The sequence below is a fragment of the Elgaria multicarinata genome, chromosome 7, assembly GCF_023053635.1.
Source record: "Elgaria multicarinata webbii isolate HBS135686 ecotype San Diego chromosome 7, rElgMul1.1.pri, whole genome shotgun sequence".
NCBI classification, from domain to species: Eukaryota; Metazoa; Chordata; class Lepidosauria; order Squamata; family Anguidae; genus Elgaria; species Elgaria multicarinata.
In genome coordinates this window covers 5,423,028-5,711,385 of record NC_086177.1, presented here as the reverse complement: position 1 = coordinate 5,711,385, position 288,358 = coordinate 5,423,028, and the positions used below count along the sequence as shown (strand labels likewise).

The 288,358-nt window shown below is 42.9% G+C and overlaps 2 protein-coding genes across 5 annotated transcripts; one reads left to right on the top strand and one right to left on the bottom strand.

Annotated features, from left to right (window-relative positions):
- The first annotated feature begins 44,792 nt into the window (after positions 1-44,792).
- On the top strand, positions 44,793-95,149 carry AFAP1 (actin filament associated protein 1). 3 transcript variants are annotated; one of them, XM_063130155.1, is made up of 17 exons: positions 44,793-44,919; positions 48,595-48,692; positions 51,836-51,944; positions 52,518-52,729; positions 53,931-54,110; positions 65,466-65,558; positions 71,165-71,249; positions 73,739-73,888; positions 75,477-75,688; positions 76,096-76,241; positions 79,988-80,123; positions 81,884-82,138; positions 84,620-84,734; positions 88,184-88,348; positions 90,245-90,435; positions 90,933-91,094; positions 94,095-95,149. In XM_063130155.1, the coding sequence occupies exons 1-17, from the start codon at positions 44,793-44,795 to the stop codon at positions 94,119-94,121; spliced, it is 2,463 nt and encodes an 820-aa protein (XP_062986225.1). In that variant the 3' UTR covers positions 94,122-95,149. The 3 variants fall into 3 exon arrangements, with proteins under 3 accessions (XP_062986225.1, XP_062986224.1, XP_062986223.1); XM_063130154.1 differs by lacking the exon at positions 81,884-82,138 and having other exon boundaries at positions 79,988-80,105; XM_063130153.1 differs by lacking the exon at positions 81,884-82,138.
- A 24,946-nt stretch (positions 95,150-120,095) lies between these two features.
- SORCS2 (sortilin related VPS10 domain containing receptor 2) lies at positions 120,096-287,829 on the bottom strand. Of its 2 annotated transcripts, XM_063130150.1 has the most exons (28): positions 287,581-287,829; positions 267,336-267,403; positions 237,931-238,030; positions 203,890-204,054; positions 203,274-203,347; positions 195,458-195,522; positions 192,639-192,757; positions 190,957-191,046; positions 183,979-184,158; positions 182,511-182,657; positions 175,155-175,257; positions 168,302-168,378; positions 156,867-156,958; positions 152,800-152,907; positions 151,391-151,511; positions 148,245-148,378; positions 146,440-146,568; positions 145,259-145,430; positions 142,987-143,173; positions 140,923-141,056; positions 139,361-139,484; positions 138,714-138,826; positions 132,828-132,953; positions 131,619-131,718; positions 130,472-130,574; positions 126,577-126,734; positions 121,443-121,522; positions 120,096-121,155 (listed from the first exon to the last, which is right to left on the bottom strand). In XM_063130150.1, exons 1-28 carry the CDS (start codon positions 287,827-287,829, stop codon positions 121,132-121,134), a joined length of 3,342 nt encoding a protein of 1,113 aa, XP_062986220.1. In that variant the 3' UTR covers positions 120,096-121,131. The 2 variants fall into 2 exon arrangements, with proteins under 2 accessions (XP_062986220.1, XP_062986222.1); XM_063130152.1 differs by lacking the exon at positions 121,443-121,522 and having other exon boundaries at positions 287,581-287,683.
- Between the last annotated feature and the right edge of the window lie 529 nt (positions 287,830-288,358).

The window sequence follows — 288,358 nt, the reverse complement described above, 5'->3', positions numbered from 1 at the left end:
GACAACCATCTCTCAGGGATGCTTTAGGGTGGATTCCTGCATTGAGCAGGGGGTTGGACTCGATGGCCTTGTAGGCCCCTTCCAGCTCTTCTATTCTATGATTCTATGTTATTTTCATAGCAATTGCACGAAAGCAGAGGAATAAGTGCATTTTTCCCCTTGGAAAGGCTGCTCTTGCACAAAGCTCTCTACACCAATTAATCTGAAACTTTGTAGGTTTGATTCCCTCAGAAATGGCAACTGTCCCCACAATTTTTATCCAATTCTGCTAGAAATAATATATATATATTTAAAAAATGGCAGCTTCTTTTTTTAAAAAAATCAAAATGTAAAGCCATATAATGCCCATCCCTCTGTGAAGGCAGGCTGGAGTCCACCCAGCACCCCTGCAGGGTAGGCACCTGGACCAAACATCAAGATTGCCAGGTAGCACCTTCCCTAGCCCTGTCCTCAACCAGGAAGAGCCAGCCTTTTGAGAAATAAACACACACACACACTTTAAGGACCAAAGCAGGTTTATTTACACAAACTAAAATCTAATTCGTAAGGCTCTGGTCAGGCAGTAAAAGCTGAGGGGAAGGGAGAGAGGAAGGGTGGGTGGGATAAATACAAAGGAAAGGTTAGCAGCCAGCAATCACACCATAAAACTTTCAACCCCGTTCTAACACCTGCCGCAGCCGGTCTCCCCTAAAGTGTCTGGACACTTAAAACATAAAAAACCCAACTAAACCCCGAGCAGCATTCCCCAGCTCAGAACAGAACTTCCACCTAATACCTGTGTAGCCCACAGGAAGATGAAGAGCCCTGGCTACTTGCTTCTTTATTCCCTTGCCCGCCGACGGGCCCCGTGACCCATCTCCACCAACCAGTGCACTTCCCAGGCCCCTGGCGCCCCCTCCCTGAGGAGTGAGGGCCCCTCCACCAGAACATCCTTTCCCACAGCTGGAACAGATCAACATCCCAATTAAGCTTGATAACCTCCCAGGTGCCGTGGTGGGAGTCGGGGATGCAATGTTGGGTGCAACCAATTACCCAGCCATGAGATCGACCTTGAGAAGCACTCTCCAACTCACTCCCTCTGGCTCAGAGGCCGGGGCCAAGTTAGACAGTTTAGACACAATTATTTGGACAAGACTTAGCTGAACAGAACAAGACTGTAGTGAATTCCATAATTTAACTGTGCACTGTGTGAAGTCCTTCCTTTTATTTGTCCTGAATCTCCCACCAATCAGCTTCATGGGATGACCCCGGGTTCTAGTATTTTGAGAGAGAGAGAAATGTCTCCCTATCCACATAATTTTGTACACCTCTATCATGTCTCCCCTTAGCCTCCTTTTTTGCAAGCTAAACAATCCCAAGCTGTTGTAAACTTCCCTCATAGGGGAGATGTTTCAGCCCCTTTATTGTTTTAGTTCAGCCTTCCTCAACCTGGGGCGCTCCAGATGTGTTGGACTGCATCTCCCAGGAGTGGTAGTCCAACACATCTGGAGCACCCCAGGTTGAGGAAGGCTGTTTTAGTTGCTCTTTTCTGAATCACTGAATCGGAGTCCGAACTGAATCTTGTCAGTGCACACCCCTACAACAATCTGATGATGATGACAGCTTGTAGATGTTCCTCTAAAAGTGAACAACGTGGCACTTCCCATTTTACAATAAACACATCATGTACAAAGCTTTTCCAGTAGGTTACCATGGTTCATGGTATTGAAAGTAGCTGGGAAGTCAGAGAGAATTAGCAGGGCTGCATTCTTCCATGCTTCTCCCAATAAAGGTCATCCAAGGCAGTTCCAGTGGCAAAAATGGACTTGAAGCCAGACTGAAATGGATCTAGATTCTTAGGGCTTACTGACAAATTTAATTGGATGTGATTGATTATCTAGATTCTAGATAATCAGTCTCATCCAATTTTTCAATTTGCCAATTAGCTCTAAACATAATCTCTCGTCACTTCTATTTAATTCAGACTCCCCTCCTAAAAATAATTGTCATGGCACTAGTACTGATCCTAGATCTTTCACAGTGAAGACAGATGTAGAGAATTCATTCAGGTTCTCTGCAGTCTCTTACTTTATCATTCCTTTCACTCATTTAGGGAAAGTCCTATGGTCCCTGGGAGACCATCCCAGGGACCATAGGATATTTTGGAGTTTTCCCTCTGAGGCTGTAGCCACTACTACGACCTTTGAAAGGGAAATCAGAATGGGAGTTGCAGGGATGCCCCTTGTAGCACCGAGTAAAGAACCACAGTGGCTTCCTGAACTTCAGAGCTCCAACCTCAGGTGAGGATACAAACGATGGGGAATGGGGTGGCGAGGGGAGGCACCAAGCCTCCTAACTCCCATCCCCACTCCACCCCTGCCACTCCTCTAGACATGCACAAAAGAGTGTCAAGTGAGAAAAACAACAGGAAGAAGGATAGAGAGGCTCAGATCGCCTCTGTGGCTCCTTCTGCTCTGCTGGTTGAACGCTGAATGTTTGAGTGCTCCAACATTGGAATGCTCCTTTGGAGAACATAGGGCAGCTCTGCTCACCCTGGTTTGTTTCCTGCTTCTGATGTATATAAATTTATTTATTTATTTATTTATTTATTTATTACATTTCTATACCGCCCAAATAGCCGGAGCTCTCTGGGCGGTTCACAAAAATTAAAAACATTCAAAGTATAAAACAACAGTATAAAACCATAATATAAAATCCAATATAAAAGCTCAACCAGATAAAAACAGCTGCAATGCAAAATTACAAATTTAAAACACCAAGTTAAAATTTATTTATAGACTGTTAAAATGCTGGGAGAACAAAAAGGTCTTCACCTGGCGTCTAAAAGCATATAATGTAGGTGCCAGGTGAACCTCCTTAGGGAGCTCATTCCACAGCAAAGAAGGCCCTGCTCCTGGTAGCCACCTGCCTCAGTTCCTTTTATTTATTTTTACTTTACTTTTCCCCCCCCATAGCAATATGCCCCTCAAAATCCCTTTCCCCTTGTCTTATCATAACCTTGTTGTGCAAGGGTTTGTACTTCTTTTTGTCCTCTCGTTAGACAAAAGTTCCATTTTCTGAAGGAAGCCTTATTGCCTTTGATAGCTTCCTTGGCTGTGTTTATTAACCACACTGACGTAGTTTCCTGAATCTGCGTATTAATTAATTTTCAAGTGCCATAGAAATATATGGCCCTCTTAATTATCCCTTTCAACTTCTTTTCAACTAATTCTCTCATTCTTAAAAATTTCCCCTTTTGACTATTTTGGGCTTTTCTGGCAACTTCTCATGCTTTCTGTTTGTCTGTCCTTCCATCTCTCTCTCTCTCTCTCTCTCTCTCTCTGTGATATAAATGACTCTTATAGTCCATACATAACATAAAAGTACAAGGTCTTATGCTCTATATGGCAAAATATAGCCAGGATCCTAAAGAACTTCCCAATTCTCTCTCTCTTTCTCTGGGCTTTTCTACATGAGGCTTTTAATGTGCCATTTATTTTTACTTTTATTATTTATTTATATATATAGCACCATCAGTGTACATGGTGTTGTATAGAGTAAAACAATAAAATAGCAAAACCCTGCCACATAGGCTTACATTCTAATAGAATCATAATAAAACAAGAAGAGGAAGAGAATGCATTTCACCAAGGCTTCTGCTTCTGGATTCTTTGTGGGATTAAGATCTTCTCCTCTATACGTGTTTTTCCCCTGTGGGTTTTTCTCTCTGCCTTTCTATATATTCCATTACACAATTACTAAGTGGCACTGCGATATAGTGGAATTGCACAAATACACCAGGGTTTTATGCTGTCATTCAGGAAAATACTAGACTTACCTTGTTAAGAAAAAAATGCTATAATGGTTGCATAAAACCCTGGGGGGGGGGGGAAACCTGGAGGATGATGTCATATAAAGCACCCACAAACTACCATGAGTGAGGAATCAAGAGTGCACAATAAATGCCTCATGTAGAAAGGTTTACTGTCTCCCTGTGTGAGAGATTTTAATTGTACTAAACATTTATCAATCCTTATTTTATCCCTATATCCTAATTTCCATTATATATGTGTTTTCACAACCCCGATATCTCCTTTTCATACCTCATAAATTCTCTTGTTTTTCCCCCCTTCCCCCACTTGCCCCTGATGTACTGTGTACACACAGAACCCATGAGGCTGCTAGGTGTGATTCTCAGTTCTCAGCTCCTTTCAGGAAGAGAATGTCTTGTGTAAAAGTCACCAAATTATAAAAACCAACACAGTTAATTCCTAGGAAGCACTGAGCAGCACACATAAGTGGTTGGCTTTCTACCACCAACACACACACTGCAGGTTGAACAGAATCTGAGGGACTTCAGTGCCACTAAGAAACAGCGGAACAGCTCTTAGTTGCAGGTAAACAGGGAGAGACAGGGCTCCTTGCTCCCCCCAGCTGTTATTGTCAATTGGCCCTCTCAAGATGCAGGCACCACAAGTGGCAATATGCGTATTTTAAATGTCTAGGAAAGTACCTTTGGCTGGGGGCTCAATGTTATTAAAGGGAGAGGGGAGAGAAAGAAAACCATGGTCCTCAATAAGCTACATAGCATTAGAGCAAAGAAAGACCGACAGACAGGGAGCTCCTCTCTTCCTCCAGCCGCATGATTTCAAAATGAGGAGGAGGAGGACAATTCACAGCTGCTGCTGAGGATGAAATTCATAGTTGGGGTGTTCTTTCTTGCTCTCAATCTGGTTCTGGCTCATAAGAAGAAACAGTAAGTTAAGGAAGTATGGCAGAGGAGTTATTATTACACATGGGATGTGCACATGTTTTTGCACTCTTGCCCCTACAGGAATGAGCATTACATAGGGTGACCCTATGGAAAGGAGGACAGGGCTCCTGTATCTTTAACAGTTGCATAAAAAAGGGAATTTCTGCAGGTGTTATTTGTATATATGGATAACCTGGTGAAATTCCCTCTTCATCACAACAGTTAAAGCTGCAGGAGCTATACTAGAGTGACCAGATTTAAAAGAGGGCAGGGCACCTGCAGCTTTAACTGTGGTGATGGAGAGGGAATTTCACCAGGTTCTCCATATATACAAATGACACCTGCTGAAATTTCCTTTTCAATACAACTGTTAAAGATACAGGAGCCCTGTCCTCCTTTTCATAGGGTCACCCTACATTACAGGTTTATGGAGTATCTCAAGAACCAACCAAATCGATTTGACAACAAGTGACCATGGGATAGATGAAATGAATGTGTACACAAATGGAAGTGGTGCTTTTCTCAAACCACATTAAATTCTCAAAACAGTTTAATAGTCTGTAGCCTTAGGTGCCACACAGCTGCCTCCATAAGAGAGTTCTTTGAGAAAATGGGTAGCTGAAGGAGGGAAATGGGGGGTGGGTGAGTAGGATATCTAGAGAGGGCATTATGGTTTTATACTGTTTTATACTTTGAATGTTTTTAATTTTTGTGAACCGCCCAGAGACCTCCGGCTATTGGGTGGTATAGAAATGTAATAAATAAATAAATACATACATAAGATATCTCTGCCCAGAGAGAAATCCTAACAGCAACACTAGAAAATGTATGTCTAAGGTTGGATCCAGGCAATTGTTTCTGAGAGAATGAATGGTGTTTGTAGAGCCATGACTGCCCATGGTGTATACATGTTCACTTCTCACTGTTGTCTCTGGTCAAACAGCATTTGCAGATTTTTGAAGAACAGCAAAAAAAAAATTAAAACTGTTTGACCAAAAATGACAGTAGAGTGAGTATACTTCTATCATGGGACTTCTAACTTTGTGAGAATATATGCACGCTATATACTTCCTTCTTCCTAGGGTACTCTAGGGATTATAATTCTGTGAGGGGAGGGGAAGGAATTGGGATTTTGAGAGAATTATCAGCACCCTTAGCAAACTACAATTCCTAAGATTCTTTCAGGGGCGTCATGACCATTAAAATGGTTTAAAGATGAGATATGTTTGTGCTGAAGGTCCTCAGGAGGAAAAAAGTAAAACACATTGCCTGTCTAGTGTAAGATTATTTCTTCATTTGAAATTTTACTAACTATGTGTAAGATTGAGGTTATAAACGTTTGTTGGTATAGCATAGATAAAGAAGCTTTGGGGGCATATAATGGGTTTAAATGGCTGTACATCTGATGGGGTAGTGCTTTAATATTAAATGGACAAGTAGGCATACACACATAGAACACTGTATCAAGGGTTAGATGATTTAGTTTAGATAAGGTCTGATAGGTTAACCACAAGAACAGGGAACTTGACCTTTCATTGTCATAAGCAACTAACTGAGAAAGGGGAGGAGGTTTTCAGGACAGAAAGGTCTAAATTATGAGTTGGTCCAATGGGTTTAAGAGTTTAGGAGGAATTGATGATGTCAAATTGGGCATTTAAGGTTGAGCACGGAGGGGAAAAATTGTCTTCCCTTTCCCTCAGGTATGAATTGGTCTTGCCTGGGAGAGATGGGAGTCCCTCTGTGGAGAAGAGCTCCTTCAGAGTCTGTGTTTGTCTATGTTTGGCTTGTTCTCCAAATCTGCAAGACTTGTATGTTCTTTTAATTTGCTTTGCTGAATGGAGGTTTGTGTGTCTGTTTGATTTTAACGTTAATATATGTTTTAAAGTTATAACAGTTCCATTGGCCCAGTTCAGATGACACGCTAAACCATGCTGCTTAACCACAAAGTGGTTAAGGGAATCCTTAGCCATGGTTTAGCATGTCGTCGGACATACGTTTTGGCTAAAATTTTGGTCCATTAACCACATTGTGGTTAGGCTCACTAACCACATTCTGCAACGTGGTTAGTGGCACTAACCATGGCTAAAAGATGGGCACTCTAAGCCACCCATAGAATATATATGGATGGGCAGCTAGATAATTAAAAAAGGGAATTAAGAGCTTGTAAGGCCAATTCCAATGGGTGTTATTCTGTGGAAGAGAGAAATTATACCCTCTTCACATTTTATCAGGAGCACTTCCAGGGTTACATCCTGTCTTTGAAACAGTTCGGGGGTCTGGGCCCTAGCAAATATTAGGCCCTGAATGGGATCATATGGGCATCATATGTCTTGAAGACTGACATCATAATTTGTAGAGGGCATACATAGGGCAATAAATATGGCAGTGAGCCCCCCAATAACAGCAAGCCCTGACACCAGCGAGGATAAATCGGATTAAATTGCCACCCCCATCACCTCCTCATACCCCCCTCCCTTCAACCCAATTAAGTGCTCCTTTCACTTTCCTGAAGGTGTTTTGCCAGTTTACAGTGTAAAGTGAAAATTACAAGGTAGAGAGACTTTGGCCGTAGCTAGACCTAAGGTTTATCCCAGGATCATAGAATCACAGAATAGCAGAGTTGGAAGGGGCCTACAAGGCCATCGAGTCCAACCCCCTGCTCAATGCAGGAATCCACCCTAAAGCATCCCTGACAGATGGTTGTCCAGCTGCCTCTTGAATGGCTCTAGTGTGGGAGAGCCCACCATCTCCCTAGGTAACGGATTCCATTGTCGTACTGCTCTAACAATCAGGAAGTTTTTCCTGATGTCCAGCTGGAATCTGGCTTCCTTTTACCTGGGTTCGTCCCTGCCTGAGCGCTGGATGCCCTGTGTGGCACAGGATGAACAGGATTGACCCCAGGACAATCCTGGGATAAACCTTAGGTCTAGCTACAGCCTTTCTCTCTCTTTCTTTCTCAGTGTGTACGACTTCCTCTCACTTGCAGCCCTTTCCCCCTCACATTCCATTACTCTGCTGCCATCTGCTGAACAAAGTATACCACCACAATCCTTTTATCCTGGTTTCTGCAGCAACTACCTGATGAACAAATGAAATCACAGCAACTGATTCTCCAAGCCCTTTCTCAGCCTCTTTGTTCTCTGCTGCAGCCTGGTGAACAAGTTGCATAATGGCAGCTCCAGTTTCCCATAGAAAACAAAGGGCCAGTTCACACGTCAAGATAAACCACGCTGAAAACAAGCCATGGTGGGTTGGTTAGTTTTGCACTAAGCCATGCTGTTGCTGACCAATGATTACCTTATCATGGTAATCAGGCACTTACCTGCTTGCCATGATTTCCACCCACCTTCATTCTGCTTTCCCAGCCCACTCCCAGCACGTATCCCAGGCACTTTTGCAACAGAACTCATCTATACCCCTGCTGTGATGGGATTCTCTCCCCGCCCCCCTCTCCTTGCTTTGTGAAGCACCTGGATTGACATATATATACCATATCTTTGAAGTGGAAGGGCAGCTTACTTTACGTTTTACGAACAGGTGGCTGAGGGTTTTATTTCATTTAACACTTTAAAAAAGCCTCTTTAGCTGCTGTTGCAGCCAGGAACTAGAAACATTCCTCTTCCTAGCACAGCTATGCACCTATGTGCGATTGACTTACTGCTATGTAAGCATATGCAACGCCAATTTTAGGAGTGTTGTGTTTCAGGAGGATAGTTTTAAGGATTTAAGGGCACTGCGTCGGACTATGAAGCTCTAGGAAGGAAGCTCAAAACTTTGGGGGCTCAAGTGACCTTCCCATCCATTGAAAAGGACTAGAGAGAGAAAGTAGAATTCTGCAGAGCCCTGTCTTGATGGCAGTACGTTGGTGCCATGAGGCCTCAGGTTCCCGCATTTGCACTTCTTCCCAGCATCTACATGGGAAGGAGCGCGAGTGTGGAGTTGCTACTGCCGCCATGCTGAGCATGCCGGGGGAGGGGGGAAGAATGAGGCAGCCGGAGGGGGAGGAAACGGGGGATGTGCAGTGCCCAAACCGGCTCTCCTCCCTCTGACATATATATATACCTGCCCTGTTCTAGCTGCCCTGTTCCTCCCCCCTCCCATTTTTATTTATTTTTAATCTGCAAATAAATTTTTAAAATGGGGGGAAAGGAACAGGGCCCATTCCTCTTCCCCATTCCTTATTTTTTTAATCTGTAAATTCGAAGCTTCACCTTTACAGATATATATTTTTTAAATGGGGGGGAGGAACAAGCCCCATTACTCTCGTGTTTTTAATTTTTTTTATTTATTTACAGATAAAAAAACTTTTTTAAAAAGTGGGAAGGAACAGGGCAGCTGGATGGGGAGGAAGAGAGGGACATGCGGCACCCGGACCCATCTCCAGCTCTCTTGACTTGGACCTCCCGGAGGTCCGCCCCCTTCCCTGTCCAGCTGATGGCGACCGATCAGGGGTCGCTATCAGCTGTGACACGCCTCCACAGCAAAAAAAAGTCAGGGTAAGTGCCTGAATTTTTTTAAACAGAGTTTCAGCAGTTTTGCCCCTGGATGGTTTTGGGTTGGCAGCTGCATCATATAGAGGACCTGCCGCTACTCCAGATCCACCCCGGGGCAAACCCCTCGTCAAGATGTACCCCTGGTGAACAACTGGCAATGAGGTGGTTTCGCTGAGAGAGATTTGGGGTTTGGGATCCTGTTTTATGCTTTTTACATGAAGGGCTGCTGGAAGGAGATGGATTTACGTCATGAAGACTGCGGGGGGGGGGGCTGTCTAGCGGCTCAGAATTGGTGCTCCTTTGTTTGTATAATGCAGTCATTGATTCACGGCCACCACAGGGCAAAGAGACGACGATGTGCAGCAGAAAAGTTGGGGACTTACCCTGACTTTTCCTGCCAGAGTGAGGTCAGCATGGCTCTTCTGCCATCTGTCCTTGCTCCAGTGCCATGCTGGGTGGGTGGGTGTGTTCCCAGTAGAAGGTGACCTCCCATTGGTCTTTGGAAGCTGGGTGAAGGGGGGGCTGTTGAGCTAGATGGCTGTCAGAACCCCACACTGCCTTTTTTCATCTGGATAACTTGCCAGCCCCCCAGCAGCGATACCGCAGCATTTGGTGGTGGAGCGGCACCGCCAAATGCTGAAGCGCTCTGAAGGCAGGGCAGAGAAGAATATGTTTGCCAAAAGAATGGTGAGTTGGATCAGAAGGGCTTTTAACTGAATCTTTTAGTGTTTGGAGATGAAAGCCCAGAGGTAAGTGCTACAGACAAGGGCTCATGCAGTGTAGCAGAAACTGGGAAAGAAGCTGTAGTGGGGCCTTAATAAAAATGCAGGGAAGTCATTGGAGCATAAAGTTCATAGCTTTTTCAACGCCTTTATACTCGTGCTCAGAGTATGGGAAATAAACAGCATGAGCTTCTATTCTTGATTCAAAAAGGTAAAAGTGACATAATTGTGAATTTCTAGGATGACTCCCATGAGTGGAATATAGCAACTGAAGGAAATAACTTGTCCAGAAAGAATAAAAGCCATAGAAACCGGGGACAACTTGCACTATATATATTAAAAATGTGCACACCTGCACAGAAATACAAGAGAATGGACATGGTGGCCTTGCTGAACCCACGGGTAAGCTTTAAGTAAATTGCCATTTTGTGCAAAATTAGACTATTTACACCTGCAATTTAGTGTAAATGGCCCTATTTGCAGCCACCATGTTGTGCAAAATGGCAATTTACATTAAAAGCTTACCAGTAGGTTTTCGCAAAGTGGCTGTTCACAGGTGAATGGGATGCCACAAGCTCTCGCTAGGCAGCCACTGGGCCTTCTGGCACTTTGCCCCATGCCCCTGCTGGGATCAGGCACGTGGCAGGAGTCCAGTGAGCAGTATGCAGGGTGGGTATGGGTGAATTTGTCCAACACTACAGGAAAGCATGAAGTAGTAATAATAGGGGACTTTAATTGTCCTGTTATATGTTGGGGGTCAAACTCTGCCAAACATGGTCTTCCCAGGAAATTCCCAACTTGCCTTGTTGATGGCTTTTTCCTTCAAAGGTTGGAGAAAGGAACAAAGGGATCAGCCATCCTTGAATTGATTCTGACCAATACGGAAGAGGTGAAAATAAGATTATATGCCTTAGTAAAGATTATATGCCTCAGTAAACTCTATTGCTGAAGAATCTACTTCTGTGAGTATTTCTTTTGAGGAAGGCACTCAGGAGCTGTGCAGGGAGCCGAACACTGCTGCTTAAGCTCTGCTAAATACACGACATAGCAATGATCTCAGAATCAAAAAGGACACATATAGAAAGTGGAAGGAGATACAGGTCACAAAGGAAGTGTAGTGTTTCTATTGTTTTTATTATAAATATTATTAATTTCATCACACATAAGAAGTGCCCTGATGCTGGATCAGACCAAGGGTCCATCTAGTCCAGCACTCTGGTAGCCAACCAGCCATCGGCCAGGGACCAACAAGGCAGGACATGGTGCAACAGCACCCTCCCGCCCATGTTCCTGTGCACACAGGCTTACTGCCTTGAATACTGGAGGTAGCACACTGCCATCAGGGCTAGTAGCCATTGATAGCCTTCGCCTCCAGGAATTTATCCAACCCCCTTTAAAGCCATCCAAATGGGTGGCCATCACTACATCCTGTGGTAGTGAATTCCAGAGAATCTTGTGTGTGACTGTAATTACACCCACAGTTTTGATATAATTAATAAACATCATTTCAGAAGAACCCATTCATTATCATCAAAAGCCATTTATTTTTCTGTGAATGAAATTAAATCACCAGGCAGTTTTGAGCTAAAGTAAGGCTGTGATCAGAAACGGATGTCACTAAATTTGATATTGAATTTATTTGCATGCACTCGGTATGGCAAACAGTGTACGCGCAACACAAAATGAAAAGTTTTTAAATTTGATTTGATTCATTATTCCAATGCCTAGGAGCTTTGCTTTGAGTGTTTTTAGCTGGCTGATTGGTTTGTTAAGAGAGACGCAGCATATTTTAAGAAGTGGCAGGTTGAGCGGCTCAGGGAAATGCATTTGTATGACTGGGAAAAGAAAAACTGCACTGCAGGGTATCCTGGTTGTATTTGGTGCAGTTCTGGGTGCCTAGTGTACTCTGGGCTTCCATATTTAATGCACTTTTCCTTCTTGTTTCATTGGGTTATAATGGTGGGGAAGCGGAGGATCCCTCAGGATCATTGCTCATACTTCACCCACCAAAGACTAGTTTACACAATCACAGAAATACTCTTTCTCTGTGTGTGTGTGTCTATATATGATGAGACAGCAGGTGCACACATACCCCATTACGTTTACAATGGAACATGTGGTGGCAGTATGTCTGCATGTGCATACACCCGGTTTCTGTGATCCTCCAAATCTTTTAATGGTGTCAGTAATCTCAGGGCATGTTCCAGCTCACAAAGAACTTTTAATGGGAGTATGAATGTGAACCTGCTACCCCATTGAGCTTCTCTACATGCAGGAAAAATCCTACAACTCTTTGCAGTAATCCCACCATCACGATGCGCTCCTTCAGATGTGACCACGTGATTTGCTCCCTTCTGGGAAAGGCCCCATTGTGTTTTAATGAGACAGTGCTGTCTAGTGGCAGAGCGATCCTGCTTTTTCCAGATATAACCACATTATCTGTGGTTTTTCAAATGCACAATTTTCAGGGGATAGGGTGGAAGATGTCCTGGCTGTTGATGATGTTGTGTAATGGACATTCAAACTTCCTTGACTGGCCAATTAGAAGCATGCTATAAATTGCTTGTTTAGCGAAGCTCATTGTGTGCAAATTTCAATACTACTACTTTTACTACTAATTACCTACAGTTTGGGTTGGGGGTGTTGTTGTTGTGGGGTTTTTTTGCATAGCATCTCTGGGGCTACATTAATTCTCATGTGAATGTATGAGCCTGATCCAGGATCTGGCAGCCTCAATGCAGCAAACTTAGCTAGGACTCTTGCTCTGTTGCACTGTCCTGCATAACTGGTGACCCACTATGCTGAAAGCAGCCCACCAACCATGTAAGCACGCCAGGCACTTGATGCAGCACTTTTTGCAACCTGCTTGGGCCTTCCAGGGGTTGCTGTGGACCTGTCAGATCACAATATATGGTTGGTGGTCTGTGTTCAGATTTAGTGGATCCTTGCCTCTTATCAGAGTTTACCTCCTATCAGCCAATGAATTTCAGATAACAGCTGGTGCACTGCATTATATTTTTCAGTGTCTCTGCTATAGGACCATAACAAGAGCCCTGCTGGATCAAAGCCTATCTAATCCAGTATCTGAGAGAAAGAATGAGAATGAGTTCCTAAAATCATGAAAGTGTGCTGACGCTTTTTCTAAGCAGAGCCTCTGGGCTTTTGAAGAAAACATCCTTAGGAGCAGTTTATAGTTGAACCAAGGCCAATTAAATAAGAAGTTGGGGTGTGGTTATTTATTTATTTATTTATTTATTTATTTATTTATTTTAAAACATTTGTATCCAACCCTAAACCATTGGGATCTCAGGACTGTGTACAGATAAAATCAATTCAAACAGTATAAAGCAATAAATAATGTACACAGCTAAAAATGTATTAAACTGTCAACAAGCTAAAACCAGTAGAAAATTTTAAAGCAATAAAAACAATTAAAACTATGTGCAGCTTTTAGGCAAATTTAGCCCTTAAAGGCTTTGATAAAAAGCCACATTTTAACTTGGTGCCAAAACAAGGCCAATGTCGGCACCACTCAGGTCTCCAAGGGGAGGGCGTTCCACAACCAGTGTGCCACAACAGAGAAAGCCCTCTCCACATGGCCCACCACCATGTATGCATTGTGTTGGTGAGACACAGAGGAGGGCTTCTCCAACAGATCTCAGATCTTGGCAAGCATATATAAGGAGAGGCGCTCCCTCTGGTATCGAGGTTCTAAGCCATTTAGGGCTTTAAATGTCATTGTTAACACCTTGAATTCTGACTGGAAGTGTATAGGCAGCCGGTGCAATTCCTTTAAGACTGGTTTTATATGGTCTTTACTATGTGATGTTCCGGATAGCAGCCTAGCTGCTGCATTTTGCATTAGCTGCAATCTCCAGGTCATCTTCAAGGGTGCCCTAAATAGAGCGCATTACAATATTCTAATCAGGAAGTTACTACTGTGGCGAGGTTGATCCTGTCTAGGAAAGGCTGTAGCTGTTGGATCAGCTGAAGCTGGCCCCTGAGTCCACCTGGGCCTTCCGTGACAAGGATACATCTAGGAGTACTCCCAAGTTATGCATCTGCTCCTTTAAAGGGAGTGCAACCCCATCCAGGACAGATTGCTTACCTGACTCTCGGACACAAGAACCACCAATCCACAAAGCTTCCATCTTATCAGGATTCAGCTTCAGTTTATTGGCTGTCATCCAGCCCATTACAGCCTCCAGGCAATGGTCCAGCACTTTCACTGCCCCAGCTGACGCCGACAAGGAGAAGTAGCGCTGAGTATCATCAACATACTGATGGCACCCAACCCCAGTATTTTCTCAATTTTCAAGTACAGCTTTGGTGGTCCCTAGGGATGGGGTGGAGTTCTGTCCCAGCGGAAAACCTGACTGGAACTTCAACTTCCAATGTGATGGAAGCATCTCCAGACTGGATGCTTTCTCAAGAGTTCCAAGCCTTCTCTGGCAATACAGAGATGCCTCTGATGGCACTATGCTGGACTGCCCTGGTTCCCAAAATTCTAGGATTGGCGAGGGATGGTTATATGCTTCTTGGTACCTAAATAGTGTTCTAGCAGAGAACAGAATGAGCTCATCCTGCTCTCTACCAGCACTTTGCAGCAAGGGATAAGGTGGTTCTGCCAATCCCTTGTTCTCCCTGTCCATGACCAGAATTGAACAAAAAAGTGAATTTCACTGTAGGGGTTCAGGCAACCCCCTCACATGTTCAAAGGATGCATGAGAGGATTGTAGCCCTGAAAGGTTTAATCCTGTCCCTATGCAGCAATGCCCCCCTCCATCCATGTATTTGGTGCAGGTGAGAAGGGGTCCTCTATACATCTTACTGTATGAATAAAGAGCTCCTCCATGTGGTCGTGGAGGAACTGTGTGCCAATCAGGATCCCCTTGTGCTAGGTAGAGCCCACATGTGCTGAAAACACAGGTAGCAGGGATGTGCAGCTGTGGGGGTGGGGTTAAGTTGTGTGGCCTTGCAATCCTTTCATGTGATTGCAATGAACGTTTTCAGTTTTCATTAAGTTTCAGGTTGTTGGTATTTGGGAGTTTCTAGATTTATTTTAGTGCATTTATATCCCACCTTTCTCGCTTTATGGAACTCAATGTGGCACCTATGGGAGCTCCCAGGCAGTCTGCCATCCAGCCACCAACCACACTGAGGTCTGCTTAAGCAGGATAGTCCGGCATCTGGTTCATCTTGCTCCCTTTTGCTACAATGAGAATTAATGTCTTCAGGTATTTCCTATTAGGGGTGTGCACGGACCCCCCGCTCTGCCCCGCAGGCCGATCCGAAAATTTTGGATTGGCCCGCGCCGCTCCGCCCATACTCCGCTCCTCTTCGCCGCAGAGCTCCGGCTCCGAATCGGAGCTCCGCAGTGGAGGGGAGTGGCGCCAGGTAAGGCTGGGAGAGGAGGGCGGCAGAGCCCGGTAAGGGACCAAGGGGGAGGAGGCCCTTACCTGCCTCCGTCCGCGGTCCGTCGGCTTCCTCAATTGAGCCCGCGGTTCAACCAGGAAGTCTGGGCCGCAAGTGCGGCCTAGACTTCCTGGTTGAACCGCGGGCTCAATTGAAGAAGCCGACGGACCGTGGATGGACGCAGGTAAGGGAGAGGAGGGGGGGTTTACCGGGCCCTGCCGCTGTCGCTGCATGGGCGACAGCGACAGCGGCAGGGCCCGGTAAACCCCACTTACCTTTCCGGCGGAGCTCTGGATCGAGGCGAAGGATCCGCCTTCACCTCGATCCTCTTCGCCACGCTCCGCCAGTCCCCCAATCCTCTTCGCCTCTGCCTTAAGGGCAGGCGAAGCCCCCCGCTCCGCTTCTAATTCGCCAGTCCGATTAGAAGCGGAGCACATCCCTATTTCCTATATGTATCTGGGATGGGAAGGAAACTCCATTAAATATCTTTTCATCAAGGTGTGAGTTTCGAATTGAAAAATCATTTTACTTGCATGTACATATGGAAATAAGCCTTTCCAAATAGTGGCCTCAGTGGCACGGAGTGCTTTTTACCAACTCCGGTTGGTGGCCCAGCTACACCCCTATCTGGACAGGGATAACCTAGCTTCAGTTGTCCATACTCTGGTAACCTCTAAAGTAGATTACTGCAATGCCCTCTACATGGGGCAGCCTTTGAAGACAGTTCAGAAGTTGCAGCTTGTGTAAAATGCAGCAGCCAGATTGATAGCTGGAACAGGGAGGTTTGAGCATATAACACAGATTCTGGCCCACTTGCATTGGCTGCCTATATGTTTCCGAGCCCAATTCAAGGTGCTGGTTTTAACCTATAAAGCCCTGCATGGCTTGGGACCGCAATACCTGACGGAACGCCCCTCCCGACATGAACCTGCCCATACACTGCGCTCAACATCCAAGGTCCTCCTCCGAGGGAAGCTCGGAGGATGGCAACAAGGGAGAGGGCCTTTTCAGTGGTGGCCCCCCGACTGTAGAATGATTTCTCCGATAAGGCTCGCCTGGTGCCAACATTGTTATCTTTCAGGCACCAGGTCAAGACCTTTCTCTTCTCCCAGGCATTTAACAGCATTTAACAACACTTAGTTTGTTTTCCAATGGACCCCAAAACTGTTGTTTTTAAATGGATACTGTTGTTTTTATACTGTTGTTTTTATGTTTCTGATGATTTTTGAATTTTGACTGCTTTTTTAACGTTTGCTGTTTTCTAACTTTTGTAAACCGCCCAGAGAGCTTCAGCTATGGGGCGGTATATAAATGTAATAAATAAATAAATAAATAAATAAAATGAAATAAAAATAAATTTAAATGTCACATAGTCCCTTTCAGTAGAGAAATTAGTCTTTGGTAACAAAATGCTGCTAACAATATCTCAGGCAGGCTTTTGTGTGTTTTACGTGGTTTTATTCCAAGGGAACATACAGGATGTACTGTATCACAGAATATTTAATAGCCCCAATTAATGCAATTGGAATGAAGGGCTGGAGTTCTGTCACGTTTCCACAAGGTGTCACCTGAAACACAACTGAATCTATTCAAGAAAAAACAATAAGGGAAACTGACTTTGTTAAAAACTGCAATGTAAGCTTCCAACAATTGTTAGATGTTAAATGAATTTTCATTATAATAATGTTTAACCTAAATAATTCTTTCCACAATTTGGAATATGTCATTTCAGTTAATTTTCCAGATTCTCTTATCTAGGAACAACCACTGCCAGAAACAGTATGCTGATCTAGAGTTCTACCCTTCTGTATAAAGAACAAAGACTTTCACAGTTGGAATAGTAAGCAAACTCCTTTCTGGTTTTAAAACACAGCTGGTTACATTGATGAAGCACTTTTAAATAGGTTTATTCTGCTGCATCAAGTTCTACCCAAAGGTTAATAGAAGGCTCCATCATGTCCCTACCCAATTGAGTTACCCAGGCCATAGCTAGACCTAAGGTTTATCCCTGGACCGTCCAGGGGTCAAACCTGTTCATCTAGGTGACACACAGGGGATCCAGTGCTTAGGCAGGGGCAAAGCCTGGATGATCCCAGGAGAAACCTTAGGTCTAGCTGTGGCCCCAGTCTTCTGAGTAAGCGGGATAGGATGTTTGGTGCAGTAGTAGCACCCCAGTAAAAAATTGTTTTTGAGCAGCCCTATTGAAGTTTTATCTCCAGCAAAGGAGATCGTTACCTTGTCATGGTGCTGGAGCTTGAGCACCTCAAGAACCCCATGAGCTAAACCGTGAAGGGACACCCAAAACGGGAAGGTCATGGTAGAGAGGTCAGACTAAATACGATCCCTGGGGAAGGTAACGACAACCCACCCCAGTATTCTTGCTGTGAAAACTCAATGGATCAGTACAACCAGAGATATGTCGGTATATCGTCGGAAGATGGGACCCCCAGGTCGGAAGATGGTCAAAATGCTAGTGGGGAGGAACAGAGGATAAGTTCAAGAAAGCTCTGGCGTGGGCTGGTCCATGAAGTCACAAAGAGTCAGAAGCGACTGAATAAACAACAATTGAAGTTTTATCAGCCTGATCTATCCAACTATTTTCTCTGACAGGCACTGGAAGGTGGCATGCTGGGCCTGCCTCTTGCCACACAAAGCAGTAATGCCCAGCAGGCTGATCATAGACTACCTTGGAGACTACCCTTCTATCTCCTTCTGACAAGGCAAGAAAACTCACTTCTATCACTTAAAAAAAAAAAAAAAAACGAAGGACTAAAATGCCTTGAAGAATAAAAAGATATTCACTTAGTGCCAAAAATACCATGATGTAGATCCACCACTGAAAAAGCCCTTTTCTTAGTAACTATTTGCCTCACCACATTTGGCAGGAGCACCAGGAGGGCCTCTTAGGGTCCAGGCAGGTACAAACCTTCAGGTAATCTGGCCCCAATCCTTTAAATTTTGACAATTTATACCAGCACTTTGAATTAGGCCCAGAAACAGTCTTGAAGCCAGTCCAGTTCACAAAGCACTGTCATACTATGATCATATTGAGGCTTCTCAGCTTGGAAGAGGCAGCTGAAGATGTGGAATCAGGAGTGTCTTTTTCCTGAGTCCTATAAATACTTCACCTAAAAAAATACCACCACATTCCCAGATGCCAGAATTGGTACTGTCTCCCTGCCCAGCAATGGAGGATGAAAGGAGGTGAATGTCTGAAACGAAGGAGGTGTAGATGAACCTTCTCGCACTCCCACAGTATTGAGTCAGGATCCAGGATGGACAAGAATGGAGGCAAAGCAACCACAAGGGTCCTTTGTTGTTGCTCAGGACAGGTCAGCCTTCCTGCCTTATCAGAGGGAGAGAGATGGATGGGCTCCAGGATACTCTGGGCATGTCTAGACCAGGGGAAGGAGGGGGAGGATCTCATGATACGCTGAGCACGAGATCCTCTGCTTTAGACAGTCACACGCACGACATCCCGGGAGTAATGAGGGATGTCGCGCCCACCATTTTTTTCTTTTCTTTTTTTACAGATGATGAGCGCACATGTGCTCCATCGAAAAGTGAGGGTTTTTTTTAAAAAAAACCCACCACCGCTCCCTGCCCCATTCCCTTCCCCAAGCATTTACTCACAAATAGCCGGGAAGAAACCAGGATGGCCGCCCACACCTCCCATGGTCTTGGGACAATCCTGAGACCATGGGGAAAATCGGGAGATCCCTCCCTGCCCCTGGGATCCCCTGTGCGTCATGTGGACACACAGGGATGATCCCGGGACGATCCCTGGGATAAGGCATGGTGCAGATACGCCCACTATGCCCAGACTGCTTGGCATTAATGTTTTGTGTGGCAAGAGGCATATCGTCTTCCAGTGCTTATCAGAGAAAATAATTACAAGACCAGGCTTGCAAAACTCTAACAGTTCTGCTTAAAACAATTTTTTACTGGAGTGCTACTCACAGCACCAAATATCGTATCTCTAATTGTGGCAGTCTCACATACCCAGTGGAAGGGGTTAACTCCCAGTTGGGTAGGGACATGAAGGAGTCTTCCATTAACTAGTCCTCTAGAGCAAAGGATTTTTCTCCCTCTCCCCTGTAGTATTCTGTGCCACCCTAAAATTTGTTCCAGAGGGTTTCCCAGCCTCCAGGGCAGATTTTGAGGATGCATGGGAGAAGGGGATGACAGAGTTGGATCTGATCCATCAGATACATTCACCAGAATGAACATCATTAAATATTCTGTTTTATTTGTATATTTTGTACAGCACCAAGTACATTGTTGGTGCTATATAAATAAATAAATAAATAAATAAATAATTCTCCCCAAATTTGCCCAGTTTTGCTTACAACTAAGAAGTAGCTTTGGTTTCTACAGTTGTGAAAGTCTACCCACACAGAGAGTGACAGAGAATATGTTATACCTTAGTTCAGGTCAGGTCTGCCTTCCTTCCTTGTACCTGGCCGATGGAGTGCTTGAACCTTAAAGGGGTCCTAGCTTAGCCCCCACACCTTTCAAAGTGCAGCCTCTAGAACGCCCCACCAAGAGATTCCAGCCCAAAATAACAAATGTGAACTTCTCGTGACAGTGACTATGCCCTGCAGGAATAAAGATGCAAGTCTTCTAGGTGGGCAGCCTAGAGTCATCTCAGCAACTGCTGTATGTCCCTGGCTTGCAGAGTGCTGGTATTCTGTTTATGGCGGGGAGTTTCCTTTGTCCACGCAGGAGATTGCCAGGGCTCTTAGCCAGCTGTGCCCACCCCGGCTAGCACTATACTTCAGTCACTCAGAGGGAGCCAGGAGCACTGGAGGCCTAGATCTGGCAGGGTGAGAGAAAGCTCTGCTAGCAATGGAGAAATGCCAGCCTAAGTGGGGCGGCGGGGATGGTGGTGTGTCATTCTTCTCTTGAACGTCTCCCAACAGGACCATGATTAAAAGGTGGAGGAAGACTTCACTCCTCTGATGTGGAAGGCCTCTCAGTTTGAATAGGGTCAGCCAAAAGATGTGGAACCAGGACAGCCTGTAGTGGAGGATTTCCCTTGAGCTGGTTAGCTTTACATAGAAGATGTTAGCTTTACCTCCAGATGTGCTGGCCTAAAACTCCCAGCATCCTCCAGCCAGCGTTGGGAGGATGCTGGGAGTTGTAGTCCAACACATCTGGAGCCCCCCTCCCCCGCTGGGGAAGGCTGAGTTAGGACAGGTTTAGACGGAGGGGATTTGGTGGAGTAATCTGGGCTCTTGCAAGGCAGGCGTGACCCCAGGGCGCACCCAACTGTCGGCGAGTTTAGGGCTCTGGACCAGTTCCGATGGAGCCGGAACAGCCTTGCTGGAGCCGTTCCCTGGGCTCTGCGGGGATTCCGGGGCAGACAGCGGAGGTCCCGTCAGTCCAACCCTCCCTTTGCGCCCAGCCGGCCGAAGCGCGCCCTGGCCTCCCGGGGCCACGCCTCGACTTGGGGTGGTTCTGGCCAAGGGCGCAGCGGCCCGCCGGCTCCGGACTGGGACCCCTTCCCGACCCCAGGAGGAGGAGGAGGGAGCCATGCTCCGCTTGCCTCTTCCCCGCTCCAGCCCCACGGCGCTGGGCTTGTGAGCGCCCCACCTGCCCTGGAAGCGGCTGCTGCTGCTGCGCCCCGGAGCTTCGTGGGCGCCCCCGGTGACTGTGTCGCCGGAGACGGGCTGCAGCCTCTTCCCCCACCCCGGTTTCTCTAGGGTTGCCCCCCCTCCTTTGTTCTCGCGGCCCCGCCCTTCCCTCTCCTTTTGGCTTGCCCATTGGCTCGCGCAGCCGCCACTCGGGGTGGGGGCCCGTTTGGTTCCCGCTCCCCGACACAAGAGCAGGCGAGGGAGGGCGCGCGGGCGAGCGAGCGGCGCTGTCCTCTCCGCGTCACCCCGGGGCTGGAGCTGCGGCACCAGGCGGGCGCCAGGTAAGAGCTCGCGCGCTCCTGTGCGGCTGCCCGGACCCCGCGCCGCCCGCGCCCTCCAGCAGCCGCCGAAGGGTAAAGCAGGCGCCGCGGCGTGGGCGCTCCGCGGCGCCGAGACAAAAGGCGGCCTTCCGCAGCCTTGGCCGGTCCCTCCCTGGCTGTGTGGCCGGGCCCTGAGCCTGGCAGAGGCGGCGGCGGAGGAGGAGGAGGCGGGCGGAGAAGGAGGCGGAGGGCAAGGGCATGTGCGCCTCGACGGCTGGCTGCTGGTGGCGCCCCGGCTCTGGGGGGTGGGCAGAGAGCGTGCCCGAGGAGGGACTCGCCCAAATCTTGCCATCCTGCCCCAAAGCAGCGATGGTTGCATCATGTAATAATCCCGGCCCGGGCGACACTTCGCGCTGTTCACCAGGCCCAAGTGCCCCTCCCGCACTTGGGCATGTTGGAGGGGGTGGGGGTCTGGTGCGGGGATGTGGCCTGGGCCAAGGCGTGAATGGCACTTCGGACGGCGCCTCTTCGCCAACGGCAAATCCACAGCGAAACAAAGTTAACAGATTGAACTCAAAACAAAACTCCGGTGATACAGTAGATATGCCGTAGGCTATGGGTTATGTTACAAGGCGTGTGTTGTGCGTGTGTGTGTCTAGCCAGATTCCTTCTCAGATTTATAGATAAAAGGAGGAGAAAAGACTACGATTAACCAGTCTGTTTGCCCTTCTTTGTTCAGTGTTTATTATAACTGAGCAAGTGTTTGCAACTGGACAAGTAATACACCAGGATTTACTGCATGTTAGAATTTAGCAAAGTTTGAAGGTATATTGCAGGCGCAGGGCAATCCTGATCCATAACAGGCTCTATGCAGTTAGTTCTTAATAAACAAGAAAACAACAACACCTAGCTGCATTTTTAAAGTAACATGTTTATTTGTTTATTTATTTATTACATTTTTTTATACCGCCCAATAGCCGAAGCTCTCTGGGTGGTTCACAAAAATTAAGACCATAATAAAACAACCAACAGTTTAAAAACACAAATGTTGTTTGATCCTCAGGGCTGTGTGGTGGTGGGATAGATTGCCCAGGTGGGGAAGCAGGAGGATGGGTGTGTGTGTGACCTTCTTTAAAGCAGAAATACAGCACAAGGAGCCCTGATTTGTGATTATTCCACATGATAGGTAAAGGAGATCTGCAATGATCTGCAAATGAGACCTTCCTCTAGCCATGAAAGCTTTTCCCGGGATTTTAGAATCCTGATGTGTCACATAAATCAAGCATGCTCAGTGCAGTATTCCTGACAGTGGGGAAGGGGTGGCAGGAAACTGTCAACTGAGACAAGACCAGAGTCAAGGCTACCTCATACTGGTTCAAATTCCGCAAAGCCAGGAAATTAGATGCTAAGGCTGATGTCTTAACAGACAATGCAAAATACACAAGCAACGAACAGGCATGATTCAGTTCACAGGGAGATTGCTCTAGCAATACAGTAAGGCTTAGTTGTTTCATAAAGTAATACCAGACCAGTGGGTCAATACTCCATTCTCCCAATCTGGATTTGAGCCTGAAACACCAAGGGAAAGAATGGGTGTATGGAATGTAAGTTTAAACAAGCACAATTTATGACATTGCACAACATCGTTAGCTTTAACTTCCGATTTCCTGGCTTTGTGGAACTTGAGCCAACATAAGATAAACTTGACTTCGGTCTTAAACTGGAAGGCTTTTTGTTACTTAAATCTAGAATATGCAAGTGGCACAGCCTACAAAAATGGAGGATAATTACAAACTGTTTCTGTAGTGTGAATAAAACCTATAATCTCTGATGAAAGTGACTCAATCAAATGTTAGTATGAGTTCCTGTTGTTCCATTAAGGAAATATTACTAATGAAAAAGTTTGTTTGAAAAAAAATATTACAGTGAATATAACTCCAAGCTAAGAAAGAAGGCGACGAGTAGAATATCTCTAGATACTATTCTAAATGTTCAAGCATTGGTTCTAGTTTCTTTTCTTCCTTAAAATATTATTGGTGTATAACTTCCATCATCAGTAAAACATTCCATACTTAGCCAGTCTTTAATAGATAAAGCATTGTTTTCTACTTGGACTCTCTCTCTCTGCAATTAACACATTAGTCAATAGTTTCTTTATCATTGGAGAATATATTCCAGCAAAACTCCTAATTCATGGGAGATGGTTGGAGGAGAACGCAAGGAGGAGTCAAACACTATTAATCTGTTAGTTTATTAGACCGGTGGTTCCCAATTGGTGGTCCGTGGACCCCAGGGGGTCCGTGGCACCATTCACATATTCACCATTCATTTCTGGAGTCCACTGATGACAAATTCCTACCAGAAGTAAAATGTAACATCACTGAGCACCTGCATGATTTAGTGACTAGCTTCAGAGATTATTTCCCCTTACCTAATCCTGAAAACTCATGGAGAAGGAATCCTTTTGAATGTGGTGATGTACAACTAACAACTCTTTCTGCGGAAGAGCAAGATGCACTTGTTGACATGACTTGTGATGGTTCATTTAAATCAATTTTCAAAGAATTTAGACTGGACCAATTCTGGGTGAAGGTTTTTCCTGATTATAAGAAGTTAGGTGAAAAAGCTTTGAAACATCTAGTTCCCTTTTGTTCCACATGTCTTTGTGAACAAACATTTTCAACATTTTGTTATATGAAGAACAAGCATAGAAATCGGCTCAATGTTGATCCAGATTTGAGAGTGAAAGTAGGAAATATTGAACTGGATGTGGAAGGGATTGTTCAGGACAAAAAGAGGCATGATTTCTCCCATCACATTTAGTTTTAGTAGCTGCTAGACATGTCATAATTTGTTCAATTGTAAACTAGACGTTAGTAAAATTAAATTCATCTTTATATTCCTAACTAAATCACTGTCACTTTTGCGTGGTAATATCACAAATATCACAAATTTTATGGTCTGTTTTTTAGTATATCTAAAATCTTTTGCTTATTAGGGGCTACCCCTTATTTTCTCCAAAAAATTGCTTCGCACAGGTAACTACCATAGAGATAACAAATTTTTCAAAAGGAGGGGGTCCATGGCTTGGCATTTGAGAAACAAGGGGTCCACAGTACTTAGCTAATTGGGAACCACTGTATTAGACATTACCTTCAAAATATATGCTCACTATAATTTACTTAAGGCAGAAGACCAGCAAATAATAGCAGAAGAGCAGGGGGCTTCTGAAGAAGAAAGTTCAATGTTCTACCCTAAATGATCTGATTTCAAATCATGCAGCTCAAACTACACAACAGTGCACTTTTGCCTTTGATTTGGTAAGCAAAGATTGACTTTGGTTTGAATTGTTACCCATTAATATCCATAAAGATAGTGTAGGTGCAAATATCCAAATTATTACTACCACTAGGAGAATTAAAGTGCCAAAAGACAGCTCTCCCTTTGTGTTTGATTTTATGTCAATAATTGCATTGAGAACTTGGGGGGGGGGTACAGTATTTTTACAGCTTTCATTTTGATGTTCTCTCTTTTTTATTATTGCACAGACAGTAATGAGATGATTTGGGGATTTTCAGGGGGGTTGTAAACAGGAGAATCTGCTACTGAATTATATCAAAATGAATATCCATATATTTCAGGACCAATCAAAGGTTCATAAGTAATACATCAATACTGTTACCATTGAGCAGAAAAGGAAGATTTTTAGAATATCTTCATATTCTGTGTGGTGGTGGTGGTGGTGTGAGCATTTGTGCAATCATTTGGAAGCGACAAGGTTCCAAGCTCTCTCAAAAAAAGACGTTTGTTCATTCTAAGGGAGGTAATCTAGTTCCCCCCCCAACTTTAAAGAACTTTACAGGGAAGATTTGCCCTCAAATATGTTGTTTGGGACACAATGGTTGTATCCAGTGTTGGCCGTAGTTAGAATAGACCCATTGCAAAGAATGTGGCGTAAGTTACACTAACATTGGATAGAATCCATTGGATGCAAACCCAGTGTCACTTCCCTTTTGCCCCAGTTTTAGATGATGTAAAATTATTTTTGAAGTCTTTGCTTCAGTTTTCAGTTCATCCACAGGATGTGGTGTTGAGTGATGTTGATGTAGGGGTGCAGTTTTTTAAATCTTAGGTGTTAGAATGTTTGCTTTTATTTTGGTTGTAGTTATAGCAGGTGGATGTCCTTTGTTTATCAAAGAAATCTTATTTGGACCTACTCTTTGACAGGTTGGGTCCAGAAATGTGAAAGCATTATGTCAAATTATGGCTACTTCCAGTTAATTTGAGGGAAATGGATGTTAATAGAGATAAGAAATAAATTAAGAGCAGGTTAAAGAAAGGGCTATCCTAGATGATATGGAAGGTATTTAAAATATACATTTTTCTTGCTTGTACTGTATATTAGAATCTTATATGTGTGTTTTAATATACAGCTCCTTGAGAAATACTTTCATGGCCCTTGATTTCCAGACTGTGTGAATAGCTTATCTGGAAGGAATGGATAAGCTGACAGTGGCTGACAGTAATTTGTATTGTTGTAAGTTTGGATGGCTTGCTCATGGGGAATGAGTGGTCACGGCCTTTGACTAAAGAATGTTGCCTTAATAGCTGTTGATGATTGCCTGAATAGAGAATTCATCTGCAGAGGTGAGTTCTCAGACGTGTGTGCTGCATGATGTGTATGCATGTACAGTTCTAGAATTTGGATAGAAATGAGGTGATTGCTGGACAGCAGCTTTGGAATGGCCAGTGACAGATGGTACCCATTAGAACTGGTAGGCCATAAGGCAGGGTGGCCAATGGTAAGCAGAGCTGAAGCCAACAGCAGGAGTAGCCAATTAATTCTGGTTGTGTCCCCCATCCTCCTTCCTTGGAATGACATTAAGAACACTTAAGCACAAAGTGACGGCTGGGACCCTCTGGGGCTGGTGGGGTGAAGCCAAGGGGTCACCAAAGTATGAGCATCTCCAGAAGCCCAAACAATGGAATGGGGAAACTAAAGCACATAGAATCATAGAATAGTAGAGTTGGAAGGGGCCTATAAGGCCATCGAGTCCAACCCCCAGCTCAATGCAGGAATCCACCCTAAAGCACACTTGACAGATGGTCGTCCAGCTGCCTCTGGAATGCCTCTTGTGTGGGAGAGCCACAACCTCCCTAGGTAACTAGTTCCATTGTTGTACTGCTGTAACAGTCAGGAAGTTTTTCCTGATGTCCAGCTGAAATCTGGCTTCCTATAACTTGAGCCCATTATTCTGTGTCCTGCATTCCAGGATGATTGAGATGAATGGAGGGAATGGGGTCAAGTTCTCACAGATGTGTCTACCAGGGTTTCTGGTACAACACCAAGCTTGGAGTGAGGGGTAGGGTGGATGGGTAGCTCTGGTCTACAGGGAATCCATCTCACTCAACTCTTACCTTGTCCAGCAGTCTGCAGCTCAGAATTTCATGGCGTCTATATCAAACATGGACTTGTCTCAGTTAATATCTGGCCCCAACACATGTAACAGAATATACGTTAGATTTGCTTTTCTGTACTGGACTGGTGGATAATGATCTGGGCTTGGTGGGTGGTGGAGTCATTAATGACTCTGCTTTAATGGAAAATCACTATCTGATCAGTTTTGAACTTCAAGCTGCCTATAACCTCCAGGGGTAGGGGAAGGTTAGTCTGCACCAGAAAACTGATGAATATTTTTCTGTGGTTTTTTGTGGACCTGCAAGCTGGCTAGTGGTCCTGCCAAGGCTCTGGTCATATATATATATATATATTATATATCAACCCCCTGGTATTCTGAGGAGCTGAGGACACTGAAGCAATATGGCCGGTGACTAGAATGTGAATGGCAAAAGATTTGGATCAAGCATGATCAAACACAGTTAAGAATCCTTCTTAAATCTTACGGCAGCAAAAACATAATTTTTCTCTGTCACCATGGCATCTGCTCAATGTCACCCAGTGGAGCTCTTTCAGGTGGTGAAGGGCATTGTTAGTAGATCCTGGAACACAACTTGAGCCCTGAAAGGCCCATTGTGATTTGGAGATAGTCACTCATATTCACGCTGATGAAAATGCCATTGTTTTAACAGAGTCAAGCAGGATGTGACTAGAGTGCCATCTAATCACATTATCATGGATTTCTTTCAGCTCTTATAGCCTGAGGACATGGGCAAACTGCTTGGAGTATTAAGGACCACCACTTGCTCTCTGGGCCCTTGACCATCATGGCTTGTGAAATCGGCCAGAGCTGAGCTTCAGCGGAGGAGTGGTCCTCACTCACTTAAAAGAAGCAGTGTTGAGATTACTACTGAAGAAAAATGGTTCAGATCCATTGGTTTCTGATAATTGCTGCCCAGTGTCAAATTCCTCATTTGGGCAAGGTGTTGGAGTATGTGGTGGCTTCTCAATTCTAGGTAGTGTTGAATGATGATCTTTGGATTTGTTCTAATCCAGCTTCATGTGGCATATTGGGATGGAAAGAGCCTTGGGCCACAGCTAGACCTAAGGTTTATCCTGAGATCATCCAGGGTTTGCCCCTGCTTGAGCACTGGATCCCCTGTGTGTCACCTAGATGAACAGGTTTGACCCCTGGACGATCCAGGGATAAACCTTAGGTCTAGCTATGGCCTTTGTCACCCTGGTGGTTGACATGCTAGGGAATGGGCCTGAGTGTGACCCTGTTGGTTCTCCTGGACCTCTCAGCAGCTTTTGATACCATTGACCATAGTATCCTTCTGGATTGTTTATCTGGGTTGGGCATAGGAGACATTGTGTAAGTCATTTGGAGGTTTGGGTTGAAGTGTATCAATATGTGGATGACACTCCACTCTACCTCTTCATATGTAGCAATTGAATTTTATTATATCTGTTTTGTATGATTTTTTTCTTGTATGCTACCTATAGGTTGTCTAAAAATAATTTAAATAAATCTTCCACAGCTTGATTGGTGGTTCAATGGGATTAATTTTCATTTTATTTTCTTTGAAGTGATTTATTGTGCCAGATAGCATCTTCTCTCCGTATATGGTCTAAAAACATATAATAAAGCAAAAGTTACGTTATAGCAAGTAGGTCTTTTATAGCAAGACAGTCTGAAGGGGAATTCCAGGGAAACTGATCCCAAACTCGTTAAGATTTCCCTCCAACTACAGTGTAAAGAAAGCTTTGTTAACAAAAATAGGCATGCAGTGATATATGCATTTTTCCAGATATTTTTGTGGTGGAGAATGGGGGTGGGGGATGCTCAGTTTCATCATTTCTGGCAAACTGATGACTGATGTAATGTTCTGCTGAGGCTTATAGTCTCTCTAAGCTACACCCCTCTGCATTTGGCATGCAGGCAACTGCTCAACTTTCTTCAATTAGGTGTGGTCCTTATGTTTAGAGTGCTGGGCCAAAGAAACTCTTAGCATCTGGCTTCTTTCATTTGTTGAGAATTAGTGCAGAAAAAGGAAGGAGGAGGAGTAATGGCATGTGACATTTCGAAGAATTGACAGAATTCTGAAGCATGCTTATTCTATGGTCAGTTGAACGATTTGGTTGATAGAATGCATCATTTTGTCAGTTGAGAACCATGTGGGCATCTAAAAGGAGTTTCTTACATACAAAAATGTAGTATGCAAGTAAGGTCTACACATGAACTTGGAGTGAAATACACCCTTTGGTGAGTGCTTGGGAGTAACACTATTCTGCGTTTTAAAAGGACTGTACTAAGTTCCTGGGATCTTCTGGCCAAACGCTTTGCATGCAGAAGATTTCAGGTTCAGTCCCTGGCATCTCCAGATAGGACTGGGAAAGAATCCTGTCTGAAGCCTGCTGGTCATTGTAAGTAATACTGAACTAGATAGGCCAGTGGTCTGACTCTGTATAAGGCAACTTCCTGTGTTTGTACGTACTTTGATAGTCTGCTCCACTGGGATGCTTCTTCTTAAGTACCTTCTCCTATCAGAGGTTAGCTATCATTACAATTATTTTTGTTTTTGATGCCGTTGCTCTAAATAATTGCATGGGAGTACAGCTATACCTTTCCCTCAAGTTCTTTAGCCATGATGTTCATCTTCTCACTGATCTTTTTCCTTCAATTTCCCTTTGTATAATAAGTTGGAGTATGGTGTATTTTTCTCCTCAGATAGGGTTGTGATACGTCCTGGAAAACCGGGAATGTCCCAATTTCCAGGAGATTCTGAAATGTCCCGACCAGCTGGGCAAGAATCCCGTATTCCTGGTCCAGCTGGCCGGAGAAATTCTGACCTCCAAAATGGTGCCTTGAGCCTGCTCAGTGGAGCGGCAGCAGAAGAGAAAAAGATGCATCAATCTGGCGCTTTTTCCAGAGCATCAACACACCATGACTCACCTTGTTGCGTCTGCGGATGCATAGAAGAGGAACAAAAGTGCGTAAGGGTGCACGTGCTCTCCTCAGGCTACCTGAGTCCCAGCTTGGCTGGTTGTGGTCAGACCTTTAGGGTAAGCGCGGGGCAGAGCTGCTGGGTTATTTGTGGGGGAAGAAATAGAGTTTTGTGGGGGACAGGAGGGAGCGAGCGAGTGGGGGACGAGGGGCTGAAGGAGAGGAAAGGAGAGAGGAGAGAAAGGAAAGGAAAGTCACTCCCCAAAATTCGCCCTTCAAAAATCCACCTCCTTGGATTTGGGTTGCAAGCCTCAAATCTGTTACTTGGAAGTAAGTTGCAGTGAATTTAAGATGTCTAGTTTTACAGTTGTTGATGTTTTAATTGAAAAATTGGGCTTTCCCTAGACCTTTATATATTGCTCAGTTTTTTAAACAAAATCCTAGCCCCCCCCCCCCCAATTGTACCAGTTTTGTGGATTCAGAATATGGCAACCCTATCCTCAGATAATATGACCAAGATAATATAATTTTCTTATGATGGTATTTATTAATTCTGTTTACTGGCTTACCCTATGTAAAACATCCTCATTTGTTATTCAGTCAGTCTACAGTATCCTCCTCAACATAAGTCGGTATATCCACATTTCGAAAGATTCGATTTTCCTCAAATTGTTCTTCTTAAGTGTCCAAGCCTCCACTCCATAGAATAATATTGAAAACACATAACATCTTACCGCTGAGCACCAGAGTTTAGTGAGGTGTGTGTATAGCCAGGAAATAATACAGAAGAGGAAAAACCATTCAGTAGCTAGCCTAGGGGCTCAGTCCTGTCGCATCTGCCTTGGGTACTCATAAGCCTCCGAACTTGGAGAGGCTCACTAATGTCCTGTACAGAGTGGCAGGCACTTCACGCCTCCCACTCTGCTTTTAAGCTAGACATTTTTGCCTGTCTGGCAGAGGCTTTGAGAAGGGGGAGGGAAGGTGCTGAGGCAGCCATATGGCTGCTGCCTCCGTCTCCTCCTCTCCCTGCCCCCGGAAATGCCCCTTTTCCCCTGTTGCCACGTTCTGTTTTGCGAGCACAGAGAAGTAGCTGGTGGTGCGGTTCTCTCTGTGTCTGCTGGGTTTCCTGGCTCCCAGCTCAGAGACCTGTCCACAATCCTATGTCCTCCCAGATGTTGTTTAGGGGGACATCAGATTGCTCTCTAAATATATTATAAACCCCAAATGAACAGAAAGGCCCAACATTTGAGAGACCTCATTTTCAGATCTGTTAAGAGTGTAAGTCTGAGTCTGACCTTCATGTGTTCAGTGGAAGATGTGACTGGGGCTTTATGTATGTTCAACTTTATATGCTTAAGACAGGGGTGGGCAACTTTTAGTCATTCAGAGGTTTCAGCCTACAATTCCCATCTGCCCTAGCCAGAATAGTCAATGGTCACAGATTATGGGACTTTTCGGCCAAAACATCTGGAGGGCCACAAGTTGCCCTTCCCTGGCCTAGGTTCTTTCACGTGATCAGGGTTCACAATGGCACTTACACTTTGTCTGTGACTGACTGTGTGGAGGTTGGGGCATCCCATACATTTGTCTAATTGTGTAGAGGTTGGGGTCAGGGCTCACATAGTCAGGAGATTTGAATGTGAGAAAGGGAGTATTTATTTCATGGTTCTCAAAGCCTGAAACTGTACCTACAATATAAAAGGCTAGGACTGCTGTGGCAACAGAAAAGAACTGTGGTGCAATGTTTTAAGGTAACTTGAAACACACTGGTGTATTTTTTTCATGTGGAAGAGCAAATGTAAGAATTCTTTAAAAAGATGGGGATTAATAATAGAATTTATGCCTTAAAGTGAGGTCCTTGATTTAACTCACCTGTTTGGCATTTGTTTGTTTGTAAGATATTTCCATTGAATACTGAGTTTTTGGACTGAAATTGTATATGTGTCCAAGGATAGACAGTTATCCATTTGAAATTCTGTCACCGGCTTGACCACCACACCCATTTTCAGGGACAGGCAAAAAGATGCAAAACACACTGTTATGTGACATTTTCTTTGAAAGTATGGTGTACATGTTCAGGAACTTCAGATTCAAACACTTCCTTGAGTTCTGCACCTATTTTTGAGAAGGGCAGAAAGATGTACAGCATAGCGTAATGTGATATTGCCCCTGAGCATTGAGATAAGACAGTGAAACTTGGCTTGTTGCTTATGACATAATTCTTTCTTAGTGTCGAACCTCTCACCCATTTTATGGGGAGTGGGGAGAGTTTTGTGAAATACAATGTAATGTGGTATCTGAAGTAAGGCCTCTTCAACACTTGCTTCTATTGGTTACTTTTGTGTGCCACAGCTGTTTTTCTACAGACTGTTGGCAGCTGCACCCCCAGACAGACTGATAGGACATGCCAAATCCCATTGTGACCATTTCCAGCCATACGCTGATGAAACCTTGATAATGTTGATGGTAATGGGGAGACTAATAAAGGGTTTCCTCTTATTCCTTTTCCACACTCGTAGTGTTAGGAAGAACTGTTACAAATCAGATGGATAACTGTTTAGTTATACGTCTAGTGGCAGGTTTCAACTTTGTTATTCAGAAATGTAAAAGAACTTAAATATTGAAGAGAGAAATCAAGTGTATATGGAGAGGTAAGGATAAAACGATCACACAGAAACATCTAGTAGAGATTTCAACTTCACTTAGAAAAATGGCAAATAAACTTTTGTGACTCTTTTTATTTGTGAAGGATTCTGTTGGCTTAAAGGTCATTAAACTACCCTAAACATTGTAAATATGTATTGTTTGTGAAGTTTAGCCATTTTATGACATTTTGTTTTAAGGAAGACAGATGGCGGCTGTTGATTTTTAATTCTGATATGAGCCTTATTAATCTTCAAGTGCTCAACGGAAGCAGCTGGCAAGATGAGAAAAGCATTCCAATTTTTGCCCATGATTGCTTTATCTTTGTTTAGTGTGGTTAGTGATTGCCATTGCCTAACCAAAGGACTCAGCTGGGTGCAGCGCTGATGGCAAACAAATGAGAGTTTGGGTATATGGCAAACATTGTTTCCATGTTTGAGAGTGTACCCGGGGGGCAGCATTTTATCCATTATTTTGTTTTCACTTCCAGGTAATATGCTGGAAATATGCAGAGCTGCTCCACGTATTTCATTATTTTTAATGCATGCTCTATCTTCTCTTAACATGAGAATTGCCTTTGTGGAAGAGACCAAAAGTCCACCTAGCCTAGCATACTTTCTCCAATGGCCAACAAGATTCCTCTGGAAGCTTATAAACAGGACATGTAGTCCAGTCACTGACCATAAGACCTGTAGGAATTTTTAGGTGGACTTGTTTTCTCTTCAAATGCTGTTATATTTGTACATCAAAATATAAATATCTTTTGTCAGGGAATAACTAGATAAAATTTTTAAAAATGGTTTTAATACTAGCAAAATAGAGTCAAAATAGACACATTCAAATGTCCTAGAGGAGTAAAAATAGTCTTATCTAATAGGAAATTGTATAAGGAATCCAAAAAACATGTCGTATTTAGTATAGGTATACTGACAAGAACAGAATATTACAAAATTCAGTATTAGCTACTGCGCGTATATGCCCAAAACAAAATGGCATCCTACAAAATTTATGCCCGGGTTGCCAGATGTCTACCCAAGATTTTACCCTTCCTTCAGGCATGCCCTAACAGCATTTGAAGAGAAAACTTGTCCACCTCAAAATTCCTACAGGTCTTATGGTCAGTGACTGTATTAATGAGGGTGATGCTTCTTTCCAACATCTGGTCCTCGAAAGGTATAATGCCTTATTTCATGGAGGTTTCATTTAGGTAACACAGCTAGTAGCCAAAGATGGGTTTGTCCTCCATGAATATTTCTAATTCTGTTAACAGCTAGCTAAGCTTGTGACCATGATTGTCCATGCATTTGTACTCTTCATTGAAGTATACGTGTTCAAAACTTTGTTTTGACTGGTAACATATAAACCAACCAATCAAATATATCTTAATTACATTCAACATTTTTACCTTATTTTATTAGAAAAAACTTCTCTACAGAGTAAGGGTGAAAACCATGGTGCAAAGGCCCACTGAGAATTGCCATATTGCCAAGGAGCATCACATGGCCTTCTTCTTCTCAATCACAGTGACGGTTAGGGATGCTGGCTCATTTGCTGGTTGACAAGGACTGTAGTTGCATTCAATTGAGGGAGAGGAGAGGAGCCATTTGTTGAGTCCAAGCCATTTAAATGGCCCTAGCAGAAAGGGAGGAGAAGCAAGGAGCACAGAATTCCAGAGAGGGAGGAAAGAGCACTGGAGACCAAACAGGTCAGATGGAGGGGAAAAGAAGGACAGGAATAGGGCAAGGTGAGAGGAGAAAGGGCCAGACAAAATAAAAGGGGCCTGCAGTAGGATTGCTTCAGTCTTTACACAGGCCGTAGCTAGACCTAAGGTTTATCCCAGGATCATCCCGGGTTCATCCCTGCCTGAGTGCTGGATGCCCTGTGTGGCACTTAGATGAACAGGTTTGACCCCAGGAAAATCCTGGGATAAACCTTAGGTCTAGCTACAGCCTAAGAGGCCAGAGAGCTAGAGCAGCTGAAGCCACAGGCTTCATCTTAGAGCTCTGACCTGAGCTTTGGCTCTTCAGACTCCAGTAATCCAACAACCATCTCTTTGGAAAGACACAAAAACCTGTGGAGACTGGTGGCTCTGATGTCAGTGGGGTGGTGAATCTGCTCCAGGTTTCAGTCAGAACCAGTCAGAACTCTAAAGGATCTATCCAGCCTTGGACAGCTCCTTTAGACTGATTTGATTTGATTTATTACATTTATATACTGCCCCATAGCCAAAGCTCTCTGGGCGGTTTACTGACTGAAACACAGAGTGGATTCGCCGTCCCACTGACATCGGTGCCACTACCCCCCACAGATAGAAATATTCATATTTAGAAAATAATATGAATGGGTTAAGAAAATAATCAATAAAATAATATATATGGTTAAAGAATGGAATTAGAATTGCATTGGCAAAGCAACCAGTCAGAGTAATCTGAATGGGAATTCCAGGCTTTACATTTTCTAACCTTTCTGATTATTTGGCTGTTTTCTACATAGACTATGTTGGGTATCAATAAAACAATCAATTCTTTTCCATTAGAACCTTGAGTCTTTGGTCTTTGCACTGTTTATGCAAAGTAAATACCCTCTGACCCACTGGGCTACAAAGGTGAAAATCTAAAATTTGAATTAAATTTCAAACCATTTCAAACAAATTCAAATGTGCAGAAATGCAATGGTTTTCAGCCATGCCCAATGGATTACCTAGTTTTCTTGAGTGGGACTGAACAAAAAACCCAACCAACCAACCAAAAACCCTCTTGTATCACAGAATTCAAGGGGTGGGGAAATTATGGATACTACCGATGAAACGAAATCGTGGGTGCTCTTCCTATAGCTGGAGTTGTGCAAAAGGTAGGATGGGGGCCTTTTGTGAAGAACAGTGTGGAGAAATTTTGTATGAATGCTGTGTATGATACCAAGATCATGTTGCCTTCTGTCATCCCCTTTAGGCTTTGTCTGGAAAGCATAAATGTTTTCTATGATCATGAAACACTTCTAGTTATTTCAGTTGCTTACTTCTAGCCCATTTTTTGGGAATGTCTAAGCTGGTTTGAAGGGAAGTACTAGGCTGTGTCATCCAACCATCCACACTAGCACTTTAGACTGAAATTAACATACTTTGATCAGCCCCTTTTAACAGAGATTCCAGATGATGTCATTTCCAAATTAAGAACATAAGTAGAGCTGTTCTGGATTAGACCAAAGGCCTATCTAGTCTAGCAGTCTGTTCACACAGTAAAGAAACGGATTCCTTTGGGAAATCTATGACATGAATGCAAAGCGTCCTCCAGCTCATATTCCCCAGCAACTGGTGTTGAGAAGCATACTGCTTGCTGTGAACAATTTGCTTCATTCTTTGTGGATAAAGTTGATCAGATTAGCCTTGACTTGGGCTCCGATATTGGGCAACACCAGATTGATGTAACCTGGGCAACAACTTGTCCAGGTAATTTGGATTCTTTTCAGCTAAAGGATCTAGAAGATATGGAAAGGGTATCTGGAACAGTGAGGGCCGCCACCTGTATACTTGACACTTGCGCTTCTTGGCTAATTAAATGGGACTGATGTCATCACTAAAGGAAGTGATGTATGCCTCTTTGTGGGAGGGAGTTGTTCGTTTATTAAGGAAATCTGCCCTTGACCCAGGAAATCTCTCAAATATACCATGTATTTGGATGAAACTAATTATCTGGACTCATTTCTATTGGGCTTTCAGATCAGATATGGGGCTGGAACTGTTTTGGTTGCCTTTGGTGGGAGCACAACCCTATTCGTTCTCTTGATCCAGTTGGCAGCCTTCAATGCCATCAACCATGGTATTCTTGTGGTCTGCCTGGCAGGGCTGGGCTTTGTGGATTTATTTATTTATTTATTACATTTCAATAGCCGGAGCTCTCTGGGCGGTTCACAAAAATGGATGCAGTAGTTTGGGTCCCTTCTGTCGGGCTGTATCTAATAGGTGGTACTGGGGGATTATTGTTTGACTTGTATTTGCCTTGAGAGGAGTTTTTTTCTTCTTCCATTTTTAACTATTTTTATTGTTTTCTTCAAAGAAAGAATCATAGAATCATAGAATAGCAGAGTTGGAAGGGGCCTACAAGGCCATCGAGTCGAACCCCCTGCTCAATGCAAGAAAAAAAAAAAGAAAAGAAAAGAAAGAAAAGAGAACAAAACATCACACACTTAACTAACAATACAATACAACTAATAAAAACCCATATACGAAACATGTAAGGCCATATTCCATTTAAGGCATTCTTCATGGCAGACATATGGGCTATCTATTAATTCACTTTAGCCAGCCCAGTGTTGTGTATTAAGACCACAGATTATATGTAGAAACCACAGACATATACATCATTCTTTTGTAACTCTTGCATATATTCTATCAGAGGTTTCCAGTCCAATACGAACAAGGTTGTTGATTTTCTCATACTACCCTATTTCTTCAATTCTAAGATGCACTTTTCCCGACATATAAACATCTCTAAAAATGGGGTGTGTCTTAGAATCGCGGGTGTGTCTTAGGGTATTTTTCTGTTGGTGGTACTGAAATTAGTGTGCGTCTTACAATTGATGGCGTCTTACAATCGAAGAAATACGGTAGTGCTGTAATTTTGGCCATCTCTGCCAACTCCAAAACCTTAAGCAGCCATTCCTCTGTTGATGGTACTTGTGTATTTTTCCAGTATTGTGCGTAGAGTAGTCTGGCAGCTGTTGTCATGTACAAAAACAACGTTCCTCCTTTTTCTTTAAGTTGATTGTCCATAAGTCCCAACAAGAATGTTTCTGGTTTCATTTGTAGATTTGTCTTTAATATTTTTTGCATTGACAAATGGATCTGAGTCCAAAAAGATTTTGCTTTTTTACATGGCCACCACATATGGTAAAAAGTTCCTTCTTGTTCTTCACATTTCCAACAGTCTCCCAAAAAAAAACCTGTACATTTTTGCTAATTTTGAGGGAGACATGTACCATCTATACATCATCTTGTAAAAGTTCTCCTTAAGTCTGGTACTTAACGTATATTTTAAACGTCTTACCCACATATTTTACCCACATATTTTGCATTACTGCTGTTTTTATCTGGTTGAGCTTTTATATTGTATTTTATATTATGGTTTTATACTGTTGTTTTATACTTTGAATGTTTTTAATTTTTATGAACCGCCCAGAGAGCTCCGACTATTGGGCGGTATAGAAATGTAATAAATAAATAAATAAATATTTTTCCATAGTTCCATTGGTACATTATACCCAAAGTTTTGATCTCATTTTATCATACAGTCCTTTGTTTGTTTATTCTCTGTCTCAAGTTTTAACAATAGCGTATAAACCTTAGAGATAACATGTTCATCATTAGTACATAGGGCTACTTCAAACATTGACTTTGTTTCCTCAAATCCACATTCTTTTGTGTCTCTCTTAAACTTCTCCGTAATCTGTTCGTAAGATTGAGAGGAGTGTTATAATGTATAGAGTTAGGGAACTTCTCTGCAAGCTTTTTGGTCATTTTAAAAAACAAAGTAACTCTAAGTTACTTTGAAAACCTTCTAATAGCTTTGTTTACTCCTTCTTGTGCTGATAATTTTGAGTCAGTTATTATGAAAGTATAGTGACTCCTATGCCTTCTAGCATTTCATAGATGAAAACAGGCACAATCTTCTGTACTTGTAATGTGCATATTCTCTTTCTGAAGGAGAGGGTGTCCATAAACAGACCATAAGTTTACTAAGCTTTAGACTGTTAAATTTCACAGAGGATTTGGTTTACTTAACATAGGGTAGGAGCAATGCAAACACAATCTGCAGCATCTACTATTTGGATAGGCAGTTGAGGGCTAGGTGGAAGGAAGAATAATTAACTTAATTTTTTTAAAAATGACCCCCAAGAGATAATATAGAACAATGATTTACCAGACAGATACCAGAAAATAGGAATTGTTCCTATTTTCCAGGGACAGGTGGGGAGAGTATTTGGATTTCACAAATATCAATAAAAATACTCACTGATAGAAAGGGAGTCAAGATATGTGCCTCCCTTTGACAGTTCTGTTGCAAACACACAATTTTTCACAAATAAGAGATAGCTGAATCCCTTTCTTTCAGGTGAAGAGAGAAGCTTCTTCCCTGATTATTTTCTCCTATAATTTGTCCTCATATTGTTCCAGCACTTCGGAGACTAGAAGGTGTTAACATTGGATTTATTTGCCTTTAATTGCTGGAATTTGTTGGGCTTGATGGTTATGTAGTAGATTTACCAAATTTTGATTTTTAAAATCCTGGCACTCTGATCAGAGTGTCCCTGAGCAGATACACAGTACAATTTACCTTTAGGAGAATTTTCTTCTTTTAGAAAAAGGGTGCAGTATTTCTAAGCATGTATAGAGAATCTTTCCCTTGTAAAGGTTTCAGCCTGAAAGATACTGTAAAGACAAAGATTGTTTATTTATTTATTTATTTATTTAGAATATTTATATACTGCTCCCCATTGAAAAATTTCGGAGCGGTGTACAAGATAAAATGAAAATAAAAACAGAATAAAAACAGTTAAAACAAAATTTAAAAGAAGTAAAAACAGAGATTCAAGGCTGCATATTAAGGAAAGGCTTCTTGGAATAAAGACGTTTTCAGGAGGCGCCGAAAGGAGTACAAGGTTGGAGCCTGCCTGACCTCCAGAGGCAGGGAATTCCACAGGAGGGGAGCCACCACGCTGAAGGCTCTTCCCCTGGTGGACTCCATTCGGAAGATGGATCTATGTGGAACCACTAGGAGCAGGCCCTCGGATGACCTCAGTGGTCATCCACTGTTGGTAAGGGAGAAGGCGCTCTCTCAGGTATCCTGGTCCCAAGTTGTTCAGGGCTTTGTACACAAGTACAAGAACCTTAAACCTGGCCCAGTAGCAAATAGGCAGCCAGTGCAGTTCCCTCAGCAGAGGAGTTACATGCTGGAAAGGGGCAGCCCCAGACAACAGCTGAGCTGCAGCATTCTGCATTAGCTCCAGCTTCCGGAGCAGCTTCAAGGGCAGCCCCACATAGAGTGCATTGCAGTAATCCAATCTTGAGGTTACCAATGCCTGTACCACCGTGGCCAAGCTATCCCTGTCCAGGAGAGGCCATAGTTGGCGAACCAACCGAAGATGGTAAAAGGCACTCCGAGCCGTGGCAGCTACATGAGCCTCCAACGACAAATGGGTCTAAGAGTACCCCCAAACTACGAACCTGTTCTTTCAGAGGCAGAGCAACCCCATCCAGAACAGGCAACGAGCCTGTCTCCCGGACTCGGGAACCACTCACCCACAGGGCTTCCGTCTTGCCAGGATTCAGTCTCAGTTTATTGGCCCTCATCCAGCCCATTACTGAGTTTAAGTTTGGGGTTATGAAGGGAGCCAGGACACTGCAGAAGATGGCTGATCAGATTCCTGACGTTTTCCTTTTTTAACGTTAAAAAGTGTGGGGATAGAGAATGCAATTGGGGCAGCCATGCAGGAGTATCTATTATTATTATTATTATTATTATTATTATTATTATTATTAATTTATTTATTTATATAGCACCATCAATGTACATGGTGCTGTACAGAGTAAAACAGTAAATAGCAAGGCCCAGCCGCATAGGCTTACAATCTAATAAAATCATAGTAAAACAATAAGGAGGGGAAGAGAATGCCAACAGGCACAGGGTAGGGTAAGCAGGTACAGGGTAGGGTAAAACTAATAGTATAAAGTCCGCACAACATCAAGTTTTAAAAGCTTTAGGAAAAAGAAAAGTTTTTAGTTGAGCTTTAAAAGCTGCGATTGAACTTGTAGTTTTCCCTCCTGCTATTTTCCCTCCTGCTATTTTCTCAGTATAAATCTCTCCCCTGGCAAACTGCTATTTGAGCAAATCACAGCTTGTGTATGGTGTATGTGTGTGTGGCATTTTAAATTGGGGGAGATGGCAGGTGAAAGAAAGGATGAACACATAGCTTCCCACAATGCTATTGCTCTACTCTGATTTATCCCTTCTGGCTGTTTTTTACCTTGAAAAAGTTTCCTTCTCACCTCTGGTTTTTTTTTGGGGGGGGGGCATGGGAAAAGATAGACAGAAGGGTGTGGATGTGAAAGAGATTCTAGGGTGTGGATGTCTGGGCTGTATGGATAGGATGCCTAGGGACTAGATGAATATGGAGAGGCTTTGAGTTTGTGTGGGGGTGAGATGCTGGAGCCAGGTTAAGACTTTTTATTTTTAGGGTTTTAATTTTTTAAACTGCCCAAAGAGCTTCGGTTACTGGACAGTATAGAAATATAATAGCTCCAGACACTCTTGGATGAGACTGATTATCTGGATCCATTTCAGTCGGGTTTCAGGCCTGGTTTTGGCACGGAAACAGCCTTGGTCGCCCTGTATGATGACCTATGTCGGGAGAAAGACAGGGGGAGTGTAACTCTGTTGATTCTCCTTGATCTCTCAGCAGCTTTCGATACCATCGACCATGGTATCCTTCTGGAACGTCTGGCTGAGCTGGGAGTGGGGGGCACTGCATTGCAGTGGTTCCGCTCCTACTTAGCAGGACGGCTCCAGAAGGTGGTGCTTGGGGGACATTGCTTGGCCCCGTGGACTCTTCAGTATGGGGTCCACAGAGGTCGGTCTTGTCTCCCATGCTGTTTAACATGTACATGAAACCGTTGGGTGCGGTCATCTGGAGTTTTGGAGTGCGCTGTCATCAGTACGCTGACGACACGCAACTCTACTGCTCCATTTCAACTTCAGGTGTGGATGTGGATGTGCTGAACCGGTGCTTGGCTGCGACAATGGACTGGACGAGGGCTAATAAACTGAAGCTCAATCCAGACAAGACTGAGATGCTGCTGGTGGGTGGTTCCTCTGATCGGATGGGGGGTGTTCAACCGGTTCTGGATGGGGTTGCACTCCCCCTGAAGGAGCAGGTTCATAGCTTGGGGGTTCTCCTAGAACCATTTTTGTCACTTGAGGCACAGGTGGCCTCGGTGGCACGGAGTGCTTTCTACCAACTTTGGTTGGTGGCCCAGCTACGCCCCTATCTGGACAGGGATAACCTAGCTTCAGTTGTCCATACTTTGGTAACTTCCAAATTAGATTACTGCAATGCCCTCTACATGGGGCAGCCTTTGAAGACGGTCCGGAAACTGCAGCTTGTGCAAAATGCGGCAGCCAGATTGATAGCTGGAACAGGGAGATTTGAGCATATAACACCGATTCTGGCCTGCTTGCATTGGCTGCCTATATGTTTCCGAGCCCAATTCAAGGTGCTGGTTTTAACCTATAAAGCCCTACATGGCTTGGGACCACAATACCTGATGGAACGCCTCTCCCGACATGAACCTACCCATACACTGCGCTCAACATCTAAGGTCCTCCTCCGAGTGCCTACTCCGAGGGAAGCTCGGAGGATGGCAACAAGGGAGAGGGCCTTCTCAGTGGTTGCCCCCCGACTGTGGAATGATCTTCCCGATAAGGCTCGCCTGGCGCCAACGTTGTTATCTTTTCGGCGCCAGATCAAGACCTTTCTCTTCTCCCAGGCATTTTAACAGCATTTAACAACGTTAAGTTTGTTTTTAATGGACCCCAGAATTGTTGTTTTTAAATGGATACTGTTGTTGTTTTTATACTGTTTTTATGTTTTTTAAAATTTTTGTATACTTTTAATGTTTACTATTTTTAATTATTGTAAACCGCCCAGAGAGCTTCAGCTGGGGGTGGTATATAAATGTAATAAAATAAATAAATAAATAATAAATGAAATAATGAAAAATGGTGTGTGTATGAGCAACTTTGTGTATTTGTCTCTCTCAGTTAGAAGGAACTACAATGGATAAAGTTCTAATATCTCATCTGTCATAAACGTCATGGTAGGATTGCTCCTAAATATGCAAAGAGGAAAGTTTGCATAAGTAGCTTGCTATGAAACCACTATTTATACAATTACTGCTGCAAACAGGCTTGCAGAAACAACTTAATCACTGAAGGATCCAGATTACATTTTTCTTTGGAATGAACCCTACTGCTGCCACACATTTTCTATGATGGTGTTCTATTTCCAGCTTCCCACGGCAAGAGGAAGTTCCAGGGGGAGCTTTTCATAGGGTCAGTTCCTTTGTAGGAGAGAGAACAGGAGATGGTGGTGGTGATGGCCGTGGTATTGCATTCCACACATATGCATATTTAGAATCAATCCTCCCATAAAGTTTGTGATGGGTGAGACCTTACAACTAGATCAATAAAGTTTGTGATGGGTGAGATCTTACAACTGGTTCCCTCCTATGAGTATACGGGAAGTGTAGCATGCTGGGAGATTTGGTTGGGTAACTAGATACTGAGAGACACATAGTAAAAACTAACTTAACAAAGAATCTTGTGGCTCCTAAAAGATTAAAATGTTTATTGCGACATAATCTTTAATGGAGTATAGTCCACTATCAAATGCATAGAGTATTATGGAGAGTTTCAGGTTTTCATACAGAACATATGGTGGGGGACACTTCACACTAACATTTATTTATTTATTTATTTATTTGTTACATTTCTATACCGCCCAATAGCCGGAGCTCTCTGGGTGGTTCACAAACATGCCTTGGATGATATGTTGGTATTTGCTTACAACCTAAAACACTTACTTACTAGCTACACCAGGCCACATAACAAGGATACAAACACAGGGATCAGACCCTTCAGCAAATCCAGTAATGCCAATTCTACTCTGGTAACACTAGTACTGAACCCAGTAATGTCACCCGCAATATTAGGGGCTCATTCACTTCCTCATATTTTAATGTGATATATGACACCTTCTGTACTCTACATAGGGCTGACAGGACAATCTCTATGGAAATGAATAAATAAACACAAATCTTCCATCAGAAATAGCAATATTCAAGAAACCATTGGGGTTACAGTTCAACCTCCCAGGACACTATAATATATCTTAAAGTGGCTGTTGTGGAGCAAAAGGGAGATTAGAGTGAGAGACTGTTGAATTAGAATTCATCAATACATTTAATTCTATCACCAGAGGCTTGAATTGGAATAACTTTTTTTTTTGCTCACTATGGCCTCAGCAAGACCAGGGGGTTAACCCACGACGATCTTGCAGAGATCGTCGCACTGATTTACACGCAGCGCGTGACATTGCAGCCACCATTTTTTTGGTTTTAAAGAAGAAGAACCGCACAAGCGGTCGTGCGCAGAAGGTAAGTATTATTTTTTTTAAAAAAAAACTCCACTCCCCCCACCCCATCCCCGATCAGCTCCTCGTGAGGAACCACGAGGAGCCACAACACCCACCCACATGTTCCGCAGTCTCGGGATCAGCCCATGGAAAAAGTGGGCTCAAAGGGCAGGGCGAGATCCCAGGGCAAGGGAGGGATCATCCCTCCCTGATCCCGGGATCCCCTGTGCGTCATGTGAATGCACAGGGACGATCCCGGGGATCGCCCTGGGATAAAGCCCTGTCTAACTATGGCCTCTGTGTGTTAATTGGCTACCTAATGCTAGGATATTTGTTATCAACATCAGTTATATTGTAAATGAGCACTGTTAATAATGTGATGGTCACCATCTGTATTTTTTGCATTTAATTTCCTTCTGACCTCACTGTTTACAATTCTCCACCCCCCCCACCCCCCAATATGTACTGTATAACGAACTTTAAACTCCAGGTAGATTATAGTCCATGAAAGTTTATGCCAGAATAAAATGTGTTGGTCTTTATGGTGCCACAAGGCTCTTCATTATTTTATGACTGTGTGTCCCTCAGTATCTAGTTACCCAACCTAATCCTCTATCGTGTTTGATAGGAAGGACTACAGTTGATAAAGTTGTAAGATCTCACCTGTCACAAATTTTATGGGAGGTATGCAAAAGGTTCCCCTGGAATTTCCTCTTGCTCTGGGAATCTGGAAATAGAAACCATCATTGAAAATGTGTGGCAATAATGATATTTAATCCATAGTCCATGAAAAATTATGCCAGAATAAATTTGTTAATCTTTAAAGGCTCTTAGTTGTTTTTGTTGCAACTACCCTATGGAAAATGGTAAAAATGTCTACAGTCACATTCCTAGGGAGAAGTCATACTAATCCTATGTAGTGTCCAGTACATGAGAGATATCTTTGGATAGAACACAGATACCTGAGTGCGTGTATCTTCTGGATTGTCTAAGATGGCGGCTCCCTTTTCCCCCGCACCTTTGCGTATGAAGGCAATTCAAATGGTACTCCTCTTATATAAGTGTTGACAGAAAGCTCTTCCTTATGTTGCCATTCTGGACAGATGTGTGCTGTATCCTGGTTCGCTGTCAACCTGGAGCTGGAAGAGGGTCCCTGTATTCTTTGGGCATGAACTCCATTTCTTCCTAAAGGGAAGCAATTGTCCAAATAGGCCCAAATAGTGATAGGGTTGGCAGCTGCTAAGTATAACTTGAATGAGCAGTAGCAGCAGTTTTTGTTCATAGTTCTTCTAGGATATCTGTTCTCAATTTCCTCTTTAACTATAATTTAATTATTCAAAATGCTTTTATTTTGTTTCAGCCATGGAAGAATTAATAGTTGAACTACAACTGTTCCTTCAACTTCTGGACCATGAATACTTGACATCCACAGTCAGGGAGAAAAAGGCAGTTTTAAATAACATTCTTCTGAGAATACAGTCATCAAAAGGTCAGTGTCTGATTGAAACTATTTGTACATAGAATGGAATTAATACAATTATTGTGGTGCTTCTGCATCCAGAGATGGTGCTACAGCTTGTGCAAGGAGGGCAACCCCTCACCCACAAAATTCAACCCTACTGAAAGAAATTTACATTCCTTTTTTAGTACAGAGCATGCTCACGGTTTTCTACATCCAGCCGGTCCTCAGTTCTAGCTGGCTGTGTGCTCATTTCATCCTTATTGGCCTATGAAGTATGCTTAGAACATTCTAAATAATTGCACACGCTCAGAAAGTTCCATGATGCCAGTCAACAGTCATACAACAGACTGTTCAGACAACACGCTAAACCATGGATAAGTCACTAACCCTTTTGCAGCCAATGGTTAGTGAGCATGTTTAAACCATGGTTAGGAATGGTTCACACAACAAATTAAGTCATGTTTCACATGACACGCTAAGGCTAAGCCATAATGTTTAGCTCAAAATGCTTAACCACCATGGCTTAATGTGCTATCTGAACAGGGCCAGTGTGTTTTCCCAGAGTGCTCTGCCTCACTCACATATATGGACATAATTGGTCCCCAGAGTTCTTAAGGACAACAGCTGCTTTTTACCTTGGAACAGATGTGGGCAGATGTTTGGCTTACAACTCCCACGAGCCCCACCCAGCATAACTAATGGTGAGGGATGATGGGAATTGTTGGCCAAAACATCTGGAGGGCTGGAAGTTGCCCATCCTTGCCTTGGGAAACAGGAGGTCATGAGGGTGCCCATACCCCAGTAATTGGAATTATTTTTTTAAAAAAATGGTCCCACGCCTGCTCACAAAGCCAGAGGAGAAAAGCCATTCTACAGCAGCCAGTCGTGCCCTCACTATTTATATGAATTTTAAATGGTTAAACAGAATTTTCTTTTTTAATCTGGTGGCCTAGATGAGTGAGACCAATGGTGGGGGATGTGTCTGTACCAAACCCACCTTTCAACTTATTTTCATTTCTCCCCCATTTCCTCAATTTTTCTCACTCAATTTGCCTTTTTCTGTTTAATGGGTTCATACATTGGGACAGAGAAATGTGGGCTCAAAGGACTGCTTTTCTGTTGTATGTATCATACACATAACTTGAAATATTTGGCATTCATCATGGTTATCTTTAAGTTGCCCCAGTTTCCCTAAGGGTTTTTCCGTTAGCTGCTCTGCCCTCCACCCCACCTGTCCCATTTAAGGATGTGACAGCAAATGCTGGCAAAATTATCTCACGCATGCTCTGTTCTCATTCTGAAGCTAGAATACAGCCAGTACTCCAGAGTTTTCAGATGAATTCTGTGATGCTGAAGAAATTGAATGGATTCTATGTGCAATGTCTATTCATTAATTACTGAATGTGAACTCACAAGTCAGACAGAGGCCTTAGCTAAACCTAGTGGTCTAGCGGGATGGAGGGGTGAAGATGTTGCGATATTTTCATCGCGAGATCTCCCCCTCAGTTCACATGCGGTGCGCAACAACCTCAGACGGAGAGGTGTCGTGCCCGCCATTTTTTTTGGCTTAAAGGGCCAGCAGCGCATGAATGCTCATGCTCAAAAGGTGTGAGTGATTTTTTAAAAAAATTACTTTCCCGCTCGCCCCACCCCACCCACCCCGATGGGCGCAGAGCTCGTGCGCAGGTCCCAGTTCCTCATGAGGAATTATGAGGAGCCAGGACAAACTGTGGCGCCCGGCCACATGTTCCGAGGGCGAGATCCCGGGACAAGGGAGGAATCATCCTTCCCTGATCCCGAGATCCCCTGTGCATCATGTAGACGCACAGGGACGATCCCGGGGTTCACCCTGAGATTTCGCCCCGTTTAGCTATGACCTATATGTTACTTCATTGATTGGGACTGTTGTATTGGGAAGATATTTTTTTTAACTCTTCCTTCTGCAGGATGACTGGAGTACAATTCTTTTTGGCCCTGAGGAATTGTCATAGCAGATTCTGAAAGGGTATTTTTGTGAAAGAGAATAGAAGATTTGTGAGAGGAAAGAGACTGGGGAAATCACAGGGAGAGTGTATTAAATGCACCAACTATAGAAGACAGTTCCTTCTCTCTTTACCCTCCTTATAAATGCCTGTCAAAATATTTTTGATTTTCATTAGTATGTACGTTAAACATAACATGCAAACACTTCTGTTCCCTCAGCCTCTCCCAATGGGATAAGAATTAATTTGTAGGAGAATAATGTGTAGATATTTTATTTTTATCCCCTGCTTATAGCTACTTTTTCATAATTATTTCTTTAATTCAAGCACGCTCAGTAGAGTCCCCCAGTATTCTCCCAAAGCTGGTAAAATCAGAAAGTGTGTAGAGAGCAAGTGTGACTGCAAACTGTACCTATTAAACTGCTAGCTTATGTTTTTGGCATTTTAAACCAGGGTGGAATGGTTTAAATCAGGGTAATTTAAATCACTGATTTAAATTGAGTTCCTCATTGAAAACTTTTCATATATTTTCTGAACAATGGTGCAGATGTGACCACTAAACCATGTTAATTTACAACTAAATTATTTACACTGTTTCATTCTTTTTATCTCTATCTCACTGGATATATTCACTGGATATATTTTGCATGTTTCCTTTTTTAATTATAGAGGGAATGTCTTTAACATATTTACATACAGGTCTTTCTTATGACCGCCACCTATGACACTTTGAGGTTAACAGCACAATTCTATACACGTCTACTCAGATATAAGTTCCATTGAGTTCAATGGAGCTTATTACTACAAAAGCAAATGGTAATAAGATTGCAGCCTAAGTATGGGAATACAGTATTATTTACACTGGACAATTTGGTCTTCTTTTTTACAGTGTTGCCCTTTTCTGGTTCATTCTGTCATGGCCCAGCCTTGCCTTCACAAAACTAAGTAGGAACCAGAAATGAAATGCCTACTACCAATAAGTTGAAGCCAGGTTTGATACTTACTGGGAAGATTAGAACAGTTTATTTTTATCTGTTCTATTTGTTTATTTGGGTTGAGTGCAAATATTCATATTTGAGAAACGATCAGATTGATTTTTCATTTGGAGAGAAAAGCCTCCTTTCACTGATTGACTGCGTTTACACAGCAAGATAACCCACATTCTTTGAACTGTGGATTGCTGTGTTGTCTGAATCCAGCTGTGCTAACAAACCATGGTTTGTTAACCACGAACAACCCACAGTTCATAACTCAACAATAAACCATGGGTTCTTGTCATGCGTTATTTGTGATTAACAAACCATGGTTTGTTAGCACAGGCGGGTTCAAACAAGATAATACCCACAATTTAACCACACCACCTTCTCAACCCATACTCAACCTTGATTGTGGGTTATAGTTGTGTGAACCCCGTCTACGTATCTGGGAGAGGTGTTGTGTAGATGCATGGAGGGTAACTTGTAAGAAGCACAATTTGTGACATTGCACAGCATCATCACTGGTCATTAAGGGATCAACCTTAGCTTCCAGTTCTCTGACTTTATGGAATTTTAGTCAATATGAGATAGACTTGACTCTGCTCTTAAACCAGCAGATCATTGAATTTACTGGGTTACACCCCTTCCCCCCTCCCCCTTGTGATCTATGGGATGATGCCCTGGAAAGCCATCTTTTCTGTTTAATGATTTCTACTTTAAATAGACATTTTCTCTTTCCATAGACTTTGAGATAAAAGAAAATGTACAGAAACAAGAGCCTGCCAGTAACTTACCTGCTCCTCCTCAGATGCCTCTGCCAGAGATCCCTCAGCAATGGCTGGTGAGTATTTCCTAACCGTTCACCAACTGTAAAGAGATCTCTTTTTCCATTTTCTTCAAAGTACATTTTGAAATCTATTTATCTATGTATTCATTTGAATCTATAAGCTGTCCCTTCTAAAATATTTGTAAATATTTCTTAAGAACACACAATAAATTAATTAAATTATATTTTAATAAGGTATTTAAATTTCTAAAAAGCCAACAAAATGTTATTAAACAACAAAATAGTAAGAAATTAACTGGGTTTACACAATATGCTAACTCACACAGTGTAGGTTGTTGTTGAGCAATGGATTATTGTGTTGCTTGAGGGCAGTGCATTTTCTGCAGGGTGGGTTACCGTGTCATCTGACATTTTCTGCAGGGTTGCTTGTTAACCATGCAGTGCGACTTGTTAACTACCCTGAACAACCCAACAACAAGCCATGGGTTCTCAAGGTGGCTTGTTCGAGAAAAATAAACCATACTGCATAGTTAACATGCCACCCTGCAGAAAACAAGCTGCATTCAGACAATACGTTAACCAATCCTGTGGAAAACATGCTGTGTTCAGACAACATGATAACCCATGGTAAGTTAGCACGTTGTGTGAACCCAGCTGTAGTGAAAAATCATAAATACAGAATAATTACGCCAGTCCTTTTACAACTTCATTGGCTGCCAGTCCAGGTCCAGGCCTGATTCAAAGTGCTGGTATTGACATTCAAAGCCCTAAATGGTTTGGGACCAGGTTATTTGAAGGAACGCCTCCTCCCATATGTACCTGCCCGGACCTTAAGATCATCTACAGGGGCCCTTCTCCGTGAGCCCCTGCCAAAGGAAGTGAGGCAGGTGGCTACTAGGAGGAGGGCTTTCTCCGCTGTGGCAACCCAGTTGTGGAATGAGCTCCCCAGAGAGGTCCGCCTGGCACCTACATGTACTCCTTTCGTCGCCAGCTGGACCTTTTTATTCTCTCAGTATTTTAACAATTAATTTTAACTTAAATTTAAATTTTACTGTTCTAACTCTGTATTTTAATCTTATATCAATTTTGTTGTGCGGTTTTATCCTGGTTGTGCTTTTTATACTGTATTTTGTATTTGTGCTTTTAACCTGTTGGTTGTTTTATTATGGTTTTAATTTTTGTGAACCGCCCAGAGAACTTCGGCTATTGGGCGGTATAAAAATGTAATAAATAAATAAAGGTCATGTTTCTTACATGAGATCCATTCAGACATCCCTTCATTTCTCTTCTATAACAAAAATGTTTAACATTTTATTGAGATTTAACTTGACTCTTATGAAGGATTTCCATTTCTCCAGCAGAGAACTAGTTTGCCCTCTTCTTTCCCACTGCAATTTTCAATACAAAAGTATATTCACTAGTATTATATACCATGCTTTTCTTCCCCTTCCTCTGCTGATGGAATCATTTGTCTCTTTCATTTTTAGACAATAATATCCTTAACAGGTTAACCATCAGGTCTCCCTGTTCATATCTAACTGCCACTGAAATTAATGCATATGTTAAATATTCTCCAGACTGTGTTTGAGTATTTAATGGGAGGGGACATAGCTAAGTGTGATAGAGCAGGAAGTCCCAGGGTTCACTGCTCTCTCTAGGTAGGGCAAGGTAAGAATCCTGCCTGAAAGCCATGGAGAGCCACTGCCAGTCAGTGTCGACAGTACTGGGCTAGATGGATCGATGTTCTGACTCAGTATGAGAGAGCTTCCTATGTTTCTATGTAATGAATATTATATATATATATGTATTTGATATGCTCAATTATATTTGATTTCAGCATTTGATAGTTAACAGTTTTGTATTTTGCAGTATTTGCTAGTTGATATCCAGTAATTTTACACAGTGGTTTTCAGACTTCCTGCTTTCAGGGAAGAATTTCCACATCATATGCCAAGGAATCTCTGTGTGTCTTCCACAGACTCCCTGAACATTGCAGTAGATTCTGAGGCATGTTCTTGGTGTCACATTCAGTTCACAGTAGACATTCCTGTGGCTGAACATTGCAGACTAAGGTCAGTAGTAGCGGACAAGCTGTCTTTCAGCTGCTCTTCTCATTGAGAAATCCTTAACAAGTTTCTAAAGAACTTGGGATTCCCTGGAACATAGTGTGAAAACAGCTGTGACAGTGGGTTGTATCCAGTGTAAGTCCTATGTAGAGTAGAGCCATTGAAATGAATGAGACTTAAGTTTGACGTTGGATACAACTGATGGGATACAACCCAGTATATTTGTCAGTATTTGGTTGAAAGGCAATAGTATTTAACATTAGATAGTATTTGATAAATGACCATCCGTTGTATTTTTTAATCTTATCATGTTTGATAAATTAATCGTATTTAGTTCCTGACAGCATGTCATAACATGAATTGGTAACCAGTATTTGACTGTTGATAATATATTATATTTTGTAGTTGAGGCCTGCTAAAATTTAAACAATTAAGATCCTAACAAGTCTAAAGCATGTGAATTAACAATTCTGAGAGCAAACATTTCATATTGGAATTGAGATTTCAAATTTGTTTTGAATTATCTCATTTGGACATTTCTAATAACTTGAAATGTTTGCAGATATTCATTTCATTTCTATGCTTAACACTGTATTTTAAGTCGAGTTACTTACCTGGAGATACAGAAATATTGTTTATTAAATTTAATATGCCAAAACATACTTTATTTTCATTCCTACTAGATGGTGGTTGAAATCTCTATTTTCTCTTTGACATGTCCCATTCTTTCGTCTGACTGCACTTTTAATTCTTGTTGTCGTATGATACCAATGATTTTGACCCATGGCTTTATTGACAGAATATCTATACCCAACCTTAAACTTATATATTTCTATTCTGGAATTGAGATCTGGGTGTGTAAAAAAACTTTCCACTTCCTTTTAAAAATATGTTCTCTTGTGCAAATCCTGCTCCTGGATTCGAAAAACCGAATCCTAACGGCCATTTCATGATGGATCCAACAGATCCACCATTTTAATTCAGAGCCCTAGGCCTCCGTAAAGTAGGAGCAGCCTACAACTCCCAGCATGCACTGGCTGGGAGGGCTGAACCTACTGGGACCCTGTTCACTTGGTCCTAGTTAATAATTTGGCTGTTGCATCTGCTTAATATTTTTTCTCCTGCATTTAGCCACCAGATAATGGCCCTCCGCCATTGCCTTCCTCATCTCTTCCAGAAGGATACTATGAAGAGGCAGTGCCACTCAGTCCAGGAAAGGCTCCTGAATACATTACATCCAGTAAGTAAACTATACACCTAAGAGGGTGCCAAAAAGTTTTCTTTTATAGTAAAAAACAAACAAAGGTATCCACGTTGGCTGTAAGAAAAATGCCAAAATCCATATAGTGTAATAAAGGTATTACATTATGTGGATTTTGGAATGTTTCTTTTATAGTCACTTTCACTACTTTTACAGCATACAATCAAGTACAATTTGGAGGGAAGGGAACCAGGCGATTTACAAGTTTAAATATCTGTATGAACATCTGTTTTGATTAAGGTAACTGTAATGCACTTGTTTGTAGGTTTGGACAGGTAAAGTTGATACTGTGACATTGTTTCAAGACAGACAATGCTTTAGGGTTTGCTTATCACGAATAATAGCGTACGCATACTGTACACTGCCCAAGCGTTCAGGTCTGTCTTGCTCTGAATGCTAACAAATGAATAGCTGTAGTGGAATGTACAGGACTAATGGTTCACTCCCCCCCGTAGCCAAACTGTCTGCTTGGTTCAAAATGTTGCTTTGTTGGGAGTGTGCTCTATAGCCAATTTTATTTTAAGACAACTGTTTTTCCCCTTTTGTCTTAAGATTATGATTCTGATGCTATGAGCAGCTCTTATGAGTCTTATGATGAAGAGGATGAGGATGGGAAAGGGAAAAAAATGAGACATCAATGGCCTTCTGAGGAAGCATCAATGGACCTTGTCAAAGATGCTAAAATATGTGCCTTCCTTTTAAGAAAGAAGCGATTTGGACAGTGGACAAAACTGCTGTGTGTGATCAAAGAAAACAAACTACTGGTAATTAAATGTTGCTGATTTTTTTTTTTTATGATTATGCCATTTATAATGTAAACAGGCCCAGCACTGTGCTAGAAAACTGCCTCTGAGGTTCTTAGCTACCTGCCTGAGTGTCTTGGGTGATGTGCTGCTACTGCCGCCTGGCTGGACTGTTTGCTTCTGGTACTGGATTGGCTGGCTTCCCCAACAGAAAGAAGAGCTGATTTATGAATGTCTCATCAGTTCATTGGTGCACCAACATGCCTCAGTCTTTTACAGCTCAGTATGCTGAGTGATGATTGGAAAGTGATAGAGGTCTTGCAGCACAGGCAGCTAGGAGTGCAGAATGCTTTGAAGGTATTAGTGTTATCAGAATGGGACCAGTGCTCAGACTGTGTTGCACTGACAGAAGGGACTATTGCTCAGTGGTAGATCACATGCTTTGAATGCAAAAGGTCCCACATTCAGTCCCTAGCATCTCCGCACATAGAACTGGGGAAAAATCCTGCCTGAAATCCTGGAGAGCTGCTGTCAGTCGTATAAATTGTTGTTGAACCATGGGTTGTTTTTGAATCATGGCTTATTACATTGTGTGAACCCAGCCACACTAGTAAACCATGGTTTGTTAACTACAAAGAACCCACAGTTCTCAACCCAACAATAAACCATGGATTCTCTTTGAGGATTGTTTGTGCAGCTGAGTTCACACAATGCAACAATCAACATTTCAACAACCCATGGTTCACCGATAACTCGTACTCAGTCTTGAACGTTTTGGAGGTATCTGTTTTGAAAGATGAGAACATTTCCCTTTACTTTGTTCATACTGGCTTGAGTCAGCTACATGCAGACAACATGGATATGGCTCTGTGTTTTGAGAGATGTCTCAATCCAGGTGGCAATCAGAGGCCTAGTAGAGATGTAACTGATAGGATAAACAATTGATTATAAAACCTCACTGCAGCAAAAGTACCAGACCTTTGATTGAGAATAGTTGGTCTCCTGTTTCATTAATTGTGCTTCTGATGAGAAATTTTGTCAGTTTTAAAATTACAAAGATTAAAACCTCCAGAAAGTTGTTGACTTTTTGTGAAATCCAATCAGTAAAAGATGGTGTGTGTGTGTGTGTGTGTGTGTGTGTGTGTGTGTGTGTGTGTTTAAACTTGACCTGTTTTTTGTTCAGGATGCCTTGTTCTCATAACATTGTTAATTTTGTTTTTAGTGCTATAAAAGTTCCAAGGACCAGCAGCCTCAGATGGAACTGTTGTTGAGTGGCTGCAGTATTACATATATTCCCAAAGACAGTAAAAAGAAGAAGCATGAGCTAAAAATTGCACACCAAGGGCAAGATGCCCTAGTACTTGCGGTGCAGAGCAAGGAGCAGGCGGACCAGTGGCTGAAGGTGTGTCCTGTAATTTTAACCAGTCTCGTTTCTCAAAATTCTTATAGTGGTCTTAGTGTCATCATCAACTTGTGATGGATACAAATGTGATTAAAAATGTGAAATTTTAATATTCCAGCATAAATGTGAATGCTTACATGAAGTGTTGAGACTATTCCATCACTAGGAGCAGCACAGTGGTGTGAGAATTCAGCTCACTAGCATGCTTAAGCCATGAACAATGTGTGATGTGGCCTGGACTGTTGCTGTCACCCTCCTCTGCAGATTCAGGGGATGTGGCTAGGACTCATCTCTCTCCCCCATCTGCTCCTGTCTTCTTATTTAACGTTTTTTCTCTCAATTCCTTCTCCCCCCCTCCTTTTAATTTTTCTTCTACTCATATTTATTTATTTACATCATTTGTATACCGTTTCACATCTAGACAGACTCGACAGCAGTGAACAATAAAATATCAGATAAAAGAATAAAACTCCATATTAAAAATTATTACTTTTAAAAAACAGAATACTGATAAAAATCGTCGCTAGTCAATCAAGGAAATAAAAATGTTTTCGAGAGGCGTCGCTAGCAACACGACGTTGGCACCTGCCTGAACTCCAGAGGCAGGGATTTCCACAGAAAAGGGGCCACTACGCTGAAGGCTTTTCTCTGGGTGGATTCAAGTAGGCCATAGATCCATGCAGAACCAACAAGAGCAGGCCCTCTGATGACCTCAGTGATTGGGCAGGTTGATAAGGGAGAAGGCTCTCTCTCAGGTATCCTGGTCCCAAGTCATTTAGGGCTTTATACACTAGTACCAAAACCTTAAACCTGGCCCAGGTTCATACTGAAGAACACTTGTTTTGCTATGAAATATAAGATATAATTATTTGTATTTCAAGAAAAATCATTTGCAATAGTTGAAATGTAAGCCCTAGTTTAACAAATGTTAGTCATAGTCATGACTGAGTCTGTTAGAAAGTAATGGGATTTCAGTTAAATCGCAGCTACCCTGCTCCATTGCTTTTAAATTGGATTTGATTGGATGCATTTGTAACTGGATTGGTGCCAATGTGTTGTAGAATATTAATGCTATTTTCTGTAGGGGGAAACAACAGCATTTTAGAAAAACAAAGGCAAAAAGTGTTATATCTCTGTTTTAAGTGCTGTAGTCCCCACTTAGATTTCTCCCACTTAATGAATTCCTTCAGTGTCCAGATTTTTAAATTTAATTCATGCTGACAAAACATACTAGAAAGGCAGCAGGTTAATTTAAATGGGAAGACTTTCCTTGACTTCAAACCCTGAGGGGAGAGAGAGCCCAGTGATCATGGAAGGCCCTTTTACATAGTGGGCAATTGTCTGTAATTGCTAAAGTTCCATTTTTCACTTGGTTCCTTTTGAGAAAGTAAACTTTTTCCAGTGGTTTGTTGAACTTTACTGAAGATTCTTTCCTCCTTTTGCTCTTGTGTGCCCTTCTGTTTGCAAATTGACGTATTGGTTTATCCCCGTTTGCACAACGTGACAATTATATTGTAAGGACAAAAGGGCCGGTTGCGTTCAAGATAGCCAATTGCACTGGAAGTGTGTCATATGTGTGCCGGCTTTTTTCCTTTTCATTAACACAACTCCACAACTTCATTGGAAAGGAGCTGTTTTTCAGTACCAGATATTTTCCAGAACTGAACATTTTCATTATATACTTCAGGAAATGCTAAAGCTGAGCAGCTAAGGTAGCTTGCTGCTGCAAACTGCAGTCACATCCCTTTTCCTAGGTTGTATCCTGGCCTGTTTGTCTCCTCGAAAGTTTTGTGTTTCTAGTAGCAGGTTTCCCACTAATCATGCACATATCTGGTTGGTGTAGCCCTTTGTTCTTTGTCTCAGGTCTGTCATGTCTTGTGTCACCTTGTCCTGTCTGGAATCCTCCTTTGATGAGACCTCCTCCTATGTGTCCACCCAGTTGGAGTCCTCTTTTGAATAAGTGTTCTTTGCAGCTCTCCTGGTAGCGGTAAGCTTCAGAGACCCTTTGAGCTCTCCTGGAGCCTTCCTACTCTGTCTGCCCTTTTGCCTTTTTTCTGTTTTGCCTTGAAGCCTGAGCTCTAGTCCTGATTCTGAGCTCCTGGCCCTCTCTGCATGCCAGCCCCATTCTAGTTCTAACTATATCTGCTTTTCCTGAGTTCCTTTGTCTGAGCATGGACCTATTTGTTTGTGCTGGGTTCCTGCCTAATCTTCATCCCTGACCCAGAAAAATCTTCCTCCTGCATGTTTCATGAACTCTGAGTTTGGTCACATTATATAGTCTTTCCTTGGCAAGCCTAAACAAGGCAAACTATTTATTTATTTATTTACAATATTTATATACCGCTCCCCATTCAAAATTTTGGAGCGGTGTACAAGGAAAAATAAAAACAGAATAGAACACTTTAAAATAAATTTTAAAAGAAGCAAAATTTACAGTGAACTATGGCTGGTGATTAAGGAAAGGGGTCCTGGAATAATGACATTTTCAGGAGGCGCCAAAAGGAATACAAAGTTGGCTCCTGCCTGACTTCCAGAGGCAGGGAATTCCATAGGAGGGGGGCTACCACGCTGAAGGCTCTTCCCCTGGTGGACTCCAATCGGAGGATGGGTCTATGTAGAACCACAAGCAGAATGCCCTTGGATGACCTCAGTGACCGGGCAGGTTGATAGGGGAGAAGGCGCTCTCTCAGGTATCCTGGTCCCAAGTTGTTTAGGGCTTTGTACACAAGTACAAGAACCTTAAACCTGGCCCAGTAGCGAATAGGCAGCCAGTGCTGTTCCCTCAGCAGAGGAGTCACATGCTGGAAATGGGCAGCTCCAGACAACAGCCAAGCTGCAGCATTCTGCACTAGCTCCAGCTTCCAGAGCAGCTTCAAGGGCAGCCCCACATAGAGCGCATTGCAGTAATCCAATCTTGAGGTTACCAATGCCTACACCACCGTGGCCAAGCTATCCCTGTCCAGCAGAGGCCATCGTTGGCGAACAGCCAAAGCTGGTAAAAGGCACTCCAAGCCACCGTGGCCACTTGAGCCTCCAGCGACAGAGATAGATCTAAGAGTACCCCCAAACTACAAGCCTGATCTTTCAGAGGGAGTGCAACCCCATTCAGAACAGGCAATGAGCCTATCTCCCAGACTTGGGAACCACTCACCCACAGGGCTTCCGTCTTGCCAGGATTCAGTTTCAGTTCATTGGCCCCCATCCAGCCCACTACTGAGTCTAGGCACTGGTCCAGGACCTGCACAGCCTCACCTAATTCAGTTGTCACAGGGAGATGGAGCTGCGTGTCATCAGCATATTGATGGTATTTAGCTCCAAATCCCCTAATGACCGCTCCCAACGGCTTCATATAGATGTTAAATAACATCGGGGAGATGATGGTGCACTGCGGCACCCCATAGCTCAATTGCAAAGGGGCTGAGGAGTGGTCACCCAATGCTGCTCTCTGAAAATGACACCGTAGGTAGGACCAGAACCACTGTAGCACAGTGCCTCTGATGCCCATCCCACGGAGTCGACCCAGGAGGATACCAAGGTCAATGGTATCAAAAACCGATGAGAGATCGAACAGGATTAACAGGGTTGCATTGCCCCTGTCCCTCTCTCGATAAAGGTCATCCATCAGGGCAACCAAGGCTGATTCAGTCCCGTAACCAGATCGGAACCCAGACTGGAATGGGTCTAGATAATCAGTATCCTCCTAGACTGCTTGCAGTTGCTCTGCCACAACCCCCTCAAGTACCTTCCCTAAAAAAGGGGTTTTGTGACTGGGCGGTAGTTGTCTAATACCATGTGTTAGGTTATTGTGCCAGAACTTTTCTCTCTCTGGAACTCTGTTTGTGCTCAGAAACAAACACACATCACGCAGGTCTTACACAGCAGAGCTGGTTTATTTCCTTCAGGCTTCTGTGCAGTTCAATTCAGATCAGTTCAGATCAGCACACTGAGGCATACGCAGAGAGCAGTGATCAGAGAGCAGTGATCAGTAAGCAGTGATCAGTTCCATTTTACACAAGTGAGAAACTATATACACATCTTACACAATTCTTATCTACATTACATACAGCTGTGATGAGGCTAACTTAGAATCTTGGCAAGGTTCCCAGAACAGCCTCTATCTCAAGGTAATTGCCCACAGATAGACTTTCTCTGTTTAACCCTGAGATAGCCATACACACACAATTTTAATGACTAAGCAAGTATTTCTTTTCATATACTTAACACCATGGGGTCAAGGGTGGGCTTCTTCTGGAGTGGTTGCACTACTGCCTCCTTAAGGACAGCAGGGACCACGCCTTCCTGGAGTGACACATTTATCACCCCCTGGACCCACCCAGTCAAACCCCCTCAGCTTGCTTTTATAAGCCAGGAGGGTCAGGGATCGAGAGGGCAAGTGGTTGGTCGCATTGCTGCAAGCACCTTGACCACAGGCTGCAATAACGAACTGATCCCACAAAATCGGGCAGATAGTGGCATCGGACACCTCAACTGGAGCTGCACTAACAACAACGTCAAGCTCGCTGCAGAGAGAAGCGATCTTGTCCTCAAAGTGTGATGCAAAAAGTTCACAGCGGGTTCTCGATGGGGCCAGGGCCCCATTTGCTGGGGAGGGTGTTAGCAGCCCCCGGACCACCCAGAAGAGCTCCGCTGGACGGCTACTCAAGGATGCAATGGAGGCAGCAAAATAACCCTTCTTTGCTGCCTGCACTGCCATGCAATAGGCACGATTATGCACTCTAGAACGTGCTCGGTCATCTTCGCTTTGGGTCTTACGCCGTTTGCGCTCTAGCCGACGTCCAGCCTGTTTCATTGTCTGCAGCTTCCTAGTATACCAAGGAGCAGAACAGGCTCTACGGGACTGGAGAGGACCCTCGGGTATTGGTCTGGAGGGAAGCCTTTCCCACAACATTTACGTATTTATCAAGAGTATTATGTCTTTCTAGCTCAAAAGTTGATCCATTTGTTTTTAGAGCTTTGGACACAGGTTCTCTTTTACTTCTGTTCTGAAAGGAAAGGAAAGGAAAGGAACCTCTCATGCAAGCACTGAGTCATTGCTGACTCTTGGAGGGACGCCTTCGCTGACGTTTTCTTGGCAGGCCTTATAGCGGGGTGGTTTGCCATTGGCCTTCCCCGGCCGTTATTACCTTTCCCCCAGCTAACTGGGTACTCATTTTACCGACCTCGGGAGGATGGAAGGTTGAGTCGACCCGAGCCAGCTGCCTGAAACCAGCTTCCGCTGGGATCGAACTCAGGCCATGGGGAGAGTTTCAGCTGCAGAAACTGCTGCTTTACCGCTCTGCGATGATGTTGAACTACAAGATCATTACTTTTCAGTGTCTTGAGTTCAGTTGGCCAGTTGTCTTCATTTTAAAATTGTTGGGATTATTGGGAAGACGTTTCTGACTTAAGAATTCTCTTGTATTTGCAATCAGACTAGTGTGTGTCACAGTATGGCTTAGCTGCTGGTTTGCCATAAACTTCAGTATACCTACCTACTCATTTACCTCTGCAGCTTGTCCTTTCTTTGGAGCACTAGGAAGGTTCAGATTGATTAGGCAAGTTTGTCTGCTTTCCTAGGTCCACTCTGACTTGATCAAGACCCTTAGTAGGGTAAGCAACTCTTCTGGGGGTCTCTAAAAGTTGTATCTTCCTCGTCCTCCTCCTTCTCCTCCTCCTTCTCTCTCTCTCTCTCTCTCTTTTAATATGTTCTCCCCCCCTTTACACACGGAGGGGCACTTCACTTCCTAAACACAAGTAGATGAGGCACATAGCATCATTATTTCATTACAATATCTAATTATTTTGGTTGTGGATAATATTGGTTGAGTCTACATATTTAAATTGTACTGCATAATAAATACCCAAAAATAAATTATTTAATTATTTATTTATTAATTACATTTTTATACCGCCCCATAGCCGAAGCTCTCTGGTGGTTTACAAAAGTTAAAAACAGTAAACATTAAAAAGTATACAAAATTTTAAAATCATCAGAAACATAAAAACAACAGTATAGAAACAACAGTATCCATTTAAAAACAACAGTTCTGGGGTCCGTTAAAAAACAAACTTAGCGTTGTTAAATGCTTTTAAATGCTTGGGAGAAGAGAAAAGTCTTTGGCTAGCTGTTGGTTAATGTGAAATAATCAATCATAGCTCTGTTGTGATAAAATGCCTGGGGAAATCTTTTCTTTCTTTGCTTTTTATACTCACATTTCCTTGCTGATACATGGGCTCTATTTGTAATTGTATGGATAGCAAATACAGGAGTATTCTAAGATAATTATATATTGTGACCACAATTCTCTCTGCTATGAATGTCAAAGCTATCAGATGACAAATATATTTTTAGATCAGCAAATTGATTTTGAATTTAAAGATGGAAGGAGCTCCCAACAGCAGCCATGGCAACAGCATTTGCAGTCCTAGCTGTCACCTTACCTGACATGCCACCCTTGCTACTGTGTGTCTTGACATTCAGTGACTATTCCATGATGCACATCTTGTTCAGTGATACCTCATTGCAGGTTTATTCCATTCATTAATTCAAAGCCTTTTTATCCTGATCTTCAGTCAAAAGGCTCCCAGAGTGGCTTACGAGAATAAATAATTACATAGTCCCTTCGCTCAAGCATGCCATCTAAAGCCATCACGAGACACAAGTGTTGGGAAGGAGGAGGGGAAATGGCACTGCAGTGATGCTTGATTCAATTGCCAAGATAGATGGGAATATACCTATTCTGGAACCAAATGTATTTAGGTTGCACTGCATCTATTGCCCTGCTGGCCAGGCCTGTTCTTTGCTGGCCTGTTCCACTTTTCTTTCTTCTCTTCTGCAGTGTCTCTTCACCTTCTAAGTTCAAGGGTAACCTGTTTCCCATCCCCTCAGGGCAAGATGTTCCCTCAGATACCCTTCTGATGGGAATTGGGGGAGGAAGGGAGGGGTCATCACTGGAAGCTAGATGGTGGCAGCTCACCAAGTTGTGTCTGCTTTTCTCATCCCATCGGGGCAAGATATTTCTGAAAAGGATCCTCCAGCTTTTCCCATGGTCTCAAACTAAGCAGCAAAGTATCTGTTCTGCATGCAAGTCTCAAAGATATCTTCAAATGGAAGGCTAATGCCCTGAACAAATCTAGTATTTTACCCATATAGCCACTAAAAGAAATGGCCTTACGTTTAATTTAATTACTTCAGTTTCTAGCTTGCCCCATCCCATGGCCTTGAGGCAAGAAACAGATACTCCCTGAAACAGAAATAATACAATACCAGAATTAAAATTACACAATGCCTGTTTTTTCTCCAGTTATTAAAAAAAAACCAGCCCAAATAAAACTTTTATAGTGCATCTAGAATATGTTCCGACTTTGGTTAGTCTCCAGGACAAAGAAGGAAGCTCCAGAGCTGTAGGACACCTACCTGTTTTGGTGTCTTTGGTCTACAGAGGTACCATGCAGATAGTATAGTGTGGAGGAACCCGAAAGGGCAGCTTCCCTTGGTTCGCTGAGTGGCGGTCAAAGACTCTCAAGACACAATTTCTCTCATCTTGGAAAAGTTTTATTACGAGCAGCCTGCAGTGCTGCAAGGACTGCCCACTAGTTGTAGGCAACGCTAAGATACTTATAGGGTAACATCCTCAGAAGCAACAACAGAACTTCCTCATATAATGAACCAATCATAATACAGTTTTGCAATACAGTAACCAATGATAGACAAGGCATTTATGCATGTGCAAAGTGCAGATAATTCTAAGACTAGAAAAACAATACATAGATGGGTATTGCAATCCTGGAACATCTGTTCCTTTGTGGTTACTACTCTTCCTGTCCTCGCTGGGAGGCTCACACTCTGACTAATGTGTCAACACTTCTTGTTGGTTGAGCAAGTGTTGCTCAATATATTTTCAGCTACAGTTTGCATCAAATTGCTATAGAACTTAATTTCTAATAGAAAGGGCTTACATCAAACCAGGGTGGACACAGACAAAACAGCCCATTCACACATTTCTTCGACAATAGTCAAAAGGATGCTTCAGATTGATCAATGATCATGATGCAACACAATGGATAACTTTTGCAAGTCAAAACCAGGGCTTTTGACTTGCATCCAGAAGACAATAAGGAACCTAGTGCAACAGAGCCTACTCTACCATTTTGTAATTTTCAGTGCATTGTGGCTTTATTGCTGTTTTTAATTAGTTGAGTTGGGAACATTCATGGTTGAAGAGCAGGATAAAAAATGTATTAAAGAAATAACATTTGAAATTGCCACTGCAGAGGGTTTGAGGGCAGCCATGTCTCTGCCCCTATCCCACCAAAGCTTCACTTGTGGGCACATAATCCTGCAGCAATCAGCTTTGGATGGAAACCGTGTCTTGATAACAGTGATCCCCTCCAGCTGTAATGATGAAATCAGTCTTTTGAAACAGTGCATGACTTCACAGACACAGCTCTGTGATCACTGCCAAATTATGCCTTGTGTCCTCTCTCTGACTTTCATTCTCCTGCATGGCCAAAACTAATTGCCTATGTGGTATGAGCAGATGCTGAAAATATGAGCAATTCTGTTAGGGTCATCAAAGAGGCAGGAGCAGAAATATAGCAATGTCTGCACAAGTAGAATAGGTTCTCAGTAAGCTAAATTATAGCCATTTGGATTTTTTTAAACATCCTTACAAATTTATTATATAGTTTTACATTATAAAACTACCTTAGTGCTTTCTCTAATATATCAACCTTATTTCCCCCAATTCTTGAAAATGTGTTACTGGGTCTGGTAGAGATGTCGGTGGTGGAGGATGCAGAAACAGAAAAGAAGCAAGTTGCTAAGTGTACCAGTCTTACTGAAAAGTCCCAGTGTGACTTTTTGATTTTGGGGCCTTGCTCTGCTTTTGTTCCTCCTGTGCTATTTGTTGTAGGATATTGGAGGGGGGGAGTTGCAAAGGAGCTTCGGCTTCCACCTAAATGTAAAAATTGGAGAGAGGTTAGATTCACTGCTGTGTAACCTACATTGTAGGATTCTGAGAAGTGGCTATGGGTTTGGAAGTCCCTTGATTTCATGGTAGATATCAGTAGGACACTAACCCACTCGGCAAATGAAAATACTGGGGGAAATAAAATGCAGTCGTTGTGGTGCTGGGAACAGCAAAAGAGAATGAGGAGCCTTAGAAACATTGAATAATGTTTGAGGTTCTTCCAAAAAGTGCACAGGCCTACCTGCCCATGTATACCTGTACCCAGTCATGCTGGCACTGTGATGAACTGATGAAATTTGATTCCATGCTCTGTAATTGTCTCCCTTTTGAACTACTTTACATTTAACTTCAGCGAATGTAAGTGAACAAATTCCACCCATGCTACTACACCTCTGCTCTTGGCCAAGTCAGTTCTCAGAGATTGTCCTGGAGCAGGGTTGGCACTGAAGGGATGGCACCTGGATATACTTTTTCAGCGTAATACAAAGAGGAGGAAAGTGCCACTTTGGAATGTGGCTTGAAGACATGAAGGTGACAACAGAGGTGGATTAAAAAAACAACCAGTTAGAAATAATGTCAAAGGGATCCTCTGACCTTGTAGCTATATCAAAACAAGATTATTGTTCTGAAATGCCACATGATTAAAAACAAAAGTATTTGTTATTTAATTTCTAACTAGTGTCTAAGCATCAGTGCTTCTCCTCTCCTTTCTCTCCACCCGAAGCATGTGGGCTTTGTTGCTTTTTACCCCCAGCTGAACCTTAAAAGCATTCTTCAATGTGCTTTGCAGCTGACCCAACCTGCTTACTCAGCCTGTGTTTAATTTTAAATCACACAGTGCCTCTGACCCTGGAATTTCTCTTCAATTCCAGAATTTAGGAGTAATAAAGACAAGTTTCTCTGAGCATATGCAGAGGGCATTCCCCCTCCACCATCAAATAAATAACCACACACCTATCAAACACAGTAGCAGGGCAGCCACTTTTTAATGGTCCCCTCCCATGGCTCTTCTCTAACACTTCTTAGAGGATCACCATCATGTGGACAGGGTCAGACACAGTTCCTGCAGGATGACAGTTGTGCAATAAGAGCCTAGCACAATTGGCCGTGCCCGCATAGCGGTGGGCCTTTCAGAGTTACTGCAGCACCATGGAATGAACCCGTATGCAAACATCTCCCATACCGCTGTTGCAACATCTAAAGGTCATGTTTCTGCACATGATAAAGAATTGGGTTAGGCGGGGGGGGGGGTCAAAATTGCATAGGGTGGAACCCTGGAACACTTTTCTTTAGGAATTAAGCTGTGGCAGATTTCTCTTCCCTTTTATTGCAGTGTAATTCTACCCATCCCATCCCACAACTCTTATGGGGGTGGGGGTGTAGTAAAAAGAAAATAAAAGGTTGAACCTAGAGTTGCTCCTCTGCAAATGGACGGGCTCCTTCCATTGGCAGAGGCAACTGGAATCTGGTGGAGTTTCCCCACTGTTAGAACGAGGTAGCGCTGCAGCCTTTGCCTATTCCTCCTCCTGGCAGCCTTTCACACATGGTTTAGGTGGGTCCCCTAAACCTCTAGAACAGATTTTCAGGGACGTAAGGGGTTGCGTGCTGGAGGGAAACCAATGGAAATCATTTCCCACTTGCTTCTGCCTGCAGGATTGTCCAGTTTGCAGAGCTGCGCTCCACGCAGTATGTGAGCTGACTCTCCCCAAATCTCATTTGGGTGAAGATGTGGCATTGTACCATGGTCAGCACTGAAAAGAAAAGTGAGATTTGAGATTTGACCATGGTTAGGTCTTGACCTTGGGGGAGCTAGGGGTGGCGATAGCCGACAGAAAGCTCTGGCGTGGGCTGGTCCATGAAGTCACAAAGAGTCGGAAGCAACTGAACGAATAAACAACAACAGGTCTCTATTGATTAACAGAGGGAGAGGAAGACAAAGACCTTGTCCCTCGTGTGCAAGGCTTTATCTACCCAGAATGAGAGGTCTCAGGCTTTGGCTTAAGTATTCTAGAAATTGATACTTTTCACCTCATGACATTGTGGCTCCTCCAGGTCTTGCATAAAGATGCTGACTGAACAGAATGGGAACTATGAACTGATGGTATCTCTAAGAAAACCTTCAGAATTAATACTCATTCATTTATTTATTTATTTATTACATTTATGTACCGCCCCATAGCCGAAGCTCTCTGGGCAGTTTACAAAAGTTAAAAACAGTAAACATTAAAAATATACAAAATTTAAAACCATCAAAAACATATCTTCAAATTTCAAGATAGTAGCCACTCTTAACTTTAATTTCCCATATTTCTCTTCCCTTCCATGTCTTCAGTTTTAAGCAATATCTAAACAAGCATATGTGGTATTTTTCATTTATTTGAAGGTAATAAAGGAAGTTTGCAGCAACTACGTTGGAGCTACAGATTCAGATGGGCTTTCATCTAATTCTCCTGTACACAAGACAGAACTTGAAAAGGTAAAAGACTACTGAAACATGAAGTATATAATTGTTTTGCAATAGCTGCATTCACACATCGATTGAAGCCAGGAACCTCAATGGGCCTGTTCAGACAACACACTAAGCCATTGTTATGCCACTAACCCTTTTGCAGCAAGTGGTTAATGAGCATGTTTAAACAATGGTTATGTAGCCACCATGGTTAGGAATGGTTCACGTGACACACTAAATCATGGTTCACATGGCACACTAAGCCTGTTTAGCTCAAAATGCTTAACCAACATGGCTTAGCATGTCGTTGGAACAGGGTAATTGCAAATGAGCAGTGTGCTTGTGTATGCAGCCTGTTCACTCCTTATTTCCTCTTCCTTTCATTTGAGTGGATAATAAACCAAATGGGGATAGCTTACTATGGCCATAGCTAGACCTAAAGTTTATCCCTGGATCGTCCAGGGGTCAAACCTGTTCATCTAGGTGACACACAGGGGATCTAGTGCTCAGGCAGGGGCAAACCCTGGATGATCCCAGGATAAACCTTAGGTCTAGCTGTGGCCTATGACATCCAAACCTGGGATTAGGGTTTATTGTGCCCAAACAAGTCAGGATGGTTAGCCAGTTTTAAACCAGGGTTTGTTGTTGGTTTACAAATCCTAGCTGCTACTGCTGCTTCTTTTTTTAGTAAATGTAGTTTTATTGTACATACAAGACATGACATGAAAATGAAAAAAAAAATGAGTACGACATATGTAAATCTTGGCTTTTTTGAGTATGATAAACTATAATTCTAGGTTCAAACATCATAGTAAACTACTCCTGCCTTGTTTGTTTACTCATTTGCCTGAAGGGAGGAGTGAATGGGCTGTGTTCAGCTTGTTCATATTATGGTTTAATAAAACAGGGTTCTTGGCTTAAATTGACATACAAACATGGCTGATGAGTAGCAAGCCTTCTTTAAAATGGTAACACAGTACTTGATTTGGTTGAGATTCTCTCCAACTTTGTCACTCTCTCAAATTGTGATTTATTTTGATGTAATATATTTTTGCTAATTTCCATGTACAAACTTAATTTTTCTGGGTTCACTACAGATTTTCTACACTGCCCCCTCTCCCATTAAAAGCTTATCTGTTTCAAAAAGAGATAAGCTTCATGCCCTTCAGCTTCTTTTAGTTTCCTTTTTAAAATCTCACATTTCTGGTTGCCTGATTTAAAGCCAAACATAGCATTATGTCAGGTATGTATATTGATTTAGACTGTGTGTCAGAGCATAAAGCCTGGAGGATCATGGGAAATGCAGTTCTTCTGAGCACTGTTATCAATAAATCCCCCGGGCTCTGTGCTCTGTTATGTAGTGTATGAGGTCAATGGAGAAAGAGGGAGAGAAGAGAAGAATTCACCTCCTCTCCCGGCACCACTGTTGCTTGCAAGATCAGAGACGGGACAGGAGGAGTATGTTCTGGGGCTGGGTGGAGATCTCAAGGGCTAGTGTGAATTGGCAGGGAATACTTTTCTGAGTCTTTGCATTGTCTTGGAAAGATTAATTGAAGTTTTTCATTTTCCCTCCAGGATTTTTTGTTTAGATAACACTTGTCCAAAAAGCAGCCATCTTCTTTTGGCTAAAGATAGCGTTCCAACTGGTCTCGCCCTTGGTTTTATCAGCATATGAAGATATGGGGAAAGACTCATGGGCGGACAAGATAAGAATATCTGTCTCTGAGCTGGGCATTTCGCAATCATACCTACTAGCAAGGGGGTATGATAGGGCCACGGGGGAGATCTTCAGAAGACTACATGATGTTGACATCCAGACAGCAATGGCCATCGTTGCTGGGAGTCATTCCATCATGATCTATAAAGGTATTATTACCTTCCCAGGAAAGGTCCACCCATACTTAACTTCTGTCACCTCCTATGAGCTGAGATGGCTTATGACTCGGTGCAGACTGAATTCACTTCAGCTGATGGAGGTGAATGCATGCTGTAGGTGCGTTCACCTCCATCACAGTGTAAAAGCAGATTGCCCTGCCGGCTGTCTTAAGGCAGAGGACATGGTATACTTCCTAACAGAGTGCCCATTTATGCAGAGCTGAGGAAGCAGTATCTTGACCCCTTAATCGTTGGGTTCAATTATATCTCCTCTGCAAGCATAACTCTATCACTATTGGCTGGTACAGATTATTACACATCACATAGGACTACCAAGTTTGTCAAACGGGCTCTGGAGAAACAAAAGTCACTGGCAGCCATAAAAGACTAAACTCATTAATATAATATAATATGTCTGCAAATATTGTCCATGATTACAAGATGTTTTAACCTGCTCTTGTTAGCCATTTTATTAACATTTATTTATTTATTTATTTATTTATTTATTTATTTATTTATTACATTTTTATACTGGCCAATAGCCGAAGCTCTCTGGGCGGTTCACAAAAATTAAAACCACGAAGAGCATAAAAATAACCAACAAATTTAAAACACAAATACAATATACAATATAAAAAGCACAACCAGGATAAAACCACACAGCAAAAATTGATATAGGTTAAAATATAGAATTAAAACAGCAAAGTTTAAATTTAAGTTAATACTGAGAGAATACTGAGAGAATAAAAAGGTCTTCAGCTGGCGACGGAAGGAATACAGTGTAGGCGGCAGCCGAACCTCTCCGAGGAGCTCATTCCACAGCTGGGGTGCCACAGCGGAGAAGGCCCTCCTCCTCGTAGTCATCTGCCTCACTTCCTTTGGCAGGAGCTCACGGAGAAGGACCCCTGTGGATGATCTTAAGGTCCAGGCAGGTACATATGAGAGGAGGCATTCTTTCAAATAATCTGGCCCCAAACCATTTAGGGCTTTAAATATTAATACCAACACTTTGTATTTTGGTATTACCTCTGGTGTGAGGAGTATTTTATTATTTATTTATTTATTTATTTATTACATTTCTATACCGCCCAATAGCCGGAGCTCTCTGGGCAGTTCACAAAAATTTAAAACATTCAAAGTATAAAACAACAGTATAAAACCATAATATAAAATACAATATAAAAGCACAACCAGATAAAAACAGCAGCAAAAACAGCTGTTTCTGTATGCGCATGGCATGACTGACTAATAAGCAATAAACTGTTGTTGTTGTTGTTTTGTTTAGATTATAAACCTGCAGGCCTGGCTCTGTTGTTTTTTATTCTGTGTTTTGTACTTCACAGTGCCTTGCTTTTAGATGCTTGAAAAAGAATAAATAGTATTATTAAAATGGTTGAAGTGACTTCTGCACTGGGTTATCGTATAGTATTCCAACTTCAACTATCCTTCTTTAAATAAAACAACTTTGTTATTTATTTTTTACAAATAATTGATCTTTACAGTCTGAAGTCATAGGTCATTTAAGTGGAGGTATGTTCCCATTATACAGGCTAATTACAAAAAAAAAGTTTATTTTCTCTGTTACTATGAAAATATAACGGAAAAGCTTTTCTTAAACAAGACTGTGACAACCCAAGACAGGACTAAAAGCCATCTTCTTTAGCCACTGCTGTGAATGTTATTCCTGGCCCACGGTTTGCCAAAGGGCGCTCTGACTGTTTATGAATACAAGAGTTATAAGAACAGGCAGAATTCCAGCTCAATTAGTCAGTTCTCTTCAGGAACATCAGCACAATAAAGATACGTTTAAATTTGGGTGCATAGAGCGATCAGGGACTAAAAAGATACATAAGTAAGACAGAAAAGGATATATAAATTCCTGTGGATCGAAATAAGGAGAAGGAAATGGAACTGTATTCTGGGAGACAGCTTGAAATCCCTTGCAGATTTATATGTGGATAAGCACACACAGAGAGAGAGAGAGAGAGCATTTTACATAGTTTTGTAAGGAAAGAAGGGCCCTTGAGACAATGAGGCTTCAGTCAATAGGAGGGAGGAGGGAGAGGCAAGGACAACCGGAGATGTATTTGAGCAAATGGCAGCCCCCTTCCACATGGCATTGGAGTGAATGTCTGCAGGGAAGAGACTTGCGCATGAGCAGTGAGCAGCTGCTTATGCATAGACTTCCACACTATTGGGAATGCTAAACATATAATAATAATAATAATAATAATAATAATAATAATAATAATAATAATAATAATAATTTGTTATCCGCCTCTCCCTCTGGATCAAGGCGGGGTACAACACAAATAAAAACACCATAAAATACATACAACTAATTCAAACGTTTAAAACCAGTGCATCATTAAAAGCAGCGCACCATTAAAAAAAGGCATCTTAAAATTCAGCTGGGTAGGCCTGCCGGAAGAGATCAGTCTTTATGGCTTTCTTAAATTCCGGAAGACTGTTAAGTTGACGAATTTCTCCCAGCAAGCCATTCCACAAACTAGGAGCGGCAGAAGAAAAGGTCTTCTGGGTAATAGTTGTCAGCCTTGTTTTTGTTGGCTGGAGTAAATTCTTGCCAGAGGACCTGAGTGTGCGGGGCACATTGTACAGGAGAAGGCGATCCCGCAGGTAGCCTGGACCCAAACCATGTAGGGCTTTAAAGGTGATAACCAACACTTTATACTTCACCCGGAAACTAATGAAGGGATTTTAAGACTGGTGTGATGTGGTCACTTCTAGGTGTACCGGTGACCAACCTGGCTGCCATGTTTTGAACTAGTTGAATTTTCCGGACTAGGCACAAAGGTAGCCAATTAGAAGCTTACGTGTAGACCTCCCTGCCAATATGTGGATGTTCCAGGGGTGGGCCCAGTGATGCCAAAGAAGGTCTTGTAAAATGGGTGGTTTTGAAGAGGAATTTGAAGGAAACGAGAGAGGTGACACCACATAAAGTTCTACAAGATTATGCTAGCAGTTAGGAGAATAGGCCTGGGGACTAAAGGAAAATTAGCAAGGGTAGTGGAGTTAGAGAAATTAAGGTCACAGGCAGAAAGGTAAGGGCAGAAAGATAAGCTGAGGCAAGGTTGGAGAGAGCTTTAGAGGGAAGGACAAAGAGTTTCTGACTGGTATAAAGTGGAATGGAACGCCAATGTAATTCATTCTTGGACATGCCAACTTTGAGATGTTGGCAAGACATCTAAACAGAAATATCAGATAGGTGTTTATATGTACAGGACTAGACAGAGGGAGACAGAAAGCCGAGGAACCTCAATGGTGAGGAGTAATGCTGAGAGGAAACACATACCCTCTTTTGTGAAGTCACTAGTTTATTAGCCCAAATGGTTTTCTAGCAGTTTTAGCAATTATATTATTGACAGTTTGAAACTGAGGACCTCTATTATTAAGTAATTATAGTTGAAATGTAAGTCTGGACTTACATAGTCCTGAAGGAGCTATTACAGTGTTAAAGGAGTGGGCTTTGCTTTATATCTAGAGAGCCAAAGAAGCTTAATTTTTTTTATTAGAAGTTTGCAGAAAATCCCACAGTGAAGGAATCATGAGATATTCAACAGTTTTGGCACGAATTATGTTTTTAATGTTTGTGTGACAAGGTCAATTCCTGAAAATGAATTCTTGGCTCACTCACGTTTGTGCATGGATAGATAAGTGTTTGGCACATCATTTGATTAATGAGAAATCATTTCCAGCTTGACCATATTAATAATGACCTAGTTCTTTTGTTCATGTAGAAATTGTCCTCAGAAAGACCAAGTTCTGACGGAGAAGGTATTGTAGAAAATGGAATAACTGCCATCTGTAATGGAAAAGAACAAGGTAAGATTTTTATTTATTTATTTATTTAAGCATTTTTATGCCGTCATTCAGCCAAAAAAGGCTCTCACGACGGCTTACAAAAGTATTTCTTGACAGTCCCTGCCCACAGGCTTACAATCTAAAAGACATGACACAAAAGGAAAGGGGATTTGGAGGGAGGAGGAGGAGGGGGAAAAGGAAAGCAAATTCAGGCACTACAATCTTAGTTGCAAAGTTCAGCAGTTAGTTGACAGTTGGTAGCAGGAGGGAGGGGGCTCTCAACTGGAGCTGGACCCAGGCACGATGGAGAGGTGCCTGGCTGCTGCTTCCTCCCTCACTGGTGGCCTCTGCAGAGACAGTTGGTAGCAGGAGGGAGGGGGCTCTCAGCTGGAACTGGACCCAGGCACGATGGAGAGGTGCCTGGCTGCTGCTTCCTCCCTCACTGGTGGCCTCTGCAGAGACAGTTGGTAGCAGGAGGGAGGGGATTCTCAGCTGGAGCTGGACCCAGGCACGATAGAGAGGTGCTTGGCTGCTGCTTCAAGTGTGACCAAAGAATGTTCAGAAATATTCTAAGTGCTGGGAAAGTGAAAAGGGTAGCATGGAATTTTGATAGGCATTCTCTGCAGAAAGTGAGAAGTAGTTTTGTCAATGAAAAACCTCTTTCTGGCTCTAGAGATAGGTGTGGGCAAGGTAGACAAGGCTGGGCAGCAGGAAGGTCAGAAGGATAGCCAAAGGAAGGGGGCAGAGTCAGAAATAGATTGAGATGCAGGAACCCCAGAGAAGATTAGGAAGATGAGAAAGAGGCCTGAAGAAGTCAAGGAAAGGAGAAATTAATGGGGATGTAGAAGAAGTTGGTGCAAGACCTCAGAAATGGGAACAGAAATTTTTTTAGCACTGGGCAGTAATAGATATTGGCTGGAAGCCAGTGGGAATGAAAGAAGCAAGATTGAAGGGTAGTGGCCCAAGTGAAACTGGGGTTGGGACCAAACCTCATAAAGAGCCAAGGCTGCTGACTTTCAGTGCTCTTATGCATTTGAAAGCTGCACTGCTACCAGTAATGTAATAGGTACCACTTTTCCCATTACGACATTTCTATGTTGAGAGGAGCTGCTGATACTATATTCTTCTCTGCCATACAACTTTTTAAGTCATAGTTAGCCTGTATAGGGCAGTCCTATACAGCACTCAGGAACTTGAGGGTCTGTGAGCTATGGACGAGGGAGTAAGTTGCCATCTTTCAACCTGGCTCTGCTCATGTGCCTTTAACTGCAGCCTGATAAAGAAATGTAGCAACTGAAGCTTTTTGCAGCAGAAAGATTGTGTCTTGCTAGTGTTAAAGACAGTAGGATCAGAAAGAATCGTGGCATTCTTACAGTTTAGAAGTCATAGGAGATCTTTGGCTAAGGTAGGGAGACTGAGTTCTGCAAAGGTCAGGGGAAAAGGGTTTCAAGAAGTAGGAAACCACGTTATCCTCAAACCACCATCACCTTCCTTGCCTGTACCCAGGCCAGACTATGCCCTAGCCAATCCATCACACTTGAAGCAGAGTAATAATATAGTCGAGTCAATCCTTCATGCATGTGAATTTTGCACTTACCAAAATTAATCATGCTTTCATGTTTTGGGGTGTTTTGTCTTCAAATCTAGCCTTTATTGTAGAACGTTAGAGACCTTTACTCTGACGTGTTCTTCGCTGTGTAAGGGGAAAGACAGGGCTGGATCAGCACCTGGCCTCCCTGGGCACCTGCAAGAGCCCTAGAACCCTGGGTGGGACCACCAGGGATGCTTTGACCATAAACCTGGAGGAAGGCAAGCCCTGACCTTCTAAGGGAGGACTGAATGAAGCTGCAGTTGGCACTAAATTATTTTATTAGAATATTTGCCATTTAGTTCAGTGTGTTGATCTCACACTTAGGAAAGGAACTTTGATCAAGCTCTACACTTGTGCAACAATGGCTTTAATCAGCAACAAGGAAGCATCAATAAGTAAATTTATAACACAGTCCTAACCCTCAGAAACAAACCCCATTGGGTTCTCATTTTAAGGCAATTCAGAGGCTATTCATCACTAATCCTTTAGTGATCAACAGGAAGCCATAAAAGGGACAGGACCAGCAAACAGAAAATCTTTAACTGAACAGGACTTCCTTTGAATAAACATAAGAGGAGGAGTTGAGTCTTTGGGAAAAGCACTGCTGGGTGGTATAGTACTACCTTAAGTGCTTGTGTAGAGCCCCTGTTTTTAATTCATGCTTTCAGCTAATTGTGGTAAAGCAAGTCCTCAGCAGCATCAATCTTGTTCAATGTCACACAGTGATTTTCCATGGCTGAGCAGGGATTTGACCTCCGGTCCAAATTGGTGCTTTAGCTGTTCAACCACATTGGCTTTTCGCTACAGGCAACCCTTTGCCTGTGTCAGCTGCTCATGATAATACTTCATGTGGGACAACAACTTCTGTTTCAGAACTCTTTCTTTTGGAAGATTTGCATGTGCTTGTTTTTCTTGGCAGTAAAGAGGAAAAAAAGCTCAAAGACGGACTCCAAGGGCTCCGTATCTAAAGTAACAGGGAAGAAGATAACAAAGATAATTGGCTTAGGAAAGAAAAAACCCTCCACAGATGAGCAAACCTCATCAGCGGAAGAAGATATTCCAACATGTGGTGAGTCATCTCTTATGTTGTCACCTGCAATTAAACCAGAAAGAGAAACAGGTAGATAGCTTGATTGATTTTGGAATTTTTTTCTCAAGGGCAGCGCAGGTACCTTTGTTGTTGTTTTTTGTATTCCATAGTATTTCAATCTCTCAGGTTCACTACTTTGTTCTTCTAAGAGCTTCCACCTCTCAGATTTGCACTCATATTACTTAATAGCTATATTATGAAGCCCTCTCCCCGCCCCCATCTATAGCTCACCCTGAAATTCTCTTCAAAACTCTGGGATTTTTTTTTTTATCTGATCAGTTTATGCTGATCCAATGGAACCTCTTAGAGTGTCCATCCGTGCACTGACGGGCCAGCTGTAAGCAATCAACCATCTCCCAGCAATGCCACCTTCTCTGCCCAATGCTTTCAGATGAATGACAGTGCTCCATTTGCCATTCACTTGCTTAATGGATGCTCTTTCCCTGACCCCTACAGTGTATCTGGATGGTTTTCTGATTAGGGAACGGACAATTGCAAATATATGATAACGCCCCTGCATCATAGCTTCCTCTCCCCTGACTCCTTCACCCCATTTGGATACTTCCCTTCTCATCCTCTATTCATTATTCTTCCAAGTCCTTGCCCCTCAGGCTTCTGGCTTCTCCATCTTCCTTTTGCATCCTGTCTCCTAGGATGGAAGCCTCCTCCAGCTTCCTTCACCTCTTCCCATCCAGTGTCTTGGTCCTCCTGCTGTCCCACTCAACTTCTCATCTCCTTCATCTTTCCTTTGTTTTTCTCTGCCTTCTGCTCGTAGACTCATCCACTCCCGTTCCAAGGATATTTTCCCCTCTGCACAAACTTTTTATGACTCTCTATTTCCCCCCTCTTTTGTTAGGGCAGTGCTTTTTTAAAAAACTGGTTCAGAAATCAGCAGTGGCTTCTCATACATCATTGGGTGGAGATGTTTCTTTAAAGTTTTTACCAGCTTGTTGAGTAAAAACATCTAAGACACTCTTGGCTGTGTACCTGGTTCTCCTTGAGTCCTTTCGAATAAGACCTAGGATGCTTCCAGAAGAGGCTTTTATTGTGCAATCACTGTGCCTCTAACATCGAATTTTACTGGGAAGTCCAGAACATTGTCTTCACTTCCAGCCCTACCATGTTTTCTTACTGCTTCTTTCATCTTTTTTCTTGCCCAAAAAAGCTGTTAAGGAGAGGAAGATGGAGTAGTTGCACAATGCCATCCATCTGGAAGCACTCCTACTTAGAATGAAAAATAATACTGAAGCAGCAGTCAATCAGAGCTATGAAGGAGCTTATGGTGCCTGCTTCTGGAACACGCCAGCTCCCAAAGAGAAGCACTTTTCTTAGCACTGGGGCTAGCCATGCAACTGCATGGCAAAGACTTTTGCCCACCCCCAGAATTGATGAAAAGGAGGACTTTACTATGGTTTGAGAAACCTTTGTTAAAAACCACCCTATTTTCAGATTGGCTCCCATTTTATTCTTCAGTTCCAGGTACTTTCGATAAGCATTAGAATCAGTTTGAATGAACATTTTGAGTGGGGGGAAAACCAGTGAATAAGCTTATTTTTTTCTTTTGCAGGATATCTGAATGTGCTCTCAAATAACCGTTGGCGTGAGCGCTGGTGCAGAGTAAAAGATAATAAGCTCATTTTCCACAAGGACAGGACAGATCTAAAAACTCATATCGTCTCTATCCCTCTCCGTGGCTGTGAAGTTATTCCAGGATTGGACTCCAAGCATCCTCTGACATTCCGTCTACTTCGAAATGCCCAGGAAGTTGCAGTATTAGAGGTAGGCTGCTTAATGTGCAGACACCCCACTTTTGGAGCAAGCGATATATTCCATATCTAAGAAAATATCCAATTCTGTTTTGAATGCATGGAGTTCTTTTGCCCCCATTCTTATCAGTGTCAGGAGCTCTAGTTTAACACCCATTGTTTCTTTATTACAGTGCTTCTATTATTTAAAGTGTCTAATTGTTTTATGAAAAACTGGTTTCATCTTTTCTTACCACTGAGTCCATGGAAATATTTGAGAAACTATAAGACAACATTTATCTTTAGTGTTTCTCTCATTAAGTTTTCTGTTTGATCCTACACTGTTACCTATGTCGTATATACTCTATCAACATAGGTGGGTACACCTGAAACAAAAGTTGGATGTTTCAATGCTAAAGTGATTCCTCCCTCTTTGTGTAGGCTGCATCTTCAGAAGACATGGGCAGGTGGATTGGGATTTTGCTGGCTGAGAGCGGCTCAGCAGCAGATCCAGGCACTCTGCACTATGACTACATAGATGTGGATGTGACGGCGAGTGTCATTCAAGCAGCAAAGCAAACCTTCTGGTAGGAGGAGCTCAATCAGTTAAGAATATTTTCAGGAAAATTAGGTTTTTTATTGATTTGATTTTAATGTCAAGAAACCTTAGCTGTCGCCTTTCCTTTGCTATATATCGCAGCGAAAACTGTGAACTCTTGAGAGGCGAAAGGTGTTTCCTAAAATGATCTCCTAGCATCTGCCCTCTGCCCCACATTTGCCTGTGTTAGCTCGCTTGTGAGTGGAGGCAAAATGCATCCATTTGTAATTCACCAAAGAATTTAGATTACAATCCTAAACACACTCACTAGAGGGTAAATTACATTGAAGTCAATGGGATTTACTTCTGACTAAACATTTATTATTATTATTATTATTATTATTATTATTATTATTATTATTTATTGCATTTCTATACCACCCAATAGCCGAAGCTCTCTGGGCGGTTTACAAAATTAAGACAATTCAAGTATAAAACAACAGTATAAAACCATTATATAAAATACAATATAAAAGCTCAATTATTAATGTTTCTTTGCCACAAATGGCCACAAAGGCAGTGCACTATCAAAAATAAAATAATATCATAGATAAGAACAACAACAATAATGCACTGAAGTAATTTAAAACACTAATTTATAACAAGTACACAAAATTTAAAATTCTAAAACGTAGAACATACATACATACAGCATTAAAAACCGTTAAAAATAAACATGTGGGTGATTAAGATGTGCCGCCATATGCCTGGGCAAAGAGGAAAGTCTTAACCTGGTGCCGGAAAGATAGCAGCGTTGGCGCCAGGCGAGCCTCGTCAGGGAGATTGTTCCATAATCTGGGGGCCACCACCGAAAAGGCCCTGTCCCTCTCGGAGTAGGCACCCGGAGGAGGACCTTAGATGTTGAACATCGTGACCGGGTATATTCACGGCGGGAGAGGCGTTCCGTCAGGTATTGTGGTCCCAAGCTGTGTAAGGCTTTACAGGTTAAAGAAACATGTCCTAATATCTTTGTCAACACCCAAGAGTTTGGGGGCCAATCATAATTCTGGAAAGAGAGCATTGCACAATTTGGGAGTGACACAGGAGAAAGCCCATTCACATATGCTTGACAAATGGACCTCTGCAGACACAAGTGCCCTTAACATACTAACTGGAGATGTTCATAATAAGACAGAGGACTTGTTCACATGATCAAAACAAGCCACCATGGCTTAAGCAAGCCATGGTGGCTTGTTGTTTGCTGCAGCACATGCTGGGTGTGATTTGTATAATCGCCACCCAGCCTTGGTTTATCATGCCATCTGAATCTGGGCAGCATGGCTTTTTGGAGAGTTAAACAACCATCAAATAACTGTACAACTGTCCTAACAGCATCCTAACATGCTTAGGATCACACTGTTAATTCTTAAACACTGAAGTTTACTCAAAATGCTTCTCTAGAATTGGTGTCAAATAGGTCTGCAACCCAATTAATGGGATGTTTATTGATACTGTTGATTAGTCTATTCATTAAATTTGCATGTGGGTTAAAATAGTACTTCTAAGGCCAGGAATACCTTTTGTTTTTATGTGATACACATGTGTTCAAGGGCTCCTCATCTTTGAGGCATTCCTCCTGTGTATGTGTGAGAAGGGAGACTCTCTTTTAAGACGGTGCTTGCCATCTGCAGTGTTTTATAAGCACTTTTATTAATTATATTTTAAAATCTGCTGCCTGATTAATAGGGAGCATCTTTGTAGTCAAATAAGCAGAGCAATCTTATCACTCCGGTGGGAGGAGCTTGGCAGCAGAGTGTCTGCTGCATCCAAAGCCTTGCTACTCAGAGTGGCTAGAACAGGAGGTAAGAAGGGGTTTTGGTTTGGGTTTTTTTTACCAGTTTTTGAGCTGGTTTAAAAAATGACGACTTCCCCCTCCAATTGAAGCTAATGGACGTGAGTGAACTTCACCAGCTCCAGGGCTGGTGTAATCCCAGGGCCTGTCCCTGGGGCCTGTCAAGGGACTGGGAAAGTCTTTGGAACACCAGCAAAAGGAGCAGCAGCAACAGAGGTTTCCACCATCGCAAGTAGGAGGGTCTCCAGAACGAGATGCACTGCTGTGCCCACAGAGCAGGAGCTCCGCAGATTCCGAAGGCTCCCGGGTCACATTCCCAGGGACTTTAGGGTTGAAGCTTATACTTTTTAAAATTAGTCAATTTAACCAATAAATTATATGTTGAAGCAGTACTATCAACTTATGATCCATTTAAATATCAAACGAGGTATATTTTCCACATTTGCATTGCAAACTATAGTTGATGGTAACCTCTCATGGAAGTCTTCAAGCAGAAATAGGTGCAATCATCTGAATGTATTTAGCAACTCCAAGGTCAATCTTTAAAACTAGAAAAGCTCTGGAAATCCTGGTCCACTGTGAAATAATTGAAAGAGGGGAATATATGAAACAATACACCACGCATTTATTTTAGGACTATGTTACATGAATCATTTGAACTGGTTATCAGTGCCAGAGTAATGTTTTGGAAGTGTGCCTGCAAAAATATGTTAGCCCTGATAAGTTTAGTTATTAAATCATGAGTTAGGTATTTCATTAGCAATGCAGAATTGCTATTTAGCATGTTCAGTAACTACAGTTCTTTGCAACCCTTATAAGAGATGCTCATAGAAACTTTGAATGCTGTGACTAGTTCCTAATTTATTTAACCCATGGATTGTTGAATTCTGGCTTGTCATGATGTGTGAACCCAGACATCCTTATAAACTATGGTTTGTAAACACCACAACCCAGAAAGAGAACCCATGAGTTGATTCACTAGGCTACAGAGGTGGTGGACAAGAGCGGTAAAAACAAAAACAAAAACCAGCTGGTGCTGCATTTGGGATATGGTTAGATGTTGGGTGAAGGAGGAGGGAAACAAGACACCCGTGGTTTGAAAAAAGCAAACCACAGTTTGTTTAGTCATCCACTGAACACACCCTGGGTAGAGCTCCAAACCACTGATTAATTAAATCAGGGATAGGCATTATGTGCGAACTAGATCTATGAGTCCCCTAAGAGCAAGTAGGACACTTACCGCCCCTTCAGTATTTTTTTTTCTTTTGCTAGATAGCTGCAAAGCCTTAAATGTTTTCTTTCTTTTGCCAAATTCAAAGGGAATCTTCCTCTGTCCCTAACTTAGAGGCCTAAACTTGGCTTTTTTTTTGCTCCACTCACACAGGTGGCTCTGACTTTCCAATGTTGCCACAGAGAGGCCACGTAAAGGATAGGAAAGAGCTGCCTTGTGTAATCAAAAGCATGTGTAAAGCATGTGTAAAGCCGTGCTTTCTAGTGAGGGGAAGTGCCATCTTTTCTTCCCAATAGTTGTACCTTTGGAACAACAAGCTGTAATTAGAAAAATAAAGCCATTTGCTAACACCACCTGGAACAAGATGCACTACGTGATCATTTCTGAGAAATTTCCTTCCCCTGGGATCTAAGAGAATTTTATCCATGTTCCTAAATCTTCAAATTTGCTCCTAAAATTTCCTAGCCTTTTTTACCTAGCCCCTTTGAATCAAAGAATGTGTGCTGTATTTTCCTCCCTGAGGCGTTGTACTTTGCTAAGCAATAGCTTCCTGGTTGAAATTTTGGTGTTGTTCCATAATGTAAAGCCCAGAAGTTGGTGGGAAAATGCAAGGGAGAATTTGGGAAGAGGGGAGAAAGGGTGAATCATATTTACTCTCTGAATGTACTTTCAACATAAACTCAGTAAACCCTGTTTTGTTTTTGTGTTTTAGTTTTATGAATAGACGGGTTCTCTCTACTAATCCTTATCGAGGAAATGCTACCAATGGCTATGCATGTCCCAGTGGGATGGCACTTCATTATGACGACGTTCCTTGCATAAATGGATCAGTAAGAATTGATTTTTGTGTAGGTCAAATCATTTATGTGTGTTGAGTTCCCCAAAGCCTATGAAGCAACTTAACTGAGTATCACTAGGCATGATCCCAAAGTGTTGCTCTATCTCATCTACAGATTCCTTGGATGTGGGACATATTGTTTCAATACTACATGTAATGTAAGCCAACATAAATATATGTAGTCTAATATTCTTTGGTTTATTTAAGCCAACGAATTAATGCAGCTCTCTGGAAAAAGGTCAAAGCAAGAGGTTGACCTTCTGCAGCTCTACAAAATATGAAATAATGAAATAGGAAGTTGTTGCTATGTCCTTTACTCATCCACCTTCATGCATTTTTTTTTGGTCTGATAACATGAGCGAAGGAAATTGCAAACATCAGAAACATCCTACATGCTCTTGCCTGAGAGTGAGTCTCACTGAACTCAATGGGGCTTATTTAATTGAACTTTAGGTCTTATCGTTTCCCTCTGCTGCATCCTAAAAGCTATACACACCCAGTAAAGGGAGCTGAATCTTGATATGTCTATGTACCAAATCATTTATAATATACAGTGTTGTGTATAAATAGATCACAAACAACTCTTTCGTTTATTTGATGAGTTTGTGTGTATCAATGGAGATTTTAAAAGTTATCCTTTTATTATGAAACTAAAGGTTGGTGCCATTGGTTCCAATAGTTCCTCCTTTTCATCCTACAAAGAAAATGTGTAGTTGGTATAGTCATTATCCTGTAACACTTGAGAAAGGCTGGGTTTGGCTTCTCCCCATGCCCTCAGTGTGCCCGTGCATGACCGCCATTTATATAATTACTCATGCTATAGTGCGGGTTGGCGGGTTGTCCGAACTCAGGGTGTCTTTGTACCCACCCTACAACCCATGATGTGAAGTAGACTCCCCAAACACTCCCCATTCATCATTCTGAAATGTAGACCTGGTTCAGAAGTAATGGGGGTGCTCCAACCACTCATGACCTGTTTGAGCATGAATGTGCAATGAGCTTTAGCACTTCCTGCTCTGCCTCTTCCTTTCTCTCCTCTTGCACTCCCAACTGTAGAGGACACTTCTTGGTTTCTTAAACCACAGTTACCCATATCCAAACCAGGAAACCACTTTTTAAGAACTTCCTATGAACCCAGATCATATCCTGATTTGTAGAGAACTCTGAAACCACAGTTTCCTGGTTTGGATGTCATGGGAAACTGATCTGAGAAACCAGGAAGTCTCCTCTGTGAGAGAAGGGGAGAAGGGAGCACTTAAGCTCATTCACATTCAGACAAACTCTGGTTTGTTGAGTGACTCCATTATGATCCAAATCAAGCCATAGAAGTATAAATGCTAGTACGGGATAGATAATGTTGGCTTATCTCATTTCCCTTGTGGTTTTAACCCAACTACCAAATCCTTGGCTTACCTCATTGGGACTTGTGTTGTAGGTTCAACAAGCCAGAGAAGCACATATGCTGCATCCTGAATTGTATTATGGGGGGAGCATATATTAAGGGAACTCCCCTGTTGTCCCTTTCAGTTGACCCTTTTAAGACCTTATTGAAACCTCCAGACAACTCAAGCATTTAGACAATTTATTGGATGAAATATCTGTAAAATAACAGCAGATTCTCATTTAGTCTTTTAGAATAAAACGTGGAGTCAGTAATGGAGACAATGCATGCTGAGAGTGGGAACCTTAATTACTTAGTTAATTTTCTTGTGATTTCACTTTTTTCAGTGCATGAAGTTTGTGCTAATTTACTAAGTATGTGTGTTGCAGTGGGAACCAGAAGATGGCTTTCCTACTCGTAGCAGAAACGTGGGAGAAGATGGGCTTTATGATAACATGGGCCTGTACGATAACTTGCCGTCTCCGAAAATCTTTGCACGCTATCCACCAGCAGACAGGAAAAACAATAGGTCATCTACTGACAAACTGTCCTCTAACCATTACAAACACCCTGTCTCATCCAGTCTGTCATCTGCTCAGTCTGTCACTAATACCTCTGCTGTGGGGAGGGAATCTGTGTCACAGGTACTGCAACGCTTCATTCTTTTAATCCAACTTTCTTTTCTTGTTTTGGTGACTATCTTAACATAATGCTCTGAACTTCAAATGCTCATAGTTTCAATAAGGCCACATTGTCACTTGGATTCAAAGAGAAATGCTGAATATTGGAAAATAGAATACCAGAAATAACATTCTGTTCTAGTGTAGTACAGTACTACCAGGTATGTGTTTTTTTCCAGTAGTTTAGCCCGCATTTTGAGTGGGAAAGGATTTATGAAAACATAAGATTTCAGGAGTTGAGCAAATCAATAGGTGGGATTAACCTGCCCCATAAGTGTCTATTTCAAAATAGAGTGGATACACACACACACACACACACACACACACACACACACACACACACAGAAGTTGGCAATACTGCACTGACAAATAAGGCAGGGTGAAACATAATAATAATAACAACAACAACAACAACAATAATAATAATAATAATAATAATAATAATAATATATTTATTTATTTATTTGTTACCTGCCTCTCCCTCTGGATCGAGGCGGGATACAACACAATTAAAAACAACATAAAGTACATAAAACTAATTCAAACATTTAAAACCAGTGCATCATTAAAAGCAGCACACCATTAAAAAAAAGGCATCTTAAAGTACAGCTGGGTAGGCCTGCCGGAAGAGATCAGTCTTTATGGCTTTCTTAAATTCTGGAAGACTGGTAAGTTGACAAATCTCCCCCGGCAAGCCATTCCACAAACTGGGAGCAGCAGAAGAAAAGGTCCTCTGGGTGATAGTTGTCAGCCTTATTTTTGTTGGCTGGAGTAAATTATTCCCAGAGGACCCGAGTGTGCGGGTCGGATTGTACGGGAGAAGGCGATCCCGCAGGTAGCCTGGACCCAAACTATGGGTCCTTCCATTTTGTAACCTGAGCTTCGGACACAACTTTCTGCATTGTGCAGGAGGCACCCTTCAGTTCTATAAGGAAGTGTCCAATAATCTCGATTAGGAAAGCTACATATGAATCTGTGCATGAGTTCCACTCTATGTGCTCTTTTCAAATCTTTTTGGCAATGTGTCCTTTCAGAAGCTCAAAATGTTCAGGGAACCTTGTGCACAGTGTAATAAATAAATCAAGGAGCCAAGCTGTTTGACTCCCCAAACAGATGATAGCCAAACGGCAGTGTCACAGCTCTCCCATCTTCTTGAATATGTTTGAAATGTGACGTGAATTGCCATTTCACCAATTTGCTATACAACTCTTTAAAAGTCACCCTGTGGTGTCTTCCATCAATGTGGCTGTTCATCTGAATTCACCCAGAGGAGTTGTCCTGAGATCAGGAAGAGCTTCTGAAATTTCAAATAACTACTAAATTAGTTGCTTTTGGAATAATTTTTCCTGCAGTCCTACTATTGCTTGTTTCATAACACTTCACGAAGAACTGCCTGGGAATTAAAATGTTTAATTTTAAAGACTGAGTAAAATCACTTGAACACAAATCTTGCCTTCTTAAGTCAAGATGTTCCACGAGTCCTTTCTGGCTAATGTGTTTTATATAACACTGAAGCAAAAACAAACAAACCCACCACCATGTTGTAGATACACTTCCGTGTCATTTGAAATTGTCATATTTGAACCATAAATAAACAACTTCTAAATGAACTTATTTGTTAAGCCAGGCAACAGAACCCCAAACTTATGTGTGAATTCTAGTGTTGGCAAGCAAAATTACAAATTGTTTCCCCCCCCCCCCCATTTTTGCAAATGTTGACATTGTGCCAGCCATGTGTGAAATTGGAACTTTAACTATTTACAGCTCTAATAAGATTACTGATCTAATATTTTGTGGTCAGGCCATCGCCCAGTCCCAAGAATCTGGGTAAATTCATCTGCCTGTGATTATTTTGTCATGTGCACACACACACACCACACACACACTTATAAAACCATGTCATACATACATGAGGGATTGCTTGAAATTTTGAGTACTCACCTACAGCCTGTGGCTTCAGAAATGTATGGCCTCTCCCTTGTATGCTCCTTGATAACAATAGAATCATAAAATATCAGAGTTGGAAGGGGCCTACAAGGCCATCGAGTCCAACCCCCTGCTCAATGCAGGAATCCACCCTAAAGCATCCCTGACAGATGGTTGTCCAGCTGCCTCTTGAAGGCCTCTAGTGTGGGAGAGCCCACCACCTCCCTCAGTAACTGATTCCATTGTCGTACTGCTCTAACAGTCAGGAAGTTTTTCCTGATGTCCAGCTGGAATCTGGCTTCCTTTCACTTGAGCCCATTATTCCGTGTCCTGCACTCTTGTTTTTCTTTCATCTTTATTGCTTGAGAAAAAGCACCCTTTCCAATTGAGCTAGTTTTAAAATTGTAAGTGCAAATGATCGGCTTTTATTTGGGTAGTTTTAGTACCTTTGATCTAGGGAAAGTATGAAAACTGCCACCTAATAATGACCACTAAAGAAATGTTTTATTTTCCCAACAGTTTAAAGGAAAGAAGGCTTCTACAGCTACCAATGGAGTTATGGGAAAAGGAAGAACATTAAACAATCCACAAAAGAAATCAGAATTTGCTTCAAATGTGAAACACAGCACTTCTAGTAAGTGTTCCCTAGTAAAAGTAGTATCTTGTGCTTCTGAAATTAGCAAGATATCATTGTTCCCTCAGAATAGTTTGTTTGCTGTAGCACATGACAGAAATGGTTTGGGCCCAGTTTGGAGCAGGCATGGTTTGGGCCCAGTTTCTTGGATCTACCAGCTAGATTGCTGCCTGCCATCATGTGATGAGTGTAAGATTTCTGTGTAGCTAGCCATGGATCTTACATGACAGCTATACAGCACATGTTCCAAGAACTATTCTGAGGGAACAATGCAGTAATGTCTGTGAGCAAAGCACCATCGATATTTATGCTTCAACACTGCAAGTCTGTAGAGAAGAAGTTGAGCTGAGTGCAAAAACTTGAAGGAGTGCAACATCTTTACCTCAGGCTTATATTCGGAGTCCCTAGATGTGTTTCCGGTGCTGCCCTCAACTTGGAGGCTGGACTAAGCACATTAAAATGCCAGGCTTGGATATTTACCATACATTACTGGCTCCGCTGCCACCTAATGCTCACTTCCAACTCCTTGGTTACCAAAGTCCTGTTAGAACCTTCCGAATCTCACTGGTCTAGGGCAGTGGTGCAAAAAGTAACCTCAATAGGGCTATCCCCTTTTTACCTGCTATCTCTGGACTTGGACAGCGCTAAACAGATCACCAAACAGAGACTACTGGACATAGACCTCCAAGAGCTCCAGGGAACTGCCTGGGGACCATGTTCCCCCAATCGTTGGGTCTCCCAGTCCCTTCTTGTAAAGATGGAATATGGCTACCATATTCCAAATATGGCTACTTGGGTTGGTTAACCATTCCCAAATACAGGAAGGCATTCACCCTAGCAAGATTTAACATCCTCCCCTCCAAGTTGCTGGAGGGCAGATATAAGAAAATTCCATCCAAAAACAGATACTGCCCATGTAATAACATCGAGGTGGAATCCATTCTGCATGTGCTCTTCCATTGCAATTTTTACCAACAGGCAAGGAAAGACCTATTATGTCCTATTATGCAACGTTTCCCTGGACGCTCCCCTGAGTCACTCCTGATTAGTCTACTTCAGGGCTCCAGTAAATCTACCACTGAGCAGGTGGCCAAATTCCTGAATTTGGCCATCCGCACCAGATCTCTTATGGATGTTGATTGTGCTTAAATCCACAGATCAGCAATTTTATTATCTATACATCCCCCCCTTTTGTCACTATGCTAGGCCCCAATAACCCAATTCTGTTCCCTTTTCAAAAACCATAAAATAACAATCTAGTATCTTTAGTGGTTTTGTAACACTCCCTCTTCTTTCTTTATCCCTACTTTGTACTGTTTTATATATGGTGTATCTTCTTGTTTTATATTGGTCTGTTGATTGTAAATAAAGAAATAATAAAAAAAATAGTTTGGAAAAAACAAGCCAATTGTGAATTAAATCAGTAAGAGCTCACTCATCACTAACAGAGCAATTGTATACATGTTTGCTCCAAAGCAAGTCCCATTGTGTTCACTAGAGCTTACTCTCAGGTAAGGGTGCACTGGATTGCAGCCAAAATGCAACTTTGTTTTGCATGTATGAGATCCATGTGTGTATCTGAGCTTCCCACTCAGAAGGGAAGCTCTGGTTTTTGGCAATAGTATCTAACCATCGCTGATTTTGATCATGTTTGTTTTTAAATGCGTCGTGCTTTCCTAAGGAGTTAATCTGTATAATTTAGGCCTAAACAATTTCTTCATGAAGTGGTGTGATTAACCTCCCTTGAATGAGCAAGCGTTTGTCCAAGCCCCATCTATATCTGACTACAGTCTCCATTCACGTTGCATAATTTGCTGATTGCACGTGCAGCAAGAAAGGACTGTGGGTGGAGAACTTGGTTGGCTGTGGAGATGACTGAAGTGTTCTTTGCTTCACAAGTTGATGTCGAACATGACCAGTGCTACTCACAACTACTGCTACTAGGAAGACCCCCTTGGAACCTTTCCCAAAGGCTTGACCAGGGGCCCCCACATGGTCATTTTTGCTGTGGGTGAATAGTGAATAAAGTTCTGCATTGGTGGAGATTTCTTTTTCCAGCGTGTCTTTGGAATTTGTGGCTCTAAATTATGCCTTAAAAATTATGCCTGTTGTTTTTAAATGGATACTGATGTTTTTATGCTGTTGTTTTTTATGTCTCTGATGGTTTTTAAATTTTGTATACTTTTTAATGTTTACTGTTTTAACTTTTGTGAACCGCCCAGAGAGCTTCGGCTGTGGGGCGGTATATAAATGTAATAAATAAATAGCCCTTGAAGACTCAGGCCTTAGCTAGACCTTCCTGTTAGCACGCGACGTAGGAGGGATCCCTCCTCTGTTTAAACGTGACGCCGACGGCCTCAAAAGGAGAGGCGTTGCACCTGCCATTTTTTTAATTAAAGGGCCAGCAGCGCACGAGCGCTCATCCACAAAAGGTATTTTTTTAAAATGTAAATTATTTTCCCCACTCCCCCCACCCTACCCCCAATGGGCACAGTGCTCCTGAGGGGTGTTGCGCCCCGTGCGCAGCTCCCAGCTCCTTGCGAGGAATCGCGAGGAGCCAAGTCAACCCACGGTGCCTAGCCACATGTTCCGTGGTCTCGGGCTCGGCCCAATACTGCAGAAAAACCGGGGCTAAATGGGAGGGCGAAATCCCAGGGCAAAGGAGGGATCATCCCACCCTGGTCCCGGGATCCCCTGGGATTTCGCACCGTCTAGCTATGGACAGTTATTTGTTACATCTGTTCCCTTCCTCCTGAAGCCCGTCTAGTGAAGAGAGCAACAGAAGGAGGATGGAGAAGCAAAGGCCTCTTCCGTCGCTCCTTCTGCTCTGTCAGGGGTGTTCTGAGCGCTCCTTGGACGGGCATAGGATGGCTCTGTAACTGATTAATCAGACCGTGTAGTCTTTCCAACTACTGTTTTATCTGCACAGACACACTGAGATGGAAGATGCCATGTGAGAGAACTTAGTTCAACTCTTGTCTTCCTTTATTAGTAATCAAATCCATGTATCAGAATTTCATCATAGCTTTCATCATTCCAGATTCTTTTTATATAGAACTTCACTGGTGTGGTTGCTACAACCTGTGTGAATTCTGCGACTTTAGTCCAGGTATCCAAACCACTTGGATCAGGTTCTTGGTGTGTTTACAGACCACATGTGACAGACCTTCCAATGGAGCAAGTATCACTTATGTGGTTTGTCATTATACTGGGAACCTGATCCTCATGGCCTGGCATCTCTACGCACATGGACCAAAGTTGGAGCGACTGCAAATGTGGCAGCAGCCACAATGGGAATGGTAAGTGACAAGTAAGGATTTCTGTGTGTCTCAAGAAATGGTCACAAATATGCCGGGTTGTCATTGGGATACCCAGATGTATCCTAATCTTTCATGCTGTTTAATGGCATTCCTGGTGTCAAATACCTAATAATTAACATTTTTGTATAGATGCAGATCAGTACAAATATGGTAAGAACCGTGTTGAAGCAGATGCAAAGAGGTTGCAGACCAAAGAGGAGGAGCTGCTGAGGAAAAAAGAAGCTCTGAGGAATCGCTTGGCTCAGCTTCGAAAGGAAAGGAAAGACCTTCGTGCAGCCCTTGAAGTGAATGCTGGTATGTCAAGTATTGGCTTTTGTTAGGCTGTGGCATGATCAGAATCTCAGGAAATATACTGGATAGGGTTTTCTGTGTATTTGTAGCGAGTCGTGATATATGACTAGAAACTGAGCAGCTGTTTCTGCAGAAGTCATCTCTTGTGTGAAACTTAAGCCACTGAAGATGGAGCCTTACATTGCAAAAGTCATGGGACTGATATCAAAACAGCAGCTCTGTATCAAGAGTCTCCCAAGTTTACAATGCCCAGAACCTGCACATGCTAAAGCCCCTCCCCCGCCTATTAAGCCACCCCTACTACGTTTCCCCTGGACTCCATTCTTCATTCTTCATTCTCCTACATTCTCCACCCCCTCCTATTAGTCATAGGAGGGGGTGGAGCTAAATGGAACCTCTGAATAGCAGGTGCTGGGGACCAATAATGGTGGGTAGGATTTTCCCTCCTGTCCTGTTCATCAATAAGTAAATAAAGTAAAGGCATAAGCAAGCTTCCTAGTGGCATTTGACTGGCCACCACTGAGAACAGGATGTTGCACTAGAAGGAGCCACAAGTAACTTGCCCAAAATCTCAAACTGAATACAAAGCAGAGATGGGCCCTCAGCACCCAAACACCAGACCACTCTTACAGAAGGCAACCTAGGGAGGCTGAGGCCTTAGCTAGATGAGGGGTTATCCCGGGCTCAGGCAGGGATCAACTCTCCCTGGCCCTGGGATAATGGGCACCACTTTTGGCCCAGTATTTCCCACGATCTCGGACTGAGCCCAAGACCAAGCATGTGGCCCGTGTAAGCGGTTTTTCCCGGTTCCGCGTGTGATTACTCACGAGGAGCCAGGAGCTGCGCCCATCAGGGGCAGGGTGGGGGGATCAGGAAACTTTTTTAAAAAAAAGAACTTCCCTGCGCACACAAGCGATCGTGCGCATCCAGCCCTTGAAAAAAATGGCGGGCGCGACAGCTCTCCTCCAGAGCTTGTCACGCCTGACGTCTAGCCTACGGTGAGATCCCATGATAGTTGCATCATGGGATCTCTCCTCCTCTCACCCGGATTTTCGTTTACGTCTAGCAAAGGCCCCAGAGACAAGTAATTTGCCAACACCACATAAACTGAGTACAAGGCAGAGGTGGGGTCTGAGCCCTGTGATTTGAAAATGAAGGGCAGTATACGAATATTTTAAATAAATATAAACTCCCCCAAATAAATTTCATCTCTGTTAATTTCCCCCAAAACATTCAAATCCCTTTCAAGTGGTTTTCCCGTCAGTTATTTTCTTCCCAATATTCATTTCCCATTCTCCCCTTTCATAATATTTTTCCTTTTTGCTTCCCTCCCCAAACTTTGTACCCAAAGCAAGGCTGCAATCCTGCACTGACTTACTTGGGAGTAAGTCCCATTGACCTCAGTAACACTTATTCATGGAAGGCTTTTGCAGCCTCATTTTTATTACCTCACTCGTGTTAGTAGCTCTCCTTCATTGTAGTCTGATCAGTGACATCCACTTAACAGGAAGACATGAAATTTTGATATAATGGACAGATTCTTCTATGTAGAACCCCCATCCCCCAGGCAGCCTGCATTTTTTTGTTTTGTTTTTGTTGATTTGTAGATCTGCCCTGATTTGTAGACTATTATTCTTGCCTGGCTTTACAGTCCTAAGCCTTTGTCCAGAGCTGCTACACTCCCAAGGACTAGCTTTTATTGATGAGCAGCCACTAACTTCTGGTGCGGCATTAAATCGGGATCCAGCCATGTATCTGATCAAATTACAGTAACTCTTTATTTTCATACTGATCTCTGAATCCTGGAATCGCTTGCTGTGAAGTTCCATCATTGACCAACTGGGTCTGTATAATTTCCCCCCTGCCTCAAATATCACTTATCCTGCCTCTGGATTTCAGGAAGGAAAACCCTAATTATTCTTGAAGACAAATTAAAGAAGCTGGAAGATGAGTGTAAGGTGAAGGAGTCTGAACGTGTTAGTCTGGAACTAGAGTTGACAGAGGTGAAAGAGAACCTGAAGAAAGCCTTGGCTGGTGGCATCACACTGGGCCTGGCAATTGAGCCTAAACCAGGAGCCTCAACTGCCCAGGTACTTCCATTTAAGTGCTGCTTGTGATCTTGTTACCAAATAAAGGCAACTAGTAAAACATTTTAGTTTAACCGTAGCATACAGTCCCATTGCTTATAAACCAGAATGTAGTTGTTATATTGTTGACACTTTCTCCCTTTGCTCTTCAGTTGATTTGGGCTGTTACTTGCAGGAATTGCAGGCATTTGATGCATCCTGGACTGCAGGCCACTTTAGTTCTAGTTCAGAACTTTTATTCCTTTGCAAGGATGTACTTAATATTTGACTAGCTTGCTATCAGGTCTAGAATGGATTCTACCAAGGTTTATTCACTGATGTCTCATTCAGAATGTGTGGCTAACAGGACTCAACCTTATGGAATGCTTCGTAGCAGGGCCTGCTTTGCACTGAGCTTTGATTCATCTGTTTTATATGGTTTTGTGCATGACAAGGAACTTTTGCTTGCACTGCCTTTTGAGAGCTGCCATGATTTCAGCTTGTTCTGTATTATTACTCAGTCTCCTGTCCTAAAGCATCAGACCTTGGAGAACTCGCCCATCTCCAGTTGTGATACAAGCGATACTGAATGTTCTGTGCCTGTGAACAGTGCTGTAGTCCTGAAAAGACATTCCTCTTCAAGCAGTTCTCCATGCAGAGGCCATGTGCTTCAGAAGGCAAAGGTGAGATTCCTAGTGGGGGCGTTTTCTGCCATGATTACTGGCTTGGGTTGTTTGCCTTCTGTCGAAGTAGCGAAGCCAGACTGCTCTCTTGCTTTACTTCTACATGAGTTACCACTAGTTAGAAAATAAAAATTGCTACCTTGTCTTTTAAGGCTCTGTTTGCTCTTTTAGCTTACATTGAAGGCAGGAAAAGCTGGACATTCTTAAGTGGTTCTTCAGTTTCTTGTATTAAAAGTTTATTGTATATGAAGCAGATAAATTATTGTAATGCCAAATTTTCTCAAGGGAATACAAGATTAAGGATTTTTGATCCTTAGAAACATTCTTTGTTTATTATTATTATTATTATTATTATTATTATTATTATTATTTATTTATTTATATAGCACCATCAATGTACATGGTGCTGTACAGAGTAAAACAGTAAATAGCAAGACCCAGCCGCATAGGCTTACAATCTAATAAAATCATAGTAAAACAATAAGGAGGGGAAGAGAATGCAAACAGGTACAGGGTAGGGTAAGCAGGCACAGGGTAGGGTAAAACTAACAGTAGAAAGTAACAGTAGAAGTCTGCACAACATCAAGTTTTAAAAGCTTTAGGAAAAAGAAAAGTTTTTAGTTGAGCTTTAAAAACTGTGGTTGAACTTGTAGTTCTCAAATGTTCTGGAAGAGCGTTCCAGGCGTAAGGGGCAGCAGACGAAAATGGACGAAGCCGAGCAAGGAAAGTAGAGGCCCTTGGGCAGGCGAGAAACATGGCATCAGAGGAGCGAAGAGCACGAGCGGGGCAATAGTGTGAGATGAGAGAGGAGAGGTAGGAAGGAGCTAGACCGTGAAAAGCTTTGAAGGTTAACAGGAGAAGTTTATATTGGATTCTGAAGTGAATTGGAAGCCAATGAAGAGATTTCAGAAGCGGAGTAACATGGTCGGAGCGGCGAGCCAAGAAGATGATCTTTGCGGCAGAGTGGTGAACAGAAACCAACGGACTGATGTGAGAAGAAGGAAGGCCAGAGAGAAGAAGGTTGCAGTAGTCCAACCGTGAAATAATAATTGACCACATATCATGCTCTGTTTTCATTCCAAAGTTACTGGACATGTGAAAGAATTTCTGAATTGTACGGTAGTGTTTTCCTCTAGCATTGTAGTGATTTGGGTCTAATCTACACCTGCCAGTTATCTCAAGGTCAGCTTGAGGTCGTCACTGTGTATCCAAATGATGCACAGGGGATCCCGGGGACCGACCTATCAGTTGTCCTGGGATAACCGGGACCGCGGTTTTCCCGATTTTACCCACCATTCCAGGACAACCCCAAGGACCATATGCGGTGGGTGAGCGCTCCCTGTGAGTAGTGGGCCTCTTCAAATGGGGGGCTCTGTGTTCATCAACATTTTCCCCAGCACTGGGATGGCTCTGGGTGTGTTGGGCCACCAAGCTTTTTTTTTAAGAAAAACCTTGTGTGTCCCCTGGATCACAGCCGCAATGTGGGCAAAAAAATGCTGTGCCAGTTACCTCCCTCTTGACTTCGGGGACGGAATGCTGGCATTTAGACGCAGGTGGACGATCCTGGAAGCAGGTAAGCCCGGGATCCTCCCCCGCCCCTGTCCCGGAAGGCCTCAAGGTGTAGATGAAGCCTTAGTATGACCTGATAGGAAAGTAAGTTAGCTTCCAAAACAACATAGGAAATTGGCTCTGCTTTGATTATGCTTTATTTTACGTACACTTGGGAATAACATTTATTTCTGCCAAAGATCTGTATAGAATCTTGTGTTGCATTTTGCAAAGGATAAAGTTAACCAGTTAAACAATTGGAATATGAGGTGCCCTGTCTTTAATTTTATGCTCAGACTAAACCAATTGCAAAGTTTCCCAGCTATCTGCTTTTCAGCTATCTGCTCACTCAACTTAGAAAAGTAGCGATTTCAAAGCATGCATTAAGAGTGTTTTTGAAGAGCAGACACGATGAGGCCCAGCTTCTTTCCTTCCAGTATTAAGGCACACATTGTAAAGCCCTGTGTGCAAAAGGATATGGAGCTGTCTCTCCAATTGAAATGAGTGGGGAAATGTGTGCAGGGTGATAAGGGGTCCCCCGTTTGTGCAGCGGAGCCTTTAAACCATAGGAGGTAGCTGAATCAGAGCATGAACATCTACGCAGTCACTAGAGTTGCAGTGCTTTTGGTGTGTTACTAAAACCAGTAATTAAAGATTTTTAAATGTATGCATACACACATCTGTGACTTGGGTGGACAGAGGAGTCGGAGGAACAGCCTTTCCTGCCTAGGTGGAACAACAGAATCCCTGTTCTGGCGTCCAAGAGAACATGTGAGGGCTCAACGTACATAGTGGGACAGAGCTGGGCGTGCTGGGCCCACCCCCTATGTCTCTGGGCACACTGTCCCCATCCCATCAGTTCATACCGTGCCATATTGAAGGAAAGGCCCAAGCTCCCACAGTCTCCCAGAGGTCTGGATTGGAGTGCCTCTTCTCCTCTTCGTCTACCTTATCAAGTCCACACATATTCCTTGCCTGATAGGTCCCTAGTTCCAAAACATTATTGAGATAATATCATTTACAAGTTCTAGTACAATTATGCTTTCAAATCAATAAGATCCTCAGGGTTTAGAGTTTCTAACTGGAATTGCCTTGTTTTTTTCTTGTCAGACAGTTGCAAACAAAGGAATTACAGGATGCTTCTCCTCTGTATTAATCTCATGTTCTAATTGTGTGCCTACATACACATTGAGTTTGAATTGCTCTTTCTATTGGATTGTGGTGTCTGCAAACACTAAGGCCTTAGCTAGACCTAAGGTTTATCCCGGGATCGTCCAAGCCTGATCCCTGGATCCCCTGGGTGTCATTTACATGAACAGGGATGACCCCGGGACAATCCCAGGATATAGTCCTGGTCTAGCTAAGGCCTAAGTCACTGAAAGACTCTTCCATTGAAATATAAAATTTGTTATGAGACTTGAATATAATGTTTTCCCTCCCCCTTCCTTCTAGGAATGGGAGATGAAAAATGGAACATAGAAAAGTAACATCACCATTAACCCTCTGGTTTAAGGATGGACTGAGGAAGATTCATCTGCACAATGATATAAAGGGTTTGTCAATCCTGTTCAGTTAATGACCGATAAGTTTAACGCAGCCAAGAGAAGAGCCATTTTGAATGTGTCATTTTTATTACAGCGAAATTTAATCAGAAATACTAGAAACATAAAAGAAACAATTTAAATGACTACGTAGCTGGATCAGGTGAAACTAGCACTAGCAATTGTGTTAGATGGAAATCAATACCCATTAGAAATAGTTTTAGGTAGGTTTAATAATATGGTATGAAGTCCGATGAAGTCTGGCTCCCTGTAGAAGCTGCTGGATAAATGTGGGGGATTCACAGATTTGTGGCATTCATTCAGTCCCAACGATTTTTATCTGGTAGAAGAATGAGAAGCTGTAGCCATTGCTGAAGTCGCACACCTGCTGCCTTCCACGGAGATTAGAACCAGAGAAGAACAAAACGCAACTGGGAAACGACCTCGGTACGAACAGAAAGACTCCCCCCAGTTGCAACGAAAAAGAGCTGCCATTGTTTTGAAAACTTATTTTTTAAGATGTTGCTTTTATTTATTTTTCAAATGTTTTTAATTGATTCAAAGCAACAATAGAAACAGGTGCCACTACACAAAATAATAATAATAAAGCAACTATAACTTCTTCAAATTCTCCTCTATTATAACAAGAGGGGTTTTTTTTGGGGGGGGGGGTGGAATCTGTGGAAAGAAAATATGGAATTGCCAAAAGAACAAAGAAAGCATCCCTGCCTTATAAATATTCCGACAGAAAAAGACCAAGTGTGATAAAAAAGAAAGAAAGAAAAAAGAAATCTAACTTCCCTCTTTTTCGAGCATACGATTTTTCTCTCACAGCTAAAAGGCAAAGTTCTTTCAACCAGCAGTGAATGTCTGGAAGAAACTGAAAAAAATGTTTTAATTATTATTATTACTCCCAAGCACCTGTTAACTTCAGTGATCTCTGTTAAAAGATTATATTTGTGTCCCTGGTGGGGGGGGGGGGTTGGGAGGTGTTTTTTGTTTTTGTTTTTTTTGGTAAGGGAACACTGTAATGTTTATTTTTCTAACTTTTTATAACGTTTCTTTTTTCCTGCTGTAATATAGTGGCTAAGAGCATGAGCTATGAGCCAGAAAGTCCCCAGTTGGGGAACCCACTCGGTGGCCATAGGCAAGCCACAGTCTCTTATACTCAACATCTAATCTGTAATATGGGAATAATAAGAATACTGGCTGGCCTATCTTGCAGGGTTGTTGTGAGGATTCCTGAGATAATGTATGTGAAGCGCTTTGAATGCTTGAAATGTGCTATATAGATTTTCATTTGTATTCTGCACCTCCCCCCCAAAATGAACAAGTAATAAAAGGTGTCCTCTGGTTGCCCTTAATATTTTCCCCATTCAGAGACGTGTCCGTCCGTCCGTCCGTGCAGACACGCACACAGCTTCTATGCACATAGGCTGCTCCAGCATCCCCCCCTCTTCAGGCACATGATGCAAGACAGCTGGACAAGAGCCAGTCTCCATTGAACAGTAGTCAGACTGACAGATGCTTTCATTCCAGGGAAGAGGCTTCTGTTGCTCCTTCCCAGATCTGTTTCTTTCCTGATCTAAAAAGGACCAGAGTCCGCACTTCAGTTTGTAAGGCCGTGACTGCGCCTTGCATTCTTCATTTATCTCTATCATGTGGAGACAAAAAGCCCCCTATAAGAGTTGGCTGCTGGCAGAAAAAGAGCACCTCCCCATACTCCTTGATGGAGCTCAGGTCTCAAGATGTAAGACAGCTAGGAGTTTCTCCCTTTGCATGTTGCTCAAGGGGACGCTCCTCTGTCTGCCACTTTGGGGATATGCAGGCATGATCTAGGGCAGGCACAGCTCCTCCCAGAAAGGCAGTCTCCAGCTTGCCCTGTGTCTGTGACAACCAAGCCTAAGACATTGTAACAAACACAGGCACATTTCTCCTTTCCTTTCATAAATAACATTTGCAGTCACTGTACATTTTATTTTATTGTTTAAAGCACCTAATATTGTGCTCAATAGAAATCGCTTGGAGGAGGCAAAATGCCCTGGGTATCACTCTTTATTTGATCCTTCTATCTCAGCATTATCCTGCCCCAAGAGAAAAGACAGCCCCATCGGGGACTTTCCAGAAAGGGATTTTTGCCCCATCATAAAAAGACCCATCCCAATATTGAAGCTGGGGGTAGGGGAAACTCAGCCATAGACAGATGCTGATTCTTTTTGCTCACCATTGGACAAGCTCTGTTTACAGACCCATGTAACAGCGCTCCCTTGCCCTTCTATCATTGTTTCAGCACCATCTAAAGACTCAAGCATGAAGAGATGTTAGTTGCACTCCAGCGGCACCTCACAAGCCATAGGACCGCTGTGTCAGTCTCAACTCCTCATATTGGGAATGACATGTACTCTGTTTTAGTGTAAATACCCAACAAAGTACAACACATACTAGATCTGAAGGGTTTCAATAATCCTTCAAGGCGAAGCCAGCCTGTTTATCCTGGAATGGTCTTGCTCTGTCTCAGAGTTATAATTTTCACCCACTCCAACTGCTAGCAATTTCTCTCTTATGTTTGACCAGTAGCACCTCCAGGAAAAACATGTAGGATAGGGTACAGTAAGATACATATGATGCAAAAGTGCAACAGCAGAAACAGCAATCAAAACAAACCTATATGATGAAGCCTATTTTACATTTTATGCTGAAATGCCCATCCCAATAAGGCCTCCAACTGGTGCCAAAATTATATCCCAGAGAGGGCATTCTACAAGTCAGGTGCCATTAATGAAAAGGCCCGTTTACCTGGTTACCAGCTGCCTCACTTTAGAGGGCAGGGGGACACAGATCGGCATCAGATGATGACCACAGAGGTTAGGAAGGCTGGTGTGGTAGAAGGTGCTCTTTTTCCACAGTTCTGGCAGCTTTATGTCTCCAGGGAGTCAGCAGCCTCATGAGGAAGGATCAAAATCACTGTAAAACCTTCAGGCTTTACTCATACTCTTGAGAATTTTGCAGCAGCCCCCACAATATTTTCAGCTGGACACACCCTAGGACCTTTGTAAGGAGATGATTTGCTCTGCATAACTTTCCGCACCACTATAGGTGGTGGTGGTGGTGAGGCAAGCTTCAGCAAGAGAGTGCCGCGGGAGGGGCTGAATCAGCAAGTTGATGGTTGGGAGTTTGAGTCTGGCACGGACAAAAGGAATTGCTTTGCCCTGCTTTTAGGGATGCATGTTTCTGTACATCCCAGCTGTTTTGGATTGTCTGCCTAAGGAGAGGATGAGAGAGGGAAACCTGAGCTTACCAGTGAGTTTTCTGTTTGTTCCTCTCATAAGCTGGCCACCCACTCTGCCTAGGTATGCGTGCCTCCTCCATGTGTCAGGCTTTTGAACTACTTCCGTGTGCAGAATGGTTAGAGAAGGTACTATGGGCCAAGCCAGATCTGTTTTGATGCTCTCTCTGTTCTTTGAATATGTCAGAGCTGTCCTTTTAAAGAGCTAGCTAGTTTTGTTTCTTAAACTTGGGGCTCCTGCCCCTGACTGGGAAAGACAATTTATAGTTTGGTCCAAAGGCATCCAACTGGCCAGCTGTTTTAAATCTTTTGAGTGTGGAAGGACAAATATCTCCAGGCAGCCCATGTTTTCCTTTCGTATCAAGGAAGTGAGGAAGGGACTTCTGTGCATGCAAAGAAATTTGCTCATGGAACAGCCCCTGCTAATGGAGCAGCCGATGTAAGGGGGGACTCTATATACAAACCACTAGAAGCAAATTGGTTACATAATAAGGTTATTATTAATTTCAGAAAGGCACGGGAGGATGAAATGTTCTGCAGTTGGGACGGTGTCACTGCTGAACTCTTAGTTTTCTTCCACTTGTTGCTTGTTTTTTATAGCAGTTTGGTGGGGATTGTTATTATTTCTGATGTGTGCAGAAATGCCATCTATATCCCATGAATTGTCACTGCAAGGAAATTTATGCAAAAGTTATTTTGTTTAGGCAAATTATTTTAAACTAATTTATTTGTATATTTCATTAAATGTTTAATTTATAGATGTACATATTTATGATGTATACTAGTTTAATGAGGAAGAAATTTCTGTTATATTCACTTCTAAATGGATCACACATTATGTAACAAAAAAAGGCTGATTAGAATGACTTTACCAGATACATGCAGTATTATTTTTTCCTTTTTGAAAATCATTTTGAACAAAAGGTGCATTTTAAATTTAGCTGCTGCATTTTCATGCTTTTCCCTAGATTGCCAAATTCCACTAAACCCAGGTCCAGGACAGACGTATGTAGCTTGAGGAGTGAGCCTGTTGGGCATCTGCAGTCCCTTTTTAGGAGAGAGAGATACATTTCAAAAATACTGTTTTTGGCACAAATGAAAATTTCCTATTTGTCCAGGCGTTTTGAGGAGAATTTTTAAAGTTTGAAATTGAATTAAATTTATAATCTAAATCAATCGGTTTTTGTTTTCTGATTTTATAGTTTGTTCTGTCCCTTTTTAAAGTTTACGTTTATATTATATTGTTTTAATAATTTGATGTACACTGCTCTGAGATCACTTTTTGGTGATGAAGGAGCTGTATAAATATGTTTTAAATACATAGATGCAAGGGTATGAAGAGCAGAGCAAGCGGCTCTTCCTATTTCAAGGAAAAGCCAGCTGGACGAGAGTTCTGATTGGCCGGCCCGTGTCACAGTCATGGAGCTCCCTTCTCCTCCTCTGGCTGTGGGCAGGTGTCTTTGGCCATCACAAAGCTACCGTCCCACTCACTCCCCTTTCCAGTTGAATTATGCATTCTTGGTTTTTTATGCATCTCTCTTTTTAAAGGTACAAACTCGACATTAAAAAAACGGTTCAACATGAGTTTGGTGGTGTGCGTGTGTATGCATATATACACGCACACACTTCTAAAAATACAAAAGCCTGCCCAACGCATGCTGGTATGAGTGCAGGTACTCATGTCACTGAAGAAGTGAAGGGAGACGGAAGATGCAGCAGAGACAGGGAGAAAATGGACCCTTTCCTGATATCGGCCTCAGGCCTGTGAGAACAGGGAGTCCCTGCGTAAGCCCTTCCTATAGAGCAGCCTTCACCGACCTGGTGCCCTCCAGATGTGTTGGACAATTTTATCTGTTTTGCCAGTGCTAGATGTGTATAGGTAACATCTGTAGCGTACATGTCTACAAATGCAAATGAAAAACTTCAGAAAGAAACTCTTAATAGGCCATATTACATGCTGTGACATATATCTTGCCTCCATTTTTGTGTCTGTGCACAATATGTGATGTTTTGGCATAGTTCTTGAAGTCCTGATCCCCTCGAGGGCTTGCTTATTGCCTCCTTATGAGTGGTTTCATTGACTGAGAAGGAATCCGGGGCTGCTGTCTGCCCTCTAGCATGTCCAGGAAATGGAGCCCAAGCTGAGGCTGTGCAGATCATCAGAGAAAGCTTCATCCCCAGTGAACGGAGACAGCAGAGTAGGTTGAGCCCCTCATCCCACTGTTGTCCCTAAATGCCCCCTTCACTTTCCCCCACATAAGTGGCTGCATTCATTCCTAAGGGAGCAAAGTCAAGCATTGTGCTGTGGTGGGCCCAAAATCTGTCCATTACTTACGCCACTAGTTGCCAGGGCTATCATAGGGAGAAGAAACAAAGTCACTTCTCCTAAAGGCAACTCCCAAGTTGAAAGGAGGGAGCCTTCTTTCATACTTCCCCCTAACTCTTGCCCAAATTAAAAAAACCAGGAGGCAGTCTCAGGAAAAGACCTGCTTCAGGTAGTAGCATGAGTGATAGATGAAGGCAGGCATTTGGTGTCCAAATGATGCAGCAGGGAGGGGCATTTGGACTGCACAGCAGCACAAAATGTCTTGACCTGGCAGTGTAGAAAGAAGGTCTTTACCTCCATTTTGGGGCCTGCAGTCTACAGCAGGTTTGGGCAAGACCAGGATCAGGTTATGTTGGAAAAACAGGTGTTGGCCTTTCCCTTCGATTGCTGGGCAGGACCTGCCTTTCCAAACCTAGCTTTGTCTCCTGTCATGGTTTGTAGGCCCTGACAAGGAAGCAAGGCATGCCTTCACTGCTGAGCCAGAACGGGATGGAGGGAAGAAGAACTCCCCACCCTACTGCCATTGAGGCTATTGTGGTGGATGGACCAAGGGACAAAACAGCGTACCCATGGGAGATGTATGGTGAGTGGGCATGTAAGGTGAGATGGAGTAGGGTTCAGGAAAGGATGGAGAAGCTCTACATCTGTGACCCCTTCCCCCGCTCCCTTCCTCATCATACATTTCACAGAACTTGAGCAAGCTTTTAGTAACAGGTAAGAGGGCTTTCATGAAACAATTGATCAGATTGCCTTGATGACAATGTTCCCAATTATGTGTAAAATGATTTTTATACATTGCATTTCTATGGTTGTGAAGGATTTTTTACAGTTGTAGGTTTCTAAAATAAAACATATATCAGGAACTTTTAAATTTTTGTTATAGAAGGTGTAGTTGGTGCCATGGGGTTGGGAGGTGGGCATACTTTTCAAATAATAGGTTATTACTTGGAGGGGCAAGAGTTTTTTAGAACTCTGTGTTTTAGTAATTTTGTATCAGTCTTCCATTATTACTAGACCTACCAATGAATCTCAGCTTTCTGACCTCAGATACTCTCCTTAATTATTTTTATTATTGTATTTTTGAAGACAATATTATATTTGAAGTTCTCAATGAAAAAGAAACACAAAAGCAAGACAACCTGTTTTATTTTGTGAGCTTGTGATGTGTTCTGTCTCCTGTGTTGCATTTTGCATTGCATTTCTTCTGTATCTCTCAATGTATGGCTGCTGCTAAGAATTAAAAGCTGAACTAGGTGGACCTTGGCCAGCAAGGCAAGTCTTATCTGAGATCTGTGATTTTTTAAAGCCAAATGGAAAAAAAGGCTGATAAGAAATCTAGACCTTGTTAGCTTTCATTGATTTTTTACCTTTCTGTCCCAGAAAGTAATATGACAGGCACCTAATTGGTGTAACATATTAATTTGCATTATTAATAAAGATATCCTGTGAAAACTCAGTATTTGTATCTTGGTGTTTCTTGTTCTGATCTGGTGCATGATAGCGTCTTAGTGTCTTCTTGAAGTGCCAGTAAGTCTTTTATGTATCTGGGTCACATTGACAATTTATATCTTTTCAAAGACCCAAGAACATCTTCATGCTCCTCTCTCCCTGTTCCTCCAAATCTCCTCTCCCGAATTCCTCATTGCCACAGATGGAGATTCATAATGTGTTGGCAGTGATCCAATAGTAAGTAATTCTACATAGAGAGGCCATTTTTTTCTGGCAGCCTTCCTGTGGTAAATGTCACATGAGCTGCAGACCTGAGTAACGGGAGACCTTGGTTAGAGACAGGTCAGTTTTAATGTGTTTTTCTCTATATATTCTAAATGGAGTAGTAACCACAAAACCAGTATTGTGAAATAAGAGATGCCATTATGAAATGCTTGGAACCACAATCCCAATCATAGTGTATCTGACAGGGTCATAAAACAAATTCCAGTGTTATAAACACATCACACCTGGGATCAGATTCCAATGGAGGGGGAGCGTGAAATCCCAAAAATCAACCTGAGATTCAAGGTGGCATATATCGATAAATGTAAGAATCACACCACTCTTGCACAGGAGGATACAACTGAAATCACTACGACAACCATTTCATAGCAGTCTGAAATTTAATCCTGCCAAAATGGAAGAATTGTTGGTAGGTGAATGACCTGACTTGGGATTGGTGTGCACTGTGGCCTGGATTCCCTCTGGGAAATGAGGTTTGTACTTTGGGGACTGCTGGATGGCATCAGTTGTGAGGAGCACCTTTTTGCAGCTTTGGCTAGCTCGCCAACACTGAGCATTCTTTACAATCATTCATGCCTCAGTTACCTCAAAATTAAAATACCATAATGTGCTCTATGTTGCGCTTCCCATTAAAAGTGTCTGGAATCTGCAATTAGCATGAAATGTGGCAGTTAGGTCACTGGTCAGAGTGAGGCATTTTGACCACACCTATTTAGTTGAGATGCACTGAATGCCAGTTTAGTTCTGAGCCCAGTTTAAGGTGTTGGTGTGAACCTTTAACGCCCTCAAGCGCTTGGGACCTGGGTACCTTAAGGGCTGTCTTCTTCCATGTGTTCCTCCCTGTGTGTTCCAGTTGTCATCTAGGGCAACATTTCCCCCAGCTTCATGAATCTAGGTGAGCAGCCACAAGGTCTAGAGCCTTTTCGATGGTTGTACCCACCCATCCCAACAGGGATTCATCAGGTTCAAGCTGACTCTAGTTCTTAGGCAAGATATGAAAATCTGGCCCTTCAAGGTGTTGGGCTAACAGTTTTAATAGCCCTTGAGGGGTGGGGTTGGTTGGTTGGTTTAGCCCTTATCCTTTATCTGTTGTTTTTATTATTTTAGCCTGTTCATTTGGGTAAAGATTTATTTAGTGGTAAAGATTTTTTTCCCCAAAATATTGTTGGCTTGGCTAGTTTGCCTTGAGCTCCCTTTGGGGGAAATAGGTAGGGTATAAGCATTTTAAATAAATACTTATTTTAAAAAATATTACTTCAAGAGGACTGCATCTCTAGATTTATTATAGGAAAGCATTTTGTTACAATGTTAACTTGGTGTTTTGTTTTTAATCCATAAACTGGTAAACCCTTTCTCTTTTTATAAAACGCTTTTTTTCTGAACCACCACTGATCTCTTGGACCCTTTACCCCCACTTAATCCTCCTTCCTCCTCCTCCTCCTCCTCTCTACTCCATATCTGCTCCACTCGTTCTCTCCTCTCCTCTCTCTGCACCCCATAACTTACGCTCTTTGTCTTCTTGCACACAGCTCTGTACATGCTATTTTTGTTTTCCAACCCACAACTGCCCCTGAACCCCTCCTCTGTTACTGCTCTTCCTCTAGTCTCGGTTTTCCCTTTCGTTCTGGCTCTTCCCCAGCTTTCCCTTTCCTTTTATTGCGTTTGGTGGTGACAGTACACATTTTTTTCACTGCCATTTGACAACTTGGCATTTGAGGGAGTCTCTGTCATGGATGGCTGCAATAGACTGGGAACTGGTACTCTGCCAACTGCACCAAGTGCCTCTGAATCCAGGGAGAGGGGGCACAGCACTAGAACATAATAATAAGGGCATTTCCCCCCATTGTTGATGGGCCAGTGTGGTCCACAGGTATTCTCACAAAGTGGTGGGAAAGGACTGCAGATATAGAGGCAGTCACAATTGGCCCACGGGCCTTGTGTTGTGTGTAGACCTGCCTTTAGGTGACACATGAGAGTCTTGTCTTCTGTGGACCCAACCCCCAGAGCCCTTTTCAAAAAGTGGTAATTGCACTGAAAAGTGTGGAACAAGGGGACTAAATTTTCCCACCCCATTATAAGAACTGATCAGCACTGCTGGACCACCCATACAACTCCAGCTATTGGGCAGTATAGAAATGTAATAAATAAATAAATATGTTTAGTCCTGGGGAAAGGACCTCCACAGTGATGCGTTTTCTTATCCAGCTGGGATATGTATGAAGAGGCCTGCTTGCAGGAGTGCATCATCTCTAGCTGGATTGCAGTGTATTTCTCCACTTGAATCTACCAAATGATATCAGTATTTCCATACAACATGTTGTGCAGAAATGTCCTCTATGTTCCAGAAATGTACTAGGCGGAAAGCTGCAGCCAATGCAAGAATTTCTTTCTTTTTTTTTACTTTTTAAAAACTTTTCCCAAACAGCATTCCTATTACATTATAGCTAGCTATTGTTTAAAACCCATGTTTTAAAAATGGCACCAGTGTAAATGCTATTTCTTCTAAAAAGAAAGACCAAATCCATAAATAGAGTGTCAAACCATTTTTAATGAAGGAAATTTTGTGATACTGTGTCTCGGAACAAATGCATTCCATTGGATACAGTAGTTGTCCTGCTACATATTTTTAAACAGAAAAGTATTAGGCTGCATTGTGCAGCTTATAAATATTTCATTATCAAATCTGTGGCGAGTACTAATTCAGAGTCTTGGCTATATAGGTTGAACTATTGATTGTGCAATTGAACCATAGTTAAGTGTTAACATAAAGCATCTTCAAATATATTTGCTGCTGCTTCTCAAAACCAGACTACATCACTACAAAATTGCCATTTTATCTGTTACATATATACAAAAATATACAGGCTCCTCCATCCCAACCACCCTCCAACGCATTTTGACAATTATGAACCCCTTTTATTTTCCCTTGTTTACAAAGAAACTTGGATAAAGTTATCTAAAATAGTAATAGGAAAGTGTGTCTTGCATTTTCACATCAAAACTTGGTGATGCAAAAGCAAAAGATGGAAACGTGAGGGTAACTAAAAAAGCATTCAAGCACGTCAAATGTGTTTTCAGAATCTGAGTTAAAAAAAATCATTATTCAGAAATGATTTCTCATGCTCCTATAAGTGTGGGAAGTTTGGAAGGTGAGTTACACCTTCATAGCTTATATCAATAACTATTTCCTTTGAAGCAAATCTGCATGCAGAAGGTGAAAGCCTTTAACAATACAGTGTTAACTGTATTTCAATAAAATTAGGATTTTATAGAGTATGGGGGGTGGGCAACATCTGGTCTGTGCACCACATGCAGCTCTCATTGCCCCCCCAAATTTTTTTGGGGTAAATGGCATCCATTACAGAGCCATAGCCACTATGGATGCCATTTTTTTAAAAAAAAATTTTTTTACACCCGTGTGTATGGAGGGGGTGGTGCAGCTCATGAGGCAACAATGGCCCACAGACCTCCTGAAGTTGCCAGCCCCTACTCTAGAAATTATCCCAAAGATCGATCTCATACTTGAGGAATCAGTGCCATGGGCGATGAAAGCCTAGTGGTGTCTGCTGTGTGAAATATGTAAAATGTGATGTACGAATGTGGTAAATGTGCATCTGGGAGCTGTGATGCTCAGAGCTCTCTGGGGCTGTCCACCATGTTTGCTGATCCCCCACCCCGCCCCCATCCCCTAGCAAGCACCAGTGTGTACATGAAGAGCTAAATGTCACCTAAACCATGAGTTGGTTCTTCAAACAAATCAAGCTTTTGTTAATCATAGACAAAAGGCATAAACAACAGCACTATCCATAATAGAACATAACACAGAACTTGGGAAGGCCAAGGACCAGATTTTTAGGACAGATGTAAGTGTTCAGCAAGTGTGTGTCGGGCAGCGAGGGAACTGATCAGATACACCCCGACCATTCCCAAGAAGCAAGAGTCTTAGTGCCAAATAACATAGGAGAGATCAATTAGAGCAGGACCTGTCTATTATTACCTTGGTGATCCTTGGCAAAATATGGGGAAAACAAATCTTAATTCATCTCTGGGAGGAGAGAGCTTGGGCTATTGAACTGGCAGCAACTGCTCTTCCCCAGGCCTGGAGAAAGGGGGAGGGATAGAACAGGACGCATGAGCTAAAGGTCCAGGAGGGAAAGGCCAGGGAGCCAGAGGAGATAAATGTCCAGGGTGGGGTGTGGGGGTCTTAAGCTGCCACTTGTGTTTTGTTGATTGGGTAGTGTTGCAAAGCTCTGAAAAAGGGACAAGTTACATAAGAACAGCCAAAACTCTTCGTGGATGGGAGATGGTGAAGGCCATATGCAATCATGAGTAATGTTGATCAAACTTCACCCCCAAACAACTGCTGTGCACACAGAAAAGGTACCCCTTTCTAAACAGACTTTTAGTATGCACTGAGAGCTAGAGGGGCTTGGATAAATGGATGACCTCATCCAAAGAAATAGAAGCAACAGACTTACACAAGGTTTCAAAGGCATTTCCAAAAGAGCAGCACACTGATGATGCTACCTCAATGGAGCTGGGATTTGGGGAAAGGTTTGTTTTATAATGGGGAAAGTGTGGCCTTCCAGCAATTGCTGCACTACGGTGCCATTCATCCCCGTGCGAGGCTGCTTAGGCCTCGGGGGTTAAAGTAGAGTCCCACCCCTAAAGGACCAGCCTACATGGCAGGTGATGGAGGCAGCTGCAAAGGCAGGCCCAGACCCCTTAGAGCTGATGCTGTTCACCACAGCAGCCTTTCTTCTTGTTTTTAAGGATATTTATAGTCAGAGGGTGCCCAGCCAGTATTTGTGTTACTTTATTTCTTTACTTTTAAAATATATTAAGTCCAAGGTTCAGAATAACCTAACTGCATCACTGTGCCCCTCCTGGTTTATAGCCCCCTGCCCCCCCCCCACTTTTATGCACATGTGAAAAGGCACACTGACATGGGGTAAAAGTGACCTACGTCAGATGGTGGTTGTTAGGATAAGAAAACAAAGATCATTCAGCACTGTGCATCTTGCAAATGCTACTCAATGCCACTGAACTCATGTTCCTCTTTCCCAGACCAGCCACCCAGTTCTCTTGGTGCATTGGCATACAATGTAAGCTCAAACAAGCATCATGGAGAAAGGGAGAGGAGAAAAGGTTGGAAGAGGGTCTCAATTAAGGTTGTGATGGACATGAACTGATGTGTCAGGGAAGGGAAAGATGCTTGGAGTTATTTGAACCTTTATCTCACATTGGTACTAATAAATGGGATGTTTATGGAAACTAAAATATCTACCATCTACAATCTGACTTTAGATGATGCCATTGACCTGGTGTGTATCATAGGAATATGCTTAGAAAATGTATCTAGGCAATGTTTGCCCAGATCATTTCAGATCAGTGCACTTGGCTAAGGGTAGGGAGATAACAGAGCCAAAATATCAGCAACCTGTAAATACAGCTGATATGCAGGATCCAGTGCAGACTGTAGCCCCAGATTCAGCCTCATCATGCGGTTTTGATGGAACTATGACTGTTGTTATGGTTCAAACATTATCTTTACAAGTTGCTAGTTCCACTCGCCATATGTCCCTGCAGGATGAGTTCCTATCTAGCGCATGGCCTAGGAAGAGCACCCAGGCTCTTCTTACAATCTTGATTGATGAGAGAGTGCTTGAGGCAATTGCATCCAATTAATATTGTTACACCTTTCTGTAATCATGTCCCATCAAGTGCTTTTTATATGACTGTAGGGCCTCAAAGGTTTTTTTTTTTTAAAAAAAAACAACCCTCTTTTGAATGGTTCTACACATTCTTTGAAAGCCGGTCCAAAGAACCAGTGACTTTCACTGTGGTATCTGTCGTTCAGAAATCCACCTTATCCCCTCTCCTGTTCAACATAATTCATATAGAATCATAGAATAGCAGAGTTGGAAGAGGCCTACAAGGCCATCGAGTCCAACCCCCTGCTCAATGCAGGAATCCACCCTAAAGCATCCCTGACAGATGCTTGTCCAGCTGCCTCTTGAAGGCCTCTAGTGTGGGAGAGCCCACAACCTCCCTAGGTAACTGGTTCCATTGTCGTACCGCTCTAACAGTCAGGAAGTTTTTCCTGATGTCCAGCTGGAATCTGGCTTCCTTTAACTTGAGCCCGTTATTCCGTGTCCTGCACTCTGGGAGGATTGCGACTGTTAGGTACAGAGGTAAATTATCAGGCATCTCCAGTCAATTGGGGATGCACACCCTTTTTCATCTGACCAAAGTACTGAAATCTTAATGCCTATAAAGAGTACCAATTGGATGAATCTTGACCAGATAGCTATGATGATGGTTGACACACCACATGACCTTAGGGAGACTGGAATGCCTTGGTGTGGGTGGGATCATGTCCTCTTCACTCATGTATGCAGTCTTGAAGGTGCCTCTGGTTTCATAGCTGGACATGGAAGCCTGGGTTGCAGTGGTGGCCAGGGCCAACTCCATCTGAGAAGAAAGAACTGCACCTCTTTTTATCAGATGGGGAAGGCTCCGACATGTCAGGTAGTGTAGAATGAAGTGGTCTGCATTCTAACTGGGCAGGTCACCATTTACAGCATCTGCACTACATCCGTATTCTCTTCTGGACACAAATTCAAGGTGCTGGTTTGCCTCGGCCCAGCGTACCTTTGAGAGGGCCTCCTCCTATTGTGATCTCAAAGATCAACAGAGGGAGCTGGCTTAAGCTCCAGGTTCAAAGTGCAGAGATTCATCCTGAGGAGCTGCCCCTCAACCCAGATAAGGAACCCGCCTCAACCCTGTAGACTCACAGATGTCCATGCCTAAGTACCTTGTGGATGCACTGAAAGATTGTCTTAATGGAACGGTTATTGTCATGGGCTGAGCCCATGGTTCCTTTAAGAGAACATATTTTGCTTCATCCCAGGGAGAGGGAGAGGGGTTTGTGTCTGAAAAGGGAGTAGCAAGCGAAATGCCAAGGCCGCGCTGGGCGAGAAGCGCCTGGCATCTGATAACGCCTCCCCGGACTGGTTCCGGGGGGAGAGTTACAAGTTGCAGCTGTGCAATGTCTGGGAGCATTCCCCCTCCCTTCGGGAGAGGTGTGGGTTGCCATGGGTTTTCTATTGGTCAGGGTGAGTCTGGTGACAAGGGGCTCCCAGAAAGGGATAAAAGGCTTAGGCACCTAAGGTCTCTTTCCTGTGGGTGTTAGGAGTCCAGCATGTGTGTAGTGAGTCAGAGCATCCAGGCCGGACCGGCTGGATGGTGGAGGCCCCACACGGCCGCTGAGGGAAGGAGTTTAGCTCGAGTGGCATAAAGCCAAATCAGGGTGAGCAACAAAGGTTGAATCGCAGAGTTAAGTGTTTTGTTTTGTTTTAGAATAGGTTTGGGTACAATTTGGGCAAGGGACCTTGCCGGAGTTACGGCTGGTGGGGGTGGTTAAGTGGGGAGTGAGTGAGAATTCTGTTAGGCTTGAGCGTGTGAAAGAGAAGGGTGAGGTATTAGTCCCTGCTGTCCTATATGTGTCATTCCTTTGTCCGTGTTTCCCTCCCAAACCTCTTAAGTGTTAACCTTAATGAGTGGACCCTTATGAAAGTGTGTAGTGTCAAGAATAAAAGTGTTTGGTCCCTACTTCTGGAGTGTGGCGTGGTTTCCTTGAGAACCTAGACTGTAAAAGGTTAACAAGCGGCAGTGAAGGGGCGTGTGTCTGGGCTGGTTGAGTCAGACCCCCCTTCTCCGGCCGGGGAATTGCTAAGCCAAATGGAGCAATTCCACTACAGTTATGACTTCAAACTGTTACTCATCCTGACCCTTTAGTATAGGGTGAGCTATGATTCTAAACAAGTAAAGGCCAGCAATAGCTACAACACTGACTGCACAGGCCAAAAGGAAAGTGGCAACACCTATTTAGGAATGTGCTGATCTCAAGCATTTCTTTCACACTGGGGTCAAAAGCAAGTCATGTAACAAGCGTCTTCCTTGCAGTTTCGGAGCTGGGCAACCTCTGACCAACTCAAGGACCCTTTCAGAATATTCAGGCAAACCCCACTGGTGCCTGGCCATTCTCATCACTCATTCTTTTGCACGTATCATTTTGGGAGATTAGTGTATTTAATTTCTCTCACATAGTTAAGACTGAGACTCCAAAGGCTCAGGGTGGGGAACAAGACTTAACAAAATAAAACAGACTCCATCAAAATACATCCATCTCACTCCTCATGCTTGCCAAAGCCCAAAGTGTACATACACAATGGATACAGTCCAGAGAAAGTTAGGCGTGCCCAAGTCACTCTGAAATCCATAGAATTAATATGCACAACAAGAAGCTTAAGTCTCTGCTTGACCACACCTAAATTTTGCTGGATCACTCCCAAGTTCCTAAATGTGCTCAGGGCAGGTTTCTGGCAAAGCTCCAGGGGAAAAAGAATTCCATAAGCATGAAGCAAATACCAAGTCCTCTCTTCGGGGCCTTTTTGTTCCTAGGTAGTGCACAGATGAAATCATTGACAAAGGCTACTTAAATGATCTTGGGAAATGGTAATAGCACAGCAGAAAAGAGGGGGTCAGATATGAAATATAGACGACTATGTAGAGCTTGGGTGGCATTAGGATACTGATGAAAAAGAGAACTCTCCCCTCCCTGCTCCTCTATCTTAGACTCCTGCAGTCTAAGTGTTGGACAGGGAGGTAGTCCAAGAGGAAAACCACCTGCCACTTCCCTGCCAGGGAAGAACAGCAACTCTTCGCAACAGTCCTGTCAACACCTACCCACAGTCATGTCACCAACAACTCACAAACTTCTCTAAAAAATACTTCCTAAAAAGATACATTCTAGATTGCTGTAATACACGGTCTACATGATCAATCACCAATTGGGGCTAAAAGCAAAGCCATGGTAACTTACGCAGGATGCTAATAATACCAGCTTCCTGAATCCAGGAATCTGATGACAACATGCTGAAAGATTGGAGGCTTATAGCTTGAAGTGATGGCAATTTAAAGCCTGCTGGGCACCTGTCTTTCCAGAGTGGAAGCCATAGTCATTTCTGTCTTATAACATCCAGGATAAATGTGGTGCCACATATTGCAAATTGGGCTGAATCCTCCAACCATATTGGTTCTCAACCATGATTGGAACTGGACCAGAAAAGCAGAATAAGACTAAGGCCATAGCTAGACCGAAGGTTTCTCCCTGGATCGTCCAGGGGTCGAACCTGTTCATCTAGGTGCCACACAGGGGATCCAGTGCTCAGGCAGGGGCGAACCCTGGATGATCCCAGGAGAAACCTTAGGTCTAGCTGTGGCCTAAGGTAGCAATTCTAAACAGTGTTATTTGGAGGACTGGGCAAGACTGCTTCTCTTACTAACAAGCTGACTGAGGACTTGACGGGGTGCTTCTCTTACCAACAAGTTGACACCAGTTTCACCTCTATTGCCAAATTAATAGGGTTGGAAATTTGTTTTATTATGAGAATTTAGTAATCCAGGAGTTTCCAGCAAAATACAAACCCCATCCTATCAAGGAGAAGAAGCTTTTCCTGTGAAGAAAGCATCAAACATGATAGCCAGGTGGCAATTGGGAAATTCTTCTGCAGCAGAAGATCATGTATGTTGATGACAATGTCATGGCACAGCTCTTTTCAAAATGATGTTTATGGATAGGCACATTTAGTTCAGTTCTTCCTCTGAAGAATGGTTTTAAAGAGTGCCATGAAACGTGACAAAACACACACACAACTTAATCTGCCTTGAAAATTAAAACCACGAGGAATAGATATATGGATAGACGACTGGAAAGACAGATTGAGCTGGGTGATCTAAAAGCTTGCCTTTTATTATATTTTGACTTATATGAACGGAAACATGCAAATATGCATGGAAATAGAAGTGGGCACAAGCCCTGGCTCTCCATTTTCAAGCTTGCGCAGGGGTGCTCCGTCCTCCTTGCATACCTTCCCCCTTTCTCTGATTGGGCAACTATGGCATCAGCCTTCCTCAACCTGGGGCGCTCCAGGTGTGTTGGACTGCATCTCCCAGAATGCCCCAGCCAGCCGGGGCATTCTGGGAGTTGTAGTCCAACACATCTGGAGCGCCCCAGGTTGAGGAAGGCTGGCTTATATGTATTAATAAAGGTCCAAACCAGCTGAAGCACTTTTTAAGTCCTGTTGTCAGTTAAGAGAAGTAGATGCTTCAATGGCACTGAAAAGCAATTAATTTTGACTGGATTAGCCAGTCAATTAGTAATTTCATCAATAATACCAAATTATCTATTCTTAATTTTATTGGTCACAGTTTTTTAATCAGTTAATTTAGGGTTGATTCCTAAAACGCCCCAAAACATCAATTTTCATCAAAATTATGATCAATTTATCCATTAACCTTCTACACACTCTCAAAAAGGGAGACGTCAAATCCATTTAAATAAAGAAATTCTTGGATTTATCAGACCCAACACCGTTTATAGCACTGATTGCATGAATTCTAAAATGACCACAGTTTGACATCACAGTTTCAAGAACAGATATGGTAATGCACTTAAGCTGATCCTGGCAAACTGAAGATCTGATGTGCTTTGGGGCAGGTCTCTTGTTTTTGTTCTGAATTGCACAGAGAGGAGGGTATTTTTGGTGCTATTTAACCAGTCTGAATTCAGATCAATCAGAGCTTTGCCAGCGCTTTCATGAAGCACTTGCATAGGGTGGGATATGTGTGTGTCTTTACATGTGCCTATTATAATAAACATACACATAAAGAAAAAGACATGGGGAAATGTCTTGGGAGGGGTGGAAGAGGGGACATCACCAAATCAGTGAGCCAGTTCTGCTGCTGTTAAACCTTCTTGAGCCTACATCCTGCTTTTGGAAGAGCAGGCAGCTCCATCAATTCCTTATGCCTTCTGATACTGTCGTGTGGCACAGAGCAGTAAAGCAGCAGTTTCTGCAGCTGAAACACTCCCCACAGCCTGAGTTCGATCCCAGTGGAAGCTGGTTTCAGGCAGCCAGCTTGGGTTGACTCAGCCTTCCATCCTCCCGAGGTCGGTAAAATGAGTACCCAGCTAACTGGGGGAAAGGTAATAACGGCCGGGGAAGGCAACGGCAAACCACCCCGCTATAAGGCCTGCCAAGAAAATGTCAGCGAAAGCTGGCGTCCCTCCAAGAGTCAGTAATGACTCAATGCTTGCACGAGAGGTTCCTTTCCTTCCTTATGATACTTTAAGTCTGGATAGCAGTAGAATCATAGAATCATAGAATAGCAGAGTTGGAAGGGGCCCACAAGGCCATCGAGTCCAACTCCCTGCTCAATGCAGGAATCCACCCTAAAGCATCCCTGACAGATGCTTGTCCAGCTGCCTCTTGAAGGCCTCTAGTGTGGGAGAGCCCACAACCTCCCTAGGTAACTGATTCCACCGTCGCACTGCTCTAACAGTTAGGAAGTTTTTCCTGATGTCCAGCTGGAATCTGGCTTCCTTTAACTTGAGCCCGTTATTCCGTGTCCTGCACTCTGGGAGGATCGAGAAGAGATCCTGGCCCTCCTCTGTGTGACAACCTTTTAAGTATTGGAAGAGTGCTATCATGTCTCCCCTCAATCTTCTCTTCTCCAGGCTAAACAGTAGAACTCATCAACCCTTTTAAAGGTGCTGGGACCAGCTTTTCCCCCTTCTTTGCAGGCTTCTATTCTCCTCCTGCTCAGGTGGCGCAGCACTGGGCACCAGTGCTCAGCGCTTGTACTGATTGGCCATGCTTCTACCTTGCAAGCATCCCTGCTTCCTGTTCCAGCCAGTGACCTGTATTGTAGGGTTTGCATCAGTAAAGGATCCCTGAGCATCCTCTTCTTACTTGTTATTGCGAAGTAGATCACACTATCAATGTGCAAGACGCTCTGCAGAGTAGCAATAAAAAATGTCCCTGACTTGAGGAGCTCACAATCTAAAATTCAACACATGGAGGTGGCAAGGATAAACAGGAAGAACTGACTCCGCATATTATTAAATACATTCTGGCCTGGGATGAAGGGGTGAAGTAAAAGCCATCATGAAAAAGTTAGGGTTCAAGAGGGATTTGAAGAAAGAAAGAGGCTGATATCATGTTAAAGAGGAAGTTCCAGGCACAGGAAGCGAGAAAGGGAGCAGCAGACCTTCCGAAAGCTTATTGTCCTGGAAGAGCTGTGAGAGATTGACTGGGTGTGGGCAACACATCACAGCTCATTGTGGGTTATTTAACCAAATTGCATGTGCAACCCCGGCTCAGGGATTGTCATGTCATGTGAACCTGGCTAGCATGGGTTATGCAAGGGATAAACAACCCTCACACAACCCTAAAACAGACCATGGGGGTAGCATATTCAAAATGGTGACCGTATGCACCGCAGTCTCATCATAGGTTAAATAGCCCACAGGGGGCTGTTGTGTCATGCAAACAGCGCCTTTGTCATGTTAGGGCAAAGAGATAAGGGGGAAAACACTACGAAGGGCTTTGGAGGTAAGGCCAAGGATGCTTTAGGGTGGATTCCTGCATTGAGCAGGGGGTTGGACTCGATGGCCTTGTAGGCCCCTTCCAACTCTGCTATTCTATGATTCTATGAAGGAGTGGAGAGGAAGCCAGTGCAGAGATTCCAGATGGGGCATCCCACGGTCTTAACCAGTTTTGCCATATGGGGTGGAGAAGGCCATATTCTTATCATGTTGTACAGGGAGATGCAATATGACTTGCTAACAGACTCCTGAAAGGGGGTGGGGGGGAGAAGAAAGAATTGGAGATAAAGCAAAATGAGTGATGTTATCAGAGGATATAGTGAGACTCTATGAGGAGGGGAAGGCTGAGAAAGAAAGATGAGAATTTCAGTTCTGGACATATTGAGCTTGAGACGGAGGCAAGCCATTGAATGACAAATATCAGTCAGGGAGTTAAGGGATGCGGGATTATATGAAGGAGGGAAGTCAAGATGTACAGAGGTAGAGCTGGTACTAGCAGCATATAGGTGGTCTTGAAAGCCATGAGATGTTATGAGTCACTGAGGGACAAAGTGCAGAGAAAGAAAAACAGAGGGCCAAGCCCAGGTCCTTGAGGGACCCCGACTGGAAGGGAAAGTAGAGGAAGTGCTCCCCCTGTGACAACAGAAAGGAGCAATTAGAACGGTAAGAAGAGAACCAGCGGAGGCTATGCACAGAAACCTGGGGCAAGCAGGGGAGAGTTTGGCAGTGAAATGGCCATCAGCGGAGGGTAGAAAGACTGTGAAGAGACCTAGGGAGAAGCTGGAGCAGCGAAAGCTGAGACTGTGGGAGTAAGTACCACATTCCGTGTGTTTCAAGGCCAAGGACAGAAAGGAAATTGGGTGGGAGGAACTGACGATGTGCTCAAATGCAGTCGAGAAAGAGGCAGAGAGTGAGGAGTCGAGAGATGGCGACCAAGGGGTCATATCAAGGGGCATATTGTGGGGTTAGCTGAGGACAACGGGGTTACAGCCAACGTGTTCAGTGAGAAAGAAGGAGAAGAGAAAGACAGTTGAGGGAGAAAGGAATGGGCTGCAGGAGAAAGAGGCAGAGTGAGGGGAACTGGACTATGTGCAGTGTGGAAGGAGATCAGGGGGCTGTCTTGATGTTGACTTTGCCCCCGAGGTGGCTCCAAATCCGCGCTGCATCAGTTAGATGATGCAGCTGCAGAGTCGAAGCCATCCCGGGGCAAAGAAGCGAAGATGTGTGGCTGAAAAGTCAGGGACTTACCCTGACTTTTCCAGCCAGCGCAAGGGCAGCCCGGTTTTTCCGCCCCTCTGTCCTCGCTTGGAGCCAGGCTGGGGGCATTCCCGGGTGGTATTGGTCACTGGAAGCTGTGGGAGGGGGTGGGCATGGCGAGCCCAATGGCCGCCAGAACACCCACACTGCATCCCCTCGTTAGGACAAGTTGCCACCGCCACACACCAGCAAGAGCGCGGGTTTGGCAGCACCAACCCCGCGCTGTGAAGGCAGCCCCCGCAGGTGACGGCCAGGCAGCAGAGGGAATTCCACAACAGAGAGATCAGGGACAGAGCGCGTGCCTTGAAGAGATCGATCACGTGTGCCCAAAGCAATGGTTAGCGGAGTCAGTCTAAAGGTGAAGCCCAAAGGAGGAGGTGGGAGGCAGCTGACTCAGGTATTATTAATAAGCAGTTGGAATCACAAAGAGATCAGCTGAGAATGTTTTCAGAGAGGAAGAAAATAAACCAGGCATGAAATTAAATCTAAGAAGGGTTAGGAAGGCAATGCAGTCCCAGACTGAGCCTGAGACCGTGGAATGTGTGGCCGGGTGTCCCGGTTTGTCCCGGTTCCTCATGAGGAGCCGGGACCTGTGCACGGGGGCAGGATGGGGGAGCGGGGATTTTTTTTAAAAAAAACCACACTCTAACCTTTTGCGCCTGAGCGCCCGTGCACGTCTTCTCCTTTAAGAAAAAAACCCAAAGTGGCGGGCGCGACACCTCTCCCTCTGAGGTTGTTGTGCACCACATGTGAATAGAGGGGGAGATCCTGCAATTAAAATATCATGAGATCTTCACCCCTCCGTCCCGCTAGACTGGTAGGTCTAGCTAAGACCTAAGTCTTTCCATCCCCAGTGAGCATTTTTAAAACATGCTGACACAAATCCTGGAAGTTTAGTATTAGTGTCTTGATAATATATGTGTGTGTGTGTGTGTGTGTGTGTGTGTGTGTGTGTGTGTGTGTGTAAAATGAGTAGTGTAGTGCACCTGCAAACTTGCAAAAGCAAGGAAATTTGAGAAAATTTCATCTTTGGGGTGGCATAGAATGTAATTTACTGCCTGTATGACAAGATATTGGCTCCTACTCAGGGGCAAACTAGATGTTATTAAAAAAAATGTATGCAATGGAATACCAATAGTTTGGGGCTGTGTGTGTTTTAATGAAAAAGCGTCCCTGAGGGGATAAATATGCATTTGGAATGCAGAGGGAGATTTCCATTGAAAAAACAGCAGTGGAAAGGATTAAATGCCCCCATCCCCCACTTCTCAACGTTTATTTTAAAAAACACTGGGGGTGTGGTTACATGCATTTTGTGTGTACTCTGTAAGTGAGCCATCAAACCTGCCCAATCTTTAGAAGGCATTGTGTAGTTCTTCCATTTTTTCCACCTTAACAGATTTTCTGTGGTAAGAAAAAAGATGGACAAAGCAGTGGGAAAACACAGGAGGGCTATGAGTGAAAGATGTTGTCTTAGAATCATAGAATCATAGAATAGCAGAGTTGGAAGGGGCCTACAAGGCCATCGAGTCCAACCCCCTGCTCAATGCAGGAATCCACCCTAAAGCATCCCTGACAGATGGTTGTCCAGCTGCCTCTTGAATGCCTCTAGTGTGGGAGAGCCCACAACCTCCCTAGGTAGCTGATTCCACTGTCGCACTGCTCTAACAGTCAGGAAGTTTTTCCTGATGTCCAGCCGGAATCTGGCTTCCTTTAACTTGAGCCCGTTATTCCGTGTCCTGCACTCTGGGAGAATCGAGAAGAGATCCTGGCCCTCCTCTGTGTGACAACCTTTTAAGTATTTGAAGAGTGCTATCATGTCTCCCCTCAATCTTCTCTTCTCCAGGCTAAACAGGCCCAGTTCTTTCAGTCTCTCTTCATAGGGCTTTGTTTCTAGACCTCTGATCATCCTCGTTGCCCTCTTCTGAACACGCTCCAGCTTGTCTGCGTCCTTCTTGAATTGTGGAGCCCAGAACTGGACGCAATACTCTAGATGAGGCCTAACCAGGGCCGAATAGAGAGGAACCAGTACCTCACGTGATTTGGAAGCTATACTTCTATTAATGCAGCCCAAAATAGCATTTGCCTTTCTTGCAGCCATATCGCACTGTTGGCTCATATTCAGCTTGTGATCTACAACAATTCCAAGATCTTTCTCATTTGTAGTATTGCTGAGCCAAGTGTCCCCCATCTTGTAACTGTGCATTTGGTTTCTATTCCCTAAATGTAGAACTTGGCATTTATCCCTATTAAATTTCATTCTGTTGTTTTCAGCCCAGCACTCCAGCCTATCAAGATCACTTTGAAGTTTGTTTCTGTCTTCCAGGGTATTAGCTATCCCACCCAATTTGGTGTCATCTGCAAATTTGATCAGCGTTCCCTGCACCTCCTCGTCCAAATCATTAATAAAAATGTTGAAGAGCACTGGGCCCAGCACTGAGCCCTGCGGCACCCCACTCGTTGCCTCTCCCCAGTTTGAGAAGGTTCCATTGATAAGTACTCTTTGAGTCCGATTCTGTAGCCAACTGTGGATCCACCTAATAGTTGGACTATTCATAAAATTCTGTGAATGAGGAGGCAATAAGAGCACCCTACATTTTACAGCCCAAAGTGCGCCTTTTCAACTCATTTCAATGGTGAAAAAGGGTGTAATGCTGGAATACAAGGCCTTCTCGTTAGAAATGGCAAGGCATGCTCTCCCCTTAAGAACTAATATGCTTTAGGGTAGTTTCCTGCATTGATCAGGGGGTTGGACTTGATGGACTTGTAGGCCCCTTCCAACTCTGCTATTCTATGATTCTATGAACAGAAGAGATGCTTGAATCTTAGAAGTCCAGCCTTGCAAGTGCCACTCATATAGGAGAGGGCACACAGTGACAAGATTTATTTGTTGGTTCTGCACCGTGGCACTAAACCAGAAACCCGCAGCTCATCTAGCAACGTAGGCAGCATTTTACTCTCAAAATTATGCAATAATATATTTTGCAAAGCAGAGCAAAACCCACACCCATATTGTATTGTCAGAATGGGAATTTCCTTGCAAAGGCAAGAATCCAACCCTTTCAGTTCGCAGTGGGCAGTGTGGGGACCTCTTTATGGAGTGGGAGACACCGACAGAGGTTAGAAGAACACAACTCTGCATGAGACAGTATTAGTGTAGGTCAGGGGTACAGAAGATTATGGACGTGAATGCTCAGTCAGGCCATGGCTAGACCAGGCCTATATCCTGGGGTCGTCCCGGCCTGCTCCCGGGATCCCCTGTGTGTCATTTACATGAACAGGGATGACCCTGGGACAATCCCAGGATATAGGCCTGGTCTAGTCATGGCCTCAGTTCACTAGAGGGGAGAGCACTGGGTGCACATTTCTCTGTGAATGCAAAGTTGCTCCCTCCACTGAAGCGAACAAGAAGAAATAGTTGGATGCAAGCGTTGGGAACTCTGAGTTGTAATTATAATCCCCCCCTGCCCCCAGGGGCTATATCTCATAAGAATAAACAGAGGCAGAAACAGAAAGGAAGTGTGAATTTGGGATAAATGCAGGCTCATGTTAAATACTGTTCAAAAATACAACAATGCCTCAAAACAAAAATAGTCTCTATTTAATGCCTCCCTATTGTGATTGGGAGAAGTGGGAGAGCTGGAATTTCCTCTCTGTGGGATCAGAGTGAGAATTTTCCACTCCAAAGGTCAGGAGCAAGATTTTCACTTTAGGCAATAGTAATAACGTTCCAGAATTAAATGAGTTAACAAAAGAAATCAGCTGATTGATTAGCACTTTATATACATTTCCCTTTATGGTAGAGTTGCAAAACAGACCAATGCGTACTTTTTACTAATCAATTATAGATTTAGGTATGTGGGACCTTGACCCTAGGTGGTCTGCCGTTTCTGTAGGGTTTCTAGGGTTCCCCCACCCACCCCACACACACACACACCCCACACAAAATTTGCCCTCCGGCCTGGTGGACAGGTTTCCACCTACCACTTATCCTGGGGAGATTTTGTAGCTTTCAGTTCCAGCAGTACTATGAACAGTAAAATTAAGAGTTCAGTCCCTTAGTGCAACAATTCCAGAGATTCCAAAGCACAGAGAGGCTTTATGAGGAATCTCCTCTTTCCTTTAAATCCTTGGGACTCTTTAGTGCCCATGTTTCCTCAACCGCTGTTATCCTCTGTACAGGTAAGGCAGCAGGGAGACATCACTCTTCTACAAGCAAATGTGCAGGGCAGTACATCTGCTGCATGGACAGAGACAGACAGAGATCCTGAGCAGAAGGCAAACGAGACTTGCCATGCATCCCCAGCAATATTATTGTCCACTTGGATAGTCAGTTCCTGAATGTATTGTGCTTGACATAGTTCTGCAGGATTTCCTTTAGTGCTCATAAGAGGACAAGGCATAACAAGACAAAATGGAATGTGCTTTCAGCAGAAAGAATGCATTGGCACCTTGGAAACGTGGTCATCTAAGACATACAACAAGTGTAGCACAACTGATTCTTATTTAATGCTTGGTTATCCACTGGTATTCGGTAACCTTCTCTAAAAAGTATTAGGGTCACTTTGCCAGTTCTTTGCAAAAGGTGAGACGATTAGAAAGATATGCAGTGCACTAATTCCAAGCAGCTTCGTGGTTTGTTTCCTACACATGACTGTCTGAGAAAACGCCACCCGTTTGGCTGCAACCTTACAATTCTTGCTCCATGAAGCTACTAGGGGTAGAACAACACAAAATTAAATTCACTCGTCTTTCAAATCACACCAACGCGAGATAATTGTCCTGCCTACGGAAATAAGAAACTGCTCAACAACAGTCCGAGGAATGAGGTGTGACATCTAGGGGCAAGACTGAGAAAGTGCAATCATCATTTAAACTGAATTAATTCTCAAATTTAATTCACCAGATTGTCAAACACATCCAAGGCAGTGATATTTTCAGTTTGTTCAGCCCCACAGTAGAAATAGGAGAAAAAGAATAAGACCGCGAGTTCCAAATATGCTGCTTTGACAGCACTATCCTGAGACAGGAATGCTTGTATAGCTATAAAAATAGAAAGTTTAAAAAGATACAAAAAAAGGTTACAGAAATTAAAAAAAAAAGTAATTACACGTCTTGTTCCGGAGACTAACAGAAGGTAAGGCAGCACAAGCTGTACGCTATATAATTCTGTGGGTTGCAAACTACCAGTCAGTCTAGTGGTATTCTCTTACAGAAGGGTGGGTGGTGTCTGGACAGGAAGGAACCCGGTCTGGGAGCAAAACAAAGTTGAGAGCATCTTGGGAGTGACGCGTACAAGAAGCGTTGACGCATTTCCTCACACGTCACCTCATACAGCTGCTGTAAGCTGGACTTGCTCTGGGCCCGCAGTGTGCCATCACTGCGTCTCTCGACTGCACCTGCTCAGGATTCTTCAGCTGTGCCATGTCAGAACCAGGAGTCACTCCTTTAGGCAGGAAACAACCCCCAGCTTTCCACCAGACTCCTACTTCAACTAGCCAACTGCTGTTCAAACTAGTCTTCACGGCTCAAGAATTACGGCTTCCTACTTGGTGCTGCCATTGTGAACGAAGTGCTGTCTGGAGTAGGTTAAATGAACATAAAGGGAAACAGAAGACAGGAAAAGTGGCTGCAAGTGTGCCTACGGCTACAGATCTGCTAGCTTAGTATGAGGTGTAAAAAAAGTCAACGGCCATGAAGACAAAGGATATTATCTTCCTCTGCAAGCAACACATGGCTGTGCCTGTCTTCAGACAATTTAAGAATCTCTTTCCCACCGGGAGTTAGATCTTCAGAGGGGAAAGGGGGGATCCAACAGTAGAAGAGTCTTGTCTAAATGTTCGGTTGTGAACATCAGCTAACCAGGTAACTGTGCATCTCCTTGGAATTAATGCTCAGAACCACGCCTGAGAGATTGCCTAAGGAACAGAAAAAGAAAGCACCAAGATTAGCGGATTAGCAGAGTTCGACATTCACCCCCCTTTTATTCCAGGAACAGCTCCACCAGATGAGAAGGTGACCTTATCAAATCACATCAGGTGAGAGTGGTGTAGCAGTTCTGTGTTGTAGTGCTGACAATTTTGGCCTGGGATGAATTGTGGTGAATTCCTACAGTTCTGAGCCAAGCGACATCATAAAGTGGTTTAAGGGGAGCAGGTGAGGGAGGAGAATGGAACCACAGGCTTCCTTTCAAGATGACACTGACCTGGGACTGGACACTGACTGCCATCAGCAATAAGGGAACTCTGTAGCTGTTCAAGTTTCCACCTCTCCCAGAAGGAGTCACTGCAAGGTAATGGTGTGGAGGAGTTCCAAGGTGGGGGTGGCGATAAAGTAGGCAACATAAAATATATAAAAACAAAAGAAGTGGATGGGTGAGCCTGGAAATATCCAAAGTTATGAGAAGAGAGAGTACAGAAAACTCGGTTTTGTTTAATCACACTGTGCTGTGAAAAGAAAATAGCCTGCTTGAACAAGCCCACTGGTGACATTGGGACAAGCACACACAAGACCGCCCACAACACAAAGGCCTTCTGAAAGACATGGAGCTTTTCAGACATATTTCAGAGCCTAATCGGCAAATTAGAGTGACTCTCTTCTGAGGTGAAGCGAAGAAAATTCTTCAACAAAAAGGATGGATGGGATACACTTACTCACACCCTGAACCTGACCTAACTATACATGTGCGCTGCAGCCAGGGCTACATGTGGAGCTCCAGTCAAGCCAACAGCAACAGCACCAATCATCTCGTCTTAGCTAGACCTAAGGTTTATCCCGGGATCATCCCGGGGTCATCCCTGTTCATGTAAACGACACACAGGATATCCCGGGAGCAGGCAGGGACGACCCCAGGATAAACCTTAGGTCTAGCTAAGAATCATATAGAATCATAGAATCATAGAATAGCAGAGTTGGAAGGGGCCTACAAGGCCATCGAGTCCAACCCCCTGCTCAATGCAGGAATCCACCCTAAAGCATCCATCCCTGACAGATGGTTGTCCAGCTGCCTCTTGAAGGCCTCTAGTATGGGAGAGCCCACAACCTCCCTAGGTAACTGATTCCATTGTCATCCTGCTCTAACAGTCAGGAAGTTTTTCCTGATGTCCAGCCAGAATCTGGCTTCCTTTAATTTGAGCCCATTATTCCGTGTCCTGCACTCTGGGAGGATTGAGAAGAGATCCTGGCCCTCCTCTGGGTGACAACCTTTGAAGTATTTGAAGACTGCTATCATGTCTCCCCTCAGTCTTCTCTTCTCCAGGCTAAATATGCCCAGTTCTTTCAGTCTCTTTTCATAGGGCTTTGTTTCCAGACCCCTGATCATCCTGGTTGCCCTCCTCTGAACACGCTCCAGTTTGTCTGCGTCCTTCCTGTATTCTGGAGCCCAGAACTGGACACAATACTCTAGATGAGGCCTAACAAGACCTCAGTGTTCCTAAGTTGGGTCAGTTTATCTCTGCCAAAACAAGAGCATGTTCCTAGATCTAGATAATAAAGAGGATTTATGTCAAACCCCTAGGAGGTCCCAGTTAGCAAAATGAAGAGATTATAGAAACAAAAAGAAAGAAAAACTTTCAGGAATAGACAATTTATCAGAAAGATAGTGATTTATCACACAGTTGCTCTCCTGCCTCCCAAGAAAATGCAAACACAAGGACATCAGTTTTTAGTGATTCCGACTGTGAGTACGACAGGGAATGGAGAACACAGATTGAGTCGCTCCATCCTCTTCTATACCTCCAAGATACACATTTTCCTCTCTGTACCTGATGCTAAAAACATTCCCAGCATCTCAACTATATACTATAGTTTTGCTGCTATTGTTGTTCCTGCTGGTTTTATTGCTGGTTTTATTGTTTTAATTGCTATTTTATTGTGATCACGTTTTTAATGCTTTTAATATTTTATTTATTCTGTTGTTGTAAGCTGCCTTGTGAGGGCCTCTGCCCTGAGAAACAGCCAAGGGATGTTTTAAATAAATAAAACAAAATTTTTTTTAATAAAAAATTAAAATATATGGCTCTGTTCTAGGCATGGGTCTTTCTTACCCTCACTAGCACAGTTGCCACCACTGCATGGCTGCTTTCTGTTAGGTATGAAGCTCCCCAATGTAGATGGGGTAGATTCTGTTAAGGGTAATTGTAATTATTCCATTTCTGTGTTCAGTTTCTAAAAAACTGCTTTGGGACATTCCATTTCTGTTCCAAGTCCTTCAATTTAGTTAGTATTATCCCAGAATTATTATTATTTTATTATTATTATTTATTACATTTATATACCACCCCATAGCTGAAGCTCTCTGGGCGGTTTACAAAAGTTAAAAACAGTGAACATTAAAAAGAAATATACAAAAATTTAAACCATAAAAAGCATAAAATACAAACAAAACAGACACTATCCATTTTAAAACAACTACATCAACTTCTTAAAGGCTGACATTCAGCAGCAAGGATTAAGCCGGCATGGGCTCATTTTAATTTGCATATAGAATATGCATACTTTATGTTCTTGGGAGGAACTAGACTAGAAATTGAAATAAATAAACAAAACCTAAAACTTTTCTCCTTCCATTAAAAAACAGGCATTTTTTTCCAAAGTGCCAGAAGTGACTTTTTAACTTGCAATTCTTTAAGTGCTTCTGCTATTACGGAGACTATTTCAATGCCTGCTTTTAATTCTGAGCAGAGAGGCCCAGTTACATGCACTTATCTGGGCAGCAATTCTCTTCATGTGTGATGGAAGAGCATGTTCATGGCCCTCCCCTGATCATATCACCTCGAGTGGGATGCAAGCGCTCTCCATTTCAGGTATTCAAGACTTGCATATGTTGAGCCCCTCTGCAGACATTCTAACGAATGCAGGTAGGGTGGGGTCAGAAGGTGCCATAGCCCCCACCCCACCCCAGTGTGTGTTGATTCAGGCTGAATGCCTGAAAAGGGACTGACGTGGAGGCCCAGGTATGCACATAAATCAGATTTACATGTCCTTTTAAAGGAGAAAGTATTGTCCAAACCGGGGGGGGGGGGGGGACACCTCTCTGTGGAGGGCCTGTCTCAGACTTTACATTATGTGCCCGACAGAGAGGAGGTCGCCACCGCCACTATCACCTGAAGAGGATTCTTTGCCCAGTAAACATATGAAACCAGACTGCAGTGGGCAGTGCATTCATCCTGTCAACAACAAAAATGACGTTGCAAACTCCTTTGTATCACTCCCAGTTTATAGCATAATAGTCAAAAGCCTACAAGCCAAATGTGATGTCTAAATATCAATGAGAAGAAAAGTGGTTATAAATATTTCAGTAACCCACCTAACTATAAGTCCTAACCAATACCAGAAGTTACAAGAGAAATATGCCCTGGGGCCCTCTTGGACATCTTCAGAGATCCACCAGCTATTCTGCCTATGTGATCTTCAAATTGTGTCATTCCTTAGGTTCTTCCAAGTACTTAACTAGATGCATTGGGGTGGCAACATTTCCAGTTCGCTCTTCCCTCTGGTAGGGCAGACCTCCTGAACTTATCCGGTTCTAATGGGGCGATGCTAATGAGCATTGGGCAGAGAGGGTCCTCTCTCCCTCTGGATTTATTTGGGGGGGGGGCATTGCCACAGCACAGACCTTTTCAAACTGTAATTGGTTGGTGTCACTGCATGTCAAGAACCTCCTGCTCCCTCGTCCTCTCCCTTCCCACTTAATTTGCCTCAAGACTTTTCTAAACCTGAGGAAGCTTTGTCCCATAAATTCCTGGTGAGATCACCCACAGACAATTCTGCCATTCCCTTGGACTCCAGAATGGACCCCAGCCCCATAATTGGCACACAGTGGCTGGTGTTAGTCCAGTTATCTCCCGATAACTGGACTGGGGAATATCCATAAAGTATATCATACATCTGAAAGGCATTTTTGAAATCTGCCCTCTTCTTGTCACTCTAACTCTGATCTAGTAGTGATTCCTCTTCCGCCTCTCCCAAGAGTCACATTTATTCTGCTACTCCTAGTACACACTGTTAATGCCTTCCTCCAAGTTTTACTTGAAAGGAATTTATTTTTAAAGTAAAATATGGAAAGTGCATCAAAAATGACCCGCACACAAAGGGACACCCTCCAGAAATACCTCTTAGTAATTTGGCATTCTTTTACTTTTGCATGTCCTCTTCCCATGGGTCATGTAGCACAGAAGAGTCTTTGTAAGTTTGCATCTTATGTGTAGGGACATCTAGAGGACTTACAGCCCCAGTTCCAGGGATGAGAATGAAGTCACCCAGTCCTCTGAGTCAGCGGAAGGGGCCAGGGCTACCTCCTCAGGCAGAGAAGACGGAGGCATTGTTAGCCCTTGGAGCTCACTTTCCATAAGAGTCTCTGCCAAGGTGATGCTTCTGTGTCACTGGACCCCTCCTTTGATAGCAGGAGGTCCGAGTCCCAGGCCATAACACCAAGAGATTTTCCAGGAATCCAGAAGAGTTGCACTAAGTCAACCATAATTCTTTAGAGGCTTATGCGTCAAACAACCCTTCTGTACTACCTGGTTTAACTTTTTCAAAGACTGCAGACTCGTATTTTAGGCATGAACAGTGTAACCCTATGCACATTTACTCTGAAGTAAGTCCCTCTGTGTTCAACGGGGCTTACTCATTTCTAGGTAAATTTGTATAGGATCGCAGCCTAAGATCTTTCCATGGCCTCTTCTCTCTCGGGTCTTCAGCTTTGCATTTCTTCCTACGTGGAATAACAAAAGGATTGGCTACACCTGCCCTCAAGCAAGCCACCAGATTCAGCTGCATGTCACTTTTTTACAAGAACAAATACATGTTAGTCTAACTGACATGTTTTAGAAAGTATTAAATGCCAGATTACTTCAGCATTAAAGTGTGTCTGTTTCCATGAGTTAAGATTAGTTCACATACAGTTCCAAGAAATCCACCATGTCTGTTTAACATTGGCAAAACAGAATTCAGAATTAAGTAACACAACTGTAGGATTGCAATGAACCTGTTACAATGAAGAAAACGACTCCTCGTACCTGAGCTGCTGGTACATTGTAAACAGTTCTAAACATTTATGACATTGAGTCACACAAATGCTTCCGTAATGTATGTTAATTTTCAAAACTCAAGTCACTGACATGTACAGCACTTCAGCGTGATTTACACCATCATTACAATTTTCCTTGTTTTCTTTATCCCGCTTGTGGATCCTAAACATTTGTGCCAATATACTGACATTGGTGCAACGTATTTTGTGAATGCTGCATTAATGTAGCAGTTAATATTGTTATTTACCATGAGATCCCCCTAAAAACTGCAGGGCAACACCCCAGTAAAGAACATGAAGGTGTACTTACCTCTTGCATTTCCTAGTGTTTGACAATCAAGGTCATCGTCAATGAATTCCTCCCCCTGGATGATATTTTGGGTGTCCTCCCTGTGGTTCACAGGGCTGGTCATCTCTTGCTCTTTTTCATTTTGCATCTGGGCATAAACATTTCTGCCTGGTAATTTCCTTAAGAGTACAAGATAAAATGTTAATGTTGTACTGTGTTGTGCTCACATGTGGAAGTGCAAACAACAGGTATGCATGTGTATCTCCTCATTTGCACTGCACTGTACTAACTTGTATTTTATATTATGGTTTTATGCTGTTGTTTTATACTTTGAATGTTTTTAATTTTTGTGAACTGCCCAGAGAGCTCCGGCTATTGGGCGGTATGGAAATGTAATAAATAAATAAATAACTGGAAACATCTTTTAATCTTTGTTGAGAAATCAGTGATTCTCAACAAAGAAACACTAGTTTTTCAATGTGACTTCTACTATGATGATAATGGTTAGAACTTCTCAATCACCTTTCTGGATCAGTACCTAAATCACCAACTCTCAGAAGGCATGTCTAAAAGATACATTCAGGCAAATTCCTGAGTCTCATAAGACATAACACTGGTTTGTGTGTGGGAGTGTAGGGGTGTGGGTGTAGGGGTCATTTAAGAACATAAGAAGAGCCATGATGGATCAGACTAAAGGTTCATTCAGTCCAGTATTCTGTTCTCACAGTGGCCCACAAGGTACCCACAGGAACTCCACACTCAGGACATGAATGCAACAATATCCTCATGCCCCAGCAACTGGTGTACACAGACATACTGCCTCTGAGATAGCATATAGCCATCAGGATTAGTAGTGGCTGGATAGCCTTAACCTACATGAATTTCTCCAATCTCTTTTTAAAGTCATCACCACATCTTGTGGAAGTGAATTCCATTGTTTAACTATGCACTGAATGAAGAAGCACTTCCTTTTATTTGTCCTGAATCTCCCACCAATCAGCTTCATGGGATGACCCCGGGTTCTAGTATTTTGAGAGAGGGAGAAAAATGTCTCTCTATCCATATTCTCTACACCTTGCATAATTTTGTACACTTCTGTCATGTCTTAGCCTCCTTTTTCCAAGCTAAACAATCCCAGCTGATGTAACATTCTCTCATAGAGGAGGTGCTCCAGCCCCTTAATCATTTTAGTTGCTCTATTCTGCACTTTTTCCAGCTCCATAGTATCTTTTTTTAGGTATGTTGACCAGAACTGTACACAGTATTCTAAGTGTGGTTGCACCATAGATTTGTATAAAAGCAGTAAGATACTGGCAGTTTTATGAACCAATAGACATAGTTTACTTGGACTTCCAAAATTTTTTGACAAAGTCGCTCACCAAAAACTCCTAAGTGCACTTAGAATATTCTAGAGTTGGTAAAAATGCAGAAAAGGGCAACTGAAAAGATCAAGGGGATAAAGGAACTCCACATCACTTCTCACTCCTAATACCAGATCATTTATGAACAAGTTGAAAAGAATTGGTCCCAATACAAATCCCTGTGGAACCCCACTATTTACTTCCCTCCATTGGGAGAATTGACCAATTATTCCTACTCTCTGCTTTCTACTCTTTAACCAGTTACTGATATATAAGAGGACCTCTCCTCTTATTCCATGACTGCTAATTTGTTTGGGAGTCTTTGGTGAGGGACTTTCAAAAGCCTTTTTGAAGTCCAAGTAAGCAATGTCCACCGGATGACCCTTGTCTACACATTTGTTGACACTCTCAAAGAATTCTAGAAGGTTAGTCAGGCAGGACTTGCGCCTTTGCAGAAGCTGTGTTGATTATTTTTCAGTAGGACCTGTCCTTCTGTATGCTTACTAGTGTTGTCTTTAATAATGCGCTCAACCAATTTACCAGGAACAGATGTCAAGCTAACTGGCCTGTAATTTCCTGGATCCCCCAACAAATCTGTTTTCACAGAATCATTTCATGCAGCGAAAGCTCAGCTTCTATGAAACCTGTGCTTATTCTCTTAAACATGCCATGACTGTAGAAATGACTATGGTCTAATGCGGAGCCTGAAGTTCCCCTCTAACACTCCTTCTGTTTCCTCATACCTTCACTAATTCCATTAACCTATATATCTTAGTGTTGTCTTCACAGCAATTCGCCAGTGACGGTGTTCCCTCAGTGTAAAAGCCTAGCACTGGAGCGCTCACCTTAGCACTTTTCTGGGTGGTTGTGTGCACTGACATTCCTGTACTAGATTGCAGATCCAGCCAGCCCATTTTTAAGGTCATGCATTGTTGCTGTGTTTTGTGCTACTCCAGATGCTCAATGGAATTTTAAAAATTCAGGTGCACACAAGATGTTACTGCAAATGAAGCTACAACGTAAGGGAGCTATAATTCATCATAACACAAGTTTCCAAAGCCAATACAATCTCTTCTCCAGCGTCAATGAAATCACAGAGGGATCTCAGCTAACACGTTCTACTGAACAACCTGTTTTAATTGCTGTTAGAAGCACGGGGAGGACATGTTACATATTGTGTAATACTGTTTCCACCTAAAGGCTTCTGCTTTTTAGCGAACAGGTAACAGTAGGCAAATCCTAAAGTATTCCCACCGTAACCACTGAATCCTGTAAGTCACAAACATCAAATGAGAAGTGAACATTTTCCAAGTGTTGCTACATTCGGGAACACGAGGTTTGTGACATCGACTGACTAAGAAAAATATATTTCTAGCCTCAAAGCCCTTTGCCCATTTGGATTTCCGTTTCCAAGGTCACTCACTCCTTACTCTCACTTTGTGTTGAATTTCTGTTAGCAAGGTAGGTTTTTGGAACAACTGACTGCCCTGGTTTCCTGCTTATCACAAACAGCAGGTCTTTAGGAAATCAAATGAGCATAACTTGTGACTATAATTAATATCAACTGAACGCCACTCTCCTAACGCCTACATTGCTGACGTTTATTATAAAACAGAACATCGAGGAAGCACCGAAGGATGCATGGAAGCAACCAGTTTCCACTGCACTGACATCTGATCCAAGCGTGGAATCCTCCAGGGGCTGAACTAGACTCTGCTTCACATCGGGAGATTTTATAACCATCCTCTCGCTGGATCAGAGCAAACGTAAGAAGCCATGCCAGCTTCCGCAATCCACTCTGAAGTTCAGGCAGAGCAGAACAAAAGCTTTCCACTCTCTGCCAAAATGCAGCAGAGTATAACACAGCACTACTCCGGGCTTGCTAGAACTCTCCCTGCCGCCCCATTCAAAGGTCCTGATCACGCAAGGGAGTACTTTTATTTCCCCCCTGCAGGATGAGGACATCCAACTCTGTGATACAGGAGTCTAGAACAGCCTTCAAATTGCCTCAAAGGGGCTGTGATGTCCAGGTAACATCTGTTTTATATACACACTAGCAAAAAAGCCCGTCACATGACAGGTGTAGAGGAGCAGTCTGGTGAGGAGGTTCGTGGGTTTTGGCCCCTCTGCTAGGCCGGAAGCTCCTGGCAGTGATCTTTCTCGGAACGTGGAACTTCCCTAGAAGGCCGCAGTTCCGAGAAACGTCGCTAGATGGCGCCAGAGGGCAAAACCTAGAAGTGGCTTGGAGGCGCCCTCTGGCCGTCTATCTTGGAACTTCCCTAGATGGCAGTTATTTTTCTTGGTAGATGGCAGTTATTTTTCTTGGAACTTCCATAGAAGGCCCTGTGAGCTCAGAATTTTTAAACATGCAAATAGGAGAGAATGCAGAGGCAGTGGATTGGCCTACTGGTTAGCGATGTCATTGTGACATCACCAACCAGTAGGCCAATCCACTGCCTCTGCCTTCTCTCCTATTTGCATAAGTGGCTTGGAGGAGACCTCTGGGCTTTTATATAGACACATTCTGCCCACCAGAACCCCATGTGGTCGCTTACCTTTTGAATTTGTAGAGGATGATCGCTCCTACAACCACCAAAGAGATGACAAAAAGGACCATTATCAGCCAATAGCCTCCACCTCCTCCAATGCTCTGAGAATCTGAAATCAAAGGCACATGCTGATGAATTTAGTCCAGAACATAAACACCTTATTTGTTTAACATTATAGCATAAATAGTTAAACTGTGGCCCAAAACCTTCTCTGCTCAACGTTTTCAGTTCTGGAGTTTAGTGAAAAGGTAGATGCCACAACACAGGCTCTTTACCACAGGCCTGTCCACAGACACTCCCTGCTCAAGCTAAGCGCCACCACTTTATGAGCCTGAGGTGAGGGACAAACACCACCTTTCTACAAACTATGTGGAGAAAGGGGTTAAACAGGAATAATTTCAGGAATAAAAAAATGCGTTGTGAATTATATGTGTTGATGGTGAACTAACGTCAGAACGGGTGTTATATATATATATATCAGTGCAGATGGTAAATGCCAAGGAGACACGTGGGATTTTTGTGGTAGTAAAACAAACTGAATAAAAATTTATTTCAATGTTCACAAACTTTGTTTCATAATAAAACTTTTCAGACCCTTGTTAAAACCTCTCATCCAATCCTTTCTCTCTTCTCATACACGCTTTCCTTTCTCTCAAACCTTCACTCTTGAACTTTCTTTATTATCAGGATTGTTTAATATACACCGACTGACTATCTGCACACTACACTCAAAAGACAACCCTCTTTACCCTGATCCTCTAATTCTCTCTCCTACCAAAGTACTTCAAAAACACACCCACCCCCTTATCACCTCAGTCATTCCCTTATCTATCCTCCTCCCCCCTCCTAAGATATTCAATCTCCCCCCACTCAGGTCAACATTTTAAACACAATAGTCTTACAAATTCTAGACATACATTAGGGAACTGACTTGTGGGGTGTAATGCCACAGTAGATTCACATGACCCATACAAATGCAATTCTTGTCACCGAAGAATTCTAAACTGATATCCAACTTCAATGTTATCTTATCATAAACATTAGGACAATAGTTTTCTCCTAGAGAGCACTCTACTAACTGTAAAAAAGAAAAAGAAAAAGGCAATTATATTTTACTGTACTCTACTAACTATGAAAAAGGCAGGTATTTTACCTGAATCAGAGCTGTCTAAGGTCACAAAGACCCATTCTCCTCCTCTCATGAAGAAACTGATATTATGGGCACTCAAAGAATGCTTAATAGCAGATATTCTCTGGAAACATAAGAAAACTAATGTCAGATATATTCTAGTTCAGGAACTACCAGAGTACTGAATCACAAAGCTGTCACGTCCATTACATTTCAAGAAATCCAGGAGGAAATTGGGGGGGGGGGACACATGGGTGTGGGCAGGCTGAGAGACAGAGGAATGAACAAGGAAAGTGCTGCTTGTAGGGTTGAAGAAACTGAAGTTGTTCACTGTTAAGCTGCTACCAAAATGCTGCTAAAAGTAAACCAAAGTGGAATTTTCTCATATTCTCATCTAGTGTGCCCATGAGTTTTGCCTAAAGCAAAATTTGAAGAAAAGGTAGCAGTTCCTCCTCAGGCAAAACTCTCATTTGTGAGAAAGTAGTAAATCCTGATATGGCAGGATCAGAAATAATTGCTTTGGTAAGAGTTTTAACAAGTTGCAAAAGGTGCACATTTTAATATTATAGGGATTCTGCTAATTCTGGAATATGGATTTTGTTCAAAGGCAGTCACAAGGACTTCCCACGGAGCAGAGTATGATTGCATTAGTCAAAGGCAGAGGAGCAGGCCTGCCGTATACACCTCCATCCACTGCTGCTAACTAATGCCTGACCTGTCTACATAGAAGACAAAACAAACCACGAGGTGCTGCTTGTACCAACACAGCATGTATAAAAGCACAAGGTTTTTTTTCACATCACATCATACCTGAACAGAGACCAGTTTCTTGCACTGCTTCCAAGAAGGAGGAAGAGTATTCAGAAAATAGGCCTGTGGGGATGTGTATCTAGGGCCAATTCATAACTTACCATTGCAACTTAGCTGGGTGCCATGCCACACCATACTACAGTCATCACTAGTGCTGCAGGTCCCCAGGGTTAAGGAGCATGCAGCCATTACTTATATACTGTCACACAAAAAGAGCTCTCAACCTATAATGGCAGCTATGAATCGGCTGTTACAGGGACAATGCAATGGCACAGTCCCCTTCCAAAGTACCTTTAGGATCAACTAGACTAGAGAGAAGTTCTACATTTTGTAAGGCATAATACAAAGTAAGGCATTGCCCTATATTTGATTTAGAGTGAGATGTGGACTGTACTCTACATTAATATTTATTAGCCTATTTACCTTATCAGTAGACACAGTTCTCTTCCTTTTGGGGTGGTCCATGGGTACAAGCACAAGTAAGTCTGCAGTTGTGGGCAGTCCAGGTTTCACCACCGTCACAAGATTTTCTTCAGGTATGCCCGTTTCCTGAAGAGAGAAAGCCCATTCAGAAATGCATTCGGTTTGCATAACTATCTTTGAACTGCTCTACTGTAGCTCCCTTAGCATGTTTTGAATTTGATTCCTTTGGCTTAGGAAAAGATTTTATTCAGATCTAAGCACAAAAATTGCAGATAGCCTCAAAATGCAGTGATTAATCAAGATCTGAAAAATTCTTTGGGGAAAAAAAGGAACATAAATCATCATTATTAGAAATATTAGAAAACTTTAGCTGATTTGTAACTAATAAATAAAAAATAATTATTACACACTAAGTCCAAGCATCTTGCAATGTCTCCACAGCACTGATTACTAGTGACAGAGTCAGATTTTGTGTTCTGTGCTATATAACAAAGCCTCCCCACCCCACTTTTAACTGACCCCATTTTAACTGACCATTATACAGCCTATTACGCATATTAACCCAGAAGTAAACCTAAGTGTACATAGGGTTGCAATACGTGTGCTTGTGTGAAACAAATAGCTATTCAAAGGGAAGGGGCACACAAAATTTACATATATTTGTATATTTTCTTAAAAGAAATTAACACCCCTCTCCACAGTTTTATTGAATATGATAAAGATGTAGCTGAGGTGTCTGAAATGTAGGGAAACAATTTAGTGAAGCAAAGTTGTAAGGTGATGCCAATAGTCAAAATCATTACTGTATCATCAGAGACATATTCCACTATTTTTTATAATAGGCATTTATGTTGCTCTGATGAAAAATACTGTAGGAATATTACCTTTATGATCATTAGTTAATGATATCAAGAGAAGTCAATTTGTGCTTATTACATGTCTTCATTTATGTACTACATCTAAGCATTTTTGGTGCTTTCTGCATTTGTTGATCAAGACCTAATTTACATCACAATTTCAGATCTATTAAACGTGATAGCTCAAATTATGCAGCATCACTGAAACCAGATCTGGCAGACAATTTTTTGTTTATATTAGAAATAAGTTGATGTTGTCAGGAAATCACTGACACTTCTAACTGTCAGAAATTTATGGGGAGTTTATGCACAATTAAAATCTAACCACAATTCAAATCACAAATGATGCTTGCATAGAAGCCAGCTGAATCCTCTCAAAATAGTGCTTATTTGGAAATATTTACAAATATTTTTTATCAAAGTTGTATGATCAGATAGCAACATAGTTTTAGATTATGGTCAGAATTGGCAGCTGTTTTACACATACAATACTGATCTCGGATAACTCAACTCCACAGCCTTGTGGTGGAGGAAAGAACTGTGAACCACTCAAGTTTCATATTTATTTTGCTGTGGGTCAAAGATCACAGTGAAAACAAAAATTGGTTAATTTCAAAAGTGCACTAACAAAACATTAATTTACAGACATCGTTAAAATACAAATATGGTAAAAAAATACATTCCCAGTTCTCAAAGGTGACAAGAGAGAAAATCTGTATCTTTTTCAAACACATAAAGAGAGAGGGAGAAAAAACTCAAGTAACAACAAAACCCAGATATAAAATAATCTCAATTCACTATGCCTTGAGGAATGTTAGCACCAAAACTCTTGCCTTCCTAAAGATGACAGCAAAAGTAATTACTTTTTTTTTTATAATTTTTTTTATTTTCTACAATACTTAAACATACACATTTACATTCACATAAAAACAACAACAACAACAACATACTACATAATGTTCAATTTGAATACAAAATCTTATCTTAATAACATAATCAAAATAACCTACAAGTGCACCCCCCACCTCGGGATCTCATTCCTGATTCCAGAATCTCATACTTTCTTCTGCTGGTGGTTTCCCACTTCCTTTTGAAAACACAAATATTAGGAACTGTTTCCAAATTCCTTCAAAATCATTTGATTTAGCTATACCTCTTCTCCATTTAATATTACTTGTTAATTTATCATTAATAGCTATATCCCATACTTCTTTATACCATTCTTCAATAGAATATTCCCCTTGAATCTTCCAGTTCCTAGCTACAATCAATCTTGCTGCAATCAACAAATTCGTTATCAGTTCCTTAGTTTCCTTTTACATTTAAAATCTTCTTCAAATAGTGACAGCAATGCAACTTTTGGTGTTCGTTCTATCTTCATTTCCACAATTTCTTCAATCTCCAAAAACACCATCTTCCACAATTTCTGAACATAGTTACATTCCCACCACATATGCAAATACATTCCTCTCCAACAATTTTCTGATTGCTGATTGTTTATCTTATTCAATCTAACCGGAGTTAGGTACCACCTCCATACAATTTTATAATAATTCTCTTTTATTCTTACTGACATATTTCTCAACGCTCTTTGTTTCCATAATCCCTCCCAACCCTGTTGTCCTATTTGTACCTTCAAATCTGTCTCCCAAACCATTTTACCCGAATTATCCACTGTCCCTTTCTCTACCAATATTCTATATAATTCACTCATCAACCCTTTTAACACTGTTCTTTTCTCCCTTTCATTATCTTTCTTAACTATTAGTTCCTCGAACTTTGTTAATTCTCTACACTCTCCATTATCTCTTACCCACTTTTTAGTCCACTGTTCTAATTGCCTATAATTTAACCAAGTTAATTTTTTATCCTTCAAAACCTCTTCCATATCCTCTCTTGTACTCATTCCTCTTAACCAATCCTTTAATTTCATTTTATTTTTTTCTATTAAAACTTTACTTAATCTACTCTTTAATTCCTCCGGGAAATTCTTCAACATTATTACCGGTGACAAAGGAGAGCCGCTTGGAAGCAGCTCCCCTTTATATTTACTCCAAATTTCCCAGTGAAACCTCAACAGCGGGTTATTTATACTTTCCACCCATTTTTTTTTCCCTTCCATAAAAAATACATTTTCCAATTTAGTCTCTATATTACTCGTAATTTTTTCTTCCATCCAATCTAATTCCCCTAATCCTGTAATTGCCTCCACTATATATCTTAATCTATTAGCTACATAATATAATTTAATATTCGGGAGACCCAATCCTCCCTTTTTTTGGCTCAAATACCATTTACTTTTATTTACCCTCGCTTTCTTATCACCATTACAATAATTATTTATAATCCTTTGCCAACTTTTTAGCTCTAATTCTGAAATTTTTATTGGTAGCATCCTGAACACAAAATTAATCTTTGCTAAAATCTTCATTTTTATTAATGCTATTCTTCCAAACCAAGATAAATTTAACCTTTTATATTTTTCCAATTTTGCTAAAATCTCTTTTTTTAACACATTTAAATTCTCTTTCTCTAAACTCTCTAATTTCTGCGTAATTTTTATTCCCAAATATCTAATCTGATTCTTAACTCTAATTTCTCTTCCCTTTTCTTCCCAATCCTTCTCTTCCTTTTTAGTATAATTAAACAACATCAATTCTGATTTAGACCAATTTATTTTTAACCCCGTAATATCCTCAAATTCTCGCAATTGTTGTTTAATTCTCCCCATCTTCTCTATTGGATTCTTTATCGTCAACAACGTGTCGTCTGCAAACATATTCAATTTAATTTCCTTCATACTACCTATTCCTTCAATCTCCTCATCTTCTCGTATTGCATTCGCCAATAATTCCATTACCATTACAAATAGGACTGGTGAGAGCGGACAACCTTGCCTTGTCCCTCTGGCTAGTCGTATCTTATCTGTCACACCATCATTCACTACCACTACGGCTGTATTTTGAGAGTATAACTGTTCTATTATCGCTTTAAATTTATTTCCAAACCCCATTTTATTTATAACCATCTTTAAAGCTTGCCAGCTCACACAATCAAAAGCCTTAAAAATATCCAATGCCAGAATTCCCGCTTTAACCCTAGACTTATTTATCACCTGTATTGCATTTAATACTCTTCCCACTAAATTAGGCATCTGTCTACCTGCCACAAATCCGCATTGATCCTCCCCTATATATTCCTCTATAAATTTATTCAACCGCCTTGCAAAGATAGTTGAAAAAAGCTTAGCATCTTGGTTTATTAATGAAATAGGTCTATATGAATCAGGGACAGTCAAATCTTTATCTGGTTTTGGTATTAAAATTATTAATGAGTGTTCCCATGATTCTGGCGTTCTATCCCCTTCCAATATGGAATTAAACAAATTTATTAATTTTGGTATTAAAATTCCTTTAAAAACCTTATAATATTCTGGTCCTAAACCGTCTCCCCCGGTGATTTACCCGGCTTCAGGTTCTCAATTACTTCTTCTACTTCTCCTTGCGTTATTACCTTTTCCATTAACTCTTTATGCTCTATTTTTATTCTCTTCTTTATAAATTTTTCTATATAAGCTTCCAACTTTTGTTTTTGAGTATCCTTTCCCTTATACAATTCCTGATAAAACTCCTGAAAAATCTTTACTTTATCCTTCATTGTATGACAATACTTCCCTTGTTTATCCTTCAAAATCCCTATCCCGTTCCTGGCTTTTTCTTTTTGTGTGAGCCTGGCAAGCACTTTAGAATTCCTGTTACTGTTTTCAAGATACTCCCTTTTCATATATATTAAATTCTTTTGAACCTCCTCTAAATTTAAATTTTCTAATTGTTTTTTCTTTGCCTGTATTTCTATTAATTTATATTTATTTTTATGTTGCCAATAATCTTTCTCCATTTTCTTAATCTCTTCCTCCAATTGTTCCTGCTCTGCTACTTGTTGCCTTCTTAAATTACACATTTCTCTAATACATATCCCTCTCGATACTGCCTTCATGGTATCCCAAACTACTGCCCTTGATGTTCCTCCCTTCTCATTAATTTCCCAAGCCTCTATCATTTCTCTTTGCATTTTTTCTACCACCTTATTATACTTCAAAAGTTTTGTGTTTAGTTTCCACCTAAACGCTTCCTTATAATTCTTTTTAACTGTAAATTCTAAACTTAACAATGCATGGTCCGTTACCTTTATTACCCCCATTTCCATTTTACATACCTTACTTGCAAACTCTTTTGAAACCATTATATAATCTATTCTAGAGTATGTCTGATGAACTGAGGAGTAATAAGAAAATCCCGGATTCAAGCCATTCAGTAAACGCCAACAATCTACATAATCTTTTTCTTTTACTAGTTTATTCAATATAGTAATATTATTTCTTTTTTCCACATTTGTGGGGTTTGATCTATCCACTCTATTATTCATTACCATATTGAAATCCCCAGCTAAAATTAGATATCCTTCCCTAAACTCCTCTATTTCATTAAATAAATTCATAAAAAACTCTCTATGTCGCTCATTAGGGGCATAAACATTTACTAATAGCAAAAGTAATTACTGTGTGGGTTCCATTCCTGTCTCTATTAAAATATCTATATAACTCTGAGAATTCAACAGCGGTCCAAACAATTATTTGATTTCCCTCAAAAGGGAAAGTGAGGAAAATCTTTCTCTATACCCTCTACAAACAATGTGGCGTTACAGGGTGCTTCCAGATACAGAGCTCCTGGTGCTACCAGATCAGAAGACACTGTGTAGCTATTCCATCTTTTCTTTCTTAATGGATTTTCTCTTGTAAGGAGGGAAAGCTTATGAGTTGAAGATGACATCATCTGGACCTCCTGTAAAATTCAGTGAATAAGGTGCAATAAAACCCTCATCTGGAAGCACTCACAGTCAGTTTTATTTAAATGGTCCCATGACTTAAGCATGGTCTAAAATAATGCAACTGGAATGAGAGTTATGATACACTAGCTTAACCATCACATTTTACAACTTGAGAGGGAAATATTCATAACTAAGAGAGCACCTTTGCAATTCGTTGTGTTACCACATGGCCAATGTCTTCCCGCCAGGCAGGTACGTTTGGGTTGTATAAGTCCAGATGTTCAGAAAACCTTAGAGGAAGCATTTGAAAATGATCTGGAAACAGGAAGAGGAAATAAAACTAAATCAAACTCTAAAACACAAATTTCAGTGTATGCAATTATATTACATTATCATTTCTATACACAATGCTTCTATGCAAAAGAAGTACTTTGAAATTACCATCTACATTGCTTCCCACCTGAAATTCTTGATATAAAATGGGGGGGAGAATATTTATTTATTTATTTATTTATTTATTTATTTATTACATTTCTATGCTACCCCATAGCCAAAGCTTTCTGGGCAGTTCACAAAAAATTATACATACAAATAAAATTATACATACAAATTATATGTATGTATAAAAATTATACATACAAATAAAACCCTGACAGTTACTGGAGGTGTGGAATTAATCCCCCAGTGGTTAGCGTGTGCGTGGACTTGCCACTTTCACAATTTAGGCATCCACAGAACTGCAGAAATTCAGACCACAAGCTTCAACCAGAACTCACTCCATCTGTAATAGGCTGAAGGTGGTAGAATCTGCATAGTAAAAAACTGATCATTAAAAGAAAAGTGCCTCACCCAAAACCTGGACAATCTTGGAATCCTGGAGCATGGAGTTCCCACAAGAAGCCTGGACTGTAACTCTGACTTTCCCCATCTCTGCAAAACGGGTTACCAAAATATTATCCAGTGAAAGAAGTGGCTAAAAGAAAAAGAGGAGGAAAAATTGAAACAAAAATTCTCAACTGAGAACCTTCATCTTGAAATTTGGGGTGGGGAAATTCAGGGGATCCAAACTGTGGGGTGATTTCATGGGAGAGCAAAACTGAAAGATTTGTGGGGTTTTATGATTAGAGGCAGTGGCAGCAGTGGTAATCTTTTTTTTCTTTTAAACATTTTTTTAAGTGCCAATGCCAGAGCCGTTGGCGGAATATTTCTTCCTGGAGGCCAGTGGGAGGCATTTCTGTTCCCCAGAACATCCTGGACAGCTGTTATTCCAGGGTATTCTGGGAAACAACAATGATTGTCACCAGCTAGCCACCACCAAAAGGAGCTCCATCGCCTGTGACAACAGCACTATATAAAAAAGAAATGTCTGACATTGCCAGCTCCACCGAAGATAACTCTTCCATGAATCTTTTGAACAATTTCAACCCTGGAAAATCCCCCCCCCCTCAGATGCCTGCAAATGGGGTGGTCAACAGAATGGCAATTGATGAAGGATGGAGGAAAATACTGATGAATGCTGACAAGGTTGAAGTGGCGCAGAGGTTGAAATACTTCAATTTGGATATAAGCTGGGCTTCATTTCTGTGAAGGCTCACTAGGGCCGAGGCTTAGAAAGTGGTCTGAGGTGGGTACAGACGGAATTTCTCTCAGCACTGAGCAACAACAGACTGCTCTAAGAAATGAGGGATTAGGAGCAAGGGGTTCAAGGTCAGGGAGCATCATTTCCAGATATGTTTGAGCTCCATAACCTCTCCCCACCCCTTTTCCCCTTATTTAGAAATTAAGCACAGGGCTTAATGAGCCAGTGCGGTATAATGGGACTGGGGAGACCCAGGTTCTAATACTCACTTAGCTATGAAGTTCACTGCATGACTTTGGGCCAGTCACTGACTCTCAGCCTAACCTACCTCACAGGGTTGTTGTGAAGATAAAATGGAGAAGACTATGTAAGCCACCTTGAGTTCCTTGCAAAAGTGGGACCTCCCATCATACTCCATAGTTAGTAGCAAAACTCTGTAAGCTTTTAAAAATTAAGCCTCAGGAAGGTATAATTTTGAGTGGAGCAGCAGCAGGAGAACAAGGTTACTTAACCCTTTCCCCACTGGCTATGTTCCTCCTCCAAATCACCCCGTAGCCTTTTTCTGATTCTAGATGCTTGTTTACCCTTGCAAATATGCATCAGTGACCCTGTAGGATGAAGACAGGCTTGGGAGGGGGGATTTTGAAGTGGAAAGTGCCATCTGAGATAGGGTTAAGTAGCTCACCCCCAGCACCCGCTTCTATTCTACTGAAAACTGCAGCTTCCTGAGACTGCCGTTCATTTTAAAACGTTGAAACCTTTCTTATACATTTGCATGTAACATCTAGTTTGCCTCTGTGATGTCACGTCACAGGTAATTGCTGTTCAATACCTGAAGATTGTTTCCAATCCACCAGTAAAAGAGTGTAAAGTTAGGGTTCCTTGGCAGGATGATGGCTGTTAGGTTCACCTCCTGGTTTCTGCCAACAACAGGAACTACTTCTAGATGTAAAGCCTGCAGAGGAGCTGGAAAAAAGAGTCCCGACCGTTAATTAAGAAGCCATTAATTTATTGAGCACTTTGGGTTCTCAAGTTCTTCAGCAACGCATCAGCCATTTCATCTAAACAGGCACTGGAATGCTCCGAGACATTAGTAATGCATTTCGAGCAATTCTAACAGACCACAACGTCGAGAGGCTGAGGTAAGTGACCAAAGCCATGTGGTTAATTACTTTCCTGCAGCATCTGGTAGAACATACAAGAAAAGAGTTAAGGAAAGAACTCTCATTCAAAAATAAATTGCCTTGAATATTTGATAGCTATTCCCATTTCAATCAGAAACCTGAAAGGGTGGCTTAATTCTCTTTAGAAGAAGTAAGTGGATTTCCCAACCTTATTCAGAAAGCACTGAACATACCTACCTTGGGAGTTTAGTAAGGTCTGAACAAACAGTATTTGCACAATGAAGCAGGTTGGTGAATGCAGCAGAAGAGAACATTAATATGTGCACACATTTGTATAGCAATCCCTTGAAAGCAGGCGCTTAAAAGATTCGAGGTCCAGGCTCATATGACACCAATATGGATAACATTTACATTTGTTGATTTAAATCTATATATGCAAATATAGAAATAAATCACTATGATTTATTTAAATCTCACAGTAGGCAAAGCCAGCCAATTAATTTCTCATCCAAATAATCACAAATAATATAAATTATTCAAGTAATTTATACCCTGCCCCAGATCATCCTAAACCAATGGAAGAAATTCTTTTTTCCTAAGCTTAATTGCTGTACAGGAAAATATTTGGGGGTGGGGGGCAGGGGCAGGACGCTGCAGCATACGGGGAGGGGAGAGTTAACCCTTCCCTCCCCAGCTACAATTCTCCTTGTAAATTGCCCCCTGCATGGCCAATAAGCTACAAAAAAAGAATGTTCCACTGGCAACAATGGATGCCTGAGGGCTGTGGGAGAAAGACCCAGGGCCCTTGGGAACAGATTTGGGTCTTGGGCCCCATGAGCTCAGGCCTAGCAATGGCCCTGCGTGAAATCCAGCCCTGTGGGCACCTCCATGAGAAAACCTCCCCAAGCGCTTCCAGTGTTTCTCATACCAATGAAAGCTGCCTCCCTCTCTTTTTATTTATGTATTTTTGTAGTTCACAATGGTGTAGTCAGAACCACTGGACATGCCTGCTGGATTTCAGAGCCAGTAATAACATCCAGTCTTCCAAGTATATCTGTCTCTACATCCCAGAATTAGTTTGATAGCAGCAGAGCAAAACAATAACAAAAAGAGGGGGGGGTGACCCCCCAATATATTTTGATGCTTCCTTTATATTTCAGGTGTGGTTATCACAAATATGTATGATACTAACTTGGCATTGGGGAACATTTTTTTAATGGCCACTGAAATTTCTGCCCTTTCTCCCTTCTTCTGGCCCTTCCAGGTGTACTGCCAGGTAGTAAAAAGATGCAGCGCCCAGGCCCACAATTTATATTGTGGCACCTACTAATCTATATGCATATATGCAAATTAAAACACACACACATTTATTTAAACCTGCATACACACATATAAACACACACATATATGCAAGGGTAAAACTAAGCAACTGTCAGGAATCTTATGTACCGAGTGAATGTTCCAGGGATCAGCAGAAATCACTCCATGGACATCCCTTCTGTGTATCTTACCACCCAAATCACAACCTTTATTGCCGAGCTGCCCTCTGACTTCATAGCAAAGTGTAATATGCCTCCCTCCCTGCTGACACAGACACACCTTCTGCTCACAAGCAAGAGCAGCAAAGGTGGCCAAATCTAGATCAGTCTCAATCCCTAGCACTCCACTGATTGCTAAGAAACTATAAGACTGAACTACTGTGACCCTAGATCTGCTGCTAGTTCCTCTTAATGACAATGATTATGACAAAAGGGAAAGAAATCATGACTTACAATGAACCTGTACAATCACAACGGCTTCATCGCGGCCAGCAGCATTTTCTGCCACCACTGAGACCCGGTAAACCCCAGGATTCGCATAGCGGTGTTGGATGGGTTCACCTGTCAATGTGAGGTTCACATAGATCGCCTTAACGCCGTCACCGAGGTTCACTTGGTACTTGGTGTTTAAAATGTCTCCCTAAGAAAATAATAACATACTCAGCCCCATCACAAAATCTGACAATGGGAAACAAAGAACATTAGACATCAGGCGTTTGTTACTGGCAATTCTTTTACTGTGCAGAAGTTGACCACTTTTGTCTCTTGTAATACACAGATATTAAATAAATCAGCTCAAATGTGAGAGACAATTTCAATAATAAATAAGATCACACCCAGATCCAATCTCTGCCTTGTTTATTTGTAACTAGGGCCCTCTCAGGAATTTGACCCACCTGGGTTTGCATTGAAACCCTCAGGGTTCAAACACCCTACTCAAAATGGGAGGAAAGCCTTCCAACCCCTGAACCTCTGCTCCCTGCTCATATCAAAATCTGTGCACTCAGAAGAGGAAGTCTTGACTGATTCTGCTAGGTTGGAAATAAAGAGCACACATGTTTGTTAACTTTGTGCTGAAAAACACAGAAAGTTGAATCTTCTGATCAGGCTAGTTTGGGGCTTTCTCCACATATCTGGAAAAATCAGAAAAGTTCCTGAGCCAATCCAAGACCTTAAAAGACTGGATAGTGAAAAGTTTACCTGGATTTACCTGGATTTACCTGGATTTCAGTGTCTTGAATAAATATCTTGCAACAGATCTTATTCTTATTCTCAGTCCTACCAACCGATCTAACAGATTCTGAAATGGCTCAATGGCGACACCTATTGTCAGACTTTACCTGAGCCAATAAACACTCAAGGTAACAAAGAGCCACACTTCAACAACAAAGGGGGAGTGGTGGTTTGACTTCTCTTGATCTGCCAAAATATTATGCTGCAGTCCAGATTAGAAACGTGACAATCTGGTCACCACACAAAACAGAGACTTGTGGAAATCTCTAAAACAGGAAGTTCTCTCTTCCATTCCACTTAAAGTGGCAGTTTGGTTTGAAAATGAAAAAGGCCTTGAATTGTTGTAGAACACCCACTGGTAACTCCTTCCCTCAAGGTTTGGGTTTCTCTAGAAAGAGACTGTTCTATCTCTTCCTCCAAAAATTCACCATCCCCACAGAGTGTTGATTGCACTTAGATTTCCACTTAGATCCTCTGTTTCTTTTCAGAGCGATGGTTCAGTAATTCCCTATATCAACCTTCCCCCGATTTGTGCCCTCCAGATGTTTTGGACTTCAACTCCCATCAGCCCCAGCCAGCATAGCCAAAGGTCAGGAATAATGGGAGTTGTACTCCAAAATATTTGGAGGGCACCATTTTGGGTAAAGTTTCTCTATGTAGATAGGAGTGGCCATTTAGAGGACTGCACCAAAAGTTGGAAACCACATGTCCCAGTTCTGACTGTTTGGGTTGGATGCCCCAGCATGGCCTTCACATTCCTCCAATGCTTGTGACTGGAGTGGCCTTTATGCTTTTAGTGGCTCTTGCAGGGCTTCTGGCATGGGGACCTGGAGCAGGACAGGTGGATGGATGGGTTCCTTTCCCCAAGGTAGATACTTAGTGATTCAGTACTGCTTCCTTCTAAGTATAAATTAGATCATTGCCCTGCTTACTTGTGAACAGACATGATACTCATGCTTACTTCTGAGTAGGCATACAGAGACTTGATATTTGGGATACTATTTGAAAGTGCTACTGAGTGATTCAGTCCTACTTACTTCTGAGAAGACATGCAGAAGCCTATCCTGCTTTTATTTATTTATTTATTTATTTATTTCATTTCTATACCACCCAATAGCCGAAGCTCTCTGGGCGGTTCACAAAAATTAAAACCATGAAGAGCATAATAAAACAACCAACAATTTAAAAACACAAATACAAAAATACAAATACAAATATTTGTGAGTAGATATGCTCCCTACTATAAACAAGTGACAACAGGATTTTGTGGTGTATGTATGTGTGAGTGTGAATTTTTCGGCCAACCCAGTTTTTCCTGTGGCCTCACCCACTGTTGCCTATGGCCTTTCCCACCACTGGAATACAGCCCCTGAGAGCTTCTCCAAAATGGAATTCGGGTCACAGGCTGAAAAAAGTCTGTCATTCCTGACATGCACTTTTCCATCTTCAGATGGGAGACAAAATAACTACATAGATGGAGAATGTTATTTACCTGATCTTGTTTAACAATGAAAGTGACATCTTCTCCAGGCTTAACAGCCAGGGTCTCCCCTTTGATGCTTATCTGCAGTCTTTTGGGTGCGCTCAGTGGGCACAAGCGCTGAGATACATTTTGCTGCAAATCCACACCATCCTCACATATATTAGATATAACTTTGCGATACCTATAGGAAAAAGTAAACAAGAGAGTATATCTGAATGCAGAACAGAAATGAACATCGAAACCCAGAAAGGGTTGGTGTGTTTGGGAGGCTGCATTCACCCCTATGAGCCTGCTTGGGTTTTAGGATCCTTGGGAGAGGCTCTTCTTTCTATCCTGCTACTATCAAAGGCACATCAGGCAGGCACTCGCGTGGTGGTGGCTTTCAGGCCCTTGGTAACCCCTGCCATCTCGCTTCATCTTCCTTATCTTTGTGTAGGCAAGCACATGTGCTTTTTATTCAGAAGGGAATTTGCTTTTAAGCTGGGTGCTAAAGTAGATTTTAACTGATGGGAATTGTTTATTTCTTTTTTACTGTTTTTAATTGACCTGCTTTTATGTTTTAACTATAATTTTATATTTTATCTTATATTTTATTGCCGTTAGCCACCTTGAGCATTCTGTAGTGGAAAGACAGGTTATAAAATGATCAAACCAAGGAAGAAACATTACAAGTGTAATATGCAGGCAATTTTATTGAAATTTGCAGTAAATTGCTTTCAGTTAAGACTTTTTTCTCATCTCAAAATATACGTTTTCTTCCTTGGTTTTGCAAGAGTGTATGAAGTGAATGATGATGCACTCTAATCCTGGATAATTTCCATAATTCTTATAAGGATGGCAGAGAGGAGATAAAACATATACTCTGCATGCCAACATGGCCCAGCAACTAGAGCACCAATTTGTCCAGTGGATATAAGGGATGGGCTTTGGTCTAAATGTGTCACACTCTTCCTGAGTCATGAACAATCTGGGTAGTGTAGGACAAAATAATTCTTCCATACCTTAAGATGCTCATCTGTAGAAGAAGAATGTGATAGCACCCCTTCAGGTGATATGAACTGGAAGATACTTTTCACATTAAAAGTGCTCGAAAAAACAAAATACTTTATTTAGTCAGGGATTATCAACCCCTGAATACCTATTTTGAAAGGCAGCAAGGAAAGAAGGCAGGAAGGCAGAGGGCTACTTACCCTGTGCTACTTTGGTAGGCCTGTCCTAAGACGCAGTCTTCAGGAGGAGTTTCAGGGTTAAACCAAAAGTCAGCAAAGCACGTATTAGACTCAGATTTTGGCAGTGCTGAACGCTCAAACCCATAATCACTACAGGACAACAACAAAAATGAATTGTTCAAAGGACATCACTTTGCAAGGAGTTTTTCAGGAGTTGCGAGTATGTAAAAATGACTCCCTGTTAATCTTAGATATGAGCGATTCATACTGTACATGGTCTAGGGAGCACAAATACACAACTGACCTCTGTTGCAACCCATTGGGAGGTCATCCTATGCCAGGTTAGTGTGGGGCCTACAACTCTCCTGTATTTACCATCTAAGGAACTTCCCGGTCCTGTAACCAGAATGCAGCCCAGGACACAGCAGCCCCCAAAGCAGCCGTACTGTCTGTCATCTGCAAGCTCTGCCCAAACGCTAAGGGTGCAGTCTGGAAAGTACAACATCTCTGGGAAGGCCTGCGTCCTACCACCATGGAATGGCCCTTCAGTGCTTCTATGAGGGCTTGGGCAGCAGGACTCCCATCATAAAGGATCGCGGTTACTGCAGTGCCATGGCCTGCTCTAGTAGCGCAGTGCTAGCGTGGCTGTGGCACGGTGGAGTGGGCTCCACAATCTTGCTGCTTCCCATGGAGTAAATGTGGTTGCTGGCAACTGCAAGGATCATTTGTGCCAGTAGTGTCCTCACCATGCAGGGCCCAGGAATTGGTACATATCCACTGCCAGCACATTATAGATGCAATCCATGTCTCATTGGAACCGCCTGCAATGCTCCAATGTATTCTAGCTAACTTGGATTCTATATTGCATGTGATGACTTCAGTACTAAATTGAGGTTTAATTCATTGGAGCTGAAACTGGGTTCAAAAAGTTCTGAAGACCTGTTCCCATAACTGACAGCTGTGCAGAATGACATGTGGCATGCGACCTTTTTTCTCTAGGTCCTTATGAGTACCTTCCATTCTTATTCAGGTTAATTGAGGAGGATTTTAATAAAATAAAATGCTATATGCAGGATGGGGAGGTGCAAGGAATGCTAAATGACTGATTTATTATTAAAGTGGAAGAGAAAAGAAAATGTGTGCCTGAAAACCTGAACTCCATCTAAAATGTGTGATTGCCGCACAGAGCATATAGTTCCAATATGATGATTCCATTTGTGTTGGTTACCAGTTCATTTCTGGGCCCAATTCAATGATCTGGTTTTGACCTTTGAAGCCCTAAAAGATCTGGTACAAGAAGAGCTGAAGGACAGGGCTCATACTACATATGGCAACCTGTGCCCTGAGATCAATAACTCAGGAGTCTGTTCCATGTTCTACCATCCTAAGTAAGTAAGCCAGGTAGGCACACAAACCAGACCCTTTCAGTCATAGCCCCACAATTATGAAACACCCTCCAAAGGGAGGACCCCCTGGTACAATCACTGCTCACCATTTGGTGTGCGGTGAAGCAAATTAATGTTTGCTGCTGGTGAATATGTTTTTTCTTTTTCTTTTTGGTGCTGCACTTTTTTTTAGGCAAACACTTTTTCAAGTGTGGTAGATTTTTTTAAAAAAATATGTTTGCAAGCTTTTAGGACTGAAAGGTGTTCTAAATAAATAATGAAGTGTTGGCTAACTATTCCCCCACCAAAGAAAGTTAAAAAGTAATTTTCTCTTATGAACAAGAGCAAAACTAACTATTTTGTTAAGAAATATAGAGTTTCCAATATATACAAAAGAATATCTAGGTTTAATCCACTACAAAAACGTATAGAAAGTCTCACCATAAGAAATCAGAAGGTCTACACTCACAAACTTTGGAAGTGAGTGCCGACATAAAAGTTCTTCCTTTAATGCACCATGACGAACTCCTCCTCTTCCGAAAACTTCTCTGCTGACCCATGATGCAGCGATCACCCTGAACATTAAAAAGTTAAATCTTGTAATTACCAGACATGTGTGTAACACTGAATTAAACATTTGCAGCAGAATTCAGAAGTAACCTTTCGTTTGGCTTTAGCTATACTATATTTGAAAAGCATTTCACATGCAGCTTGTTAACATGCAGCTTTGTTAACACAGGCCATGGCTAGACCAGGCCTATATCCCAGGATCGTCCCTGTGCATCCAAATGACACACAGGGGATCCCGGGAGCAGGCAGGGACGACCCCTCCATTTGCTTGGGGTAATCCTTAGGTCTAGCTAAGGCCTCCAAATGGCCAGCCATCAGATAAGACTTCTTCCTTCCTATTATCCCTGCTTCTAGTAGGAGTTTGACAAATGGTACAGAACCTTGTGCTTGGTTTTGTCTGTGAGTGAAAAATCTTAATCATTTGGAACCTTATCATTTAGAGCAGAAAATTGTTATGATGGGGATATGATCAACGATGGTGATCGTTATATACACAGATATGCATTGAGATATTTGAGAGAGCACCTTCTCCTTTATATCCGAGGTGGGAGAGGATGTCTAGGTGTGATCATGTCTACTGCCCAAACCATTCCTGATTGGCCAGGGGTTCAGTGGGGTCCAGACAGCCATTCCAAAAGGAAACTTTCCAAGAGCTGCCAGGAAACTATCTGGATCCATCAGTCTTTGGCAGCAGACCAAGTGAACTGTTCCCACACCCTGCAGAAGGGGGCATCTATATGATGACACTTTGCTAGCTGATTCCTTTAAAACCTAGCAGCATTGGTGCTGCGAGGCAGAATCAATGCAGCTACACAGCAGGAGGGAGCATGGGCTATCAGGCCAGAAAAACCTGCAGCGCCATTGTCAGACAGCTGGAATGCGGAGAAAAACGAGGGCCTGGAAAACTGCAAAACCCCTAGCTTTGAAAGCTGTGCTGCTACAGTTCATTTGATGGCACAGGGGCATGATTTAACATGAACTGCCCTTACTTTCCTTCCTTGTTAACATCACCATGGTGGCCATAGTTGACACTTTCTCCACCAATTTTCACGGCTCTCATCTCTGCCACAGTTAGTGCCAATGGGAGCCACAAAGTGTGGGGAGAAAAGATTTCTCTTAGAAGGACTTGCTGGAGACTTGGGGGAGTGTAGAACAAATGCAGGGCACCCACAAATGTCAGTCCAATGCTCCCCGGGGATCACTCTGTTGCTGAACTTGTCCACTTTTCCGGACCTGTCACTGTCAACGGTAATCAAATCAGAAAATATGCAGTCATGTCTTGTCAAGGAAGTACTGCACTTCATTCCCTTTGACAGGTGAAACATACAAGGGCATTGACAAGGAAAGGCTATATCTATCTATCTATCTATCTATCTATCTATCTATCTATCTATCTATCTATATTTGATGGCCCCAAATGCACACGTGTGCAACTGTGAAAGATTGATGCACAACCCACCCCCCAAATTAGGAAAACATAGGCACAAATTCCTGGGACTGAAATATAAACTATCTGCCCTATTTGTGCAAATCTCGGAGGGTGATTTTTTAAAAATAAATAAATAAATAAAAGCTGTGGAACCAAAATGGGGTCGCTATCAGAGCAGGGAGGGGGACAGGGTGAGCAGACAAGACAGGTTCTGCAGCGCAGGACCCTGGGATACTGGGTGGAGGACCAAGGGGGAAAGACAACCCACGGTGAGCCCAATCGTCTGTCAGGCGCACTGTAGCTTGTTTTGAAAATAGCCCGTACTGCGTAGCTTTATTTGCAGGGTGGGTTATCATGTCATGTGAACTCATCCATTGTGAGGTAAAACCTGACTTACGAGCTTTCCACAAATGCACAGTCTGTCTCTGTTAACCTGTCATTCCCACTTCTTGAACACATGGCTTAAAAATGAGGCAAAGTGACACATTAATCATAAATCACTGATATAATTTTCAATACATTTTCAAATACATAAAATATAAGCATCTCAAGAACCGTGTGGAAGTAAGCAATGGCGATTTCAAATAAAATTTTGTACAATTTCCCGACCCTGGTATGGGAAACCCCAGATGTAGTCCCAGTTATGTTGGCATAGGATTGTAGCCTTAGGCCATGGCTAGACGAGGGGGTTGGGGGGGGCAATCTCACAATTTTATGATCGTGAGATCATCGCCCTCATCTACACGTGGCATGCGACACTGTGGCCACCATTTTGGATTTTTTTTAAAGGAAAAGGAGAGCATGACTGCTCAAACAAAAAGTAAGCTGTTTTTTTAAAAAACTTGGAGCTCCGTGCCCAGCTCCTCACGGTTACTCGCGAGGAGTCGGGACAACCTGCGACGCCCAGCCACACGTTCCGTGGTCTCAGGATCATCCCAAGACCACGGAAAAAGCAGGGGGAAAGGGTAGGGCGATATCCTAGGCCAAGGGGTGGGAACATCCCTTTCTGCTCCCGGGATGCCCTGTGTGTCATGTGGACACACAGGGATGATCCCGAGGCGATCACCAGGATATCGCCTGGTCTAGCTGCGGCCTTAGTGTTACATGCATCAGCTGTGGTGATCCTTCTGCTCATGTGACCTCCTCTATCCTCCCCCCTCCTTTGTCCACGATAGGAGGAAATCAAAAGCTTCCAGTTGCCATTGTAACAAATCACAGTTGCCCAGTTCATTCAAATATGACAAAGGAAACTGTGGTGTGTACAAACCATACTTAGTTAAGAAACCAGATGTTAACCAGGATCAAACTGTAATTTGATGTCTTAGTCTGTTAACTAATTATGGTGTATGCCAACCACAGTTTCTTGTAACTGGAAGAAATGGAAACTTCAGTTTGTTCTAAACAGCAATTGGAAGCTTTAAATCTCCTCTCACTGAATGCAAAAGATGAAAGTGTGGGAGAGTGCATGAGCCAGAGGCTCATCACAGTTTATGTATGTAACCCCCCCAAAAAAACATGCTTTCGCTTCAAATCTGAATCATGCCACTGTCACCAAATATGGCAGTGATTTCTTTTTATGACATTGTACCTGAAGATTTGTCAGGTCCCATGATTCATAGTCTTCATTGGTGCATTCTCGGGGGAAAGATGGTCGGAAATCTACTTTGACAAGCTCCCAGTCTGAGCGGTAACTGATATGTCCAAAGACTCTAAAAAGAAAGATCAAAAGCTTCAGAATGAGGTTCCAGTTAAAGACCTGGAAATAAAATGCAAGAGAATAACATGAAAGAATACATTTTGTTTTCGCTGTTAGGTATAAATACGCCATATTTTCCAACTGTCCTAATATTCAGTGGTTTTGGTCAAATTTCATATATTAGCGGCTAATTGTCCCTATTCCTCCTCCTCTCAGTGCCTACAGACATTTAGCAATTAAAGCAGATATATGCAGAGATAAACAACAGAAGATGGAAGATGGACAGTGATTCCTGCTTCCCTCCATGTTTCTCAATGTTCTCCTCCAGCCTTCTGTGCTTTTCTGTGGGGAAGCTTCAGAATTCTTAGCAGTCAGAGCCTGGCTTACACATGGCTATTTCTGACATGATGAATGCAACATATACAGCCAGGCATGTATGTATGCATGCATCCATTCATATATGGCATGGGTGCAGAACCTCTGGCCTGCGTATCCTCTTAGGATTCCTCAAGGAGGCGGGGCTTAGGGTCCAGGCCCTAACCCCTGAAGGAATCCCCTCAGAGGGCAACCCCACTGTTATTTTCAGTCTGAGATTGAAGACAACAGCAGGGATTCCCCTCCTGGAGCACACCAGCAGCGGAACCCCCACTGTCATCTCTGATCTTAGATCAGAGGTAACAGCGGAAATGCCAGGCAGCCTTCCCTAAACAGGTGAATACCAATGTCCGCTGCCCATCATTACTTTTGTCATCTCTGACCTGAGATTGGAGGCAGCAGCAGGAGTGGGGGGTTGCAGGCAGGGGGCGCTGCCAAGTCCGAACACCCAGGCCACCTTGGATCCCTGCTGCTATTTCTGATCTCAGGGGATGCTGTGCATCCTGGGTCTCTCCTTCCATGATGGGAGGAAGCACAATTCCATGCATTCTTCCATCGCAAAGAAAAAGTAAAGAAAAAAGATGGGGGGGGGGCAGTACATGTCAAGAGGCGGGACCATGCTTCCTGATGTTATTCACCCCACGAAGGGTGGGATGGGGGGCTATCTGGCCCCCAACCCAAAACAGCTCTGCACCCCTGATACATGGCATCCATGCTGTAATACCACCGATTTATGAAGTCTTCGTCCAATTACGAAAGGATCCAGCCGTATCTGGTCACCCATTTAATTGGCAACAATGCCTACTTGAAGATCAGCATCTAAGCTCACGGTTGTTTGCATTCTTAGTATACCTTCTAAAGATTGCTTGATAACCCCTCAACTTTTCCTATGCAGCTTGTGTGCTGATGCATTAAATACTACTTACGTCATGACTAAAGTCTCATCCCCAGGTTCACTGAGTAGGCCATCCACAAAAACTGAGGTACTGGTGAAATTATGAGTGCTCCATGTTTGGCCTTCATCTACACTGAACCTGCAAAGGAAACAATATTATTTGCTAATTACCGCAGATCTAAATTATATTGAATGGGTTTTAAATAATTATTGATCATCTTCATAATCACCATCAATAGTAGCAATTATTTCATTAAGCTTCAGGAAATTCCAAAGCAGCGGAGTTGCAAATCTTCCAAATTTATTCCCAAAAAGTCATTCAGGAAGAAGACAGCAAGCTGTTCTTATCCACCAACTTTTCTGTATGGATGTTTATTAAAAACTTTATCCCAATGAATTGCTATTTCTCCACGTCTCCTCAAAACAGCTATATCAGTTCTCCAGAATCTGGCAAATCTGAAATGCCAGAAACTTCACATTCCCTTATAGAACATCCTGCACAGTGCACCAGGAATCAATGAGTGTTAAGCAACCAAAAGAAAATCACACAGAAAAGTGCTCTGCCATTCATGGGCAAATATTTCTCCCAACATGATAACATCCACTTTCGTGACTTCCTCTGGCAGTTCAGCCTCAATCATTAGCAAGTGTAATGAATCCAACCTTTTCCATCACACCTTTTCCTGCATTGAGCAGGGGGTTGGACTAGATGGCCTTGTAGACCCCTTCCAACTCTGCTATTCTATGATTCTATGATTTTTGAACAGAGAATATGGTAAAACATGGCCATGTTGCAATAGACACCCCCCCTCCCCAAATCTTCATTTGTATATCTCTTCCAGACTGATTCAAGCTGCTGCTGAAAGTCAATGGGCTTGTTCATACAACATGCTAAGCCAGTGGTTCCCAATTGGTGGTCCGCAGACCCCAGGGGGTCCGTGGCACCATTCATTTATTAGCTCTGCAAGGTCTGCATTTTAATAAAAGCAAATACGCCGTCTCTCGCGCTCCGTTTGCTTCGACGGTGACATCATGCGCAAAAGTACCTGCGTGATTTAGCGACTAGCTTCAGAGATTACTTCCCTGCACCTAATCCTGAAAACTCATGGAGAAGGAACCCTTTTGAATGTGGTGATGTTGTACAGCTAACAACTCTATCTGCGGAAGAGCAAGATGCACTTGTTGACGTGACTTGTGATGGTTCATTGAAATCATTTTTCAAAGAATAGAGACTGGACCAATTCTGGGTGAAGGTTTTTCCTGATTATAAGAAGTTAGGTGAAAAAGCTTTGAAACATCTAGTTCCCTTTTGTTCCACATATCTTTGTGAACAAACATTTTTGACATTTTGTTATATGAAGAACAAGCATAGAAATCGGCTTGATGTTCATCCAGATTTGAGATTAAAAGTAGGAAATATCGAACCGGATGTGGAAGGGATTGTTCGGGACAAAAAGAGGCATGATTTCTCCCATCACATTTAGACTTAGTAGCTGCTCAACAGGTCACAATTTGTTCATTTGTAAACTAGACATTAGTAACATTAAATTCAGCTTTATATTCCTAACTAAATCATTGCCATTTTTGCAATGATTTAGTTAGGAATAATCACAAATATCACAAATTTTTTGGTCTGTTTTTTAGTATACCTAAAATCCTTTGCTTATTAGGGGCCACCCCTTATTTTCTCCAAAAAAAATCCTTCGCACAGGTAACTACCATAGAGAGAACAAAAATTTAAAAAGTAGGGGGTCCATGGCTTGGCATTTGAAAAACAAGGGGTCCGCAGTACTTAGCTAATTGGGAACCACTGGGCTAAGCCATTGTTAGGCCGCTAATCCTTTTGCAGCAAATGGTTATTGAGCATGTTTAAACCATGGTTATATAGCCACCACAGTTAGGAATGGTCCACACGACACGCTAAGCCATAACGTTTATCTCAAAATGCTTAACCACCATGGATTAGTGTGTTGTTTGAACAGGGTCAGTATTGTATAGTAATTAGAGTGTTGGACTGGGACTTGAGACTGAGGTTCTAATACCCACATGGCTATGAAGCTCACTGGATGACTTTGGGCTAGTCATTGACTCTCAGCCTAACCTATCTCACATGGTTGTTGTGAGGATAAAATGGAGAAGAGGAGGATCATGTATGCTGCCTAGTGCTCCTTGGAGGAAGGGTGGGATATAAATGATGATGATGATGATGATGATGATGATGATGATGATGATAATAATAATAATAATAGGTAGTAGAGAAATCATCTGGAGGATGCATGACTAGATCCTTCCACCCTATTGATTGAACAATTTGAATTTCGCTCTCTGGAGTTTGTCCAGTCCCATAGAAATATTCTGCTATTTCAGATTCCCCTTTGCATTCCTGAGAGTAGCCAAGAGGCTACATCAGTTTAAGCTATGCCAGGGAGCACCAGGTGTGGTCCTCATCCCTCCCCCCACCTGAAACCTGTTTTGTTTGTTATTCTTAGAATCCTGATAAGTGTCTGTGTTAGTGATCTAGTTTGAAGTTGCATTTTAGTTTCGAAATAACTGACTATTTCTGAACTTCTCTTTGCTTGGTTCTTTAATAAATATATTGAACTGGAAACTGGAGTTATTTTATTTCCTTGCCTAGCCTGAGGGTTGGCTTCATCATGTGCTGGATGGCTTGGCAATTGCACTAACCTGGTTGTTACTGAATTTAAAGGAGGCTCCTTAAAAGGGGCCAGTCCCTCTCCATATATAAAAGACAAGTGCCTTTCTTCTCTCATGAGCAGGCTAAGGGATATTAAAAATACACACGAGCGGTGAGGAATACGAAAAGCGGGACTGGTCACACAACAGCTCACCATGGTTATTTAATTCACAGTGAGGAAAATGGCCACCATTTTGAATATGCACCCTGAACTTGTGGGTTGTTGTGTTGTGTGAACCCAATAAGCCTGAGTTATGCTAGGGTTAAACAATTCTCAAATATGCAACCTGGCACCTGTAGGTGCTATGGCTCATCGTAAGTTAAATAATTGATGACGAGCCACAGCATGTCATCCGAACCTGGCCAATGTGTTGTAGCCTGTCCTGCTTCACAAGGCTGGAGATGCAGGCACAGCAGTGTGTCACAGCCAGTCACTCACTGTCCCAGATTTTCATGTCTACAACAAAGATACAGAGTTCTCTCTGTACCACAGTCTATGGGAGGGTGACATTACAAACTGCAATTGGAAGTCAGTTATTCTCCCTCCACCCCACTAAACAAACCCAATAGCCCTTTCTACACCTAAGGATTATCCCAGGAAAATAGAGGTATCATCCTTGCCTGCTCCCAGGATCCCCTGTGTGTCATTTGCATGCACAGGGATGATCCCAGGACGATCCCTGGAAAAAAGGCAGGTGTAGAAACGGCCAGTGTATGATGGGAGCTATATTAATCCTGAATTCACCCTGATTCTGGGGGTTCTCTTTGTATCTGGGCAACGTTCTTCCATGCCTTCTAGTATGCTGGCAAATTCCAAGCTCTCTTTTCTCATCTGCAGAACTCCATGTAGATTCACACTATGGTGTAATACAGCACAGAATTGTGAAGCTAGCTTTTTTTCTACTCTGATGAAGAACCAAATAGCTTTAGCAACAAAAGAAAAGAAAATGAACCCTGTACAGAAACAAATGCTATGGGTGTAAGTTCTGTATGTAAGGGGTTGAAGACCCTGCAAAAAGTGCAACAATCATATGCGTAGCACTCATTTCTTCCCCAAAAGAGATTTCACTGGGTAATAGCCCCACCCACTCAACATCTTGGCTCTGCTTGTAGCAGACTCCAATGTGCCAGATAAAAAGGTCCCAAGGAAAGGCCTTTCCTCCTTACCTATTTTGTGCATTCTGCTTTTCAAATAATTCACAGAGGTCTGGTGTGTATTAGTGTAGAAACATAGCCAAATGTTCATCTTAATTTTTGCTGAGAAAATGTTACACTAGTAAAATGACTCTTTAAATGTTAGATTAGGAAGTTGACTCCCATGGAAGAAAAAAAATGTTTCAACTGATGGAATATGCTTGGTCCTGAAAATGTGGAAGATGTATGGAAGTTTACTGTATAATTACTTGAGTATTTTCAGTGGAATTGAAGTGTCTTTGATGGCCACAATCACTCCACCATGATCCAGATACAAGATGTGATGCTCCTCTTCAAAAACCTGAAAACAAGGAGAAAATCCCAATAAAATAACTGCTTTCAGAAGAAAATGTACTGCCAAAGTTGTTGGCTTGATTGTATCCCACCATGTTACGTATTTAGTTAAAAGGCCCATAATGAAACATGTTAACTGGCCTGGCCCTTGGAGCACAGAAATTGTTAGACACGTCCTTGAAATGATGATACTCTGTGCTAGGTATAGAGAGTTTGAGTTGGGAGATATGTTTGTTTAAATACATATCCTGAACACTTGCCTGAACTACACTTCCAAAATACATCCTTGCTGCATATCACTCAGTTTGTTTTATTTATTTATGTGTATTTTTAGCCTGCCTATTTGCAGAGGTTCTGAACAGATTGCAATACATTCTGACACAAACAACAAAGCTATAGTTAGCACTAGCCAGGTAGAAAAATCAAAGTGTTAAAGCCCGCTCTCCATCCCATTTTCCACTCTTTCTCATCTACCCCACCAACTCTTGCTCCTCCACCTAACACCCAACGCCTGCCTCCCATCTCCTAGGGCAGAGCTTTCCAAATGGTGTGTCACGACATATTAGTGTGTCCGCTGCAGTGTGTAGCTGTGTCGCGCGAACATAACGAGAAACCTCTGAGTCTATGGGAAATAAGCAATACCAACTTGCATGCATTTTTACGCAGCAAAGGTGCCGATTAGTATGGTGCACGAGTATATTCCCCTTCCGTTGTATCCATGTGTGCACACTGCGGTTGAGGGATCATACAGGTACTGCACATGTTGTCATGCCCTGCTTGGACGCAGAGTCAGAAGATGAGGAGTTGGAAGAAGCAGGGCCCAGCACCAGCCCAGGAGGTGTGGAGTCGGGTCGGGCGGAAACTCCTGCGAAGGTACAGGGGGAAAGGCCAGGCACAAGCATGCAGGCTGGGACCTCTGCCAGCTCAGAGGGCTCAGAGCCAGCAGAGACCGCTGAGAATCGGCAGGGTTCAGAGGACGAAACTAGCAAACCTGGCTTCAGTCAGCTGCGGGCTGAAAAGGAAACCAGGCGGCGGTCACGCCGCCTTAACCAAAAACGCCAGGCAATTAAGGAGCAGCTGAAGGACCGTGACTCAGCTTAAATACGCAGCTGTGGAGCCCGTTAGCTTTGTCAGAGATTAACTGAGCTTTCTGGCGAAAGCCTCGGTTCCTGTATCTCGTGACCTCGTGCCTTGCTCCCTGACTCCTGGTTCCTGATTCCGGCATTGACTCCTGGACCCCGTGACCACGCCTTGCTTCTCTGGACTCCTGGTTGACCGCGGACTGGTTTGTGACTACGCTTGCCTGGTATTGCCCCTGACTTTTGGACTGTTATTTGGACTTTGCTGAATGCGGGCTGCGCTGGCTCTGGACTGGACTCTCAACTACCTGCTTTGCCAACTCCCTTGACTTCGGACCGGACATTGACTACTCTGTAAGCCCCCTCCTCGGCTGTTGCATTGCTTTCTATTAGTGAAACTCAAGCCTCTGACTTTCCCTTCCCCCATCTGCTTGTGTTCTGTAAATAAAACCGAACTGCTGTTTAGCTTCCAGCGTGTTGGTCGTATATCTTTGTCAGCCTCTGGCGGCTTTCCCGGACAGATGTGCAGTATGCATAATCGGACTGAAACAGCTGATTCTGTGTCGCTTCCGGTGACGCGGCTGCACCTGAAGTGACGCATTCAAGAAATTCCATGGGTCCAGTTTTTTGATAGAACACCGTCTCAACCGCCGCTCGATCGCAGCGCGACAAAATTGATTCAATGTGAAAAGTCTTGGAAATGCATGTTATTATCTTGCAAATCATATATTTTTAAAAATAGAAAAGAAAGGTTTTCATGAGATATGTTCTGTCCCCATACATTTCGTTATTACAATTTATGTATGTGTCCGTATCTCTTATAAGGGGTTAGTTTAACCTCCGGTTTGCTAGTAAGACTGAATTACTGTGTCGCGAAATGATGCATGTCTAAAAAGTGTGTCACCAACATGAAAAGTTTGGAAAGCTCTGTCCTAGGGGAATCAAAGAAATCCCTAGTCAACTCTTTCCACAGGCCCCAATATCACAACTCTGCCAAATCAAAGGAATAGTTTTAAAATACCTACAACATCTGGCAATGTACCTGCTATATATTCTAAAATAGCTGCTACAATATCTGTTCTCACACAAGAGAGCTTTCTTCTCCCATAATGTGCTTCTCTTCTCACATTATGACATATTCCCCACCCACCCATCCTACCCCTCTTTACTAAGGGGTAAGGTCCACTAAACTCAGTGGGTAATCATTAATATTTATCTATTTGATTGATTTATACCCCACCTTGCCACCAAAAAAATGGTGCTCAAGGTGGCGAACCCAAAAAAATTAAATAAAAACTTGGTTTAAACACTCATAAAACAAATACATTAAAAACACAATTGAAAAAACACAACAATAAAGGAATAAAAACAGCACCCGGTCCTCTTCCGTACCAACGGCCTGCTTGAATAAAAACGTATTTGCCTATGACTGGCCACTAAAGCTATCAGTATAAATGTGTGCTTCCTGCAATGTATTATTTTCTTAGTATTTGCTTATTGTAATCATCTTCAGAACACTTTTAGATCTATTTAGTAATTCCCCTCAGTGAGGTCTTTTTAACGTATGTATTAGATAGGTAACCTCTCTGCCTGAAAACATCCAAGGTAATCTGCAAGAAGTATATATGGAGCATGAAACAAAATGACCAGAACAAATGCCTGACCAAATGTAGCAGGATTTTTTAAGGGTTATGAGTGTGGCAAAGAAAAGATGATGTTGTTGTTGTTGTTGTTGATGATGATCTATCCAGAAGTGCTAAGGTGCTATACAGAAAATTTGTTCTGTGTTGTTAATCTCCCAAGAGATCTGTGTTGGATCTGCTAAACCTGAAATGCACAAATTTGAAATACGGCCAATTTTGAATATTCAAAATTTAAATTCACTCTTGACCAGTTAGTTGAAAGGGATGATGAGTTACTCTTATTTGCTGACTTGCAGGGTACAAATCAGATTCCAAATACCACTCACCAGCCAAACATTCAACTAAAACATGCACTGCACTAATGACAATGTACATTCAATCAGCTAAGAGTGGTTTAGATCCTCCGAAGTCATTTGGAGGATTTAATTGACTCAATAGATTCAGACAGACCTACTACAATGCTATACAGAAGTTTGTTAGCACATGATAACAAACACTTTGGGAGGAATGGGACAGGGACTTGTAGTGTTAGATGTACCTAAGATGATGGAAACAAACTTTGATTTCCATTAAGTACATGTCTCCAGATTTAAAGTTGCACCTAATCCAACAAAAAATTAAACACTGCATATACTGGACCCCACAACACTTATTAAGGAAAATGTTACTATGCAAATTAATTTTGTACTGGATATTGTCAGAAATTAAGCGTGTCCAAGCAATCCATCCAAACTACTGGATGGATGTTATGGGCCTTCATGAATGCTAAAAAGCTAATAGTGCAAAGCTGGAAGGAGAAATCTACTCTATAATACATTGGACAGAAAGTCTCACAACTCTGGTGACTTTTGAAAAGGATTATCATCACTAACAGCTTTGTCCAGACAAATACATAAACATTTGGTCCACATATTTAGAATTGTATTTGTAGTGGGAATTGTGACCAGTGTATGATTATAACGCTATAAACTTTTATTTACATTTATATTCCTATTATTAATTTAGGGTGACCATATGAAAAGGAGGACAGGGCTCCTGTATCTTTAACAGGTGTATTGAAAAGGGAATTTCAGCAGGTGTCATTTGTATGTATGGAGAACCTGGTGAAATTCCCTCTTCATCACAGCAGTTAAAGCTGCAGGTGCCCTGACCTCTTTTAAATCTGGTCACAGTACAGCTTTAACTGTTGTGATGAAGATGGAATTTCACCAGGTTCTCCATATATACGAATGAGGGTGGATTCCTGCATTGAGCAGGGGGTTGGACTCGATGGCCTTGTAGGCCCCTTCCAACTCTGCTATTCTATGATTCTATGATTCTATGACACCTGATGAAATTCCCTTTCCTTTGCAACTGTTAAAGATACAGGAGCCCGGTCCTCCTTTTCATAGGGTCACCCTAATTAATTCTATTGATGATGATGGTGATGATGATTCTCTCTTTTTCCCTTCTCTTTTTTTTATTTTCTGCCCCTGCCCCAGTGTTATTGTTGTTGTTCTGAATGTGTCTGTGCTCTGTATGAATAGTTAAAAACCTGCATAAAAAGTGTTAATACAAAAAACCCCACACAAATGTACAATAGTTATACATTTATTTATTTATTTCTACAGCACCATCAGTGTATGTAGTATTTTATGGAGCTTCACAAACAAGAAATGGACGAGTCCTTGCTCACAGGAAGTTTACGGCCTAAAACTGATAGGAGGAAAGAGTGTGTGGAGGAAGGTAGCAAGCGATGAATGTGGACCAATTCAGTTATGCGCTGACAAAGTTCCACCTTTACCTGGGCCCCTTGATCAGCTCCTTAAATATATTTTGTCTCTTTAAGAGCCTTTCTTTCCATCAGATGTCAAGTTTCTACCTTTTACCTTCTCCTCTCAGTAACATGGGGTTTAGGCCTTAGGAGTGGTGTAAATGACACTCCGGACAACAAGGTTTTAAACAACCTATTTACTATGTTATATAAAATGGCAAAACCACATAAACTAAGGCTTTTACTCAAATAGAGCTTTTAGATTTCAAAAGGCATTTATAATGAAAATAAAAGAAGTTAAACCGCAGTTTCCTCTAGCCTAGCTATGCTTTCACCTGTAGGCTTTGGCCTAGAGTCTCTTCCAGCCTTCTCCTGGCTGTTCTTCAGAGCTTTTCTCTGTTCCAGAGTCTCTCTCAGTGGCTAGGGTGACCATATGAAAAGGAGGACAGGGCTCCTGTATCTTTAACAGTTGCATAGAAAAGAGAATTTCAGCAGGTGTCATTTGTATATATGGGGAACCTGACGAAATTCCCTCTTCATCACAGCAGTTAAAGCTGCAGGAGCTATACTAGAGTGACCAGATTTAAAAGAGGGCAGGGCACCTGCAGCTTTAACTGTTGTGATGAAGAGGAAATTTAACCAGAGTTCCCATATATACAAATGACACCTGCTGGAATTCCCTTTTCAATACACCTGTTAAAGATACAGGAGCCCTGTCCTCCTTACCATTTGGTCACCCTATCATACGGTGACCAATCGTCCGGATTTGGCCGGACATGACAGGAAATTGGGGGGGAACACCGTCCAGCCGGAAATGGCCTCCCCCCCCTTTTGCCCGGGGAAAAAAGGCTCCCCAAGTTTCTATCGGGGCCTCTCCTTGGTCGTCGTCACCATGGCGACCAAGGAGAGGCCCCAACAGAAGCCGGGGGAGCCTTAACACGCGGCGCTGGGGCCTTCTATCGATTGGAGCGTCCCCTCCATGGAGGAGACGCTCCAATCGATAGAAGGCCCCAGTGCCGCGTGTTTCCCAAACGCGGAAACACACGGCTTTAAAACCCGCCCACCTCGGGTCTCTCTGATGGGCGGGTCTTAAAGCCGGGTGTTTCCGCGTTTGGGAAACACGCGGCGCTGGGGGCCTTCTATCGATTGGAGCGTCCCCTCCATAGAGACGCCGGCGTCTCCATGGAGGAGACGCTCCAATCGATTGAAGGCCCCAGCGCCGCGTGTTTCCCAAACGCGGAAACACCCGGCTTTAAGACCCGCCCACCTCGGGTCTCTCCGATGACGTCATCGGAGAGACCCGAGGTGGGCGGGTCTTAAAGCCGCGTGTTTCCGCGTTTGGGAAAGACGCGGCGCTGGGGGCCTTCTATCGATTGGAGCGTCCCCTCCATAGCGTCTCTATGGAGGGGACGCTCTCTCCAATCGACGCGGAAACACCCGGCTTTAAGACCCGCCCACCTCGGGTCTCTCCGATGACGTCGACGTCATCGGAGAGACCCGGATGGAACAGGGGGGCGGGTCTTAAAGCCGGGTGTTTCCGCGTTTGGGAAACACGCGGCGCTGGGGCCTTCTATCGATTGGAGCGTCCCCTCCATAGAGACGCCGGCGTCTCTATGGAGGGGACGCTCCAATCGATAGAAGGCCCCAGCGCCGCGTGTTTCCCAAACGCGGAAACACCCGGCTTTAAGACCCGCCCCCCTGTTCCATCCGGGTCTCTCCGATGACGCCGACGTCATCGGAGCCTAATTAATTTTTAAAAGGAGAGGAAGGGCAGGTGAGTGTGGGTCTGTGGGAGAGCATTGAACTATCTAATTAATTTTTTAAAGGAGAAGAAGGGCAGGTGGGTGTGGGTCTGTGGGAGAGCATTGCACTAATCTAATTATTTTTTTAAAGGAGAGGAAGGGCAGGTGGGTGTGGGTCTGTGGGAGAACATTGCACTAATCTAATTATTTTTTTAAAGGAGAGGAAGGGCAGGTGGGTGTGGGTCTGTGGGAGAGCATTGCACTAATCTAATTAATTTTTTAAAGGAGAGGAAGGGCAGGTGGGTGTGGGTCTGTGGGAGAGCATTGAACTATCTAATTAATTTTTTAAAGGAGAGGAAGGGCAGGTGGGTGGGTGTCTGGGAGAGCATTGCACTAATCTAATTAATTTTTTAAAGGAGAGGAAGGGCAGGTGGGTGTGGGTCTGTGGGAGAACATTGCACTAATCTAATTATTTTTTTAAAGGAGAGGAAGGGCAGGTGGGTGTGGGTCTGTGGGAGAGCACTGCACTAATCTAATTATTTTTTTTAAGGAGGTGAAGGGCAGGTGGGTGTGGGTCTGTGGGAGAGCATTGCACTAATCTAATTAATTTTTTAAGGAGGGGAAGGGCAGGTGGGTGTGGGTCTGTGGGAGAGCATTGCACTAATCTAATTAATTTTTTTAAGGAGGGGAAGGGCAGGTGGGTGTGGGTCTGTGGGAGAGCATTGCACTAATCTAATTAATTTTTTTAAGGAGGGGAAGGGCAGGTGGGTGTGGGTCTGTGGGAGAGCATTGCACTAATCTAATTAATTTTTAAAAGGAGGGGAAGGGCAGGTGTGTGTGTGTCTGGGAGAGCATTGCACTAATCTAATTAATTTTTTAAAGGAGGGGAAGGGCAGGTGGGTGGGTGTCTGGGAGAGCATTGCACTAATCTAATTAATTTTTTTAAGGAGGGGAAGGGCAGGTGGGTGTGGGTCTGTGGGAGAGCATTGCACTAATCTAATTAATTTTTTTAAGGAGGGGAAGGGCAGGTGGGTGTGGGTCTGTGGGAGAGCATTGCACTAATCTAATTAATTTTTAAAAGGAGGGGAAGGGCAGGTGTGTGTGTGTCTGGGAGAGCATTGCACTAATCTAATTAATTTTTTAAAGGAGGGGAAGGGCAGGTGGGTGGGTGTCTGGGAGAGCATTGCACTAATCTAATTAATTTTTAAAAGGAGGGGAAGGGCAGGTGGGTGCGGGTCTGTGGGAGAGCATTGCACTAATCTAATTAATTTTTAAAAGGAGGGGAAGGGCAGGTGGGTGGGTGTCTGGGAGAGCATTGCACTAATCTAATTAATTTTTAAAAGGAGAGGAATGGCAGGTGGGTGGGTGTCTGTGGGAGAGCATTGAACTAATTAATGCACATGATAATAATAATGCATATAAAAATGTAATAAATAAATAAATGTGACCGAGGCCACACCCCCTTGGGGGTCGGACATGTTGAGTTGGCTCCGCCTTGGGGGTGGGCATGTTGGGGTGGCCACGCCTCCTGAGGGCGGCCATTTTGTCCTCCTTTTTGGTTTCCAAAATATGGTCACCCTACCCTATCAGTAGCTCTCTCTGTAGTTCCCACTCTCCTGTGTACAGTTAAATTCACCCCTTTTTATACCCTCCCCCAGAACTGAAAACATACAATCAGGTGACCTAAAACTGGGGAAAAGAAACTTAACTCCTTTAGGAGGGGAAATGAAACTCAGGAATGCCCCCTCCTATCAGGAGATTTTTGGCCCTTCAGCCTTAAACCAAACCCAAGCCTGACTAGGCCTCAAACCTGCACACGCACACTTAAACTTGGTTACGGCTGCTAGTGAGGATTAAGCTCCAGGCTTTCCAGAAAGGTTAAACTTTGGAGAGGGAGTTGAAGGGACAGAAAAGTGGCACCCTGTAGGTGTCCTAAGAGGGAGTCTCCAGACAAAAGGAACAGCAATGGGGAATGGGAGGAGTGTGTTAAGAGAGCAAAAGACCTCTAAGCAGTAGTGGGGAGTAGAGCTGAAGCTCAGAAAGAGAAACTCAGGCCACAGCTAGACCTAAGGTTTATCCTGGGATCATCCAGGGTTCACCCCTGCCTGAGCACTGGATCCCCTGTGTGTCACCTAGATGAACAGGTTTGATCCCTGGATGATCCAGGGATAAACCTTAGGTCTAGCTATGGCCAAAGAGAGAAAGAAGGGATGGGGCAAAAGTTATGAAGAGCTTTCAAGGCAAGGACTAGGAGCCTGCACTACGTATGAAAGGGTTTGGGAAGCTAGTGAAGGAATTTGGGGAGGGAAACCACAGGAGAGTAAATCACTTTGACAGAGGTGTTTTGGGATAGAGGTGAGAATATTGAGGTATAAAAGAGGAATACCAGAGAGGAGAACACTGCAGTGCTCAAAGCATGAGTGAACTAGAATATGAACCAGAGTTTTTAGCCAAAGAGATGGAGAAGAATGCGCAGGGTTTTTTTTTCAGTGTTGTACAGAGAGAAGCAACATGACTTGGCAACACATTGAGCAAAGAAGCAAAGATAAAACCAATGCTGCTTGCCTGGTCAACAGTGTAGATGGCGAGGCTGGTTGCCGAAGCATGTGGAGAGCAATCAAGGAAGGCGGATAAGGAGAGCAATCTCCTCACCTGGCAGCAAGAAAATTATCTGTAAGAGCAGTTTTAGCAAGAGCAGTTTCAGTGGAATGTTGAAGGCAGATGCCAGATTATAAAGGGTTAAGAGTTTGAGAACAGAAAGTCAATAAAGTCGGAGTAAAAAAAACAGTACATTCCAGGAGTTTGGAGCCAAAGGGAAGAAACAAGACTGCCCTATAGCTAGAGGGCTAAGTATCTGACCCTAAGGTCTGATGCTGCAAAGTGCTTCTTACATCCACTGACCTAGGGAGGTGGTGGCCTCTCCCACCCTAGAGGCCTTCAAGAGGCAGCTGGACAGCCATCTGTCAGGGGTGCTTTGAGGCAGATTCCTGCATTGAGCAGGGGGTTGGACTCGATGGCCTTAAAGTAGGGTGACCCTATGAAAAGGAGGACAGGGCTCCTGTATCTTTAACAGTTGCATAGAAAAGGGAATTTCAGCAGGTGTCATTTGTATATAGAGAGAGCCTGACGAAATTCCCTCTTCATCACAACAGTTAAAGGTGCAGGAGCTATACTAGAGTGACCAGATTTAAAAGAGGGCAGGGCACCTGCAGCTTTAACTGTTGTGATGAAGAGGAAATTTCACCTGGTTCCCCATATATACAAATGACACCTGCTGAAATTTCCTTTTCAATACAACTGTTAAAGATACAGGAGCCCTGTCCTCCTTTTCATATGGTCACCCTACTTAAAGGTCCCTTCCAACTCTTCTAGGATTCTATGATGAGTCAAGGGAAGGTTGGTTTGTTTTTGAGATGGTGTCATATTTGAATGCAGTAAGGAAAGAGCCAATGGAGAGGAATAGGTTGCTGATCTAGTGGAGGCAAACAAGAGCCATGAGAGAAAAGTGACAAGGGACATGTGGGGACCTAGATGACAGCAGCCTCTCACTGAGAAATACCAGGATGGGAAGAATGGACTGAGGCAGGCAGGGGGGCGATAGGATCAGGAAAGAGTTTAGATAAATTGAAATGAACACTTCACTTTTAGCATTGATGTAAGAGGCAAGGCCCTGGGCAGAAAATGGAATGAGGAAGCAGAGGAGCAGGCTTTCTTAGAACATTTAGAGTGTAGAAGAGATGCTGAGTTCTGCTAGAACGGGTTTGGACCAATGTAATGTAACGCTGTTGCAGAGCCAGACCAAGACTTTTTTTTCTGCCTGAGGTGGAGCACCAAAAACCACCCAATCAAGGTGCATAGTACCCAAGGCCGGCCACCTTACTTTGGCACCCGAGGCAGAAAATTTTGCAAGCACCTCTCCCCATCCCTGGGAGTAAAGCTACAATAATAATAAATTAAATAATCATTTGCTGTCCTTTCATGGCCCCCCAAATCTCTCATGCTGCCTAATGATAGGGTAGACCTAAACGTTGCATGGACAGGTAATTGGCAGAGGAGAAGGAGAAACCTCTTTATTTAAAGTGAACAGAGTCAAGCAGGCCTTTTATTTCCTTTAAAAGCTATCAGCAGTCTAACAGCATGAGCAGAGATAATAAGGGAATAAGTCAGGGCTGTGGTTTTGTGGGGTGAACAGTTCACTGGGACAGTGGGGCAAAGGAATCAAGCATTTAAGGATTAGGACTTGAAGGAATGTGAGACTGCAGGATGGAAGAAGAAGGAAGAAGTATCAGAGGAGATAAAGTAGGAGCAATGCTTTTGAGAAAGACACAGCAGTAAATGACTGCTGGTTACAGAAGGAGTAAGAGACAGAACAGGAGGAATATGGGCAGCGTGTGATGCTGAAAGTGATATGGTGATGCTCAGAGAGTAGGAATTCCACAGCAGAGAGGTGTGATATGGAATACATGCTCTTAGAAAATGCAATATTAAGTGAGTGGCTGTGGAAGTGAGTGAGGGGCAGTCCTTAAAGAAGTAATAATACAATGTCATTGATAAAGCATTGATAGATACACTCATTGAGGCTGTAATGTCCAGTATATTTACTAAAACTAAGTATTTCTGAATACCATGGGATTTACTTTGCTGTAAATATGTTTAGGATTGGACTGCCACTGAATATTTTTTTATAAAAAAAATCCTATTATGTTGCCATGACTTCAGGGAAGTGTTCCAATATCACTAGTTATAAAATAGAAATTGTAGCCCAAATCCAATTGTTCATGTGAGCAAAAGTAAGCTGTTTTGTGCACATAGCTGTGGCAAAATCATTACCGACAGACAATGCCTGCTCCCCAAAAGTGGATTGGGCCTGTAACCAATGATCTGGGCAGGGCTGTGCACACACAACGGCATGATTCAGTCTCTCATCAAGCTTGGGGAATTTATGTAGAACCCTTGCACTTGCTCTCTTGTGTTCGTTCTCTCTCTCTTTTTCTCTCTCTTCCTTTAACTGTACAAAGGCTCTTGTTAATGGGGTTGTGGGCTTTGATAATGAAATTAATGTATGTGAATATATATAACAAAATGAAGCCATTGTGTTGGGTCCATATACAGACGACTATTTTAATTTCTTACCTGTCTCCAGGTTTTGCCACAGTCAGATGTTATATACATTTCTTCTTTATATTCAACAAGTTGGGCACCCAGATTTCCTGAGAACAAAGGTAAAATGAGCAGGGGTTACTAGGCCTATGCAAATGGTTCATTGTATTCTACAGACCCACCAAATGAGGGGTTAGAATTGGCTCTGTTTCACCTAAATCTACCATCTGTCATTTAAAGTAATTTCATCTTGGTGCCAAGATAAATTAATTATTCCCTCTCTTTAGTATGAGAGTCTCTTAAAAGTATGAATATGTCCCTTTAATCACATTCCCCACCCCCAGCTTTGCAACAGCAAAACCCATGATAGTGATACCCATTATGCCATCGGGCATCAGGCAAATTCCTCCCTAACTGATCAAAATTCATCCCTCACTGAACTACTGAACTGTGGGCAAGATAGTAATTGAATTGCCCAGGCAAAGTCACAGCTGCTTCTTCCCATTCTCTATGGAAACAGCAGCAGTAGTTGAATTCCACACATGGGGATCTGAAGCACACATATATCATATAGGCCTTCAATTGCATATGCAATTCCCTCACAGTTTCTGTAGCACCCCAGACAGTGATTGATGTGGAGGAGTACTTTACAGATGTGGGGTAGCAGGAGTCTGCTTCAGGAACCCCACATTCCTCAAGTCCCTCAGAAGAAGAAGACTTCAAGCAAAGAACATGCATCCATGTCTATGTTGACTCACCAACCATCCAGGACCCCTTACTCTCCTGTAAGATCCTTGTTTGGAAGACAGAGAACATTTTGGTTGGCCACTTAGCAAGGTCTGCTTCAGCTAAGGTCTACTGTGGAAGCAACGTCTCTCTTCCCTGTGAGTTCTCACAAGATTTTGAACAACTGAACCTTGCCCCAAACTGCTATGTCTATGGCTAGCAAACCCCTCTTCCAAGGAAGGAAGAACGGAGCTGCTGAAGACCTGAGGGCTTTCAGCCTGATTAAAACAGGCCAATTTTCTTGTAGGCAACACTGAGGAATCATCCAGGGCTTACCCCACCTTCACCCATTAGTGGCAGTGATGACAACCAGCCATCACTAGCAGAAATCACAGGTCAACATGAGTTTATATCTTATTGTAGTCATTAATTACATTTGTATCCCAACTTTCTCCAAGGAACTCAGGGCACAGTACAGGAAGATATTCCACTTTATCCTATCAACAAGCCTGCAAGGTAGGCTGGGTTGAGAGACAGTGGCTTGTCCAAGTTTCATGGCTGAACAGAAATTGAACCCAGTCCTCTCCTGTCCATGTTCAGTCGTTCATCCACTTACACCACACTGGCTTACAGTGATGGTAAGAACACAGGAACACAGGAAGTTGCCTTATACCAGGCTGACAATTTGTCCACCTAGCCCAGTACCGTCTACTCTGATTGGCAGCAGCTCTCCAGGGCCTCAGGCAAGGAGAAAGGCATTTCCCATCACCTATTACCGGATCCTTTCTTAACTGGATATGCCAAAGATTGAAGCTGCAACCTTCTCAGCTATTTTTCCTTTTTTTAAGAGAAGGTCCCAGTAGCATGACAAACCCAGTGCTGAGGCTCAGCATGGAAGGGAGAAGGCTGCCCTGCAAAAATCCAGCCCCAATTCCTTTGGACTGGAACATAAAAAACCATCCCAAATGTAGATACTAGGCTTGATCCTAAGTTTGTCATCAACCCTACTATACAAATTAATGAAAACATTGAGGTCCACTTGCCTCAACATCTAACTGCTGTCATATCAGACAGCCTGACTCTAGTTTCCCCAGAGTTCTGACATGATAGCAAAGAAACTGGGTCTTCAGGATCACCTCTATGGAGTCATGCTGATCTAAATTAATTTAGATTAACAAAGTAGCCTTGTATCTTTTTCTTGAGAAGGCATCTAGGGAACTTCACTAACAACATCAACAACATGATCCTTTGTTACCTTCATCCCTGCTTGGATCAATCTGGCAAAATATCTCACTACAGTTTTACTTCTTTGTGAAACCTGAAGCCAAGCAGTTACTGAGTGATTCATTCTTGGCTTCATCCCCTCTCTGACTCTCTTCTTCTGAGTTGAACAAAGGCCCCACTGTATTTCTTATTTCCTTCTGTTTCTAACATCTGTGTTATAACCCTCCTTACTGATTCTAGTGTCTTGTGCTGTTGCAGCCCCTACTCTGCCTTTGATCCTAATTTTCTCCTGACTAGCTTGTACTATATCAGCGTTTTCATTCCTGGTATTTTTCCCCCTGTAATGCAACTTTGTTTTCACATCATGATAAATATCCCTATGCAACCAGTTTGGTTTTCTGCCATTTTCCCCCTGTGATCAGCATGGCTTACAATTGTGTCTTCGGTGTCACTTTAAAAAACAAGGACAGGCCCTTTTAGCACTTCCTTCCATGGGACTTTACTTTGCCACTTGTCAAAATTGACTTTTCTGAAATATAATTAAATAAAAATAGATTTTGCTGTTTTATTTCATATGGGCCCTAGCTTGAATGCATCTCCGAAGGTGACTTCCTATTAGCCACAAGCCAAGTTTTCAGTGCCCAATCCTAGGGGGTTGCCTCTCTGAGATTGGAGCCCCTGTGTATCCTATTCTCTGCCACCATGTAGACAGGCAGGGCGGGAGGGAGGAAGACAGAGGGGGAAATGTCATTTTACAGTTTGTCATTTTACAGTTTTAGCTGGACAAGCCTCTTGGCTCATCTACAGAGCTGATCTACCTTGTGTGTGAGCTGGGCAATGGAGTGGCTTTAGGATCCTGTTGATCTTGGCTCCTCCTCCTCCTCCCTCTCACCACCCTGCCCCATCCCATGCCTCCCCTCCATGCCTCCCCTCCCCAAGTTCTTCTGAAATCACTGTTGTAACCTTGAAAGAATAGCTGCTGTACTGCTTTCTATGGCAGCTCTGTGGGGTGGGAAGGTGGAGTTTGACAGAAATTGTCATTCCCTTTATCTTGGACATCCTTTCATCCATTACGCCTCTCTAGAATGTGCCAAAGCAGCCCTAAAAATTTACTTTTCACGCATGAGACATATTCCATATCACTTTGGTAATATATAAAGTAGATTTTAATTTCTAGATTGCCTTCAACACATATTACTGGTAAGAAGTCACTAGCTGTCTTATGCAGGACTGCATACTTTACTACAAACCTCAAAATAAAAGGTTTGATGCCACTGCCTGAGCTTCATCCTGAACTTCCCAGTGATTCTATACAGATTGTCACACTGAATCAATGTTCAGACATTACTCTCATGCCACTAGGTTTGCCTAGGCTGAAAGCAAAACAAGTACATAGAAAACAACTTCGATGTGCAGAATATGCAGATGGGATTGCACTCCCCGTAGAAGACCAAGGACACAGTCTGGGAGGCTTTCTGGATTCTGAGCTCACTGGGGAAGCCTGGGTGCCTGCAGTGTCCAGGAGTGCATTCTATCAGCTTAGGCTGGTGCACCTGCAGCGATCCTTTCTGGAGAAGACGGACCTTTCCTCAGTTATCCAAGCGCTAGTCATGTCCAGGCTGGACTACTGTAATGTGCTGTAAGTGGGGCTGCCTTTGAAGACAGTTTAGAAACTTCAGCTGGAGTAGAATGCATCTGCCTAGGGTTTGGTGGGGGTGAGGTATGTTTAGCCTGGAGAAGAGAAGATTGAGGGGAGACATGAGAGCACTCTTCAAAGACTTAAAAGGTTGTCACACAGAGGAGGGCCAGGATCTCTTCTCGATCCTCCCAGAGTGCAGGACATGGAATAACGGGCTCAAGTGTCAGGAAGCCAGATTCCGGCTGGACATCAGGAAAAACTTCCTGACTGTTAGAGCAGTACGACAATGGAATCAGGTACCTAGGGAGGTTGTGGGCTCTCCCACACTAGAGGCCTTCAAGAGGCAGCTGGACAGCCATCTGTCAGGGATGCTTTAGGGTGGATTCCTGCATTGAGCAGGGGGTTGGACTCGATGGCCTTGTAGGCCCCTTCCAACTGTGCTATTCTATGATTTGATCATGTAATGCCTATACTGTGTCAGCTGCATTGGTTACCAGTGTGTTTCCAAACTCAATTCAAAGTGCTGTTTTTGACCTTTAAAGCCCTAAACAGTTTGGGACCAAGTGACCTTCACACATATCAGCCTGCCCACACTTAAAGATCAGAAAGAGAGGCCCTTATCATTTGCCCACCTGTGAGAGCAATTAGGTGGGTGTCCACACGAGAGTCTTCTCTGTGGTGGCCCCAAACCTCTGGAACAAACTCCTATCTGAGGTTTGCCATGCTCTGTCATTGCAGGCTTTTAAAAAGGTCTTGAAAACATAATTTTATTGTGGCCTTCTTGACATGATTACTGTTGTTGCCAGTTTTGTTTGCTTTTATTGTTTTTAATTGCTATTTATTGTGTTTAAGTTTATATACAAACCCTAAGACACACCCGCGATTCTAAGACGCACCCCATTTTTAGAGATGTTTATATGTGGAAAAAAGTGTGTCTTAGAATCGAAGAAATAGGGTAATACTAATGGGAGATCTGGGTATAGATACGTGCAGAATCTCCCAATTCAGGAGCTCATCATTTTACATAGTATGGGGAAAGTAAACAAAAGTCATATGAGGGAACACGGAGGAAGTATTAAGTGTGTGAGCAAAAGCCTTGCTCCCAGTCTCACTGGGCGTAGAGGTAAGGATGGGAGTAATGTCTGAACAGGCTCTAAAAGTCATTTTATATATTGGACAGAATGTGGTGACAGACTGAGGTGTGAGAATTTTGGAATGCACTACATCAAGCTGATGTGGGAGTCTCACTTTTTTTTAAGATCTCCATGTAACAAGCTCTCTGCATTCAGTAAACTACCACATCAGGAAAAGGCCTTAACCCCTCTGATATTCCAGTTTTCTACATGTGTAAGTTTGGGGTTGGGTTTCTTCTTTACATTTTACATTTTTTTTGTAAAAATATGATTGCTCCCATCTGCTGTCTGAAGCAGTGCAGCTGGGAAAAACAGCAATCTCATTCTTCATAGAAGAGCTTTATAGACCTTTTCAGGCATTCTTGTTCACTGCAAGGTTAAAAATCATGCGGGAAAGAGCAGGGAGCAGGCTAGCAAGCCCCGCCCCCTCCAGTATATCCTCTTCCCCGTGTTTGGGGGCTCCCATAAGTTAAAGGGGAGCCATTCAAGTGTTAAACACTCCTTCCCCCTATTGGCACACTTTTTGTCCACAGGTCGTGTGGAGTTATCCAGCCTTTCGATAGCTGTTGGGACTGTCAAGGCCCTTGCCTTCTATGACAGAGGCAAGGCGACATCACTGGTTCCAGAGGTTCTGATAGTCTTGTTGCTGTGCCAGTCGTGTTTCTTCGGATACAACCAGCCAAGAAAACTATACTTGCAGTACAGTAGGAACACCTTTGCAACCAGTTCTTGTTGTTTTAACTGTGGAAACTGAGGGATAGAGCCAGATTATTAGATCAAATCACCATACATCATGGGTGGAGAAACTCTTTCAGTCTGAGGGCCAAATTCACTTTTGGAGAAGTTCTTGATTGACATATGCCAGTGGTGGGTAGGGCCAAAAATACAAAATGCACCAATGTATCATATCTTAAAGTTCTTACTAAAAGCTCCATCACACCGGGGGTTAACACGCTCCCTACCTTCGCTTCTCCGCCCATGTTTTCGTTCCTCAGTTACTTCCTCTTTCAAAAGAGGAAGTACACAACCGTTGAGTCCGCTGCTCTAATGGCGCTGCTTCTCCTGCACACAGCAGGAGAGAGCAGCAATTCCGTGTTTAAAAATACATCAGACTTAATGGGGGGGGTGTCAAAAGGAAAGCCAGAAGGGCCAGAAGGCCAGAAGGGGCAGAAGGCACGTGGGAGACAGACGACGTCATGTGAGGGACCTGAGCAAACTCCGTGAGTGCCCAGTAACGAGCATGCAATAAAAAGCTAGTCAGATGGAGCTTTATGACTCAGGAGAGGAATTTCAACCTTTTAGAATGAGGAAAAACAGCACAAAATCTGGGAAATCAGCAAAGGATCAGTGGGGAAATGGAGTACCGTATTTCTTCGATTCTAAGACGCCATCGATTGTAAGACGCACACTAAATTCAGTACCACCAACAGAAAAAAAGCTTTGATTCTAAGAAATAATAAACGCACCCGTGATTCTAAGACGCACCCCGTTTTTAGAGATGTTTATATGGCGGGGGGGGAGTGTGTCTTAGAATCAAAGAAATACAGTAGCTAGAAAAAGGGGAGTGACAACCTGGGGAACCCCAGACCTGCCTTACATCAAGGTAGGTCAGCATATATGGATCATGGAACAAGCTGGAAACCAACTGCAAGCTCTTGGTTGATTTTGATCCTGTTTCAGTCTTTCATCTCCAACACCTCTTCTGCCCAATCCCATTTTTATACACCACACAGCATCACTGCGCTTCCCCAATGGCTTCCACCTTCCTCCTACCACTTGCTTGCTGCTGCCACTGCCTATTTTCCCACGTGCTGGAAGAAAAAGAATTAGAGAAGATACATCCTCCCCCTCCCCCAGCTTGGAGATGACATCTGCGGAGATGGCATTTGCTGCAGCAATGCTAGCAAAGGCAGAGGGGTGGGGGAAATGTCAGACCCGGCCCTAGTCAGTTCTAGCTTCTTATCCCCACCCCTTTCTGTGACACTCAGTCCTTCAAGAGCAATGAAAATAAACAGACATGATGGAAGTGAATCAACTTGCTCATATAAATAGGTTGTATGCAATGGAGAATTAATGAAATTAAATTAATGTAATATAGTATTATGTAACTTTTTGATCAATGAACACCAAAAACAAAGTGCACTCTCTTTTTTGTTTTGTTTACCTGCCCCCATTATGAGTCCTGGTGCTGTATCCTTGGTATGAACCATTCCTGACACATATGGATTGTCTGGCCAGCGGAGATGGAGGTGAAGGTGGCAATCGGGCTATAAAGATAACAAAGAAAGGTCTTTGTTTTTAGCAGAATGGCAGAGATGCCTCTAATGTTCGAAACAGCCACACTATGGGTAAATGGTATGTAATGACAGCTCTCTGTGGAGAGACAAAGGTAACTACTTCATGAAGGTATCACGCTGCAGCTATAATGTAATGTCTATTAATGCCAGCCACACAGTGTAGTAGATACTGTACGGGAAAGTTTCACTATGGCCTCTTGAAGAGCACTGGCACTGTTATGTTTTGGTGGTCTTTTAAAAAGTCCACCAACTTTTGCTTTGTCTCTGCGTCATTGTACCAGCCCAAACCGTTGCACACTGTGACAGCTACTGTGGCAAAAACAACAGCCACAACCTAACCAGGTAAATATGGGCTATTACGATGGGAAAGACATTGCAAGATTTCAGAGAACTTTCCAGAGTAATTCAGTTTATACTATTATTTTTTGCATCTAGAATTCATACATAGGATAGCCATGCAGTTTCTCATTGTAACTAATTTCCTCTTCCAGCCTTATAAATTACTATGATAGCCTTTAATTCCACAGGAGATGATTCGAAGATTTGACTAAAAAATACATTTGCTAATTTGCAACATCAGCTATCAAATGCCAAAAGAATCTTCATCCCAGCCGCTTACATTCACTAGATGGCACTTCTGAGCTTAGTAATGGGACTTCACCAATGTACTTATTAATGTAAACGAACAGCACCCAGTCACAGCCATAACCTCTGTTAAAATCGCTCCCTCAAAACAGGTGCTGGGTTTGATCTTATTTCCCCCCAAATGAATATATAACACCGGCAAAAAATAAAATAAAATCAGGGACTTTTGAGAGTAGAAATGAGCTAATTAAAGCCGGTAATTCCTTGTGCTATTGTGCTTGGGAACAGCTGTGTTATTGCGCATATGTTCATTCTGGAATTACAGAGCTACATGTGATGCAGGAGATCTATCACATTACCACCTTTTTTGAAAAAGAAAAGGCTGAGGTTGAACTAGCTTGGGGCAACAGTGCTGGGAGGGAAGAGGGTGTTCATACCTTTCCCCCTCTGAAGTTTTCTTGATCAAAATCCACGCTCCAAAGCTGTTCTTAGCTATGCTGTGGGGGGAAAGGCAGGCAACTGTTTTGTTAATTTCCCCCTCCAGTTAGGCTAATCACAGCTTTGGGAAAGGACAGCTTTTGATCAGAAAAATGGTGCAGGAGGAAATGATTAATCACCCTTCACCCACAGTTGCTTTTCAGGTTAAAAAACCCCAGGAGATACAATCATGTATCTCCCAGATCATGGTTAGCTTGACTTAGGCCGTTTCTACACCTGCCTTTCCCCCAGGATCATCCCTGGATCATTCCTGTGCATCCTGGGAACAGGCAGGGATGATCCCTCCATTTTCCTGGAATAACTCTTAGTTGTAGAAATGGCCCTAATCTGAGATACAATAGTGTCAGAATGCTTTCACTACAAGTAGAAGCAAGATGTTGCACAGAGCGTACTTTCACCCAAATAAGAATGTTCTTCACAATTTTGCTGGTGTCGGTTCCTCTATATGCAGGGACCAAGTAATCAACATGTTTGCCCACAAGAACAAAAGGTTTCCTCAGGTAAGGCTGAGCGGCAGCCTTATTGTGCTATTTTGTTCTTTGGTTGCTTGAGTTATATGGCTCTGCAAAGGCCTTAAAGCCCGAAGCATTTGTCCATGCATCTGAACTCTGCTTGTGGCTGAACTATTATATGCAAAAGTGTGGGAGATGAAAGTGCTAAGCCAACTCCACCATAAATAGTATTCTCAGCAATGGGAATGAACATGGGATGATGATCTTACCATGTACATTTTTGAAATGTTGAGAGCCATTCACAAATAAAATATTAGAAGGGATTCCCTTTAATTGCTACTCACGTGACATGGAACATGCAGCGTAAACACTTATGGGTCATGGAATATAGTGTGCTTGGGTAACTGCCCTTTTCCATCCCTTGCAGGAATAGCATGGTCAGCCCTATGGGTTGAGCCTAAACCACTCTAGTATTGTTTGAAAGGATTTGTGAAGTAGGATTGCCACATGGGTCCTCCTCACAGCAATGCAGCCCAGATCAAGCGATGGGGCCCACTCTGGTGGCCTTTGAACCGGGAAGGCAAGAAGCACAACCAGTGGACTAAAGTGGTACCATATTGACAAAACTAGAAGCCTAAGCACATAATTCCAGCCCACATGTGAGCTATATCCCTGAAAAAGGGAGTTGTGGCCTGAGCCAGGCACGGGCTGTGCTTGAAGTCACCTTTAGCTATAACAGGAGCTGTGCTTCTCCATAGGCAAAGCTGCCCAGCCACTGTCACAATGGCAAGAAGGGAGGGAAACAAAGAGAAATCCAGTGCCACTACTGCTGCCCACCATCCCATTTTCTCAGTCTTTACTGAAATAGGCAATCTGTAGAAATTCTGCCTCTCCTGCCTTCCCTCCACTGCAGCCAGTTAGTTTAAAGGAATTCATGAAATTCCATCACCCTCCACTGCCCCTAGGAGCCAACTGCTCCCTAAGGGCAGGGACAAGGAACCCATGGCCCTCCAGATGTTGCTGGATTACAATTCACATCACCCAAGAAAATTGGCCATATCGGCTAGGGTTGAGGGGAGTTGGAGTCCAAAAACATCAGGGAGGGGGCTGGAAGGTCCCCCTGTCTCTCCCTTAGAGTTTTTAGGTCCAGGGCCCAAGAAGTTCTGTGTGCTTGTAACAGCTGAAGTAAAAGGGGGAAAATCAACTTATGCAGAGTCTCTCACCATAGTATCACAATGATGGGGAAAGTAATGTTCTTTTCTATGCAACACTTAAAAGAACTTCCCAGAATGATGACTTGGCAAACCCCTCTCCTTTTGGCTCCCTAGCCCATAGAACAGCGCTCCTCTGCCTATCCACTTCCTTCTTTGCTTGCATGAGATCACAGCTTCTTCTGTGCCTGGGTCCTCTGAGGATATGTCTAGAATCTTTTCCGCCTTTGCCACCCTCCTTTCTTCAGCTCTGTGCCACCACCATCCACTGTTTCCTCAAGGCTCTCCTGTTCACAGTATGCATTTTCTGCGCCTGTTCTTTCTTGCTTCTTCTAGCAATTTACTAAAGCATTTTAACATGACTCCGAGCCAACCTCTCTGCCGGTTCAGCGTTCCTGGCTCCCTCGCTCTGCTCATGGCACGTCTGAGGGCTGGTGATTTCCACAGCTTTGGCTGATACGCCAGCTGCGCCCCTTCTTAGATTCAGAAGACCCAAAGACAGTAGTGCATGTGCTGGTAACCTCAAGGCTTGACTTCTGCAATGCGCTCTACATACAGTAGGGCTACCATTGTACCTAGTTCGGAAACTTCAACTAGTTCAAAATATGGCAGCCAGGTTGGTCACCAGTACATCTAGGGGTGAGCATATTACCCCAACATTAAAATCACTCCACTGGCTGCCATTTAGTTTCCGGGCAAAGTACAAAGTGTTGGTCATTACCTTTAAAGCCCTAAATGGTTTGGGTCCAGGTTACCTGTGGGATGGCCTTCTCCCATACAGTCTGCCCCACACACTCAGGTCCTCTGGGGAGAATTTACTTCAGTCAGCCAAGACTAGGCTGACATCAGTTTCCCAGAGGACCTTTTCTTCTGTCGCCCCTGGATTATTATGGAACGGCCTGCCGAAGGAGATTAGTAATATTAACTCTCTCTCTGATTTTAAGGCAGCTTTGAAGACTAGCCTTTTCCGGCAGGCCTACCCAGATTAATGTAAAATCAAGAATTTTTAAAATGTGTTGATTCCTGTACTAATGTTCTTCCCCCTTCTTGATCCAAAGGAAGAGGTGGGTAAGAAATAATGTTTTTTTAATAATAATAATAATAATAATAATAATAATAATAATAATAATAATTCCCTTTGGTCTGGCTTCTCCCTGTCTCTTCGGCCCTTCTTTCACTCAAACTTCTGTCTCCTTGTCTTACCTTTCCTTCATATTTTTATTTTTAGTTCATTACCTTTAGTTCACTTCAGCCTTCTAGCATCCTTGTTCCCTGCCTCTTGGGGCCTTGCTAGATGAGGCCTTAGTGTGCTTTGAGGCCTGGTTTCCCTGCTGTGCGTCCAGACGACGCACAGGGGAATCCGGGGTCAGGCCGCGCTCAGACCCCTCCCCTAACGCACCATAAGCGAAGTCGCTTATGGCGCGCCTTTTCCGCAGCCCCGGCCTGAGGCCGGGACTGCGGAACGTCTAGCAAGGTCTGCAGCTTTTTGCGGCTACTCGCTTACTCGCGAGTAGCCGGGAAAAGCCACGGACTGGGCACAGCGCTCATACGAGCGCTGTGCCCATCAGGCTGGGGGGATCCCGGGGGGGACATAGGGGGGGAAGGCCGGACCGGCAGGAGAGGGGGATGGCGGCGGGAGACACGGGAGATGGGGAGGGATGGCGGAGGGCGACACGGGAGATGGGGAGGGATGGCGGAGGGAGACACGGGAGAAGGGGAGGGATGGCGGAGGGCAACACAGGGGACAGGGACGGGGAGGGAGGGCGGGGAAAGAGTGGGCAGGGGGCTTAATTAAAAAAAGGGTGGGGGGCTTAATTAAAAAAAACACCTACCTTCTCCGGAGTCTTCGGGGCACACGTGGCCCCTTTAACAAAAAAATAAAAAAAATAAATGGCCGACGCCACAGGGCTTCTGCAGTCCCTGCGCGTCGGCCGTCTAGGAGGCGGGGCAGCGTGCGCTAAAGTTAGCGCGCTGTTGCCCCGCCTCCCTGCCGGCTTATCCGGCAGGGTCTAGCAAGGCCCTTGGTTTCCCTTTCTCCTGGGCTGCCATCTCACCATGCTTTCCTGATCTTTGCCTTCCTGTTTTTCCCAGAGAGCTCCTTCTCTTGCCCAATAAAACTGGCTGTTCATATCAACTCACAGAGCCAGACTGATGCAGAGATTACACTGCTGACTCAGCATATAAAATGCTAATGTGTCCCATGGCATCACATCAGCTCAGTCAATGGGTACCAAAAGCTGCTGTATTGCCATCACCTCCACCAAAATTAAAATTAAAATCCTCACTGCATTGCAATACAAATAAACAAAGTAACCCTGATCGGGGTGGGGGGAGGGGAGGGAGGGAGAAGTGTGGGGAACACAGAGATACAAAAGGACATAAAAAAACTTCAGAACCTCACAAAAAGGCTCCTTAGATATCTTCCATAATGTAATCCAAGTGCACAAAGGAAAGGGTAGCATAATGAAAGATGTAACGATGAGGATAAACAGACATGAAAAGACCACACATCTTTATAGTACAAAGAATAAAGCAAAAAAATTGGAAAGAAAAATGAATGATTTTTAGTAATTTTGTATAGCAATTTCAAGTGTCCAAAGCACTTGCCATACATTTTCTTGTTATCCTCATAAAAAAACAAACCTGAAGGGTAGGCCAGTATTATTATTCCCATAGTGCAGGTGGTGGGGACAGGCAGGCTGTGAGAGAATTACTTTATGACCAAAAAAAAAGAAGAATGGTGTCTGCAAGCATTATTAAAGTGGGAAATGTTCCATATGAAGTCTTTATGTGTCTACGTAACTAACCATGTATTGTAAGAAAGATGAAGGCAAAATTATTACAGTGACTCCAGTAACTTTTTTGCACTGATATACCAACAGCATTTCTTAAACAACAGACACTGGGGTTGAAGCCCACTTTACTAGGGTACCACTCCCCACTTCTTCCTGTTAATTGATGAAATTCTGCCTTCTTCCCCCAAATGCCTTAATCAAGCTGCTTGGAATTTTGTAAAAAAGAAAAAAAAATACTGATGATCCTGAAGAAGAAGAAGAAGAAGAAGAAGAAGAAGAAGAAGAAGAAGAAGAAGAAGAAGAAGAAGAAAAGATTTCATGGGATATAGGAACACTTGAATCCCACATGACCCAACTGTCAGCACACATGGCTCTCCAGAAAAAGTTTTACCAGCTAACGCCAATAATTAATATGGTGCAAATGCTGATGCAGATGAACTTCTGTTACAAAAATCTTGATTGTGTTTATCTGAAACTCCTCCTTTTCAGAAACCTCCCATTGGCCATGCTGGCTGGGGGATGATGGGTATTGTACTCCAATACATCCAAGGAGCAGCAGGTTGGGAAAGCTTGGAACAGAACAAGGTTGGGGAATAAGTGTCCTCCAGGTGATGTGTGGGTGGGGGGAGTGATGAAGGGAGGTGCAACCCAACAACAATTGAAGGACCACACAGCCCCCATCCCTGGAACAAAAGAACCACTACAAGAGGAGAGAAGCTGCACAGGAATTACCATATATGTTGCATCAGCTTCTGTGGGTGAAATAAGAGTACTTTTATGGGCCATGTGTTTTACTGTCTCTGTTACTGAATGTCTTTGTTACATGGGAGCCTTTACAGTTGCCCCTGAAAAAGTTTTTTTTAAAATTACGTGTAACAGTTTGGTCTGCGGCATTTCTTCCTCCCAAAACATATCCTAACACCTATTGAGCCCCCTCTTCTTTTGTTTCCTCACTTTCCCCTTTGGTTAATGTTAGGAAATTAATAATACTCCTCCACCTCTCTTTGGCTGTTATCCTGAACACAACTGGGCTCCTTAAATCCCATACACCATTTGTAGCTGATAGGTCGGTTTGATGACCTCAACTTGAAAGCTGAGAAGGGCAATTGTACCTCACACTGGGAACCCTTTCTAGGGAAGGCCCTAGTAGATCTCCCCACAACCTTTAACACTGTGGGTCGTGATCAAGACTTGACTCTGGTGCTGATGTAACCTAGGTTCTCAACAAACTAAGGTTTGCAAGTCAATGCAGGTTGCAGAAATCAAAGATTAATAAATTCCACAGCATGAGAGCCTTATCTGAATATACAGCAGAATCACATGGTACAGCTCTTGCTGGACTGTATCACTTCAGAACGCAGACTTGAAAGGTCTCCCAGGAAAAAAGTCACTGTGCCTAGAAAACATGTCCAGGAGAAGAGTTTATGGTTGGCCTTTTCACTGACTGCTAGCTTTCTAGGCACAGAGAGTTGTTTCATAGAGGAGATGATACCATTCACCTGAGAACTGAAATGGTACTAGAAAAAACTGAATTATGTTACTCTGTTACAGATTTAGATTGACTGTAATTCAGTAACATTTGAATAAATATTTTTAGGGTGAAAATAAATCTAATTATTTGCAACCATTAAAGAAACCATTTCGTTGTTGCTATTTTAAGGGTAGGGAAGGAAATTGCTCACCAGTTTGCAGTCAGTTGGTTTACCATTCATATCAGCAGTTGGAGGTGTAAGGTAGTCCCAGTTACGGCCTTTGTTGAATGTTATAAGAGTGGTAACTTTCCCATCTATTTTTTGATTGGCCAAAAATACTCCTTTGACACCCCTAACCTATGTTATAAATACAAAATGCAGAATAGTTAATAAGCAGTGTTCACACACACCTATCTGTCATATACTTAGTTAAGTCCCCTTTGCTATAGAGTAATGGAAAAATCAGTAAGTCTGTTGTTTATCAGCTACAGTCTTGAAACCATTTACTTTGATTTTATTGAAAGTTATCAAAATTAAACCATGTAAAATTCATGGTTATGTGCTCCGACCCTGAGATCACTTTATTTCATGTTTGTAAATTTGAAAAGAATGCCACTAGACATGGGAACAGGGAATAGGTCTAGTGATACCACTGAACAAACACGACCCACCGCTTCTGGAACAGAGATTTTACACTGCTTATAGAAAACCTCAAAACGAGTGGAAATACTTATTTCTGAATTGAGTGGAGCTCCCAGTGGAGCTCCCAGAAACTCTCATTTCTGCCCTGTTCCAGAAATGAGAGTTTCACTCATTTCCAGTTGCTCCTGGAAGCATTAAATCTCTGTTGCGCAAGATCTCACTTGCAGAACAGAATTGGCAGGGGTGCAGCTACCCAGCGTCTTGGACTACTTGTGTACCAAACATGAGTCTTCTGGGTGTTCTGGAGGCCCCTTAACTATTTGGGGATATACTTCACGGACTCCATTTTGAGAGAAAGAGAGAGAGAGAGAGAGAGAGAGAGAGAGAGGGAAAGGAACCTCTCGTGCAAAGCACTTGCGTCATTACTGACTCCTAAAGGGACACCTGCTTTCTCTGACGTTTTCTTGGCAGACTTTGTAGCAGGGTGGTTTGCCATTGCCTTCCCCAGTCACTGTTACCTTTCCCCCAGCTATCTGGGTACTCATTTTACCGACCTTGGAAGGATGGAAGGCTGAGTCGACCTGAGCCGGCTGCCTGAGAACCAGCTTCCACTGGGATCGAACTCAAGCCGTGGGGAGAGTTTCGGCTGCAGTAACTGCCGCTTACCACTCTGCACCACACCAGGCTCATGTACAAATGTCTCATTTCAGATTTTCTCTTGAACCACAGGCATATCAGATTTCACGTGTCCAGATCACATGGAGGTACCTAAGAAGTTTGAAACCCCATCAGTGAATCATGACGGAGGCCCAGACCTTGTGGTATGGTTCAGAAAGGAACCCCATGATTCATAAGGTCCTCTTTCTCACTTATGTATGTGCGCGCGCCTGCACACACACATGAAACAAGTAAAGTACATTTATAGCTACATGATTATTCCATTATAGCCAAAGAGGAGCAATGCTTCCAATTCAAAGCCTTTATAATAAAGCCAAAGGAATAATAAAGAGGAGTTAGTAAAATTTGGGTCTAATACCTCCAGAATATCTATTAGCACATTCTCCTCGGGTTGCTTGGTGCTCCTGACATTCTCTAACACGATGGAGTAAGAGATGCCCTGCGGGTCAGACTGGTAGAGGTTGTACGTGTCAGTCTGATACCATTCCTGGATAGCCACAAACACTTGGCTCTCATCTGTGCTGATAATTTGTAGATCCTGAAGAGAAAAAGATCAATACAACATGTAACTGACAGCACAAAATTTACAACCTACTCATGCTTGACAGATGTTGAGAAAAGATATTACAATTCCCACCCCTTAACCAATATCAGTTGTATTATTTGGAACAGGAAAAGCTACATAGTATTACCTGCTAATATAAGTTAGACAGGAGCCAATGACTTCCATATGACTGAAACAGGAGACGGCAACTCTGATAGGGTGACCATATGAAAAGGAGGACAGGGCTCCTGTATCTTTAACAGTTGTATTGAAAAGGGAATTTCTGCAGGTGTCATTTGTATATATGGGGAACCTGGTGAAATTTCCTCTTCATCACAACAGTTAAAGCTGCAGGTGCCCTGCCCTCTTTTAAATCTGGTCACTCTAGTATAGCTCCTGCAGCTTTAACTGCAGTGATGAAGAGGGAATTTCACCAAGGTCTCCATATATACAAATAACACCTGCTGAAATTCCCTTTTCTATGCAACTGTTAAAGATACAGGAACCCTGTCCTCCTTTTCACATGGTCACCCTAAACTCTGATGAATGTAAAATGCTTAGTGGGGAACAGAAAAAATAGCCTCTGCAAAGGGACACTCACTTTGCTTTTGTAATTATTCAGCAAGAGATCTATGGGATACTGAATGGTATGATCCTGGCTTTTATGGCTCATCTCCAGAGGGTATCACTCAATAATACACAAGTAATTGCTTGGACCCTTGGCAATCAGAGTTGGCAAAGCCTAGGCAGGAGATGCTGGAGCCCTTACTAGCTGAAGTTGGCAGTGTCTGCTCTAAGGAGTTGGATCCTGAAGTCTCTTCAATGTGCAGTAAACCAGCATCTCTCACTGAGCTTATGCTCTAGCTCAGTGGTCTTCAACTGGTCCAAGCCTGAGACCCACCTCAGACTCCCAACCTGCAACATGGGACCCACTTTCACAATTTTCTTCATGCCCAATTTGGTGGCAGCAGCAGCTTTGCTGCAACCCATCTGGATTGATCTCATGACCCACTTTTGGGTCATGACTCACCAGTGGAAGACCACTGCCTAGCTAACTACTGCCTGGCCTCTAACTTTTTCTTTTGAGTTGAAGTGGTGGAATGGGTGTTTGCTATGCACCTTTGAATGCTATCAGATTACTGATTCCATGTTTTCAATTTGGGTTTGGTACTGAGACTTTACTTGCAGCTATGGTTGGTGATCTAGCCCTGGGGACTGAGAAAAGCAACTGCATCTTGTGGGTTCTAGTACGCCTTCTTCACCACTTATCATAATGGAGTCTTGAGTCCAGCGGAGATGTAACATGGCCTCTCTACAAACCATGATTTGAAAATCAGGCATCTGTACCATAGTTAACTGTTTTGCAGCAAATGGTTGATGAGTGTGGTTATGTAGCCACCATGGTTCACATTTATTTATTTATTTATTTAGAATATTTATATACCGCTCCTCATTGAAAATTTTTTGGAGTGGTGTACAAGGTAAAATGAAAATAAAAACAGAATAAAATAGTTAAAACAAAATTTAAAAAGAAGCAAAAAACAACAACAACACAGAAATCCAAGGCTGCATGTTAAAGAAAGGCTTCTTGGAATAAAGATGTTTTCAGGTGGCGCCGAAAGGAGTACAAGGTTGGCGCCTGCCTGACCTCCAGAGGCAGGGAATTCCACAGGAGGGGCGCCACCACGCTGAAGGCTCTTCCCCTGGTGGATTCCAATCGGAGGATGGATCTAGGTGGAACCACCAGGAGCAGGCCCTCGGATGACCTCAGTGACCGGGCAGGTTGGTAGGGGAGAAGGCGCTCTCTCAGGTATCTTGGTCCCAAGTTGTTTAAGACTTTGTACACAAGTACAAGAACCTTAAACCTAGCCCGGTAGCGAATAGGCAGCCAGTGCTGTTCCCTCAGCAGAGGAGTCACATGCTGGAAAGGGGCAGCTCCAGACAACAGCCGAGCTGCAGCATTCTGCATTAGCTCCAGCTTCCGGAGCAGCTTCAAGGGCAGCCCCACATAGAGCGCGTTGCAGTAATCCAATCTTGAGGTTACCAATGCCTGTACCACCGTGGTCAAGCTATCCCTGTCCAGGAGAGGCCGTAGTTGGCGAACCAACCGAAGATGGTAAAAGGCACTCCGAGCCGTGGCGGCTACTTGAGCCTCCAACGACAGAAACGGGTCTAAGAGTACCCCCAAACTACGAACCTGTTCTTTCAGAGGCAGAGCAACCCCATCCAGAACAGGCAATGAGCCTGTCTCCCGGACTTGGGAACCACTCACCCACAGGGCTTCCGTCTTGCCAGGATTTAGTCTCAGTTTATTGGCCCTCATCCAGCCCATTACTGAGTCTAGGCACTGGTCCAGGACTTGCACAGCCTCACCTAATTCAGTTGTCACAGGGAGATAGAGCTGCGTGTCATCAGCGTATTGATGGCATTTAGCTCCAAATCCCCTAATGACCGTTCCCAACGGCTTCATATAGATGTTAAATAACATTGGGGACAAGATGGTGCCCTGCGGCACTCCATAGCTCAATTGCCAGGAGGCCGAGGACTGGTCACCCAATGCTACTCTCTGAAAACGACCCCGTAGGTAGGACCAGAACCACTGTAAAACAGTGCCTCCAATGCCCATCCCACAGAGTCAATCCAGGAGGATACTATGGTCAATGGTATCAAAAGCCGCCGAGAGATCGAACAGGATTAACAGGGTTGCATTCCCCCTGTCGCTCTCTCGATAAAGGTCATCCATCAGGGCGACCAAGGCTGATTCAGTCCCGTAACCAGATCGGAACCCAGACTGGAATGGATCTAGATAATCAGTATCCTCCAAGAGTGCCTGCAGTTGCTCCGCCACAACCCTCTCAAGTACCTTCCCTAAAAAAGGAGTGTTAGCAACTGGGCGGTAGTTGCCTAATACCATCGGATCCAGTGTGGGCTTCTTCAGGAGTGGTCGCACTACTGCCTCCTTAAGGATAGCAGGGACCACCCCTTCCCGGAGGGAAGCATTTATCACCCCCTGGACCCACCCAGTCAGACCCCCTCGGCTTGCTTTTATAAGCCAGGAGGGACAGGGATCGAGAGGGCAAGTGGTCGGTCGCACTGCTGCAAGCACCTTGTCTACATCATCAGGCTGCAATAACTGGAACTGATCCCACAAAATTGGGCAGATGGTGGCATCGGACACCTCAACTGGAGCTGCACTAAAAACAACGTCAAGCTCGCTGCGGAGAGAAGCGATCTTGTCCTCAAAGTGTGATGCAAAAAGGTCACAGCGGGTCCTTGACAGAGCCAGGGCCCCATTTGCTGGGGAGGATGTTAGCAGCCCCCGGACCACCCGGAAGAGCTCCGCTGGACGGCTACTCGAGGACGCAATGGAGGCAGCAAAATAAGCCTTCTTTGCTGCCCACACTGCCACGCAATAGGCACGATTATGCGCTCTACAGCGTGCTCGGTCATCTTCGCTTCGAGTCTTGCGCCATTTACGCTCCAGCCGACGTCCAGCCTGTTTCATTGACCGCAACTCCTTAGTATACCAAGGAGCAGAGCAGGCTCTACAGGACTGGAGAGGACACTCAGGTGCGATCAAGTCGATGGCCCTCCGCATCTCACCATTCCACAGTGAGGCTAGGGCCTCAGCTGGATCACCAGCTCTCTCCACTGGAAAATCCCCAAGAGCATTCAGAAATCCATTGGATTCCATCAGTCTCCTAGGGCGGACCATCCGAATGGGTCCCTCACCCTTGCAGGAGGGTAGTAACGCTGTGAGTTCAAATCTCACCAAGAAATGGTCTGACCATGACAATGGGGTTACTTAGACCCCCCCAATCTTCAGATTACCCATCTCACAGCTTGGAGCAAAAACCAAATCAAGGGTATGCCCTGCTTTATGTGTTGGGCCAATGACAAACTGAGACAGCCCAATGGTTGTCATGGAGGCCATAAAGTCCCGACCCGGAGCCCCAGAGACAGCCTCAGCATGAAAGTTGAAATCGCCCAGAACCACCGTCCTGGGTTCCTCCAACACCACACTCGAGACTGCCTCCGCCAGCTCAGTCAGGGAGGATGCCGGGCAGCAGGGTGGGCGGTATACCAGCAGCATCCCCAATCTGTCTCTCTGGCCCAACACCAGATGCAAACCTTCAAGGCCTGCTCCAAGATGGAGTGGTTTCCTGGTGATAGAGATGGAAGTTCTATGAATCACGGTGACCCCCCCACCCCGTCCCTCCAATCTATGTTGGTGCTGCACTGAGTACCCAGATGGGCAGAGCTGAGTCAGATCAACCCCACCCAGCTCACCCACCCAAGTCTCAGGAATGCACGCCAGGTCAGCCCTCTCATCCAGGATTAAATCATGAATAAGAGAGGTCTTATTGCGGACCGACCTGGCATTAAAGAGCAGCACCACAAGGAAGGAGGGCTCAGTGGATGAGCTACCAGGTACATGAGAACTAGAGGAGGAGGGTAGAAGGGGAACAGTGTGAAGACACCTGAAACCCGTTCTACGCTGATGTTGCAACCCCTTCCTCCTGCCATATCTCCTTCTGCCCCAAATCACTGGAATAGTGGCTCCCCCTCCATGTGTCCCTGCATCACGGCTTCCCAAAAACATCTTTACCTACACCACCTATGCACTCACTTACCATTCAAACCCACACTCAGTCATACAAACAACACAGTCACATTTCTCACTTGTGGTAACCAGCCACTGGTCACAGATGGACATCAGGCTACTACCAACTAAGCGATAAAGTGCTTTCCCCCGCCCCCACAATCTCCCTCTCTTAGTAACTGCTAATTCTACTACTACCTGATGTGTGGCCACATTCCTCCCCCTCTCACACAGGGGAGCCTCCTGCTTCAAAGTACCACAGCCTCTCACGTTGGGCAGATGAAGCAGCTATAATTGGTGAAGCCCCAACCTCTGCCTCAGGGTGGGGAGGACACAAGAAGTAATTATATCATTTCCCATGTGATCCCTGCTCTCACTCAGGGAAACTCTTCTCACACAACCGAGGTAATGGTTCAAAGAAGCAGCGAGTTGACAGCCCAGGGGAAGAGAGAGAAATAGAGAATCACCCTCACTCTCATGGCATCCCGAAGGGGCAAACCAAAGGGGCGCACCCCCTTTGGGGGCGCACCCCCTTTGGGGGCGCCCCCTTCGGGGACACCCTGACCGGGACGGCCCGCCAGAGGCGGCCCGCCGCCTCGTGGCAGGGCAGTTCTTATGGTCTTCAAGCCTCAAGGTCTCAACAGGCTTGGAGACAGCACTCTTAGGGTGTTCACATGACACCCTAAGCCATAATGTTTAGCTCAAAATGCTTAATCACCATGGCTTAGCGTGTTGTCTGAACAGGGTCATTCTCTCTTCTATTCTGTATTGTTATAATGTTCCCGCTTGTCAGCATTATCCCTGCTGTACTGATGCTTAACCATGGTTAATGCCAGCCAGGTTTCTCTCTTAACCAGAGCTTTCATGTGGGTTACCAAACTCTTCACAACTGCTGCGTCACACAAATTGCAATGACCACATATATAGCCTAACATGGAGAAATGCAATTTTTTACAAAGTGTGCTACCACATTATGAGCCGACTAGCACTCAGATCTTGTCAATTTGTGTGATGCTATCTTGAATGTTATCTACTCCACTTCACAGCTCCCCTTCGCAACTGAAACATATAAGGAAATTGACAAGACGATACAACACATATGGGACAGCCATTAAATGGGCACTTGCGCAAGACCAACAACAGCAACAATTTTATGATCCCAATTGTGCATGTCCACCCTAAAAATGTCAGAGAATAAATGATGGTCCTTCCAAAGTGCCTTTTGGCGTCAGTTGAAGGACAGTCACTGGCGAGATCATAAAAAGCAAACGGCACAGCCTTTTTTACCACCCTTGCTGAGCAGCTCTGTAGCTGATCGCTGCAACCCACGATAAAATCAGTCTCCTGGGATCAGATGACTTGACAACTCATCATGAGCAAGAATAACCCTACAATAAGCCATGGGTTCTGAGCTTGGCTTTTCACCCCAAAATTAAGCCACCCTGCAGAAATTAAGCCACCCTGCTCTTGGTTCAGATGACACGACGAATCACTATGGCTCGCTGTTCATGGTGGGTTGTTGTGTTGTGCAAACCCAGACTATCTTTGCTTATTTTAATTTTACAAATGTATATCCCATCCTTCAGTACTAGCATTTCAAGGGAAGCTAAGAAGACAATAGAACCAAACAACTAAAACAGCATAAAAACATTTTTTAAAAAATCTATAGACCATAGCAGCATTAAAACATAGCAGGAGGTTAAATGGGAAGGAAAGCTTGATAAAATAAAAGTGTCTGTGCCTGGAACCAAAAGAATGCAAGAGTGGGTGCTAGGTGAGTATCACTGGAGAACAGGCACCGTCAACACCAAAAAGGCCCTCTCCCCAATCACCACCCATCTCACCTCAGATGGTGGGACAACCCAGAGGAAATGACCTCAATGCATAGACAAATTGATGTAGGAGTTCAGGTCCCAAAGTTCTATGGGAAATATGGGATTGCATTCCCCACAAGGTCATGTACAAATATTCTAGTGTTAAGCTATCGTCTGAGCATAAGGACCACTTACTATTGTTTGGAGTCAAGAAAACTATTTCAGCAAATAGTCAGTGATTTTATAAAACTTTTTGAAGAAGGAACAACTCAATACTTAATTCAGAGATGAAATTGTGGAGAAATTGTTGATGCATACATTACATTTCTGGGCTAGGAAAGAGGGGAAGAAATAATGTACATCGTGGGTGATTACCTTGGGTAATGCATACTTTGGCAATTTCATCTGTACAAATTCTTTCCGAAGGTAAGACACATAATATTTTGTTTGGTTTGCTGATGATGTCTGTGGAAGAAAAAAGAGTGGTATTTTTTTTTTATAAACGGTTATTTCTTTAGAAACAAGAAACAAGGGCATGGATCATTACTGATGGTTAAAAATAGGGAATCCCATGTCAGCATATAGCAAGTGGTACAATCGCAACAGAACGCTGGTATAGTGTGCTGGATAAAAGCCTGAACACAGATCAGGAAGATCCCAGTACAAATCTTACTTCTGCCATAAATTCACTGGGTGGCCTTAGAGGAACCTCTCTTTCCCTCAGCCTCAGTTCTCCAATATGGGGAGAATAATGTTGACCTAACCTAAAAGTCTGCTGTAATATATGAGAGGTGCTTTGAACACTCTAGAGCAGGGGAAGGCAATGTGATGATTTGGATTAAACACAGCTAGTGAGGGCAGTGGTCAGTGATGATGGGAGATGTAGTCCAAAACATCTAGAGGGCACCATGTTACCTACTCCTGCTATAGAGCACTATATAAATGTTACATATTACCTAACAGTTTGTTTTCCAATTTGGAAAGGGAAGGAAGGAGAGAGAGAGAGAGAGAGAGAGATAGAAAGAGAGAGAGATCTTCTAAAACAAAGATAACATCTGCTATACTACCCGGAATAATTATTTTACTGTTCATCTATTCAACGCATTCCCATATTTGGAAGATATCTATTATACCAGTCTTCCTGAGAGTGATTGTATAATTAAGAGGCTGCTTTTTCAGTATCCTATCATTACAAAACCTGACAATTTTGTTCGTAGTAATGTTGTCTGCTTCTCTTTTCAGTATAAAATTTGGCATGAGGAATCTACTGGGTGAGTAGGGTTGGGGCAAGTATTCAAAAGTACAAATGTGGAAATATAACCCCCCCACACACACACACACACTTGAATGGGAAGGCCCCCGTTCAAGATGGGTCAAGAGACCCCTTCAAACCTGGCCCGACCACACCGTGCCGCTACGTGGCAGAATCTACCACATATACCACCCTCTGTTAATCCCTCCCTCATCCCGAAACCAAAAAAAAAGCCTTATCTTGCCGGAGTTAGTAGATAATACCACATATTCAAATACATAGAATATCAACATAATAAATTAATTGTATGGTTTAATACCTAGTATTTAATTACTTACGATAAATTCACTAATAACCATGGATACCAATTCACTACATAGGGAAACATACTTTAACAGAAAATCAAATGGAATACCTTACAATCACAGGAAATTATGAACAATCATAATCCATAACAGACAGTGGAGTGACCTCTCCTTGGCTGCAGATGACATTTTGACTCAAGTTATTTCTTAAAGAGTAAATTACTGTTCAAAAGGGGTCAATGAATCTAGATTTGCTAGAGGAGTCAGTCAATGGTTAAATTTTTCATAGGACAGGAAGCATCTCATGCGACATGGCCATTCAGGAGATGTCCCTCGCAATAGCTTCCCATTCTGGGTCTCATGTTACTTACCTATGGCAACAGTCCTGAACACCTTACCAGTCAGTAAGCTCCACTGAACACAGCGGGACTTACTTCTGAGTAAACATGCATAGGATTGTGCCAATTGTTTTGTAATTTACCTTTAGTTAGAGACATTACCTGAAGAAATACGTAGTCATCCTGAACTGTCAAGGAGTTCTTGTCAATACTACCAGCGAAGGGTGATCGTAGTGTTTTATCAGAACAATTCTGAATGTGGCAGACCATGTAGTGAAAACCTAGAGGGCAGGAAAGGTTTAGTAGGTAAAACGCAAATCAACAACAGACTCACTGGGATTGCCTATATGGCAGCGGGTTGCCGCTGTGATAAACAAAACCCCGCACTTTTGCTGCTTCAGGGTGGTGGCGGCTAATCCCCATGCAGCAGCCAAAGCACGGGGTTTCTGGTGGCCAGGCCCACCCCTTGCCCTCTGATCAGGCAGATGATGACCAATCAGGGGTCACCATCTGCCCGGCCATGCCTCCACAACTCCAGAGTGATGAAAGACAGCGAATGCTCCATACTTGCCTTGCTCCAGAGGAAAAAGTCAGGGTAAGTCCCCGACTTTTTAAAGATGCAGCTTTGCAAGAAAGCCCCAGGGTGAGTGTGTGTTGGCTGCTGCATTGTATAATCGATGCAGCAATACCACCCACCCATTCACCCTGGGGCTTTCTTTGCATATAGGCAGCCCCATTGTTTCAAATATGCTACCATACTTTTCCAGCAGCAGTTTCAGCTGCTCCATTGTGAAAATGCACACTCCACAAAAGGATTACCCAAGAAAGCTGGAGCGTGTTCAGAGGAGGGCAACCAGGATGATCAGGGGTCTGGAAACAAAGCCCTATGAAGAAAGACTGAAAGAACTGGGCATGTTTAGCCTAGAGAAGAGAAGATTGAGGGGAGACATGATAGCACTCTTTCAATACTTAAAAGGTTGTCACGCAGAGGAGGGCCAGGATCTCTTCTCAATCCTCCCAGAGTGCAAGACACAGAATAACGGGCTCAAGTTAAAGGAAGCCAGATTCCGGCTGGACATCAGGAAGAACTTCCTGACTGCTAGAGCAGTACAACAATGGAACCAGTTACCTAGGGAGGTTGTGGTCTCTCCCACACTAGAGGCTTTGAAGAGGCAGCTGGACAACCATCTGTCAGGGATGCTTTAGGGTGGATTCCTGCATTGAGCAGGGGGTTGGACCCAATGACCTTGTAGGCCCCTTCCAACTCTGCTATTCTATGATTCTATGAAATTTATCATTCAGTAGCTAGTGATATGTGAATGTTCCATTTATACACCAAGAAAATATGTGGGTAGGAGCCCTCCTCTAGAATTTTGGGATTCTAGCGTTTGGAATCTGGGCAGAAAAAGATGTGTGGTCTGTCTTGCTGTCCTTCTGCCTCACGTTCTTTGAAAGGGAAGGGGAGCAGAGCAGCCTGCAGCCTGCCCACCACCTTCACTGCACCTGGTGCCAATCTGTCGGCCTTGCAGCTGATTCGTTCTTCTTAAACCACTTGTTCTTCCTCTGTTGCTTTGCAGCAAACAAGAAGCACCCAGAGAGCTTCAGCTATTGGGTGCTATAGGAATATAATAACATAAAGAACTACTACTTTAAGAAGCCGTGACACTAACTACATCACTTTCAGCTTCATGAATCTTTTGTTCAATAAAGCACAGCATGTTGGCTTCTGTTTAATTCAGAAAATAAATTTTAATGCATGCTATATTTCTACATAATAGTAAGGCAAAGATTTCTAATACAGACATTTTGGAAATATGTAATATTCCCAGCATTGTGAACATAACTACAGGAGCTTAACTTTACGGGGTTGGACTACATCGTCTATATGGAAACCTCCTCTATATCTGAAAGCTGTTATTAGTTTGTGTTTACTGCTTCAATCTATTTTTAAAATAAATTTATCATTATATAATAAATAAGTATATATTCCCATTTTATACATAACATTACAAGTAAATGCTTTTTACAAACACTAACATATATTCGATAAGTAAATGAGCTATATGTTACACTAAATACACATCTCACTCATTTCCTATATTATACCCAATAGCATATATGGATTTGCAGCATTGTGAATGCTATCATTCCAATATGAGACAAATAAACTCATTTATTCTATAAACCTACCTTTTCTAACTGTTATTAAGTTTATCCTTTTCACCATATAAGTCATATCTTATATCCTATTAATCCACTCTTCAATTGCCGGAATATTAGATTTCTTCCAATTACAGGAAATGGGCTTGATCTATTTTATAAACAAATATTGTTTAAACTTCCATCAGTCTAAAAGGTGATTGCCAGCCTGTCTCTTCTCATCCATAGTAATTGCGAGATTGTGTGCATTACAATACAAAGATATGCTAAAGGCCAAGGAAGGCCTACACGGTGAACTTTGCCCCATGTACTAACACCAATACATATATTTGCCATATAAGCAATTATGAGGGGAGGCATGATAGCACTCTTCAAATACTTAAAAGGTTGTCATAGAATCATAGAAAGCAGAGTTGGAAGGGGCCTACAAGGCCATAGAGTCCAACCACCTGCTTAATGCAGGAATCCACCCTAAAGCATCCCTGACAGATGCTTGTCCAGCTGCCTCTTAAATGCCTCTAGTGTGGGAGAGACCACAACCTCCCTAGGTAACTGGTTCCATTGTCATACTGCTCTAACAGTCAGGAAGTTTTTCCTGATGTCCAGCTGGAATTTGGCTTCCTTTAACTTGAGCCCGTTATTCCGTGTCCTGCACTCTGGGAGGATCAAGAAGAGATCCTGGCCACAGAGATCCTGGTCACACAGAGGAGGGTGCTGAGTACAGGTAAATAAAACAAATTTATGACATAGGGAAAGTGAGCTTCCCAGGTTTGTGTGAATCTAAATAAAGGCGTTCAAAAACAAAATCACCCAATGCCTACCTCCACTGGGATCCTGGATTTCCATATGAACAAAATTAGGGTCTTGATCAACTCCATCAATAGCCCTGGGAACCAAATACAATGCAATGTTATCATAGGACAAGTACAGTCACTGGGTGGGCAATCAGTCAGAATAGTCATGGTGCTTAAAGAAGCCAGACATTATTATTCCTGACTTATGATTTTTAAGTGGAATCTCTAAAAAAGAAAAAGGGAAACATGACAGAAACAGATTTGGGGGAAAAACAATGAAATGAAGGAATGCCTCCTAATACCATTTCCAGCAGTAAATCCCTTGGCCTCAAAAAACTATTATTAATTTGCTCATCACATTTGTATTGCACCTTTTCTCCAAGGTCTCACAGCACTGCGTATAGGTTTATCCTATTTTAACCTTATAACAACCTATGAGTTCAGTTAGACTTGGAGAAGGTGATTGGGCCAAACTCATGCAGTCAGCATCATGGTTGAGCTGGGTTTTGAGCTTAGGTTTCTGAAGTTCAACATTTTAATCACTGTATGACACTGTCTGTCTCAGTATAAAATGTCTGTGGATACAACACAGAATTATTTCTAACACAAAATAAGTGCAAGTGCTACCAAGTTCAATTCAGGGAAAGGAAAGGAACCTCTCATGCAAGCACTGAGTCATTACTGACTCTTGGAGGGACGCCAGCTTTCGCTGTCGTTTTCTTGGCAGGCCTTATAGCGGGGTGGTTTGCCGTTGCCTTCCCCGGCCGTTATTACCTTTCCCCCAGCTAACTGGGTACTCATTTTACCGACCTCGGGAGGATGGAAGGCTGAATCAACTTGAGCCGGCTGCCTGAAACCAGCTTCCGCTGGGATCGGACTCAGGCCGTGGGGAGAGTTTCAGCTGCAGAAACTGCTGCTTTACCGCCCTAAATGCCCTTGGCCTGCTATTCCTTAGGGAGGATCATCTGGGAGCTTTTGCTCTCCTTGTCAGGTTAGATTTGTCGGTCCTCTCAGGGCAGGGCACAGCAGTTAAGAACAGCGTTCCTAGAGAAGAGTGCCAAGCTTTGAATGCAACGTTAAGGTATTTCTGTTCTCCAAATCCGAATGTATTTATTTGTGGTTGGATACTTTGATGCTCTTGATTTTAATCTTTCTTTATATTAATAAGAATTTTGTAGACTGTGGTGGGCTTTGCTATTGAAAAGGCATTTAAATTATTTTATAAATATATAAAATAATTAGCATTTGAAATTAAAACAATGAAGGGCTGGCATAAGCTCTCCCAATGCCTTTGGTGGGACAGCACAGGCATACCTCCACCATGTCTTCCACCCACCAACCCGCTGCATTTCCCCTCTCCCTTCTCGACCACGTACTGGGTCTCTCTCATCTTCCAGCCAACCCCCTTTGCATCTCCCACCTCCCCTATGCCATGTCTCCAAACTGCTTCCCCTTTACCACCGCTGCTGCTGCTGCTCTCTGGAGCTGTAGTGGCTGGAAAAAGTGGCCAGCTCAGCTCTTCAGAGAGCCAGTCAAGCCCAAATGCCTGGATCTGAGGGGGTCATTTCTCAGAGTCAGGCACTGTGGTAAGGGGGTTTCCCAGAAGATCATCTGTACTGTGGTGCAGGTGGTCTCCAAGGACAACCCTCTTTTAATGCTTGGCTCTAAAGGAGAACCCTTCAAGGCCAGGCATTTGAACCTGGCAAGCTCTATGAAAAGTCACTGAGGATCCTCAGGATAAGCCAGAGAGCAGGGGTCTGCTCAGGAGAGCCCCACTAGTTGCTCTCAGAGTGGGGCCAGTGGGGCCAACTTTTGTGCTGCCAGGAACACCCGCCTGCCCAGCAGCACCTGCCCATCCAGAGCATCCACAGGATACCTCCTGGTGGTGGTGGTGGTGGTAGAGTATGTCATTCACCACTCCTCCTGCTCCGTTGCCTGAGGTGGGGGATTCACTCTGACCCATGGGAGGGCCAAACTTTGATACAGCCCTCCCCTGGCAAAGCTGAAGTTTGCGGGAAAGCAAGACCTTGAATGTACAACTCTAATATTCTGTATTACTTCTTTACATACAGGGGCCTTAGCTAGACAGTTTAGCTAGTTTATCCCGGGATCATCCCGGGGTCATCCCTGTTCATGTAAATGACACACAGGGGATCCCGGGAGCAGGCAGGGACGACCCCGGGACGATCCCGGGATAAACCTTAGGTCTAGCTAAGGCCAGGGTGGTTCAAGACAGGGGACTACAAACACTACCAATCAAAAGACACTCTGCAGCTATTCCATCCTTTACTCCATGGATTTTTTTTCTGGTAAGAAAAAAGTTGGAATAAGAGGTAAGAAAACGCATGAGGATTACAATGTCCGGACATCACATAAAATTCTGTGAATTAGGCAGAGTAATTGCACAATTAAAGCCTTTCCTGGAAGCACCTACAGAATACACACAGACCTGTCAAGAAAATGTTAAAGTATCATCTTTGCTCTGAGAGTATTTGCTCCCATTCTATATGACAGGCTTTACTAGCAAAATGGGCTGCCCTCAAAGGCCACCTGCAGCACCATGCTCAAGCAGCCCAAAGAGATTCTGGTTGAATCTTCACTGCTTCTAGACAAGATTGATTCCTAGTACTGTCCAAATTCAGTTCTTATATGCTCATTTTATATGAATGAAACAAGGCCCAGGTTTTTAACCAAATTAAATATGTCATCTCTGTAATTCATCTTTTCAAATTGGCCCCCAAAAGACATTCAGTTTTCTGTCTCTGATCAAGGGACATCTCAGAAAGGGCATCCTTAAAATAACAGCCCAAAGCCCTCACCTACATCACAGAAAGTCCTAGCAAATTTTCTCCTTTTTGTTCTCCTGTTTCATAGTTGGGAAATCGACTCACGTTAATCTTACCCAAACTCATTAATGGAGTCAAGATCTGTAATTCACAGTGCTGGTTCATGAGAAAACACTTGCTTAATCATCCAGACAGCATTACTTGTAACTACAATGAAACAACTAGTTCAAAACATGTTGTTGCTACATATTGTTTCTATTGGGTTTTTTTTTTAAAAAAAACACCACTATACTGAATAAACAGTCTGCTCTAATTAGCATGAAAGTCTAATGTCTTCTGGCACTTTGAGTTACTTGGAGAGACAGAAAATAACTTCATCTTCAGAACAGAGTATATTTAATTTATGAATTATTATTTTTTTGCAAAAAAAAAATGCTGAACAGACTTCCTTGTGATATTTCTGCCTGGTGTTCTGTCTGGTGGTTTGTATTGTTACTGTTCTCTGATCCTTCTGTATTTCCTATGTCCAATTTGCTTTAATGGACATATTGTTTCAATCCTTTGCATCTGAATAGCAGTTTTCTTGTTGTTTTTAGTCACACAGAATTTAAAAACTAGCTAATCAAGAGAAAAACAAGAATCGGTATTAACAGATTTTGGAATCCAGAGCCTACCTTCCTGGCACCCCTTTGGCGCTACTCTGCCACTAAACCCTGCGGTTTTGCTGCTGCAAGGTAGCAGCAGGTAATCCCTATGAAGGAGGCAGCGCAGGCTTTCTGGAGGCCATTTGGATTGCCAGGCCTGCCCCTGCCCAGCTACTGGCAACCAATCAGAGGCCGCCTTCCACTGGGGAACATCCCCGGCTCAAGGACAGAGCAAGGACAGACAGTGGAAAAGCTGTCTCACTCCAGTGGGAAAAGTCCCCAACTTTCAGCCTCGTCTACTTGCCCCACAATGGCCACGAATCGTCATATAACTGACACAATGCCAATTTGCAGCCGCTGTAGGGCAAAGAAGATGTTTAGACAGCCCCCAAGAAATTACTTAGAGACAACAATTTAGTATTTAGTGTTGCTTAGTTGAGCAAGTTTCTCCATTCACTCCAATGGAGGGCTCAGATTCACAGGTGCAAACCTTTCCTTTTTGTTGCAATGAATGGGGATGAAATGGGGAAATGTTCCTTCTCTATATCAAAGTTCATGCGCTGCCAAAGAATCAATGGATGAAGATGAAATATATTTTGCTGGAAGGAGAAACTTACAATCAGTGTAAATTTGCAGCAGTGACTGATTATTTTCATGTGTTTGAGATTGATTCTGCACCATCTTTACGGAAATCATAGACGGCTCAACTGTGTAGCACATATATCTACGCAACCATAACTTTCTACGAGCCAAACTAACAAACCAGCAAAAGACCCATCATAACTCTCACCTAAGATCTGCAACCCTTTCCTATTTAGGAAGGTCTTCAGTTATCTTTATAAATTGTAAAAGTGTTCAACATAAATATTTATATTGGTCTCTTTTAAAGAAACTTGATACCTGAAGCTTGAGTTTTACAAATAGGCATGCATTGCCTATGAACAAAGTCAGTTATAAAACTTCATGGATCGTCTCTCTAGTGCAACTAGTGTAAAGCCCATGTTGCCACGGGCACTAGTAGTCTCACTCTTTCCCCACTTTTTTCCCCTCACCACAGAGTGGCTGATGAATAATGCAAATGTGTCTCACACATATGAATCCCTCTGAAATTTGCATGGGTGTGTAGCCCTCTGCCTTCACTTGTGTGCCCCGACTGGTTGCCTCCATCCTCGTTCCTCTCCCTGCTGCTGGCAACAGCATAACTGTGTGGCTGGCCTGCCTTCACACCACACTGATTGGCTGAGCATAGAGATGTAAAATTTCTGGAAATTTTGAAGCCATGGGGAAAAACCCAGTTTTTCTTAGTTTTTTTCGGGGGGAAATGAAAATTTTCGGAAAAATTGAAATAATACAATATTAGCACTTTTTACAGATTGAAAGTCACTTTGTTACTTTAGGAACATAAAATGTAATTATGTCCAAGTTGGTTTGGCATAAAATTATTACATTTGGTATATTAAAAGTAGTGTATTCAAACAATTATTACAAATTTAACTCTTTCTTTGGTAACAAATGGAGCTACAAGCTCCTGAACTTTGGTTCTGCCTGTTTATGAGGAGCAGGCAAAAAACAATTTTAAAAAACAACTGAAGAAACCACCAGCATTAGTAACAAAGAAAATGATTTATGTCTCCGCTAGTCCTCCAGTGTCAAGACATAAAGCCCCCATTCCCACAAAAAGAACTGAGGAAAATGGGGGGGGGGGGCAAGATTTAATGAATATGCATGAAATTTAATTTATTTATTTATTTTTTATTTTCTGACTTATGGCTATCAGTATTAGTTTCAGTCTCTGCTTCCATGGCAGTGCCCCCTAGAGGCAGAAATGCATCTTCCTCTTGCATTTGAGAGTTGTAGTCTCAGTTTGCAGCCTAGGACTTGCTTGTCCTTGGTACACTGACATTGTAATAATCTGATACTGTACCGTTTTTAGAAATCATTTGGAGAAGTAAATATCTGAACACCTTGTCTTAAACATTTTATTCATCGTGCTAAAATAAAACATCCCGTAATCCATTTTTTCTTCATGTTTTTCAATTTTTCAGAAAAAAACACAAAAAAGGCTTCAGAAAAAAACGGAAAAAACTGCTTTTTTTCCAAATTTTTCCATTTTTTTCCCGGGTCTTCACATCTCTAGCTGAGCATGGCTGTCCATCATCCTGCTGGCAGAGGGGCTGCCCTGCCTGTTTGGTGTGGAGAAAATTAAAAGCTCAAGCTTTGAACTTTTTCAAACTTTCAAAATTTTCGGCACGTTTACACTGCTCAAGCTTCAGTTTAAAACAAAAATGAGCAAAATCAGTCTACTAGAACTTGAGTAATAAGTCTTACACTACCGTATTCTTATTTAGATTCCCATGTTCTCTCTCATGATCAGCTTGAAGCAAGGTGTAGAACTGAGGGCAAAGCATCATATATAACACTACAAATGATATTTCACTATAATGCTGTTAAACCCTCTTGATGTGTATCATTTTGCATTCAAAGTTAATCTCATATGGAGGGATCATTACAGGGATCTTCACACTCTGCCAGAGTTCACCACCCTGAATAATTTGGTGTCATCTAGAAACTTTGCTACCACACAGACTCAGACAGCTTTAACAAAACGTATTAGAAAAAATTGTGGAGAATAGCAATTCATCACGATAGCGAAGTTAATTATGTCTTTCATTTCATTTTTATTCTGCCCTTCTTCCAAGGAGCTCCAAGGAGCCTCTTATCCTCACAAGAACTCTGAGGTAGGTCAGATTAACAGACAGTGAGTGACTGGCTCTAGGTCACCCAATGAACTCCATGGCTGAGTGGGGATTTGAAACCATGCCTCCAAGGTCCCCCAGTCTAATACTGCAACCACTACACCACATTGGATCTCTATGATCTAGTTCATAGGACAAAACAGGGAATGGCTATTACATCACACCTTCTTTGAGAGCTTCCTGGCACATCTGGCTGGCCAGATCCAGCAAAGCAAGTCTTCTGTTCTTCTGAGCTGAGGGAAGAAGGGGGTGGGGGGAGGGGTGGTTGCTCTATAGAATTCTATGGAGTTCCGTATAAAGGAATTTAGGCCAGATCTGCACCAAGCAGGACATGGCACTTTGAAAACGGTTTGAAAACTGTATATGGAGTCTGTCCTGGGCCCCAACAGTTGTCACTACTGTTATAAAACATTTTTAAGCAGTGGTGTAGATCCTGCCATGAAGTTAGTAAACCCTTACGTGTTATTGGATTTATATCTGCTGGCATGGTAATATGTAAGTCTTTGAGTTACAGAGTACTTTTTTTAGGAGAAATGGAAAAGAAGGCGGTCACATAGTACCTGTAAAGAAAATGGCTGCCTAGTTCCCGAGCTTCCCACTCAGCTTATACAACTCTCATTTCTATACATTATTTGTCTCATTAACTGGCTTCAAGTTCCTGATATAAATGTCAACATTAATCGAATATGCGCTCCAGTGAAAATATGAAAAACAGCAAAAGGCATCAACCCAATCCTACAAGGCATGCTGAAAGTCCTAATCATGGCACTGACAGAATTCCTGGAAAACTATGTAGAATTCAGTCACAAGATATATTTTAACCTTTTAAATAAAATTTGGGATCTAAAAATCCACAACAGTACACTTAGAAAATAAGTTACAAAAATGGTTATATAAATTAGGGTTGCCAACTTTTCATTGGCAAGTACTTGGTCAGAAGTACTTGGTCAGTACTCAGGTCAGAAGGTGGGCCACTGTGCAAAACAAACTGAGCACTTAAGATAACTTTCAGAAGATACTTACAGGATACTTTTGCAATTTTACAGTAGCGGAACACTGAGGCTCAGCTTTAAATAATTTGCACAAGGACAGCCAGTGAGTCCATTGCAGAGAATTCTTAAGTAGCAAAACCATGACTCCCTAAACCTTAATACTGTATTTCTTCGATTGTAAGACGCCATCGATTGTAAGACGCACACTAATTTCAGTACCACCAACAGGAAAAAAAAACCTAAGACACACCTGCGATTCTAAGACGCACCCCATTTTTTTAGATGTTTATATGGGAAAAAAGTGCGTCTTAGAATCGAAGAAATAGGGTACTATTTTTACAGCTAGGAAACAATGAGGCATATTACTCAGTAATCTGCTGAAGACCATAGTAGAAAATCCTTCAGACAAATAAAATGAGTTTATGACTAAGTGCAAATTGCCTAATCTCTATCTAGGAAAACTTGCTTTTAAAATTTCTCATCTATTATGAATATTTGAGAAGGAAATATATAGATGTGTGTGTGTGTGTGTGTGTGTGTGTGTGTGTGTGGTGCAACTGTGCCATAGTACTCAGTCAGAGAACCCTCAAAGACTGATCAATATCATTTTTCTCTATTAATCTTGCCTTTCATGTATTTCTGGAGAACAACAATATGTCTCTTACCAAAAAATATGGTCTTTTGACACGTGATCCTGCATGAGAGTCCATTTGATTCCCAAGTCAAGAGAAGCATAGAGCTTAAAATGAAAAACAAAAACAGAGTTAGTACAGTTCTTATTAGATCCTCCTGTATTGAAAAGTACAATAATCATAGATAAATAACGGCTGGGGTACTGAGGGGCAGACAGTCAACAGGACCAACAGAACAAATCATTGGATCCAGGCCTTAGAACAGATTCGTTTTGATTTCAACCAAATATGACTGAGAAAGAAACAACATTCCTATTCATAGCACATAGATTGGCTCGTTCATGAACTTTCATCACTTGGTGAATGCAGTATCAAGCGATGGCTTGCATGTGGGAAAGAACTATCATTACTGCTATATCACGTCAAACAGAATGCTTTTCAATGGAGTCAGTTCCCATAGTCAGCTGTAAGGCACCAATTGCGGAGGCATGTGAGATACTGAATATCTTCAAGATGAAGGTGATATTTTTCAGTTGCTAAGTTCTTAACACTGTTCCTTTAAACTAGCTGGAACACATTTCAATTTGATATTTCAGAAACATCAAAAGCAAAGCCACATTACACCTCTTAATTATTATTGTTATTTTACCTGTCCCTCCTTAGTGTAGGCAAGCACTTTATCCTCCTGCTTTGGATGAAAAATCAGCGTTTCCACAAAGAAATCAATGGGCTGCTTTTGAAACGTAGCTCCTTCATCTGTGCTAATGAAAAGACTCTGGTCCAGATCATTATGGGAAGAACTTACAAGAATTATCTAGAAAAAGAAAGACCAACAGATCAGTGAAGTAGTACTATTTGCAGATATCTTCTTTATATCTTTAACAGGCGAAGAATCATAGGTGTGGGTAATCAGACATGCTTTGAACTGTCTCAAGCAACACATCACATTAATTCACCCCAAACTCCGTGCCCTAGTCCAGAAAATGAAAGAGGTATTGCACCAACCACTGTAATAATCGGTTTAGGTCATAAAATTTATGGTCACAACTTACTGTATTTTACCACTTTAACGGACATGGCTTTCTCTAAAAAATCCTGGGGATTGAAGCTTGGTGAAAAAGGGAATTCTCTGGACCACTTCTTCACATAACTACAGTTCCCAAGATTCCCTGGGAAGCAGAAGTGACTTTTATTGTGCAATCATATGCATGTCCCACAGTGTTCACTGGAGCTTACACCCTATTAAGTGGGGTTATTTATTTATCATATTTATATACTGTACCACTCCCCATTCAGAATTTCAGAGTGGTGGACAAAATAAAACAGAATAAAAACAGAATAAAAACACATTAAAAGTACATTTTTTAAAAAAACAAAGTGAAAAATAAACCACAGCTGGTTGATAAGGGAAGGCTTCCTGGCATAACGACATTTTCAGGAGGCGCCGGAAGGAATATAAAGTTGGCGCCTGCCTGACCTCCAGAGGCAGGGCTTCCACGCTGAAGGCTCTTATTTATTTATTTTATTTATTTATCATACTTATACCCCGCTCCTCAGCCAAAAAAGGCTCTCAGAGCGGCTCTTGCCCTGGTGGATTCCAATCACACGACAGGTCTATGTGGAACCACCAGGTGCATGCCCTCAGACGACCTCAGTGACCAGGCAGGTTGATAGGGGAGAAGGCATTCTCTCAGGTATCCTGGTCCCAAGTTGTTTAGAGGTTTGTACACTAGTACAAGAACCTTATACCGGGCCCAGTAGCAAATAGGCAGCCAGTACAGTTCCCTCAGCAAAGGAGTTACATGCTGGAAAGAAGCAGCTCCAGAAAAGAGCCCAAACTAGTTTGGATTACAGCCAAAATTAGTTTGGGGAGACATACGATTGTTCAGTCTCTGGGTTCTGAGGCCAGAAACAGGGCTCTGACCTCAGAATCCACACTCCCTGCCCCCTGCCCCTCCCCTTCATAGCCAGTGCAGTTCTGGCTAGAACTCCATGCTCAGAAATGGAGCACGGAGATGGGAAAAGGGCGCATTCCCAGACTGGGGCAGTGGCCACCCAGCCTCCTTCCCTCCCCCTCTGAAATGCAAGGTGGCTGGAGAGTGAAGGCGAAGATTGCCTCTGCACTCAGCCACCCTGCATTGGATACTAGGCAACCTCTGAGTTTGGAGGTTGTCAACTATCTTCATAGGATTGCTCAGTGATTATACCACATCCAGCACAGGACTCTTGGAAGGTGGAAGCAATATAGGCAGAGTGTTTTATTAAAATAGCAGAGGGATAGTATATCTATTAACAAGTAATACACCTAATATAACCACTTATGTCAGAAAGGCAGCATCCTAGGGACAGATAATTACAGAAATACTCTACACATTCACTTTTAAAATGACAGTTCCTTGCTACAGGCTCACTATCTTTAAAATGGCAACATGTACATGGCAAACCTCTACCAGAGGTATTGGCACTGGCCAGAAGTATACCTTTTGCCCAGATCATAATTAATTGCAAACTTTGCAACGCCAAGTATGCAGAAATAGATGAGTAGAATTCTATAAGACAAATTGTCCATTGCATATTTTGATGTAGCAAAATTGTGGTGCCTTTTATGGTTCTCAACTCTCTCATAGCAAGTCTCAGTCCATTCAATTATATATATATTTTAATTTACATTTGCTGCCCTGTAGTAAATAGCTACTTGTGTTTTATATACAATGAAACACAAATAAAATCCAAAAAACAAACAAACATCAAAAAGCAATATAATAAAACAATAAAGCATCAACAACATGAAATATCACAAAAAATCACAGAGTTTTTTTAAAAAAAACCTACTTTAAAATGCAACATAGCAGCAGAAATAGACAGCAGAAACCCCACAGCACCACCTTCAGGAAACCGTCTTCCAAGTATGAGCAGAACCACTGCAAAGCCATTCACCACTCAGACAACCTCTCCAGAAGGATACCATGGCTGATAGTACTGAAAGCCATCAAGAAGTCCAGTAGAATCAATAAGGTTGCACTCTCTGTGCCTCCCCTGGCATTTCAGCCCGCAGAGACACAGAAACATGCCAAAAGCAGGCTTAAACCCCAACTGAAATTGATCTAGAAAATCTCTGATCAACCACGATGCACTTGAACATGATTTGCAAAAATGTGATGTTAACCAGCTTATAAATATTGAGGTGTTTTAGGCAGTGGAGGCTGGTGGCTCCAATTTTGTTCTGGGTTTCAGTCAGAACTCTAAAGGAGCTAATCAAGGTTCTGAACATATTTTAAGGCTAAGGTTCAGTACCTTGGATAGCACCCTTAGAATTCAGGCTGGCTCTGAAACCCAGAATGGATTCACAGTCCCACGGAAACCGGAACGACCAGCCTCCACTGCTTCTAGGTTCAACAATGTTCTTTTTCTCAGAAGTTGTCACCCTCCTTTAAGGAGTGGGACCACTCCATCTTTAACAATGAATTTATAACCTTCTAGCCCCACCTTGTTACTTCTTCTCTACTCAATGTAATAAGCCACAAAATGTAAGGGTTGAGCAAAAACCTTGTCCATATGTTTGAACTTCTCCACATCATTGACATACCACATCCTTGTCCGCATACAACAGTATCTGACTAGGCAGTGCCCTGGAGACATCAACAGATTGAATTTCATCAACTATGAATTGCTGACAGCCCTAACCATAGCGTGATGGATGCAAACCATATGGCTATCGGCTATCCACTCGAGACAGTCTTTGGGACTATACTGTTGATGCATGTCCTCCACTATTTGCAGATCCACAATAAGCTGTTTTCATAATATTCTTGCAGGACACAATTTTATAACTAAAATCCACACTTTTCCCTTCCCATCCACAGATGAAATTTTAGAGGAGTTACAAGGCTTCTCACAACATGGATGATTAAATGACAGATCAAAACATGATTAACGAACTAATCAGAGGATGCTTGAAAACCCTAATTCTCATTAGGGGTAAGCTACTATACTGGGGGTGAACGGGGGATGATCTGCAGATGGGAGAGTCCATGGTATCTCTGTTGTCAAGGTCAGATCATTATTTGATCAAGTTTGGTCTTCAGATTGCCTCTAGCCTCCACAGGGGTTGCTGGCCAATTTCAAAGGTTGGTCCTTGGAGGCTGATGGATCCGCATGGTTTTCTGATGTCTCTGGGAAAATTCCCTGCAGTTTTAGCTGTTGGTCCTACCAAAATCCTGGTCTCTGCCATTGATACAATTGCTCCCAAATGTCCCCTGACTGAATCATAAAGCTGTATCGGCTCTGTGGTATTCCACGGAGTTAATGTCAATGAAATAAATAGTAGGGTTGGGGTGGAGGAAGGATTAATCCCTTCCCTGCGTGCTGAGGTCCTGATCCTCCTGGTGGACCCCAGCAGCAGCTATTGTATAGGGGGGAAACAGATACATTAAATGCATCCACACATTCAACATCATCTGTTTGGACTCTGTGTTATAAAAGATAAGCACTGGAACATGGGGCCAAAGCATGAAAAGAAGCTTTTTTCTGCTATCTGTGCTGCAATAACAACCAGAAAATCAGGCCAGCCAGCTAGGTTCATTAACCTCTTTCAAACAACTGCTAGATACCTACAATGGATGTCTCCAAATTGCCCAGTACGTATTTTTAAGTGCTTATCTTGAATCTGACTACAATATTAATCAATGGAGATTTAAGAAATTCATTAAATTGTTTTTGCTCTTCAGTAGATCAGCATGGCCACTCAGCCATAAATTAACTCCATTTCTCGGTCTCCATTCCTCATTTGTAAAATTAAAATATGGAGAGCTCGCAAATTAATGTTTCAGGAATCAGTAAGATAAAGATTGTAAATCATCCTGCAGATTATCATAATGTAATATGTTTCCTAATAGTACAACTGTGATGCTTTGTCCAGCTTCATCTCCTGTGGCATTGTAGATTCCCCACTTTACATATTTCAATCAACCTCGCATTGTGTTGAGGGAGGGAGGTTTCCCATTAGCAAAGAATAGAATAGGGTTGGGTCCATTCTAGAATATATTTATTTATTTATTTATTTATTTATTCATTGATTTCATTTTCTATCCTACCCATTCCCAAGAGTTGCAGCCTAGAAACAACAGTTTAAGGGGACAATGAAATGAAAGCCGAATTCTCTATTAATATGCAAATCATATAGAAATTAAATTATACCCTGTGTCTGCTCAATGTTGGCTGTTGAACGTGGGCTCAAATAGGAAGAGTTTCAGCACTCCCGGGACATATTTAGACTGCATGTGTTCCAGCACTCTACTCCAAGTGGAAGTGGGCAGAACCTCTCAAGGAAGAATCCATAATACATTTGCAAGCTATATAGAACTGGAACCAGCAAAGAAGCAGCTCCTAACTATTCTCATATAGAGCTCCATCACACTTGCAGTTTAATGCACTCTCGACACGTCCGATATCTGGTATTGCAGCACAGGACTCACACGACATCATCGCTGTCCTGCACCCATCTCACGTCTTTTCCTCCATTTTGCATAGAAAAGTCTGGATTATTTTCCCCAAGTGGATTTAATGCACCCTTAAGCCTCCATGTATTGCTGTCCTCTCACTTTTCCTTTGTTGGGCACGTGGGCTTTGAATGGAGTCTTGCTGCTGAAAGAAGAGGACTGGGTGGTTCTCCTTCTCCAACATGCCGTGTCAAACGAATGAACGTGTGTTTAGTCGGTTGAATGGATTTTTTACTGCTCCAACCCCACCCTCATTGCCTACAGAAATGAACCCCAGCCGATGAAACGTTAAATCAGTAAATCACTAGAAAACAAAGCCAGAGCGAGGAGGAAGGAGCCCACATCCCTGAGGACACCAGCAGATCTCTATTTTTATGAACTGGAGATGTACAGCTGTGCATTATCAAAGTAAAGAAAAACAGATCCTCCACACATGCAAACAGGTGGAATTTCGCATTGGAGGAGTATCAGGAGAATGGTTTGAGAGGGGGATTAAGAAATTCCTAAGAATCAAGGCATGAACGGATCTGATTCGAACTTGGCATGGCTAAAGCACCTTGGCAGAGCTATCATGATGCCAAGTGTCATGACTTTAGCTTTAAAAATTGCACAGACGTAAGCATTTTTGTTAATTTCCATTTTAAAAATTCCTTAAAATCAAGGTATGAATGGATCTGGTTTAAACTTGGTGTAGCTAAAGCCCTCCTTAAGAGCTATCACTGTGCCAAGTTGCATCTCTTTATCTTTAAAAATTACACAGATGTAAGCATTTTGGTTAGCCACAGATGTCAATATCAAAGCTACCCCTCACCCCACTCAGCTTCTTACAAATATGGAGACTTACTTCTGAGTAAACATGTATAGAACTGATTTTTAATAGTGTGGTCACTGAGAAGCTTTTTTTTAAGCCTAAAACAGCAAACTAGAAAGAAGTGCTCTGCAACTCTATGCTTACTTCTGAGGTCTTACTTCTGTTTACTCAGAAGTCAGTCTCTCTGTTCAATGAGGTTTACTCAAAGGTAAGCATGCACTGGATTTTAGTATGACTTGGATGTAAATGCAGTTGAAATCAGTGGGATTTACTCTTGAGTAAGGGAATCAAGCCTGGGCAATAAAGAGCTCCATTGAACACACACACCCCTCTGATTCTGCCTTAATCCACCCCTGTGCAGAATCGGAGAGGTGTGAGTGTGATAATGGGAAGAAATGATGGGGGGAATTAAGAATTTCTTTAAAAATCAAGGCATGAATGGATCTGATTCAAATTTGGTGTGGCTAAAGCCCTACTTAAGAGCTCTCACTGACCCAAGTTTCATCTCTTTATCTTTAAAAACGAGGGAGCTGTAAGCATTTTGGTTAATTCCCATAGGAGCTCCAATGAGCAAGAGGGGAAGGCTGCCACTTGATCACAATCATCAATAACAAGAACCAATGAACTGGAGGGGGAAGGAGAAGGGGTGGGGCAGGTGCAATAGCAGAGGGAGAGCAAACAAGTGAAAAGAGAGTCCACCAGTATAGCGATGATCATGAAAGGAAGGAACGCTTTCAGCACTTATGAACGGAGGTGAAAAACGTGGAGGTAAACCGGGGGGGGGGGGGGAAATAGGTGTGATGGAGCTCAACGTGGTTTAGACATGTGAGCCACTGTTCTTGGAAAGAACCATCACTCTTGGTTTTTGAGAGCAGCAGGAAAAAACAACATTGTCAGTCTGCAGGCAAAGACAGATAAATGTGTTGATGTTTTTCAACTGTTTCCAATGAAATGTTGATATAAATCGAAAGCATGGAGCATACCTAGACATGCAGGAGAATTAAATACATCAAGTTCCAGGATTCTACTTTTTCACATCTGTTCAACACAGCACAACGCAACATACGTACAGGCCAACAAGTTACCAGTGAGAAGACATTATCTGCGATAAGAAATGTACAATGGCAAACTATTGTTTCTTTTAAGGAATATCATACTTTATTCAACCAAATTGATTAAACTGTGATAATGGCAGCAGTATTCCTTCCAGAGTTCTAGCTTATGCACAGCAAAAGTTCTTTAAGGGTATCCTTTAAAAGCAGAGAGGAGACTTGGACGGGTTACATTTACATCCTGCTCTTCAGATGTTAAGGGCCAGTTTAGCCCTTCAAATTCCTTCACACAATTGCCTACGTGCCTGGAGAACTGCATGGCGAAAGGGCAGAGTGACACAGCTTGCACCCGCAGCGCTCCCGCAGCTTATCTCTTCCCAGAAGCTGCGATCACAAGGGTGACTGCTGATTTCCGATATGTATAGCCAGTTCACGCTAGACTTCCTTTAACTATACATAATTACATGGAAGAATTTGATAGGGTGAACTGGTCCTAAAATTGTTTACATGACATCACTTCACTCCATAACTCATAAAAAAGACAATTGGGGTAAATTGACTTTTACAGTAGTTAAAGTATGCTATTCTAGAGATTACCTAAAGATGGCAGCATTAAATTTCCCTTTGCATGCTCTATCCCATACTATTTTTTATAAAAAATTCACATTCCTAATGTATTTTGCTGTAACTTTTAATTACTAGATGACAGATATACTGTGCAACTGCAGCTATTTCAAGGGCTTTGCGACTGTCCTTGTAAGAAAGTGCTGGATAATAAGCTTATTTGTGAAACATAACACAACAGGATTTTCATCATCCCCTCTTTTTTTTGGCTATTATATTTATTTATTTATATTATATTATATTATATTATATTATATTATATTATATTATATTTATATACCGCCCCACAGCCGAAGCTCTCTGGGCAGTTTACAACAATTAAAAATGGTAAACATTAAAAGTATACAAAATTTAAAAACCATCAAAAACATAAAAAAAGTATAAAAACAACAGTATCCATTTAAAAACAACAATTCTGGGGTCCATTAAAAACAAACTTAACGTTGCTAAATGCTGTTAAAATGCCTGGGAGAAAAGTCTTGACCTGGCGCCAAAAAGATAACAATGTTGGTGTCAGGCGAGCCTCATAGGGAGATCATTCCACAGTCGGGGGGGGGGGGGGAACCACCGAATAGGCCCTCTCCCTTGTTGCCATCCTCCAAGCTTCCCTTCTAATTGTGTGAATATTCATTTTGTGTATCATTCTGCAGCTATGGTCCCACCATGTAAATAGTACTTCTGTACACCAACATGACCAAAAATGTTGTTTGTTTCTGATGTCATTCGTGAGAATGGGCTATATAGCAAGGATATTAAACCAGCTGCTCTGTGGGTAGGAGAGGGACAGAAGAAAGCGAAGCGAACTGTCACTGCCATCTCCACCTACTGGGGCTTCACCAGCTGGGATTGGGCCCCTCCTCCTCTCACAATGACCTTTTTGAATCAACTGCCCTGTAGGCAGGGGAAGCAGGAAGCAAACCAAACTGTCCCCACTGTGATCTACATCTCCGCCATCAGGTGGGACTGGGCCCCTCCCTTGCACAGCACGGGATTTAAGGACCAGATATACTATTTCCTTTTTCCCCTAAAAGCATGGGAAGGGGGAAGGGTTGTTTGTTTGCTTATTTGTTTGTTTTCCTTTTAGCTGTGTCTTTTCTTTTTGGTCTGAGAATTGGGTGTGTGTATGAATGGAACAGGAACAAAGTATTCATTGTGAGAGCTGTATTTTAGAAGAAAGGGAGGAACACGGTCGGACAAGAACATGCTAGAGTGGAAAGGAGTTATTATTTTGAGTTTCTCCCCATACACCCTCTCTTTCCCCAAACCTAGCAAAGAGATTGTGAGCCCTATGGGGACAGAAACAGATATTCATGAAATATCTGTGAACCATCCTGGCAGGACATGAATAAATAAATAAAGCAATTAAGAGCTACTACTTCTCAAGGGTCCTTTATACTCCTTGCAGACATTCTAATGTACACACAGACTGTTATATTCATGAAAGGTTTTTGCTCATCAACTTCAATGGAGGGGTGTAACTATGCCCACATTCAGCCTTTGTCCAAGCAGCCACAAATTCCCATTGAAATCAATGGGGTTTAAAGGTGCTTAACTTTGGCTGCATTATGCCCAAAGTAATCTGAAATGCTAGTATCGTCTTCACAGTAAAAATCTGACTTCATCACCATCATTTTGAGAAAACAACTTATTAGTTCAAACTTTTTTAGGTATCAAGCCAGATCACATTTCATTATTTTTGCCGGAGAATGATATATTAGGAAATTGTAGTTATGAGTTCCCGAAACCTTAAGATTAACCTACAAAGTATTCCAGCAATTTATTTTCCACTGAAGAACAACACATTGTGCTGTAAAAGACAAAAACACGCCTTCCTTCTAGGGCAGCCTGAGACAATGTTGAGAAATATATTCAATATTTTATCTTCCCATCACATTCCATCCATTTAATATTTTATTTTTCCACTGAGAAAATTACTTCTACCACTGAATAAAATGCATATGGAAACAGATTTCACACATCTTAACTAGAAGCACACAACACACTAAACCTAAAAATTATCAGCTCCGTTCCTAATTAATAAAGTATAAAATTTTAAGAAATACAGAAATAATTCAGTCTTTCCATGCAGAAGCATATTACTGCTTAGAACAAAGCTACTCAGGCAAAGCCCATTGAACTGTCTAGTCAAGGCTAAATTTTTGGTTTTGTGCCTGAACAGTTGGATAGGGGAGAACAAGTGCTGTGCTCACATCTGTCACCTTGGTAATTTCCATCTGTGCAGCCTTGATCTTTATAAAATTTATTTCCATGTGAATGGGTAATTCTAAGATTTATAGCATTAGCTGCTCTTTGGCATTAAATTTCAGGCATTTTTAGTCAACTGCTTCTTAATTTTATTTTTTGTGGGGGGAAAACCCACAACAATCAAGCCAGTTAGTTTAAAAAGTAGTGAGGTGTGTATGTGCTTATCGAAATCAATGGGATGTAAAAGTGCTTAACTTTGGCTGGATCATACCCAAAGTCATGACTGTAATTAGCAATGCTTATGACAACCTCAAAGTAAGGGGTACAGGTGTCACAGCAACATCAAACATCATTTCTGTAAAGAGAATAAGATGACAATTGGACAGGAAGGTCATGGCTGGTCTACAAAACTACAACCAATGGAAGTGCCCAAGGCCACAGAGAGCCACATCTTGTCATAATGACTCACATCAATTGTTCTTACATTTGTTCATAGGAAGGAGCAGTCACTGAAAAAAAGAACGTGAAAATTCAGAAGGTAAGAGAAAGAATGTAGGTTACATTGTCAGATTCAGTAGCTTCCCTTTCATACAACATGGACAAGGGGAAAAACTATGTTTAGTAAAATGCAGCAAAATTATTTACCTGGAAAAAACCCCAAGAGGGAATAACATAAGTTCAATTTTTAAAAAAAAAATGCTGGAAAAATATGTTGCATTTGTAGTTATTTTTTACATCTCAAAACATGTGAATGAGACAGAAAGAGAGAGAGAAATTTCATTTGCCCTCAGAAAGTATTTAGAACTAAAATGCTGATTTCTTATGTATCATGCTACTTATTAGGATCCTGGAAAGATTTAACTCTACTTAATTTGTAATTACAATGGCCATGTATACTTTAAAGAGGACAGTCTTCTGTTTGAAGACTGTTTTAAGTCCAAGTCTGCTTCAAAGATAAAGAACTGTAAGACAGGAGAGCAGCAGGGGCCTTGGAGTTGTTCATCGAGCGTCAACACCTGGACAGAAGACTGGGCAGGCACTCAGCTCACCATCTTCTCCACTATGGTGAGATGTCTTGTATTTTATTTTATTTAAATTTCAGTAATGTCTAAATTTGCACCTAATTATATAAACTAACACCTGCAAATTTTAAGTAAATCTGTGGCCTATTTTGTGGTCAAGCAGTTCCTCTTTTGGGGTAATTTATAAGTGCCACCCTACTGTAACGCGTGGAGGCTGTCTTTGAAAAATGTCTGGGTGCAAAGTATAGCAGTTAGAATGCTGGAAAAGCCTTTCAGATCCAACCAATATGGAATCTACTTCACTGCTGCAAGGGGTTTCTGGGACCAATTCATAGTGCTGCTTTTAAGCTTTAATAACCTAAACCTGGAGTGTCCAGTGTGGTGCCCATGCTAGGTTAAGACACTGGGTGGTTCTAGATGGAAGGCTTCTAGAGGTTCCAGTCAAAATACATTGTGCAGCTATTCCATCTTGCTTTCCCTAGATGTTTTTCTGGTAAGAAAAGGGACAGAAGAAGCAGAGGGAAAACATGGGAGGGTTAGAAGTGGAAGATGGTGGCATCTGGACTCACTATACAATTCCGTAAGTGAGACAGGGCAATTACATAATAAAAGCCTCTCCTGGAAGCATCTGCTGTTATTTAGATGGATATTTTTTCACAGCACTTTCTGAAGTAAGTTACTGCAATTTGGTTTCCTCTGCTTCGTACTGCTGGCAGATTGCTGCTGCTTTAATGTGATTTTTTTGTTTATTTTTTAATGTTTTTTTTATTATGTTTGCCAGCTACTCTACTAAGAAAGGAACGACAGGCTTGAAATATGTTAATTAATAAATGAATATTATCCACATGAAAAACTATTTTTGTGTTGTGTTAATTGTGGTTTAAAACCATATTCTCATCCCTTCATGCAAATAGTGATTGTAATAACCATTCAGGACAACATTTGTACCAAAACAGATTAATGTATTTTGTGCTGAAGTACATCTAAATGGTCTGACCAGGTGGGGATAGTGTCACATGGAAGGCTGAAACTGCTCAGGGCAATGTCAAACTCATATTTGTGCCTCTAGGAGATCATTCCACCGCATTTCCCATCCCCTACTATTTCTTTGTCCTAAAGGAGGCAACTCCGGTCCTTTAGTCCAGTTGATCCCAGGTATTCAAATGCTTACCTAGCTGAAGAGTGTTTTCCTCACATCAGGCTTATCTACACAGGGAAAGGAGAGTTCAGACAAAAAGCTTCAATGGGTTGTCTCCCAAACTCCCTTTGTCTAATATGGGGCAATGAAGCATGTGTGAATCCTGTGGCCATGGATTTGTGGGTCTGCCTCCAGTTTTGGGCTCAATTAACAGTCCCATGGAGATAAGTGTTTTGCATGATCTCCAGCTTTTAATATTTTTGAGATTGGGAAGGAATTTTCTCCTGGGACAAACTGGCCAAAAACTTTGGGGGTTTTATGCTTGTGACTTTTCTCTTTCACCTGAGACATCAACAGCTGCTATTAGGAACATTAGCATCACAGCAGGCAATACCTATTTGCCACTTACTACATGGTCACTGCTTGGGGAACCATTCATGAAGCACCTTCGCTCAGTGGTAAAACACTTGCTTCGGCTATTGGGCGGTATAAAAATGTAATAAATAAATAAATAAATAAATAAATAAAATGTGCAGAAGGTCCTTGGTTCAATTCCTGACATCTTCCAACAGGGCTAGGAAAGACCTTCCATGGGCTAAAACTCCCAGGCCGTGGCTAGACCTAAGGTTTATCCCAGGATCATCCCAGGTTCATCCCTGCTTGAGCGCTGGATGCCCTGTGTGGCACTTAGATGAACAGGTTTGACCCCAGGACAATCCCGGGATAAACCTTAGGTCTAGCTACAGCCCCAGAGTCTGAAACCCTGGAGAACTACTGCCAGACAGCCAGATGATTCAATGGTCTGACTTGGTACAAACAAGGCAGCTTCCTATGTTGCACTATGCTGAAGAAACACAGCACTACCACTCTCCTAATTGGAATCAGGACTTGTGGAAACTATAGACCACAATCTTATCATGCACCTATGGCTACCATATGGAACATCTCAAAGTGGAACAGAGTAAGGGGCTACAGGTGATCTGCTGTCACCTGTTTTGAGTGTGCTAATCTATGTTAAGTTCCTATAGTGACTTCAAGTGACTGACCCTTCTGACCAAAAACAATGTTTTAATTTTAGGCAGAGAACGGAAAATTAAACACACTTCATGCCGGGTCCTTTCAAAAAAGTGTGCCAAAGGGAATGTGTGCTTTTTTCCTCTTTCTCTCTGTTTGTTTTTTTATACTCTCAGACAATGAGCCCAGGGAACTGACTGTAGCAATAACTGAGTGTTGCTGAAAATGTGAGATAAATGTGACATTCTTGTTTTTCTCTCTGAAGTGCCTTCAGATAAATAGTTCAAACTGAGAAGCAGCATTTGCTACTTAAAACACAAAACAAAAGAAATCAATTTTCCACCTGAAAGGCTGCTGGGCTGACATTTTAGAAAGAACATTGAATGAGGGAGTTCAATTGGAAGTAAATGAAGTGCTGCATATTAGGTAAAATGTAGCCACTTTTTTCTTTCTTTTTCATTTTCTCTCTAAATGCATATAGGACCACCACACTGTTGGTCCTATATGCATTTATACAGTGATTATGCATGAAGAACAGGTTGTATTGATACCCAAGTGATCAGGTGCTGGAAGCTGTTTGATCTTGCTATTTATCCTAAACAATGCGTAGACGGATCACTGAACCCGATCTCTGCATCTTCAAGACCTCTCCATGGGGCTGACACGCAAAAAGAAGGGCAGCACTCACTCATGAACACCACAAAGTTTTTGAAATTTAAACCAACGTTGTGCCAAATTAAAGCTATATTCTGATTTAATTAGAAAGACAGGTTGCTTACCTGTAACCGTAGTTCTCTGAGTGGTCATCTGTGCATTCACACACATATGGGCTCTGCGCCTGCGCTGAGCCAACCGTCGGAACTTCTAAAGCTGAGAACGTTGATTTTGGTGGGAACCCCTCCCCCACCACCGAGTGCGCATGCACTGCGGGTTCCCGCCTACCTCCTCAGTTTCCGAGACCGACTTGCTGGTCCCAGATACTAGGAGATAGTATCTCTATCGATGCCGAAGCAGTCGACACCGAAGAGGGGATGGTGGTGGGGTTGTGTGAATGCACAGATGACCACTCAGAGAACTACGGTTACAGGTAAGCAACCTGTCTTTCTCTTTCGTGGTCTCTGTGCATCAAACACATATGGGAGATTAGCAAGCTGACTTACCGGAGGTGGGTTGGTGTCGGCTGTAGTCATTGAAGGATCGCGGATAGTACAGCTCTGCCGAAATTAGAGTCACTTCTGGATCTGGTATCCAATCTGTAGTGTGTGACGAACGTGGCTGGTTTCGACCACGTCGCTGCCCTGCAGATCTCTGGAATAGAGACTCCCCTCATAAAGGCTGTCGATGTCGACATTCCCCTCGTAGAGTGGGCCCTCACTGGCTGTGAGAGCTGGAGGTATTGGGATTCATACGCCAGTTTTATAGTTTGTACGATCCAGGAGGCGAATCTTTGAGTGGATACTGGTAGTCCTTTTTTAGGACCGCCGTAGCAAACGAAAAGCTGTTTAGTTTTTCGGTATGAAGCCGTTCTTTCTTTATAGAAAGCTAGGGCTCGTCGGACGTCGAGAGTGTGTAATGTCCTTTCTAACGGTGAAGAAGGAGATGGGGAAAAAGTTGGTAAAATTATCTCTTGGTTAATGTGAAAATCAGAGATTATTTTGGGACGAAACGCTGGGTCTGTCCGGAGCACTACTTTGTCGTTGTGGAATATGAGAAAGGGTGGATCTATGCGGAGAGCTGTAAGCTCACTGGCCCTTTGTGCGGTAGTGATTGCGACTAAGAAGGCTACTTTAAAAGTGAGCAGTCTTAGATCTACTGTCGCTAACGGTTCAAAGGGAGCGTCCAGAAGAGCTTTTAGGACCACTGATAGGCTCCACTGCAGGGTGAAGTCCTTTAGTGGTGGGGCTAGGTTGTTGACTCCTCTGAGGAACTGTCGTACCCATGGGTGTGAGAAGACAGAGTATCCGTCGACTGTGGGTCGGTTGGCAGAAATTGCGGCTAGGTAGACCTTCAGCGATGTCAATCGTAGGCCTTTTTGGAATAGCATATTTAAGAAGGTGAGTACTCCATGGATAGAGCCATGATGTGGGTCGATATGGTTTTCGGTAGCGAATCGGAGGAAGCTGTTCCATTTGGCTGTATAGGCCTTTCGGGTAGATGGTTTTCTAGCTGCTTCTAGGATTGATCTAACCTCGTGTGGCAGCTGTTGGTCCCTCATTGGATATTCCATGCTGTCAGTCCCAGGGACTGGAGGTCTGGGTGCTGGGTTTTCCCTTGATGACGAGTTAGAAGTGGCATTGATGTCGGTAGGTGGAGGAACCGGTTGTTCGATAAGTTGAGGAGGGGGGCAAACCAGGCTTGCCTGGGCCACCATGGTGTGATCAGTATTCCCTTGGCTTTGTCTGTTATTATCTTGTGTAGAGTGCAGGTTATCAATGGAATTGGGGGAAACGCATAGAAGGGGATCTTGTTCCATTTGATTTGGAATGCGTCTCCTTTTGAGTTTTTTCCTATGCCTCCTCTGGAGCAATAGGTCTCTAGGACTGTGTTGTGTTGGGTAGCGAATAAGTCTATCTCTGGTTGTCCCCATCGACGAAAAAGTTGAATTAACTTGGAATGGTCCATTTCCCATTCGTGGGATGTTGTTATCTGCCTGCTTAGTGTGTCGGCTAGAATATTGTCTTGTCCTGGTATATGTATCGCTGTTATCGAGATTTTTCGTAGGATGCACCAATTGAGAATCTGTATTGTCTTTTGAATTAGGGATGAGGAATGTGTTCCGCCTTCCTTGTTCAGATGCCACAGGACTGACATGTTGTCGGTAAGGAGCTGTATGTGGTGACCTGTGAGAAGGTCCTGAAAGGTGAGGAGGGCTTTTTGGACTGCAATCATTTCCAGTAGGTTTATATGCATCTTGCGTTCTGCTAGGGTCCACTTCCCTTGTGTCTGTAGATGTGCACAGTGCGCACCCCAGCCCAGCGTCGACGCGTCAGTTGTCAGCGTGTATGTCGGTGGGGTCTGTGCAAAGGGCATTCTTTGGGTGAGATTGTCCTTGTTTTTCCACCATGAGAGGGACGTTCTGATTTTTGATGGAATGGTGACGTGGAGATTCCTGGCGTCCGTGATGTTTGGGAAAGACTTGATGAACCAGGTTGAAGGGTTCTCATATGCAACCTTGCCCATCGCACCACCGATACCGTTGCGGCCATATGTCCCAGGAGGCGCTGGATGTGGAAGGCAGTTGCTGGGGTGGGTTTGGATAGTCGATGTGCTAGGGCTATTATTTTGTTCGTCCTGTCAGTGGGTAGGTAGGCTTTGGCCATCTTGGAATCGATGACTGCTCCGATGAATTGTATATTTTGAGTTGGGTTGAGTTTTGACTTTTCGAGGTTGATGTAAAGTCCGAGGGTTGTCACCGTTTGAATTACCTCTCTTAGCGCTGTTTGGAGTGCGGGGCGTGTATGAGCCGTTATTAACCAGTCGTCTAAGTACGGGTAGATCTCTATGCCCGTCTTTCTGAGGGAAGCGCAGACGACGGCGACACATTTTGTGAAGACTCTCGGAGCCGTTGCCAATCCGAAAGGGAGAACTTGAAATTGGTACATCTGGGTTCCTACTAGGAATCTTAGGAAGCGCCGATGTGTTGGATGGATCGCTATATGGAAATATGCATCCTTGAGGTCTATTGATGCAAACCACATGAGGCGTTGTAGGAGAGGAAGGATTGTAGGAAGAGTGGTCATACAGAATTTCCTGATTTTTATGGAGCGGTTGAGGTTTCTCAAATCTAGAATGGGGCGAAGACCTCCGTCTGTCTTTGGTACCGTGAAATACCTTGAGAGGAAGCTGTTTCTTACGTCTGGATAGACTTTTGTAATTGCACCCTTTTTCAGGAGGGTAGCAATTTCCTTCGCAAGGGGTTGAGATGGTCTGGTAGTTCTAATGGTACCGACAGGGGGAAGTGTTACGAATTCTATTTTGTATCCTTCCCGGATGATCTTGAGGACCCAGGCATCTGATGTTATGTTTTCCCATTCGGTGGCAAAAGGTCGAAGTCGGTGGTTGAAGTTGTATGAGGAGCTGGTTAGGGCGGAAGGATATCCCGAGTCAAAGCCTCCGCTTTGAGGCAGCGTCTGGTTTCCCGCGAAATTGTTTGAAATGAGGGTACTGCTGCTTCCTTTGGCGATGCTGTTGGGTTGTGCGTTGGAATCGGTCAGAGTATTGTTTATTTTGTGGAAAAGATTTGTTCCAGTATCTTGTTCTGAAAGTTTGGGGTTGGTACTGTGTCATGCCCATTTTCTTCGCAGTTTGTCTGGCCTTTTGTATCGAGTCCATTGTCTCGTCGGTGTTAGCATTAAATAACCCTTCTCCGTCAAATGGTAGGTCTTCAATACAAGACCTAGCCTCAGGTGTTATTGAAGCTGACCGTAACCATGCGTGTCGGCGTAAGGCGATCGCTGCGACCATAGATTTTGCGTTGCAGTCAACCTGGTGCCTGGTGGTATTTATTTGTAGTTTTGCTAAGCGAGTAGCCTCGTCCTGGAAAACGTGAGCGAACTCCCTCTTTTCTTCTGGGAGGTAGTCGCATAGGGAGGCGATCTTCTCTCAAAGGAAGAGTTGATAACGGGCCATGGTAGCCTGGTAGTTGGCCACCTTGAAGCCCAATGCCACTGAAGAGTAAATCCTTCTACCCATTAAGTCGAGACGTCTTCCTTCTTTATCTGAAGGGGAAGCATGGGCCCTCTGTAACTTTCCCTGTGACGACTCTACAATAATGGAGTTGGGTTTAGGATGTGTAAAAAGGAAACCTACATCCTTGTCTTGTACTCGATAAAGAGATTCCAATTTTCTTGATGTGGGGGCCATGGTAGCTGGAGATTTCCACGAGAGTTTGGCCGTTTGTAGTAGTGTCGGTAGAAAGGGGATCGATACCGGCACTGCTGCTTCGGTGTAGAAGGCGTCAAAAATTGGGTCTTCAATTCTTTCTACAGGTTGATGGGTCTGGATGCCCAAGGATTGAGCCATCCTTAAAATTTGGTCGTTGAAGTGGAAGGTGTCCTGCGATGGAGAAGAGCCTTCTGGCGTTTCGACTGCCTCGACGGGAGATGGGATCGATGGCAGTGGTGACGACATCGATGTGGCATCGGAAAGGTAATCATCGTCCGAACCTGAATCCGATTGATTGTCGTTTGTGTGCTGTGGTGGTGGTGGAGGGAGTGGACGGTCATCGAAAGATGGTGCCACTGATGCTATGGCTGTTGGTTTGGCTGTGAGGGAAATGCCCCGACGTGGGACCGGTGGTGGTTGGTCCCGTGGTCTCGAGGTGGTGTCTATGGCGTGTCGGTGTGGAGTGGAGGAGCCCGATCGGACTGCTCTGGATTCGTAAAGATCATGGTCTGAGTCTCGAAAGGCTTGTTGGTTCGATGGGATGGACCACGCCGAGGGTCGCATCCAACTTCTGTCTCTTAAAGGGGATCTGTTCCCAGAATCATAAGCACTATGTCGAGGTGTATTAGATGCTATGGATAGGTTAGAGTCATAGGCCCGTTGTCTGGGAGATAGCTGCTGTGGCAAATCTATGACAATAATCAGGCCCGGTGGGGATGAGTCTTGAATCTCGCCCTCCGAGAGTGATGCGGTGTTGTGCCGGCTTCCTCTCGATGTATGAGGCTGATCCTCCCGCCTCGATGAGTGGTGGCTATAGGTCGGCGTAGGTTCTCTCTGTGATCGAGAGACGCTGCCTTCCCAAATAGTCTGTGTTTCTCCATGGTCGACCCTCGACATCGAGCGTATCGATGTCGACGGGGATAGGCGTGGGCGTGGCGGCGAGGTGAAAGGCGCTGGGGATGTAAGAGCGACCCCAGATTTTTTCACTTTTTTTCCTTCCTGCTTGGAAGTATCTGCCTTCCTCTTCTTTGCCCTCACTTTATCAAGGGATTGATGTTTGGTCTTTTGCTTCTTGGGCAGTTTTTCTGTGCCCGTTGAAAGAGGGGCAGGCGCCTCTTGCCCTCGTGAGGGTGTGCCCGCTGGGCGTTCTGTCGACATGGTTCTCGGTTGGTCGACTGCGAGTAGTGCGTTCTTCCAAAGGACAGCCTTTAGGTGGTCGGAACTATTTTTTCGAGTTTGTTTGGAGAAACTCATGCAGTGGGCACAGGAATCAACTACATGCACCTCTCCTAGGCATAGGAGGCAGAGGGAATGACCGTCTGCCGGTGGAAGTTTGCTGCTGCACTTTACGCACTTCCCGAATGGAGCTCTAAGTGCCATGCACTACTAGAAAGTAAAGGTAGATTTCAAAGGAAGAGAAGAGTATATAACAATTTTTTTTAATTTTTTTTTTAGGAAAGAAGGAATGGGAGCAAGTTGAAGAAGGAAGAATAGAAGACTAGAAGACGACTACAACAAACGTTCTCGAAGAGGTTGAATAGGTAAGTATAGGAGCGAAGTCCCGAGCATGTTGCCAGCAAGGCGGTAGAAAAGAAACTGAGGAGGTAGGCGGGAACCCGCGGTGCATGCGCACTCGGTGGTGGGGGAGGGGTTCCTGCCAAAATCAACGTTCTCAGCTTTAGAAGTTCCGACGGTTGGCTCAGCGCAGGCGCAGAGCCCATATGTGTGTGATGCACAGAGACCACGAAAGAGAAAAATCATTTTCTAAATTGATTTCAGTCCAGATCATTTATGAACAAGTAGAAAAGCATTGCTTCTAATACAGATCCCTGTGGGACCCCACTGTTTACAGCCCTCCCTTGCAAGTAATTACCATTTATTCCTACTTCCTGCTTTTGGTTTTTTAAACAGTTACTGATTCGTAAGAGAACTTCTCTTATTTCATGACTGCTAAGTTTGCTCAGGAACATCTGAGTAAACAACATCTACTGGATCATCTCTGTCCAGTTATTGATTGGCACTCTCAAAAAGCTCTGAAAGATTAGTGAGACAGGACTTACCTTTGTGGAAGCCATACAGATTTTCCCCCCCAGCGGGATTTGCTTATGGGTTTTATCTTTAATCATGTTTTCCACCAATTTAAATTGAACACATGTCAAGCTAACTGATTTGTAATTTCCCAGATTCCCTTAGATCCTTTTTTAAAAACTGACGTTACATTGGCCATTCTCCAGTCCTCTGGAATAGAGGCTGATCTCGGGGACATATTTAAAACCACCAGGTTTTATCCTGGTGGTGCTTTTTATACTGTATTTTGTATTTGTGTTTTTAACCTGTTGGTTGTTTTATTTATGGTTTTAACTTTTGTGAACCGCCCAGAGAGCTTAGGCTATTGGGCGGTATAAAAATGTAATAAAATAAATAAATAAATAAATTTTAAGACGTTTTGTTAGAAGATAGGTAACGTCACAGTTGAGTTCTCTAAGATGGATATCATCTGCTCCTGGTGATTTGTTAGCTTTCGATTTGCCAATAAAGTTGAGAACATCGACCACTATCTGCCTCAGTTCCTCAGACTCCCTCCCTAAAAATATTAGTTCAGGCATAGGTATCTGCTCCCACATCTTATGCTGTGAAGACAGATGAAAAGAATACATTCACCTTCTCTGCCATCTCTCCTTCTTTAGTACTTGACTTGATATGATCCTTGACTTGATATTAATCATTGACTTGATATTGACCAATAGGGATGACTTAGTGGATAAAGTGGCAGTTATGGGAACTCTGGGGGAAAGTGACCACATCATACTTGAATTCTTGATTATGAAGGAGACAAAAGTTGAGTGTAGCCATACACGTACTCTGGATTTTAGGAAAGCTGATTTTAATAAACTCAGAACTATGATAAGTAAGGTCACATGGCAAATGAGCCTAATGAGCCTAATGAGAAAAGGAGTGCAGGATGGGTGGGAGTATTTAAAAAAGGAAATTCTAAAGGCACAGTTACAAACAATTCCAACAAGGAGAAAAGATAGAAGACAACAGAGGAAACCAATGTGGCTCCACAAAAAGCTTAGAGATGACCTGAAAACAAAAAGGGATACATATAGGAAGTGGAAGGAAGGCCAGGCTACAAAAGAAGAGTACAGACAAGTGGCGCAGAAGTGCCGAAAAGGCGTCAGGAAGGCTAAAGCTCAGAATGAGCTGAGATTAGCGAGGGATGCTAAAAGCAATAAAAAGGCTTTCTTCAGATATGTGAGTAGTAAAAGACAGAGGAAAGAAATGGTAGTTCAACTGCTTAATGAAGATGGCAAATTGATAACAGATGACAAAGAAAAGGCTAAAGTGCTCAATTCCTACTTTGCCTCAGTCTTCTCCCAAAAGCGGGTCTATGACTCCCCTGGAAAAAGTGAAGCAGAAGTTGAGGGGGCAGGATTACAGTTTGAGATTGATAAACAAATGGTCAAAGAACACCTAATTTCCTTGAATGAGTTCAAATCTCCAGGGCCCGATGAACTGCATCCTAGAGTAATGAAGGAGCTAGCGGAAGAACTCTCAGAACCTTTGTCTATTATCTTTGCAAAATCATGAAAGACGGGTGAGGTGCCGGACGACTGGAGGAGGGCTAACGTTGTCCCTATCTTCAAAAAGGGCAAAAAGGAGGAACCTGGGAACTACAGACCAGTCAGTCTGACACCCATCCCTGGGAAAATTCTGGAGCAGATTATAAAGAAGTCAATCTGTAAACACCTTGACATCAATGCGGTGATCACTAGAAGCCAACATGGATTTGTCAAGAACAAGTCCTGTCAGACAAATTTGATCTCATTTTTTGATAAGGTAACCTCCCTTGTGGACCGTGGGAACGCTGTGGACGTCATATATCTTGACTTCAGCAAAGCTTTTGACAAAGTACCACATGACATTCTGATTAACAAACTAGCTAAAAGTGGGCTAGATGGAGCAACTATTAGGTGGATTCACAGTTGGCTACAGAATCAGACTCAAAGAGTACTTATCAATGGAACCTTCTCAAACTGGGGAGAGGCAACGAGTGGGGTACCGCAGGGCTCAGTCCTGGGCCCAGTGCTCTTCAACATTTTTATTAATGATTTGGACGAGGAGTCATTTGTATATATGGGGAACCTGGTGAAATTTCCCCTTCATTACAACAGTTAAAGCAGCAGGTGCCCTGCCCTCTTTTAAATCTGGTCACTCTAGTATAGCTCCTGCAGCTTTAACTGTTGTGATGAAGAGGGAATTTCACCAGGTTCTCCATATATACAAATGACACCTGCTGAAATTCCCTTTTCTATGCAACTGTTAAAGATACAGGAGCCCTGTCCTCCTTTTCATATGGTCACCCTATCCAATGGTTCAACTGCCTCCCTAGCTAGTTTCCTGCTTCTGATATATTTTTAAAATACTTTATTGTTTGGGCTTGATGTTATTAGTGATGTGCTCCTTGAAATACTTTTTTTGGCATCTCTTATTGTCTGTTTGTATTTCCTTTGTGCAAGTTTGTTCTTCTTTTTGTTCTTCTCCTTTGGGAAAGACTTCCATTTCCTGAAGGAAGCCTTTTTTCCCCCCTAGAAGAGCTTCCTTGACAGGCTGGTGACCACTTAGACTTGGTGGTACCCTTACTTAGGCCATTAAGTCTAAGTTGTCACCAGCAATACACATTCTAGCTGATCTCCTATTATTGCTGTCTTGAGTAACCGCCAAGTGTTTGGAGAGATTTAACCCCTTTAAAATTTACTTTTACATTTTAGAGAAGTTTCCTTGTTTGAAGTCAAATGTGACTGTGTTGGACTTTTTTGGCAATTTTTTATTTAATAAAAATTAAATCAGATAGCACTGTGGTCACTGTTTCCAACTAGTTTAATAACACTCGCATCTCTCAGTAGGTCCTAGGTGACACCACAGAGGATTAAGTCCAAGGTTGCCTTGCCTCTGGTCAAATGTTTTAGGGTACATCTGTTTAGGCCACTGAGAAATTTAACTTCTTTGTCATGAGTGGAACATGCATTTATCCTGTCAATATGGGGGTAACCCATTATTACAATACTTCCTCATTTCAAAAGTAAATCCCTGTCCTTTCAATGTGACTTAGGCCACAGCTAGACCTAAGGTTTATCCTGGGATCATCCAGGGTTCGCCCCTGCCTGAGCACTGGATCCCCTGTGTGTCACCTAGATGGACAGGTTTGACCCCTGGACGATCCAGGGATAAACCTTAGGTCTAGCTATGGCCTTACTCTCCACAGTTACTGTAGTTTAGGATTACAGCATTACAGTTTACTCTGTACAGCACCATGTACATTGATGGTGCTATATAAATAAATAATAATAATAATAATAATACAGCAAAATCCTAATGCATGTTTATCAGAAGAGTCCCATTGGCTTGTTCCAAGGTAGCTGTGAACATGAATGCCTCAGTGTAAGTACCCACTTCAAGAAGACCAAAGCATGAATAGTCAAGCAAATAGTCAAACAAAGCAGTCTACCTCAAAACTTTAAGACAATTGTTCTTTTTCTTGTTCTCTCTATCCAGGAGAGAAACGATAGAACTGCAAGTGGTACAATTGACTGGGCTACCATTAGTCATGGTACGTAGCAGATTCAATACTTTTGTCCTGTTGTCATCTTTTGTCAAAATAAGTTCAAGTATGTATTATGTGCACTGGACATGTTCTGCTTTAATTCATATATATGCTCCCCCTACCTTTCTCTGATCTCTTTTGACATTCTTTCTACAAGCGTTTGTTTTAATTAAAAACCACTTGCTTGTTTCTTTATTACATTTCATGACACTGTTTAATAACTATTATATTTATTTGATTACACAGGCCTTTTCTGCTCCCTCACCATGCCCACAATTGAGCCTAGAAAGACCCAAACTCCTGATGAAGGCTGCACGGATGCCCTTACTTTGGGACTCACATACTCCCTCATAGATGGGACTGATAGAAGGCGGTAGCGTGCATAAACACACCTCGATTCCCCAACCCTAATGAATATGGGGTTGATCATGACCACTGTGTCTCTACACCAATTTGGATGGTAGGACCAAACACTAGAATCAGATTATGTTGCATAATAATAAAATTATTTCCTTATTATGAAATGTTTCTTCTTAATTTAAAATTTTATATCTACTGCACATATTCATAATCTCTATCTTGGCTCTGTTTTTAAAATGTTATTGTATTTTAAAACCTTTGCACCACTGCTGGTTTTTACCTTGGTTTTATACTGTAGTTTTAAACATTTTAAAAGTTTTATATTATGTTTCATTGTGCTATATTTTATGGTTTTAATTGTTGTGAACTGTCCAGAGAGCTTAGGTTATTGGACAGTATAGGAATGTAATAAATAAATAAGAATACCGTAGAGTCAGCGAACTATTTTCTATGATATAATTCTAGATGTATTCAGGCTTCCATCCTTCCTTATTATTATTATTATTATTATTATTATTATTATTATTATTATTATTAAAATATGCACTGGGGTATCATAGTTTTCAACACTCTTTGCTGTTAGGGTTGAGATTCTTCCATTATTCCCTCTAAAGAAATCATATTTAAGCTAAAATTGCCTTTGAGAATTGATTTAGATTGAGTTTGAGAATCTAAACATCTGATCACCACATTTGCTGGATAAATTCCTCTCTCTGTAGTTCTCTATCAGCTGTTTAAGGTTGGAGAAGCAGCACAGCCCAATTTAATATGATCTACCCCATTTCTTCGATTCTAAGATGCACTTTACCCCCATATAAACATCTCTAAAAATGGGGTGCGTCTTAGAATCGCGGGCGTGTCTTAGGGTTTTTTTTTTCCTGTTGGTGGTACTGAAATTAGTGTGCGTCTTACAATCGATGGCGTCTTACAATCGAAGAAATACGGTAACCTTTTAAGAATCCCTCTTTTCTGACTCACCCATCCCCTGCCCCATTTCTTATAAAATGAGAAAAAGAAACGTACGTTGTGAATTTGACAAGGAGAAAAATGTAGGACAATGGGAGAGAAGAAGAACAGAGAAGAGGGCAGTGTGGTCAAGATGAGAGAGCCAGCAAAGTACAAAATGTATTTCAGGTGTTTCCGCCCCCCCCCTCCCTCTTCTCAGCAAGAGACAGCATGTCTGAATAGCTCCTTGCAGCCAGAGGCCTGCCAACTACAGCATTATAGTTATGTAGCCTCGAGAAAGGTCAAGCATAATAAGCATCCGAACCAGCGACATTCTCCGCAAGACTTTGAGATGCTGTATACTCAACAGCACATCATCACCGAAAGTGCTAGCAGCAAATAAATACAGACTCACCAAGTGAACTTTGCCATGTAAGCAGGTCTCTTCTCCATACACACTACCAGTAGCGTGTATTAAATTTTTCAGTACTTTTGGGAAGGAGATCTTTCAGGTGCGGGGGGGGGGGGGGGGAGGAAATGTAGGGCTCAGCACTTCATGCATTTTTAATAGCCATAAAATGTGTTTGGGAGAGAATGACCACAGCTGACAGGCGAACCCACAGGAATAACACATCTGCTGTAAACCCCCTATGGAAGAACTCTAACTAACTAACTCTCTCTCTCTCTCTCTCTCTCTCTCATATATGTCCAACTACTGGCTTTTGGTGATTTTGACATGTTTAGTTGGAAGAGAGTTCAGCCTCCATTAATTTGAAAATCATTATATTGGCCTCCATGGCAAATATCAGCCAGCCCTAACCTGGCTATCAAATGGAATCAGAAAACCCAAGCTGGCCAGACGGTCAGAACTGAAAAATGGGAAAGTGGAGACTGTCTTTATTCAATCCTCTATGATTTCTTGCTTTATATCAGTATGTGTCTGTAGTTCCCAATATGGTCTTGGGGAGCCTCTAGCTATTGGGCTAACCTACCCCACAGGAATTGTTCTGAGGAAATGAGATCATAATTGAACAGCAACTCCAAAGTGATGTGAAACTAAAGACAAGTGAGAAAGCAGACAAGTGGGATTGCCAAAACACAGTCTTCCAATATGGGATAATCCTGCTGCAAAAGATTATCTGGGTTCTTTGGGGATTCTGAAGGGGAGGAAGCTCTGATCACGAAGGACTCTTGGGCAAGAACAATGTGGGAAGGAATCTGAAGGGAGTCTTTAACAACGGTTTCACTAGCAGTTCTATATGAAGTGAACTTGAACTATTCATGAGGATGCCAAGAAAATTAAGTTCTCAAATCTATAGGGTTCACTTTGGGGCGGATGTCACGGCAGGACTTTTTGGATATACATGTCTCAGGACTTGTTCACACATTCAAAACTGGCTCCTTGCAATGTGTGGTCACAGATGTGCTTGTGATCACATGGAGAACATAATGAATAAGTGCCAATCACAATGATTTCTAGGATTTCAGGTTTGCTGTTGAGGGAAGCTCCGGAAACACATCTGGGAACACCGAATATTAGCCTGAGGAAAAGGCACTGAATTCCTTCAAGAGTGCTCTTAGAGTGGAGAAACCAGATTGGAGCCCCAAAAAGAACCTGAGTCAATGTTTTGGCTTTAAAGACCCAGGTGGCCGCTGGCAGAAATTTCCCGCCTTACGTGAAGAAAAACCGGGTTAGTGCACCCACATTTTGTTCGGCTTTGGCCTTTATTTATTTATTAAATGTATATACCGCCCCATAGCTGAAGCTCTCTTGGCATATTTTTCATGGACTCTCCAGCTAAGAGCTTCATGGAACCATATTGCCCAGGTATTTGTATGAATCAACTTGGTCAATTTGGTTTTTCCCAAATGAGAAATTAGAAAACTGTGCAGAAAATAAAAGAATGAAATTTAACAGAGACAATGTTCAATGTTCTTCATTTATACTGGCTTGACATATGTGAAAAGGATCCTGAAGTTGTAGTTGATCACAAATGGAATATGAGTCAGCAGTGTGATGTGTCTGCAAAAAAGGCAAGTGCAATTTTAAGTTGAATGCACAGAAGTATAGTTTCAATATCATGGGAAATAATAGTTCCCTCTGCACTGGTCAGGCCTCACGTCAAATATCGTGTCCAATTCTGGACACCACATTTTAAGGAAGGTTTGGATAAATTGTTGTTGTTGTTGTTGTTATTATTATTATTATTATTATATTTATTATTATATTTATTTGTATCCCGCCTTTTGCCCAATGCTGGGCCTCAAGGCAGCCTTACAAAGTTTAAAACATACATGGGGGGGAAACAAAACCATAAACATTTAAAAAACACAACCAAATTATAAGACATTATCATAGATGGAGGGCCAGATTACTCTCCAAAGGCCTGCTGGAACAAAAAAGTTTTTGCCTGCTTCTGAAAGCCCATCAAGGAGGGAGCCAGCTTAGCTTCCCCGGGAAGAGAGTTCCAAAGCACTGGAGCAGCCACCGAGAAGGCCCTCTCCCTTGCTCCCACCAAACGTGCCTGTGAAGAAGGTGGGACTAAAAGAAGGGCCTCTCCAGAAGATCTCAAAGCATGGGCAGGGTCATAAGGGAGAATACGGTCTTCAAATAACCTGGACCCAAGCTATATAGGGTTCAGAGAAGGACAACTAACTAACTAACTAACTAGTTCAGAGAAGGACAACTAACTAACTAACTAGTTCAGAGAAGGACAACAAAGATGATCAGGTGACTCAAAACTAAGTCCTATGAGGAAAGATTGAAGGAACTGGGTATGTTTAGCCTTGAGAAGAGAAGACTGAGGGGGATATGATTTATTTTATTTTATTTTATTTATTACATTTTTATACCGCCCAATAGCCGAAGCTCTCTGGGCAGTTCACAAAAATATGATAGCACTCTTCAAGTACCTAAAGGGTAGACACACAGAAGAGGGGCTGCAACAGGCTTAGTTACAGGAAGGCCAATTTTGGTTGAACATCGGGAAACAATTGCTGATTGTCAGGGCCATCAGGCAATGGAATCAACTGCCTACGGAGGTGGTAGGCTCTCTGTCGCTGGAGGTATTCAAGCAGAGACTGGAGAGCCATCTGTCAGGGATGCTGTAAACTGGATTCCTGCATTGAGCAGGGTGTTGGACTCAATGGCCTAAATGTCCCCTTCCAACGCTATGATTCTAGTAATGGGGTACTCTGCACATGGTCAGACATCATTATTTCACATTGAAATGAAAATAGTTTTTTTTATTATAAGCTCATGTAGACCCTGGCACAAATCAAACCTTTATCTTTGTCTGTCTGGCTGAAATAATTAGTTGTTTCAGTTTTAGAGAAAGAAGTAGCTTGGTTTTTGAGAAGTTGAATGGCTGGTGTTTGAGATGTTGAACTGCATGCAACTAACAGCAAGTGTTCACTGACATTTGAAAAGCTTTGATGTTTTTGGCAGTAGGTGCATACGTCCTCTAAAAATGCATGAATTTAAAAACCTATTTCACATGGTATGTGCTTGGTTCAGCTTTGCCTACAAGTCATGCTCATGCCTTTCACATAAAGCCTGTTGATGTTGTTCAGTGGGAAGACATTCAAGAGGCAGCTGGACAACCATCTGTCAGGGATGCTTTACAGTGGATTCCGGCATTGAGCAGGGGGTTGGTCTCGATGGCCTTGTAGGCCCCTTCCAACTCTGCTATTCTATGATTCTATGCTCTGCACATGTGTAAAAGCATTCTTTCCTCTGCACATGTGTAAAGGCATTCTTTCCTCTGTAAGTGCTACACAAATAATCTGTGGGGAAGAAGGGGGTTTAAAACTACAGCACTCCTATCTCAAGAAGTCACAAGCAACCACTGTTTTTAAACAACAATGCAGCCAGAGATGCACATAAAAGGGCATTTCCAAAGTGCACTGACTCTTTTGGGTACAGCCAGAAGACTAAATATACTTCTCTTCATCAAGGCCAGGACAGACTCTCTGAAACTCTTTAAAACTCTTTTCTGTATTGCTTATGCAATCCATATATTGAGCAAACTGCTGCTCCTGATTTACCTTTGCAGTGTGGATATCCATGCTGCTCCAGTAACATGCTACAATATGTGTGGGGCAGGATGGCGTGGCCAGCCGCCATACCAGCACCACGAGCACCAATGAAGCAATGATGGAATGGGAAGTTACCTTGTCATCTACCTACCCCATGTGCTTATTTACACACATTACTAAAGCAGTGTGGAACCGGACCATACAGCAGTAGCTCCCCCACTGCAAATTTAACATTTCTATGCTATTTCTTGAACAGGCTAACTTTCTATGCCTCTGAGTATTTGTTTCCACCTACTTAACACGTGACATTTACTGTCCTGCTTTTCTCTCCTCCTGTTCTTTATCCCATTTCACATCTGATCGGTCTTGATCTGACCACGTCCTATTTCTCCTCTCCTCTTTTTCTGTGGCTTCTTAATTGTTGCTCAGTGTTTTAACAAATTTGTAATTGTCCGCAACTCGTTTTGCTGGAACATCTCCGTGTGTTGGCTCTCACTCAGACTTGGCTCTCCCAAGTCGACTCTGTTACTCCTGTTGCCTGACAACTCTGGCTCTCTGTCATTTTCCCACGCTCTCCACCATGATAATCATGGTAAGTGTCTTGCAAGAAGGGTATAGTTTTCCTCTTCACAAGACACACTTATTTTTATATGGTTTCCTCCAATACTTTTCTTTCTAAATGGTTATTACCTATTGTCGGTATTACTTATAGCCTTTTCCTGTAGTCTTGATCCCCATCTCCCCCCATCTCTATTTCACTTCTTGAACCCCTGAAATAATCTAGTTTCTATTCACACTAGTCTACTAAATCTTTACTTACAAAACAGTTAAATGATCATATGGCAGTTAAAGTTCAAGATCCTTTCCCTATCCTTATGTTTCTTGCTCTCTCCTTTGTCTGCAACACTGTGGGCCACTTTCATCTGCTGGAATTCTTGCCTGGCTTTTCTGTTATCCTTCCTTCTTGGGGCCAAACTACACATGATGCAGAAACTTTCTGTTTCCTTTTTAAAGCTTAAAAGCAACCCGGAGGCGGGGGGGGGGAGGCGGGTAAGCGAGAGTTGGCCCAAGCAATAGTACTGGAAGGAGGGGGTGTTTAGCCTTTGTCCTGGTTTGATTTTCCTATTTGAAATTATTCCCCAAAATGGATATTAGCCAACGGGGTGTGTGTGTGTGAAACATGGACTGTGTCTGCTTTTTCCCCTGGCTAACCATTAGTAGCTTGGAGGAGGGGGGAGTTCAATCAGGAAAATAGCACAGAACAAGTGTTACGTACTCCTTTTTCTAGCACTACTGCCCCAAGCAACCCCCCCTGCACTGCTTTTGAGTGTTAAAAGGTACACTGAGAGATTCACAGAGCAAATCCTACTGCATCTAATACACTTTACTCCCAAGTAAGTGTGCACAGTATTGCAGCCTCAGTGGCAGACTGTCGCCCTCATCATGTGGTTCTTCTCTCTCTCTCTCTCTCTCTCTCTCTCTCTCTCTCTCTCTCTCTCTCTCTCTCTCTCTCTCCAATCTCTGCCTTTGTATGTCTGTTCAAGGTTCCCCATAGGATTCTCTCCCACTTTCTGTTGGTCTGTACTCCAGATTCTTTCATTAAGGCATCTTCTGTTTACATTTTTTCTCTCTGTGATCTTGATGCTTCATTTGATCTGAACAGTCTCTGATGGTCACCAGCTCTATCTTTCTGTTCTCTCTCCTCTGTTTCTTGTGTCTCTGACTGCTTTTCTCTCCTGGATATTCCAGCATCACCTCAAGATCCATATAGCTAAAGCCGAGCATTGGGTTCTCTCCCAGACTTTCTTTCATTCTCTCTCTCTCTCTCTCTCCCACACACACACACACACACACACACACACACACAGAGTCAATGATTTTGTGATTCATTCTTCTCCTTCTGCTCAGGTCATGTTTTCTTCCTGCCTTTCTTCTCTTTTTGAACTAGTTCAGTCAATGGGTTCTGAATCTTCTTAATTTCTCTGAGGGCTGTGCTACACATTACAACTGCTGTGGGTTGTAATGTGGGTTGTAATGTGTTACACTGAAAACTCCATCACACCGGGGGTTAACACGCTTCTTCACTGATGTTTTCGTTCCTCAGTTACTTCCTCTTTCAAAAGAGGAAGGACAAAATAAGCAGGAGGCCCATTGAGTCCGCTGCTCTAATGGTGCTGCTTCTCCTGCACACAGCAGGAGAGAGCAGCGATTCCGAGTTTAAAAAAAAATCAGACTCAATGAGGGTTTTTTTGTTTCACAAGGCAGGCCGGAAGGGGCACAGGAGGAAGATGACGTCACGTGAGGGACCTGAGCAAACTCTGTGAGTGCCCAGTAACACGCATGCAATAAAATGCTCATCGGATGGAGCCCTAATGTGCAAAACTTGTGTACATGTATCTTCCATGCCCATGTACACACTTCTGGAAAAGCCAAGTTGTCTAAGGTTTCCCAGGCCAGTGTGTTTAAAGATGCACATATGCACATATTTTGACTTCCAAAATTGAGGCAGAAAATGTTAGTGTACTAACATTGGGTTGTATCCAATGGTGTCATTCTATTAACAGAAGCAGTTCTGTCAGCAGAAACCGGAAGGGTGTGTGATTATATTCCCCACAACCCCGCAGCTACAAGAGCACCCTGGAACACTGATAAACACTCTGTAACAGATTTTCAAGTAGCACAGAGGAGGACAGAGGGAGAAAGCCCCATCACACTCGTGGTTGTTCGTTAGCACAATGTTGGATTCAATTCTGTGTTTCTCGTAACAATTGCATGGGCAGTGCTGTCCCCAACAAATCAGGGAACAGAACCATTTTGTGGTTGGAGGTAATTTGGACTCCCACCAGGCCCTCCATGGGCCAGATGTTATTAGTGACATGTCCATGCCTACTGACATCATCCCCCACCCACCATTTTATCTTTCTCCATCCTGGAGATGTATGGAGTTCTGCGCCTCTCTCAGTAGGCACCGTCCCATGGGCAAGTCTGGCACTGGGAGGATAACAGTGTGGATTCCTCTGGGGAAGCTTGGAGGTCAAGCCCTGCCCCTGGAGTTGCCCAAAGAGGCTCTGCAGGACAGATGCAGAACTCCTGTGAGCCAGATTAAGCCTGAGGACTGGGGGTTCTGCAACTCCTCCTTAAACCAAGCCCATATAATATCTTGTACTGACTATTACAATAAGTGCATTTCACTATAATCCTGTTCTATTTTACCAATGAACAAACTACAAAGGCACTTACAATTCTTTTTTTCCTAAAGCAACCCATAATTAATTGCATCTGTCATGAGAACTAAGCAGCCTTCATTACATTCCAAACTCCAGCTTCAGAGATCTTTGGCTCCTGCAGGCCTTCAAATGTTATTTCGAAGCAACTGATTGACAAATAAGCCAAATTACTGGGCATTATCAATATGCTTTCGGCTTGGGTCACCTCATTTAACAGCAGCCTGTAATTTATCTCATTCTTTCAAGCATGCCTGATAGTCCCATCCTAACAAGACTTCAATTCTTGTCTGTCTTGGGCACTAAAACAAGGGTGACACACACTGAAAGCCAGGAAGTCTTGCGATCTTAGAAATGCCCAGTTCCATTCCTAACAAAGGGACCAGTGTACTGAGAAGAGGAAATGGGAACTAGACTTTTTCAAAAGCTCAGATTGAAGAGTGAAGATTTCAGAGGTTTTGTCAGCCTCAAAGCTAACAAAAATGACAGTGCCTTTGCAGGGCCAACCACCTATGTCTTGCAAACAACCAAGTTTGGAGTTTGTCTGTGTGTGCACACACATATGCACGTGTGGGATGGAAGGTGGGGGGGGGGAGAGTTGGCATTCAGTATCAACAAGAAGGAAAATACAAAATTCTCCTGGAAAAAAACCAGGAGAATCCAGGAGAATCTAAGAGAATCCAGGGTTCAATTGAGTGACCATGGAGACTGTGGTCCAGTCCACATGCACTGCTACCTCATAGAGAAAATCCCACACAATTGGGGTATACATGTATAGGAATGGGACCAATGGAGTGATGGAGAGGAATGACTGAGGCCACAGCTAGACCTAAGGTTTATCCTGGGATCATCCAGGGTTCGCCCCTGCCTGAGCGCTGGATGCCCTGTGTGTCACCTAGGTGAACAGGTTTGACCCCTGGACGATCCAGGGATAAAACTTAGGTCTAGCTATGGCCTGGGTGAAAAACACCAACACAATTGGCAATCTTCAGGTGATTTCTTGGAAATGAGCCAAAATTTTGCCTGGGTTTCACTATCATAATACTGCCATGGCTACTCAATCTAAGGAAAACCCACTGATTGTATTATTGTAGATTTACATTAAGCAGTGTCTCTTGTTCCATTTCATGTGTATTATTATGGAATAGTCATGTACGCATTCACAATAAGTCAAAGCATTTCAGAAAACAAAAGATGAAATTTCCTTCACTGTGCTGTACGTTTTCAAATAAATTATCGTTTCCTTCTGCTCTTGTCAGCAAGCATCCTCAGATTTTTTTGTACATTAGTTTATGATCCTGGAGCCAGGGTTGTCTAGCTTTACCTTTTCATATTATTTTCTTTTCCCTCCAGTTATATCTTTTTCAGGATACATAAATGACAGGATGAGGTTGAGTGAGCCCCAGCATGGTTAGGGCTATTTAATGGTAGCATCATTCAAACATCACAAGCTGAATATGAGCCAACAGTGCGATATGGCTGCAAGAAAGGCAATGCTATTTTGGGCTGCATTAATATCTTCCAAATCACGTGAGGTACTGGTTCCTCTCTATTCGGCCCTGGTTAGGCCTCATCTTGAGTATTGCGTCCAGTTTTGGGCTCCACAATTCAAGAAGGACGCAGACAAGCTGGAGTGTGTTCAGAGGAGGGCAACCAGGATGATTAGGGGTCTGTAAACAAAGCCCTATGAAGAGAGACTGAAAGAACTGGGCATGTTTAGCCTGGAGAAGAGAAGATTGAGGGGAGACATGATAGCATTCTTCATACTTAAAAGGTTGTCACATAAAGGAGGGCCAGGATCTCTTCTCGATCCTCCCAGAGTGCAGGACATGGAATAACGGGCTCAAGTTAAAGGAAGCTGGATTCCAGGTGGACATCAGGAAAAACTTCTTGACTGTTAGAGCAGTACGACAATGGAATCAGCTACCTAGGGAGGTTGTGGGCTCTCCCACACTAGAGGCCTTCAAGAGGCAGCTGGACAACCATCTGTCAGGGATGCTTTAGGGTAGATTTCTGCATTGAGCAGGGGGTTGGACTCGATGGCCTTGTAGGCCCCTTCCAACTCTGCTATTCTATGATTCTATGATTATATTTAGGTTATTCATGACAGAGCTCTGCACTGTATCTTCAAGGTGCTTCTGATAGTTGCTACTTTATGAACTAAATATGTATGACATCCCTTGTTAAGATCTTACAACTACTAAATACAAATTAGCCATAGCCATTTTCTACGATGGCCTACTGACGTGTAGTAAAAAGTAAATCCATACCTTTTTTTTGTTCATGGGACAAATATAAAAATTTTCAATGACAGTAGCAATCCCAGGTTGTAGATTCAACTTGGTATATAATGTCCCAAAATCTGAAGACCTGCAGAAAAAAGAAACAGAACTTTGGGTGTATTCTGATTATCAACTTGTATTTTCCAGTTAAAAAGATAGAGGACCTGGTATACAGTTCAAATTCCAAAATTTAAATAAATAAGATTTCTAAGGTAACATAACCACCAATCTTAAAGGCCAGGCTTAAGTAGAAAAGTTTAATGGGAACTTAAGATAAATTCATAACATTCTGAGAAATTCACATTTGCAAAATGAAAAAAAAAGAGAGAATCATTTAAGCTTCTGAGGAAAAGCCATCAGAAGAAAAAATAAACATTACTCAACAAGAAAAAATAATTAATTAATGTGTTGGGGACAATGGGTTTAGTGTGCTTACTGTTTTTAGTAACAACATCTCAGAGGAAAAAGCCCAGAAGAGCACTGAAGACAGTAAGCACACTAAGGGCGCAATCCTCCCAGTATCCAATGCAAGGCGGCTTGAGCATGAAGATGTAGGGCGGCTGGAATCTTCGCATCTGCTTTCCAGCCACCCTATATTTCTGCTAGATGGGCAGCAGCGCTTCAGAGTGGGAGGGAAGGAGGCTGGAGAGGACATAGGAAACGTCATATGCCTGATGCTCCAGCCCCCTCCCCACCCCTGGGAACGCCCCCCCTTTCCCCTGCCTCCTGCTCCATTTACCAAGCGTGGAGAGGTAGCTGGTGTGGTTCTCTCCATGCCAGCTACGAGGCGGGAGGAGGGGAGCATAGTTTCCTGGCTATGAAGTTGAAGCCAGGAAAATGAACAATCAGTTACCTAGGGAGGTTGTGGGCTCTCCCACACTAGAGGCCTTCAAGAGGCAGCTGGACAACCATCTGTCAGGGATGCTTTAGGGTGGATTCCTGCATTGAGCAGGGGGTTGGACTCGATGGCCTTGTAGGCCCCTTCCAACTCTGCTATTCTATGATTCTATGCCCCCCCCCCCATGCTGTCTAGGGTCCATAGGGTTGCTCTCTAAACATATGATTGCATTTCTCTTCCCAATTTTTTTTTTTAAGAATCTGACAGATGCATTTTTTAAAAAAGCCATCTAAATAGTATTTTACTAATAAGTGACATGGATCACAGGTAATAACGGACCATGGCTTAATTAACCATGGTTTATTGAATCATGTGTTGTCATTATGTGCAAACCCAGAACTAAGGGTTAACTATGGGTTAACCACAAACAACCCATGAAGAGAAGCCATAGTTTGTTGCCGAGTTGTGAAATGTGGGTTGTTTAAACCATAGCTTGTCGTTGCGTGCAAACCCAGAATTGTGGATTGTTCATGGATTGTTTCACCAGGCTGTAGAGGCAGTGGGAAAGGCATTGGGATACAGGGAGGGAGCAGGGGGAAAGGAAGAAAACAAACAACTCAGGGGTTGAGAAAACAAACCATGGTTTGTTCAATCATCTGCCGACAAACCCTGGTTAGGGCAACAAAGCATGGTTTAAATAAACCATGGGTTAACATTACGTGAGAACCATTACGTACCAATCAGTGTAGTTTTTTATCTTTAAAAGAAAGCATATACATGCTTTATCAGGGAGGAAATTCTGTGGAATGTGGCTGGGTCCTGCTCTTCAAGCCTGATCCCACTGTTTGTTGCTTCCAGAGGCAGCGCTTTAGGGATGCACAAGGGCTGCTTCAGATCCTCATTCTGCCTATACCTCTCTTTGTGCCCTGAGACTATTAAAAGAACTGCTAATCAGGCCTAAACATAGGAATCTATCACCACTTGTGGAAGAATATTTATACCCCAGGGAAAATTACATGCTGGATTTGGTGGAACCCCATTCACACCTCCCTCATGTTGGAGAGGAGCCCATATTTTGTACCTGATCATCCAATCTTGAGTTTTTAATGATACTATTATTAAGCTTTCGTTAGGTAGAACATTTCAAAAAAGCAAAACAACTGATAAATCCAGCTTGTCTATTCCTCATACTCAGGACCTTATTTCTTGGGATGTCCCAATATCTAAACTTGAAACAAAAAGATTCTCCTTTCTCTGCGAACATGGATTTCTTGGATTGTTTGAACCCTCTGGCAATGGATTAACTGAGCCAGTGGAGACAGACCTTTTAACTCTTTTAGTGCTCAACAAATTGGAAATTTTACAACCTAACTTGATTAAACTAATGTTCTACAAACATTATCAACTTTAGAAAATCATATGCTAACAGTTCTGTCATTTTCTCATGTCGTCATCTATAAACTATAGAACAGATAAAGCCAATATCTGATTTCTTTGGAAGATTCTAACTATAAAATTAGAAATGAGTCTTGCTTTATCTCTGAGCAAATGTGCCAGACCTCTGCTAATCAGTTGGAAATTAGGAAATTAGAACCTTATGAATTAGAAGAAAGTGGAGGTAAAAGAGATGCCATTGCTAGTACTGCTGAAATCCATCAACAAAAACCTAATTAAGGATTAAATAATAGAGCTATGCTAAGGGATGAGAAGGGAAATGGTGAACCTCCCGCTCAATTCAACCTCTGGTCCGTAGTGTAAATGGATACTGTTGATTTTATGTTTCTGATGGTTTTTTAAATTTTGTATACTTTTTAATGTTTACCATTTTTAACTGTTGTAAACCGCCCAGAGAGCTTCAGCTATGGGGCGTAAATAAATAAATAAATAAATAAAGGGAAATGAGTTGGAGTTGGAAGTTGTGAGTGAACAATGACATTTAAAGGCACAGGAGAAGGATGGACTTTGTTGCTTATCTTGAAATTTGGCTGGGTGGAGAAATAAATTAGAAGATAATATATTTTTATGTAATATAAGTACATTTCATATTTTGTTATTTCAAGAAACATGGTTATGTGATGGTATGATCTTATTCAATCCCAGCAAATCATTCTCACAAAGGTGGGAGAAGAAGTCGGTGATTGGCAATATTAGGCCACAGCTAGACCTAAGGTTTATCCTGGGATCCTCCAGGGTTCGCCCCTGCCTGAGCGCTGGATGCCCTGTGTGTCACCTAGATGAACAGGTTTGACCCCTGGACGATCCAGGGAGAAACCTTAGGTCTAGCTATGGCCTTAGTCTCTATCTCTCTGCATGCTTCAGTTGCCATGTAGAAAAAAAATGAGAAATCGTAACAAAGTTCACAGTATCTGCCACAAAACAACTTGAACTAGGGTGCACTTAACAAGACACCACTGTGAGTGAATTTCCCTGAGGGGCTTCTTGTTGCAGTGGTACCCACTATTTTGAATATTTAGGACACGGTGGAGGTTACATGCAGACTCTGCAAGAGTGGTTTGTTGGGATGGTTGCCAACCACCTGAACAACCTACCCTTCTCAGGTTTGCATGTAACAGGAAGCGGTGGTGGTGGTGGTGGGTTGGATTGTCAATTTGGCGCCTGTGGGTACCGCAACCCACCGTGGCTAATAAATGGCCTTGGTGATCATGCAAACCACGTCCTTATCTACAGGCGAATTGTCCAATTTTGTATTACTGAAGATTGCAAGATTAAGTTTAGTTGCCATGGTAATAAAAGCAAGGCCAGAATTATTAATCATTATATCTTTGGTTCTCTACCTTCCCACATTTCTCCATAGACCCATGGAACTGTGCAAAATTATCTTTTACAGCTAACACTATGGCAGGAACTGATCATCAATCACTTAGGTTTTCACTTCACTGGGTTAATTCTATCACAAGTAGTCTCCGTCTACAGTTAGATTCTGAACAAGTGTTATTGATTATGGACATCTGAATTAAATGGAACTCTTTACTACAATTAGTTTTGGAATATAAACTATACTTAGAGAAGTTCTTGAAACTAAGGAATGAGATTAAAGGAGTGATATTAATTTCATCATACAATTATATATGCAGTTGATAGATCTTTTTAAATTTCATTTTTTTTAAAATGGAAAAAAGAAAGAAGAAGCAGTATTCTTTTTTTAAAAAAAAAAACCTATCCGAATAAACGGGGAAGTGCATGGCTTGATAAGGATTGTAAGAAGTTGAAAAGTCAGATGGGGGGAAAGCTTAGATCTTATAAAAACAGTGGCTCTTCTTCAATTCCCCTTTTCTATTATTATGGAATAGTAGAGTTGGAAGGGGCCTATAAGGCCATCGAGCCCAATCCCCCGTAGATCTTATAAAAGATAATTCTGGGAGAAAACAAGAAAATATGATAAATAGAATGAGCTGTGTTTGGCTCTTTTACAAAAAATAGTAATAATCCAGGAAGGTTCTGAAACACTAGTCTTCAGGCAGAGATATCAGTCCTTGTTCTTAATAAATATATTGCTAAGACTAACTGGGAAAGCCAGTTTAGGAATGTATTGTTAACTTTGTTAACTAAATTAATTGTTCTGCTTCCATCTATCATATCAAAGTGGGGAATTTGGTTCAACCAATTTTAGTTTAGAATTGCACTGGGATAGGGTTTTCCATAATTACTCTATGGAGCCCCATCATGAGCACTGGCTAACTTTGAAAGTGTCCAGAACAATTTTTTAAGTAGACTCCTCTCAGTTCCAATTTCTACTAAATTGGAGACATTTTTTGCTGAATTAGGTGTAAAGTCAATACAAGCTGAGGCCTGTAAATTAGCCTTACCTATTGGGCTGAAGATCATATTTAAGCAGGCATCAGAATTTATGCTGGCTGCACTTGAGAAGATGGGTCCAATTTCTTGAGGCAAAAGATCCTCTTGATTATTGTGAATGTAGGGTTTTCTACATCCTTTTTTATTACCCCCACGTATTGTTACAGCAAAGCCTACAATGGATCAAGGATACTGAGATGCAGTCTCAAATGGCTGAGATTGCAAGTTGTGCATCTAAGAAGTTGTATTTTTATCTAACTCCTTCCTTTCTAATTTCTCCAAAGTATTTGGATAATTTATCTAACGCTAAAAAGAAATTAGTTTTTTCTTGGGCACTGCTAAATGTCCTTTCCTCGGCAAATTGGGAAGGCATCTTTGGGGAATCCCTAAGAAGGGTAGAGTTTGCTTTTGTAATCATCTATGTACTAAGGTTATTATTCATTTTGTCCTTGAATGTGATACCTATCATGATATCATTATATTAGTATACCTCCGTTTGTTAGGATTGATGAAGGAAAGGCCTTCCTTTGTAAGATTCTGTTTCTACAGAGTGATGTTAATAAATAAGTAACATTTAGAACAGCCAAATTCCTTATGCTATGCCTGCAGCTCTATGCAAGGGCTAAAGGGATAAAACATTAGGATTTTCCTTCTTTTTGGAGTGCCATTGCCTATATAACTTTCATTCGTGTTAATGTTTGGTGTGACTGCTATATTACAATAAACCTGACTTGACAAATGCTCTACTGAAGGTACTCTTGAGGGGAACTTTAGGAGCATGCCGCACTGTCAAAAGTGCTCCTCTTGAAGACTGGGCAGAGACATAAGGGGTGAGGCAATCCTTACAGTAACCTGGCCCTGTTCTAGGAACTTGTATGTTAACAACAGAAGCTTAAACTTGGCATGGTAGCTTATTGGCAGCCAGTGCAGTTCTTTTCAACAAAAGTATAATATGCTGTGAAAAAGAGGCACCTGCCAGTAGGCTTGCAGCTGCAGTCTACACCAGCTACAGCTTGCAGACCAGGCTTGAGGGTAGCCCCACATAGAGCACATTACAATAATCCAATTTGGATTGGATCTTAGGTAGCTAAATGCCTTAGTGTCTCCATCAAGATATGAATCTGCATTACAATGGAGCCTCTGCATCTTGAGAAAGACAGGCATACCATCAACATACACATTGACCTAGTTTTTACATCACACATGAGCTATTTAAGCCAGGTGAGCCGGGTGCAATTTGAATATGCAACCCCCAACTGGGGGTTGTCATGTCGTGTGAACCTGGCCACCGGAAGCTATGCAAAGGTGAAACAACCCTACAACAAGCTGAGGGGTGAGATTGTTTAACTGTGGCCGTAGCTAGACCTAAGGTTTATCCCGGGTTCATCCCTGCCTGAGCGCTGGATGACCTGTGTGGCACTTAGATGAACAGGTTTGACCCCAGGACAGTCCTGGGATAAACCTTAGGTCTGTGTTGTCTGGATTCGGATGACACAGCAACCCACCAACTGGAGGTTGCATTTTCAAAATGGTAGCTGGCAAGCACCAGGGGTCCTCCGAGGTTAAATACTGTACAATGGATTGCCATGTCATGCGAACTGGCCCACTGGTTTTACACTTCTTGGAGGACACATCTGGTTAATGGTGGTTATGTGAAGTCGCATGACTGTGAGAAATACCTGTGGGAGAACAAGAACAAAATATTGCCCCGATGTCAATTCCAGTGTTGGATTATTCAAATATGGAAAGAAAGTGCCCTCACATAAATTCATCACTCAGGCAGGGTTTTTTGAAGCCATGTGCCATACATTACTGTGCTTAACACAAGGTTTTGCAATGCAGTGTGCTGTTTATTTAAAGACTGACACTACGTGGACATAACCAAACAAATGGTAAGTTTTACTACCTTTAAATAGGAATCATGGGTGGGTGTAATCACACAAAATAATCCCCTGGTTAGGTTAACATCTGAAAGATACCTGTGATTGTGAAGATTTGAAATTCTACATAATCTGTTCATTTCATGGTCCTTCTTACTTGGCTCCCCTGAAGTACATAAAGTTAGTAGTTTGAGGCTTTGAGAAAGACAGTTTGCATAATTCCTTTTAAGACATTATCTTTTGGCTTACTGAATTTTTCATCCACATAGAAAGCTTAACATGATAAGGAAAATTGGACAGAAGTGCATGCATAACAGACATTACAATCACTTCTCAAAACTCCTACAGATTCCTTATATATCCCCAAACACTAATTCGAAGTGACGTTGATTGTTGTTATGCTCAGTCACGTGTAACTGAAAGAAACTAAGGGGCATTTCTAATTGGTATAATTAGTCAGTTCACTTGTCCGCCCGCACACTCCTGCATTGTTTTAAAGTCTTCTCAGAGCATGCAACAGGAAAATTACCAGACCGTTAAAGGTACAATGTCCATAAAATATGTTCAGGGTAGAGCTCAGATCTGATAGCACATGCAGGTACATGTGAGAGTCACTTCTGCATAGGGTGGCTACTTACACATTGCCGAAAAAGCGGACAAAAGAGGACATGGATTTGCATACAGTTTTCATGTTAATTTATACAGAGATGCAAATCTAGAAATACTCGCTATAATTTAAATTGAAATGCAATAATTCTGCCATAGTGGGTAAGACTGTGACCACGTGACTTGTATGCCTGCTCAGGTTGCTGTCCAGCGGCTGTCGATAGGCAATTTCAAGGCCCCTGTTCTCCCTTCTTATGATATGACTCTTTAGCTTTACACTGGAGTTGGACTAGGCAGCCCTACAAATAGATGATGCATTTACATTCTGTAAAGCAGGATACATGATCACCCCAGTCCAGCACTGCTGGGGAATATCTGTTCATTTTAGTTCTAGTCACAGATCTGTGGGTGAAGGATTTCCCCTTTATCCACGCCAGGTGAGCTAAAGGGGGGCGATAGAGAAGAAATCATTAGAAAGTTTCCTCCATGTGTCTGCCATTTGGAAGCTGTTGTGCAGAGCACTTGCACTGAAAAGATTGAACCCATTCAATTGCCGAAAGCAAGTTTGCCAAGAACCAAAAGGGCCCCCTGCTTTCAGCGTTTGTCAGAAAGGAAAATGGAGCACCAGGAAATAAAACTGCACTCCTCTAAAGGGGCAATCCCAAGTAATCAGGTGCAATAGCATGCTGGGATAGGGGAAGCTTTGAGATTTTAACTACCGTATTTCTTTGATTCTAAGACACACTTCCCCCCCCCCATATAAACATCTCTAAAAACGGGGTGCGTCTTAGAATCGCGGGTGCGATTATTATTCTTAGAATCAAAGCTTTTTTTTCTGCTGGTGGTACTGAAATTAGTGTGTGTCTTACAATCGATGGCGCCTTACAATCAAAGAAATACGGTAATGCTTTATTTTATGCTTAATGGCTAATGAGGCGCAGAGACCAAGCATATTAAGAGCATGAAGGATGTACCTTCTCACACTCAATTTTATTTTAAAAAAAATCAAATTATTGAACTATTGGTGAAGAGCTGTTTGGGGGGGGGAAATTCTAAGCAGTGAAACACCAAAGTGACAAATGTTCAGATCAGTCCTATTCTGGAATAACATCTAAACGAAGTATCATGCTGCCAAAATAGACATGGACTGCTTTGCCTTGCAACTTACTCTGCTGCACTGGCGTGGAAATGGCTTTGCATACACAAATCATCTTGCCTTGACCTGTGTACTGATCCTTTACATTTAACAATGAAAGATTTTCCATTATCTTTTATAGCACCCAGTTATTTATATATCAATTTATTTATTTAGAGCTATCCAATTATTTAGAGCCTCGTGTGGCGCAGAGTGGTAAAGCAGCAGTTTCTGGAGCTGAAACTCTCCCCACGGCCTGAGTTCGATCCCAGCAGAAGCTGGTTTCAGGCAGCTGGCTCGGGTCGATTCAGCCTTCCATCCTCCCGAGGTCGGTAAAATGAGTACCCAGTTAGCTGGGGGAAAGGTAATAACGGCCGGGGAAGGCAACGGCAAACCACCCCGCTATAAGGCCTGCCAAGAAAACGATAGTGAAAGCTGGCGTCCCTCCAAGAGTCAGTAATGACTCAGTGCTTGCACGAGAGGTTCCTTTCCTTTTTTCCTATCCAATTATTTAAATAAACTTAACATTGTCTTAAATTTCAAAATCTATTTATATAGTCTTACATAGAAAAATAAAAGCTTAATAGAATTAATTAATCGTCCCAAATGTCTGCAACGATAAAGTAATTGTAAGATCAGATCGGATCCAGATCGGAGCTCCGTTTTCCCCCCCCTAGGGTTGCATTGAAAGCTAAAAAAGTAAACAACTTTTTTTCTGTTCAAGTTAGAAACCTCACGTTTGGCACCATGACACCTCATGGACGTATACACACGCACGCCAAGTTTCAAGGCAATCCCATCATCCCCTGATTTTTGGGGAATTTATGAAAATCGGGCACCCCATTCAGACCCCTTGGGATAGCTCCATCAATTTGCATGTTAGAAACCTCAAACTTGGCACCATGAAAGCTTATCCATGTGTCCACATGGACGCCAAGTTTCAAGGCAATCCCATCATCCCCTTATTTTGGGGGAATTTTTGAAAATCGGGCACCCCATTCACACCCCTTTCCATAGCTCTGTCAATTTGCACGTTAGAAACCTCAAACTCACCATCATGAAAGCTTATCCATGTGTCCACATGGACGCCAAGTTTCAAGGCAATCCCATCATCCCCTGATTTTGGGGGAATTTTTGAAAATCGGGCACCCCATTCAGACCCTTTTCCATAGCTCCGTCAATTTGCACGTTACAAACCTCAAACTCGCCACCATGAAAGCTTATCCAGGGATACATATGCACGCCGAGACTCAAGGCAGTCCCATCATCCCCTGATTTTTGGGGAATTTATGAAAATCCAACACCCATTCACACCCCTTTCCAATAGCTCCGTCAATTTGCACGTTAAAAAAAACCCTCAAACTCACCACCATGACAGCTTATCCAGGGATACATATGCCGCACGCCGAGACTCAAGGCAGTCCCATCATCCCCTGTTTTTTGGCGGGGCTTAAACCTGCAAAATTTGGAACTTCCAAAACTCCAAGTGAGCGCAGGAAGGACTTCTTCCCTGAGTCAAAGCCACACACACACAACATCCCTGCGAGGTGGGCAGGGGAGGAGGGAGGGAAGGCAGGCAGGCAGGCAGCTGGCATTTCTGGGGGCATAAGGAAGTGAGCCAAGGATAAGCCAGTAATGCATATAAAATGGAATAAATAAATAAATAAACAAAGGAGGGGTGGAATTAAAAGCAGCAGTGTTGCTGAATAAACAACAAGAAGAACTTTTAAAAAAAGGCTATATCTGTCTTTTACCAGTAATAGGGGGACGTGCCCGGGGGAGAGGGAAGCAGCTGCCAGTTCAGCTCAAGAAAGCCATTGCTTCACCAACAGCTCTGAGAAGTAAACGCTCACTTCAACTCATAATAGGCATTGCTCCACCACTAAGAAGTAAACGCTCACTTTGACTCATGATAGGCATTGCTCCACCGGGTTACTCTCTTTGGAAGGCTCTGATGGCCTTCCAGTACAGGAGAGAGTGGGGGCACGTCCACAATGAGATGCCCTAGGGGAGCTCATCCCCTTGCACCACATCTTTTCAGTTGTTCCCCAAAGTTAGGGTGGGTAACAGTGCTGTGTTTCTCTCTCTTATTATTGGCTTAGTATATGATTTCAGGTTGTGTTTGTGCATTTGGTGGGGCTACTGTGTTAAAAAACACTGGGAAAAGTCCGTTCAGATTAAGAAAGAGAAGTTTCCCAGAATCCCAAGTTACCCGTTTTGCCTATGCCCTCCTCCAACTTTGGGATCATCATGACCGGGAGCTGACTCTGCCCCTCAGCCCTTTGAAAAAGGTATTTTTCCCGCCGATTTTTTAAAAAATTCTAGCGCTCGACCCGCACCACGCAGAGAGGTGAGAGTAGTCTCAAAATGACCCCCATCCACGACTCTCTGTGCACAAGAATTTTCAGAACGATAGCTTCAAAAACAACCCAGTTATCCGCGATTATTTCCCGCAATGCAATCCTATGGGCGAAAACCGCTGTTTGACCCGCGCTGTCCGTTTGTTTACCCGATTTTTAAAAATTTTTAGCACGCGACCCGCACGACGCAGAGAGGTGAGAGTAGTCTCAAAATGACCCCCATCCACGACTCTCTGAGCACAAGAATTTTCAGAACGATAGCTTCAAAAACAACCCAGTTATCCGCGATTATTTCCCGCAATGCAATCCTATGGGCGAAATGTTTTCAAGATGGCGACCGGAGCGGTCCGCCTGAAAGAGGAGCTCCGAAAAATGGTCGCTTCTCTTCGCCTTGCTTCTAGGGGTCCGCGGTCCGCTTCTACTCCGCCTCTGGGTAAGGCGGAGCAGGCCAATTCGCTACTGCTTCTCCGCTCCTAATCGGAGCGGAGCACATGCCTACTTCTTGAACAGCTGAATCGAAGTTGGCAATTTGGGGTGGGTGGGTTTGAAAGTAGCTCGCCTTGCCTAGGGCGCAAAATAGCCTGGCCCTGGCCCTGAATATAGTATTCTCCTATTAAAATTGGAGTTGGAGCCATGAAAGGAACATCATCCCAGAAGCTCACTATTAAAAAACACTGGAACAGAGTAGCAGAGATTGTCAAGACAGTATATACCTATATGCTTGCAGCAGACATGCTCTCATATTCACATGTAAAGAACTGCTAATACAGCAATACCTTACTGGAAGGAGCCCCACTGATTCAGCCATGGCTTTCCCTGGGCTGTAAATAAATTCATCACGCCACTCCATTTTGCTGCTCCTTAAACAGTTTTTACTGCAATTGTTTTAATGACTTGCTTTTAATATTACATCTAAAGGTATTTTAATATTGTGAACTACTGAGGGATTTTAATATATTCAGTGGTAGATAAATTTCACAAATAAAATAAAACAATATGATCAGTGCCTGATGACTGGCATCCGCAACAAGGTGCTGATCACAACTGACATATGGATCTGCTTTCAAACACGAAGTTACATATTGGTGGCAGTGCACTGGATCAAGGCCCACAACCTGCAAGAGAAGAAGCCACCTGTTCCTATCAGCATTCCCCACAACTCACACAGTAGAACACACTGGGAAAGGTCTGATACCCATTGGCCTGCAATTATAGCAATGGTGCAAATGTTAAGGCAGTTAGAGATCTGGGCTTTCAACATGAGCCATGCATTGGCACACTGCATCAAGCTGACAGTGAAGTCAAGCCTAAGGCCAGCTAACACAGAAGTGGATGTAGTGCTCACAAGTGCAAGAAATGTGCTTGGCCACTGTAGATGCTCTTCCAAAGCACAAAGGTAAGCTTGCCCTGCAGTGAAATGCATCAAGAAATACTACTGGAAAGCTACTTTTTATATGCTAGACAGATTACAGCTCAATTATAAACTGCATGCTTTGCAGGCAGAATGTTTTGGGTGTAATCCCTGGCAATCCCTCCATCCGTTTTTTTCCTTCCTATAAGGCCATTGCTAGATGAGGGTTTAGCCCAGTGCGAGGCCCGGGCTCCCTGCCGTGTGTGCAGATGACGCACAGGGGATCCCGGGGTCAGGCCAGGCTAAACCCTCTCTTGACCCGGGATAACCAGATCCGCTTGTGGCCCGGTTTTTCCGCAGCCCCGGGCTCGTTCCGTGGCTTTTCCCATCTGCTCGCTTACTCGCGATTAGCCGGGAGAAGCCGCGCATTGGGGACAGCGTTCTGGGCACAGAGCACAGCGAACTGGGCACAGCCATAGGAGCGCTGTGCCCATCGGGCCTGGGGGGGGAGATCACGGACGGGGGCGGAGGGGGCATCGGACATGGCGAGCGGGTGAGCGGGGGGGTGGACATGGCGAGCGAGGGGGGTGGACATGGCGAGCAGGGGGGTGGACATGGCGAGCGAGCGATGAGGTGGGCGAGCAAGGGGGCGACCGAGCAGACGGTCGAGCGGATGGTCGAGCGGACGGGCGAGCAGACGGGCATCAGACATTGTGTGGGGGAAATCGGGGGCAGGGGGGAGCAGGGAACCCTTTTTTTTAAAAAAAAAAACCTACCTTCTCGTTGGTGCGCTCCTGCGCACATGGTCCTTTAATTTAAAAAAATGGAGGACGCGACAGGGCTTTCCCTTACCCCGACGCGTGTTATGTCTAGCCTGGGGCGACAGCCCACGTTAGCTGCAGCGCAGTGTCGCCCCTCCTCTCCACCAGATTATCAGGTAGGTCTAGCAAGGCCCTAAGAGTCTGCTATGCTTCCAGTCTATCCCTCTTGTTCTTTCTATCCCTATAACCAGCCTGCATTTCCCCCATGGATAATCAGATCACACTTTTGATATGATGTTCATGTGCTGTATTTTTGTAGCTATGTCCGGCAGGACTTCTTGGCTTGGCTTGGTTCATATGCTAGCTCACCTGGTGAAGGGAGCATAAAAATCAGAACTAAGGCATTAAAGCATTTGTTTCCTCTGATTTTCCCTTTTATACTTGTTTCTCTGGGGACCCTGAGGCCACAGTGATTCCTCTGCAGCCATGCTCTGTTCTGCCCTGATGGAGGGGCTGTGCTCATAGCACATGCTCACCACCGATGCCCACAATGATTCCCTGGTCTCATGATAGCCATAAACTATTGCTCCTCTCTCAAGTCTCATGGGAACCATGATAATTTCCCAGGTAATAAAACTCCACCCTCATATCTGTTGTATTAATAATAATTGACAGGGCCACCCCAAACTCTGATACACACACACACACACACACACACACACATACATGTCCACTCACAATACGGTCACATCCATTCTCATACATAACACACAACAAACATTCAATACATACACCCCACACCAATTCTCTCACATTTATTTTTTTATTATTGCATTTATATCCCACCGTTTTTCCTGCAAGGAACCGAAGGTGGCGTACACAATCCTCCTCCTCTCCATTTTATCCTCACAACAACAACCCTGTGAGGTAGGATGACTGGCCCAAAGTCACGCAGTGAGTTTCCAGGGCCGAGCAGGGACTAGAACCCGGATCTCCTGACTCCCAGTCCAACACTTTAGCCACTAAACCACACTGGCTCTCACAAAGCACACACATACGGATTCATATGCAACACTCAGTCACAAACAAACCATGCAATAATTTGGCTCGAAAAAAGCTTTCTCTATGTTCCAATGGAAGGCTTTGCCCCTCAAGTTTATTTGCTTTTGGGGTGGTAGTAAGGAGGGAAAGCTGTGGACTCATTCAAAAGGCTCCGCTGCCTAGAGGTTCCCCACACTTGTACTACACCTTTTAATCATACACATTACCCTAATGTGCGGAGTGTGGGAAATGATCTGTTCCAATAAAAAATGTTTTATTTAATCCTTACCAATTACATTTTTGGAGCACTCTTTGCAGCAGGATGTGGGAACAGAATAATAAAATTCCCTGGTCTTTAGGGAAACAGCTTGAGTTTAATACTGCCCTTTCCTTTCCTTCACTTCACTTTATTTTTAGGCTTCCCCCTTGGTTTGATTGATTTATATTTAATAAAGGATATTGTTACTTTTCTATAAAAAAGATAAGTCTAGATACTCAACTTTTTTAGATTAGCTTAATCTCTATGCTTACCTTTCTTTTCTGTCTGCTTTTCTACAGTTGCACTTTGTTTTTGTATTCTCCAGGGAGTTTGGTGTGCCATTTTTAGTTTGCCTCAATTCTGCAAAAGATATTGTATTTGTTTAATTTTTATTTATTTCTAAAGTGAAATCAGACTAACTTTTCTCTTGTTTTGCTTACCAAATTTTTTCATTGTTCCAAAAATTTCTAAAGTGTGTACCAAATTGTATTATCCCCTTTTAGAGTTCACTGAATTTCCTGGTAGACTTGTTTCCAGCAGAAATGATTGTAGCAACGAAATCTGAACTAATTTTGCAAGCTTCCATGGAAAATGAAAAACTTGATTTGGGGGACTGTTAGATACAAGAAATATTTTATCTATCTCCTCTGAACTCTTCATTGCCACCTCACCTACCATTATCCCTCCTCCACAGCGCTTGAAATACATTTTGCCAATCATAAAAGTTTTCTGCCTTTTAAACGCCGTTATTTACATTTATTTAGATAAATGTAATTTTACTTTTTAAATTATGATCCTAGGCCGTTGCCCACCTGTACTTTGCGCTCTGGTTACATACTAATCCCAGATAACACTTCATGTGCTTTTTGTAAACCCACAAGGACTCTGGAAGCGAAGCCCCACTAAGGCTGAGGAAATTTTCTTTAATGTAGAGAACCCCCAGAATTATTATTATTATTTATTTATTTATTTATTTATTTATTTATTTATTTATATAGCACCATCAATGTACATGGTGCTGTACAGAGAAGATGGCAGGCTACTGAATTTTGTGTAACTTTAGGGCTTTGTGGAAGTCCAGAAAGTGATGGGGAGTTGTAGTTAAGCGGTTAAAGAATAACTGTAAACACCGAAACACGCCCACCTCCATTCTCTATAGATCACTCCTCTCAATAATGTCACTTAGGAGGGGTCAGCCAGAGACCTGATTCAAACATTCATGCAATAACAGCATTGCGTATTGCCAAAGATCTTTTCTCCATGGTGAGGGATCTGTATAATAACAGGAATACTTGTATCCACTTCCCATGTGGGATAATCCACTGGAATGGATCTACTGTTTCCCTTGTTGTCTTTGCATCAGTTTTAATTTAGCGAAACATCTTTGCTATCCTAGGATGCTCCACAGAGATCCTATACTCAGGTAGTGTAACAATGTAGCGGACTGTCACAAAGGCAGTCCCACTGACTTTAAAAGAGTAGGCAAGGTTTAAATCAGTGGTTCCCAAAGTGGGCGGTACTGCCTCCTTGGGGGCAGTGGGATTGCAGACGGGGGCGTTAAGAGGCAAGGGGGCGGCAGGGGGGCGCTAAGAGGCAAAGGGGTGGCTTGAGGTGGTCTTTTCCGAGAAGCGCCTCTCCAGAAGGTCTTAAAACCCAGGGACATTTTTATGGGAGAAGGTAGTTTGGTTCCAAGCCATATAGGGGAAGAATCCACACATGTATTAATACTGTTTAAGAAGAGTCCTTTAAATGCTATTAAGAGTCCTTTGAAATGTTTCAAAAGCACCAAAACGCTAATGAAGAGACATACTCTGCTTGGTGTGCCCCACCACGCCGGCTGCAAAACAGAGGCGTTCGCTCTCTTTTCCCTCTCTCCCTCCCTCAGCAAACCTGCGGCGGGTGCTTCGGATTTTGAATAAATATTCAATTACTTGTTACTGTTTGAATTTTATTGTTATTATCTTCCTTAGTGGGTCGTTGAAAACGGCTATTCTGAATAATGATTTTTATAGTGTAGGGTAGGGGGCACTGGACATGAGTTTGTGGAACCAAGGGGGTGGTTACCTGAAAAAGTTTGGAAACCACTGGTTTAAATTGTCTATGGCTTTTAGACACAAACGCAATTTTTCTAATTATGATTTGTCATCTGAATTCAGTAGGCATTACACTGGCAACTAGCAACTACAATACCTTCATTTTCTTGTTTATTTTTATTCCTTTATTTATACACAGCATGATTAGTGACATATTACCCCTAAGACAGGACTCAAAGCATTAGAGGAGGTAATCTGCTGTCCCGTTGCTTAGTAGTGACATTTCACACCCCTCTAGTTACAAGGGAATGACTGTCAGTCGGTGTGACACTAAAGACAGGTTCCATCTGCTGTTCAATTTTTCCTCTCAACCTATCTTCCAGGTCATTTGTCAGTTTCCTAGCAACCCATCTCAATTTTCTGTTCTTACATGCAATTCCTCTTCCAGATCCTGCTGAGAGGCATCCATCTTTCAAAGGAGTTGAGCTGTAATTTCTTTCTGCGCAGTTTGAAGCATATCAAGTCTTCCGCCTTTGCCCTTCTTGTTGTGCTGCCTTGTGCTTTATTCTTGAATACAGAAAGTAGTGAAGGCATCTGAGAAGCCTGACTGCAAAACAACAGTCAACTTTCAGAATATGTGGAGGGAGGCACAAGCACCTACCAAATCACTGAACGATTTGGCAGTGACATTGTGATACACCTGAAGCCACGGGAGTATTCAAAGTAAAATCTGAAGCACTCCTGGCTGTATTTATTTGATTGCTTCTATTCTACCTCTTAGCTCAAAATAATTGTAGGTGGCCTACAAATAATTTAAAACAAACATTAAAATAAACACCGAGCAGCATTTCCAGCAGTGTGGCTTAGGCCACAGCTAGACCTAAGGTTTATCCTGGGATCCTCCAGGGTTCGCCCCTGCCTGAGCACTGGATCCCCTGTGTGTCACCTAGATGAACAGGTTTGACCGCTGGACGATCCAGGGATAAACCTTAGGTCTAGCTATGGCCTCAGACAGCAAATGTTTGACTGAGCATCCGTGTCTCAAGGATGCATGACAGGCCCCCTTTGAGAAATGAATTCCACAGTGACAGATGGAACAGCCATCAAACTGGCCTTATCACCGCATTTTCAGAATGCAAGAGGAGCCCTCTGAGCAGGACTCCTCAGAAAACCTTAAACACACATGAGAGTATGGCTGCAAGGAGAAGTTCCTTAAGGAATCCTTGGATCAAGCCATTTAAAGCAGTCTTTCCCAACTCGTTACCCTCCAGATGTGTTGGAGTGCAACTCCAAAACTGGAAGTTGCGGTCCAACACAGGAGGGCAACAGGTTGAGAAAGGCTACCTACAGTGTTGAGGTCAAAATAAAAAAAAACACTTTGAACTGGTCCTAGAAAACTGTATGCCGGCACTCCTTGAGAACAGGCATTACATGTTTCCTGAGGCCAGTTAACACTTGTCCTATACTGAATCCACTGCTATATCTGAACACTCTTCAAAAGACAAATGTCCAGAAAATCTTCTACCTCTGCTAGGAATTTGTTTCTGCCTTTGATTTTACCAACACAGCTGTCTGTGTCCACAGATCTACATCTTCTATTAAGTAATAAAATGAATGTGGAAATGCTGCCCTCGAATTTCCACTATTGGGGAAGGGGGAATGTGGGACAATGCAGTCCTTTGATAGGCACACAAATAGCAATAATCTAAGGGCTACTTTGCATATTATATTTTAAAGCCATTGGATAATTCCCACAGATTAGTCTTGAACGGTATCTGCAAAGTTGTACTAATGTAATGCTTGAATGAATACTGCAAGTGACTGTAGGCACTTCCTGGCCCAGCTTTACTCGATTCAGAACTCAGACAAGATTAAATGTACATGACTGAATGCCATGGACAATGTTTGGTCATGTACACATGTTGCTAAATAGTGTACCACTTGTAAGGAGAAGAATCAGAAAGGAAAGAAACAGAAAATGACTCCACTTGGAAGGCGGATGAAAAGTTAACAAAAATTCAGAAGACGGGCAGAAGAGGGATTTCTCCATCTTTCTGTTCCCAGTTATGCAGATCTGCCCACAAAATATATAGTTTAATATTTCCTCAAAGCAAGGTGGGATTGGGGCGGGGAAGAGAATGAAAATCATAGCGGGGTGGGTGGGTGTTTGTAGCATTTTCTTCCTGGCATATCCCTGCCTGCCCAAGCACTTAACAAACTTGAAGAGCAGACATTTTTTATATTACCCAGATACCAAAGGGTAAAGATCATGGCAGCAGTAACATCTGTGGAAGGAACAGGGCTGCCGCCTCCTCTCAAAGGAGAGGAAACACAATTGTCTGAGGAAGGTTCCTTTTGTTGAAATATGCATCTGAGCATTCAAGTGATCAACTGATTTCAAACAATGCTGAAAGGTCCCCAGTTCAACTGGAACTAGAACCTGACCTCCCCCCACCCCACCCCGCCCCTATGCACACCTAAGATCAGTCCCAACTGCCTTTGGCCATTTGCATGATACTTTTAAAAATGATAGCCCAATATCCTATCCCCACGTAACCAAGTAGGGTGGGGAGAGGGAGAGAAAGAGAGAGTCCTGGTGTGGAGGTGACAACCTACTGTCAAACCACAGAAAGAGGAATAAAGACCATTTGTGTATATGCATATGCAACCTATCCAAGGTGTCTAGCCCTCTTCCCCTCACCCAGACAAATGAGAGACGTTCCTATCTATCTCTCAAGGCAATTATGAATGGAACCGTGCCTAGACTCTGTGTTGCTGCGGATGACTTATTTTTTGCACTGAGCACTTCTGGATCAGGGCCAAAAAAAAAAAAAGAGAGACAAGAAAAGAAAAGGCAAAACAGCTGCAAGACAGTGTGGGAGTTACTAAAGCTAGAACATGACTGTCTTATCCAATATCCTTTTTTGAAATAGATATTTGGCTTTCCATATAAAATGTTAATCAAATATAGTCCGTTTAGAATTCAGTAACTCAGTAAAGTTACTCCTCTTGGAAAAAGATGCATCTCAGCACATGTATATAAGACATAGGTGGGAACTTGTGGCCCTCCTGATATTTTGGCCTACAACTCCCATCAACTCTAAACCACATAGCCAACAGTGAGGGATGATCGGAGTTGTAGGCCAAAACATCTGGAGGGCCATAAGTTGCCTTTCGCTGTATTAAGGAGACAAGTTAAAGTAAAGAATTCAAATGTTTCGGCAAAAAGCAAACACTCTCATTGGAGAGAAGAAAGCAACAGACTCCATCAAGGATTAGTCATGGGACCGATTTTAGTAACTATGTTTCTATTTTATCGAAACCTGGGGAAGAAGAAACGGTTTTCGTAAAATGTATGGGTAACAGCAACCCACAAACATTGTGCAGGAAACTGTGCAAGACAAATTGGATGACGTCAAACTGAAGAAATAAAACAGTAATTAAATACAGTACTATACCATCTATTCAGGTGGGTGGACACACCATCTATCAATACTTTTGGCTGGGAGCTCATCAATTGGACTGGAAAGAGAAAGTGTTCTTGCAATATTGATTTATCATATAACTGAATCAACAATTTCACACAACTGTAAAGAAGGTAAATTTATTCTTTACATCGTGTCTAGGCAGTGTGGTGCCTGTGGCCATTAATGCTCTGCCAGATAACTTTCTCAGCACCCACTAAGATGCCCTACACTTAAAAATAACAATAAAATATTTTCTTACTGGTAGCTGGGATTGCTGTGAAAAAGGTCTCTGTTGGTGCTGAAGACTGTGAGTTCAAAGGAGTCGTTTCGTCTGTTGGAGCTCAAACCCCAATTTTCCCTTGTACTCAGTTTTTTGGGCAGGTTACTGGTCCTTCGTCATACTTCTGATGGCAGCCATTTTGTGGTGTTACCCAGGACATTTTCTCAAATTGCCCAAAGTGTCCAGAGTCCAAAAAGGTTGCCAAACCCTGCTCTATAGGCACCAGAAATGTCAAACACATAGTTGGAGATGCACAACTGAACAGAGGGGAAAGATTCTAGAGCGGAGAGGTAGAGCTGGATGTCATCAGCATATCTGTAGTACTGAAAGCCGTGTGATTTGCTGAGATCACCAAGGGAAAGAGTACAGAGTAGGAATTGCACCGTGCTGCTCTAGAGCAGAGGCCACCCCAAGGAGTCATGAAAGGAGACTATTCAACTTTGTCCACTAGGCACCCTGGTAACTAAGCGATGAAGTGATGAACTGGATGAATAAACTAGAAATGAGGCAGACTTTGTTTAATTGCAGTGAGGTATTAATTGAATTCCTAATTCTAAGAAGGACTGAGGGGACAGGAGCAGGCAGAAGTAACATCGGGGCCTGCTCCTGCTGGACTCTTCCCCCCCCCCAGGGCAAACTGCCATCTTGGCCCTGTGGGGAAGAAGAAGGACTGAGGGGACAGGAGCAGGGAGAGGTAACATCGGGGCCTGCTCCTGCTGGACTCTTCCCCCCCCCCCACAGGGCAAACTGCCATCTTGGCCCTGTGGGGAAGAAGAAGGACCGAGGGGACAGGAGCAGGCAGAAGTAACATCGGGGCCTGCTCCTGCTGGACTCTGACCACCACCCCCCCACAGGGCAAACTGCCATCTTGGCCCTGTGGGGAAGAAGAAGGACTGAGGGGACAGGAGCAGGCAGAAGTAACATCGGGGCCTGCTCCTGCTGGACTCTTCCCCCCCCCCCGCAGGGCAAACTGCCATCTTGGCCCTGTGGGGAAGAAGAAGGACTGAGGGGACAGGAGCAGGCAGAAGTAACATCGGGGCCTGCTCCTGCTGGACTCTGACCACCCCCCCCCCACAGGGCAAACTGCCATCTTGGCCCTGTGGGGAAGAAGAAGGACTGAGGGGACAGGAGCAGGCAGAAGTAACATCGGGGCCTGCTCCTGCTGGACTCTTCCCCCCCCCCCCCGCAGGGCAAACTGCCATCTTGGCCCTGTGGGGAAGAAGAAGGACCGAGGGGACAGGAGCAGGCAGAAGTAACATCGGGGCCTGCTCCTGCTGGACTCTGACCACCACCCCCCACAGGGCAAACTGCCATCTTGGCCCTGTGGGGAAGAAGAAGGACTGAGGGGACCGGAGCAGGCAGAAGTAACATCGGGGCCTGCTCCTGCTGGACTCTTCCCCCCCCACACACAGGGCAAACTGCCATCTTGGCCCTGTGGGGAAGAAGAAGGACCGAGGGGACAGGAGCAGGCAGAAGTAACATTGGGGCCTGCTCCTGCTGGACTCTCTCTCTCTCTCTCTCTCTCTCTCTCTCTCTCTCCTCCCTCCCTCCCTCCTTGACTCCTTTTCCTTGTGTGTCATGTCTTTATTAGATTGTAAGCCTGAGGGCAGGGACTGTCTTTTTTGCTAAGTGTAAGCCGCTCCGAGAGCCTTTTTTGGCTGAGGAGCGGGGTATAAGTATGATAAATAAATAAATAAATAAATAAATAATTCTTCATTCTTGGTATTGTAATAGCCACACTTTTTCCTCAAATAAATATTTCTCTTCAACATTAAACTAGATCTATTCAAAACAGCTTGCTTTTCAGTAGTTATGTTGCACATTTATACAAAAAGAAAAGCTGTGTGAGCATTGTTACTGACAGTCAAATACACTGTACTATGGCAAATCATTGCTACAGATATTGAATGAAACAGCAACTTGTGAAAGAATTCTTACAAAGTTCATCTGACGGTCAGGTCACAGATGTCAATATCCAACAACAGACACATCTGATGAGAAACTGGCTGATAATGAGGAAGTTATTCCAGGAGTATGAAAATTGATTTGTAAAAGCCTCAAGTTACCAGCTTGAAACTGAGGAACAGGAAATGAGGAATGTGAACAACCAGCCAGCATGTATTATGTTTCCCACAATAGTTCCAAACGACTAAAATCTTCACAGAAGATAATCCTAGCTAACTCACATTAAAAAGCTTTCCCACACAATATCATTTTATTCTCTAGATATATTAATCCTTCCAAAAAATATGAAATATGGTATTTCTATGGCAACAATACACAGAGAGGCAGACACATTCCATACATACGATTCGGTATTTTGTCGGAGCACTTTCTGTGAATGTAGCTAAGAAAAACATGGTAGACGTGGAACACAAGTACAGGCAAGTCTGGTTCTTGGCTCATATCCCATATATACTACTGTAGTAGGATGCACATTGTCCAGCTTATATTATTTATTTATTGCATTTTTATACCGCCTAATAGCCAAAACTCCCTGGGTGGTTCACAAAAATTAAAACCATTCAAAGTATAAAAGAAACAGTATAAAAACTTGATATAAAATACAATATAAAAGCACAACCAGGATAAAATCAGCAGCAGTGCAGAAATACAAATTTAAAAGACAAAGTTAAAACAGCAAAGTTAAAATTAAATTTATAGACTGTTAAAATGCTGAAAGAATAGAAAGGTCTGAAAGAATATAGTGTATATGCCATGCGAACCTCCTTAGGGAGCTCATTCAACAGCCGGGGTGCCACAGCAGAGAAGGCCCTCCTCCCGGTAGCCACCTGCCTCACTTCCTTTGGCAGGGGCTCACAGAAAAGGACCCTGAGGATGACCTTAGGGTCCGGGCAGGTACATATGGGAGGAGGCGTTCCTTCAAATAGCCTGGCCCCAAACTGTTAATATTCAAAAGCAACAGTATTTCCCCAATATACCCTTTTTGCATAATAGAATACATGATTTATATATATAAAAAAACTTTCTGCTAAAATATATACGAAAGCCTTGATCTAATGCATTTAACTGATCTCTGTATACATAGATGATCGGAAAAATGAAAGGTGGGGGGGGGGGGAGAAGTTCCTGTACTGCATCACCCAAAAGGAAGGAAGACCGCATATCAGCAAGCACACACCATGCACAGAACTCTGAGGCACGAGGTTAGTAGAGAATTATTACAGGTCAGTGCTGCTGGCCGTAGTGCTACACAGCACTCATGCCACCCCCACTCCCCTAAACACATACATCCCAGTCCTTCGTAGGAGGCTGAAGCCTGTCCAGTTGTTATTGTTTATTTATATACCAACTTAATTTATCACTTGTTTATAAATTGGACTTGTCCTTCAATATTACTACGTCCATGATAGCTAACAAATCAGATAAAACTGATAAACACATATGAACAATTGAAAAGGGGGGGGGGGGAACAATAAAGGTTTAACATTGTAGCAACAGGACAAAACCAATTCAATTTGTTTTACCAGTATTGCTTGGTGGTGAAAGGCCATGAGAGTAAATGCCAGGCGAGCTTCCCTGGGAAGAGCTGTGAAACTGCAGATCTTGCAACAAATATATATATAGCTTGTCCCTAAAATTAGCCTCCATACCAAAGAATTGGAAAGTAGCCAATGTAACACCAGTTTTTTAAAAAAGTTCCAGGAAAATCCAGGAAATTTTAGGGTAGAGCTTATTTTCTGATCTCAGAAAATTGGTGGAAAGCTTTATTAAAGATAAAATTACTGAGCATATAGAAGAACAAATCCTGCTAAAGAAACATCAGCATGGCTTCTGCAAAGGAAAGCCCTGCCTTAGCAATTAGTAAGTGTTTAGAACTCTCTGAGGCCTCATCTATACCAAGCAGGATATTACACTATAAAAGTGGTATGAAAGCGGTATATAAAAGGCAGGAGCCACACTACTGCTTTATAGTGGTACTGAAGTACACTGACAACTGTTGGGGCCCATTTACACATACCATATACCGCTTTCATACTACTATATCCTTCTTGGTGTGGCTCCTGCCTTTTATATACCTGCTTTTATATACCTGCTTTATATACCTGCTTTTATATTCAAAGTGCAATATCCTGCTTGATGTAGATGAGGCCTGAGCGTGTCAACAAGCATGTGGATATAAGTGAACTGGTAGTCATTGTATACTTGGACTTTCAAAAAGCTTTTGATAAAGTCATCATCTCTTGAGTAAATTTAAGTCAGAGGATAAGAGGATAGGGCCTTAGCTAGACCTAAGGTTTATCCCGGGATTGTCCGGGGTCATCCCTGTTCATGTAAATGGCACACAGGGGATCCCGGGAGCAGGCAGGGACGACCCCGGGATGACCCCGGGATAAACCTTAGGTCTAGCTAAGGCCAAGGTCTTCTCATAGATTGGTAACTGGTTAAAAAACAGGAAGCAGAATAGGGATAAAAGGACAGCTCCCACAATACATGGAAATATGAAATATGGGGTCTCCCACAGATCTGCATTGTATCAGGTGCTTTTTAATTTGTTCAAAAAGTTCAGGGATTCAGGATGAGCAATAACGTGGCGAAGTTTGTGGACATTTTCCACAAACCAAAGAGGATTATGAAGAGCTCCAAAAGGACATCTCCCAAACTGAGTAATAGGGCAACAAAACTGCAAATCCAGTTCAATGTAAAAAGTGCAAAAGCTGGCGATAGGGAGTGTGTTTGCCTCCAGATGTTGTTGGACTGCAACTCCCATCATCCACCACCATTGACTATGCTGGCTCAGTTTGTTGGGAGTTGCAGTGTCATTTACATGAACAGGGATGACCCTGGGATGATCCCGGGATAAACCTTAGGTCTAGCTAAGGCCTAAGCCAGCTGGGTTTATGGAAGGGAAGCTGGGCTAACACCTAGCAGCTACAACCTATTGTTATAACCATAGATTTAAACACAGATTTATACTGGTGGGTATCTTGGGAGTAAAATATACATTGCAATTGCTTTTTGATCAGATACTCATGCATGGAGTTAGCCATATTCTTAAAAATTTAACCAGGTCTTTGATCCTTTTTAATTGGTGGTATTTTTAATTTGCTTATCACCATAGCATTTAGTTGCAGCTGGCTAAATCTATGGAAGCTTAACAGAACACTTACATTTTGTTTCCTCAAGGTCTGTCAGCTTCCAACACCAGTTTATCACCATGGCATCACCTTGAATAGGCCTAACATCAATTCTGTCATCTACTGAGAGGCTGGGAACACTTTAGAAAAAGCCACACTGGCACTTTAGAAGCCACCATGGAAATTGTTGTTTGGAGGAAGTGAAATTTAAACATTTAAAGGCCTCTCCTTTTTCTTCTTCTTAAATGAAACAAACATGATCTGATGTTTTTCTAGCAATAGGAGAGCCCCCAAACTCACCGGATATCTTTTAATATTGCCTTGGCCTGTTAAGAATTGCTTTTTTCTTCTTTAGGCAAATTAAATACTGAAAGCAGAACACTATACAGATGGGCAGGGCAACTACAACCACGGAAGTTCGAGCTCATCGAAATTCTCTGAACTTCACTTTATAGCTTGGTATGTCTTGGTCTCATTTTCATTTGCAACCTGGTTTTGATTGATTCGAATGGGGAAAGTGTGCATTTCTGTGTGCACCTTTCAAAGTCTGTACTCCCCCCCTCCCACCGACTAAAGAGTGAAAATGCTTACGTTTTTGAAAACTGCTATTTCCTAAGTACACTTTAAAAAAAAATCAATTTTCCAAATGCAATCACAATGTGTGAACATTTTTTTTAGAAAATGTGCTGCTGTTTCAAGGTTGCAAACAGGGTGAGTTCAGATAATTTGCCAACTGAAATGAAATTCTCATATATCTCTAGTCAAAGACATTCGCCCTCCCTTAACTTTTAATTTTTATTTTTATTTAAAGCATTTTTATAGCGCCGCCTCACCATTTCTGGCATCAAGGCGCTTTACAATAACATATAAAACAATTCCATTAAAACTCTCAACCCACATTAAGACAATTCCATTAAAACCCTCACCCTCAAACCATTAAAAGCCCTCAACCCCAATTTAAACCACCCCCTCCCCAAACTCTTGTGAAAATAAAAACGCCTTACAAAGGCATTTGAAGCAATTGAGAGTGGGAGCCTGTCTAATCTCCAGGGGCACATTATTCCATAACCGGGGGGCAGCCACTGAAAATGCCCTGGCCCCCGCACATTCCGATTTGTAGCGGGGGACCATCAGGACGCCCTGCTCCTGAGAGCGAGTCTGCCAATAGTGAGACACAGGAGAAAGGCAAGTACTCAGGTATCCAGGACCCAAGCAATGCAGGGCTTTCTACATGGTCAACAAGACCTTGTAGCGCACCCTAGCAGCCACCAGCAGCCAATGGAGCTCTTGAAGCACCAAAGTGATAGAAGACCACTTTGGGAGCCCCTTGGGAACTGTGGGGACAACCCTGTCTGAGCATTGTTGTCCTGGCTGAGGTAAGAAAGGAGTGAGAGAGGGTAAGGGCTAACTCAGCCTTTACTTTTCTGCCATAAAAGTGAAAAAAGTCATTTCTATAATAGAAAGTAAACCTCTTGTTTCAGGGACACCATTGATTGAGGTGGAAGCAAAACTTATCCCCCTGGTGTGGACAGCTTCATGGGCAGGAGTCAGTCTTTACTTCCCCCATAATAGTATCCCTGACAGCAGCTGTTTACTTTTTCCTAACAAATCCAACAGAATCCTGTCACATGATGAAAAAACCAAATAAACATGTTGCACATGTGGAAATGGTGACACAAAACCCAGCTGTGCATTTATACGTTGTGCTTTGACACAGGCACATTTTCCACACACAGTCACCTGTAATCAGTACTGGACCTGATGATGGCCAAAAAAACCTAATGCTCAAACCAGACAAGATGGAGGTAGTAACGGCTGGTGATTTATCTGCCCCAGAAGGTGATGTTAAACCTGTTTGAGATGGGATTGCTCTCTCCCTAAAGCAGGGGTGGGCAATGTGCTGGCCATAGGGCCCAATTGTGTGTGTTGTTGTTGTTTTAAAAATGGCCTCCAGGGTGGACAGTTAGAAGCCTTTTTTTCCTTTCAGTTCTCCCTAGCTACTATGGAACATTAAAAAGGACAAAATTAACTTCAAAAATAGGTTATTTTTTATGCTTAAGGTACTTTGAAGCCATTCCAAGAGCCATTTATAAGAAAAATAATCATTATTGTACTTGTACCTCAGAGTGCATCTACCAGCCACATTTAATATCCTGTTCGGGTTGGTATGTCAATAGTTTCTAGGTGCAGCGCTTCTGCTAGTTCTTGTGCTGGTATGCAGTTGACATTAGCTCCTGCATCTAGTTTAAACTGGAAAAAAATCTTATCTGTGCCTATTTTCGGCTTCTTTTTGTTTTTTGCCTGCCCTTGTTACTGATGCCAGAAACAGTGAACTTGTGCTACCTCTTGCTTCTGGGGATTCTCTCTCTCTCCCCTGCATCTCATTCACTTGTCTCAGACTTTTACTCCTTGTACTGCATACAAAATGATTTCTCCTTTTGCAATTATGGCAAATCTTTCCCCATGCTGGGCATTACTCCATGTTGCTGTTTCTTTGCACACCTTTTACAGATTTTTTTTCCCTCCCCCTTCCCAGAAGTAGTTTTCTGGTGAGACCTAGTACTCTGCCTTCCTGCCTGTTTGTGGCTTGCTTCTTGTCTATTAATTCCATACACTTCTTGAGATTTGTTCTGCAATTTTTGTAATAAAACTGCCTGTATGTATATAATCTTCCTTTTGTTGTTCTCTTCACACATACCTCAGTTGTCTTCTTTTTCTCCTGTATTCCTTTCCTTTCTTTGTCGAACATGGTGTTCCTGTTACTACTGCTGGTTCCCAATGTCCACATTGTTGTTGAACCCTTACAGCAGTGGTTCCCAAAGTGGGTGGTACCGCCCCCTTGGGGGCGGTGGGATTGCAGAGGGCGGCATTAAGAGGCAAAGGGCCATCAGGGAGGCACTTGAGGTGATCTTTTCTGAGCAGCGCTTCTCCAGAAGGTCTTAAAACCCAGGGACATTTTTATGGGAGAAGGTAGATTGGTCCCAAGCCATATAGGGGAAGAATCCACACATGTATTAATACCATTTCTGAAGAGTCCTTTTAATGGTGAATTGAAATGTTTCAAGAGCACCAAAATGCTAATGAAGAGACATAGCCTGCTTGGTGTGCCCCGCCACGCAAGCTGCAAAACAGAGCCGTTCGCTCTCTTTTCCCTCCCTCCCTCCCTCCCTCCCTCAGCAAGCCTGCGGCGGGTGCTTCGGATTTTGAATAAATATTCAATTAATTGTTACTGTTTTGAATTTTATTGTTATTATCTTCCTTAGTGGGTCGTTGAAAACGGCTATTCTGAATAATGATTTTTATAGTGTAGGGCACTGGGCACGAGTTTGTGGAATCAAAGGGGTGGTTACCTGAAAAGTTTGGGAACCACTGCCTTACAGAATTTCCTACCTTTAGTGGTTTGAGTAATTTTGCATCAATCATCAATGTCATAATATATTTTCTGTTTGTGCTCGAGTTTATTATGTTCCTTCTAATCTCATCTCCTTCTGGATATTTGCCAAAAGTTGTCTACTCACAGTTGAAAAATTGGATTTTAGTCGTCTACTCATTAACAGCTGAGGTGGAGATGCATCTCTCAGTATTGGTGTGTCTCTGTAGCTCAACAAGCTTAAGTACGTACAAATTATGGAAAACATGATGAAAACAGCAAAACAAACCAATCAAGATGTAGACTTCAACTTGCTGAGCTACAGAACAGGTTGGAGAAGTCTAGTGTACAGGACTGCAGCCTGCAGGACTTTTAGTTTTAAATTCTAAAACCAGCAGTTCTAATCTTGGATGTTTTAAATTTAGATTAATGAAAATGCACATGGGTGTTAAGGTATTCCTTGTATCCATTGTGAACTGCTACAAGCATTAAAGAATGATTAGGATTTAAAGGGTTCATCATAGTAAGGTTACAGTGCTATGCCCACTTGGATTCATTTCGGAGTCCAAAATGAATCCAGTTTGGCTTACTTCTTTGCAAATATGCACAGAATTGGGCTATAAATTTGAGATGATTATTCTAGATTTCAAATATAAAATATATATGCATCACATATGCAGCTAATTTACTTTAAATAAGGAGGTCTTAAGTGACGTCTATAAAGAGTTGCGTATAAAGGAGGCTTCAGGAAAATTAATTTTGTTGGGCAAGATTAAAACCTTGGACGTGTACAAATATGTTCTTAAAAACAAACAAAAACAAAGCACTGTTCAGTAAGCCGATTTTATATTTAAAATAGTGACTTCAGAATTGCATTTTTTGCCTTGAATCTTTTAATGCCTTTTCAAGCTTTTCTTTACTCAACAGCTACTTATTTGAACAAAACCAAAACCCAGCAGCTGATGGGAATCTAACTGACCATATATTGGGAGTATCGCTTATAGTCTGTCCCATTAGACAGCTTCAAAACAAGCACGAGACATTCCTAATTTGATTCATACTAGAGCCGGAACATAAATTTACAGGAATAAATTTACCTCCACAAGGAACTCTCCAGTACTTTCCCCATATCAGTGTGGTAATACTTCGTAAGGATGAGAATCACCTAAAGGAAAATAAATGAGAAAGAGAACTAAGCTACATATGCTAGACAATCAAAATAATATTTATTTATTTATTACATTTTTATACTGTCCATCAGCCGAAGCTCTCTGGGCAGTGCACAATTAAAAAACATAAAATGCAAGTATAAATTTAAAACATTAGAAGTTTAAAAGGCAATATAAAACCAGCTACACTAAAGATCAGAGTATGTCTTCAGGAGATGTTTCAAAGATATTATGTTTTCCACCTCCCGAACCACATGAGGGAGGGTCCTCCAGAAGGTGGGTGCCACCACAAAGAAGGCCCGCCACCAAAGTTCTTCGTGGCGGCATTCTGTTCGTCTTGGAATAGCCAGTAGGGCCTCCTCTGAGGATCGTAGTTGTCATCTGGGTGTATATAAGGGAAGGCAGTCTGCTAGGTATCCTGGTTCAAAGTTGTTTAGGGCTTTGCAGGATAACAACATAACCTTCTATGTGGCTCGGTAGCTAACAGGCAGCCAGTGCAGTTCTTTTAATACAGGTTTTATATGAGCAGAGCGAGGTGTCCCTGTGAGCACCCTAGCTGCTGCGTTCTGCACTACCATATTTCTTCGATTCTAAGACACACTTTTTTCCCCGTATAAACATCTCTAAAAACGGGGTGCATCTTAGAATCGCAGGAGCATTTATTATTTCTTAGAATCAAAGCTTTTTTTCTGTTGGTGGTACTGAAATTAGTGTGCAGCTTACAATCGATGGCGTCTTAAAATCGAAGAAATATGGTAACTGCAGCAGGTAACTGCACACACAGGGTAGCCCCATATAGAGCGTGTTACAGTAGTCTAATCGTGAGGCTATCAGTGCATGAATGACCGTGGCAAGGCTAACCCTAACTAGGAACTGGCATAGTTGGCGAACCAACCGAAGTTTATAATATACAATATCATACAAGAAATGTTCTGTTGAGACTGGAAATTTCTGATTTCTTAGAATTGTTTTCTTGTTTTGTTTTTGTGATCAACTGTTTGTTTTTTAAATTAGGCACTGTATGTTCCACTTCGCGGTCAAATGGTATAGTAAACAAAAAGAGTAATCTTCTCGATGGCTGCAATCCTATACCCACTTACAGGGATGTATGCTCCATTGAACTCAATGGGATTTACAATCCAATCCTATATATGTCTACTCAGAAGCAAGGTAATACGTAATACAATCCTAAGCAGGTCTACTGGGTCCTCATTCATCCATTCACTCATTTTAATTGGACTTACTCCCAGGTAAATGTATACAGATCTACAGCTTAAAAGAACATGCACAATCAGAGATATTTTCTTTTAATTGTTATTAACAAACTAGCTCTATTCTAACTGAGCTTCTGTTAGAATGTGAGAGTCCGCAAGAAAGCAAAATCTCACATTCTTGGAATGAGGTCAGAACTGTGTCATGCTGAAAAACAATACAAGTTTAATTTGTTCGTTAATTCATACTCCCAGTAATGCTAATAGATTATAATTTTAGAACTCTGTATTCTGGCAAAGTGGCTATTAATTCACCAGTACATTGCTTGGATTAGGGTTTTTTTTAAAAAAATAATTATTATTTAATATGTCATAAATTAGGCGATAGCATACTCAAGATAATTAATATTAAATATTGTTTTTTAAGTGCTTGTATTATTATTTACTGATGCTAAGAGCTATTGAAGAAAGCTAAGTATTCAAACAATTGTGGAAAAGTTATGCCTTAGGCAAGACTTTTCTTGGGTTGGATCCAGTCCTGCCCCTCCATGAACAGGGTTCCTTCCATTCACAGAGCGAACTTGGATCCAACAGAGAGCTCGGCTGGAGGAAGGGTGTTGGGATGTTGATTTTCTCTCTAAACCTCCATAATAACCTTTCAAGAGGGCACAAAAGGCTAGGTGGAGTGGGGTACGTGGAATCGGCTAAAATCTGAAATCTTCCCCCTTCCTTCAGTGCAAGAGGAACTCTGCTCAAGACCCAAGTCTAGATCCACTTATATCCCAGTCTTCCTTCAACAGACTTAAGAGCAGCTCACATGAGGATCCCAGCCAGGCAGCCTCCCAGTCAGGCACTGATCAGTCTGAGAAATTTGCTGAGAAGACAAATGGCCAGCAAGATCACATTACGCCAGTTCTTTTACAACTTCATTGGCTGCTAGTCCAGGTCCGGGCCCAATTCAAAGTGCTGGTATTGACATTTAAAGCCCTAAATGGTTTGGGGCCAGGTTATTTGAAGGAACGCCTCCTCCCATATGTGCCTGCCTTAAGATCATCTACGGGACCCTTCTCCGTGGGCCTCTGCCAAAGGAAGTGAGGCAGGTGGCTACTAGGAGGAGGGCTTTCTCCTCTGTGGCACCCAGGTTGTGGAATGAGCTCCCCAGAGAGGTCCGCCTGGTGCCTATACTGTACTCCTTTAGTCGCCAGCTGAAGACCTTTTTATTCTCTCAGTATTAATTCTAACTTAATTCTAACTTAAATTTAAATTTTACTGTTCTAACTCTGTATTTCAATCTTATATCAACTTTGCTGTGTGGTTTTATCCTGGTTGTGCTTTTTATACTGTATTTTGTATTTGTGCTTTTAACCTGTTGGTTGCTTTATTGTGGTTTTAATTTTTGTGAACCGCCCAGAGACCTTCGGCTATTGGGCGGTATAAAAATGTAATACATAAATAAATAAATAAATAAATAAAGACATGGAGATGATGACAACGACAGCGATGACAGATCTGCCAGTACTCAAATAACCAAGTAGGTAAACCATAAAGCATGGGTGGGCAACCTCTGGAGGCCCAGAGGCCAATTTACCTTCCCTCCCACCCACCCCAGTAATTCCCTGCTGCTGCACTGCAGAAATTGGATGGTGCAGCAGCTAGGACAGGGGAAAGGGAAAGCAGTTTGCTGCTAAAACCAGTGGCAGGGAGTGGCAAAAGTGGGCCTATTTAATTTTGGTTTTAAAGCTAAATCAGCAAATTTGGCAGCGGCAGTGAGGGCTGGATAGAAGGGCAGGGGGTACTTGCGGCCCAGGTGTTGCCCACCCCTGCTGTAAAGAGTTACAGTTTGGTGGCTCTAAACCAGATGCCAACATCCCAGGTCCGTTTTTTTAGGTTGGCTGATCCCAGATCTGTTTTTTCTTAGGTTTGGCTGATTGTTCAAAGTTGGTTTTTTTCTTGTTTCTTTCTTTTTATTGTGAATATCAACAAACAAACACAAAATACATTGTGAAAACAGGGAGGGGGGAACCACACATTGTGTATAAAGAAGTATCATCATTACCATTGTATGAACCGTTCCAAAAACAGTGTTTTTGATTGCTCAAAGTTGATCTTAGATGTGTGTTGTCTTTGTGTATACTGTCCATTGTGTGTTTTTAAATTTTGTAAATCATTTTTAATGTTGTAATCTCTTGTAAACCGCCCAGAGAGCTTCAGCAATGAAGCGGTATAGAAATATAAATCATCATCTACCAAGGAAAGTACTATCTCTAATCTATTTGGTTGACTAGACTCTTCCTCTGCACTCATATGCCCGGCACCTATAATCAGCTCCATGAGAACCATGAACTCGGTGGCTGGAGGCAAACTCATTGACTGGGTTTGCATGTCACAATAAACCATGGTCGTTTATAAAAGCTACTCACAGTAGCTTATAAACCACCATAACTTACAGTATCATCTGGGAACACTCAAAGCCTGCCCAAAGCCTGAAGCGCACAATTGCAATTTAGAGCTACTGCACATTAGCAGGGTTTTGATGGTGCAGTGGGTGTTTATTTATTTATTTATTACAGTTTTCTACCGCCCAATAGCCGAAGCTCTCTGGGCGGTTCACAAAAATTAAAACCATAATAAAACAACCAACAGGTTAAAAGCAGTATAAAAAGCACAACCAGGATAAAACCACACAGCAAAATTAATATAAGATTAAAATACAGAGTTAGAACAGTAAAATTTAAATTTAAGTTAAAATTAAGTGTTAAAATACTGAGTGAATAAAAAGGTCTTCAGCTGGCGACGAAAGGAGTACAGTGTAGGCGCCAGGCGGACTTCTCTGGGGAGCTCATTCCACAACCGGGGTGCCACAGCGGAGAAACCCCTCCTCCAGCTTTCCCTACTAGGGGAAGCTGTGTATCAGATTTTGCCCCAAAACTGCATACTTCCAAGAGTTTATTAGCGCCACTACTGGAAAACCCTCCCTCATGTGGTAATTTTAAACTTTTAAAGCTTTATATTATACTTTTGATTTGTTGTATTTTATGGTTTTAATTGTAAACTGCCAGACAGATTCAGCTATCGGGCAGTAACAAAATATAATAAATAATAAAATAAATAATATTTTATAGTGCTTTAACTTCATTTTATATTTTGCTTCTATTAAAGCTGCAGGGAAAAGGAATTGACTATTACATGCTTTAATATCCCACCCTTTCTCTTCAGGCTGTGTAGATGGTTCTGATGCCCATTTTAGCTTCACAATAACCCGGTGAGGTAGGTTAGGTTGAGGAACAGTGACTGACCTAAAGTCACCCAGTGAGCTTGATGGCGAAGTGAGGATTTGAACTCAGGTCTCTCCAGTCCTAATCTTCAACCATGCTACACCACACTGGCACACCATTTGATCATCTATCATCCACATATTTGATTTATTTATATGTCCTCACCTTTCCATCCAGAAGGGTCCCCAAGATGGCTCATATAACATAACAAAATCCAATTAAATTGGAGCCACTTCCATCCCCTCTGACACATCGCATTGTTCTGGTTAGCATTCCTCTGTCTGAACGTTCCCCTCCCCCCACCCCAATGCTCATTAGCCCGCTGCAGCTGTGCACATCCCCTTTCATCCCATCTCACTCTTCAGACTGCTGGCAACTGAGTGATCAGATGCCTGGATACACATATTCATTAGGGAATGTGTGTCACTGTTAAAATAATTGCTACGATGCCTGTCAACTTCAAACGGTTAAAATAAAAGGAAAAAATATAACTCCAGTCCAGAGAAGCATAAGCATAGTAAGTCCTGTGGATCTCTATCTCCTTTGCCTACCGAAGAATCGACAAGGAGGGAAGACAGGGTCCCTGGGCCATCTTCCTCTTCAGAATTTAGAAGATGGTATGAAAGATGCCATCTATGAATCCCTGGATTAGGGCTGGTAGCTTGAGACAGGAGATTGCCTCTAATGCAACAGCCTCTTTAGTCTGTGGAGACATGTCAACAGTGATGCACTGTCTGGAGGGAGGAATGCTGAACCCATGTAGGAATCCAGAACTTCTCTAATGAACAAGATATGTCATTTTGGTAGTGTGGGATTTCTCCACATTGATGCAGAGGCCCAAATTGTGAAGTAGGTGACAGGTGGCAGAATTGGTACTCAGGATCCCAGTTCTCAGTAGCACCACTAGAAGCCGTTCGTAGATGTGTGGGTACACAGTGATCTTCCAGAGGTGGAGATAACTGTAAAGATGTCCAAGCATTTGGTGAATACCCTTGGTGCTATAGAGAGACCTTTTTCAGTTCCACCTGGCCAAGTTTCTGAGTTCTCACCTATTTAGACAATTTCTTTGCTACCATCAGATTAAATGAACGACCTGGCATAGGAGGGTTGGTACGGCCGGCCATTAAGGCATTCAGAGTCAACTCTGAGGCATTAAGGCATTCAGAGTCAACCCAAGAAATCTACGTTAGGGTTGTCAGTGGTCTCATATGCCTCAATGGAGTTGCCTCTAGCCAAATAAGGCATCTCCAAGCCCTTGGCATGGGAACAGGTAAATATTTCCAAACTGTAGATCTAGGATTATCCACTGCCTTCAAAGCCTGTTCCCAGAGAAGTGATGGAGTCCGGCTGAATGGTTCCTGTGAGCTGGTTTAGATAGGTTTGTCAGAAAGAGCAGGAGCCCACTTCTGCATCCCTTGCCTAGACGAATCAAGCACAAAGAATGTCTGTCTGTGGAGGGAAGGAGGCGCACACTTTCTGAAGGGCCATGAGCCCTCAGGGATGTACAGCTATCAAAAAGAAAATAAACTACAAAACAACAGGTAAAAAAATACACAATAGAAAATATGAAGGAAAAACTAATGAAAAACATCAGCGTGTCTAAATTTCTTTCTTCAGAAGGAAGATAAATGACCTTTTTATTTTCCCAGCATTTTAACAGTCTATAAATAAATTTTAACTTGGTGTTTTAAAGTTGTAATTTTGCATTGCTGCTGTTTTTATCTGGTTGAGTTTTTATATTGTATTTTATATTATGGTTTTATACTGTTGTTTTATACTTTGAATGTTTTTAATTTTTGTGAACCGCCCAGAGAGCTCCGGCTATTGAGCAGTATAGAAATGTAATAAATAAATAAATAAATTTATATTTCATTGTCTTCTCCCAGTCCATTATTAATAAATCAATTTTTAAAGTATATTCCATTTTAATTCTATGTAAAAAGTTGGGAAGCAAATGCATGAGCAAAATAAAAATAAAAAATGACTGAAGGTATTTTCCTAGGATCCCTGCATTATTTGGCTTGGTATCAATATTAAAGACAGCAGTTTACATAAGTAATCAAAACACAAGATAAAGCATCATAAGAACAGAGTAAAACAGCAAACATAGTAGTAACGGTATAACATCCCATATGCCAAATACTTCCTCATCAGCCTCCAAATGCCTTTTGGAAAAGAAGTGCCTTCCACAATCACAGTATAATACAGAATTGTACTTCTGTCAGTCACTGAGGATCTTTAACAGAAAAGTCTTGGCAGCTTTAAAACCTTGGGAGAGGAACCGGGAGAACTATGGACCCTGCTGTTTAGTTCCCAATTGCAATGCCTTCATTGCAGGCCCTCTCAGTGAACACAAGAGACATACTGAGTTTCTTTTTAAAAGGAGGCTGGCCATGAAGAGCCCTTTATTCCATTTTGAACTCAGAAGTAGTAGAGTATAAATATTTTAAGCATACAAACAACTAGGCATTCTTGCTCCTGATTGCAAGAACTCAGAATCTCTAGCAGGCTGTGGGTGCTGATCAGCTTCTAGTTATGCTAACCTGAACCAGTAAGTGTGTGCCCACCAGTGGGATCCGTTTAGCCAGTACTACATCAAACTTTTAAGACTTGTACTGGATTATCATCGTCATCATCATCATCATCATCATCATCATCAATATACCGCCCCATAGCCGAAGCTCTCTGGGCGGTTTACAAAGATTAAATCCATATGTGGAAATAACTTGATTTTCACAATCCTTGAAGTATCGGAGAGAATGCTGGAGCATATTTCCAAGTGGAATGTTTCAGCTAAGACCAGAAGCAGAACGGGATGCTTAACCATTTCCTATTAACCCCACACCACAAGAAGACACACATCTACAGTGAGGTAAATAAATTTCCAAAACCCTAACCCAGGTAGGGGAGTAGGGATGTCTGTCATGAGTAACTCCACCCCTTTTGGGGGCTGGGAAATCCCCACGGCATTCCTGACCCTGCTTGCAAATGCAAGTCCAGCTGGGGTCTGTTCCTGAAACCCAGGAACTTTTTCAGGGTGATAGTTATTTATTTATTTATTTATTTATATTTATTAAAAGCAATTTGCACAAATTACAGTCGTAATTTCCACCAATTATGCAAGTTACGACCACAATTTGCACAAATTACAGCCACAATGAAGCAGAAATTACTATTTACAGGTGGGGGACCCTGAAAAGTCCCTGGACCAGCAAAAACCACTTCCACATCATCTGGCCACCTAAGCATTGCTGCCCTTGCTGTGTCTCCACATGCTATCGCGCCTCTGAGCAAACTGGGTTGTCTCCCCCACATCTCCCTCCCACCTAGCCCGCCATTTCTCCTGCCCACCACTCAGTTTGCTCCTGCCACACTTCTCCCAACCCTACGTCACATCTCCCCCCACACCTCCCAGCAACACACATCTTTCAACAAGTCGGTCGCCCAGCTCCCGCCATGTCTCTCCCTCAACTCCCAGCTCTATTTACTGCAAAGAAAGAAAAAACTGGAAAATCCGCAAGCTGGCCCAACTAGATGTGATTGAGTCGGGGCAGCTTGCAGGAAGACAATCCAAAGTCCGGAGGGCTGAGCTGCTGAAAGCTCGCCAAACTCCACTCCCTGGATGGATTCCTCTGACACCCTGAAGCACAAGTGCCTCAAGGAGGGGAGCTTCATGACAAATGAGCTGTCTGGGGAAGGGTCCCCGTCACTCTTGCAATGCGCCCTCTCCCAAAGTTGCTTCTGCTTAGGAAAAGTGGCTGCCAGAGGTGTTATATGTTGTTGAATTCTAATAGGAAGGATTGACAGTAACATTTTGAACGCTTGGCTAAAGAGAATTACTCAACCTGCTGAGAACATCGAAATGTGAGGGGGCTCCACATGAGGCAATTTATAATTTCATTATTTCCCAGCACTTTTAAAATTTCTCCTGCCCCCTACACACAGCTGGTTCATTGACTGTGCCTCTTTCCCTCAGCAGCTGTGCCTTGGTGGTAGCCTTGCTCCTCAGTGCTAGTTGCCTAGAGACTGGCTGGCTGGCTGATTGACTCGCTCTGCAGGCTTAGATTCATCTTGTCTGTCATTTTTGGATGATTTATACATCTGAGTATTGTATATATTAGATTGTTCATTTAGCCAACAACAAAATTTCATATTTTGCAATATTCTTATCATATAAGTAATTTCTTCCTTAGGCACTGAAATAATATAACAGTACTTGGTCACCTGAATTCAAATTCCTCATCACCAAAATAAGCCTAATTATCCCTTTTGTCAAAGTGTCATTTTCATCTTATAATCCATGATGTGATGGTATGATGGAGAAGGAGATTTGAGCTAAGCTTTCTTAGTTCAACTCAGGGTTGCTTTGGCGAAAGTAACAAACAAAATGTTACATCCTGATTAGCTTCTACTTTCAAGGCAGATTCCTGGTTGCTGCTTTTTTCATTACGGCCTTTTGAATCCTGAGCATACTACATGAGAAGTAGTTCAATATAGAGAAAAGCATGCTGCATAAATAGTCACATATGACAATCAGTGATGTGGGTTTTCTGAAAAAAATTCAATTAGAATTTTTCCAGACAAAAATTCCAATGCAAATGAAGTCTATTTGCATAGGAAAACTTTCAGTTTGCATCAGAAAAAAATCTGGTGCCCAGTAATGCCCCCGGAAGTTTTGGCTTCCAACTCCCATCATCCCTAACATTGGTTATGATGCTTAGGGCTGATGGGAGTTGTGGTCTTCTGGATGTTTTTCCCTACAAGTGGGCCCACCCATGTCCTAGACAGGACTAATTTAGCATGTTCATTTTGCTTGTATTTAGTAAACAAAGCTAACAAAAGTACACCATGTGAATTTTTGTCCCAATATACCACTAGTACTTCAGCTAAAATATTTGAGGGAGGAAATTAAAGCACACTTAAGGTGATTTAAATGTTGTATTATGTAGAATTTTTAATTGAATTTTTTGTAAAAATCTAAAGACATTGACCCTGTTCTGAAGACATGCTAAACCACAATGGTTAAGCATTTTCAGTTAAACATTACGGCTTAGCATATAATGTGAACCATTCCTAACTATGATAGCTACGTAACCACATTTAAACATGCTCCCTAACCAGTTGCTGCAAAAGGGTTAGCAGACTAACCATGGCTTAGCATGTTGTCTGAACAGGAGCAATAACATGCACTTCCTTAACATTGTTTATATTCAAAACAAACAAAGGTACTGAAAACTGTTAAAACACTAATTAATTTTGGTAACTAAAAGAAACGTGCGTGACAACTGTGCATCTATTTCAACAGAGTTCAACCCTCGTTCACTGAGGTTTTGGGGGCACCTTCAGTTTCCCTGTCACTACTTATTAGCTCTGTTTCAGTCTGAGACATGGATTTCAATGAGACGTATGGATTCTCTCCCATATTTGTTGGGGATAATTATCTGAAAAACATTAATTACAAATTTGCCAAGCTTGGCTAATATTGTATTTGCAATTGGCATACATTCATTTTTAATGAACTTATGAAACAGAATTTTTTAGCCCCACATCACTGATTACAATTGTCAATCGCCCGTAGTGGTCACACTTATTTCAACATCGAAGTGCTTCCTGTGTAAGAAACAATGTTCAAAGTGATCCTGAGAAGGAGAGATAAAAGTTTTTTCGGTTGTATCCAATGTTGTTCTACCAGCGAAAGCGAGTTAATGAATTGCCCCTTCACCCTGCATCCCCCTCCGAATCTGCTCCAGAGGGCTTGGGGATCTTCCAGAGGGGATTGGGTGGGAGTGCTGGCATGGGAGGGGGGAAGAGGAAGGGAAACTCCTGTTGCATGAGCAGAAAGCCACTTGCATAACATTGGATTTAGCATATCATTGGTTTTAGTACTAGAGCTTCTTTGATTGCAATTACTTTTTTTCAATCTTTGGTCACATTTTAAGTTGTGACCAACTTACAACTTACCCCTTGGTCACATTCAAGAGGCAGCTGGACAACCATCTGTCAGGGATGCTTTAGGGTGGATTCCTGCATTGAGCAGGGGGTTGGACTCGATGGCCTTGTAGGCCCCTTCCAACTCTGCTATTCTATGATTCTATCAGTTTTGCATTTTAGGAGCTGGCCCGTTGAAGACATGAGGATCAATTCACCTCTCTTTGTGTATCTTTTTCTGGACGAATTACACACAGTCTTTAAAATCTCTGAAAAGGGAATACAAAACATAACACTGAAGCCACTACAATACCGCTACAAGCAATGATCCACAAGGAAACTGCAAGTGCTACAATACAGTTTTCATCCTCCATTTTCTCTTCAAGCTATTTTCCTAGAGGCAGTGATTGATCTTCTGGTGGGAATTCTTCATGCAATATGTACTTTTACACCACCCAACCCATTAATCCTTTTGCTTTGAAAGAGAGAAAGTGCTGGGTCTGCTATTTTGCCACACTGAAGCAGCACAGAGAAGTCTAGATAAACTTGCCAGGAAAAAGGGGGAAAAGGGCTGAAAAGCTCCCAAGGAAGAGAGGCTTTTGAATATCCACTGACAAGACCAATCTCTATTTTTAAAAATTACCTCATCCAGTCACCTGTACAGTGAACAGGCCAGATTAAAAGTAATTTTAAAACATAATGAAGTCAATCGTTCATCCATAAAGTAGGATCAGCTTTTCTGATTGCCTCTTTTGTAACAGAATATTCATCATTGATAATATAATAAATATTAGAGCATTCCATCACTTGGATTATTGCAATGTGTTACATGTGGGGCTGCCTTTGAAAAGGTTCTGAAACTTCAGTTAGTCCAAAACAGATTGATTAGACAGTTAACTGAGACAGGCTGATAAGAGTCCAACCCCCTGGGAGCGGGGGGGGGGGGGTTGGACTCGACGGCGTTATAGACCCCTTCCAACTCTACTATTCTATGATTCTATGATCACATTATGCCAATAATTTGCCATCTGTACTGGATGCCAGTCCATTTCCAGGCCAGCTGGGTAAGTCGGTTTACGAAGAATCCTTTGGCCATCCCAGTCTCCTTCCCACCCACTCTCCAGAGCATCAACTAGATGGACCAAAATGCTGAACAAGGGGAGCAGTGAGGCAAAGATTACCTCCACACACCCCTTCTGCTCTGCATAGATCGCCGTAAACCTCAGGGTTTAGAGGCTTATACCCATCCCAATAAGATTGAACCCCACAGCTACCTAACTTAGTGGCCACGGCCATATTTTGGTGTATTCAATAATTAAACATATGTTGCGTGTGTGGGAAAATGTTTTGTCTGTTAATCATTACTGCTAATCAGTTTTACTGGGTAATCCCTATTCTGAAATAGACAAATGATCTCTATCCACTTTCTCCATACCACTTATAATTTTGTAAACCTAACATATCCACTCCCCCACTTTTTTCTGAACCAAAAATCCCCCAAACAATTTAGTTTTTCTACAAAGTGAAAGCACTTAAACAACACCTTAAGAATGCGGACTATTCTTTTCTTTAACATTTCCTCTGTTAGGATACCCTTTTTGAGATGGAGTGACAAATCCAATATAAAGTATTCCACTGTAGCCCCACCACAGATATATAATAAAAGCAAAACAAAGTACATCCTCAGTTTAACTCATGTGCTGGGCATTCCATTTATTTATACATACGTAACTTAATAACTATGTTGAACACTGATTTATCAAAGTGAAATTTGATTCAAGACACAATTCCATGTTTGTTTCACACTAAAATTTGTTCCTCTTTGTCATTAACTGTACTATTACCCTCATATCTTAGGCTTAATTATAAATTAATTAAAAATAAACAAGACCACAAATGGTTACCTTTTCACAGACAGATCAGAGTTAATACTAGTAACACACTGTTGTATGATTTCTAAAAAAAATGGTTAGATTTATGCAGTGCTATACACGTAAATTCCAAAATGCAGGCGCTCATCATGAGAGTCACCACAGCCACACCTCCTAGGATCCAAGCAGCTGCGTCAACACAACTCTCTTTCTCTCTGTGTGCATGTGTGTATACTGTATACAGTTTTTTTGTAAAGCTAATAGTAATGTGGGCTCTGATTTTGGTGGGGCTGTAAATCAATTCTGGGTTCCAGTCAGAACCTTAAAGGAGCAATTCAAGGTGCTGAAATTATTTTGGATTTACAGACCCACCAGAATGGATTCAGAAACCCACCAAATTCAGAGCCACCAGCCTCCACCAATAGGTCTGAATTACCCATTTGAGATCAAGCCTCAAAATACAGCACATTACAACAGGGGTTACTCACAATATAGTGCTGCTGAGAAAATTCATTTTCCCCATATACTGTGAGGATTACAGCAAAGCTAAGAGGGAACAGAGCAGCCTAAAGCTGGGGATAGGGAGGGGTGGGGTTATCATCCCTGCTAACCCAACAGTCCTAGTGCTTTGGCCCTATGAACCCTGGCTGAGGCTGATGGCAATTGTAATCCAAAACATGTGGAGATCTGCCCCTGCTCAGGGGAAGAGTAACCATCACTGATGGTCTCAAATTCCTTATAAGAAACGATTGCGCCCGAGGGCAGGGGCTGATTTATTGCTGGGCTTTGCAAACTGCTCTGGGGGCCTTTTTCTGCTCAAGAGTGGGGTAAAAATGTTTTAAATAAATAAATAATCCACTTGACAACAGAGCTCTCTGGGGCTTTCTGGATAAAGTTCATATAGCCAAGAGGCCTACAATCACCAGCACTGCGATTGGCACCACCAGCAACAAGGAGGTATTTGGAGGATTTAGACCAGTGGTTCCCAAAGTGGGCGGTCCTGCCCCCTTGGGGGCAGTGGGACTGCATAGAGGGGCGCTAAGAGGCAAAGGGGCGGCAGGGGGAGCGCTCGAGGTGGTACCAGAAGTTTTGGTTACAGGATGACATTTCTGATCGCTATCCTGCACTGTGGAGAGTGATTCAGAAGCTCCTGGTTGCATTTCCAACATCATATTTGGTGGGATCTGGTTTTAGTGTGGTCTGCCTACTTCTCTCCAAGCAAAGAAATCGACTCCAGATTACTGAACATGGCTATTTAAGACTCATGTTAAGTGACTTTAAACCAGACATTGGGAAACTGGTATCACTTCATCAAGCCCATCCATCACATTAAGAATTTACAGAATCGTGAGGTACTCCACCCTAGTTACTAAATGTGATATCTAATATCCTTGCTAAATGACTATCAGACTTTGAAAATATGATACCACTGGATAAAGTTCATCAATTATGTTTAACTGAATAAACTAAAAAATGTAATTGGATTTTGAATAAATATTCAATTAATTGTTACTGTTTTGAATTTTATTGTTATTATCTTCCTTAGTGGGTCGTTGAAAACCGCTATTCTGAATAATGATTTTTATAGGGCAGGGTAGGGGGCACTGGGCACGAGTTTGTGGAACCAAGGGGGCGATGACCTGAAAAAGTTTGGGAACCCCTGATTTAGAACCTGCTTGCCTCTCCAGCCTTTCCTCCTGAAAGGTCTTAATATTCAGCCCTTTGCCAGTACTGCAACTCCACCAAATTCCTATTCTGATGTTATATAAGTTTGGGGTGCTCCACAAAAGCCCTCTCCAACACAGTGAGAAAAGACAATGCAATAAGGATGCTGGGGGAACTCCTTGGATCACGTGCTAAAAGTTGTCAGAGCCTCCTAAGTTCCAGCACAGGAGGGAGTGGAAGCAAGGCAGGGCTTTTTAAAGGGCAACATTGCTGCATGGCTCCCCTCTCCTCCCCAAGCACAGGACACTGCTTTCACTGAAGTACCACAAGCCAGTTCTTCACACAGTGCATACATAAACAAAGGAATTTGCTACCACAAGATGTGGTGATGGCCACCAGTTTGGATGGCTTTAAAAGGGGGTTAGACAAATTCCTAGAGGAGAAGGCTGTCAATGGCTCCTAGTCGTGATGGCTATGTGCTACCTCCAGGATCACAGGCAGTATGTCTACGTACAACGGTTGCTGAGGAACATGGGTGGGAGGGTGCTGTTGCACTCGCATCTTGTTTGCAGGTATCCCATCAACAGTGGGTCGGCCACTGTGTGAACAGAATGCTGGACTTCGTCTGATCCAGCATGGCTCTTCTTATGTTCTTAAGCCTGCAATCATCTCTAACAGGGCAGAGCTAGGGTTGGTCATTTAAGGGTAAAAAAAGAAGAAGGTCCATTTACCATTCAAATATTGGTCCGATAATGGTCAAATATTCTTAAAGTATTAACTTTAGGAGAACAAAGATAATCAAAATACGCAAGTTAGATAATTGTTATTGTGAAACAATCATACTAACTTTTAAAATGTAATTGTTTATTTTATTAGATTTCTATACTAATAAAATAAGGAATTCAGGCTAACATACATAGTTCACCCCTTTAATACTCACGCCAACCCTATGAGGAAGGTTAGGTTGAGTGTGTGTGATTCTAAAGATGGAAGGAGATGCAGTTTAAAATAGAGAGAGAGCTGATCTACAGCAAACATTTACAAAGTTGTGCAATGCATAATACCAGTGCTTATTAGCAAGAACTACATGGCCATGTGTTCTTCCTGCATTGAGCAGGGGGTTGGACTCAGTGGCCTTATAGACCCCTTCCAACTCTACTATTCCATATTTCTATGATAAGGGCTACATTTGGACCAATGAACAAGGCTGCAATCCTATGGTTTCTTGGAGGGCATCCGAGGGCCATAGGACATTTCAAATTCCACCCTCCGAAGGCTGAGAGAGAGGTTTGACCTTGGAGGGGAAGATCGGACTTCACAAATCCCTTCCCAGCCACTGTAGAATCTTCTGTGGCACTTTCCTCTCTAGCATGGGAATTCTTCTATTATTATTATTATTATTATTATTATTATTATTATTATTATCATCCCGCCTTTTGCCCAATACTGGGCCTCAAGATGGTCTTACAAAGTTTAAAACATACATTGTAAAACCTAGGGGGGAAAATGTAAAAAAAACCCACACAACACGTTTAAAATACACAACATAATTTCAAGTCATTAACATAGATGGAGGACCAAATTACTCTCCAAAGGCCTGCTGGAACAAACAAGTTTTAGCCTGCTTCCAAAAGCCCGTCAAGGAGGGACCCAGCCTAGCGTCCCCGGGAAGAGAGTTCCAGAGCACTGGAGCAGCCACCGAGAAGGCCCTCTCCCATATTCCCACTAAGCGCGCCTGTGAAGATGGTGGGACTGAGAGAAGAGCTTCTCCGGAAGATCTTAAAGCACGGGCAGGCTCATAAGGGAGAATACGGTCTTTCAAATAACCTAGACCCAAGCCATAGTCTAACATTTCTCAAGACAAAATGGGGGCATTCCATGGGCATGTTAGTAGCTGGATTGGACCTATACTCTTCCCACTCCCCTGAATCACTCCTGGAATTGGGAGACATGAACACCAGTCTTAGAGCTGTTGCACATATTCTAGACACACATCCCATTGCAAGCAACAGGATGAAAATAATAAAAGAAAAGGGGGGAACTGAAAAGGGGGAGGGAAGGAAAACACTGCTCCTCCTCCCTCCTTTCTGCCCTGCCAGTTCCAGCCCACCACAGCCTTAGATGAGGCAGTTCCGTCTGTCTTTAGACCTCCCACTCACACCACCAGTAGCATTACTCTGCTCATCACCCTTATGTTTATGTCGTAGAGGCAGAGAGTCCATGCAAATTCAATTTTGAGGCATCTTGTGTGACTACATAAACCAAAAGGCAATTTCATCAAACAAAAATGTATTCAAAATCAAATAAAATGATAATGGAACACAAAATATGAAACTGTAAATTTGCATTTTTTAAATTACAATGTTAAACACTGGCGGCCCAATCTATGGCCTAATCTACACCTGCAGCCCTTTGGGGAGTGGGGAGGGATGAACACAAGAGTTTTCTGCGCCCGCAAACATCCCTCACAGGCCACACATCAGCAAGGTGTCCCGAGTTTAAAGGAGAGCTAGGTGGGTTTTTTTTTACTACTCCTGTCACTTGCACAGAGCGGAGTTGCAATAGTGCACGAAGTGGTGGTTTTTTTTTTTTTTAAAGAAACACACTCGGTGCTGGAAAATGCCGAGATCCATCCAAAACATGGCGAAAATGCTCTCCCCCTCAATACCTATGGGTTCTCCCCGCACAGCTGCTTGCCTGTTCAATGAGCCCTGATACTCATGATGAACCATGACAACCTCAGGAGGGGGACCACACCACCCGCGGAACTCGGGATTGTCCCAAGTCAGGGGGAAATCGTGACAAATCCAGTCACCAATACCCAAGGAAAGCAGAATGGTCATCCCCACATCACCCAGGGATCAGCTGTACGTCATGTGGTGCCATCGGGACAACCTTAATACTATCTTGGGATAAATGGCAGGTGTAGATTAGGCCTATGTCTCCCCATGTCGAAGGGCAGATCATGGAGAACAGAAAACTGGGAGCAGAAGATTTAACGGTGTAGAGTTATAGGATTCCTAGCACAGAAATATTCCTTCCTCTCCCTGGCTCAAGAGATAAAGTTTCCACAAATTAAGAAAGCATAGAAAATAGAAAATTGGGGTAGTGGTGATGGAAAGATAATCATCGCACATCAGGTCAAAACTTACTTTACCATAAGAACATAAAATGTACTTTGTACTGTTTAGTATTTATGACATTTAAAAGTATGACTGCTTTTTAAATAATATTCAAATAATATTTACAGGTGCAAGGTGCTGCATCTGAAGGTTCCTATCTTAGTTTTTGCCAGTTGGGAAAATAGAAATAATGGAATAAAATAAACCATCAACTAAATGGATTTAGAAACAGTCTTCCTAACTGTCATCATTATCTAGAAAGAGGTAAAACAAAACAAAACCTCAACACATGTTTACTAGAGTTTAACAATGGGATGAGTATACCCAGCAATAAATCTTTCTGCTTTCAGCTCTCTGAAAAGAAAACAACAACTAGTGTTTGCCTTGCCAGATCACATATAGTAAATATATATATTGAGTTAAACTTTGTAGTGAACGCTTGAATTATGCACTGCTGGTGTCACAGTAACTGAAAATAAAGTTAGTGACATGAAACTCATATTTAAATAGCAAAGAATATGGGATGGATCCTGTTTCAGTCATACTTAGAGTAGTCCTACTGAAATCAATGGGATTAAAGTTAGCCATGACTAATATAAGCCCATTCATTTCACTAGATCTACTCCAAGTATGACAAAATAAGGATCCAAACCAATATCTTTTAAAATGCTGCTACCGCAACTTCTCCAGTCAGAATCAGTTTCTGAAAGATCAATAACTTCTAATTCTGAACTTTCAGGTTGATCTTCAAAGGTAGGGTCCACAGATTTTGGCTGGCCTTGTTAATCAAACTAGGAGACATCAGGAAACCCCACAAATAGTAATAGGACTCCATGGAAACACAAAATATTATCACCTCAGGATTTACAAAGAGAGTGTGAGTCAATCCCCTTACTTACTTAGGACACAATCCTATGCATCTTTAAACAGGAAAAAAGTCCTACAACTATGAACATGTCCCAGCCAGGGAGTTCTAGGATTTTTTTCCTGTCTAAACATGCACATGATTGCACCCTTACATACATCTCACTCCACGGAGCTCAGGGTAATATAAATACAACGACTTTTTTGTGTTTTTGTTGGGTGCCCTTCTTCAGAGAACCCAAAGCTCCCATCCAGATAGTGATCAGCTCCATATCCAACAGTGTATTCTCCAGATCAGCGATTCCCAATTGGTGGTTTGTGGACCCTAGGGGGTCTGCGTAACCCACCCAGGGGGTCCATGGCACCATTCACATATTCACCATTCATTTCTGGAGTCCACTGACGACAAATTCCTACCAGAAGTAAAATATAACATCCCTGAGCACCTGCGTGATTTAGCGACTAGCTTCAGAGATTACTTCCCCGCACCTAATCCTGAAAACTCATGGATAAGGAGTCCTTTTGAATGTGGTGATGTTATACAGCTAACAACTCTATACGTGGAAGAGCAAGATGTACTTGTTGACGTGACTTGCGATGGTTCATTGAAATTATTTTTCAAAGAATATAGACTGGACCAATTCTGGGTGAAGGTTTTTCCTGATTATAAGAAGTTAGGTGAAAAAGCTTTGAAACATCTAGTTCCCTTTTGTTCCACATATCTTTGTGAACAAACATTTTTGACATTTTGTTATATGAAGAACAAGCATAGAAATCGTCTCAATGTTAATCCAGATTTGAGATTAAAAGTAGGAAAAATTGAACCGGATATGGAAAGGATTGTTCGGGACAAAAGGAGGCATGGTTTCTCCCATCACGTTTAGATTTAGTAGCTGCTAGACAGGTCATAATTTGTTCAATTGTAAACTAGACGTTAGTAAAATTAAATTTGTCTTTATATTCCTAACTAAATCATTGTCATTTTTGCGTGGTAATATCACAAATACCACAAATTTTATGGTCTGTTCTTTGCTTATTAGGGGCTACCCCTTGTTTTCTCCAAAAAATTGCTTCACACAGGTCACTACCATAGAGATAACAATTTTTTCAAAAGTTGGGGGGGGGGTCCATGGTTTGGCATTTGAAAAACAAGGGGTCCGCAGTACTTAGCTAATTGGGAACCACTGCTCCAGACTGTTCACTGGGGGTGGGACCCTGCCCCAGGGCCTAAGCACCTCCTAGATGTCTTGGTGTTTGGAGCTTTCCTTTCCGTCACACTATCCTTACAATATACAAATACTGTATTGCCATAGGAAACACCAGGCGGACTTTCCTAAAGCTTGCACTTCAGGGCAATGCCTTTGCATTTTTATTTTATTTGTTTGGCCTGTGGGAGCTCCGCCTGTAGTCCGAACAACTCGGAAGGCTCTCTTGGAAAGGCGGCATTTCTAAGAAGATGTAGGGGGAGTGGTTGGGCAAGCATCAAGCGCTTTGACAGCGCAGGTAACCTGCCCCGGTGACAACCTGGAAGGCTAAGGATGCCGTCAACTACCATTTGGAAGGATCCGGAGGTAACCAACTGAGTTTTCGTTGGCATTTGGAAAGACAACGCCCGGCTATAAGGGTTGGGGGGATGGGCTGAAAGCATCAAGGCACCCACAAAGGGGCGGGGGGCGGATGGAGGGCGGCAGGGAAAAGGCCGGGGAGAGTCACCCGTTATTTCTCTGCAACGTTTTACACGGTTATTTTCCGGAAGGTTCCGTGCAGGATTCCAACTTCTTCCCATGCAACTTAGAAGGGAGAAGCGCTTGTGCGCGGCAGCGGCGTGGCACCTGGAAAAGGCCCCTCTCCGCCGCGTCCAGCTCTCCTGCCACCGCGTCAGATGCACGAAGCGCTCGGCTAACAAGGCATTTGTCTGGCCAGTGGGGGGGGGTGTCCCTGAAGACCCCTGGGGAAGCAGCCCATCTCCAGCCGCGGCTTAACGCCTGCGCTCCCGGAGTCACTTCGAAGAGGCATCCATGCCTCCCCACGTCATCCCTCGGAGGAGCGCGGAAGACGGGCTTCCCCCGAACAGGGCAGCCGACGAGGCCGGGGCGCAGCGGGGGCCGAGTCGGCAGGGAAGGAGGCGCCCCTCGCCCCCCACCCCCGCTTCGTGGCTCTGGGACGTCGGAAGGCATAGGCAGCCCCACCTCGGCAAAGGCGCGCCCGCCCGCCTGCCCTCCCAGCCGCGTACTTACGCTGCTATTGTCGCCCGTCCAGTGCACCATCGCCTGGTTGTGCGCGGCGTCCCCTTTGAGGACGAAGGACGTACTGAGCAGCGAGGCCGCCTCCGGAGCTCCCGCGCCGCGGTCCCGCAGGCCCGCCGCCTCCCGCGGGCGGCTGCCCCAAGAGGCGCCCAGCACCAGCAGCGCCGCCACCAGCAGCAGCGGCCGCCCCGGAGCCACGAGGCCCGGCGCCGCGCTTGCCCGGCGCGCTGCTGGCGCCATGCTCTCGGCCTCCGATGCGCCGCCGCTGGCGGGCAGGGATGCGAATCCGGCAGAGGAGGGGGAGGCTGAGCCGGAGGTGGAGGGAGCGTCGCGTTGTTGCGCTGCGTGGGGGACAACGTGCCGGGGCTTCCACGCCCAGGCGAGGAACCGCCCTCTGCCGGCCGCCGCTGCTCGGACTTGACGGACCCCGAAGCGCGGCGCGGCGCTGGCGCCCTTCCTGCGTGCCTGGTCTCTTGGGCGGGCCGAGAAGAGGCCGCGGAGCCCTGCAGCCGCCGGCCGGGTTGCTCTCGCAGGACCCCGGCTCGTCGTGCCCCTTCGGAGCCGGGCAAATGATATTGTCATTTTCCGGTTCTAGCCCCACACCGCGCCAAACTGGTTCGAAGGCTTGGAGCGCCCCCTGCCGTTGCGGGCGGGCCCCGCGCTCACCGAAAGCTCACGTCCCCGACTGAGAAGAACCGCTCATGATCCGAGGCACGGTGGAAAAGCCTGAGATGGAACAGCTGTCTCCGACCTCTGAAGGGGAGTTGCG

Coding starts and splice junctions, on each gene's coding strand:
- AFAP1 (XM_063130155.1), top strand. CDS start 44,793: ATGGAAGAATTAATAGTTGAACTACAACTGTTCCTTCAACTTCTGGAC. Junction 71,250..73,738: donor CTGTAATGGAAAAGAACAAG/GTAAGATTTTTA, acceptor TTTTCTTGGCAG/TAAAGAGGAAAAAAAGCTCA. Junction 91,095..94,094: donor ATGTGCTTCAGAAGGCAAAG/GTGAGATTCCTA, acceptor CCTTCCTTCTAG/GAATGGGAGATGAAAAATGG.
- SORCS2 (XM_063130150.1), bottom strand. CDS start 287,829: ATGGCGCCAGCAGCGCGCCGGGCAAGCGCGGCGCCGGGCCTCGTGGCT. Junction 204,055..237,930: donor GTCCCATGAACAAAAAAAAG/GTATGGATTTAC, acceptor TTCTTTTTCTAG/ATAATTCTTGTAAGTTCTTC. Junction 132,954..138,713: donor TAACACAACGAATTGCAAAG/GTGCTCTCTTAG, acceptor TTCTCTCTTCAG/GAAACGGGCATACCTGAAGA.